Source organism: Saimiri boliviensis, chromosome 21 (assembly GCF_048565385.1).
Source record: "Saimiri boliviensis isolate mSaiBol1 chromosome 21, mSaiBol1.pri, whole genome shotgun sequence".
Taxonomy (NCBI): domain Eukaryota; kingdom Metazoa; phylum Chordata; class Mammalia; order Primates; family Cebidae; genus Saimiri; species Saimiri boliviensis.
In genome coordinates this window covers 26,805,145-27,020,623 of record NC_133469.1, presented here as the reverse complement: position 1 = coordinate 27,020,623, position 215,479 = coordinate 26,805,145, and the positions used below count along the sequence as shown (strand labels likewise).

Genomic DNA, 215,479 nt, shown 5'->3' with positions numbered 1-215,479 from the left:
AGATGAGCAGAGAGGGAGAGGAATGGGCTTCCTCCAGGGGCCTCAGGAACCAAGGATGTCTTCGCACTACCTCCAGGCTGGGTCAGATGTGCATTTTCCAATGCTTATTGCATTATGAATGGAGTCGACTGTGGTGGTGCCAGCCGCAGAAAGACTGAAGAAAGATAAGGAAGTGGAGCCAGGGCTGAACCACACAGCTGGAGGGGAGAGGGGGGGTTCCATGAGTAGCACAGGAGGAAGGCGAGGTGGGCACCGGAGAGCTTCCAGCTGCCTCAGGGCCGACTTCCATTTGGCACATTGAGTCCAGGGTACATGAAAACCCTGTCCAGATGGAGAGGGCTGGGGGCGTTGGTCAGGTATGTGGGTCTGAGACTCCAGACAGCTTGGCCAAAGCCAGCATCGTGATCCATCAGTTCACAAGTGGTGACCGAGCCTTCTTGGGTGGGTGGCACCCCAGGGTTGGCCAAGGGTCCGGGGAGCGCACCATCACTCTGCAGGTGAGTCAGAATCAGGCACCACGGAGCCAGGGTTGCACCCTGCTGGGGGCAACAGGAGCCCCTTTTCCTCTCCCCTGACACTCAAAGTTATCATGCTCTGTGGGTGCCGCTGGGAGGCGCTGATGGGAGAGACTGGCCGGACTTCCCAGGTGAGCTCCAGGTGGCCTCCCTGCGTCCTGGCCCAGGTGTGGGTGTGGTCTGGGAGCACAGAGCCAGGTTCCCACCTCGGGGCACCTGAGGTTTGTGCCTAGCAGCCTCCTCCTCCTCCTTTGGTTTCCTTTTCCTTTTGGTCTCAGTGTCTGGGACAAGTGGCTGCTACCAACAGCTCTCAAGGTGGCCCCACACACCTGAACCAACCACCTGTCCCCAGCCCTCCCGTGCCCATGAAGACGGCTCAGGGGGGCCCCATTAAGAGCTGGACTGGCACCTTGGTTAAACTGCAAGGGGAGATGCTTGGTCACCCTGCAGGCCATGAAGTTCAGCTGAAGCCACTGGGCCCATGGCCTGGGAGCCCGTCTAGGGCGAGGCCACCACACAGAGGGGCCTGATGGTGTGAGGTCGGCCTCTGGATCCCACCACATTGAAGCACCACAGAGACTCCCTTCTTCTCTCTAAACCCACCATTTCTGCGCCCTGGACCTCCACCCAGCCCTGCTGTTTTCAAAGATGTGTTTTCCACTGACTCCCAATGCCAGATCCCAGGAGAAGCTGGTGGTCCCACACCTGCCTGCGTTCCGGCAGCCCACGAGGGTCCGTGCTGACGGCAGGTCTGCCCGCCCCCTCATCTCAAAGTCAGTCACCTTTTGCCCCAGACTCTCTTCCTAGCCTGCCAGATCACCCCTTCCAGCCACGTAGTCAAGCCCAAATTAGGAATGAACCCCATCCAGCCCCTCTCCCACACACAATCTCCAAAGTAATCCCTGGAACCCATGATTAGATCTTATATGGCAAAAGTGACTTTGAAGATGTGATTCAGTTAAGGGTTTGGAGATGGGGAGATTATCCTGGACTATCCAGGTGGACCCACTATGCCACCAAAATTCTCAAGTTGAAACCTAATCACCAATGTGAAAGTATTAGCAGGTGGAGCCTTTGGGATGTGGTTAGGTCATCAGGGTAGAGAGCTCATGAATGGGATTAGCGCCTTACAAAAGAGATCCCAGAGGCTGGGCACAGTGGGATGCACCTATAGCCCCAGCTACTAAGGAGGCTGAGGCAGGAAGATCTCAGGTATAGGAGTGAGCTATGATTGCACCATTGTATTCCAGCCATGGTGACTGAGCAAGACCCTGTCTCTAAAGTAAATAAATAAGAGAGACCCGAGAACTAGCTAGCTCCTTCCACTCAGTTAGAAGTTGCCATACATGAGGACATGTGCCCTCACAAGACATCAAATCTGCCAGCACCTTGATCTTGGACTTCCCAGCCCCCAGAACTGTGAGCAATAAATTTCTAGGCTGGGTGTGGTGGCTCACACCTGTAATCCAAGCACTTTGGAGGCCAAGACGGGTGGATCACCTGAGGTTGGGAATTCAAGACCAGCCTGACCAACATGGTGAAACCCCATCTTTAAAAATAATAAATAACAGGAGGCTGAGGCAGGAGAATTGCTTGAACCCAGGAGGCGGAGGTTGCGGTGAGCCGAGATCGCGCCATTGCACTCCAGCCTGGGTAACAAGAGCAAAACTCCGTCTCAAAAAAAAAAAAAAATAATAATAATAATAATAATAAATAAATTTCTGTAAAATGCTATAAGCCACTCACTTTCCAGTATTTTTGTTATCGCAGCCTAGGGAGACTAAAACAACCGCCGTGGCACATTTGGGGTGATGCAGGAACACCCAATGTTCCCAGGAACCAGTGAGGGGCAGGAGTCCCAAATCCCTCTAGCGAGATCCCCAGAGAGCGCCATGTACCCGCCTTGCCGCTGGCAAAGCTGTTTATGGAAGTTAGGGGCCCATTGGTTTAGAGCAGCTATTCTCATGGCACTGTCTTGAGACAGTTTTGGTTGTCATGACAGGGTGTGTGTGGTAGGGGGCGCTACTGCATCACACAGGCACAACATGCTACAGTGTGGGGACAGCCCCCCAACAACAAAGAATCATTTCATCCAAAACATGGATGGGGGCCAGGCGCAGTGACTCATGCCTGAAATCCCAGCACTTTGGGAGGCCGAAGCGGGAGGACTGCATGAAGCCAGGGGTTTGAGAACAGCCTGGGCAACATGGTGAAACCCCATCTCTACAAAAAAAAAAAAAAAAAAAAATTAGTCGGGCGTGGTGACGCACAACTGTACTCCCAGCTACTTGGGGGTCTGAGGTGGGAGGATTGCTTGAGCCTAGGAGGTCGAGGCTGCAGTGGGCTGAGATTGCACATCACTCCAGCCTGGATGGTAAAATGAGCTGTCTCAAAAAAAAAAAAAAAAATTACTTGAGCATGGTGGCGTGCACAGTGGTTTGTGCCTATAGTCCCAGCTATCTGAGAGGCTGAGGTGGGAAGATGGCTTGACCCCAGGAGACGAAAGCTGCAGTGAGCCAAGATCGTGCCACTGCACTCTAGCCTGGGTGACAGAGCCAGACTCTGCCTCAATTAAAAAAAAAAAAAAAAAGGGCTTGAACCAGGGAGGCAGAGGTTGTAGTGAGCTGGGATCACACCACTGCACTCCAGCCTGGACGACAGAGCGAGACTCCATCTCAAAAAAACACAAAGAAAGAAAGAAAAAACCAGACTCTGTGACAATAAGATAGCAAACTATAAAGAGGCCCGAAGGCCAAGCCAGGCAAGGGTTTATTCATGACCTCCTGTGCTTAAAGAATAAACTACGTCTTAACTACAAATGAGTTTTTCCTTTTTCTCCAGCAGATAAACAAGCACTGGCCTGAAGTGACATGAATCCACCTTGCAGCTCATCCAGCTCACAGAGGCTGACTCACTTATCCCCTGGTCCTCCGGCCGTAACTACAGCTCTGATGAGATCAGTTTCAGTAACTTTCTCCTGATAAGAGATCATTGACCGTGAACTGGCTTTGGCTGCTTTTCAGAGGCTGCTCACTTTGCCTTCAGGCCCTGAAAAGATATTTTGACGGATGGGGCCTAATTGCAATGCATTTTATTTTATTTTATTTTGTTTTATTTATTTATTTTTTTTTTTGAGACAGAGTTTCGCTTTTGTTACCCAGGCTGGAGTGCAATGGTGCGATCTCGGCTCACCGCAACCTCCGCCTCCTGGGTTCAGGCAATTCTCCTGCCTCAGCCTCCTGAGTAGCTGGGACTACAGGCACGCGCCACCATGCCCAGCTAATTTTTGTATTTTCAGTAGAGACGGGGTTTCACCATGTTGACCAGGATGGTCTCAATCTCTTGACCTCGTGATCCACCCGCCTCGGCCTCCCAAAGTGCTGGGATTACAGGCTTGAGCCACCGCGCCCGGCCCTTATTTTATTTTTTAATTAATTAATTATTTTTAGATAGAGATGGGGTTTCTCCATGTTGGTCAGGCTGGTCTCAAACTCCCAGCCTCAGGTGATCCGCCTACCTCAGCCTCCCAAAGTGCTGGGATTACAGGCATGAACCACCTCACCTGCCCCTTATTTTCTTTTTTTGAGATGGAGTCTCGCTCTGTCACCCAGGCTGGGGTGCAGTCGCATCATCTTGGCTCTCCGCGACCTCCGCCTCCTGAGTTCAAGCAATCCTCCTGCCTAGGCCTTCCGAGTAGCTGGGTAACAGGCACCCGACACCGTGCCCAGCTAATTTTTATATTCTTAGTAGAGTCAGGGTTTCACCATGTTAGCCAGGCTGGTCTTGAACTCCTGACCTCAAGTGATTCACCCGCCTCAGTCCCACAAAGTGCTGGGATTATAGGTGTGAGCCAGCGCACCCGGCCTTGCAATACATTTTAATGTTAAGTCTCCATTGTCTCCATACTACAGCAAACTTGGGTCCTATATTAGGTGCATGTTCGTTCAATATACATGTGTCAGGACCACCTTCATGAATATTCATCGCTCTCCTGCAACCTGTTGAATATGTATGGTTAGCCAACCCCTTCAGCATACAGCTCCTGCCCCAACCTCTCCTCCTTAGAAGTGTCTGTCTCTGGTCTCTGCCAGAGGCTATGTTTTTTTTTTTTTAATTAATTTATTTATTTATTTATTTATTTTTAAAGACGGGGTTTCATCATGTTGGTCAGGCTGGTCTTGAACTCCCGACCTTAGGTGATCCGCCTGCCTTGGCCTCCAAAGTGCTTGGATTACAGGCGTGAGCCACCACGCCCAGCCTGAGGCTATGCTTTTGAAAGTGGCAGATGGCTGCCCTGAAGGCTGTAACCCTTTATAACAAATGAAGTTGCCACAGTGGCTCATGACTGTAATCCCAGCACTTTGGGAGGCCGAGGCGGGTGGGTCACTTGAGATCAGAAGTTCAAGACCAGCCTGACCACATGGTGAAACCCGTCTCTACTAAAAATACAAAATGAGCCAGATGTGATGGCCTGTAATCCCAGCTACTCAGGAGGCTGATGCAGGAGAATCGCTTGAACCTGGGAGGCAGAAGTTGCAGGGAGCTGAGATCATGCCACTGCACTCAGCCTCGGCAACACAGTGAAACTCTAACTCAAAGGAAAAAAAAAAAGAAAGAAAGTCGGGGGATATGGGCAGAGCTTCAGGAAGAATAGCTAATGAATGCCAGGCTTAATACCTAGGTGATGGGTTGATCTGTGCAGCAAACCACCAAGACACATGTTTATCTATGTAACAAGCCTGCACATCCTGCATATGGACTCTGAACTTAAAAGTTGAAAGAAAAAAAAAAGAAATACAGTCTTGTCAGGCATGGTGGCTCACACCTGTAATCGCAGCACTTTGGGAGGCTGAGGAGGGAGGATAGCTTGAGACGAGGAATTCAAGATCGGCCTGAGCAACACAGCAAGACTCTGTCTCTACGAAAGCTTTTAAAAATTGGCCCGGTAAGGCCAGGCGCGGTGGCTCACACCTGTAATCCAAGCACTTTGGAGGCCAAGGCAGGCAGATCACCTGACGTCGGGAGTTCAAGAGCAGCTTGACCAACATGGTGAAACCCGGTCTTTCAAAAAAAAAAAAAAAGGTGGCCGGGTGCGGTGGCTCACACCTGTAATCCCAGCACTTTGGGAGGCTGAGGCCGGTGGATCACGAGGTCAAGAGATCGAGACCATCCTGGTCAACATAGTGAAACCCCGTCTCTACTAAAAATACAAAAAATTAGCTGGGCATGGTGGCGCGTGCCTGTAATCCCAGCTACTCAGGAGGCTGAGGCAGGAGAATTGCCTGAGCCCGGGAGGCGGAGGTTGCAGTGAGCCAAGATCGCGCCATTGCACTCCAGCCTGGGTAACAAGAGTGAAACTCCGTCTCAAAAAAAAAAAAAAAAAAAAGGTAAAAAATTGGCCAGGCATGGCGTTGCACTCGTGTGGTCCCAGCTACTTGGAGGCTGAGGCAGGAGGTTGGCTTGAGCCCAGGAGGTTGAGGGTGCAGTTAGCCATGATTGAACCACTGCCTGAATGACAGAGCAAGACTGTCTCAAAAAAAAAAAAAAAAAGAAAGAAAGAAAGAAAAAAAGTCTCCTTTCCAAATTTATAAATTGTGTGATTTTTCAGTTAACCAGCATGCAGGACCAGGGCCAGCCACGCTACTGAGATGGGCTGAGCAGAGTGGTGGGCTGTGGGGGGCGGGGGTGGTGCTTATCTCTGTCCAGGGGTGGCCTGGCTGAGGTTCGGCGGGTGTGCGAGCCTCAGTTTCCCCACCTCCATGCAGGTGCAGTGTGGAGAACCACAGGAGCCTGGTGCATGCCCACTCTGCACTGTCCGAGGGTGCCCTCTCCCGCTCAGAACCATGGAACCAGGCCACGGTCCGCCTCTTCTTTAATCTTGGACTGGAGGATATACAGGTTGAGAGGGTGGGAGAGTGGCCTGGGCAAGAGGCCCTCGAAGGGATACAGGGGCCCGTTCAGGGTCACCAGGAGCTCTGGGAAAGGAGGTCAGGGAGGAGCTTCAGCCTCCCATCTGCTCAGCTGGTCTCCGCCACCTCTTCCACGCTCAGCTGGACACCCCTGCCGGGAGTCCAGATCCTGCCGGAGTGCTGGGTCCCCCAGCCACATCCGGCCTGGACGAAGGACCCGTGAGGGGACGGGACCTCAGCTCTGGGCGGAGCAGCGTCTTAGTAGCCTGCGGCCTCCCCACCCTTCCTCTGGTCCGAGACGGCGTACACACAGGCCCCCTCCTGGGACACGGCCTGGACCACGTTCAAGAAGAAGCGCCTCTGGGTCTGGTTCTGGCCTCGGTCTTGGAGTCCCCTCTGCACCTCCTGGAGAGGAGAGAAAGCAGGTGCACAGGAGAGGGCAGCTGAGCCCATCTCCAGAAGGGAGAGGCCTCTGCAAGAAATGACAAAAACCATCAAAGGCAGGACTGGGAGGAAAGGGGGCCTGAGGACGCAGATGGGAGCGTGGACGAGAGGCAAAGGCCGGCAGAGGAGAGGCTCAGCCTCCAGGGATCAGGCCTGGAGGACACCACCCGGGCCCCAAGACCTCCAGATGCAAGTTCATGTCTGCGCTCGACCCAACGACACCAGGGCCTTGAAGTGCAAATCTGACTTCAGGGGGCTTTCAATGGAGGACGTGGCTTCTCAAGACTTAGACACTGAGGCCAGACGCAGTGGCTCACACCTGTAATCCCAACACTTTGGGAGGCTGAGGAGGGAGGATCACTTGAGGCCAGGAGTTTGAGACCAGCCTGGGCAACACAGCAAGACCCTGTCTCTCAAAAAAAAAAAAAAAAGAAAGAAAGAAAAGCCAGGCATGGTGATACATACCTACAGTCTTGGCCACTTGGGAGCCAAGGCGGGAGAATCACTTGAGGCCAGGAGTTTGAGAACAGCCAGAGCAACAAAGCAAGACATTGTCTCTACAAGAAAATCAAAAATTGGGCTAGGTGTGGTGGCTCACACCTGTAATCCCAGAACTTTGGGAGGCCAAGGCAGGAGGATCTTTTGAGCTCAGGAGTTCAAGACCAGCCTGGGCAACATAGCGAGATCGTGTCTCTGTTAAAAACAACAATTTTTTTAAGAAAATAAAAATTAGTCGGGTATGGTGGTGCTATGCCTGTAATCTCAGCTACTCAGGTGGCTGAGGCAGGAGGATCCCCTAAGTCTAGGAGTTGGAGGCTGCAGTGAGCCTTGATTGTGACAAGAACTCCAGCCTGGGCAACAGAGCAAGACTGAAACCACCTTTGCAAAATTATGACTGAGACAGTGAAAGAGATCTAACTTAACCGACTCCATCTTGAGTCTAACCTCCACGCTGTCTTTGTTCATTCCTGGGTACAGGCTGAACTAACTTTGGGAGAAACTTCATTTATAGTTTAAACAAAGACGGTAACAGCCCTTTCCCAAAGCAGACCTCCTTCTTGCTTGGGGACTAGATTGCCTTTGTAGGACTAACAGCCATAACATTAGAAATTACGGTTTAGGAGTCATGCAGCTGAAGGTTACAAGATTCTGACCCTCCCTAAACTGCTCCTAAGATTAGTGCTTGAGATATTTTGCAGACCCTGCACTTGATGGATCAGCTGGCCCCACCCAGATCAATAAACTGGCTCCTCTGATCTGTACCTCCACCCAGGAACTGACAGCACAAGAAGACAGCTTTGACTCCTATGATTTTATGATTTCCAGGATTGGGGGGGGGGGGGTTGTTTTTGAGATGGAGTCTCGCTCTGTCGCCCATGCTGGAGTGCAATGGCGTGATCTCAGCTCACTGCAACTTCTGCCTCCCAGGTTCAAGCGATTCTCCTGCCTCAGCCTCCTGAGTAGCTGGAATTACAGACACCTGCCACTATGCCCAGCTAATTTTTGTATTTTTAGTGGAGACAGGTTTTCGCCATACTGGCCAGGATGGTCTTCTGACCTCAGGTGACCCACCCACCTCAGCTCCCAAAAGTGCTGGGATTACAGGTGTGAGCCACCTCACCCAGCCAACTCCGTATGATTTCATCCCTGACCAATCAGCACTCCCGGCTCACTGGCTTCCCACAACCCACCAAGCTGTCCTTAAAAACACTGCTCTCCAGCCAGGCGCGGTGGTCATGCCGGTAATCCCAGCGCTTTGGGAGGCTGAGGCAGGCAGATCACCTGAGGTCAGGAGTTCAAGACCAGCCTGGCTAACATGGAGAAACTCTGTCTCTACTAAAAATACAAAAATTAGTCAGGCGTGGTGGTGTGCACCTATAATCCCAGCTACTCAGAAGGCTGAGACATGAGATTTGCTTGAACCCAGAAGGCAGAGGTTGCAGACCATGCCCCTGCACTCCAGCCTGGGCAACAGAGCGAGACTCTGTCTCAAAAATAAAACAAACAAAAACAAAACTTTGCTCCCCGAATGCTTGGGTAGACTGATTTGAGTAATAATAAAACTCCGGTCTCCCGCCCAGCAGGCTCTGCCTGAATTAAGCTTTCTCTATTGCAACTCCCCTATCTCGATGAATTGGCTCTGTCCAGGCAGTCAGCAAGGTGAACCCGTTGGGCAGTTATAAGACCTTGTGGCAAAAAGTTTTTTGAAAAGACCTATGATCTCTGGCCGGGCGTGGTGGGACTAGCTGGGATGATAGGCAGATGACTGTAATCCCAGCTATTCGGAAGACTGAGGCAGGAGAATCGACTGAACCCTGAAGGTGGAGGTTGCAGTGAGCCGAGATTGAGCCACTGCACTCCAGACTGGTGACAGAGCGAGACTCTGTCTCAAAAAGAGAAAAAAGACCTATGATGTCAACACACTATGTCAAGATCTTAGACACCCAGGAACCCACAAGTTTAGGGCCCTATTGATGAAGAATTCAGCTAGAATAAGGACCTGAATAACCATGAATCCAAGGAAATTAGATCCCTAAGCGAAAACCACCCGCAGTCCCGCAGTGTGAGACACTCGAGGCATGGGGGCCTACAGGCTCAGGCCCAAGACCCTGAATTTGTGGACTTTGAGGAAGTCAGAGACCAAAGTAGCCTCCAGCCTTGTGCTTGTTTCTTTCTTATTTATTTATTTATTTATTTGAGATGGAGTCTTGCTCTGTTGCCAAGGCTGGAGTGCAGTGGCATGATCTTGGCTCACTGCAACCTCCACCTCCTGGGTTCAAGCAATTCTGTGCCTCAGCCTCTCAAGTAGCTGGGATTACAGGCACTCGCCACCACGCCTGGCTAATTTTTTTTTTTTTGAGACGGAGTTTCGCTCTTGTTACCCAGGCTGGAGTGCAATGGCGCGATCTCAGCTCACTGCAACCTCCGCCTCCTGGGTTCAGGCAATTCTCCTGCCTCAGCCTCCTGAGTAGCTGGGATGACAGGCACGCGCCACCATGTCCAGCTAATTTTTTGTATTTTTAGTAGAGACGGGGTTTCACCATGTTGACCGGGATGGTCTCGATCTCTTGACCTCGTGATCCACCCGCCTCGGCCTCCCAAAGTGCTGGGATTACAGGCTTGAGCCACCGCGCCCGGCCTAATTTTTGTATTTTTAGTAGAGACGGGGCTTCACCATCTTGGCCAGGCTGGTCTTGAACTCCTGACCTCATGATCCACCCACCTCAGCCTCCCAAAGTGCTGGGATTGCAGGCGTGAGCCACTGCGCCCGGCCACGTGTGCTTGTTTCAAAGATGCCAAGTACCTTGCCCCGGGGCGATGGTCCGCACACACTACCACTCTGTAAAGGGGTGAAAGTCCTAGCGGACAGGGACCTGAGCTGCTAGGGCCCCATGTTTCCAGATACCATTTCAGACTAACGACCTGAGAAGTTGGCTGGCTTCAGTCACACATGCCTGTGAGCCCAGCACTTTGGGAGGCCAAGGCAGGCGGGTCATTTGAGGTCAGGAGTTCCAGACCAGCCTGGCCAAAACCTCGTCTCTACTAATAATACAAAAATTAGCTGGGTATGGTGGTGTGGGCATGTAATCCCAGCTAGTCGGGAGGCTGAGGCAGAAGAATTGCTTGAACCCAGGAGGCAGAGGTTACAATGAGCCGAGATCGCGCCACTGTATTCCAGCCTGGGTGACAGACTGAAACTGTCTCAACAAAAACAAACCAAAAAAAAAGACTCATGGCCCCAGAACCATACCCAGCAGGGCCTGAGATCCCAGAGACATCTAGGTACGGAGGCCCTAGCGCTCCACACTCCTCAGGACCAGGGCCTCTGATCCGAGGTCATCAGGTGATGCCACATGGCCTGAGCTGCTGACAGGGCAGGTGACGTCTTCAGAGCCCTGCACGTTTGGCTGTTAAGTTCCCCGTGCCTGACATACTAATTGCCCACTGTCCTTAGACTTGAAGGCCAAGATCCTCACTGCTGAAGCCAAAGCTGGACTTTCAGGGCTGAGACTGCATTTCTCAGAGTCCACTGGCCAGACTCCAAGACCCCCTGATCAAAGACTCTCCTCACCCTAGTCCCTGCGCCTTAGCTGTGAAGGTCCTTAGGGACCCAAAGTCTCCATCCCAGAGTTTAGGATGTACTCCATGGAAAGCCCTGGACCTGAGTAGCTGACATTCCAACTCCCCAGGGGAGCTAAGAACCTTAGGTTTGTGAGTCACTGGATTCCATTAATCCCAGTCCCCAGACTGTCATCTCGTCTCCCAAATTCTCAGCATTTCAGGTCCTCAGAGTGAAAGGTCCTGAGAATTGATATTCACCAGGACAAAGGTCCTTCAGTCAAGAGTCAAGGGAGGGCCGGGCACAGTGGCTCTTGCCTGTAAGTCCAGTACTTTCGGGAGGCCAAGGCAGGCAGATCACTTAAGGTCAGGAGTTCGAGACCAGCCTGGCCAACATGGGGAAACCTCGTCTTTACTAAAAATACAAATATTTAGCCAGCCATGGTGGCACACGCCTGTAGTCCTAGCTCCTTGGGAGGCTGAAGAGGAAGGATCACTTGAGCCCAGGAGGTCAAGGCTATAGTGAGCTGTGATCACAACACTGCACTCCAGCCTGGGCAACAGAGTGAGATGCTGTTTCAAATATACAGTAATATATATAAAAAGAGAGAGTAAAAATTACCACCAATGCCCTAGTGCCCCAGAACAAAATCACTTTACAGACTCCCACAGGAAAAACAACCTCTCTTACAAATCAAGTTGCAAATTTAAGTAACAAACCACACAAGGAAAAAGTCACCATGAGGGAGAGTCTGAGAGGCCACAGCCAGGAAAACTCACTCCTGAAAAATGGCATAAACCACAGACCAGAGATCAAGGCGCTGAGATCCTTAGCCTGGGAGCAGCGTAGACAACACCCTCCTCTCTCTGTCTTGGAGGCCACGGAATTGACAGCCTCACCCATCAAGGTCCCCAACTCTTATGGCCCCCAAAGCTGAAGTGTACCTGACCTAAGAATCTCAGTGACTGACTTCCTCCCAGGAGGCTTTGAGCAGCATGGACGTCGGGGGTGGGCTCTGCCCGAGGCATCCGGCTGGGACCTCAGCCTCACCTGGCTGAAGTTGGGCTCGTACTCCACACGGCCCTTGCTGTTGATATGCAGAATGGGGACTGCGATGGCCGCTCTCAGGTCAAAGCCAAGCCACAGCTTGTTCACGATGGCCTGGGGGAGAGATGAGGGATGCAGGGAGAAAGGGGGTACCCGCTACCCTATATCAGCCCTCGCACCCCCACCCCAGGGAGAATCAGACAGTATACTGCCCAGAAAGGAGAGCTGGAGCCAGGAGCCCCAGACTCACCTGGGTCACGGCAGAGATGATGAGCTCCCCGCCAGACCCACCAATCACTAGCTTCGACCCCTGGGCTTTGTTGATCAAGATGGAGGGCACCATGGAGGACGGGGGACGCTCGCCTGGAACTGGGGGCTGGCACCTTCCAGGAGCTCCACCCATCCTGTCTCCATTCTCTGCTTGAGCAAATAGTGCCTTGGCCAGTGTGGTGACCTATCCAGGGGTTAGCATGCAGCCCCAGCCCAGCCCCCGCCCTTTCTCCCCTGGTGGGGGGCCCTTGTGGAGCCCAGGTGGGAAGCCTCGTTCTCACCAGGTGAGAGGGCGGTGCCCGAGCCCTGGGGGCATCTCTCGCATAGGTCCAGGAGCTCATTGTTGAGGATGATGCCTGTCCGTGGTGAGTACACCATCGCTCCAAAGCTGCAGCCGTGGAGGCAGAGCCTGGGCTGGGACCCGGGGCTCCCACCAGACACTGCCTGCCCCACCCACCTTGCAGGACTCCCTCCTTTTACAGCTGCCCTGAAACATGCTGGAGCTGCTATTCACTCCCTGGCACCACCCAGGAGGGGCCCCCAAAGAGCCACCTGTGCCCCATATCAGGGCACCTTTCTGAGCGAGGCCACCCATTCCCAGGTAAATCTTGGCTCGGGGCCACCCCAGCAGCAGCCTTTCCAGCCAGAGATGTCGGGATGGGGGCCCCTTTTGAAATAGAGGAGGAGAAAGAGGGCAAAAGCAAGGTGCTGCCCCACGGGGACAAGTGAGGGGACATGGGGCTGCGGGGGTGCAGGTCTAGGAGAAGAGGAGTGGCCGCCCGCCTTCCCCCAAGCCCCACGCACGGTGTGTTGATGGTGCTGGTGGCAGCCACGGCACTACCATCCTCCCCCAGCACAGACACATGGGACGTGCCTGTCCCATGGCCCCAGGCCCCGGCCAGGCTGTAGTGGCTGAGCTGGTGGTCCCCCCGGCCATCGATCTGCTGGCGGATGAGCTGGGCCAGGGCCTCCCCCAGCAGCTCCCGGGAGGCGTTCTGGGGTGGGTGGGCAGGTGGCAGGGTCAGTGAGGGGCCAGGCGGGCCCGCAGAACCAAAGACAGGACGAGCTCAGCCCCATGGGGGCCGTCTCCAGTCTGTCCTTGACCTTGTGGCCAGGCCTCCCTCAAGCCCAGGCTAGGTCTCGACTCTGCCCACCCTCCAGGTCCTTTGAGACATGGTGCCACTCCTGCACCTGACCCCTGTAACTGCCACCCTGGGGTCCCTTTCAGTCCTGCCCTGGCCTAAAACCACATACATACATATCCCTCCAACCTCCCCATGCCAGGCCTGACCCTCCATTCATGCCAAGTCCTGAACCAGGGAGGAGGGCAGCCCGCCAGCCCCAGCAACCTCAGCAACTTCACCTGGAGCTTCGGGTGGCTTCGAGGGTCCCCCAGCCTCCACCTCTGCCCCCTGGCAAACTTGAGCGTCTCCACGAGGTGGTGGTACACGTTCACCCTCCCTTCAGGCCTGACCACAGACTCTGCTGAGAAGTTGAACCCTAGGGAGGGGTTGGGGCACAGGTGGGGGTTACCCTACATAATACGTTAAATATTGACCCCCCCCCAGAAAGATTCACTCACATCCTAATTCCCAGAACCCGTGAATATTACCCTATACAGCCCAAGAGTGACTGTTACCTTAAGTGGCAAAGTATGGTAAAGATTTTTTTTTTTTTTTGAGACAGAGTCTTGCTCTGTTGCCCAGGCTGGAGTGCAATGATGCAACCTCAGCTCACTACAACCTCTGTCTTCCAGGTTCAAGTGATTCTTGTGCCTCAGCCTCCTAAGTAGCTAAGACTATAGGCGTTTGCCACCACACCCAGCTAGTTTTTTTTGTATTTTTAGTAGAGATGGGGTTTTGCCATGTTGTTCAGGCTGGTCTTGAACTCCTGGCCTCAAGTGATCTGCCTGCTTTGGCCTTCCAAAGTGCTGGGATTAAGGTGTGAGCCACCATGCCTGGGCTTTTTTGTGTGTGTGTTTTTTTTAAGAGGGAATCTCACTCTGTCACCCAGGCTGGAGTGCGTGGCACGATCTCGGCTCACTGCAATCTCTGCCTCCCGGGTTCAAGCGATTCTCCTACCTCGGCCTCTCAAGTAGTTGGGACTACAGGTGAGTGCCACTACGTCTGGCTAATTTTTGTATTTTTAGTAGAGATGCGGTTTCACTGTGTTGGCCAGGATAGTCTTCAACTCCTGACCTCAAGTGACCCGCCTTAGCCTCCCAAAGTGCTGGGATTACAGCTGTGAGCCACCAGACCGGGCCCAAGGAGGAGATTATCCTGGATTATCTAGATGTGCCCTGAATGTGATCATAGTGTCCTTGTAAGACAGACACACAGAGCAGAGGAGAAACCAGTATAACCAAAGAGGCAGAGACTGGAGTGAGGCAGCCACAAGCCAAGGAATGCTGGCAGCCACCAGAAGCAGGAAGAGGTTGTGATTGTCAAAATGGAGCTGCGGCCCAGTGGGGTGGCTCATGTCTGTAATCCCAGCACTTTGGGAGGGCGGGGCAGGCTGATTACCTGAGGTCAGGAGTTCGAGACCAATCTCTCCAACATAGTGAAACCCCATCTCTACAAAAATACAAAAATTAGCCGGGTATGATGGCGGGCACCTGTAATCCCAGCTACTGGGGAGGCTAAGATGGGAGAACAACTGGAACCCGGGAGGCAGAGGTTGCAGTGAGCCAAGATCACGCTCTTGCACTCCAGCCTGGGCAACAGAGTGAGACTCCATCTCAAAAAAAAAAAAAAAAGAAAAGAAAAAACACTCTGAAAAATAGAGCCAAGGAAAGGCCATGAAGGGAGGATTCTCGTGCACAAGTGACCCGTTCTCCGCCAGGTGCTGTGGCTCATGCCTGTAATCCCAGCACTTTGGGAGGCTGAGGTGAGAGGACTGAGGTGAAAGGATTGCTTGAGTCCAGGAGGTTGAGGCTGCAGTGAGCCTTGACAGTGCCACTGCACTCCAGCCCAGGTGACAGAGCAAGACGCTGTCTCAAAAAAAAAAAAAAAAAAAAAAAAAAAAAAAAAAAAAAAAAAAAAAAAACACCTCACAACCTCACACAAAGACCATTACAACCTTACACAAAAAATACTTGGGCAAGGACATCTGCCCAGCAATGGCCTGTCCAGCCTCAGACTGGTGCCTCCCTTACCACTGATCCTAGTAGCCAAGGATAATCATTTCGAAACAGTTATACCGGAGCTAAATTATGAGGATGCAGAGGCATAAGAATGATACGATGGGCTGGGCGCGGTAATCCCAACATTTTGGAAGGCTGAGGCCGGTGGATCACCTGAGGTCAGGAGTTTGAGACCAGCTTGGCCAACATGGTGAAACCCCGTCTCTACTAAAAAAAAAATACAAAAGTTCGCTGGGCATCCAGCCTGGGTGACAGAGGAAGACTCCATCTCAAAAAAAAAAAAAAAGAAAGAAAGAGAGACAGAGAGAGAGAGAATTATATAATGATGATATAAGAGACTCCGGGGACTCAAGGGGAAGGCTGGGAGGGGTGAGGGATAGAAGCCCGCAAGTAGGTACAGCATACACCGCTCAGGTGATCGTGCTCAGAAATCACCCCGAACACAGTTGACCCTAGCACGGGGATTCCCACTGTGAGGCCCACTCTGGAATAAACATCATTTTCTTTGAGAGCCTTGTTCTGTTTTTTATTTAGGTCAAGGAGGCAAACGAGATTCTCCCCTGGAGCCCAAGGGAATGCAGCCCTGTGGATAGATACCCAGCCTCTGGCTTCCAGAACTCTGAGAGGACACGTATCTGTTATTTGAAGCCACCAAGCTTGTGGCGATTTGTAATGGCAGACACAGGACACTCATATGAAGCTGGCGCAGGCAGCCCCAGGCCTCGGCACCGCCGGAACCCGCTGCAGGCTGTCTTGGGCTTCACTGAGCTCCACTCCCCGGGTGCGCGCCCCTGGTGGGCAGCTCACCACCTGCACAGCCCACCTGCTTCTGTATCTGGGACTGGTCACCTAGTGGGAGGAAGACTCTGGATGAATGATGTCGCCCCTTCAGCAAAGCCTCATGTACGGGCCGAGCCGGAGGCCAGCTCTAAACCCACCATCCTGGTTTCCACAGCTCTGTCTTTGCATTGTGGGTCTGTGAACCCGGTTTATGGATGAGGAGGCTGAACTAGGCCGTGGCTGGGCTTGGAGTCCAGGTTCCCAGGGGGCCAGGGCTCTGGGCAGCGGCTTTACCTCTCAGCACGTTGAGAATGAGGCTGAGAATGGCACCCCCTGCAGGCGACGGCGGTGAGTACAGGGTGTAGTCCCCCAGGGGCATCTCCAGGGCGTCTACCACCTCGGGCTGGAAATTAGCCAGGTCCTGCAGTGTCAGCTGGCTCCCTGGGGTGAGAGAGAGGGCTCAATAAACAGATGGGGAAACCGAGGCAGGGAGGAATAACCACAGGTGACAGATCACACAGTGGGATTCCACTCATCCTCTAGCCTCGTGGACACAGGGTGATGATACGTCTGTAGGCAACAGCCTCAGGACAGGACCCTTGGAGCCAGATGTAGAGGGGTGGACAGAGACCAGAGGCAGGGAGGGGGAGAGGAAGATGGGAGAGGGAGCTGGCCTTTGAGAGCCTGTGAGGGTGGTCAGCTCGGCTGCCCAAGCCCGCCATGACCATCGGTAACTCACCTCGCTGGCCCTAACCCGCAGGCTCTGCTGTCCAAGGTCCTGGACCACAGGACTCCTTAGGCCGGCCGTGTGAGGTGCGTGGCCTCTCGGAGCCCCAGGCACCACCAGCACTCCCTCAGGGCCTGGGGAGGAGTCTGCCCTCAACCCCCAGCACCCGGACCTTGGCTCTTTCTCCAGCAGGGACAGGGTATGGAACCTCAGGGAGGCTGACCTTCCTTGGCAATGTCCTCCACCAGCATCCGGCCCAGCCTCCCCGTGTAGAAGACATCCGCGCCCTCTGTGGCCACGGTCTCCAGGGTGGTGGCCAATGCAGGCCATGGGAGTGGGTCCTGAGACCTCAGGGGTTCTGTTCCGTTGAAGAAGAGCTGGCTGGGGGGTGGGGGGCAGCCTCAGGGTGGGGCCAGGTCCCAGAGGCAGCCTCACTCCTGCCGAGGCTCTCATGGGTGGGGTCCTCAGGACCCTATAGTGCAGGGCGCCCTGGCTCAGGGTCCCGAGGCACTGGGGTGGACACCAGGGAACAGATTCTCTAACAGGTGGGGGGGCTGGCACCGCTCACCCAGCTCGTGGCCCTGGTCCAGGGAGGGCACATTTCCCACCTAGGGCCCATCATCCCCTCACTCCTGGGAGGGCCTGCCAGTGGGCTGGGTCAGGCGGGTGAGAGTAGCAGCTGAAGCCCTCCTGCCATGCCCTAGAGAGGGAGAAGGAGGCCGGGGCCCAGGGCGGGTGGCAGAGCCCAGATCCACACCTTGGAGTCCTGTCACTTGGGCAATGAACTCCCCTCAGCCTGACTTCCTGAGTTATTTGCCACGTGGAGCCAGAAGGGCTATGAAAAGTCTTCTCTGTCCTGGCCTTAAGGTCCCCTGCACCCCATGAGCATCCACCCTCCAGTGCAGGAGGGACTGAGGCAGAGCTGGGGTGTGGACTGGGCCCAGACAGGATATCGTCCTGAATCCAGGAGCCCAGGGCCACCCTGTGGGGCTCACCGCAAGGTTGACGCCTGCAGGAAAGGCCGCAGGAAGCTGTTGTGCAGGAACTGGCTGAGGACGGGGGGTACCACATGCCCTCCTCGGAGCAGCGCAATGGTGGGCTGGAACAGCTGCGCCCAGGGCAGGCGGCCATGGCGACGGTGGGCCTCAGCGTAGCCACGGAGCTCCCCGGGCACCCCAATCCACTGGGTCCCTGCACGGCACATCCCAGACCCCCACCCTGTGGCTTCCAGGCCTTCCCAGGGGTTTTCCATCACCCCTGCGTGTGGACCCCAGCTACAGCAGCCAGAGTCAGCTTTCTGGAGCCCACACCTAACCACGCCCCTCCCTGCTTAAACCACCTGTGGCTCCCCACAAAGTCCACAGCCAGGCCCACGGGGCCCTGCACAAGCTGGCCCCAGGCGCCCCACCCTGCCCCGCTCTGCCCCACCAACCCATCTCCACTGAAGCCTCCAGGCCTTTGTCCAGCCTGGTTCTTCTCCCTGGATCACCTCAGAGAGCCCCTTCCCAAGTGGGGCCTTCCCCTTCCCTGCGGTCCATGAGGCACTGCTCCTTTGGGGGTGTGTGTTGGTCAGTCCTAGCGACCTGGGGGATGGGAGTAGGGGGCCCCCCCACGGGGCCTCACCTGTGCCCAGTGGCAGAGCCTGTGCACACTGGTCCAGCAGGCTCGGGGCGTGGCTGGCCGGCACCGTCTCCCTCGCGTTGATGACCTCCACCTTCCCTGGAGTAGGGCAGGGCAGATGAGTGCTGTCGGACCCCGCAGACAGCCCCCGGCCTGCTCTAGGCCTCAGCTTCCATCTCTGCATTATGAAATGGACTCGGGGCTAACACAGGGACAGGAGTTGACACAAAACGTGAAGCGGGCAGAGCACGGGGCCCAAGACCACCCAGAGACGGGCTTGAGCAAATGGGACTGGCTGGAGGAGGGGTTACACGCTGGTGTGCACAAGCCCGTCTTCCCCACGGCAGGTCACGTGTGGGCCCACCTGTCGTCACATTGTAGATGGTGAAGATGACCCCTCCGCCCAGGCCCATGCTCTGAGGGTTGACGACGCTGGTGCAGACCAGAGCCGCGATGGTGGCGTCCACAGGGGAGCCCTGCTGCTGGAGGATGGCTCTAGGGGACATGGTAGAGAGTCAGCGGTGGGGCTTCCCTTCCCGTCTCCCCACCAGGCTTGCTCAGCTGGCACTCCTTGGCAAATGGTGACGGAGGTGGCCCATCTACTGCCACCAAACCCCAGGTTAGGTCAGAGAACACAACCAGGCTTCCCCACCAAATCCAGCTGCTCACAGGTCTGCAACACTCTACAGTTGCAAAATGTGATGCCATTTACACTGACCTTTGCCACTGATAAGGGGCTTCTCAGTTTGCAAAGTGCTTCTGTTGTCACGGCTCCCAGCAGCTCATATGCCACCGGCAGAACCAGGCCTAGGCCACCTCTTAGTCACTCACAGTGGCCCCAGGAACCCACCCTGGAACTCTACTTCCCATCTCACTGGGGACACTCTGGCTGTAACTACCTCAAGGCTGGCCTTTGGCAGGTGACCCCAGGACCTTTCCCTGCCACCAGGGCATGAGGCTTGAGCTGATGGGCCCTGCAACTTCTCCTGGGGCCCTGAGCCTATGGAAATGCTCTGGCCTAAGCTGGGCTCATTGGCTCACCCCTGCAATCTCAGCACTTTGGGAAGCCGTGGCGGGTGGATCATTTGAGGTCAGGAGTTCAAGACCAGCCTGGCCAACATGGTGAAACCCCATCTCCACTAAAAATACAAAAAATTAGCTGAATGTGATGGCGAGCACCTGTAATCCCAGCTACTTGGGAGGCTGAGGCAGGAGAATTGCTTGAACCCAGCAGGCAGAGATTACAGTGAGCTGAAATCATGCCACTGTACTCCAGCCTGGGTGACAGAGCAAGGCTGTCTCAAAAAAAAAAGAGGCCAGGCGTGATGGCGCACACCTGTAATCCCAGCACTTTGGGAGGCCAAGGCAGGTGGATCACGAGGTCAGGAGTTCAAGACCAGCCTGGCCAACATGGTGAAACCCTGTCTCTACTAAAATTACAAAAATTAGCTGGGCGTGGTGGCAGGAGCCTGTAATCCCAGCTACTTGGGAGGCTGAGGCAGGAGAATCTCTTGAAATGGTAAGGCGAAGGTTACAGTGAGCCAAGATCACGCCATTGCACTCTAGCTTGGGTGAAAGAGCGAAACTCCGTCTCAAAAAAAAGAAAAGAATTTCTCTGACTTACCCCTCCCCATCTGTCCATAGGCAGAAAGAGGTGGGCGCTTCAGCCCTGAGGGGCTGGTCAGCCTAGCCTACATTGTGATGATCCCTGTCCCTGGGGCATAGCCCTGCACAGGTCATTAAGAGCAACCTTTTCCCTCACACCCAGGGATCCTCCCCAGGACCGGAAGAAGCCAGCAGTTAAACCCAGATGTGGATGGCAAAACCAAGGCCCAAAGAGGGAGTGGACCCGGGTCCCTGCACCCATCCTGTGGGACCTCTGACCGCAGCGCCCTTCTTCAGCTCAGGCATCTGTGACCTGACCTGGCGTGTCCGTCTGGACGGAAACCCTCCCCAGCTTCTGAGCCAAGTGTCCCTCCCCGGGCCCACATGTAGCACACATGGGCTCTGCAGGAACACACGTCATCTTGGAACGGGAAAGACAGCACAAAGCCAGAGGCAGGAAATAAACAAGTCAGGCATAAACAGTAATTTTTAATAACAATAAAACACCATAAAAAAAGCCAAATGACAACTGGGAGAAAAAACACTTCAAATTCCTGTCCCAGACAGTCTTCGCCTCCTAACTAAATGGAGTGCGCCCTTGCTTCCCCAGCCTGCCTGCTTCCAGCCTAGTCAACTGTCTTGGCTTCCAGGGAAATATAGGGACGATGGTCCACAGAGGGTGCAGACCTGGGTCCCTACACCCACCTCCCCAATCCTGCCAGGCTTTGGGTTTCCTCCCACCTCCCTGGTCCCCTGATTTTGGGGGCCCCAGGTTTGGTTCTTGGTCCTTATGTATCTGTATCTTCTCCCTGGGTGAGCCCATCCAGGCTTGCGGCACAAGATGCCCCCTGTGTGCTGATAACCCCAGTTTTATCTCCAGCCAGTCCTCTCCCAACGCTCCAGATACTTATTCCCAGCTATGCACAAGATACCCGCTCAGGGTGTCTAAGAAACATTTCAAACACACCGTGATCTAAACTGCACTTTTGATGTTCCTTCCAACCCTCCCCACGAAATGGCTCCTCTCCTAGTCCTTACTGACTTAGGAATGAACACAACCACTCACCCTTTTTGCTCAGTGTCTGCACTCTGGAGCCATCCTGGATTGGGCACTTTCTTCCTTCCCCACATCCAACCCACCAGTGACTGTACCTCCATCTCCACCACCTCGGTCCGAGCCACCAACCTCTCTCACCTGGGTTATTGCAATGGCCTCCTACCCAGGTCTCAGTGTCTGCCTCGCTCCCTTACATTTTAAGAAAATAATCTGTTAAATGTAAATGAGACTTCACGGTAATGGAAGACTGTAATTCAGACCACACTTCCCACAGAGAACTAGAAAAGCCCAGCAAATAGAAAACGTGTGCTTAATGGTGTAGGAGGCAGAGGAGCACAGGGCTTCAGAGGAACACAGGGCTGCAGAGGAGCACAGGGCTGCAGAGAAGCACAGGACTGTAGAGAAGCACAGGGCTGCAGAGAAGCACAGGGCTTCAGAGGAGCACAGAGCTGCAGAGAAGCACAGGGCTGTAGAGAAGCACAGGGCTGTAGAGAAGCACAGGGCTGCAGAGGAGCACAGGGCTGTAGAGGAGCACAGGGCTGCAGAGAAGCACAGGGCTGCAGAGGAGCACAGGGCTGTAGAGGAGCACAGGGCTGCAGAGAAGCACAGGGCTGCAGAGGAGCACAGGGCTGTAGAGGAGCACAGGGCTGTAGAGGAGCACAGGGCTGCAGAGGAGCACAGGGCTGCAGAGAAGCACAGGGCTGCAGAGAAGCAAGGCTGGCATTCCCCTCAAGGCGACAGCCGAGCCTGGAAGAGGAGGCTAACAGACAGAGCACTGCTTCTTTTCCTCTCTTTTTTTTTAGCTTTTTATTTATTTTTTATTTTTATTTTTTTGAGACAGAGTCTTGCTGCGTCACCAGGTGCCAGGCTGGAGTGCAGTGGCACAATCTTGACTCACTGCAACCTCCACCTCCCAGGTTCAAGCAATTCTGCCTTCGCCTCCCTAGTAGCTGGGACTACAGGCACGTGCCACCATGCCCAGCTAATTTTTGTATTTTTTGGTAGAGACGGGGTTTCACCATGGTCTCCATCTCTTGACCTCGTGATTCGCCGGCCTCAGCCTTGCCCAGACTTTAGCTTTTTATTTTGCTGAGACAGGGTCCATCACTACTTTAATGGCAAAAACCACAATTACAGTCAGGCACAGTGGCTCATGCCTATAATCCCAGGACTTTGGGAGGCCGAAGCGGGCAGATCACCTGAGGTCAGGAGTTCGAGACCAGCCTGACCAACATGGAGAAATCCCGTCTCTACTGAAAATACAAAATTGGCTGGGCATGGTGGCGCATGCCTGTAATCCCAGCTACTCACGAGGTTGAGGCAGGAGAATCACTTGAACCCGGGAGGCGAAATGTTGCAGTCAGCTGAGATCACACCATTGTACTCCAGCCTGGGCAACGAGAGCAAAACTCTGTCTCAAAAAAATACATATATATATTTCTAACAATTTTTATACACACCCTCCAGTGCTAAATTAAAAACAACCAAGCCAATAAGGAAATAAGACAGCAGGAACAAAGCTCAAGAGAAAGCATAGGCAACTTTTAAAAAGGCCCGTAGGGTCTCCAGATTATTAAACTGTCAGACCACGTACTGTAAAATAAGTACTTTATATCTATATTCAAGGATATAGCCGGGCGCGGTGGCTCAAGCCTGTAATCCCAGCACTTTGGGAGGCTGAGGCGGGTGGATCACGAGGTCAATAGATCGAGACCATCCTGGTCAACATGGTGAAACCCCGTCTCTACTAAAATAACAAAAAATTAGCTGGGCATGGTGGCGCGTGCCTGTAATCCCAGCTACTCAGGAGGCTGAGGCAGGAGAATTGCCTGAACCCAGGAGGTGGAGGTTGCGGTGAGCTGAAGTCGCGCCATTGCACTCCAGTCTGGGTAACAAGAGCGAAACTCCATCTCAAAAAAAAAAAAAAAAAAACAGAATTTCATCAGGCCAGGCATGGTGGCTCACACCTGTAATCCCAGCACTTTGGGAGTCCAAGGCGGGTGGATCATGAGGTCAGGAGATCGAGACCATCCTGGCCAACATGGTGAAACCCCGTCTCTACTAAAAATACAAAAAATTAACTGGGCGTGGTGGCACATGCCTGTAGTCCCAGCTACTCGGGAGGCTGAGGGAGGGGAATTGCTTGAACCCAGGAGGCAGAGGTTGCAGTGATCCAAGATCATGCCCCTGCACTCTAGCTTGGCGACAGAGCAAGACTCTGTCTCAAAAAAAAAAAAAAAAAAAAAAAAAAATCATCAGAAAACAGGCAACTATAAAAAATGGAGGCTGAGAGTGGTGACTCAAGCCTATAATCCCAGCACTTTGCGTGGCAGATGCAGGTGAATCATATGTGGCCAGAAGGTCAAGACCAGCCTGGCCAGCATGGCAGAACCTCATCTCTACTGAAAATTCAAAAATGAGCTTGGTGTGGTGGTAATCCCAGTTACCCCAGAGGCTGAGGCACAAGAATCACTTATTTTTTTTTTAACTTTTTTTTCCCACCCATCCCCCCTGAGAATCACTTGAACCTGGGAGTTGGAGGCTGCAATGAGTCGAGATTGCACCACTGCACTCCAGCCTGGCAACAGATAGAGACTCTGTCTCAAAAAAAAAAAAAAAAAAAAAAAAGATGGAATTAGGAACTCAAATTGAACAGCAGACTAGATGTAAACATAAAAAAAAAAAATTAGTAAACTGGGAGATCTTTTGCTTTTTTGAGAGACAGAATTTCATTCTTGCCCAGGCTGTAGTACAATGGCACGATCTTGGCTCACTGCAACGTCTGCCTCCTGGGTTCAAGCAATTCTCCCGCCTCAGCCTCCCGAGTATCTGAGATTACAGGCGTCCACCACCATGCCCAGCTAATTCGCAGATAGTTTGATACAAAATATACAAACTAAAGTACAAAGAAAAAAATAGATACAACATGCCGGAAACGGATTAAGAGACGTGGAGGATACTTCAACAAGGTATAATCATGTGAAACTGGAGTCTTATAAGGGGAGAAGAGAGAGGATGAGAAAGACTGAAGAGATAAAGCTGAGAATTTTCTAAAATGAACAAAAAGGAATCAAGTCATAGAATGAAGAGCCACTTAAATACATCAGTGTAAAACTGCTCAAAGCCAAAGAAAACTTTTTTTTTTTTTTTTTTGAGAAGCAGTGTCCCTCTGTCACCCAGGCTGGAGTGCAGTGGCACAATCTCAGCTCACTGCAACGTCTGCCTCCCAGGTTCAAGCGATTCTCCTGCCTCAGCCTCCTGAGTAGCTGGGATTACAGGTGCGCGGCACCACACCTGGCTAATTTTTGTATTTTTAGTAGAGATGAGGTTTCACCATGTCAGTCAGGCTGGTCTTGAACTCCTGATCTCGTCATCCTCCCACCTCGGCTGCTGGGATTACAGGCGTGAGCCACCGCACCCAGCAAGACAAAACTTTTTAAAGCATCCAGAGGTTGCAGTGAGCCAAAATTGCTCCGCTGCACGCCAGCCTGGGCAGAAGAGCGAGACTTCCTCTGTCTCAAGAAAAAAAAAAAAAGACTAACTCATGATAGACTTTGGTAAGTGAAAGATGCATGTTGTAAGCTCTAAAATAATCTACTATCATCTTTTAAAATAACTCCAGACTGCACAGTCACAAAACTAATAGAGAGGGAGGAAATTGAATAATAAAAATAATAAATGCAAAACAAGATGTAAGAGGAGACAAGAAGAAACAGAATAGGCACAGAAAACAAATTGGTGGTGGCTTTCAACCCAAATAAATTGGTAGTTACATTTAAAAGGCCAATCAATAAAAATTAAAATAATTGAAAATAAAATAAAACCCAACTAATGTGTTTTATAGAAGAATACAGAAAGGTGGAAAATAATGAAAAATATGTCATGCACATACTAGCCAAGAAAAGCTGTATAACCTTTTTTTTTTTTTTTTTTTTTTTTAAGACGCAGCCTCATTCTGTCTCCCAGGCTGCTTGCAGTGACGTGATCTTGGCTCACAGCAATCTCTGCCTTCTAGGCTCAAGTGATTCTCCCACCTCAGCCTCCCAAGTAGCTGGGACTACATGTGTGCCAACTTAGAATTATATTAGCCACACTCAGCTAATTTTCGTATTTTTTGTAGAGGCAGGGTCTCACCAAGTTGCCCAGGCTGGTCTTGAACTCCTGGGCTTCATCGATCCACCCATCTCTACCTCCCAAAGTGCCGAGATTACAGGTGTGAGCCACCATGCCCAGCATAACTATTTTTAATGAAGTAGACTTTAAGAAGAAAAGTATTATTAGAGATAAGAGACACATCATGGAAAAGAAGTTACCAGCAGCCAGGTGCGGTGGTTCACGCCTGTAATCCCGGCACTTTGGGACGCTGAGGCAAGCAGATCACCTGAGGTTGGGAGTATGAGGCCAGCCCTTGCAACATGTCAAGACCCTACTAAAAATACAAAAATTAGGCCGGGCGCGGTGGCTCAAGCCTGTAATCCCAGCACTTTGGGAGGCTGAGGCGGGTGGATCACGAGGTCAAGAGATCGAGACCATCCTGGTCAACATAGTGAAACCCCGTCTCTACTAAAAATACAAAAAATTAGCTGGGCATGGTGGCACGTGCCTGTAATCCCAGCTACTCAGGAGGCTGAGGCAGGAGAATTGCCTGAACCCAGGGGGCGGAGGTTGCAGTGAGCCGAGATCGCGCCATTGCACTCCAGCCTGGGTAACAGGAGCGAAACTCCGTCTCAAAAAAAAAAAAAAAAAAAAATACAAAAATTAGCTCGGCATGGTGGTGCGAGCCTGTAATTCCAGCTACTAGGGAGGCTGAGGGAGGAGAATTGCTTGAACCCCGGAGGCGGAGGTTGTGATGGGCCGAGAGGGTGCCATTGTCCTGCAGCCTGGGCAACAAGAGCGAAACTCAGTCTCAGAAAAAATAAAAAGAAGTTACTAGCTAGTTTCAGTATTAACATTCAGGAAACTGGAGGTAAAAATCCAGAACTTAACATCCAGGAAACTGGATGTAAAATTTTTTTTAGAGAAACTAAACTGATAGGTTATACATAGACAGAGAGAGATTTATTTTAGGAATTGGCTCATGTGATTGTGGGGACTAGCAAGTTTAAAATCTATAGGGCAAGCCAGCAGGCTATAAATTCAGGTAAGAGCTGATCTTGAAGTCTAGAAGCTAAGATCTGCAGAGCAGCCAGCAGGACAGGTGCCCAAGCAGGACATCTGTGTTACAGTCTTGAAACAGAATTCCTGCATCTCTAGGAAACCTCAGCTTTTGCTCTTAAGGCCTTCAACTGATTGGATGTGGCCCATATGATGGTGGGTAATCTGCTTTACTTCAAGTCAACTGACTGTCCATGTTAATCACATCTATGAAATAACCACCCAGTAAGATATTGACAAGCATTTGACCAAATAACGGAGCACCATAGCTTAGCCAAGTTGACTGACACAAAAATTAACCACCAGGAGTGAATAGAATGTCCAAAAAACCAAAACACTAGGGGTACTCTATCTTATATAGCTATCATAGTTATGTAAAACATGTAATTATAGAATGAAGATATTAAGATAACCATCAGAACAAAAAGAAAAACTTTTTTTTTTTTTTGAAACCAAGTCTTGCTCTGTCACCCAGGCTCAAGTGCAGTGGTGCAATTTTGGCTTACTGCAACCTTTGCCTCTCGGGTTCAAGAGATTCTCCTGCCTCAACTTCTAGAGTAGCTGGAATTACAGGTACCTGCCACCATGCCTGGCGAATTTTTGTATTTTTAGTAGAGGCGGAGTTTCACCTTGTTGGCCAGGCTGGTTTCGAACTCCTGACTCCAAGTGATCCACCCACCTCGGCCTCACAAAGGGCTGGGATTATATACGTGAGCCACCACGTTCAGCCAAAAATCACCGTTTTTACAAAGATCCAAACAGACATTATGCTGGAGATGAGAGACCTCACTATCACCATGCTCCTTTTGCACATCTACTAGGCGCAGTGCTGGGATCAGACTCACATAAGCCTTAGGGACCCACACCCAGGGGCTCTGGCTGTAGCAGAATCCAAAGAATAAAAGCTGGTGCTGATAGAGTAGGAGACAGGGCGGGGCACGGTGGCTCATGCCAGTAATCCCAGAGGCCGAGGTGGGCAGATCATGAGGTCAACAGATCAAGACCATCCTGGCCAACATGGCGAAGCCTGGTCTCTACTGAAAATTCAAACATTGCCGGGCGCGGTGGTACACTAAGTTTGGCATCAATATGGTGACCTCCCGGGAGTGGGGGACCACCAGGTTGTCTAAAGAGGGGTGAACCGGCCCAGGTCTGAAATGGAGCAGGTCAAAACTCCCATGATGATCAGTAGTGGGATCGCACCCGTGAGTAGCCACTGCACTCCAGCCTGGGCAACATAGCATGACCCCGTCTCTTAAAAAAGAATAAATAAATAAAAATAAAAATAATTCAAAAAAATCCAAAAATTAGCTAGGCGTGGTGGCATGTGCCTATAGTCCCAGCTACTTGGGAGGCTGAGGCAGGAGAATCGCTAGAACCCGGGATGCGGAGGTTGCAGTGAGCCAAGATCATGCCACTGCACTCCAGCCTGGTGACAGAGCCAGACTCTGTCTCAAAAAAAAAAAAAAAAAAAAAAAGAGTAGGAGACTGGACTCTGGGAGGGCCTGCTAGTGAGAGGTGAGCGCAGAGGGGAGAGATGGAGGCAGGAGCATGGGCTTCTGGTGGCCCCAGCAGACCCTGTGGCAGCATCTGGCCAGGGGCCCCTGCAGGGAGGCATCTTGGCCAGGAGGACGCTGCAGCAGGCCTCTCGCTGAGGCCCGTAGCCAGCCCGGCCAGGGTCCCAGAGTCCAGTGACCCCTGTTCTGCAGCAGCAGCTGGGGCCAGACCCAGGCTCTTTTCCACTCCCAGCTTCTTAAAACAGGAAGTGGAGAGAGTCATTTGACAAAACTACGGTTGCAAACCACATCCTATCTCTTCACCAAGGGAGAATTGGAGGGAGTGTGGGCGGAGGAAGCATTAGAGCAGAGATCCCTACTCAACCACTGACTCTCACGTCCCCATTCCCAAAGGCCACGTGCCCACGGGTGGTCTCTGGTGCCCAAGACCCCAGTCTCATTCGCATCTTTGCGACTTTAAGTTTAAGAGGGTGCCACATTTCTGTACGTCTTCCTGAGCAGAGAAGCAGCACTGCCCGGGGTGGCCTCTGACGTCAATCCCTCGAATCCCCTGGGAACCACCGGGGAGACCAAGCAGTCACCAGCCCCCACTTGTCCCTGAGCTGCCATTCTCAGCCCTGGGGAAGGAGACAGAAAGCCCTGAAGCCAAACCAAAGGACCAGGTCACGAGGGGCTGGAAGGTGGCATGAGTAATCGGGGCAGGGAAGGATGGACAGATGGGGGAATGGAGGGAGGAAGGAATGAATGAAAAGGTGAATGAATGAACAAAGAGAGAGAACAGCCTCCTTTGCTTTAGTGCTGTTCGCTTCAGTTTACAAAGCACTGGAACCCTTCCAATAGCCTGCAAGACAGAACTTCTGGGAAGTAGACCAGGTGGCTGGCTGGGAGGGGATGCCTGCTGTGGCTTTTGTGGGCCCAGTGGGAGGCTGGGGGCAGGAAGGGGCATCCTGTGCCTTCCACTCTGCAGCGGCAGCAGCGGAGGCCTCCCTTGGGCTGGGCTTCCTGGAAGAGGGTCAGGAAACACCCCCTGTCGCCCCTCTCCACCACGCTCTCATCCAGGGCACCAAGTATCAATTACTCAGCTCAGGGGACCCAGGCCCTGACTCAGGGAGAGGGGATGTGAGGGGTGGGGCTCTGGGTATCCCAGGACTCAGAGATCACAGATGTGGCCAGTGCTGGGAGTCGGGGCAGATGGGCTGTGGCAGCATTTTATGGACCCCAGCAGTCCAGTACCCACACAGGGAGCCTCTGAACCCCTTCACCTATGACATTGGGAGAAGACCCCAGCCTTGGAGAACTGGAGGGGCCTGCGCCAGCCAGCAGGGTCAGGCAGGGCCAGACCAGTTCCCAAATGGGATATGCAAATGGGCCTACTGAACCCTGGAGCCAGGCATAGACTCACACACCACCATTGTCCCTAAATCCCCATCTGCCCCACAGGCACACCCTGCCACCTGTTCTGTGCAAGGAACCTGAGGCTGCCTCCTGGTGCCCAAGCCCTGCAGGCGGTGAAGCCCAAACCCACATGGCTCTTGCTTCCTGGGCCAATGCACGTGCACGCGTGCACACACACACACACACACACACACACACACCCCTTCTCCAGGAGGGGCTCGCTGCCAGCAGCCACCCCGCTCCCTCCCACCTCCCACTCACCGTCCAATATCCGAGCAGACCTTCGAATCAGCAGCAACAGCAGCGTGGGCAAAGGCCTGGGGGCCACAGGGGACCTGGTGGCCAGAGAGGACCACAGCCAACACAATGACAGCCAGCGCCAGCCCCAGCCCCAGCAGGGCCAGACCGACCGTGGTGCCGCAGCCCCGCGCCATGGCTTCGCAGCCCAGGAGGAGAGGGGAGGCCAGTGGGCAGACAGAGGGACAGATGGGTAGGCAGATGAAGGGACAAGAAGATGTACAGATAGACTCGCAGGTAATTGGACAGATGGACGAACAGTTGGGGCTGGAGACAGACACGAAGATGGACTGACAGTCCAGATAGCTGGACAGAGAGGACGGTAAGAGAAAGATGGTCAGATGGAGACAGGCTTACAGATGGGGGACAGTTAGACAGGTCTGAACCGTGGGCTGCCAGATGGACAGACGGGTGAACAGATAGACGGCTGGTGGCCGGCAGCTGTGGCGAGCTGCTGCCTTCCCCAAGTGCACACTACGGAGTGGCCGAACTCACGCCTCTACTTCCAGTTTTCAGTTCATGCTTGTTCCTGGCAGGAGATCAGCAAAGCTTTAGAGGGGAGTTTTCCTTCTGCTGTAACTCCCCTACATGTGGTAGGTCCCAAGGCCCCGCCTGCTACCCGCCAGAGCCCAGGGCCACATTGTCCCAATGTGCTTGAAAAGTGGCTGCTGCACTGCGGTTGCTAGGTGGGGGCAGGGCTCCCAGGAACCTCCACACCATTCCCTGGGTTCCTGGCAGCTCCCAAGAAAGCAGAGCTGGGGCCACTCAACTCTCTCCCCCCACCAAAACGGCCAGCCTTCCCCCCTCCCAGAGTGGAGCCCCACCCCCAGCTCCCACCTCTATCCCTAACCCTCTCTGCATGGCCCAGCCCAGGCAGCCTCAAGATGGAGCTGAACAGAGACAGAGAGAGAGGGACCCAAGGTAGTGTCACTCAGGACCTGGGTTCAAGTCCCTATGCTTCTGCGGCCTGGCCTGGGTCTCCCAGTTCCCCACGGTGACCAAGGGCTTCCCAGTCGGCACTGAGAACAGGCAGACTTGAGAGCACCAGACACCGATGACTACAACACGCTCATGTGGGGAATGCAGACAGACCATGTCTCTAGCCCTTGGCACCGGGACCATCCATGCCTGGGACTTGCTGTCCTGGAAATGCAGCATGGGCCTCCAGGGAGGGAGGCTGAGCCGCCTGGGTGCCATGCCACACCCCCGCCTGCAACTCTTCCCCACCTTGGCTTCGGGTCTGCTTTCCTGAATCCAAATCCGCTATTACTGTGTTCGCAGTGCCTCCTCTCTGGGGACACTGGCCTGGCCCTGTCCTCCCCAGGCCTCAGGGTGTTTAACTGGGAGGCAACCAGGGCAGTGAGGACCCACTGAGGGGCTCCGTTGACCTGGCTCAGCCAGGGTGCAGGCAACGAGGGCTGGACACCTTCCCAGGCGGCCCCCCCAGGCCTCCCCAATTCCTTCCCAGCTGAGCACTGCCGGCTCCAGATGTCTACACCTGGAGTCAGAGCCCTCGACCTGGACAGCAGAGAAGCTGAGGCACAGAGACAGACTGTGTCCTTACAGGCCACACGGCCTGCCAGGCCCCTATGTTCAGCCAGAGCCCCTGTCAGCTTGGGCTGGAGTGGTTGTTTAGAGGCAGGCTGTTCCCACGGCTGCCTCTCGCAGTAGGGGGCCTGTGGACGCCTCCTCCCACCCCCAACCGACTCACAAGCCTCAGTGACATTGCTCAATCAGGAGCCGAAGCACATTCCTGGGCCCCGGCCAGGCCACCCACCCACCCGCTGCAGCCCTCGAAGCCCAGAGGCCAGGGCAGCAGGGACAGCGGCGACAGCAGCTTGGGGGATGCCCCCCCTCCTCTCCCCACCATCCTGGTCAGGCAGAGGCCAGGGTGCAAGGACTGCCTGAGCAAAGGCCCAGGGAAAGGAATGGGTGTCATTCTGGTCCTGGCTAGAGGCACAGCAAGGGACATCCCTGAATGTCCTTACTCAGGAAATGATGGCGGCAGGGGCGATGAGAAGGAAAGAGAGGATTTAAGTCCTCTACCCCCGAGATAGTCCTGGGCTGAGCCCCAGAAAACCTGGAGAACCATGCTGTGCCCCACCAGTGTGTCGGGTCCTGGAAGCCTCGTGGCCAGCTCTGATTTCTCTTGCTGCTGCACAACCCAGAGCAGGGCCTGCCCCTCCAGCCTCAGTCTTCTCCCCTGCAAATGGGGCCACAGCTTTTCCTCTCAGGCTAAAATAAGGATTGAGACCGGGTGCAGTGGCTCACCCCTGTAATCCTAGCACTTTGGGAGGCTGAGATGGAAGGACTGCTTGAAGTCAGGAGTTCAAGACCAGACTGCTCAATAGAGTGAGACCCCATCTCTATTTGTTTAAATAAAATTTTTTTTAAAAAATTACATAGGCCAGGTGCAGTGGCTCATGCCTGTAATCCCAGCACTTTAGGAAGCCGAGGAGGGCGAATCATTTGAGGTCAGGGGTTCAAGACCAGCCTGGCCAACATAGTGAAACCATGTCTCTCATAAAAATTGAAAAGAATTAGCCAGGCATGGGTGGCGGGCACCTATAATCCCATCTACTTAGGAGGCTGAGGCAGGAAAATTGCTTGAACCCAGGAGGCAGAGGTTGCAATGGGCTAAGATCATGCCACTGCACCCCAGCCTGGGCAACTGAGACTGCGTCTCAAAAAAAAAAATTAAGTAAATAAGGATTGAGGAATCACTTGTACACCAGTTAAGCCCACCTCCGTCTCACCCCTGGGGAGTCCCAGAGGCAGAACCCTCCAGGGCTCAGACCCAGTAGAACTCTGTTTGCCTGTGGCCCTTTGCAATCACCAGCTTTTCCGGCTCCTTAAGGAGAGCCATGACGTGGTCCCTGGCCCCAGTGCCCCTGGCAATATCCAGGTGCTGGGCTGTGACCACCCCCCCTCACCAGCCCAGCTCCACCAGCCTTGCCCAGAACCCCACCCCAGTGTTGGAAAACTTGTGTGCAGAGGACAAGGGAGCAGGCCCCGAGGGAGGCCTGGCGGGGCTGCCGATGGTGAAGGGCACGGTGTCTAGCTGTTCCCTTCCAGACCCACTCCCTCTGGGCTGTGTCCCCAGCTGGGCCAAGCCCTGATCCCTGGGATCTGGGGGCCTCTTCCAGTCTGCTGTTCCCTGAGAACCAGGCCTCCCTCTGGAGAGGATCACAAGTTTGGGTTTCATTCTGGGCTTGCACTTGGAAAGCCCCCCCCAAGGTCTTGGCTCTGACTGGGATGTTTTGCTCCAGCCTCTTGCTCAATCCCCACTCCTCAGACCTCGGCTTCACCTCCCCGTGTCCTCGGCAGGGTGAGCTGGACGCCCGCGGGTCTGAGAAGGCGCCCAGGGTTCCCGGCATCAGCTGGCCACCGTCTGCCTAAGTCAGCGCTAGGGTCGTGGCGCCCTCTGGTGGCTGGTCCTAGGTAGTGTGGCTGTCCAGCCCCAGGAAGGGAGGGCCTGTCCCCAAGTCTCAGGGCTCAGGGTTGGGAAGGGCAGGTCTTGGCGCAGACCTGCCCCTGGCCCCCAGCCACACGCTTGGCTCTCCCCATGCTGAAGATGCTGAAGCTCGTTCTAGCGCCCGCAGTGTGAAGATCTCCGAATCTCACCTCTCCGTGCCTCCCCAGCCAGGTGGCTCCATTTTACACACAGGACAGAGGCCCAGAGAGTGGGGAGCCAGGCCAGGGAGGCTGCCTGAAGCCTGGCACAGCAGCCTCATTTATTGTGTTGCTCTGCTGCTCACAGGGGAAGCACATCCCCCAAAGTCCCCTTCTTGGCCCCGGTGAGTCTCTTGTCCCTGGATTGCCGGTCAGCCTCGTCCGCCCCAAGCACTCAGTAGCCAGCAGGCTCCCCGCCTTTCCTGGAGTCTGAGGCAGCTGCCCAGCCACCAGCCGTGCGGACGATGGCCTGCACCACAGCGATAAAGGAGGATGCGACCTTGGTGTGATGGTGCCGGGCCTCCAGGGCTGCAGTCACTGCCTAGGGGTGGGAGGAGAGGGGAGGCCTGAGCAGTGCTCCAGATGCCACCTGAACCATGCCTGTGGTCACAGGCCTCAGCCCAGGTGGTGCTATTTGGGGTCAGGAGATCAGGAAGAGCAGGCTGGGGCCTGTTGGGTCTCGCTGGAGCAGGCGGCTTGGCCCTCATGGCACAGGAGCTCCACATGGCCCACGTACCAGACAGAGGACACCAACCACTGTCCGCTCTGGGATGATCCAGGCCTCCAGCCCAGGATGCCCTGTGGCCCCACACCGTGACTCAGTTTCCCCAACCCCCGGCCCACCTGGTCAATGTTTCTCTCCACTGTCGTGACATTGGGCAGAAGCTGGTTGTGCAGCCGGGGCTCTTCCACGGCCCGCTTCACGTCATAGCCGAACCAGAGGTGGTAGATGATGGCCTGGGGCATGAGGGTGTGATCAGCATGGCCTGGGCACTGGGCGGGGTTGGGTGGGGTAGGCAGGGCCAGGGAGGGAAGGGGTGACACATACCAGTGCTGTGGCCGTGGTGATATGTGTACCCCCAGAAGCTCCCACCACCATCCGGACCTGGCCGTCCTTACCCACCATGATCGTTGGGCACATGGATGAGAGTGGTTGCTTCCCTGCGGCCGACGGGAGAAGGCAGGGATGCCGGTCAGCTGCCTGCCCAGACACCCGTCCCTCTCCACCCCAGTCCCCCATCCCCAGACCTCCACCCCATACCTGGATGAATGAAATTTGCGGGTGAGGGGGGCACCCCAAACTCGTTGGTGATGTTGGGAGAGCTGAAGTCGTCCATTTCATCATTGAACAGAATGCCGCTGACCGGGGACCGGACCTTGGAGCCAAAGCTACAGCCCAGCCAGGTCAGACAGTGCCCGGTCTCGCTCGGCCCAGCCTGGTCCCATCCACCCACTGAGGCTCAAGACATACTCCCTGTGAGGCCAAGAGCAAGCTACCAAGGCAGGGCCTCAGTTTCCCACCAGGATAAAAGGTGATGGAGCCACCCTCCTGGATAAGCAGGCAGTCCCTGGGACACCCACCCCTGGCCCTGCCCCACCCCGACGGCCCAGCAGCCCCTACTAGAGGTTGATGGTGCTGGTGGCAGACACAGCACTGCCGTCCTCTGCGATGACAGACAGATGGGCAGTGCCTCCGTCATCCGGCGTGTAGAACTCGGGCTTGTAGTAGGAGGTCGGGTGGGTGGTGTCATCAGAGATCTGAGCCCGGAGCTGGGCGGCGAAGAACTCGGAGGTCATGTTGTGGACCACCTGCCGAGACCCCAGAGCTGGCCTGAGGAGGTGGGGAGGGAGGGTGCGGGGTGGGGGCACAGGGTTGTGCAAGCAGGTCTCAGAAGGCCCCCAGCTGTGGCTCTGACCACAACCCTCCGGCACCCCCAGCCACCTTTCGTGACCTGTCTGACTCCCTGTCTGTTGAGTTCCAGCAACTCAGAATGTCTGTCTGTCCCGCCCTCAGCCTCGAGACCTTTAGCGGATTCAATCAGCCGTTCACTCACGCAGATGTTTCTAGAGCCTGCATTGCATGCCTGGCACTGAGGAATCAACAGGAAACAGACACTTAGGTCCCCGCCCTCACGCCAGAAAAAACAAATGCACACGGGGAAAGTGCTGAAACCACAAGCCAGGTAAGGGGAATGGAGAGGCACGGGTATAGACAGAGTGGTCAGGGAGGGCTTCTCGGAGGAGGCAACGTCTGAGAAGAGCCTGGAATGCGGCTTAAATGGTCAGTGCAAGGTAAGGGGAATGCAGAGGCATGAGGTATGGACAGAGTGGTCAGGGAGGGCTTCTCAGAGGAGGCAATGTCTGAAAAGAGCCTGGAATGCAGCCTCAATAGTCAGCACAAAGGCCCTGAGGCAGGTGGTATAGGCTGGTGAGCGATATGCAGAGTGTGAATGGGGTGAAGGGGAGAAGAGGAGGCAGGTGCAGGCTGGGGACCATCCCACAGGACCTCCTGGGTCCCCTGAGGCCTTTGGGTTTCGCTCTGGGCCACACAGGCTTAGGGCAGAGGGTGAGCAGGCTGGGGAATGTTTTCACAGGGTCCCTCTGGTGGCTGTGAGGTGGATAAGGATAAAGTCCAAAGGCTGCAGGTGTCAACCAGGCGAGAGATGATGGCTTGCCCTGGGTAGGACAAAGAGAAGAATGGAGGAGGGCCCCGACTAGGGAGGTAAACCCTGCAGAAGGGGCAGGTGTGGGGAGGCTCAGAAGCTTGGTTTGGATACTTCATCAGACCTCAAAAGCATGGCCTACGTGTGTGGAATTCACGGGCAAGGGCAGGCTGAGAGATGAACATGGAGGTATTGACATTGAGTGGCTGCTGAACGCCACGAGCCTGGCCAGGGTCCCCAAGGCAGTGGTGAGGGCTGACCGAGAGGAGAGGAGGAGGTGAGGGGCAGACAGACAGGATGGGCCCGGGAGGCCAAAGACAGTGCCTCAAGAGTTTCAGCAACAGCCCACAGACTAGCTGGCCAACACCAGGGAAAGATGTTCTGTCTGAATCTGCTCCCAAGGAAACAGAAAGGCAAGTCCAGGATGTGAGACATTTTTCTAAGACGACTGCCCCGGCTTTAAAAATCAACAAAACAGGCTCAGCAGGCCGGGCACAGTGGCTCACGCCTGTAATCCCAGCACTTTGGGAGGCCGAGGCGGGCGGATCACCTGAGCTCAGGAGTTTGAGACCAGTCTGACCAACATGGAGAAACCCCGTCTCTACTAAAAATACAAAATTAGCTGGGTATGGTGGCTCAGGCCTGTAATCCCAGCTACTCGGGAGGTTGAAGCAGGAGAATCGCTTGAACCCGGGAGGCAGAGATTGCAGTGAGCCAAGATCGCACATTGTACTCCAGCCTGGGCAACAAGAGTGAAATTCCATCTCAAAAAAAAAAAAAAAAAAAAAAAAACAGTCTGAGTGCGGTGGTTCACACCTGTGAGCCCAGCACTTTGGGAGGCTGAGGTGGGATGTGAGCCCAGGAGTTTGAGACCAGCCTGGGCAACATGGCAAGACCCTGACTCTAAAAAAAAAATACAAAAATTAGCCAGGTGTGGGGGCATGTGTCTGTGGTCCCAGCTGCTTGAGGGGCTGAAGTGGAAGGATTTCTTCAGCCCTGGAGGTTGAGGCTGCAGCTGAGATCACACCACTGCACTCCAACCTGGATGACAGAGACGCTCTCCAAACAGAAACAAAACAGCCGAGGGCGCCTACTGTAGGTAAAGAGAAGGGACACAGGTGTGTCACCAGGATATCCTGCTGTGGTATGTTCAAGTCCTCACTCCTGGGAGACACACCTGGAAGTGTGACATCAGCAACCTGTCTAATCACTCCGAGGAAACATGAATACCAAGAGATGTGGGTGGAGACGGAGACAGTTAGGAAATCTGGCAGAAACGTTCATACCGCACGCTCCAGAGAAAGGGAACGCTGACGCTTGGGTGGTTTTGTTTGTTTGTTTTATATTTTTGCAGGTGTGAAAATTTGCAAAATGAAAACTTGAGGAGAGTGTGGTGAGCTATGTGAGATGCTACTGATGGGGAAACTGAAGCTGGACATGGTGATCTGGTGGCATGGGGATAGAGCAGGAGGCGTTAGCCTGAAGCGAGAGAGGACGTAGCCCGGCCATGTTTGCTCTAAGAGAAGCAGAGAAAAGAAGGAGGCAGGAGATGGAAGTTTCTGAAGCAACAACAGCTGCCTTTCTTTCAGGAATGATCCATTTTAAAGGGGTAAATGCCTGTAATCCTAGCACTTTGGGAGGCTGAGGCAGGTGGATCACCTGAGATCAGGAGTTCGAGACCAGGCTGGCCAACATGGTGAAACCCCATCTCTACTAAAAATATAAAAAATTAGCCGGATGTGGTGGCACACACCTGTAGTCCCAGCTACTTGGAAGGCTGAGGCAGGAGAATTGCTCAAACGTGGGAGGCAGAGGTTGCAGTGAGCTGAGTTCAAGCCACTGCACTCCAGCCTGGGCGACAGAGAGACTCTGTCTCAAAAAAATAAAAAATAAAAACAATTATAAAGGGGAAAATGGTCAGAGGCAGAGAGGAGCATTGCAGGAACAGCTCACTGAGCCAGGGAGTGGATAAAAAGAGCTGACTTTAGCCAAAAGGGAGGGCAGAGGGACACGCTGTAGTGGCCCTGTCCCCTCAGAGAGACAAAACACCAGGTGACTGGCTGCAGGTGAGTCAGAGGTGCAGAAGGCTCACGGGGAAAGAGAAGACACCTCCCGGGCAGCTGAGGCCCCTCCTGGGAGGTCACAGGTCAGTGTGGGGGGGTCTGCAGGTCTGCCCGGGAATGCCAAGGACCGAGTAAGTAAGGAGGGGTGTGAGGATCCTCAGTGGGAAGAGATATGGCAGGGGTCTCATAGGGACCCAGCATGGAGCTGGGGCACCTAGTGAATACTATGGGTCAGGCGGTACAGGGCTAAGGGTGGCATCTGGGAATCATTAGTCTGGAGTGACAGGGAGTGGGTGGCCAAGGCCTCTGTCCACCTGGCCCTCTCCCTCTCGCCCATCCTTGTCTTATTTTATTTATTTATTTATTTATTTTTGAGACAGAGTCTCACTCTGTCACCCAGGCTGGAGTGCAGTGGTGTGATCTTGGCTGACTGCAACCTCCTCCTCTCAGGTTCAAGCAATTCTCTGCCTCGGCCTCCCGAGTAGCTGGGATTACAGGTGCGCACCACCACATCCGGCTAATTTTTGTGTTTTTAGTAGAGACAGGGTTTCACCATCGTGGCCAGGCTGGTCTTGAACTCCTGACCTCGTGATCCACCCGCCTGAGCCTCCCAAAGTGCTGGGATTACAGGTGTGAGCCACTGCGCCTGGCTCCACTCATCCTTCTCATCATGCCTGAGGGCTGCAGTGCCCCCGTACGTTCCTCACTTCAGCACTGAGCACTCGAGACCCACAGCATGGGCAAAGGCCCTGAGGTAGGAATGTAGCCACTAACTACCCAAACTGTGAGTTCTGAGTGGCAGAGGCCAAGACTGGGGGTCACCCACCAATCCATCCCAGCACACAGTAGGCCCGCAATCAAAGTGTGTGGCAGGAATGGATTCATAAAGCATATGTGAGGCTGCAGCAGCCCTGGGAAGCCCAGCTGGTGCGCCCCTTACCTCAGTTATATTCACAAACTTGGGGTCCCCAAGCAGCGTCCTCTTGGCGTAGGCAAACCGGAAAGCCTCTATGATGCGGTGGTATGTCAGGCCCTTCTGCTCAGGCGTCTCCACGCTCGCCCGGGAGAAGTTGTACCCTGGTTGATGAGAGTCAGGTGCACGTTGGTGATCCCCAGGGGCTCAGAGGGGCTCAGATGGTTAACGGCTCCCTCAGCCACTTTGCCCACCTCAAGGGGCTTTTTTTTCTTTTTGAGACTGAGTCTCACTCTGTTGCCCAGGCTGGAGTGCAGTGGTGCGATCTTGGCTCACTGCAACCTCTGCCTCGCAGGTTCAAGTGATTCTCCTACTTCAGCCTCCCTGGAACTCCAGGCACCTGCCAGCACGCCCGGCTAATTTTTGTAATTTTAGTAGAGACAGGGTTTCACCATATTGGCCAGGCTGGTCTCGAACTCCTGACCTCATGATCCACCTGCCTCGGCCTCCCAAAGTGCTAGGATTACAGGCGTGAGTCACCGCACCTGGCTTCAAGGAGCATTTAATAACCAATAGCAGCAGCTGCTTCAGAAGGCTGTGGTGAGAGTGAGGGCTCCCCGTGCCTGGACCTCAGGTCACACATCAGCTCTGGCCATGCAGTGACCAAGTGGCGGGGACACCCACTGGACCAGGGGTGCGCTCTGGACCAGGCCCTGCAGCCCTGAGCTCCTGCACCTCCCTCCCTCCTGATGACTCCTGTTCCTCCAGCCCTTGAGCATTGCCTTCTTCATCCCTGGTCACTCTGCAATGCCACCTGCAGGACATGGCAAGCGGTGACACAGGGGCTCAATGATTGGAAATACGCGGCATGGGGGGACCCAGCCATCAGGGGTGCAGCAGGGGTGGGGCTGGGGAGAGACAGGCTGTGTCCCGGGCCACGCCGCAGAGCCGTGGTGGGACCAGTCACCTTTGAGGATGTTGAGGATGAGGGCCAGCACAGGCCCGCTGAGTGGTGCGCTGGGCATGTAGAGTACTGCATCTCCCAGGCTGATGTTCAGCGGGTGCTCGATCAGCTCAGCACGGTAGTTGTTCAGGTCCTCGGCTGTGATGATGCCCCCTGCAATGCGACAGCAGCTCGCATGGGCGCGGGAATGGGGCTGCACCATCGCGTGGGGGATGGGGCCGCAGCAGTGGCGTTGCGGGCAGGCAGGGCTGCACCATGGTGGTGGGGAAAAGCCTGCACCCTGCGGGGGAGGACAGAGTGCACTACTGGAGGGGCCGGCCTGTGCCCTGGGAGGGGGCCGCAGGCAACCTCAGCCCCTGGGGATCCTCATCCCCTCCTGGGCTTGTCTCCCTGACACTGCTCACCCCACAGCTGGGCCCGGGCCGTCTGCCCTCCGCCTGCTTGGCTCACTGGCTTCCTGGCTGCCTTCTCTCCTCTGTGGCCAGAGAGTTGTTTTTTTTTTTCTTTTTAGAGATAGGATCTTGCTATGTCACCCAGGTTGGAGTGCAGTGGCTTAATCACAGCCTTGAACTCCTGGGTTCCAGTGAGCTTCCAGCAGGTCCTCCCCAGTAGCTGAGACTACGGGCGGCACCAACACACTCAGCAAACTCTAACTTTTTTGCAGGATCTTACTCTATTTCTTTTCACTGTGCTTTGAAGTTAGGTTTTACGGTTCCCCACCCCCACCCCCACTATATTGATGAGACTCTAGTCTCAGGGTTTTTTTTTTTAGTTTCACTGTGTTGGGCAGGCTTGTCTTAGACTCCTGACTTTAACTTCTACCTCGGCCTCCTGAAATGGGATTACAGGCATGAGACGCCAGCTCGGCCTCAGAGGGCCTTTTACTCCTTCTTTTTTTTTTTTTTTTTTTTTTTATTTGAGATGGAGTCTCACTCTGTCGCCCAGGCTGGAGTGCAGTCAGTGGTGTGATCTCGGCTCACTGCAGCCTCTGCCTCCTGGGTTAACGCGATTCTCCTGCCTCAGCCTCTCGGTTAGGTGGGACTACAGGCACAAGCCGTCATGCCCAGCTAATTTTGAATTTTTTTCTTTTTTTTTTTTTTTTTTGAGATGGAGTCTTGCTCTGTCACCCAGGCTGGAGTGCAGTGGTGCGATCTCGCCTCATTGAAACCTCTGCCTCCCGGGTTCAAGCAATTCTCCTGCCTCAACCTCCAGAATAGCTGGGACTACAGGTGCGCATGCCACCATGCCGGGCTAATTTTGTATTTTTAGTAGAGATGGGGGTTCACCATGTTTGCCAGGCTGGTCTTGAACTCCTGACCTCAGATGATCCACCCGCCTTGGCCTCCCAAAGTGCTGGGATTACAGGCATGAGCCACCGTGCCCGGCTCAGAGGGTCTCTCAGGGGAGAATTCCTGCTCCAGTCTCCCTGCCGCTGAGCCTCTTCTCGTGATGAATGGATAGAGGGAGGGAGGGAGGCTCTTAATTCTCCCGGAGTCAACTCCAGACATACAGGGTATTGGCATGCCAGTTTCTAGCCTCAGTGGTACAGTTCAGCACACTAATCACCCTCCTCCATGAAACAGTGGCAAGAATTTCCTGAAGAAAGCCACAGCCAAGCGCCAGGTCCCTGCCCTACAAAGTCCCTTCCCCATGCCTCTCGCAAGGTGACTGTCATCCCTTGGGACCCTCCTGGTGAATCAAAGGCTCCTCTCTCTGGGCCTTAGCCCAGCTATTCCTCTGCTAGGAATCCCTTCCTCTCTCTGCCTAATGAAGTTATCTGCAGCCCAGCCACCTCCTTCTCCAAGAAGTCCTCCTGGATCTTCAGGTTGTATTCTAGTGCTTCCCTAGCCCTGGCTCTTGCCTACACCTGCATTTACCCCACCAGGGACTTGCTCTCCTGGCCTGCATGGCCTCTCCTGGCTTTGACATACCAGGAGCTATGGATTCACATGGCCGGCTACTGACCAGGAAATTCCGGCAGGCTCAGGGAGGGCGGGAGGATCGCAGGGCTCTGGGCCCCAGCTGAGGGTGTCCAATGCAGGGTTCCTCACCCAGGCCCCTGAGGGTACCCACTCACCGGCCGCCTGGATGTCCTTCACAATCTGGGCGGTGAGGCTGCCGTTGTAGAAAGCCTGGGCGCCCTCGATGGCCAGCGTCTCGTAGGTGTCAGCCAGCTGCGGCAGGGTCAGTCTCTCCCCCTCCCGAAGCACCTTTCCATCCCGGCAGAACACCTCACTGGGGCAGGGGGCGCTCAGGTGAGGCAGAAGGTGGGGTGGATTCAGACTGCCCCCCGACCCGCCCACACAGGGGAACGGAACAGAGCTGGGGCAGTGCTCGTCACAGGTGGGTGGCTCCGTCACTCCACGCTCGTCCTCCCAGCCTCCTAGTGTCCCCTGCCACTCAGGACACAGTAGCCACTGGGACCCCAGGATCAGAATGCGTCCCCACACGTGGTGGGAAGTGTCTGCATCTCCTCATCCCATTACCAGCGCAGGGTTCCGAAGGCAGAGGGCGGCTCCACTGCCGCTCGGGGACCGCAGGGGCCTTGGGCTGTGGGGGCCCTGCCTGTGTCGGGGGCCGCACCCACAGACATACCACAAGACAGGCTGCTGCTCGATGACGGCCCGCTTGTTTTCCAGAGCTGCTGCCAAGCCCTTGCCCACAGGGAAGCCCTGGCGGGCCAGCTGGATGCTGGGCTGGAAGAGGCGAGCCCAGGGCAGCCGCCCATGCCGCTGGTGTGCCAGCTCATAGCCTCGGATCTCTCCAGGCACAGCCACCGACAGCCCCCCTGGGGAGAGACAGCCCCAGTTAGCAGCCCTGAATGACAGACATGGGAATCTCTCGCAGGCGGCATCCCAGGCACATTCCCCGACTCGTTTTACAGTTGGGGCAAAGAGATTTAGTAGAAAAGATTTTTTTTTCTTTTTTGAGATGGGGTCTTGCCATCTTACCCAGCCTGGTCTCGAACTCCTGAACTCAACTAATCCTCCCACCTCAGCCCCTTGAGAAGCTGAGATTATAGGCATGAACCAGTATGTCCAGCAGAAGGGAATTTTGTTTTGTTTGGTTTTGGTTTTGGTTTTTTTGAAGCAGAATCTCACTCCGTCACCAGGCTGGAGTACAGTGGTACAATCTTGGCTCACTGCAACCTCCGCCTCCCAGGTTCAAACGATTCTCCTGCTTCAGCCTCCCAAGTAGCTGAGACTATAGGTACGAGCCACCACACCTGGCTAATTTTTGTATTTTTAGTAGAGACGGGGTTTTCACCATGTTGGCCCAGATGGTCTCAATCTCTTGACCCAGAAGGGAATTTTTAAGGTCATGTCTGGGCTCAGCAGGCAGGAGTGCGCATGGACCAGGGATGTCTGATGAGGCCGCAGGAGGGAAAGCAGCAGCACACAGCTGGGTTTTGCTGTCCCAGGATTAGGTGTCTGTCTGTGCAGGTGCCTGCATGTCTGAAATCCTGTGCCAGGCCAGACCCCCTCCCATCGCACCGACCACAAGGCCTTATCCTGTAAGCCCCGTGGGCTCTACCAGAATGTGCTAAAGAAAGAGCAGGTCCCGCCCTGACCCAGTTCAAGCACAGGCCACCCTCCAGACCCACCCAGCCCCAAGAAAGGGCACCCTTCCTCTTTTCTAATGCCCCGGAAGCAAGATCTGAGCCTTAATCTCTGTCCTGTCCCCTCTCCCAGCCTGTTTCTCCATCCGACTATAAGGGGTTTTGTTTGTTTAGTTTTTTGAGACGAGTCTCGCTCTGTCACCAGGCTGGAATGCAGTGGCACAATCTTGGCTCACTGGCAACCTCCACCTCCCAGGTTCAAGTGATTCTCCTGCCTCAGCCTCCCGAATACCTGGGATTACAGGCGCCTGCCACCATACCCAGCTCATTTTTACATTTTTAGTAGAGACTGCATTTAACCATGTTGGTCAGGATGGTCTTGATCTTCTGACCTTGTGATCCGCCCAACTCGGCCTCCCAAAGTGCTGGGATTACAGGCGTGAGCCACCACGCCCAGGCTGTTTGTTTGTTTTGAGACAGGGTCTCACTCTATTGCCCCAACAATCGAGGCTCACTGCAGCCTTGGCTTCCCAGGTTCAAGTGATCCTCCCACCTCAGCCTCTGAAGTACCTGAGACACAGACGTACCCCACCACACATGGCTAATCTTTTTTTTTTTTTGAGGTAGAGTTTTACTCTTGTTGTCCAGGCTGAAGTACAGTGGCGTGATCTGAGCTCACTTCAACCTCCACCTCCCAGGTTCCAGCGATTCTCCTGCCTCAGCCTCCCAAGTAGCTGGAATTACAAGCACGTGTCACCACAACCAGCTAATTTTTGTATTTTTAGTAGATTGCTGTATTCTTGTATTTTCAGTTTCACCAGGTTGGTCAGGCTGGTCTCGAACTCCTAACCTTAGGTGATCCGCCCTCCTCGGCCTCCCAAAGTGCTAGGATTACAGGCATAAGCCACTGCACCTGGACTAATCTAAAAAATTTTTTGCAGAGACATGGGTATCGCTTTGTTGCCAGGCTGGTCTCAAACTCCTGGCCTCAAGTGATCCTCCCACCTCAGCCTCCCAAAGTGCTGGGATTACAGATATATCCAGCCTCTAAGGGGTTTTGCCTTCCAGTTCTGATTCTCGAGGAGGTAACTAGAAACGGACCCCTGGGCCTGCTCACCCCCGAGCCCCACCGCCAATATGGACACTACAGACACTGACCCTTTGCCCAGAAAGGTACAACTATGGCCTCTGCCCCCAGGTATTTTCCTGCTCTCGCCAGAGATGACGGGGGCCATTTGGCTGCTCCCAGGCTTGGCGGTACTGCCCTAGAACTACCTCTCCCACCCTGAGGCCTGGCACGTTTCCAAGAGTCGGTGGTTTCAATTCCTAGAAGCTCCATATATATCCTGGAAGGTCTGACACCCAGCACACTGTTCCTTCCACCTTACAGTTAGACAGGGGAAGTTCTAATGTTTGCTAACAGACCAGGGGATATTTAGCAACAGTATTTTATAGATTTCAAAGCAACTAGAAGAGAGGACTATGATGCTAATACCCAGAAATAATAAATACTCAAGATGATGGTGACCCCAAGTACCCTGCCTTGATCATTATACACTCTATGCATGTAACAAACACTCACATATACCCATAAATATGTGAAATATTGTATCAATATCAGAAAAACATCTTCTCCTGACCTCAGGCCAATCAGACTCTCATGCCACCACACTTGCCAAGCTCTGCAGCGACCTCCACACTGCCAGACCCAGTGCCTCCTCTCAGCTTTGGAAACTGGGCTCATCACTCTCCCTGCAAGCCAGCCCTGCATCCCAGCACCTGGCTCCACCCGAGTCTCCCCTGCCCGCCACCCTAGCTCCTACTGTCTCCTGGGTCTTTGCTCTCTCTCCTGCTGGTCTGCCTGACATCTGAGCTTCAGCCTCCATTTATGCACTGACAACTCCCAAATTTACCTGCTGGCCTGACTGCTCCTCTGATTGCCAGACCCGAGTATCTACCTGCCTGCTCAAAAAACGCATTTTAGGCCAGGCACAGTGGCTCACGCTTGTAATCCCAGCACTTTGGGAGGCTGAGATGGGCGGATCACCCGAGGTCGGGAGTTCAGGACCAGCCTGAACAACAAGGAGAAACCCCATCTCTACTAAAAAGACAAAATTATCCAGGCATGGTGGCACGTGCCTGCAATCCCAGCTACTCAGGAGGCTGAGGCAGGAGAATCGCTTGAACCCAGGAGGCGGAGGTTGTGGCGAGCCGAGATTGCGCCACTGCACTTCAGCCTGGGTAACAAGAGCGAAACCATCTCAAGAAAGAAAAGAAAAAAAACGAAAAAAGAAAGGAAAGAAAAAGGAAAGGAAGGGAAAGGGAAAGGGAAGGGAAGGGGCATCTCAAACATAAATGTGTCCAAAACCTAGTTCCTGAGTGTCCATTCAGACCTGCTTCCTGAGAGCCCTGCCTGTCTCCATTAGGGTCACTGCATCCTTCCATGTACAGACTAAAGATCTGGGGTCCTCTGGGACTCCCTACACAAGCATCACACGCAACCTGTCCTCAAATCCACCGGCTCCACTTCCAAGTGTGTCCGTCGGCCACTTCCCACCACCCTCCCCATGCATTACTGCAGTGACCTCCAGGCAGGTCCTAGCAGGCTCTCTGCCCCTTACACAGCAAGCCAAGGGGTCCATAGGCCAGATCCATCCCCCTCCACTCACATACTCCATGGGCCCCCAATTCCCTCAGATGAATGGCAGCGGTTTCACCAAGACCTAAGACATCCCACACAACCTGGGCGGTTACTCTCAGATCGCTTGCTGCAGCCTCCGCAGCTCCCCACACGGCTCTGTCCCTGCCCATCACATCTGGATCACTAGGTCTTCCCCCAGACACCGTATAGTTCCCCTGACCCCATCTCTGCCTCTGGGTCTTTGCTCAGATGTCCCCTTCCCTGACTAGGTCACCCTTCACAGAGTCCCACATCTTGAGGCACCCCAGATCTGTTTTGTTTTGTTTTGTTTTTGAGGTGGAGTGTTGCTTTGTCTCCTAGGCTGGAGTGCAGTGGGGTGATCTCGGCTCACTGCAACCTCCTCCTCCCAGATTCAAGTAATTCTCCTGCCTCAGCCTCCTGAGTAGCTGGGATTACAGGTGTGCACCACCACGCCCAGCCAATCTTTTGTATCTTTAGTAGAGACAGGGTTTCACCATGTTGGCCAGGCTGGTCATGAACTCCTGACTCCACATGATCCAGCTGCTTCAGGCTCCCAATTTGCTGGGACTACAGACGTGAAACACCGCACCAGCCTTTTTTTTTTTTTTTTTTTTTTGAGACGGAGTTTCGCTCTTGTTACCCAGGCTGGAGTGCAATGGCGCGATCTCGGCTCACCGCAACCTCCGCCTCCTGGGTTCAGGCAATTCTCCTGCCTCAGCCTCCTGAGTAGCTGGGATTACAGGCACGTGCCACCATGCCCAGCTAATTTTTTGTATTTTTAGTAGAGACGGGGTTTCACCATGTTGACCAGGATGGTCTCGATCTCTTGACCTCGTGATCCACCCGCCTCGGCCTCCCAAAGTGCTGGGATTACAGGCTTGAGCCACCGCGCCAGGTCCCCTTTTTTTTTTTTTTTAAGACAGGGTCTCGAGCTGCGGTGGCTTGGGCCAGTTGTCCTGGCGCTTAAGGAGCTGAGGCTATGCGTTCAAGGCCAACCTGGGCAACATAAGAACCTCTCATTCATTTAAAAAAAAAAAAAACAAAACAGGGTCTCGCTTTGTTGCCCAAGCTACAGTGTAGTGATACAATCATAGCTCACTGCAGCCTCAAATTCCCGGGCTCAAGTGATCCTCCCACCTCAGCCTCCCGAGTAGCTGGGACCACAGGCACACACCACCATGCCTGGCTAATTTTTTTTTCCATTTTTTATAGAGATGGAGCCTTGCTATGTTGCCCAGGCCGGTCTCAAACTCCTGGGCTCGTGGGATCCTCCTGACTTGGCCTCCCAAAGTGCTAGGATTACAGGAGTGAGTTATTGAGCCCGCCCATCCTCCAACTTTTATCCCACAATCCATTCTGCCTCCTTTGAGCTGTGCCCCTGGGTGGACAGTGGCTTCCCCTCAGGTACCTGGGGAATTTGGGGGCCTCCTCTCCACTAAGACCAGATTAGAAAAGAGAGACTCTGGATGGGCGCGGTGGCTCCCACCTGTAATCCCAGCACTTTGGGAGGCCGAGGCAGGTGGATCATGAGGTCAAGAGATTGAGACCATCCTGGCCAACATGGTGAAACCCCATCTCTACTAAAAATATAAAAATTAGCCAGATGTGGTGGTGCACACCTGTAGTCCCAGCTACTCAGGAGGCTGAGGCAGGAGAATCACTTGAACCTGGGAAGCAGAGGTTGCCGTGAGGCAAGATCACATCACTGCACTCCAGCCTAGCAACAGAGCAAGACTCTGTCTCAGAAAAGAAAAAAAAAAAGAGATTCCACCTCACACCTCACACCTCACGCTCTAGAGTGCTATCCCCAATGAACAAATGAATGAACCGAATAGGATGCCTGTTAAAAAGGCAGAGTATAGAGAGCCTGGGTTCAATTTTAGCTTCACCACTTACCAGCTGTGTGACCTCAGCTGATTTGCATGGCCTCTCTGGGCCTCAGCATCCCCATCTGTAAAATGGGAATCGACACAGCATCCCCCACCCCAAAGGAGCAGGGAAGGGTATGAGATGCTCATGGGTGAAAAGCACAGAGCAGAGTGCGGGCCCCAGTAAGCCCTGCTCCATGGGGGCTGTTAGCGTAATAATTATTCTCTCCGTGTGCTGCACAGGGTGGCCCCAGAGGCCTTGGGAGAAATAACAGATAATCCCAGTCCTTTACTCTGGTGATGATGGTCCTGACAACTCATTGTGGGAGGGTGCTACGGGGCCAGGAAGGGATGAGGGGTGCCAGAACTGCCCTTGGACCCCGACAAGGCCAGCTCTGCACCCACGCCCCAAGCCTGCAGGCGGCTTACCCTCCTGGGACTGTTCCGAGCTGTTGAACATGTTAGGAAAGGCCAGCCTGGGGGCCACCTCGCGGGCATTGATGACCTCGGCTTTTCCTAGAAGGAGAAGCAGGTAGGCAGGCAGACTCACCCAAACCCTTCATGCCACGTGAGCCCGGGGGTCCCCCAAGCTGTGCCTCTGCCCAACCCACACTCCCGACCCCTCTCCCTCACCCCTCCCGGAAGTACTCACGAGTGTTGCTGTTGTAGATGGTGAGGAACAGGCCGCCCCCGATGCCCATGCTGTGGGCATTCATGAGCCCCAAGCACAACAGAGCGGCAATGGCTGCGTCCACCGCAGAGCCACCATCCCTCAGTGCGTCCCTGCCGGGTGGTACATGAAGGGGTGAGAACCTGCAGGCTTCCATCCTGGCCCTGCTTACACACCCTGCTGCCCGTGTCCCCAAAGGAGGATGGAAGAGAAGTCCATTTGAGTTTTCAGGTTTCTGTGTTATTCTTTTTTTTTCTTTTGAGACAGAGTCTTGCTCTGTCACCCAGGCAGGAGTGCAGTGGTGTGATCTCAGATCACTGCAGTCTCAACCTCCTGGACCCAACTGACCCTCCCGCCTCAGCTTCCCAAGTAGCTGGGACTATGGGGACATGCCACCACGCCTGGCAAATTTTTTGTTTGTTTTGTTTTTTTGAGACAGAGTCTCATACTGTCGCCCAGGCTAGAGTGCAATGGCATGATCTCAGCTCACTGCAACCTCCGCCTCCCAGATTCATGTAATTCTCCTGCCTCAGCCTCCCAAGTAACTGGGATTACAGGTACATACCACCATACCTGGCTAATGTTTTTGTATTTTTTAGTAGAGATGCGGTTTCACTATGTCGGCCAGATTGGTCTCGAACTCCTGACCTTGTCATACGCCTGCCTCAGCTTCCCAAAGTGCTGGGATTGCAGACATGAGCCACAGTGCCTGGCTGTTCTGTTTTTTGTTTTTTGTTTTTTTGTAGAGATGGGGTTTTGCCATGTTGCCCAGGCTGTCAAAGAACTCCTGGGTTCAAGTGATGCCCATCTTGGCCTCCCAAAGTGCTGGTATTACAAGTGTGAGCCATTGTGCCTGGCCTTTGTTTTATGAGACAGGGTCTCACTTTGTCACCAAGGATGAAGTGCAGTGGCATGGTCATGGCTCAATGAAGCCTTGACCTCCTGGGCTCAAGCAATCCTCCCACTTCAGCCTCCTGAATAGCTGGGACTATAGGTATGAACCATCACACTTGGCAATTTTTTGTCTTTTTTGTAGAGACAGGGTCTCCCTATGTTGCCCAGGTTGGTCTCAAACTTATGGGTTTAAGCAATTTCCCCCCCTTAACCTCCCAAAGTAGCGGGATCACAGTTTTCCTCTTTTTCTTTTTCTTTTTTCTGAGATGGAGTTTCACTCAGTTGCCCAGAGTGCAGTGGTGTGATCTCAGCTTACTGCAACCTCCGCCTCCTGGGTTCAAGCAATTCTCCTGCCTTAGCCTGCCGAGTAGCCGGGAATACAGGTGCCCACCACTCCTGGCTAATTTTTTTGTATTTTTAATAGAGATGAAGTTTTACCATGTTGGCCAGGCTGGTCTCAAACTCCTGACTTCGGGTGATCCACCTGCCTTGGCCTCCCAAAGTGCTGGGATTACAGGTGTGAACCACCGCGCCCAGCCAGTTTCCTCTCTTTCTTTTTTGTTTTTGAGACAGAGTTTTGCTCTTGTTGCCCAGGCTGGAGTGCAATGGCGTAATCTCAGCTCACAGTAACCTCCACCTCCCAGGTTCAAGTGATTCTCCTGCCTCAGCCTCCCACGTACATGGAATTACAGGCATGCGCCACCACGCCCAGCTAATTTTGTATTTTCAGTAGAGACAGGGTTTTTCCATGTTGGTCAGGCTGGTCTCGAACTCCCAACCTCAGGTGATCCACCCACCTCGGCCTCCCAAAGTGCTGGGATTACAGGCGTGACCCACTGTGCCCAGCCAGTAGCTTAGTTTCCTGTTTTTCAAGCAAACAAATGTACATGACTTTTATAATTGGGACAAAAAGGGAAATTGCTATATTTTATTAATAAGTTTTCTTCTGGCTGGGGATGGTGTCTTACACCTGTAATCTCAGCACTTTGGGAGGCCAAGGTGGAGGATCACTTGAGGGCAGGAGTTCAAGACCAGAAGTTCAAGACACGAGCAATATAATGAGACCTCATCTCTACAAAACAGGCTTTTTAAATTAGTCAGGTCTAATGCACACCTGCAGTCCTAGCTGCTCAGGAGGCTGAGGTGAAAGAATCGCTTAAGCCCAAGAGTTCAAGGCTGCAGTGAGCTATGATCACGCCACTGCACTCCAGCCTGGGCAACAGAACAAGACCCTGTCTCAAAAAAACAAAAACACAACATTTTTTCTGTTTAAGTCTTTAGGAGGGAACTGATCTTTGCATATAACATGAAATGAGTCTAAAAGAATAAAACAGTAGAGACCACAGCTCACATCTCTAATCCCAGTACTTTAGGAAGCTGAGGCTGGAGGATCACTTAAACCCAAGAGTTTGAGGCTGCAGTGGGCTATGATCACTACCCTATACTCCAGCCTGGGCGGCAGAGTAAGATCCCACCTTTAAAAACAGAAATAAGCTGGGCACAGTGGCTCACACCTAGAATCCCAGCACTTTGGGAGGCCAAAGTCAAGAGTTCAAGACCAGCCTGGCCAACATAATGAAACCCCATCTCTACTAAAAATATAAAAATTAGCTGGGTGAGGTGGTGCATGCCTGTAGTCCCAGCTACTCAGGAGACTGAGGCAGGAGAATCACTTGAACCTGGGAGGTGGAAGTTGCAGTGAGCCAAGATCACGCCACTGCACTCCAGCCTGGGCGACAGGGCAAGACTCTGTCTCAGAAACACACACACACACACACACACACACACACACACAAACACACACACAAATTAGCTGGGTGTAGTGGCGCACACCTGTAATCCCAGCTACTTGGGAAACTGAGGCATGAGAATCACTTGAACTTGGGAGATGGAGGTTGCAGTGGACTGAGATCGCGCCACTGCACTCCAGCCTGGGCAATAGAGCGAGACTCTGCCACAAAATAAATAAATAAGCCGGGCACGGTGGCTCAAGCCTGTAATCCCAGCACTTTGGGAGGCCGAGGCGGGTGGATCACGAGGTAGAAAGATCGAGACCATCCTGGTCAACATGGTGAAACCCCGTCTCTACTAAAAATACAAAAAATTAGCTGGGCATGGTGGCAACATGCCTGTAATCCCAGCTACTCAGGAGGCTGAGGCAGGAGAATTGCCTGAACCCAGGAGGCAGAGGTTGCGGTGAGCCGAGATCACGCCATTGCACTCCAGCCTGGGTAACAAGAGCGAAACTCCGTCTCAAAATAAATAAATAAATAAATAAATAAATAAATAAATAAATAAAAATAAAAAGTGAAAAAAATAACAACCAAACCACAAAACAGTGGAGTTTATCTAAAGAGACAGAGACCCTTAAAACTGAGAAAAGGGGCCCTGTTGGGCTCTAGAAGACCCGCACCCTGCTCTCGGGGTCATCATCCCCTTCCCAGAGCGTACTGAGAGAGCCCAAGCAAAGAACAGGTAGCTCTACGCACATGGGACACCCCATGTCCAGGCAGCCTGCTTACATGTGGGGAAACTGAGTCTCAGAGGGGCAAAGGTGTTGCCCAGTTTCCAGGGCCCATGCCCCCATGCCCTGTCCCGCTTACCTCCCAATCTCCGAGCAGCGCTTGGCATCGGCAGCCACAGCAGCCCTGGCGTACACGTGGTTGGGAGGTTCCTTGGAGGCAGAGGGCAGCCAGAGACAGAGGCCAATAACAACCAGCACCAGAACCACGGCCAGCAGGCCCAGCACCACGAACTGCTTCTTCATGGCTCCGCTACACCCACGGGGTAAGGAGCAGGGTCAGGCCTAGCCTCAGACACTCCCCGGCCCCTCCCTAACAGGGCACAGTCTCATGTAGGGCCTCAGAAACACAAGCCCTGTTTCTCCTTCCCGTCTCCCAGAACACGTGCAGGCTGTCCGGCCCCCAGACCTTTGCCCAGGCCATGCCTTCTGCCAGGAGCTCCGGGCCTCATCACTGCGCTCCCAAATCCTCCCTGCTTATCTTCAGAGCCCATCCTGGTAAGAACCCCATCTCCAGCAGGGGCCCTTCCTGGGAGCCCTGAGACCTCCATACCCCTCTTTCTTCAAGGCCTTGCCTACCTCCTCGCTGTGCTGAGCTTCACTGCTTAGCGAGAAGCTCCTGTAGGGACAGGCCTAGCATGGTTTCTCCTGTGTCCCCCACCTCAGCCCAGAGCCTGGCACTGTCCAGGAGCCCCTGAGAACCCTTCACTCCACCTGGAGCATGGGGTTTAGCTTCCATAGTGCCCACAATGGGAGCACCCCCCAGTCTTCCCCTGAAATCAGCAGATTCACAGCCACAGGGCCAGGAATTACCGTCCAGCAGTAGACGGGGCCCCCGCCTTGCCTGGGGAGTTGGCCTCGAAAGATGAAAGGATTTGGTGGAAACAGCTGAGGATATCACCGGGGTCTCCCTCACACTCTGCAGGAGCCTGCAGCCACAGAATCTTCTTCAGAGACTCACTGGTCAGGCAGACTTCTCATTCTCCTGAAGGTCAAGGGCGGTTACCGGAAGCATGCGTAGCCCAGTCCTTTCTGGGGGGCTCGATGTGACCTCCTTCTGCCTCTAGCTGATTTCTCTGCCTCCAGTGGAAGTCTGGAGCCAAAGAGGCTGTCAGTAACACACTTGTTTCCAAGAATTCTCCAGGTATGTTTCCCAGGCACAGCCCAAAGAGGGTTCTGTGCAGAGCAGGGCAGAGAGGGGACGGGGCATTCCTGCACAAGCCCAGGATGTGCATGTGGTGAGCATGGCAAAGGGGGACCGGGGGCAGAGCCAGTCTGCCCTGCTCTGAGGCTGGACTTGCCACTCACCTGCCGTGGGGCCTCAGGCAAATCACTTAATGGTCCAGCCTGGCTGACGGTAGCACCTTGCTTGCCTTGCTGCTGAGAGTGTCGTGAATAGGGTAGGTTGGACTATGGGAAGGGCTCGGTGAATGGTGGCTGTGAATATCATCATGGCTGCACTGGGGACACCCCAGTAGGCCTGAGCGGTACAAGTCTCTTGTTGTCTGTTATGTCCCCTGTAGACCCATCCTGGGCTGTGCAGTGAGGGACAGCAGTGACCCTTGCGAAGTCTCATGGCTGTGGCAGTGGGTGACAGGTATGACCTCAACAGGGAAGAGGGATGTGGTGACAGAGGTGGGGGTTCCCTCTCCCAAACTCAGTTCCCCACAAAAGGCAGTGTCCGCCAGCAAGCCCCTCCAATGAGCCCCAAGCTGGGGTCCCTCTATCTGCTCCATCCTGTCCCAGTGCAGCCGGTCTGATCTCGGAGCCAGACACAGTGTCCCAGAGATGGTCTAGGAATGGAGTCCCTGTGCCCTCCTTACACAGGGGACATCCAAACAACATCATGGAAGGGCGTTCCCCTCCACAGGCTTGGTGGGCCTGGGGCCAATAGCATGATTTTTTTTTTTTTTTTTTTTTTTGAGACAGTCTCACTCTTTCATCCAGGCTGGAGTGCAGTGGCACAATCTCAGCTCAGTGCAACCTCCGCCTCCCGGGTTCAAGCAATTCCCCTGCCTCAGCCTCCAGACTACAGGGGTGCACCACCATGCCTAATTATTTTTAGTAGAGACGGGGTTTCACCATGTTGACCAGAATGGTGTCGATCTCCTGACCTCGTGATCTGCCCATCTCAGCCTCCCAAAGTGCTGGGATTACAAGTGTGAGCCACTGCTCCCGGCTGTGTGATACATTTGACCCCTCCCAGCCCTGGACGCAGACACCAAGAGCAAAGGGCCCTGGCAGTGGCCATGTGGCAGCCCACCACCCACATCCCCCATAGAGTCCAAAGCAGCCCATCCTCCCCACCCTGGCCACCACAGCCTGAATCCAGGCGCCACCTGTTTCTGACCTGAACTCCCTGCCAGCCCCTGCCTGCACTCCCTCCTTCCAACAGTGTCTGACCTTCAGTCTCCCAGAAAGTAGCTAGAGGGCTCTGTCTGTCCCACTGCAGAACAGCCCCTGCCTCCTCCCTGCCCCATGGGAAGCTCATACCCTTCACCAGGCCTGACAGCCCTCTGGCCACTCAGACACCCTGGGTCCCAGCAAGGAGTCCAGGTCAGGGTTAAGGGTTCCTGATAGAGACAGCCATACCTGGAGGTTCAAGGGGCCTCAGGAGCTGGGCAGGCAATGTGCAGCATCCATTGTGGACACAGAACATTCCCATCACAGGGCCGGGTGTGGTGGCTCACGCCTGTAATCCCAGCATTTTGAGAGGCCAAGGCGGGTGGATCACCTGAGGTCAAGAGTTCGAGATCAGCCTGGCCAACATGGTGAAACCCCCATCTCTACTAAAAATACAAAAAATTAGCTGGGCATGGTGGCACATGCCTGTAAATCCCAGCTACTCAGGAGCTGAGGCAGGAGAATCGCTTGAAACCAGGAGGCAGAGGTTGCAGTGAGCTGAGATCACACCACTGCACTCCAGCCTGGGCAAGAAGAGTGAAACTCCAGGTCGGGCACAGTGGCTAGAGGCTCACGCCTGTAATCTCAGCACTTTGGGAGGCCGAGGGAGGCAGATCACAAGGTCAGGAGTTCAGACCAGCCTGACCAATATGGCGAAACCCCGTCTTTACTGAAAGCACAAAAAAAAATTAGCTGAGCGTCGTGGCAGGCACCTGGAATCCCAGCTACTCAGGAGGCTGAGGCAGGAGAATCACTTGAACCCAGGAGGCAGAGGTTGCAGTGAGCTGAGATGGTACCACTGCACTCCAGCCTGGGTGACAGAGCGAGACTCTGTCTCAAAAAAAAAAAGGATTAAAACTCCATCTCAGAAAAAAAAAAAAAAAAAAAGGAAAAACCAAAAACAGAAAAAAAGCACATTCCTATCACATGTCCTAAGGCAGGGGCCTGGCCTGGTCAGTGCCCCTATCCCTAGCACCACAGCCCCCTCCACCAAGGAAGCTCCCCAGTCCCATCCACTGGGCCAGGTCATGCCCCGGAGGGCATAACCTCATCTCTCCCAGGCTCAGGGTCATGAGCCAAGCCCCCCATCAGGGCCCTGGGGTGGGCCAACCGTAACCCAGCCTCCCCGGTCTGTTAATCTGTCTACCCAAAGGCCCAAGTACGCTCCCCGAGAAGCAGGGGGCATCCAGCCAGGACTGGACTGCTGGGAAGAGTGGGGAGGGGAGTAGGCAGTACTGGGCTCTGTCCCTTCCTCCTGTGTCATGTCAGCAAGGGAGGGTGGACCCAGCTTCCCGCAGGCAGATGTCGACAGCCCAGAGGAAGACCCCCTGCTGAGGTCCTGCGTTTCCATTTCCCATCCCTCCACCCCTAAGTTCTCTCCAGCCTCACTGAAAGAATGTCCAAGCCAACCCACAGTGTGAGAGTGGCACACACGAGGGGAAACTGAGGCTAGAAAGTGGTTCAGATGCCAGGGTTTGGCCTCAAACCCAGACCCTCTTCCTTGTGACCCTGATGAGCTTACCTGAGGCCTGGGGACAGTGTGGGTCCAGGAGAACACCTCTTTCTCGGAAGACAGTTCTGGGCTGTACCCTCTGGGGAGGAAGAGACAGGCCTGTCAGCCTGGGAAAGTCCCGGCACAGAATTAGTCAAGCCCCCTCCCGCCCCCCCACCACTCTCCAGAGCGGGCTCAGAGCCACGCCTGCAGCCCCCTGCAGAGCTCCTCAGGGGGCCTCCCAACTGAGACTGGGATCTGGGGGTGGGCACCTCCAAGGAGGAGCTGAAGCAGGGAAGGAGCCGGAGCAACCAGAGAACCCATGAGCTTACCTAGTCCCAGAGGGGGCAACAGGCCAGCCAGGGAGTGCACAGCAGCCCTGGGGGACAGTGGAAGGCGTCTGCACAGGGCGCAGGACAGACAGGCCTCTCCCAGAGGTCCAGCCTGGCTGGGAGGACGGGGAGGCTGACGTCACAGCAGCAAGGAGGCGCACAGTGACTTGGCATGGTGACTGGGCCTGTCACCAGGTGACTAAAGTTCATGCAGCCCTGGGAAGGCCCCAGGTGGGAGGTGCTGTGGCAGGGTCGGCGGTGGGGGGGGGGGAAGGGGTTCCCCCCTCCCAGACTCAGTTCCCTGCAAAGGGCGCTGTCTGCCCACGAGCCTCTTTAGTAAGCCCCAGCCTGGGTCCCCCTCTGGCTCTCCCTGTCCCTGTTCAGAACATCTGAACTCACAGCCAGTGTCCCAGAGATGGCTCTGGAGGCGGTAGAGTAGCGGTGCCCCTGTCACCAGACCAGAACCCAGCCTAAGGGGCCTCACCACACCCTGCTGTGAATGCCAAAAATGTGTCCGAGATATGGCCTGAGGCCCCGAGTGCCTACCGGTTCTGCTGCCCATCCAGAAACATCAGCCCCTAGGCCCAAGGAACCTCCTGAACAGCCCACAGTGGCAGGGCCCAGAGAGGGCCTGAGCTGGCCCAAGCTCACACAGCCCAGCAGTGTAGGCTTGGCTACTTGGTATCTGCTCCAAGTTACTGCATGTCCCTGACCAGCCCAAGAACCAGGAACAGCTGCGGGCCCAGCCCAGGGGACCTTGCACACTGCTGTCCATTCCCCTGTGGCCCTCATCTGCGCTGATATGGGCCAGAGGCTCGCCAAGTCATGGCTCCCTCCCCTGCTCCTGGGCCTACTGGGCCTGCAGTGCTGGACAGCCCCTGCAGCCTCCACCTGAGGGCTATTCCGGGCCTGTAACACCTGCCCCACGATCATGCTTCCAGGCTGCCCCAGCTGACAGAAGGGGACATAAAGGCTGACCCCATGTGGCTGCCTGCCTGGGTCACATAGCCAGCATAGGCCTGTCCTGTCACCTGCTGCTCTCAAATGGACTCTGGACAGAAACCACCAGGCACACAACTGTGAGATCCTCGATAGCCCTAGGGCGGAGGTCCTGTGACCCAGCCCTTTCCCGGGGCACCTCTCCCTGTGGAGATCAGGGTGGCTGGGAAGATGACAGGCCAGGAACCAAGGCCCCGTGACCTGTCCTGAAGGCTAGACAGCAGACAGGAACATCAGGGGATCTGGCCCCGCCTAAGTGGCTGCATTCCACGGCAGTCAGCTGGGAGGGGTCTAGAGTAGAGAGCCACAGGGCTCTGTCCCCGGCCCTGGCCTGCTCAGCAGTTTCCTCTCTGCCTGAGAGCACACAAGACCTGCAGGGTTCACAGCAGCAGGTGGGCAGGAAGACGTCTGAGTGGGCAAAGGATGGCCCAGACCCCCGCAGCTGGCCCCAGAAGGAAAACCCTGGGCTGGAGAAAGTAGGAAAACAGAGGGCTGCCTGCAGGGGGACACACATGAAGTCTGGCAGCAGCTGTGGGTTCCAGAGAGGGGTGACAAGACGGGAGACACTTTATCAAAGGCCATGTCAACAGAGGTAGGACCTACAGAATGAAGGAGGCTTTTCCTCACATGCTGAGTGTGTCACATTCTATCCCAGTCAGCTATCTACTCCCTGAATTCGGAGAGGGCACCTAGCGGGGAGTGGGTCTGCGGAAGCCACTGAGGAAAGCCTGCAGGGACTGGCCTAGAAGTCTTCTCCAGACCCCACAGCTCTTGTCCTGAGCACATAAGGTAGTGAGTTCCCTGTCCCCAGAAATATGCAAGCCTCACTCACCCGGAGACACTGACTCTGATGTCAGTACCACCTATTTCCAACACACGTGCAGGCACGTACACATACACACAGCTGAGCCGAATCTAGGCTGAGCAGAGCAGCTTCGCAGGGCGCAGCAGAGAGGGGCGTATGAGGAAGAGGTAGACATGACAGCCAGTCTGAAGCTTACCAGTTAATCCTCCAACCCAGCTCAATGGCTTTGTCACCACAACCCCAGAGCCACAAGGATAAAACCAGAGCACAGCCCCAACCCATTCACAGGCAGGAAACTGAAGCTTAGCCAAATGATGTTTACCAATGTCAGCTGGCCCCAGAAGATCTGCAGACCCGCAGGTGAGCCCGGGACCCACCCACCCCGAACCCTGCCAGTCTCTAGCATCGAATCACTATCCCTGGGCATCAGAACGAACAGATCTCTGCGGCTTCCCCAGGCCAGTGTGTACCCCTGGACCAGACACTGACCGCCCAGACGTGGGGTTGGAATCCGTCTCCCACGCTGTTCATCCTTGCGACACAGAGTTGAGAATTAGAAAAAAGCACCCCTTCAGTAAGATATAACAACCACTACCTGCCGGAAACCTGTCGGAAGAACTATATAGTTCTCTATATAAATAGCTGAGAGGTGGCGGATGCCCCCTGGAGTTGGGCAATGACCCCTTGCACAACCCACCCTGCCTCACCGCAATCTACAGCCACAGAGCCCAGGAGTGGGGCAAGCATGGTCCAAGGACACAGTGTCCCCCAACCCCTCGCAGCTCTGGCTCTACTCCAGAGCTGACCCCCACCCCCACTCAGGGCTGCCAGATCCTCCCAGGCCTCAGTTTCTCCCTGCTGCACTCTTCCCCCTTAATTCCAAGAAGCCACGCCTCTCTCAGGGGCTTCTTCACCTAAGTCAGGTGACTCTGCCCCAGCCCTCCTTCACCCACCCCCATACCTCTCTCAAACCCACGTATCAGCCAAGAAACAGAGGCCCCCCAGGCCAGACCCAGTCGGATAAAGAACCCGGGGCTCTGCCCAGCTGTGAGATCCCTCTGCAGGATGCGCCCACACGAGTCTCGCCTCCTTCACCCTAAAGTGCAGCTCGCTCCCACTGCGCAGGCACACAAACCGAGGCTCGAGGAGGAAGAGAAACTCCTCTAGAGCGAAGCAAGCATATGGCAGAGCTGGGAATAGAACTCAGGCCTCCAGACACTCCCGGGAGTCCCCTGGTCTGAGCTTCCCCACCTATGATGTCCAGCAGCTCAGAGAGGGCGAGTGGTGCCTCCGGGTCACACAGCGCTGGGGCACAGCCAGAGGCCCTCACTCCCTGGCTTACCAGACTCCTGGGCGGGTCATCCAGCAACACACCAAAACCAAGCTAAGATTTCCAGCTGTGACCCAGCCCCTCCCCTCCCCTCTCCTCAAGAGGCCTGGGGGCGGGGGGAGGGGAAGGCTTTAAAGGCACAGGAACTGCTCTAGGTGGGACAAGGGCTGGCTCCTGGTCCCATCCCTGGGGCTGTGTGATCTGGGTCGGCTGCAGGTCTCTCTGAGCCTGGTGGGGTCTCAAACCCTGAACGAGAGACCTGAGCTCTGAAGGCCTCAGTTCCGTGGGAGATGGGGCCACGGAGCTGGGGTGCAGCCAGCCGCCCACGTCAGGAGGGGCTGGAGGTGTAAGCATCTGAGGCCCCACAAGGTCTGAGGAGCCTAGATTACCTCTACAACCCCAGGGCAAGGGATGCCTCTCCTAACAGGCCCTCTCTCCAACTTTCAGGGCTACAGGTGGGGCCTTAGGGGCTGTCACTCCAAGGACGCTTGTCACCTGGACTGCAGGGAGTCACATGATCCAGAAGGGTCCTTCCTCAACCCCCAATTTCAGGGGTCTGAGCAGGCAGGCTGACAGAGGACCCCAGGCAGTGGAAGCAGGGGGATGAGGCCCTTCCGTCCACCACGCCCTCAGCTGCTCTGACCCATTCAATGAGATGAGGTGGGTGCCCCCACAGGGCTGGCAGTCCCAAGCCTCTCAGCCCTCAGATCGAGGTCCACACATGGTCTGCAGCCTGCCAGAATTGTCACTCTTAGCATGGCACACACTTAAATTCATTATTTTATTCCATCATTCATTGTCCCATCTAATCCTGGCCCCTCCAGATTCATCTCTCAAGGAGCCCTGACCTGGTTGGGCATGAGATAGTATGGTCAGCCCAGGGGAAAGAGCCCTAGGGGAAGCAGGTACCAGAACAGGGGCCTTGGGAATCTAGCCTATGCTGGGATTGGATCTGGGGAGGGCTTGCTAGGCCGAAGGAACCACCTGGGCCTGAAGGCCGGGAACTGAGCCTTTTCCAGGAGGTGAGGGCTGCGGGGCACCTCTTGACCACTCTAAGCCCTGAGGTGTCAAGGCTGGAAAAGGAGGTGGCTGAGCTAAGACCTTCAAGGCCAGGTCAGCCTGGACTTTGAGAGCCCTGGGAGGGTGGTGAATGTGTCACTGGATCCAGTAACCATTAACCTTGGCTCACTCATTAAGACCCTGGTAGGTGTCCATTAGCTCCTTGGCTGGTTCCAGGATCTGGGCAGAGGGCAGGGGTTCTGGGAAGAAGGGAGTGCTGATTGGGGTGCGAGGTGGAGGCTGGTTGAACTGGCTCTCTGTGTCCTTGTTCCGTGAGAAGGGTTCCAGGGCCAAGCTGGCTTCCAGCCAGGGGCAGCAGCCAACACAGCCCGGGGCAGGTGCCGCCCGGGGCAGGTGCCACCCTACCATGCTAGCGACTTTTATCTCCTTATCACCCCTGTGTGCTGGCACCAGCAGCCCACAGTGCCTCGGGGCCTCGGCCAGACAGGAGGCTCAAAGAGCTAGTCCAGTGCCTGGCTCAGCATCCATCCAGACTGCCCCTCTGAGAAATGAGCCCACCATGGCCTCCAAAGCCCTGTCTGTTTCAATAAGTTGGGATCTGTTCCACCTCTGTATCTGGGGCAAGAAGGGAGCTCCTGGCATAGGAACCTGCAACCTGAGACGGGAAGGGAACTGCCCAAAGACAGTGACCCGTGACCCAGCAGGACAGTGACCCGTGACACCAGAAAGACTGTGCAAACCTCTTCCTGCAACTGATGTCTCATGCTGCCCCACGCCACTGTCAGGTCCAGGAAGCCGACCACACTGAGTACCAGGAATCACCCAGAAAACCTTGTGCCCTGTGGGGGTCAGGGTGAGGGCCATGGCGGGGCAGGGTCGGGGGGCACATGAGGGCGAGATATCCCGAACTGCAGTCATGAGCCTCTCAATGAGCAAGCGATGCAGATGGATCCAGATGCAAGACGTGCCTGGCCCATACTCCAGAACCACTGGAGCGACATCTCAGGGCCCCCTGGGAGCCAGAAACCCAATATTACCCAGGACGTTTTGTGTCCCCTGGAGTCCTGCCCCAAGGAGACACTTGGTAAACCAGCTAAATGAAACTGACTTCAAATCCAAGCATTATAGCATTTGAGTCAATATTAGGATCACAGAATCTCAAATATTTGGTCTCTGATCTTCCGGCATCCCAGAGAGGTCAGCTTGCATACCTTCCACCATGGGGAACTCACTATCTCCAAAGACAGCGGGACTGTGGTTGGTTAACAAGTTCTTCCCAACATTAAGCCCCACTCTGCCTCTTTGTGACACCTGCTGCAGGTGTGCCTGGCCTCAGATCCTGCCCACTGTCTAAGGCAGGCGTCCCCAAACTACAGCCCGCGGGCCGCATGCGGGCCCCTGAGGCCATTTATCCGGCCCCCCCGCCGCACTTCAGGAAGGGGCACCTCTTTCATTGGTGGTCAGTGAGAGGAGCACAGTATGTGGCGGCCCTCCAACGGTCTGAGGGACAGTGAACTGGCCCCCTGTGTAAAAAGTCTGGGGACGCCTGGTCTAAGGCCACAGAGCAGAGAAGCAGGGGCCACCCCAGATCCGGTACCTGGCCACAGCCTCTCTGAGCCACAAAGACCACACTGAAGGGATGGAAGGAATACTTCAGCTCAATGAAAGGGCTGGTGTTGGCCAGACGCGGTGGCTCACGTCTATAATCCCACCCCTTTAGAAGGCTGACATGGGTGGATCACCTGAGGTCAAGAGTTCAAGACCAGCCTGATCAATATGGTAATACCCCGTCTCTACTAAAAATACAAAATTAGCCAAGTGTGGGGGCACGCGCCTGTAGTCTCAGCTACTCAGGAGGCTGAGGCAGGAGAATCACTTGAATCCAGGAGGCAGAGGTTGCAGTGAGCCAAGATTGCGCCACTGCACTCCAGCCTGGGCTACAGAGTGAGACTCCGTCTCAAAAAAAAAAAAAAAAAAAAAGCCAGGCGTGGTGGCTTATGCCTTTAATCCCAGCACTTTGGGAGGCCAAGGCAGGTGTATCACAAGGCCAGGAGTTCAAGACCAGCCTGACCAACATAGAGAAACCCTGTCTCTACTAAAAATAAGAAAATTAGCTGGGCATGGTGGTGCATGCCTGTAATCTCAACTATTTGGGAGGCTGAGGTAGGAGAATTGCTTGAACCTGGGAGGTGGAGGTTGCAGTGAGCTGAGACTGTGCCATTGCACTCCAGCCTGGGCAACAGAGCAAGACTCCATCTCAAAAAAAAAAAAAAAAGAAAGAAAAGAAAAAGAAAGAAAGGGCTAGTCTCACGAAGTTGTGATGGGGGGAGGTAAACACAGGGCAACTGTGGGCATGGGCAGAGCTCCTGTGCCCCCAGAGCCTGGCCTACGCCCCAGCAAATGCCATTTGCAGCATTTGCTATTCCAGCACCCACCTTAGATGTGAGGACACAGGCTGGAGCATGGCCAAGTGTGTGGGCCCTCAGAACTACCAGCTCGTTAATGCCTGGGAGCGCCCCGGAGCGCCCTGCAGCCTGGCCCTTGACGGACCAAGTCCAACTCCCAAACTCAGAGGCAGGATGGCAGAGGCATGGGCCCTAGAGTCCCTGAGTTCAAACGCAACCCCAGCAACTGATAGCGTGGGTGTCTTGGCAGCCTTTCCCTTCCTGGCCTCAGTTTCCTACCTGGAGAGCAGGGATGGCTGGAAGAGTTCCTGGGTGGATTCACTGAGATGGCCACGCACGGTCTGTAGGAAGCACCCACCACTTTGAGGCCTCACAGGTCTGGCCAGGCCCTAAGGCTCTGCGGGTAGCAGCTTCTCTCCTTTCCTGATGAGCAGCTCAGAGCAAGGGCCCAAAGGACCCCGTCCTGGCCACCCTGTCCTCCCTGCCCACGGCACCCTCCACAGTAGTATTTATCACATCACCTGGTAATTATCTGCAGTGTCTGGGAGCTCCAAGAGTGGGTTGGGGGTAGAGGAAGGCTGTCCATGCCTCAGCCCCGACACCAGCCCACAGCCTGGTCTCTGGGAGAGCCAACCCGTTCCTGTCTCAAGGCCTCCATGGTGGCACACCCAAGCCCACCTCTTCACCCAGAGCCCCCTGTGACTTCACTGATGCTGGAACTGCCTAGCCCTTTCCATGCCCCCCATGCTCTCCCCTGGGCTTTTGGGGACCTCCCCCCGCCTCTTAGCAGCACCTTCCGGACCTCCTTCACTCCTTGGATGCTGGGCTCAGGACTGCTCTCAAGGACCAGTCTGTGCTCCACTGACTAACGTTTCAGACACACCGGGTGGACGTGCCCAAGCCTGAGCTAAGCAGCTTCCTCCCCAGACTTCCAGCCGGCGGCAGGGCAGCCAGAGTCTAGCCGGGTGCAGCCGCCCGCCCCACAGCAGGACTGGCCTGGCCCTTAATGGACCAAGTCCAACTCCCAAACTCAGAGGCAGGATGGGAGAGGCATGGGCCCTAGAGTCCCTGGGTTCAAACGCAACCCCAGCCACTGATAGCGTGGGTGTCTTGGCAGCCCAAGATGGCCATGAACAGTCTGTAGGACTTGGCAGCCCAAGATACCCACGCTGTCAGTGGTCCCGTCCAGCTGCTCCTGCCTCTACACCCGGGTCCCAGCCTCACCTGTCGTCCCGCCCCCATGGGCCAGTCCTCTCCCCGGGAGACTCCCAGTCACAGGTCCCAGCCCCTCTGCTGTTCCCCTACTGCAGCCCCGGTGCTCAGCGTACAAATCTGAGCATGTCCCCCTCCACTGGAAAAAAAGAACGCTCCAAAGGCCCCCATTGTCCTACCTTGCTGGCGCTTGCCCTTTTCTCTCTCATTTTTTTTTGTGGGGGGGGGCACCTGGATATGAACTGTCCTTCCATCTTGCTCCTTCCTGGTCTTTGTGACTTTGCACTGGCTCCATTGTCATGGCCTGAGGCACTCTTCAGACCCAACCACAATGCCACCTCCTCCTGAAGCCCTCTGGCGCTGTACCCCACTTGGCAGGCCAGCTGCTACTGCTGTCTCCTCCACAGTATCCACCGTGCCCAACAATCTTCGATGAATGGATGGATGCCAGCTGTCAGGTGGTTAGCTCTTTTTACTAAAATGCATCTTCTAGGACTTTACACGGACTCCACCTAGCCACCTGACAGCTAGCCTCTCTAATCTTGTAATCCTAGCACTATGGGAGGATGAGGTAGGTGGGTCACTTGAGACCAGGAGTTCAAGACCAGCCTGGGCAACATACTGAGACCCTGTCTTTAATTTTTTAACTAATTTTTTTTTTTAAGCCTAAGAGGACAGGGTTTGGGGAGCTACATGTGGAGACTGACAGGAAGGTGAACAAGAGCTCATCCATGGCCCGGGGCAGTGGCTCACACCTGTAATCCCAGCACTTTGGGAGGCCAAGGCAGGCCGACCACCTGAGGTCAGGAGTTTGAGACCAGCCTGACCAAGATGGAGAAGCCCTGTCTCTACTAAAAATACAAAATTAGCCAGGCACAGTGGCACATGCCTATAATCCCAGCAACTCAGGAGGCTGAGGCAGGAGAATTGCTTGAACCCAAGAGGCCGAGGTTGCAGTGAGCTGAGATCGCGCCGTTACACTCCAGCCTGGGCAACAAGAGCAAAACTCCACCTCAAAAAAAAAAAAAAAAACAAAAAACCAAGAAAAAAAAAAAAAACAACAACAACCACTCATCCACGGCCAGCAGTGGCTCACAGCCATAATCCCAGCACTTTGGGAGGGTGAGGTAGATGGATGGCTTGAGCCCAGGAGTTGACAACCAGCCTGGGCAACAGAGAGAGAACCCGTCTCTACAAAAATAAATAAAAATTAGCTGGGCGTGGTGGCACACGCCTGAAGTCCCAACTACGTGGGAGGCTGAGTGGGAGGATCACTTGAGCATGGGAGGCAGAGGTTACAGTGAGCTGAGATGGTGCCACTGTATTCCAGCCGGAGGAAAAAAAAAAAAAAAAATCAACTCATATACGTGTCCAACTCCACCAGGACAGAAGCTTCTGTACTTGGGAGTCTTCCAGTCCTAACCCTATATATCTCTTCATCTGACTGGTTTATGTGCCTTTGTTTTATTTATTTATTTTTGAGACAAAGTCTCACTCTGCCACCCAGACTGCAGTGCAGAGACTCCCTCTTGGCTCACTGCAACTTCCACCTTCCCGGTTCAAGCGATTCTCCTGCCTCAGCCTCCTGAGTAGCTAGGATTACAGGCTCCTGCCGCCACACCTGGCTAATTCTGTAATTTTAGTAGAGACAGAGTTTCACCGTGTTGGTCAGGCTGGTCTCCAACTCCTGACCTCAAGTGATCTGCCACCGAAACCTCCCAAAGTGCTGGGATTACAGGTGTGAGCCACCGCACCTGGCCTGTCTGCAGCCTTTAAAGTTTCCTTTGGGTTACTGACTGTAATGGATGATAAAGTATGTCTGAGGAAAAAATGAAATAAAACATCCTTTGAAATAAACCAGTAAACAGGTCTCCCTGATTTGTGTGAGTTGCTCTAGCAAATTAATTGAACCCAAAGAGGGGGCCGTACGAACCCCAACTAGAAGCCAGTTAGTCAGATGTTCCCAAGGCCCAGACTTGTGACTGGTGGGATGGGGGGTGGTCTTGTGGAACCACGCCCTCAACCTGTGGTTTCTGAGGCCATGTCCAGGTAGACAGCATCAGAATTGAGTTGAATTGGAGGACACCCGCTGGCATCAGCCGTGGAATTGATTCTTGCTGGGGTGTGGGGAGAACCCACACATTCGGGCACAGATGTCTGTGCTGACTGTTGTCTTGTGAGAATGCAGGGCAAATACAGTCGGTTTTTGTTTTTTGGTTTTTTTGAGATGGAGTCTCGATCTGTTGCCCAGGCTGGAGTGTGGTGGTGCGATCTCACCTCACTGAAACCTCCACCTCCTGGGTTCCAATGATTCTCCTGCCTCTCAGCCTCCTGAGTAGCTGGGACTATAGGCGCACGCCACCATACCCGGCTAATTTTTGTATTTTTTTAGTAGAGACAAGGTTTCGCCATGTTGGCCAGGCTGGTCTCAAACTCCTGGCCTCAAGTGATCTGCCCACCTTGGCCTCCCAAAGTGCTGGGATTACAGGCATGCACCACCACACCCAGCCAAAAAACACAGTTTGAGTTGGTTTTTTCTCACATGACCTGATTTGGAAATAGTCTCTACTATTTAAGTAATTAAGTAAGTAAGTAATTAAGATGAGATCATACAGGGTTAGAATGAGCCCTAAATCCAGTAGCTAGAGTTCTTATAAAGAGGCCATATGAGCTGGGCAAGATGGCACTCACCTGAAATCCCAGCTACTTGGGAGGCTGAGGCAGGAGAACTGCTTGGGCCTAGGAATTCAAGACCAGCCTGGGCAACGTAGTGAGACCGAATTGCAAGAATAAGGAAGGCCATGTGAAGGCCACACAGACACACAGGGAAGATATCCTATCTCTATACAGTGTCACCTGCTTCCTTGCTCCTAGTGAATGACCCCAAACCATTCTACATCCTTCTTTGCAGTGGCTACCAGGAGGCTCAGTGCTACCCAGCTACTTGCTGAGATCACATTAACCCTTAGTTGGCCTTTTCCCCTCCTGGGCTTAAACAATACCACTGGATGGGTAGAGAAAGACCCAGAGGCAGTGCAAGTCCAGTTCCAGCCTTACTTGCCCACTGGGCCAGCTGGACCTTGTGTTCCTTTGAACTGGGCTACCACATGGGGGGCAGAGGGCTTGAGGCTCCAAAGGTGTGACTATCATCAATTCATGTCTCCTGGCAGGTCCCACTTGGGGCCAAGTATGCTCCCATCAGAGCCTCCCCGCTGGTGGATTCTCCAGCCCCCAGCCTTCCACCTCAGTGACTCCCTAGGGATGATAGGGCTACCCGACAGGATCCAGGACAAGCCTTCGCACTCCCACATCAGCCCTGGGAGCCGAGAGGAAAACAGTGCAATCCCTCCACCCCGTGGGGTCTCAGCACAGCTCTGCTGCTCAGGGTAACCCAGGGAGACCTCATTCCCGGTGAGGCGGAACGATGTCCCCATGCCGGAGGGGCTAGCTCTGCCTCTGGGGGCTCCTGTCCAAGTCAGCTTAGGCCAGAAATTGTCTCCAAGAGCCAGCTCACTCTAGGCACCCCGCACAGCAGGCAGAGAAAAGCCCATCCAAGGATCTAGGCCCAGACACCACCCTCCCTCTTTTGCTGGAAAAATGTCCTCCCGGAACCTCTCAGCCAGGGACACAGAGGATGGGGGATGAGAGGTGGGGGCTGGGGCAGTTCTTGCCTTCCACAGGACTCTAAGCTCTGGGCATTCCCCAATACCACTGGCTAGGTTGCCCCTTTGATGCTACCAGGCTCAGCCCTCCGTCCCCTCCCCCTGCCCGCTCTTCTCACATTTGAGGGGACAGTGCCCAGGCCTGGCTCAGCCTCTGGGAGGATATGGTCAGAATCTGGGAGCCCTCCCAGCTCTGGCTCCAGCTTTGAGGCTGCAGGGGAAGGGGAGGAGGGCTTACCAGGCTGCCTGCTCTGGGCAGGGGGTCTGAGAGGTCCCTGGGGCACTGGGGCTGCCGCTTAAAGCTCTGACCCCGTCACCACTTCAGTTCAGCAACAGTGCCTTGGCCTTGGGGGAGGGCAGGCAAGCCCGTCATGCAGGTTTGCCAGGGAGGAAACCTGTGGTGCCAAGGTGGCCCCGGGACAATACTGGCGGCACTGGAGTGGGAGGAGAGGGTGTTGGGTCCAGCTGGCAGGTGCCAGGGGAGAAGGGGGTGCAGGTACAGGCCCAGCAGAGGTTGAGAGTCCGTGGATGGTCAAGGGGCTAAGACATCCTGCTGTCCTCTGCCTTGTCTCGGAGCCTAGCACCCTGCCCTGTCCCCACGGTCATCTCTGGGCAGGCAGTGCTTAACCCAAAGGAAGAAACCTTGAATCTCCATAGGGTAATACACACACACACGAACACGCACAGACACACACACACACAAACATGCACAGACACACACGAACACGCACAGACACACACGCACACACACACACAGACACACACACACACATGCACACGCACACACAGACACACACACACACACGCACACACGGACAGTGCTCATTCCTTCCTGAACAACAGGAACCCGTCCTCCCGTCATCCTCACAGGCTAGACACATACTCCCTGCCTGGGGAAGTGGGGGCTGCCGTTCAGTGCCTCAAACGTCCCCCATCCAGGAGATGTGAGGGCCCCAGAGCTGGGATTGGGGCTGCAGGGACCAGCAGGCCTCCAACAGAGACCTAGACCTCTGCTGAGGGAGCCCTGGGAAGTGAGATACTCCTTGAGCCGGGTGGCTCCATACCTCACCCTGGTCCTCAGAGGAGCCAGGGCCCCCTCCTCACCCTGCCTGCCCCCCACCCCTTGTCAGGGAAGAAGACTGAAGCCAGTGGCAGATGGAGCTGGGCTGCTGCCAGCCTGCCCAGAGCTGGGCTTAACGGTTAACCTCACTCTTCATCTGGTTTATTTCCCAGGTTAGGGTCAGAGGTGGGGTTCTGCGCCAAACCAAAAAGCAGGTGGCAGTAAATACTTGCCAGTGCAGGAGTGTTCATGGAGCATGAGCAGGCCCTACACCACAAATGCCCACAGCAAGGCAGATTTCGTTTTTCTTTTCTTTTCTTTTTTTTTTTGAGACGGAGTTTCACTCTTGTTACCCAGGCTGGAGTGCAACGGCGCGACCTCGGCTCACCACAACCTCCGCCTCCTGGGTTCAGGCAATTCTCCTGCCTCAGCCTCCTGAGTAGCTGGGATTACAGGCATGTGCCACCATGCCCAGCTAATTTTTTTTTTTTTTGTATTTTTAGTAGAGATGGGGTTTCACCATGTTGACCAGGATGGTCTCGATCTCTTGATCTCGTGATCCACCCGCCTCGGCCTCCCAAAGTGCTGGGATTACAGGCGTGAGCCACCGCGCCCGGCTTTTTTATTTCTTTTTCTTTTTCTTTTCTTTTCTTTTTTTTTTTTTTTTGAGACGGACTTTCGCTCTTGTTACCCAGGCTGGAGTGCAATGGCGCGATCTCGGCTCACCGCAACCTCCGCCTCCTGGGTTCAGGCAATTCTCCTGCCTCAGCCTCCTGAGGAGCTGGGATTATAGGCACGCACCACCATGCCCAGCTAATTTTTTGTATTTTTAGTAGAGACGGGGTTTCACCATGTTCACCAGGTTGGTCTCGATCTCTCGACCTCGTGATCCACCCGCCTCGGCCTCCCAAAGTGCTGGGATTACAGGCTTGAGCCACCGCGCCCGGCTAATTTTTGTACTTTTAGTAGAGACGGGATTTCAACATGCAGGGCAAATTTCTAAAAGCAGGTGGGGACAATATCTAATGCTGGCACACGCAGTGGAACCCCCACGCCGCCTGGAATGCTCTTTGCACGGTCAAAGTGACTATACCCATCAGCACTGAGACCAAAGGGTAGAAGAGGTGACAAAAGCCACCTCGTCCCTGCCGAGTTCTGCGTCTCCCCTGGCGGCTCCGAGCCCTCGGGACAGAGCTTTAGTGCCAAGGCTGACGCGGGCAGGGCCTCCTCCAGTGAGACCAGGCCAAGCCTAGGAACCCGCTGGCCTCGCTCCGGCGCGGCCTGGCACGGGCGCTCAGCCTTCGGACCTGGACGAGGAGGGGCGGGGCCTGGACGACGAGGGGCGGGGCCTGGACGGCGAGGGGCGGGGCGGGGCGGGGCGCAGACAGCCCGGCCTCCTGTGGGTTCGGCCCCCGCCGCGCGGCGGCCATGGGGGCGCGGCTGGGCAGGCGTGCCCGGCCGGTGGCGGGCTCCCAGGCCGGGGTGGGGGCCGGCTGCGGGCCCGCGCCCTACGAGCGCCGGGTGCGGTGGCTCCGCGAGATCCAGTCCACGCTCCGCGAGCGGCGGCCGGAACGCGCCCGGCAGCTGCTGCGCCTCCTGCGCCAGGCGAGAGAAGGAGCCGGCCGCCCCGGGGCTGGCGGCCGGGCAGGGTCTGGGGGTCTGGGAGGCGCGGAGCTGTGGGTTGTGGGCATGGATTGGCCGGGAGGCGAGGCTGCGCTGATCTCGGACGCGCTCAGGGCGGGTTCCGAGGGCGCGAGGGGCTGCAGCCGGGCTGGGTCCTGCCTGGGCGAGAGGGCGGTCGGCTGGAGGGAGGGCTGCAGGAGGCCGGCGGACCCTGTGTGGAGGGGGAGGCCGCTGAGTGTGTTCGGGTCTCTGGGGTTTGAGAGGAGTTGTGTGTTGAGGGGTGGCTCCAGCCTGGAGCTAAGAGCCCAGATTCAGGCCCTGGCAAGATGGGAGGGGCCGGCAGGAGTGGCAAGTGAGGTCGAATCATCTCGTATTGAGGGACAATGGAAGAGGGTAGCTTCCCCCTTCTCCAGGATCGGGGAGGCACTGGACCCTGGAGAGAGGACCCAGGGCTGGTCTGCAGGTGCAGGCTCACCCCAAGACACCATGACAGCCCACACAGAGCCACCGCATGCATCACCAGCCCTCCAACAGGCAGCTCCTGCCCGTAGAGTACACACCGCCAACATCTGTGCATCACAACACTCGGTCCGGTGGTGACCCTGATCCTACACACATCAGGTACTCTAAACCCAGATCCCAAGCCCTGGGTTGTCCCAGGATGCTGGTCCCCCTATCACCTGGGCAAGCCACTTCCCTCACTACCCTGTCCTCACCCCCTGCAGCAGCTGTCACTACCTGCCCCATCCTGTGAGCGGGAAGTCAGCCATGCAGGTATTTCGCCTGCAGAAGGTAGATAATTAGAAATGGGGAAACTGAGGCATGGAGAGACGTGGTCATCCCAGAGCCCACGGAGAAAACGTGGGACAAGCCAGGGCCAGAGCCCTTCTTCCTTTCTTCCCTTCTCCATCTCTTCCAACTCTGGGTTCAGCAGGCTGGAAAAATGGAGCTGTCCCTTTAAGAGGAGCTGTCTAGACCAGAGGAAGGCAGGCTGGCAGGTTGCGGTCTAGGGCCCTGTCTGGGTCTGCCAGGCTCACCAACCAGCCTTCTTTCTGGATCCTCCCTAGCTGGCATCTCTGGCAAACAGCAGAGGAGCACGGAATCAGCCAGACACCCAGAGGCACGCATCTCAGTCTGGGATGGTGTATGGAGCCCAAGGAGCCAGTGGGGCATTTTAGCTGGGAAACTGGACAGAGACCAGTTAGGTCTCCTCTCTGTGTCTCAGAGCTTAGGATTTGAGGTCCAGTGAGGGGCCTGTCCTGCTCCATAACCTGCAGGGACCCTGCAGCTGTGACCCACGGACTACCCCCAACCCTGGCCCAACTTCCTGTGCTTGGGATGATGCACAGAGCATATCACCTTTGGATTGGAGAAGGCCCACATGGGGTCTAGAGGCCCCTCCTGGCTGTGACTGCCCCATCAGCTGTCAATGTGTCCTCTAAAGAGACCCTCTGAGTTGGGCATGGTGGCTTACGCCTGTAATCCCAACACTTTGGGAGGCTGAGGTGGGCAGATCACCTGAGGTCAGGAGTTCAAGCCCAGCCTGACCAACATAGAGAAACCCTATCTCTATTGAAAATACAAAATTAGCCAGGAGTGGTGGTGCATGCCTGTAATCCCAGCTACTCAGGAGGCTGACGGAAGAATTGCTTGAACCCGGGAGGCAGAGGTTGCGGTGAGCTGAGATCATGCCATTGCACTCCAGCCTGGGCAACAAGAGCAAAACTCCATCTCAAAAAAAAAAAAAAGAGAGAGAGAGACCCTTTGAGAGTGTTCAGCCCCACACCAGGCCTGTGGGAGTAGATAGGAAGAGAAAGTCGAGGAGTGAGGCAGGAAGGCCGGGGCAGGTCTGCAGGCGGTTGGAGGGTGCGGGATGGGTAGGAAAGGAGGCTGGAGGTCTCAGTCTTGGCAGGAGCGGTGGGGAGAGAAGAGGGATGGCTAGATGAACTGGGGGGGAGAGGAGGAGGGAAGAGTGCTAGGGGTTTCCAGGGCTTCTGGCCCTAGTGCCTTCGAAGATTGGCATGGAAGCGCCCTATACTGAGCTGCGGCATGGGTGGTGAGGCCAGCTTCAGAGCAGCATGGCTTTGAGACATCTGAGCAGAGAGAGAGGTCCACCCCCATGGGACTGTCTGCAAACAGATGCTGGCCGCAGCTCAGGAAAACCAAGGGATAGATGGGAAAGCACAGGTCCGAAGGGAATGCTGGGGGACAGAGGAATTTGAGGGGTCATAAGAGCAGACCCCCCAATAAGAGGAGGACCCCAAAGAATCCCACTGACAAGCCCTAACCCCAGAGAAGGCAGTGTCATAGCACCACATCTGGCCTCCAGGGAACTAGCCTAAGGGTTGTGGGATCTGTGTGTCACCCTCCGAGGGCCCCACGTCCCTCCCCTCTACTTATCTAAAGGGTCCACCAAGGCCAAGTGGCTCACACCTGCAATCCCAGCACTTTGGGAGGATCGCTTGAGCCCAGGAGTTTGAGACCAGCCTGAGCAACATAGTGAGGCCCCATCTCTACAAAAAAAAAAAAAAAAAGTTTCATTAATTGGATGTAGTGGTGCCTGTCTGTAGCCCCAGCTCCTCAGGAGGCTGAGGTGGGGGAATCCCTTGAGGAGGCAGAGGTTACACTGAGCTGAGATCATGCCACTTGCACTGTAGCCTAGGTGACAGAGTGAGACCCTGTCTCAAAAAATAAATAAGCGAAAAAAGAAAGGGTCCACCTGCCACTGGACACTTAGCACATGGCCGCCTGTGGAGAGAAGCCAGCAAGCCTTAGGGAGGAGACGGAGAGACAGGAACGGGCATAAGCAGCATCTGGCTGGCTGGGGGTAGGGTCTGGAGATGGAAGACCCAACTGGCTCACTCAGCTCTCTCTTCACCACTCACAGGACCTGGGCCTTGAGGGGACCCTCCTTACCAACATCCTCTACAGAGATGTGGCCTTCCTCAACTTGGTTGACCCCATCTCCCATGACCTCCTTGTGAACCTGGCCCGGGACCTGCAGTGCCCCAAGAAGGTGAGGCTAGTAGGCCCGGGCCCAGGGCTGGACACTGTGGTGGACAGGGGCCAGCAGAGCCCAGGGCTGGGGGCTGGGAAGCTAGGTCCTTCTGTAGCTTGCTGTGTGGCCTTAGGCAAGTCACTGTCCCTGTCTGAGACCTGATGCCAACATCAGTATATTAGACTGGCCACCAGCTAAAGCAAGTGCTTTGCAGGACCCTCAGAGTCCTGGAGAGACCCGTTTTCTCAGTGGCAGCACTGTGCACCAGGCCTGGGGACCCAGGCAGGGGAGACTGTAGCTGGGCAGAAGTCATAAGGGGACCCTGCGGGACACAGACTGTTCTGAGAAATCCAAGAACAGAACCTAACTCCCAGCCTCAGTTCCTGGGCCAGAAGAGAGCTGCCCTCGGCTAGAGCCGCGCTCCCCTACCCCGCCCCGGTCTGTCCACCAGTCTCCATCCTGGATAGACACCTTTGGGGACGGGTGCTCACTGCTTCACCCCACAACAGCTGGGGTCACAAGCAAGGCCTTCCTCATTGCTGGGGTGGAGTTTGCCACCTGCAACCTACACCCTACAGCTGTCCAGAACCCCACTCTGATGGCATCTGCAGATGTCCTGCTGTGACATCAACACAGCCCCAGGATATGTGGCTGTGACCAGCCACAGGCCCCAGACTTCTAGTCACAGTGAGTCCCCCAACTGAAACAACGGTGTCTGCTACAGGCCCTGCCAGCTCTGAACGCCCAGGTCTGTGTGCAGTCGGCCCCGAGAACTCTGAGGCTAGCCCACAGCCATCACAGGACCGGCCGGGGCTTGCAGCTGCTGTGTGCGCCGCCTGCTCCTGGGGCTGCTCACAGAGGAACTGGATAAAGGATGCAGTGGAGCATGCTCAGTGCCAGCTTTGTGGGCCGCGCACCCTGGATTCCGCCCCGAGCCGGGCCTCTGCGAGAGCCCCATTAGGACTGAGAGCGAGCCAGGTGGTGGTGCTGTGAAATATCACATCCCCCAGCCCTGGCAGCCCAGACCCAGACCCCACAGCCACAGTCTCGCTTGGAGGGTGAGAGGAAGAAGAACGTGCTGACCTGGCTTGTTCCTACTCCCTGGGACTGGCGTCAGTGGAGCAGGGCTCCCTCAAGGGGCCCGGTCTGGCCTCCTCCCCCTGGGCAAGTGCCCGAGGGGTGCTGAGGGTGGGCAGGCGGCCGGCTGATAGCCTGAGATGCTGGCCCTGGGCCTGAGGACAAGGAACAAGGGCCCATTGTCTAGGCTTCCTCCCGCCGGGCACTGCGGGACTGGACCTGCCTGTCCAGCTCCCAGAGGGCAGCCTCCCCTGGCTCTGTGCCAGGCCACAGCCGGGTTGGGGGGGTGGGAGGGGGAGGCCCTGGTGGGCAGCTCCGTGATCCATGGTACACAGCTGTGCTCACCCACACACTTGGCTGCCCAGGCCTCCCTCCCCAAGGCCCTGAGGTGGGCAGGAGGGGCTCAGGTTCACCATGGTGACACTGCCCTCCCACAGGACTACGAGCTTTGGAAGTCCTCAGACAAGATCTGCCGACAGCTCATCTACCACCTCACCCCCCACTCGAAGCAGCAGCAAGGGTCCAGCCTGCGCCAGAGGAAGACCCAGAGTTGGTAAGGGGAACCCAGCCACTGCCCCTCTTCTCAAGGTCCCTTCTCAGGTTGACACCCGCTCTCTCACCAAGAGGCTGGTGCTGCAATCCCACCTAGTCAGGCCCTCACCTGGTCCACACAAGGCCCTACCCTGGAAGTCAGCCTGGCCCGTGGCAGCAGATGGTCCCCAAGCCAAGCTGTACCCTCTGAGTGACCCATTTGCCATTTCCCACGGGACAGTCCTGCCTCTTGCCATTCATGTGTCCCTCAATCCCTGGCCTGTCACAGGGCCTGGACACCCCAGCCACCCACCAGCCAAGGCGACCTCAGCAGGCATCTTCAGCTGAGACTTCCCATCAGGTTGCGGCAGGGGGCAGATTCTGGATCACGATTCTCATTTTACAGGGAAGGAAATTTTGAGGTTCAGAGAAGTAAAGTGGCTTGCCTAAGGCCTAAGGCCGAATTCTACCCTGATTTTCCTGCACCTTGTTGGGAATTCTTTGCCACTGCCAGGCTGCCTAAAGCTGAGGCCTCCACAGCTGCCCAATAGCTCAGTCTGCCATGGGTCCCTCTCAGACACTCCATCTTGGAGCAACTCCATCCGTAGAGCCTCACACACAGGCTCAGCCCAGAGCTGGCCACAGGCACCCAGGCCCAGGGGACTGAACTGCTGCCGGGAGCTTACCCCAGCAGGTCTCCCCTTCTGCCTGCCACCTCTGTCCCACCTTGGGCCTAATGGGCCACGCTGAGCTTGGACCCCACAAGGCTGTTCCCTGCCATGGCAGGTGGGGGTCCTGGGGGTGTGCTCCCTGTTCTCAGTCCCCCAGAAGGCCTATCTGCCTAGTGGGCTTTGTTCAGATAACAGGGGAGAGACCTAGAGGGTTGGTGCCACGCGGGGGAAGTCCTTCTCAGTCTCTGAACTTCCCTTTTAACTGAGAACACAGGGAGCCCTCCACAGGGCAGGTCCCCTGCACACCCAGGACCTCCCCTCGCACTACCCTGCACCTGTCCCTCTCTAGCCCTGGCGCCCTGTACAGCCTAATATCCATCCCTTCATAGGAGAATTTCTCCCTACCCTAAAAGAATCAACCTCAGAGGGGCACAGGAAAAACCATGTGGGTTCAAGAGTCAGAGCGTCTCAGTTTGGGGACCTGGATCCCCCTTAGTGGTGTGTGACCATGGAAGAGCTACTTCACCTATCTGAAAAATAAGTGAGATGGCAGCTGTGACAGGTGTGGAGCTGCTGGGCGCACCATGAGATTTCAAATAACGGTTCACAGAAGGTGGGGCACAGTGCCTCACACCTGTAATCCCAGCACTTTGGGAGGCCAAGGTGGGCAGATCACCTGAGGTCAGGAGTTCGAGACCAGCCTGACCAACATGGAGAAACCCTGTCTCTACTAAAAATACAAAATTAGCTGGGCATGGTGGCGCGTGCCTGTAATCCCAGCTCCTCAGGAGGCTGAAGCAGGAGAATCGCTTGCACCCAGGAGGTGGAGGTTGCAGTGAGCCGAGATCGCACCATTGCACTCCACCCTGGGCAACAAAAGCGAAACTCTATCTCAAAAAAAAAAGTTCATGGAGATGGAGTCTTACTGTGTGTGTATTTAATCCTCACAACCACCACATCCCATTTTAACCAAAGGGGAAACAGGCTCCGAACATTGCCCATGGCCACCCACTTAGAAAGTGAGTCTGAACCCGGCTTTGCCAGACTGTAGGCCTGGGCTGTTCCCGACAGGTCACTGTCTGTGGTCGGTGTCTACGGTGGCTGTCCAGTAGCTCACTCTGCCATGGGTCCCTCTCAGACACTCCATCCTGGAGTGACTCCATCCATGGAACCTCACACATAGGCTCAGCCGAGTTCAATTGCCTGGTTGCCTAGTCCATCCCCGCCTGCCACCCTCCCACAGCCTCAAGAGCAGCCTTCAGAAGACTCCGCTGGCAGGGGAGACTGTGGACCTCTCAGGCATCCCACTGTCGGCGCAGGACGTGCAGCACATCGCATGCTACCTGGGCAGCCACGGCGCTGGGCTGGCAGTGCTGGACCTGAGCTTCACAGGGCTGAGTGACGAGCTGCTGCACCTGCTGCTGCCCAGCCTGTGGGCACTGCCCCGCCTCACCCAGCTCCTGCTCAATGGCAACCGGCTGACGCGGGCCGCTGCCCGCGAGCTCACCGAGGCCATCAAGGACACCACCAAGTTCCCTGCGCTGGCCTGGGTGGACCTGGGCAACAACGTGGATGTGGCCTCCCTGCCCCAGCCCCTGCTGGCGGGCCTGCGCCGGCGGCTGAGCCAGCGCACCTCACTCCCCACCATCTACGAGGGCCTGGACCTTGAGCCTGAGGGCGGTGTGGCTGGGACTACCACCCCTGCCTCCAGCTGGGACTCCACAGCTGCTGGGCTGGGACCCGAGCCTCAGGTCTGCTGCGCCAGGTGACCCACCACCCACCTGGCTCATTGCTACTGACTTGTGATGCTCTCAAGCACATGGGATAGTGGGCGATGAAGATCGAGGAAGACTCACATGCCCCAGAGATCTGGTACAAATTCTCAGCCTGAGATTAAGGGGACAGAAGGGGAATGGACTCACAGGAGGCCAGATGGCCAGCCCCGGCTAGAGTCTCAGCCTTCCCTCAGTGGGAGGGGCCCCAGCACCCACAGTGTGGACCCCACAATAAAGAGTGACACCCACCTCTGCTTTTCTACATCACCGACCTCAGGGTCACTAAGCAACAGCCCTGGTGCTGGAGTGGGGAGAAGGGGTGGTTTTGTTTATCCAAAAGGGAGGGGCCAAGGTCACACTGACCCCCCAGCTGCTCCTTGGGCAGGTCTCCCATGGAGGCCAAGGTGTGGGAGTCCTGGGTCCATCCCCATGCGCTGGAGATTTACAGGAGGCCTCCAGGGAGCAGGCCCTCACATCTGGGCAGGGCTTGGGCTCCTTGAGAAGGGGAGCTGTGAAGGAGCTGGTGGGGAGCCCCAGGTGGAGCAAAGCTTGACATGGAACCCCACGGCAAGCTCATGTCTGAGCCCAGGCTGCCAGCCTCGCCACCAGGGCCCCTTGGGCTGGGGATGAGGCTGCACAGACCAGAAGCCGGGGCCACAGCTGACTAAGTGGGAGGACTTGGTGCCTGCCTCCCACAGGGTACAGTGCTGATTGCCACCCCCAGTACCCAGCCCCAGGCCTCCTGTATTTGGTGAGGAGCAGCACTGTGCGATCAGAAGACACAGCAGGACAGAACAAAGTGCTTGTGTGTTCCCTCCAGGCCCTGGGGGTCCCCATGTGGGAGAGCACGCAGTGGGTGGAGGTGGGCATAGCCAGCAGCAGGGGGCTTGGGGGAGGAGTCGTTTTAGGGCTGCCCCTGGCAGGGGGGACTATCTCCGTTCCTTCCCAAGCACCATTAGAGTGGCCTCCCAGCCAGAAGCCTGATGCCACAGTCATCCTTAGCCCTGTGTGGGGAGTTACAGTTCAGCTCAACCAGGAGACAAGCAGAAAAGGAATTTAGAGATGTCCAGGGGGGATGCTGAGCCAGGAGGTAAGGTGTTGGGGCAGCGGGGCCCTGCGAGATGAGAGACTCAGCAGCAGAGGGAGGCTCCAAGGCTAAGGAGGAGGCGGGGTCCTCCTGGGCCCACACACGCAGCCCACCAGCTCCGACCTTCCCTCACAGCCCTGGCCCACAGGGGACTGTGAGCGGCATATCCATGCCCGTGATGCATGGATTCCAGCACATTCCCAGGCTGGCCAGATGCATAACAGCCTCTCAGGACAGAAGGGAGATGGCCAAGAAGGTTGAGGACAGGACTGGGATGGAGGCAGTGAGGAAACGGATTTTCCTTAGGCCCCACCGATCTCACTGCTTTAGGCAGACTCCTTGCCTAAAGGCTTTGGAGAAACTGAAGATCGCCATTCAGCCCCGCTCTGCTCCTGACTTGCCGTGGGACCTGACCAGGCCCTTCACTTTTCAGAGTCTCTGCTCTCTCCCCTCTGTTAAATAGGACTTCCAGCTCTCAACACTCCATCTTGGGGGCCGGCCCCCTCCCAGCTCTCCTTGTTTTAAGGACTGGCCCTGCCCAGCAGCTCAGAAGCCATGGAACTGTTTCCCTCTGTCCCTACTCTGGAACAGGGGGTTCAGGCTCCCCAGAGTAAGGCAAAATGGGGTAGATGGTGGGAAGGGCCAGCGGAGAGAAGGATTGTGAGAAAATGAAAGCTTAAATCAACATGCACTTACTGTGTGAGGAATCTATTATTTAAATCAAAACTATGAGAGCCAGCCAGGCAAGCTGATAAACCTGTCACATAAGCAGGCAGCTGAGCTCTCCCTGAAAGTCCTGTCAGAGAAACGCCAAGCTCTCCGGTCCCTTGTGCCCTCCTGACTCCCTGCCCACCACTGGCCCTCATCCAGCCCACAGACCCTCCACCGTCACTGCTCCGAGAGATTCCTACCAGGATGGCTCGCGAGGGCCTGAGCCAGTGTCCCAGGAAAGCTCTGGGAGAATCCAGGCGGCAGCAGATCGTTTCAGTCTCTCTGCTTCTTAGACAGAAGCACACGATGCTGTGGCAGAGTCAGAGCCCGAAACGGATCAAGAGAAGCGGGAAGGTTGGGCTCATCACCATGCAGGTATTCACAGCCTTCTCGGGGCCTTCACCACCTCCAGCAAGGCTGTCTGGGGCAGGGCCACTGAGCTCCAGGAAATGGCAGCTTGCGGCTCGTGCAGCCTGGTAGGGCAGAGAGCCCTGGCTAGGACAGCTCCAGCCTAAGCTCTAGACGGAGGAGGAAGCAGGTGGGCTGTACTCTGGCCGGTCCTTATTCAGGCTCAGTCTCGGAGGCAGACAGGCCTGGACTCGTTCCCAGCCTGTCAGCTGCTGGCGATGTGGTCCTCTTGGGGCCTGTTCCCTCATCTTGGGAACGAGGTACACCAAGCCTCCCATTATCCCACCGGATTGAGGATAACGTAAGTTTTGGAACGTGTCAACCGCATTGAGGGGAGCAGGGCAGGCACTCTTCGATGTCAGCAGGGCCTCCACCCAGGACTCTCTGGGTGGCAATGGCAGGAACCCAAATCTTTGGTACCAGGCCAGAGATGAAGCCATTTTTTTTTAATTTAACAAGCACTTCCATAGTCTCCCTTGGGCCAGGTACTGTTCTGATGGCCTTATACTCCTTTAATTCTCTTCTCATTTGAAGGATATAGGTGCTCTGTTTTCCCAGTGAGTCAAGTGAGGCAGAAAGAGGTTAAGGGGACTTGTTATTGGGGCGCGGTGGCTCATGTCTGTAATCCCAGCACTTTGGGAGGCTGAGGCAGGTGGATCACCTGAGGTCAGGAGTTTGAGACCAGGCTGGCCAACATGGTGAAACCCTGTCTCTACTAAAAACACAACAACAACAAAAAAAATTAGCCAGGTATGGTGGTGGGTGCCTGTACTCCCAGCTACTTGGGAGGCTGAGGCAGGAGAATTGCTTGAACCCGGGAGGCGGAGGTTGCAGTGAGCTGAGTTCGCACCATTGCACTCCAGCCTGGGCATTGGAGCAAGACGCTGTCTCAAAAAAAAAAAAAAAGAAAGAAAGAAAGAAAGAAAGAGGACTTTTCCAAGGTCAAAGAGCCAGGAACTGGAGGAGCCAGGATGTACGCCCAGGTGGCCTGGTGTCAGTCTGTGATGTTAACACCTGCATGCTGCTGCCTCTCCTGTAGCCATCCCAGGGGCTGTCACTACGGCTGTTTGACCCCAGGATTTCCGTAAATGAGCAAGCCCCTTCCAAAGAGGCCATGTGAAGCAGGAGGACCATCATGGTCCACTATAGGGACCATGGTGTGAAACCAGGTCCTGACAACCCCCCTAGACCTCAGTTTTCTGATCGGCAGGTAGGTAGAGCGGGGGGCCATGATGATGTGGGCTTTGCTCTCTCACAGGATTATAAGAGACTAGCGAGGAATGGGTTTGGCAGCACTTCCCAGGCTTTGCAAAACCCAGGCAGCCCAGGCCCAGGGGTGCGGCATTTGCATCCAGCTCTTGCAGTCTGCCTTCAACTCCCTGAGTCTGAGGCTCCTCACATTTCAGATTGCCTTGCAGGGATGCTGAGAACATCAAAAGGAAATATGTACAAAAGATACTGTGCTCCACAAGACTGCAGAACTTCTTTTCTGTCCTAAAAGGGAGGATATTTGTGCCCAAATAGGGTGCTTTAGGTAATGAGACCGAAGGAAAGGTCAGCCTCTGCTGACAGTCTTCATCCTGAGAATCCAGTGCCTTGGGCAACTGATCCCAGCTGCCGATATCAACACAGCACAGAGGTTTTTCTCTGGGAGCTGGAAGGAAAGGAAAATGCACTTCTTCCACTTAGAGATCACCCATGAAAAGTAGTAGTTTCTTTTCCAACTATGAACTATATGGTTTTTTTTTGTTTGTTTTTTTGTTATTTTTTTTTTTTGAGGCAGAGTTTTCACTCTTGTTACCCAGGCTGGAGTGCAATGGCGCGATCTCGGCTCACCGCAACCTCCGCCTCCTGGGTTCAGGCAATTCTCCTGCCTCAGCCTCCTGAGTAGCTGGGATTACAGGCACGTGCCACCACGCCCAGCTAATTTTTTTGTATTTTTAGTAGAGACGGGGTTTCACCATGTTGACTAGGATGGTCTCGATCTTTCTACCTCGTGATCCACCCGCCTCGGCCTCCCAAAGTGCTGGGATTACAGGCGTGAGCCACCGCGCCCGGCACTATATGTTTTTTAAAAATAATATTTTATTTTTAAAAATTACCCTGAAGGCAGGGCGCGGTGGCTCACGCCTGTAATCCCAGCACTTTGGGAGACTAAGGAGGGCGGATCATGAGGTCAAGAGATGGAGATCATCCTGGCCACCAAGATGAAACTCTGTTTCTACTAAAAATACAAAAATTATCCAGGCATTATGGTACATGCCTGTAGTCCCAGCTACTAGGGAGGCTGAGTCTGCAGAATCGCTTGAATTCGGGAGGCAGAGGTTGCGGTGAGCTGAAATTTCACCACTGCCCTCCAGCCTGGTGACAGACTGAGACTCTGTCTCAAAAAAACAAAAACAAAGAAAAACCCCTTCATTGCCGGGCCTGGTGGCTCAAGCCTGTAATCCCAGCACTTTGGGAGGCCAAGGCGGGTGGATCACAAGGTCAAGAGATCGAGACCATCCTGGTCAACAAGGTGAAACCCCGTCTCTACTTAAAATACAAAAAATTAGCTGGGCGTGGTGGCGCGTGCCTGTAATCCCAGCTACTCAGGAGGCTGAGGCAGAAGAATTGCCTGAACCCAGGAGGTGGAGGCTGTGGTGAGCCAAGATCGCGATATTGCACTCCAGCCTGGGCAACAAGAGCGAAACTCCGTCTCAAAAAAAAACAAAAAACAAAAAAAACCAAAAACCCCTTCATTGAGGTATAATTGAAACACCATAGACATTCCAAGCGTTACAAGATTAAAGTGTACAATATAATACATTTTGCCACATGCATTTATCCATGAAGCCACTATCACAATCAAGATAGTAAATGTACCTGTCACTCCAAAAGTTTCCTCATGCTTATTGGTAATCCCTCCCTCCCGCCTCTCCCTGCCCACTGCCATCCCAAAACAACCAATGATCTGCTTTCTGTTTCCATAGTTTGCATTTCTAGATTTTGGGATATAGGGAATCATATAGGATATACTTTTTTTTTTTTTTTTTTTTGAGGTGGAGTCTCACTCTGTCACCCATGCTGGAGTGCAGTCTCAGCTCACTCCAACCTCCCCCTCCCAGATTCAAGCAATTCCCTTCCCTCAGTCTCCCAGGTATCTGGGACTACAGGCGCATGCCACCACGCCCAGCTAATTTTTGTTCTTTAGTATAGATGGGGTTTCGTCATGTTGGCCAGGTTGCCCTTGAACTCCTGACCTCAAGTGATCTGCCCGCCTTGGCCTCCCAAAGTGCTGGGATTATAGGCGTGAGCCACCACACCCGGCTGGATGTATTCTTTTCTATATGGCTTCTTCCACTTAGCATAATTATTTTGAGACTCACTCACGTGTCAATAGTTCCTTTTTATTCCTGAGTATTCCACTGGACGGGTGTGTCACAATTTATCCATTCATTTGTTGATGGACATTTGAGTTGTTTCCAGGTTTTGGTATTACAAATAAAGCTCCTATGAAAATTCATGTACAAGTTTTTGCATGGACATGTATTTCCTTTTCTCTTGGATAAATACTTAGGAGTAGAATGGTGGGATCATAAGGCAGATGTTTTTGTTTTTGTTTGTTTTTTTTTCGTTTTTGTTTTTGTGTTTTTTTTTTTTTGAGACAGAGTTTCGCTCTTGTTACCCAGGCTGGAGTGCAATGGCGCGATCTCGGCTCACCGCAACCTCCGCCTCCTGGGTTCAGGCAATTCTCCTGCCTCAGCCTCCTGAGTAGCTGGGATTACAGGCACGCGCCACCATGCCCAGCTAATTTTTTGTATTTTTAGTAGAGACGGGGTTTCACCATGTTGACCAGGATGGTCTCGACCTCTTGACCTCGTGATCCACCCGCCTCGGCCTCCCAAAGTGCTGGGATTACAGGCCTGAGCCACCGCGCCCGGCCTTTTAATGTTTTAAGAAACTGTCAGACTGTTTTCCGAAGTGGTGGTGCAATTTTACATCCCCATCAGCAGCGTTTGGGAGTTCTTATGCTTTACATCTTCAACAGCACATAGTATGGTCAGCTTTTAAAATATTAGCTGTTCTTCTGGGTGTATAGCAGAACCTTTGTGGCTTTAATTTGGCATTTACGTACTGGCCTATGATGTGAACATCTTTTCATGCACGTGTTTGCCATCTGTATCTTCTCAAGTCTGTTCAGATTCCTTCCCCGTTTTATTATTGAGCTTGGTGAATTGTTTACATATTCTGCATACACATCCTTTATTAGACTTAGCTTCACCAACATTTTGTGGTTAGTGGTTTGTCTTTTGTCTTAACAGTGCCTTTGGAAAGCAGTTTATTTGGGTGGTCTAATATACGTTTGGTCTTTCACAGTTGGTACTTTTGGTATTATATCTAAACTTTTTCCTTAACCCAAGGTTTAGGGTTATTTCTAGAAGTTTTATGGTTTTAGGTTTTAAGGTTTATGGTCCATTCAGGATTTTTTTTTTTTTTGTATGGTGTGAGGTATAGACCCACGTTTTGGGGAATTTTTGCATATGGAAATCCAGTTGTTCTGGCGCCATTTGTTGAAAACGCTATCCTTTCTTCAGTGCATTACCTTTGTGCCTTTGCAACAACTCATTTTATATACATGTGGGGATTTATTTTCAGACATTTTTTTTTTTTTTTTAGATGGAGTTTTGCTCTTGTTGCCCAGGCTGGAGTGCAATGGCATGATCTTGGGTCACCACAACCTCCACCTCCCGGGTTCAAGCAATTGTCCTGCCTCAGCCTCCTGAGTAACTGGGACTACAGGCATGTGCCACCATGCCCAGCTAATTTTTCTATTTTTAGTAGAGATGGGGTTTCACCATGTTGGTCAGGCTGGTCTTGAACTACTGACCCAGTTGATCTGCCCACTTCAGCCTCCCAAAGGTCTGGGATTACAGATGTGAGCCACCGCACCCGGCCTGTTTTCAGACTCTACTCTGTTCATTTGATCTATTTATTTAATTTGATGAAATATGCTGTTTTGGTGAGTACAGCTTTATAATAATTCTTGAAATCAGGGAGTCTTCTTTTAAAATCTCACATTTTAAAATATATAAAATACAGAGGCCGGGCGTGGTGGCTCACACCTGTAACCCCAGCACTTTGGGAGGCCAGGGCGGGTAGATCATGAGGTCAAGAGATCGAGACCATCCTGGTCAACATGGTGAAACCCCGTCTCTACTAAAAATGCAAAAAATTAGTTGGGCGTGGTGGTTCGTGCCTGTAATCCCAGCTACTTAGGAGGTTGAGGCAGGAGAATTGCCTGAACCCAGGAGGCAGAGGTTGCGGTGAGCCGAGATCGCGCCATTGCACTCCAGCCTGGGTAACAAAAGCAAAACTCTGTCTCAAAAATAAAATAAAATACAGTTATAATTTTAATGTCCTTTGCTAATTCTAACATCTGTGTAGTTTTGGATCTCTTGATTATTCTCATGTGGTATGCTTTCCTGAATCTTTGCATGCCTAGTAATCTTTGACTGGATGCCAAGTGTCGTGAATTTTACTGTTGGAGGGTACTGGACATTTTTGTATTCCTACAAAGCTTTTTGAATCTTGTTCTCAGATACATTTAATTGGTCTGGAAAAAGAGTCTGATGCTTTAATGTGTTGTTTTTATGACTTGCTAGGCAGGTCCAGTGCTCACTCTTGGGCTAATTATTCCTCATTTACAAGACAAGACCTTCCTGGATATTCGTATTAATCATGGCTTTTGTTTTCTGTTTTATGAAGCTTTGACATCTTGGGCCTTGCTAATCCTGGAGGCTGCTCCTCCCAGGGTTAGCTAATTCCTAGAGATAGCAAACTTGCCTGGCAGTGTGTCTTTCATATACAAATCAACCAGTCCAACATCCATACCCCCAGTTGCCTCCTTTATCTAAGTCTCACATACTAAGCCAGTATTTCCCTTGCCCTGAATCACCTTGGGGCAAGGTACTTGATGGGAAACCACCTATAAGCCAGCTGAAAATTATTCAGACTATCCAATCCTAAACTTGCTCAAACTTGCCTATTCTGCCTCACTCATTCCTTCACGAGAAAGCCACAATAAGGCTGGACACAGTGGCTCACGCATGTAATCCCAGCACTTTGGGAGGCCGAGGCAGGCAGATCCCGAGGTCAGGAAATCAAGACCATCCTGGCTAACATGGTGAGACCCCTTCTCTACTAAAAATACAAACAATTAGCCAGGCATGGTGGCATGCGCCTGTAGTCCAGCTACTCAGGAGGCTGAGGCAGGAGAACTGCTTGAAGCCGGGAGGCGGAGGTTGCAGTGAGTTGAGATTGCACCACTGCACTCCAGCCTGGGCAACAGACACTTGTCTCAAAAAGGAAAAAAACAAAACAAAACAAACACACACACACACAATAAAGGCTTTGGGTCTTGCTCCGCCACTGGTTCTTCTGTCTCCTGACTCAGGCTGGTGTTTCCCCATATGGTCCATGTAACATGGTATGTCCCCTTCTTTAAGAATGTAATACATTCTTTCAAGGCAGCTGTCTCCATGTCTCACTGTATCTGATTAAAACAAAATCAGATACGGTACATCTTAAAGCAACACATTCCTACCAGTCAGACCAAAAACTCAGTTCACAGGACATGAGGTACTGTGAACCTCATGTCCTGTGAACTTTTTGTCTGACTGGTACGAAAAGGTACTATTCTCAGCCCAGCATGACACCAAACGCTGTTCCGATTTTTTATTAGGTCTCCCTCACCCTGTTAATTTCCTCGCATTCATGTGCTGATCAGTATTCTGGTGAATATTCAAAAGAGATCCACTGCAGATCTCTTGGGGTCGCGCGGCTTTCTCTGGTACTGTGTCCTAGAACTTTAGCTGCCTTGGTGGCTTCTCATTCCTCGACACAGGCAGGCTGGTAGGTTAACATCAGTCCACTTCACTGTGACACTGCTTGGAGACTCTTGGAATGCAGTGGGCTGGAGCAACTGTACGACTCCCTTTATTTCATTCCTCAGGGATTATTCTCTGTCAATGTCTGATGCCTCGAAAACCACTGTTTCATATTATTTTGTGCGCGTTTTTTTCAGGTACAATGATAAATCAATTACTTTCATCTTGGCTAGTTGCAAAAAACTCCTGTATGCTTTATTTTTTGCTTTTTTAAGGTTATGGTTCTACTAGTGTAGAAGCTGGGGCAGTATCAGTGAAGTGAGTCCACACCCTCCCTTATACAGATAACCAACCAGAGACTGGAAGAGGTGGTCTTGGCGGCAGTCAGAACCAGAATTTATGTTAAATACTGGTCTAGTTACCTTTCTATGACATTATCCTTTAGTCTTTATCTTCTTTAAATCTCATTTTTTTTTTTTTTTTTTTTGAGACGGAGTTTCGCTCTTGTTACCCAGGCTGGAGTGCAATGGCGCGATCTCGGCTCACCGCAACCTCCGCCCCCTGGGTTCAGGCAATTCTCCTGCCTCAGGCTCCGGAGTAGCTGGGATTACAGGCACGCGCCACCATGCCCAGCTAATTTTTTGCACCTTTAGTAGAGACGGGGTTTCACCATGTTGACCAGGATGGTCTCGATCTCTTGACCTCGTGATCCACCCACCTCAGCCTCCCAAAGTGCTGGGATTACAGGCTAGAGCCACCGCGCCCGGCCTCATTTTTTTTTTTTTTGAGACAGTCTTGCTCTGTTGCCCAGGCTGGAGTGCAGTGGTGTGATCTCGGCTCACTGCAACCTCCGCCTCCTGGGTTCAGCAATTTTCCTGCCTCAGCCTCCCCAGTAGCTGAAATTACAGGCATGTGCCACCACACTGGGCGAATTTTTGTATTTTTAGTAGAGACAGGATTTTGCCATGTTGGCCAGGCTGGTCTTGAACTCCTGACTTCAGGTGATCTGCCCACCTTGGCATCCCAAAGTGCTGAGATTATAGGCATGAGACACCATGCCCAGCCTTATACTTCGTTTTTTTTGAGATGGAGTTTCGCTCTTGTTACCCAGACTGTAGTGCAATGGCGCAATCTTGGCCCACCGCAACCTCCGCCTCCTGGGTTCAGGCAATTCTCCTGCCTCAGCCTCCTGAGCAGCTGGGATTACAGGCACGAACCACCATGCCCAGCTAATTTTTTGTATTTTTAGGAGAGACGGGGTTTCACCATGTTGACCTGGATGGTCTCAATCTCTTAACCTCTTGATCCACCCGCCTCAGCCTCCCAAAGTGCTGGGATTACAGGCTTGAGCCACCATGCCCGGCCTATTCTTCGTTTTCAAGTAATATATTTTCAAAGAAAACAAAAACTTGCTTAAACATTTCTATTTCCACATGGCCTGACTTCCCCAATCTCGGCAAAAAAGTTGGAAGCTTGTTGTCGAGAGGGGGTTAGAAGGTTTCTGAACTAGGAACCCCACCAGAGACCTGGAGGATGAACTCAATGTGGACATACTAGAATGCTGAAACTCCCAGCCCTCTTCCCCAAAAGAGCTCTCCATCCAGCAGCTCATAGTGAACCTTCCCGATATGAGATCAAAAGCTTCTCCCAGAAAACCCGTCCAGCCCAGAGCAAGGTTCTGGAAGTATGGACACGGGAAAAAAAAAAAGCAGCTCAATAAGATCACCTTACTAGCATAGCATATATTCTTTTTAATACTCCACTCTTAAATATAAGCAAGATTACCAATGCTTGCCAGGCAGCTAAAGAAAATCTGTAACATCAAAGATTAAACTGAAGAACAGAAAGCAAAGAGACATTAGAGATGAAAGCTTCTACAGAGCGTATTAATATTCTCAAAAATAAGATGTTACGTGAAGGAAAAAGGTACCGTATCTATATATCTACATATATAAAGGAACAATCAACTTGGAGTAATCTTCCATAAAGATCAAAAGACAAGAAAACTGGAGTGGGGACACACAGGGAGGAGAGGTAAGTCTGGGTCCACCATCTGAATAACAGAAAGTCCAGAAAGAAAAACCATAGACAACCTAAGGAAGAAAATCACTGACAAAGAATTCAACAAAGTTTCCCAGAAATTAAGGACAAAAATCCACTCAAAAAGGGGCCTGGCACAGAAACAGACCTGCATCAAGGCAGGTATTAATACATCATTGTGAAATTTTGGAACAGTGGTGACAGAAGGGAAAGAAAACCTAGTCATATAGAAAAGATCCGACTCAAAATCACTTGACTTCTCTACAGCAATGCTAGATGGCAAAGTAACCATGCCTTCAAAATTCTGGAGGAAGCTAATTCCAACATAACAATTTCATACCCAATCCAATGAAGTGCGAGCATATTTTTAGACATGAAGGTACTCCCCCAAAATAAGGACATAAAAGGTTATACAGAAAACAGATTCAACAGAGGAGCAGTGTGGGGAGTGTCCAGGGTGACAGCGACACACCAGGCACAGGGGGAAACCAGTCCGGATGGGAATGGGTCAAGAATAATAACTGATAAATGAAATGTCATGATCTTTAGATAAGATTGGGGTTGAATTAGAGACAAATAGAAAACTAAGCAAATAAAAATGCAAGAGGGAAAAGTTACTTTCAGGAAAAAGTTCCACAGTAATCTAGTCTATATGGCACCATCATATTTTTTAAAAGTTTAACATCTTAATAATTTAACACTGAATATGATCTAACCAGAATTACCATATCAGGAGATGGGTGAGAGGAAGTATATCCCTCTGGTGAGCAGGAGGAAGAGAGGATTCCAAAGATAATGCCAGCCGGGTGCAGTGGCTCACATCTATAATCCCCAGCACTTTGGGAGGCTGAGGCGGGCAGATGGCTTGAGGCCATGAGTTCAAGACCAGCCTGGGCAACATAGCAAAACCCTGTCTCTACAAAAAATACAAAAATTAGCTGGGCACAGTGGTGCCTGCTAGTATTTCTAGCTACTTGGGATGCTGAGGTGAGAGAAACACCTGAGCCTAGCAAGGTTGAGGCTGTAGCAAGCCATGATTGTGCCACTGTACTCCAGCCTGGGGGACAGTGAGAGTGAGACCATTTCAAAACAAGCAGACAAAAAACCATCAAGGAATAGCCATGAAAACATGTTCATATTGAGACATGGAGGTAAATACAAACAAATCAGCCAAGAGTTGGAAGGACTATTGTGAGGCAAGGACAGTGGGGTAAAGGCAGGGTAGGAGGGCTGTTTTTCATAATAAACCTTACAGAACAACTTGCCTTTAATATATGCCAACTGATTTTTCCCTTAGATGCAGAATATAAAACTATTCACAAAGCTACACAGTTTAGGTTGACTCCCCTTCACTTTTCAGGATCTAGGTAGGGTTATAGGCAGTTTCCACGGTGTGGAGAATCCGCAAGGCTGGTGCTCCACACGGGTCCGGGGTGAACCACATCAAAAGTCACTTTTCAGATCCAGGACGCAGTTCACTACCATTAAGGGTAATGTGTTATTATTCAAAGTACTGTTTACTGTCAAAGGAAGGCTAGTGCTCCTGGACGGGTCCAGGGTGAACCACATCAAAAGTCGCTTTTCAGATCCAGGACGCAGTTCACTACCATTAAGGGTAATGTGTTATTATTCAAAGTACTGTTTACTGTCAAAGGAAGGCTAGTGCTCCTGGACGGGTCCAGGGTGAACCACATCAAAAGTCGCTTTTCAGATCCAGGATGCAGTTCACTACCATTAATAATGTGTTATTATTCAAAGTACTGTTTACTGTCGAAGTATGATGAATTAGGTAATGGTTATACTAAAACAACATATTCTAGTACAGGATCAAAATGTGGCTTCAGGTCTACCATGTAAGAATCACCTATCTGGGGCACAAGGGAATATTGTTTAAAATGCAGATTCCTGGACCCCACTTCAGGCATAGGCCTTGCAGTTTTCACTTTTTTTTTTTTTTTGAGATGGAGTCTCTTTTTGTCCAGGTGGGACTGCAATGGCCTGACGTCCACTCACCACAACCTCTGACTCACAGGTTCAAGCAATTCACCTGCCTCAGCCTCGTGCTTAGCTGGGATTACAGGTGCAAGCCACCATGCCCAGCTCACCCAGCTTGGCCAGCTCATTTTTGTATTTTTATTAGATGGGGTTTCCCCACGTTGGTCAGGCTGGTCTCAAACTCTCCTGACCTCAGGTGGTCCACCTGCCTTGGCCTCCCAAAGTGTTGGGATTACAGGTGTGAGCCACCACGCCTGGCTGCAGTCTTCATTTATAACAAGATCCTTAGCTGATATTGAAAACCACCTCTCTCTTTTTTTTTTTTTTGAAACGAAGTCTTGTTCTGTCCCCTAGGCTGGAGTGCAGTGGTGTGATCTCCGCTCACTGCAATCTCTAAATCTCTACCTCCTGGGTTCAGGCAATTCTCCTGCCTCAGCCTCCTGAGTAGCTGGGACTACAGGCACCTGCCACCATGTCCAGCTAATTTTTGTATTTTTAGTAGAGATGGGGTTTCACACCATGTTGGCCAGGACGGTCTCGATATCCTGACCTTGTGATCCACCACGTTGGCCCTCCAAAGTGCTGGGATTAAAGGTGTTGAGCCACCCTGCCCAGCCTCTCATCTGTTATATTAATTACCTAGCAGGTTTCAGTAATGTCAGCAAATCAATGTCTGCAAATCAAGGTTACCAGCAGGGAAAAGGGAAAGAAGTCCGGGTAGGGGCCAGGCACAGTGGCTCATGCCTGTAACGCTAGCACTTTGGGAGACCGAGGTGGGCAGATCACTTGAGCCGAGGAGTTCAAGATCAAACTGGGCAACAAAGAGACCCCATTTCTACAAAGAAACTAAGTCCACGCAGGGTACGGGCGGGTAGCATTGCTTCTACATGAAATAATTCCATTTATAAAGATTTCAGGCCAGGAGCGGTAGCTCACGCCTGTAATCCCAGCACTTTGAGAGGACATGGCAGGTGAATCACCTAAGGTCAGCCAGCCTGACCAATATGATGAAATCCCATCTCTACTAAAATACAAAAAAATTAGCCAGGCGTGGTGGTGCGCACCTGTGGTCCCAGTAACTTGAGAGGCTGAGGCAGGAAAATTGCTTGAATCTGGGAGGCGGAGGTTGCAGTGAGACAAGACTGTACCACTGCACTCTAGCCTGGCGAAAGAGCAAGACTCCATCTCAAAAAGAGAAAAAAAAAACAAATTTTCCGGCACAGTGGCTTACCCTTGTAATCCAAGCCTGAGCACTCTGGGAGGCTGAAGCAAGTGGATCAGTTGAGGTGAGGAACTCAAGACTGGTCAGCATGGTGAAACTGCATCTCCAGTAAGATGAATACAAAAATTCGGCGTGGTGGTGTGTGCCTGTATTCCCAGCTACTCAGGAGGCTGAAGCAGAACTGCTTGAACCCGGGAGGCAGAGACTGCAGCGAGCTGAGATCACACCACTGCACTCCAGCTTGGGCAACAGAGCGAGACTCTGTCTCAAAAATAAAGAAAAAAAAAAAAATATATATATATATATATATATGTATAGTTTTGTTTTGTTTTGAGACGGAGTTTCACTCTTGTTACCCAGGCTGGAGTGCAATGGTGTGATCTCGGCTCACCGCAACCTCCGCCTCCTGGGTTCAGGCAATTCTCCTGCCTCAGCCTCCTGAGTAGCTGGGATTACAGGCATGCACCACCATGCCCAGCTAATTTTTTGTATTTTTAGTAGAGACGGGGTTTCACCATGTTGACCAGGATGGTCTCGATCTCTTGACCTCGTGATCCACCCGCCTCGGCCTCCCAAAGTGCTGGGATTACAGGCATGAGCCACCGCGCCCGGCATATATATATATTTTTAAGACGGGGTTTCACCATGTTGGTCAGGCTGGTCTTGAACCCCTGACCTCAGGTGATCTGCCCGCCTTGGCTGCCAAAGTGCTTGGATTATAGACATGAGCCACCATGCCCAGCCAAAAATAGCTTATTAGAAACTCAAGACAAAGTCTTGCTCTTTTGTGCAGGCTGGAGTACAGTGGCAAGGTCATAGCTCACTATGGCCTCAAACTCCCAGGCTCAAGTGATCCTCCCACCTCAGCCTCTCAAGTAGTGAGGACCACAGGTGTGCACCACCATACCCAGTTATTCTTTAAATTTTTTGTTAGAGACAGGGTCTCACTATGTCTTGCAGGCTGGTTTTGAACTCCTGACCTCAAACAATCCTCTACCTCAGCCTCCCAGAATGTTGGAACCAAGCCACTGTGCCCAGCTGCTGGTTACCTGTTCTACACTAAAAACTATGTGGATGTACCAATCAATGCTGAGATGTTCTGATAAGCTCACAGGAATCTGTTTTCCCAAATCACCACAAAACTGCTTGTGTAGCCAGTATAGGAGCCAAGGAAGTTGGCTACTAGAATTCCCTGAATTACTTTTGTTATTGTTTTTGTTGTTGAGACAGGGTCTCGCTTTGTCTCCCAGGCTAGAGTGCAGTGGTGTGATTTTGGCTCACTGCAACCTCCGCCTCCTGGGTTCAAGCGATTCTCCTGCCTCAGCCTCCTGAGTAGCTGGGATTACATGTGCATGCCACCATGCCCAGATACTTTTTGTATTTTCAGTAGAGATGGGGTTCTACCATATTGGCCAGGCTGGTCTCAAACTCCTGATCTCGTGATCCACCTGCCTTGGCCTCCCAAAGTACTGAGATTACAGGCCTGAGCAACCACGCCCAGCCCCTGAATGGCCAGTGTCACCTGTGTTGTTAAAGCTGAGCTGATGACAATTCCACAAATGTTAACTGAACAAAGTGCCACACTAAGTGCCTGTGTCTGAAGATGAATGAAACACAATCTGTGTGTTCTCAGAGCTTCTCCAAGGTGAACTTTTCTGGGGCTTAACCAGCAACTGGCCAGGAAAAGCGGCTTCAACTCTTATCAATAACTACGATATTTCAAAGTACTGGCATTCTCCCAGGACACCCCCCAGGGTGTCAAAATTTAGCCAAAGCAAACTCCAAATGAACACAAAGTACTTATTTTCTCAAAGGAAAACAAACAAACAAAATAGAACAAAACCCCCCTCCCAGATTTATTTAGCTTAACATTTCCCCTGATCTAAAAAGAAAGATGTCAAAAGAATACCTAGAACATATACACAAGCACCTACTCCAATGAACTCGGATAACCTAAAAAGAGAAAAGGGCAAAGTTCTGTTCAACGGAGAAAATTATCTTCGCTTCTGGAAGATGTTCCCACGTCCCATTCCACGTCCTCTTCCTCTTGCAGCCACTGAAAGGGAAGAAGAGAAAATATGAGGCCAGGTCAGTGTGGTCAGTGAATGCTCAAAGCACAGAGTAGCCAGGGCCCTAGGACACCAGTTAGAAGGGTTCTGAAGGGTTTCCTGGTCCAACACCACCCTAGCCATCGCATTTCCCCCACTTTTTTTTGGTTTTGTTTTTTTGAGACGCAGCCTCATTCTGTAGTCGAGGGTGGAGTGCAGTGGCGCAATCTTGGCTCACTGCAACCTTCACCTCCCGGGTTCAGGCGATTCTTGTGTCTCAGCCTCTTACGTTTCACCATGTTGGTCAGACTGGTCTTGAACTCCTGACCTCATATGATCCGCCTGCCTCAGCCTCCCAAAATGCTAGGATGACAGCTGTGAGCCACCGTGCCTGGCCAACGGCCACTGCATTTCACAGAGGGGATGGAGACTCGGGCAGGGGCTGGGGACTGGCATCAGAGCAGGAGCTAGTACCACGATTTGCCTTCCAGACCTATAGTGCTCTCTGCAAGAGGCTGGTAGCACACTGAGGGCAAAGAAGGTCTGAGAGCTATGGAAAAGACAAATTCCGGGGGCTGGCCTCGGGTGAGCTAAGAAAACATTATAGATGTAGTAAATTCATTTTTTCAATTCTGAAACAAACGTAGTTAAGTGTTAACATCTATTATAACTGGGTGAAGGGTAATATTATTTTTTGTGGTTTTTATTTTCTGAGAAAGAATAATTTCAGGCTGAGTGCAGTGGCTCATGCCTGTAATCCCATCACTTTCAGAGGCGAGCGAATCACTTGAGGTCAGCAGTTCAAGATCAGCCTGCCCAACATGGCTAAACACCATCTCTACTGAAAACAAAAATTAGCTGCACGTGGTGGTGTGTGCCTGTGATCCCAGCTACCGGGAGGCCAAGGCAAGAGAAACCACTTGAACCTGGGAGGCGGAGGAGGTTGCAGTCAGCTGAGATTGAGCCACCACACTCTGGCCTGAGTGATGAAGACTCCGTCTCAAAAAAAAACCCTATTTCATGGTAGCAAAAACAAAACACTCTTCATATAAACAGTATGATAAAACTGCTGTTCTCCTCTGTAACCCAGGGGTTCTAGGATAGGACAGGCTTTGAAGGACAGATGAAATATTCTGATGGCTACTAACTGGAGCCTCATCTCTCTGCTCATACAGACCTTGGAGTTGTCCCAAAGAGCAAGAGAAGAGAAGAGAGCTCACCCCCCAGCTGACAGGACCACAGCAAAGGGCTGGGAGGCACAGATGGCTCAGGCAGAAGTCAGCGGGCCTGGGTACACTCACTGCCAAGGGCCTTGCAGTGCACACCCACAAGGTGTATCTTTTGCTAGAGAAGATGGTGACAATGAGGGTGGCCCTTCCCTGAGGAAGCAGTAAGAGCAGTAGTTCTAGCCCTGGCCATAAAGCCAGAATTTCTGAAAACTCTTCCTTCCCCAGGACAAAAGGTGCAGAGCTTCTGGTTCTATCTTCTCACAGCTGCCTCTTGTCTGGGAGGGGCAAGGAGATTCTCTGATTAGTTTTTTTTGGGGGGTGTAGGGCATTTCAAAGGATTACACACTATTACATCTTTAAACTTGAGCTTTCATCCATGGTTCCTGGCTCATAACTCCTGTAGACCTTGTTATAGTATTTTGTTATAACATTGGGGCACTTTAGGCCTCAGAAGCAGGACTCAGGAAACAGAATCTCTCTCGAAACTTCTCCTGCCCTCCTTCTACCTGCCCAAGGCAGGACCCTAAATATGATTGTGGGTCACAAGACCTCACTCCAGAGAAAGGTCCTGCCCTATGCCCTGGAGGAAGAAATGCTGCAGAGAGGCCAAAAAGAATCTGGACTGGCCTTTCGGGGTTTCCTCACCCTGTCTATTAGTATTAGATCACACCCTTTTGTCTAATTGCATTTCCACATGGTTGTCCATCCTTCTATCATGTCTACCCAATGAAGTCTCTATAAAAAGGCCCAAGAGGACAGGGTTAGGGGAGCTTTGGGACGGCTGACCACGCAGAGCCTGACAGGAAGGTGAACAAGAACTCATCCATGTGCTGGGAGGGAACTCCATGCGGACAGAAGCTCTCGTGCTTGAGACCCTTCCAGATTTTACCCTATGCATGCATCTCTTCGTGTGGCTGTTTGAATTCGAAACCAGCCCGACCAACATGGAGAAACCCTGTCTCTAAGAATAATACCAAAAAAAACCACAAAAAAAACAGCCTGGCGTGGTGGTGCATGCCTGTAATCCCAGCTACTTGGAGGCTGAGGCAGAAGAATCACTTGAACCTGGGAGACGGAGGTTGCAGTGAGCCAAGATCACGCCATAGCACTCCAGCCTGGGCAACAAGAGCAAAAAATACCTCCGTCTCAAAAAAAACCAAAAAAAAAAAAAAAAAAAAAAGAAAAAAGAAAAAATCCTTTGTTGTAAATCAGTAAACTTAAGTATGTGATTCCTACTCCAGCGAATTCACTGAACCTAAGGAGGGAGATGTGAGAACCCTGATTTGAAGACATCCAGACGTTCTGGAGGCCCATGCTTATGAATAGTGGGGAATGGAGGGGTAGTCTTGTGGGACCAGGCTCTTAACCAGTGGTTTCTCAGGCTATCTCTAGATAGATAATGTCAGATCTGAAAAACACCCAGCTGGTGTCTACTGCAGAACTGACTGCTTGCTTGGTCACACAAGTCTTCTTTGTTGATTGCTGTGTTGTGAGAGCAGAGGAAAAACACAGTTTGACTTTTTTTCCTATATAAAACATACAGAGCAGCTAAAGATACCAATGGAGAATCCAGTGCCTTCCCTGCCTGCAAACCCCCCCCCCCGCCTTTTTTTTTTCAGCCAACACTACGACAGTTTCTAAGGGCCGCAAATACTTTGTTATCTAATCCACATGGCAGAACTTCTCAGGAACTGAAATATAAAACCAAATTAAGCTAACCAAGAAGCAAGGCCAGACACTAGGGGACTGGGAAAAAGACAGTCCCACTTTTGGAATGTATTAAAGGAAGGCTTTATTTCTGAAAATGGAAGTCCACTGTCAGATCTCCCTAAGTGCATGCTCAGTGTCTATCCACATTACCCAGTCTCCCTAGGAAATGCTGCCCTCACGCGTCATGGGTCAGCTCATCCACTCCGTGCTGTGACTGCTCAGCAAGATAGACAAGGGCAAGCCATCCCAGACTCTTGCACAGAACCTGTAAAAAAGAAGGGCCTCTCCAGGCACGGTGGCTCACGCTGGTAATCCCAGCACTTTGGGAAGCCGAGGCAGGTGGATCACTTGAGGTCAGGAGTTCAAGACCAGCCTGACCAACACAATGAAACCCCATCTCTACTAAAAATACACACACAAACGAAATTAAATTAAAAATAAAAAATTAGCTGGGCATGGGAGTGCATGCCTATGATCTTAGCTACTTGGAAGGCTGAGGCAGGAGAACTGCTTGAACCTGGGAGGCAGAGGTTGCAGTGGGCTGAGACCAAGCTACTACACGCCAGCTTGGGTGACAAAGCAAGACTCTGTCTCAAAAAAATATAAAAAATTAAAATAGCCGGGCGTGGTGGCTCAAGCCTGTAATCCTAGCACTTTGGGAGGCCGAGGCGGGTGGATCACGAGGTCGAGAGATCGAGACCATCCTGGTCAACATGGTGAAACCCCGTCTCTACTAAAAATACAAAAAATTAGCTGGGCATGGTGGCTCGTGCCTGTAATCCCAGCTACTCAGGAGGCTGAGGCAGGAGAATTGCCTGAGCCCAGGAGGCGGAGGTTGCGGTGATCCGAGATCGCGCCATTGCACTCCAGCCTGGGTAACAAGAGCGAAACTCTGTCTCAAAAAAAAAAAAATTAAACTAAAATAAAAAAAAGGGCCTCCTAGAAATTTATTATAGATTTATCAACTCTTTCACTGAAAACACAAATACTGTCTTCTTAAGACAATTATTAAGACAGTATTCCTGTCTTCAGTGAAAGAGTTGATGATCAGATGCAGCAAGACAGAGAAGGCCAGGCAAGGCCTCATGGCCTCACAGGATCTCTCCACGCTGCAAGGGGAAGGGGTGGCAGTGGGTGTGGAGAGAGCAGGGTCAAGCCCACTTCATCCCCAGGCAGTAACAAGACCCCTTTCTATAAGACACAAGACAAACCTGTATTTTAAAACCTGTGCATGAAGAACACCTACCTTGGGCCTTGAGAATAGCAGCTTTTCCTCGGCCAGCCCCCGAGCCTTGGTTTTTATTTTTCATGCTCTTTAACATGGGTGCATTCTTCAGCATGTCAGGCAAAATCAGAAAGCGAATTTTGCTGCCACGGATGTATACCTGCTCCAGCTGTGCCACGCGGCCATCTCTGTATGTGACTGTGATGTTGGACATCTGGAAGGAAATCACCAGCTAATCAGTTAACGGTCAACAGCACCAGTGGTGGTGAGGGCCTTGACTGTTGCGAGGGTTAAGTCCTGAAAAGCAGACTAACATTGTGACAAAGCTGGTGAATTACTCAGCAGTGGTCAGTACTAACTGTGCACACCAGGGACTGCACTGAGCACTTTACCTAAATAGTCCTCACAACACCTCCAGTGTGGGTACGAGTGTTCCCATTTTTATGGGTTAAAAAAACCAAAGCAGTAATCCAAGGTCAAACAGCTGGAATGCAGGGAACTCCAGATCTAAACCAGCTGGTCTAGCTTCAGAGCCTTAGCTGTGCTGTACTGCCTGCTGAGGAAACATGTGAAGAGCTCTTGAAGGTGCTAGACCCTAACTGAAACAGCTTCAAACTGCTAGTCCAAACTGCGTCTTCCCCTGCATTGCCTGGCAGTCAGATTTCAAAGGCACCACGAAGGTCATGAGTGTATACCAGATGCGGTTCTGATCCTCCAGAGTGCATACTCTAGAAGGTGAGACAGAACCCTCTAGCTTGAGTGACTAGGGACTGAGATATGGAGGACACCCAGCGTGTACAGGTACCACAGGGCCTATACAGAGGGCCTGAAATTACAAGCAGGCACTTGGGCAGAAGCCTACAGCATTCGAGGACCAGAGCAGTCAAATAATGACCCTGGACAAGGCTGTTATTTCAGATAAGGGGTCACTCAAGTTTGTTGACAGAGGAAAGATCAACAGGGTTAAGGCAGCACTTAGGAAAGATAAACGTGTCAACATGGATAGACTGCAGGCTGGACAAATGGGGAGCCTGGAGTTGAGACCAGCTTAGCATGGGAGGGTGACACCAATCTGCCAGCATCAACCTCAACAAGCACCACATTTACAGAAAAAGCAGCTTTTACTGCATGAACCTTCTGAAGCAAGAGGACTCTTAATTTATTCACAATGGGTCAGCCCATATTGTTGAGAGATGTGCTTGTCTCCCCAGATTTGTCTGGCTAGTTGCCATCTTATACTCACTCATTCTTTTCCTCAAGTGCTAACTGGCCACCCAGCCTCTGCTTGAACACTCAGTGAGAAAAGAACAACTATGGGCTGGGTGTGGTGGCTCATGTCTATAATATCAACACTTTGAGAGGGTCATGGTGGGAGGATCACTTGAGTCCAGGAGTTTGAGACCAGCCTGGGCCACACAGTGAGACCTTGTCTCTATAAAAATTAGCTGGGTGTGGTGGCACGTGCCTGTAGTTCAGCTACTCGGGAGGCTGAGGTGGGCGGATCACTTGGGTCTGGGTGGTCGAGGTTGCAGGGAGCTGTGATAGCGCCACTGCATTCCAGCCTGGGCCACAGAGCAAGATCCTCTCAAAAAGCAAACAAAACTATGCTCTGGGGCCACCCTGCTGCATATAAGCAGTTTCTAGAGGAATGGTTTCTAGAGCTTCCACCCACTATCACTGTTTTACCTTCAGGACAACAGGGCTCCAGTTTTCCATAAATCTTCTGCTCCAGGCTCCCCAATCCCAGCTCCTTACCAAATTTTCATCCAGTTCCCAAGTCCAATCCTTTACTTCCCCTGAAGAATACCATAACCTCGCCGGGCGCGGTGGCTCAAACCTGTAATCCCAGCACTTTGGGAGGCCGAGGCGGGTGGATCACGAGGTCGAGAGATCGAGACCATCCTGGTCAACATGGTGAAACCCCGTCTCTACTAAAAATACAAAAAACTAGCTGGGCGGGGTGGTGCGTGCCTGTAATCCCAGCTACTCAGGAGGCTGAGGCAGGAGAATTGCCTGAACCCAGGAGGCGGAGGTTGCGGTGAGCCGAGATCGCGCCATTGCACTCCAGCCTGGGTAACAAGAGCGAAACTCCGTCTCAAAAAAAAAAAAAAAAAAAAAAAGAATACCATAACCTCTAGTGCCACAAACGAATGCCAGGTATGGTTAGACTACCCAAGAGAGAAACCAGATACAACTCAGGCTCACCCGAATCTGACTGACAGTTAAAATGTGTTTTGGGGCTGGGTGTGGTGGCTCACGCCTATGATATCAGCACTTTGGGAGGCCAAGGCAGGGGCATCACCTGAGGTTGAGACCAGCCTGGTCAACATGGTGAAACTCCATCTCTACAAAAAAACGAAAATCAGCCAGGAAAGGTGGCAGGCGCCTGTAGTCCCAGCTACTGGGGAGGCTGAGGCAGGAGAATCACTTGAACTGGGGAGGCGGAGGTTGCAGTGAGCAAAGATCACACCACTACACTCCAGACAGGACAACAGAGCAAGACTCTGTCTCAAAAAAAAGGGGGGGGCGCGGTTTGGGGGGCTGTGCCACACTCGACTCTGTAGAAGACACAATAGGCCTGAAAACCTACAGGTGAGACCCAGCTCTGCCATCTGTCAGACGTGTAACTCCAGGTATACTTCCAGGCTTCTCCCAGCCTCAGTTCCCTCACCTACAAAGTTGAGGAAAATACAAGCGAACAAAGCCAACATTTACTGAGCACTTATTAGATATCAAGTGCTGGCCCAGGTGATTTCCCCACAGCAGCTCATGTTACCCCACAAAATCCTACAAGGTAGAGAGATGAAGTGGCATAGACATTCAGAGGCAGATAGGTCCCCAGAAACCCAAGCCCTTCTCTCTATTTTCCTGCTTGAGATCACATCACTCTTACATAGCCTGGCTGGAGTTTGAACCCAGTTCTGTCTAACTCTAAACTCACATTCTTAATCACTTCATCTGATCACACTTCCTGAAACTGTTAAAAAGCAAATTAGGTCAGGAGCAGTGCTTCATGCCTGTAATCCTAGCACTTTGGGAGGCCAAGGTGCGAGGACTGCTTGAGGTCAGGGGTTTGAGACCAGCCTGGGAAAGGCAGCAAGATCCCATGCCTACAAAAAGTCAAAAAAATTAGCTTAGTGTGGTGGTGCATGCCTGTGGTCGCAGCAACTTGGGAGGCTGAGGTGGGAGGATGGCTGGAGCCTAGGAGTTCAAGGCTGCAGTGAGCTATGATTATGACACTGTACTCCAGCCTGGGCAACAGAGTAAAACTCTGTCGTTTAAAAGAAAAAAAAAAAAAAAAAAAAAAGCCAACAAGGAAAAGTATGCCTAAATGCTGTCTCTATTGCCTAACACATTCAGTAAATGCTAAAGCTGATTGACACTTAAAATGTGTTTTAGGAGCTATGCCATTACTAAGCCACACTCCCTCCAGCACCATAGGGGCACATCTCACTCCTTCCCTGTCAGAAGCTGTTACAACAAGACTTAATCTAGGCATTTCCATAAATGAACTATGTCCCAGCTGAAGCAGGAGACTCCAGTACCATTTGACTCCTATTTCAGTCCTAAGAATCGGGCTCACTATTGCTCTCACTTTCCCTGCAGCACTGGCTGATGAGAATCGCTCGCTGTAGACAAAACCGCAGTCTTACTGCACACATGCCTGCTAGAGCTTGCTAATAAGCCTGAGCTGTGTTTGGATCACACACCAAAGGCAGCAACTATTGAGTGAACCAGATTTTAATCAAAGCCAGGCAGGAACACCCAGTTTAATCAACTTTCCTCAACAGCCACAATGAAACACGGATGGTATAAACCAGGTACCCGACTGAAATGACATCCTGGGGGAGAGGGAGAGAATCTTTGTAGTATAGTCAAAGTGGTAGGAGTTTCTCAGATATCTGGGGCCGAGACAGAAAAAGTTAGCTCCAGGACTGTGAAGGTGCATTGGGGTGTCTCAGGTCTGTCAATACACCAGAAATGCACAAACTCTTTAGGACAATTTCACACATACACAAAGGCAGAGACACTTGGTTGCCACTGCTATTATATGAATACCAACTGATGCATTCATCCACTCACAAACAGTTCAGGGAAAAAAAGCATACAATAGTTTAAAAAAAAAAATGGTATTCCTTCAACATAGAAGGCTAGATAGCTAAAGAAATTCAACTACATTGAATTCAGGGGTTTCAAAAACTTTCCTAGCAATAGTTATGGGCAACTTTCTGGCCCAATCATGTGAGAGTTTCTTTTTTTTTTTCCTGCTTTGTTTTTTGAGACAGAGTCTCACTCTGTAGCCCAGGCTGGAGTGCAGCGGCATGATCTTGGCTCACTGTAACCTCCACCTCCCGGGTCCCAGTTCAAGCAATTCTCTTGCCTCAGCCTCCTGAGTAGCTGGGATTATAGGCAAGGGCCACCATGCCCAGCTAATTTCTGTATTTTTAGTAGAGACGGGGTTTCACCGTATTGGCCAGGCTCATCTTAAACTCCTGACCTTGTGATCTGCCTGCTTCCGCCTCCCAAAGTGCTGGGATTACAGGCGCGAGCCACTGCACCCAGCCAAGAGTTTCTTTTGGGTTCTAATTTTTATACAGTGACACAATACCATCTTCCACAAGAGACCATTTTTTCCAAAGATGGCTGTTCTGCCACAGCCAAGAAAATAGATTTCGAACAGTCCCATCAGCGATTGAGTGGTCACGTCAAAGCCCCAAAAGCACAATGTCTGCTTGTGCAGAACTCCACACTAATTTCTCCCACTAAAACTTCTAACAGGTCACTTAGAATATAGTGAAATGGATTGGCCGGGCGCGGTGGCTCAAGCCTGTAATCCCAGCACTTTGGGAGGCCGAGGCGGGTGGATCACGAGGTCAAGAGATCGAGACCATCCTGGTCAACATGGTGAAACCCCGTCTCTACTAAAAATACAAAAAATTAGCTGGGCATGGTGGCGCGTGCCTGTAATCCCAGCTACTCAGGAGGCTGAGTCAGGAGAATTGCCTGAACCCAGGAGGTGGAGGTTGCGGTGAGCCGAGATCGCGCCATTGCACTCCAGCCTGGGTAACAAGAGCGAAACTCTGTCTCAAAAAAAAAAAAAAAAAAAAAAAAAAAAAAAAATAGAATATAGTGAAATGGGTACGACTATTACTCTCTGTATTTGCTTGTATCATTTATAATTTAGTTCCATTTTTACAAAATTGGGGACATACCTTGGAGTTTTGTTATTTTTCTCACACTTATGCCAGCAGCATTTTGACAGACATTAGATATTCATCCACGTAATTTTAGATTAATAATACTCTTTGTAATGCACCCCAATTTTTTAACCATAGTTTATTCAACTCTAGTATTAAAAACATTGGTTTTCATTATTAAAAACAGCACTGCAGAGGCAGGCAAGGTGGTGTGCATATGTAGTCCTAACTGGTGGGCTGAACGGTGAGGATTGCTTGAGCCTAGGAGTTTGAGGCTGCAGTGAGCTATGATCATGCCACTGAACTCTAGCCTGGGTGACAGAGGCAGTCTCGTAAACAAATGACAAGCAAAAAAAAAAAAAAAAAAAAAAAAAAAAAAAAAAAAGAAAAGGCAGCACTGCAATGAATACCTTTGTACGTAAACATTTGCCCACAATTTTGAATTGGTTCCTAAAAGTAGAATTATTGTTTTTTTAAGACAGGGTCTTGCCGGGCGCGGTGGCTCAAGCCTATAATCCCAGCACTTTGGGAGGCCGAGGCGGGTGGATCACGAGGTCGAGAGATCGAGACCATCCTGGTCAACATGGTGAAACCCCGTCTCTACTAAAAGTGCAAAAAATTAGCTGGGCATGGTGGCGCGTGCCTGTAATCCCAGCTACTCAGGAGGCTGAGGCAGGAGAATTGCCTGAACCCAGGAGGCGGAGGTTGCGGTGAGCCGAGATTGCGCCATTGCACTCCAGCCTGGGTAACAAGAGTGAAACTCCGTCTCAAAAAAAAAAAAAGACAGGGTCTTGCTCTGTTGCCAAGACCCAGGATAAACGCAGTGGCATGATCACAGCTCACTGCAGCCTTCACCTCCTGGTCTCAAGTGATCCTCCCACCTCAGTCTCCTGAGTAGTTGGAACTACAGGCACATGCCATCACACCCAGCTAATTTTTTGCAGAGACAGGGCCTCATTCACCCAGATTGGTCTCGAACTCTTGGACTCAAGTGGTCCTCCCACCTCAGTCTCTAAGTGCTGGGATTACACATGTGAGCCAGTGTGCTGGGCCTAGTTTCTAAATTAAAATTAAGTCTTCCACTCTTGTGTATGTTAAATGCACTTCCAAAAAGGATATATGAATTTATACTTCTACTGGCAGTGTAGCAAGAAACCTGTGTAGCATTAATTTTATTTTGCCAATTTTCAAGTTTAGACATTCTTACTGTTATTTGCTTATCTGCTGGATAATGGTATTTTGGTCAGCAACAGACTACATATACAACAGTGGTCCCATAGGATTACAATTCTGTATTTTTACAGTACCTTTTCTGTTTACATATACAAATGCACTATTGTGTTGCAGTTACCTACAGTAATCAGTATGGCAACATGCTGTACAGGGTTTGTAGAACTTATAGTCTAGTTATACCATCTAGGCTTATGAATGTACAATCTATGAAGTTTACTCGATGACAAAAATCACCCAATGCATCTCTCAGAACATATCAGGCAACACTGTCAGGCAATACATGACTGTACTTTTTCTTGTGTGAATTATCCATTTTATGGCTCTATTTTTAATTGGAGTATATGAAATACGACAACTTCCCTTCATAAAATAAAATTATGAGATATTCTAAGTGTCCTAAGTGCTCACAACTAGCTAGGCTAGAACACTTTTTGTTAAGAATCTATGAAGGAACCTCTGGGAACCTTTCACACGGGATTCCTGATAAAATCCACACCCATTAACTACCCTCTACATTTACTACATAAATACGGTCTAGTCTATAAGATAAATTTTGTGTTTATTCCTACTCATTCCTTATCTTAAAGCTCCTTTAATGGCTTTTAATATCTGACCAAATATCTGACTACAAGTATTCTTTCTTTTTTTTTTTTTTTTTTTTTTTTTTTTGAGACGGAGTTTCGCTCTTGTTACCCAGGCTGGAGTGCAATGGCGCGATCTCGGCTCACCGCAACCTCCGCCTCCTGGGTTCAAGCAATTCTCCTGCCTCAGCCTCCTGAGTAGCTGGGATTACAGGCAAGCGCCACCATGCCCAGCTAATGTTTTGTATTTTTAGTAGAGACGGGGTTTCACCATGTTGACCAGGATGGTCTTGATCTCTCGACCTCGTGATCCACCCGCCTCGGCCTCCCAAAGTGCTGGGATTACAGGCTTGAGCCACCGCGCCCGGCCAAGTATTCTTTCTTAATTTGTTCTGATTTTGACTAAAAAACAAAACCAAACAGGCCGGGTGCGGTGGTTCAAGCCTGTAATCCCAGCACTTTGGGAGGCCGAGGCGGGTGGATCACGAGGTCAAGAGATCAAGACCATCCTGGTCAACATGGTGAAACCCCGTCTCTACTAAAAATACAAAAAATAAGCTGGGCATGGTGGTGTGTGTGCCTGTAATCCCAGCTACTCAGGAGGCTGAGGCAGGAGAATTGCCTGAACCCAGGAGGCGGAGGTTGCGGTGAGCCGAGATCTCGCCATTGCACTCCAGCCTGGGTAACAAGAGCGAAACTCCGTCTCAAAAAAACAAAACAAAAAAAACCTCAGTTCCCCCTTGACACCGAGTATCGGATGCTTCAGGCTAATGGTGAGTACAAATAGCCAAGAACAGAAACTTCCCATTTGGGAACCTCTAGCTTTAAGCCATCCATCCCTGAGATGGGAAGAGATCAGTGTGTCCCACCTCTGCTACAAACAAAAATCAGCTAAAAAGGACCCCATGAAGAGCAATAGGGGGCCCTGCTCAACCCCATCCACACTGGGCCCTTAGGAGATGCTCACAGCAACAGAAGTAGGGCACCATCATGCAGAGCTAATGCCGTATCCTGCAGCACTGACCACTAGTGGATGCTTGGCTTGCAGCTGTGGGAACCAGAAGGAGAACAAAAGCTCACTGCCTTCCCAGCCGAACCTGAGATGCACACCTTCTGACCTAATAAGCACCACTTCAGGGACCTCGGCCTAGGTTTCACATATACATATTTCTTCCTAAAAAAAAAATACACACACACACGAGAGGCAGGGTCTATGTTGCCCAGGCTGGTCTCGAACTCTTGGGCTCCAGTGACCCTCCTGCCCCAGCCTCCCAAAGTGCTAGGATTACAGGCATGAGCCAACATGCCTGGCCATATTTTACATTTTCAAATGTCAAAAACAGTGCTATGGTAACAGGGTACCTTAAAACTACCTAAGGGACCATAAAGGTATATTTTGTATGGGGATGTTGTCGAGGACATCATCTAATAGTGTCTCCTGTATCGGTGCCAGGAAATCCACCTGATTGCTATTTTAACTTAAGAACACTATGCATTTTGGAACTGATTATCTTCCCTGCTTAACCTTACACTGGAATATACCTTTATATATATACAGGGATTCAGGTTTACATTTCTGGATACTGACTACTTGGCTTCATTTTATGTTCTACCCCAACTTACATGCACCGTGAATCTATTTATCTATTTTTATCCTGTCATGGAATCGTTTTAATTTTAGAGATAGGGTCTTGCTTTGTCACCCAGGCTGGAGTGCAGTGTTGCCACCAGAGCTTACTGCAGCCTGAACTGCTAGGTGTGCTCAAATGATCCTTTTGCCTCAGCCTATGGAGTAGCTGGGACTACAAGCATAAGCCATCACATCCAGCTAATTTTTAAACTTTTTTTGTTTTTTTTGAAAAGACAGGGTCTAACTATTTCTCAAAGGGGACAGAATAAAAAGTAAATACTAAAACCCCAAAACAGAGAAGGTGTGGCTCAGGCCTGTAATTCCAATACTTTGGGAGGCTGAGGTGGGATGATCACTTAAGTCCAGGAGTGCAAGACTAGCCTGGGCAACAGAGTGAGATCCTCTATTTAAAAAATAAATAGGCCGGGCGCGGTGGCTCAAGCCTGTAAGCCCAGCACTTTGGGAGGCCGAGGCGGGTGGATCACGAGGTCAAGAGATCGAGACCATCCTGGTCAACATGGTGAAACCCCGTCTCTACTAAAAATACAAAAAAAATTAGCTGGGCATGGTGGCACGTGCCTGTAATCCCAGCTACTCAGGAGGCTGAGGCAGAAGAATTGCCTGAACCCAGGAGGCGGAGGTTGCGGTGAGCCGAGATCGTGCCATTGCACTCCAGCCTGGGTAACAAGAGTGAAACTCCGTCTCTAAATAAATAAATAAATCAATAATAATAAATAAAGAGAAATAATAAAACTCCAAAACAGGGAGTGCATATTCAGGGTAACTTGAATCTATGCTCCCAAGTAAAAAAGAAGAAGAAGAAAAAAAAAAGGTAAAACCCTAAAAACATGCAGGGAAAACAGTCCATACCAATAGCCAAAAGTTGTTTCGGTGGGACTCTCTCATCTTTTCCAAATCTTTGTGCTGTGCTTTTGTGTGTGTGCATGTGAGACCCGGCTGGAGTGCAGTGGCGCCATCATAGCTCACTGCAGCCTTGACCTCCTGGGCTCAAGTAATCCTCCTGCCTTCCCCTCCACCTGAATGGCTAGGACTATAGGCATGTGCCACCACACCGAACTAATTTATGTTTTTTTTGAGACAAGGTCTTGCCATGTTGCCCAGATTGGTCTTGAACTCCTGGGCTCAAGTGATCCTCCTGCCTCAGCCTCTCAAAGTGTTGAAACTATAGGGGTAGCCACCACACCTGTTCCCACCCCACTTTTGTAACAGAAAACGTTACTGAACAAGCAAGAAAAAGTGCTAAGAGGATGTTCTCATTCCCAAAAGGCAGAATGATTGGGTCTGGGAAGGACAGACAGCATATGGTGTACCACAGGAGCCATAAGCCTCGCAGCCTGAGATGCACTGAACAAACTAAACTGTGCTCAGTGTTCACCCACTGCTCGCTTTAACTACACCACAATCTGCTGGCTCTTATTCAATGTGCCTAGGTTTTGGTAGACCCAGTGAAGCCTCTACAATGGATTAAACTGCGTTTCTCACGTTGAAGTCCTAATACCCAGTACCTCAGAATGTGATCATATTTAGAGACAAAAAAATCTTTACAGGCCAGGTGTAGTGGCTCATGCCTGTAATTCCAGCAGTTTGAGACACCAAAGCAGGAGGATCACTTGTAGCCACAAGTTTGATACTGGTCTGAAAAAGACATCAAGACTCCACCTCTACAAAAAAATTTAAAAATTAGCCAGGTATGGTGGTGCACACTGGTAGTCCCGGCTACTCAGAAGGCTGAGGTGAAAGGAACTCTTGAGCTCGTAAGTCCAAGGCTGCCATGAGCTATGATCAAACCACTGCACCCAAGCCTGATCAACAGAGCAAGACTTAGTCTCAAAAAACAAAATAATAATAAATAAATAAAAAAGGCTGGGTGCAGTGGCTCATGCCTATAATCCTGGCACTTTGGGAGGCTGAGGCGGGCAGATGCCTGAGCTCAGGAGTTCGAGACCAGCCTGGGCAACATGGCAAAACCCCATTTCTACTAAAAATACAAAAATTAGCTGGGTGTGGTGGTGGTGGGCGCCTGTAGTCTCAGTTACTCGGGAGGCTGAGGCAGAATTGCTTGAACCCAGGAGGCAGAGGTTGCAGTGAGCTAGATCGCTCCATCGAAATCCAGCTAGACCGCAAGAGCAAAACTCCATCTCAAAACAAACAAACAAACAAAAAAACACAACAAAAAACAAAAAACAAAAACACTCAAAACTTTACAGACATAATTGTGTTAAGATGAAGTCATTAGAATGAGCCCTAATCCAATATGCCTGGTATCCTTATAAGAAGAGATGTGGACACAAACACTGTAGAAGGAAGACCAAGTGAAGACACAGGGAGAAGAGAGCCATCATCTATAAGCAAGGCCTGGACCAGATCCTTCCTTCATATTCCTCAGAAGAAACCAGTCTTGCCAACACCTTGATCTCAGACTTCCAACCTTCAGAACGATGATGAAATAAATTTGTGTTGGCCGGGCGCGGTGGCTCAAGCCTGTAACCCCAGCACTTTGGGAGGCCGAGGCGGGTGGATCACGAGGTCGAGAGATCAAGACCATCCTGGTCAACATGGTGAAACCCCGTCTCTACTAAAAATACAAAAAAATTAGCTGGGCATGGTGGCACGTGCCTGTAATCCCAGCTACTCAGGAGGCTGAGGCAGGAGAATTGCCTGAACCCAGGAGGCGGAGGTTGCGGTGAGCCAAGATCACGCCATTGCACTCCAGCCTGGGTAACAAGAGCGAAACTCCGTCTCAAAAAAAAAAAAAAAAAAAAAAAAAGAAATTAATTTGTGTTGTTTAAGCTGCCCAGTCTGTGGAACTCTGTTAGGGCAGCACTAGCACACAAATATAAGGAGGCAGGTGGCTGTCCCCCACCTGTGGTCAGGCACGTGACATGCATCCTCTGCACTATGGTTCCTCCTGCCGCCAATGAGCTATTTTTATCCCTGATTTAGAGGAGGGACTAGAGGACGAAGGAGGTCCAAAGCGCACCCTAAGTCACAGTAGGTGGCAGGCTACAAGCGGATTCCAGGTCTGTCTGACACCAAGGTCTGTGCACTTTGTGTCACGTTGACTGCGTGCATCTCTGAATGACCACCAAGGTCATCTGGTTAGACACCTGCACGTTATGGATGGGATGTCAAAGGCCCTGGAAACCCAGCAAGTTGTCCAGATACATACAGCTTGTTGAAAAACTCATTAAGATTCACTATCCCGGCCGGGCGCGGTGGCTCAAGCCTGTAATCCCAGCACTTTGGGAGGCGGAGGCAGGTGGATCACGAGGTCGAGAGATCGAGACCATCCTGGTCAACATGGTGAAACCCCGTCTCTACTAAAAATACAAAAAACTAGCTGGGCGTGGTGGCGCGTGCCTGTAATCCCAGCTACTCAGGAGGCTGAGGCAGGAGAACTGCCCGAGCCCAGGAGGCGGAGGTTGCGGTGAGCCGAGATCGCACCATTGCACTCCAGCCTGGGTAACAAGAGCGAAACTCCGTCTCAAAAAAAAAAAAAAAAAAAAAAAAGATTCACTATCCCAAATCTTGCACTCTCCTCAGGATGAGCACGCCTTAAGCCAGCGGACTGGATCTAAGGAGAGATGATGAACGGATCTACCAACCATCTATTTATAGATGATAAACCTATCTACTGTCAATAAACTGATCTTTTAACAGTGATGTGATAAACCTGAGTCACCAGAGGTCTACTTCTCTGCATGCCAGGGAACTGACCAAGCTCATCAACCTTGCAGGAAGATGACAGACGCTCACAGCTACAAAAAAAAAAAACAAAAAAAAAAAAAACCAACACACACACAAAAAAATGACCCCTGCAAAGCAATGGATGGTTAGGATGCCTGACTGTGTGGTGTAAGATGCTTTAGCTCTCTGACCTTCTCATCTGGAAAAAAGCAGTAGGTACCATATGTTAAATACTCACAATATATGAGACACTGAGCTAGTATTGCACACGTGTAACTCATCTGATCTTTCTAAAAGTCCTGGAGGTGTAGATATTACTCCTGTGGCAATCTCAGGGATGTGCTAATCAGATCTCCTTTCAAAAGAGAACAGGATATGAGGAGTGCAGGCAGCCAACAGTCACCATCTACTGAGGCTACTCTCTCCCCAGCCTGGCAGCCAATAGACTGAACACACCAGGGGTACGAGTCCCCTCATTTCTGCCCCATGCTAGACTCTTCCAATGAGCAATCGCTGCTTTGCTGAGACTTCCTCAAAACTATGCTGTAGTCTAAGGCTCTTCCTGCTCAATCCTCCTTCCTTTCTCGTCTCTTTTCACCAGCCAGACCAGCATCACAGACTGAAAATTTCCCTACCTAGTACTGTTTCCTTGCTCCTTTATCCTTTATTGTCATTTCTCCCAATAAATACCGTGCATACTTCTGTCTTGGCCTCCACATCAAAGAACCCAAAATAGTATCACCCCCTTTTACAGATGAGAAAACTGAGTGGTTAATACATCTAAGGTCATATAATTAGGATTCAAACTCACATCTCTGACACCCAAGCCCAAGTTTTTAACCAACAGTTTAAACAAAGAAAGTGTGAAGATATAATTGAAAAACAATACTCTAAAAATTCAGATGACTATGCAAAAGGCCAAGTTGTGCCATGAGAAGGACACCATATCAGGCCGGGCGCGGTGGCTCAAGCCTGTAATCCCAGCCCTTTGGGAGGCCGAGGCGGGTGGATCACGAGGTCAAGAGATCGAGACCATCTTGGTCAACATGGTGAAACCCCGTCTCTACTAAAAATACAAAAAAAATAGCTGGGCATTGTGGTGCATGCCTGTAATCCCAGCTACTTAGGAGGCTGAGGCAGGAGAATTGCCTGAACCCAGGAGGCGGAGGTTGCAGTGAGCCGAGATCACGCCATTGCACTCCAGCCTGGGTAACAAGAGCGAAACTCCGTCTCAAAAAAAAAAAAAAAAAAAGAAGGACACCATATCAGGAAACTACTCCATTATTTATCATCAGAGTGATGAGTCCTTTAATCACATTCTCCCTATTTTATGGATGTCAAGACTATCACCAAACCCGCTTACCTCACAAGGTAGTTGCAATAATCAAATGAGATTCTCCCTCCAAGAGAAAAGGGAAACAAATACAGTATGTGAGAAGATTCTGCTAACCACAAGGCAAGTGGAGGCAAATGGATAATGGCTCTGAATCTGAAGGATTCTACTGAAGTAGCACTTCTCTCAAATAGGCCCCCAACTCTGGGGATGGAAAAAACAAAAAGGACAAAGTAAAATATTTCAAACCTCCAAATGGCTTTCCTGCCTCAAGACTGTGCCTTGTTCATGCCCACATTCCCAGAGCCTATAACAGTGCCTGGCATGCATTAGGCGCTCAGAAAATCACTGCTGAAAAATAAAAAAAAAATAAGAAAAATAAAAATAAGAAAAATTTAAAAAGTAACAAAAAAAAAGAAAGAAAGAAAGAAAGAAAATCACTGCTGAATGAGAATAATTTTTTTTCAAAGACCCCCACATCTTTCTGTTCCTCTGAGACACAGGTCCATTCCTCCCACATAGCCTCATGTGCAAAGCAGGATACCTGGCAGTTCATGTTGTCCTCTGCTTCAATGAGCTTCCCACGATATACCTCGCCGGTGTTTGTTTCGCATGTCACAATGTGGCCCTCGGCCTCATGCAGTACTTTAATTGGCACACCAATAGACATCTTGGCAGGAAGAGTTCTACAGTGAGAGAGACAACAGTCAGTTCATCTTTCAGAGACTGAGAAGGCATGTGGCACACACCATGCTTCCTTCAAGGCCTGGCCCTCCATAAAACTTAGCAAAAATGCCAAAACTGAGGTTTTTTTTTTTTTTTTTTTTTGAGCCAGAGTCTCGCTCTGTCGCCAAGGCTGGAGTGCAGTGGCACAATCTAGGCTCACCACAACCTCTGCCTCCTGGGTTCAAGCGATTCTCCTTCCCCATCAAGTCAGGCTAATTTTTTTTTTGTATTTTTAGTAGAGATGGGGTTTCACCACGTTAGCTAGGATGGTCTCAATCTCCTGGTCTCATGATCCACCCATCTTGGTCTCCCAAGCGCTGGGATTACAGACATGAGCCACTGTGCCCAGCCCAAAGCCACATTTTCTACAAAAAAACATAACAAAACAAAAACAACTTAGCTTTTGGCTTGGAGGAAACTATCTGGCAAATATGTGCAAGATGTGGGGTGAGAAGGAATGGTGGGGTGGACAGAGGTAAAAATAGAAATGAAAGGAGAGCATCTCCCATCGACCACATGTCCCTGCTACCCTATGTCCCTTAATCTTCATCTAACTGACCATTAGCCAATACCGTTCGTGTCAGGGAGAGGGGGCTGGAATGTTATTTGTTGCATTGTTATTGTCAACCCATAACTGTACATAACTACATTTTGAAAATAATATAGGCCCGAGCTGTCCAATACAGCTCATGTCCACATGTAGCTATTTAAATTAAACTTACTTAAAACAAAATAAAATTAAGATAAAAAACTCAGTCTCAATCCCAGTGGCCATATTCCAAGTGCTCAACGGCCATATGTAGCTAGCGGCCCCCCTATGGAAGGTGCAGATACAGACCAAAGGACCCATGCACATCTAGGAGAGGAGGCTGCACTTTTAATTCAGCCCTTTTACCCTTCACTTACTTTACCATCAAGGATGAGAAAATATCAAAGTGACAATGTGCTATATTCAGGAAATGCTTGTCATGGAGGAAAATCAGGGAAATCGCCTGATTTGACCTAATTAAAAGAATCAAGCAGCTGGGCGTGGTGGTTCAGGCCTGTAATCCAAGCACTTTGGAGGCCAAGGCGGGCGGATCACCTGAGGTCGGGAGTTCAAGACCAGCCTGACCAACATGGTGAAACCCTGTCTTAAAAAAAAAAAAAAAAAAAAAAAAAAGAATCGAGCAGTGAACTTTTTATTGAGATACGCAATGACTCAAAGTTGGAACGGAAGTGTACTTAAAAGAGAACATGAGGTTGAAGAGACAGGTTCCTTTGGTGAGGATCCCTTGCTTTCAGCTTTAGGAGTCTAGATTTTATGCTGAAGATAGTGGAGAACCACTGCACGATCATAGGTAAAGAATGACGCAATGAAAAAGTAGCAGTATTTATTTACAAAATGGATAGAATGTAAGGTTTAGAAGCAGAGAAACTTGTTAAAACTTCTGCAACAGTGTGGAAACCATGAGGAGACCACTACCTGAAAGGGGGCTGAAGGCAGAGATGCAAGTAACTTTTAAAAGAATGACCGGCCGGGCGTGGTGGCTCACACCTGTAATCCCAGCACATTGGAAGGCCGAGGCCGGTAGATCCCTTGAGCCCAGGAGTTCAAGACCAGTCAGGGCGACATGGTGGAACCCCGTCTCCACTCCAAAAAAAAAAAAACGGAAAAAAGAAAAAGAAAAAAGCACCCACAGGATTTGGAGAAAGGATGACTCAACCAGAAATGACTTCAAGATTACTGCCTGAAAGCTTTGAAAAACACTGACCTGGAGAGATACAAAAAGTGAAAGCATACACGTTGAAGCTAATGAGCTTACTTCTAGGCGCTAGGGAGGCGACGCTCGCTGATGTCTGGGTGGCCCAAGCTTCCCGCTTTCTTCCCTCCCCGAGCCCTGGAGAGTTCCATGCAGCGAGTCTTTCTCCAGCCCCTGGCCCCTCACAGGCACCTCGACCTCCCCTTGCCCGTTCCCAGCCTCACCGGCTCCGGCCTCCTCCTTCTTCTCTTCCGTGCGGCAGCAAATGCGTCTACGGCGAAGGCGTGAGTTCAGCGAATGGCGGGCCCAGGTCCCAGAATTCCACTCGCTCCCAAAATGCTGCGCGCAGGGCCCACCTCCTTCCTTTCCCCACTGGTGAGCGCGGTCTCGTCTCCGCTTCCTCTTCACTGCGCCCGCCGGCTGGGAAACTAGGGCACCGCTACGATAGTTCCGGCACCGGAAGAGACGGCTGATAACTGGGCCCGGGGGCCGCCGGAAACAACGATCCTTGGGCAGGCAAGGAGCCGGAGAGGGTACTCGCACTTCCAAGCACCCCACACCAAGGACAGGCTGGACGGCAAGGCGGAGACTCGGAGCCTGGGCCCTCAGACCCGGGGCAGCAGGAGGTTGGGCCAAGAGCCAGGACTTCTCCCTCACAATTTAATTTTTTGATCTCGGCACTGCCAGGTAAGGGGCAGCCTGAGCGAGGCGAGGTATCTCGTACGGATAAAATTAGGTATAGAGTAGGGCAGCGGCCGGCTCAGGATCATCCCTAAAGGCAGCTGGAAGACAGCTGTTTGGCGCTTCGGCAATGCATTGGGCGGGACCGGCGCTCACACCTAAGGCTGCAAAAGAGCGGGACACGGCAGAGGCGGAGCTTGCTGAAGGGACGAGCCTCGGGGAAGCATCTGTTCACTAAGTGCACGAGCTTCGGGGCGGGGGCTCAAGGGAAGGGGCGGGGCTTCCGGGGCCCGTGTCTTGGTGGGCAGCGCGTCTACGCAGGATTGGGCGAGGGGGCGGGGCCACCCGACGCAGAAGCGGCAAATGGCCAGGGCGGGCTTAAATTGGGAGGCTGGGGGCATCTAGAATCAAAGTTTGGGGCGGGGCTTCTAGAAGGGGCGGGGCCTCCAGATTCGAGACCTGGAACGACCGGGGCGGGTCTCGGGGCGGCCCAGCCGCCGCCTCCAGTTCTCCCCACCGCAGCGGCGCCGGCGGCGGTGGCGGCGGAGGAACTCGATACGCACCGACCGTCCTCCCGTCCTAGCCGAAGCGGAAGCTGTAGCCCGCTCTGGGCCGGGGCCATGGGCGCCCCGCGCCGCCCGGGTCATGAGGACGGAGGCGGAGGCAGCGGGGCCGCCGCTCGAGCCCGGTCAGTGCCTCTCTGTGGGCCCAGTCCTCACCCTAGGAACGAGGGGGACCCCGCCCTAGCGCGGGGCAGGGTCCAGCCGCGCGACCTTGGGCCGACTGCCGCCTCGCCCCCACACCCTCCTCGCTCCAGTCAGTGGGGGTTTTCTGACACTCGCAGGAGTGCGACCCTTGTCAGCATGGTGGGAGGGTCCGGGTAGCAGGGGCGCCACCTTCCCCAGAAGCGAAAAGTCCTGCTGGAGCCCCCTTGGGAGCTCCCGTGCCTTGGGGAACCGTGAAAGACTGAGGCTGAGAAGAGCGGGGAACTGGCCGAGAGCGCCGAGCCGTGGAAGGGCGGGTGTCCTGGCCTCCCAGACTCGGCGTTTTGTCTTGCTCCTGTTCTTCGCCGTCTGGTTCCCTTTGCCACGCGGTAGCCTGAACCCTTTTGGGGCGGAGACCCGGGCTGGTATTCAATGCCTTGGCGGTTAGTTTGCTTGCCCAACAAGTAGGGGAGGGGGAAGACGTGATTCCTGTCCTGCTTAAGGGCAGGGCTGATGAGAAACGGAGTGCTAGCTAGTAAATCAGGTGAAGTGCCAACTGTGGAAGAGGTCAACAGCATGTGGGACACTGACCTTCGGGTTTCACTCCCAGGGAGTTTCTCTTTTGTGTTTGCTGTGTGGAGTAGGGGATTTACATCCCTCCTTCTGCAGTTATCTAACCCTGTGATCTTAGACAAGGTACTTGCCTTTCCTGAGCTTCAGAGGAGGAATGGCTCACATTCGCAGGAGCTTTCTATGAGGCAGGCAGGCGCTGTGCGCAGTTGTTTACAGGCAGTGCCTCGTTAATCCTCATAACGACTCACTGAAGTAGGTGCCCACTATGATGTGCACTTTTGCAGCTAAGCAGACTGAGTCCGAGTTGGGTTAAGTATTCAAGGCTAGTGCACTACGTGTCTTCCTAAGTGACAACCACTAACTGAAGTCAGGCCAGCAGCCCCTTGGCTCCAGGCATCAACATCTGGCTGTGGGCTAAAGCTGTTATGGGGAGAAATGCCAAGGCCTCGCCTAACGTTATCATCCCCAACATGAGCATCTCTAGGTCTGATCTGCCTTCGCCAAGACTGGAGATGGCCATGTGGGAGCTGCTGGGCCTCAGGATCAAGAAGTTCTAGAGCGGGGCAAGAGGAGGAGGGGCAGCTGAGTTTCTCAGGGCCCTAGAGAGCTGCTGTCCTGTGCCATATTTTACAGCTGGACATGGGAAGGCATGGGCAGAGTCACAGCTTCGCAGAAGATAGCCCAGCTAGTCAGTGTCACAGCCCAAGCCACAGAGTAAGGAGGGACCCTCACACAGAGGGCTGTAGTCTGGAAGCCTGGGGTGTGGAGATTGAAGTGACAAGTCGGCCTGGGCATCTCAAGGTATGAGGTCTTTTTGGAAAATGCCTTCCATTCCCCAAGTATATCCCGAGTGCCTGCCCTGGGCTGAGGGCTGGGACGTGGCAAATGCGACCTCATCCCCGTCTGCCGCTGAAGAATTCTCATTTTGTTCAACAGGGGAAAGCAAAAGCCTCTTTAAGCACTCCGTATTGAGGGGTCCTGAGAGTGAGAGGGATGGAGACAACATTAACATTTCAGAGTAAGGCAAGCTTGTCTAGCCCGCAGCTTGTGACCCAGGACAGCTTTGAATGTGGCCCAACACAAATTCGTAAACTAACTTTTTCTTTTCTTTTCTTTTTTTTGAGAATGGAGTCTCACTCTGTCACGCAGTCTGGAGTGCAGTGGTGCAATCTTGGCTCACTGCAGCCTCTGCCTCCCAGGTTCAAGTGAGTCTCCTGTCTCAGCCTCCCGAGTAACTGAAACTACAGGCACATGCCACCAAACCTGGCTAATTTTTTGTATTTTTAGTAGAGATGGGTTTTCACTGTGTTAGCCAGGATGATCTTGATCTCCTGACCTTGTGATCTGCCCGTCTTGGCCTCCCAAATTGCTGGGATTACAGGTGTGAGCCACTGCACCAGGCCACAAATTTGTAAACTTTATTATTTATTTATTTTTTTCTGCAATTTTTTTTTTTTTTTTTTTTTTGGACAGAGTTTTGCTCTTGTTACACCGGCTGGAGTGCAATGGCGCGATCTCGGCTCACTGCAACCTCCGCCTCCTGGGTTCAGGCAATTCTCCTGCCTCAGCCTCCTGAGTAGCTGGGATTACAGGCATGCGCCACCATGGCCAGCTAGTTTTTTGTATTTTTAGTAGAGATGGGGTTTCACCATGTTGACCAGAACGGTCTCGATCTCTTGACCTCGTGATCCACTCGCCTCGGCCTCCCAAAGTGCTGAGATTACAGACTTGAGCCACCGCGCCCGGCTGCAATTTTTTTTAAGCTCATCAGCTATCATTAGTGTTAGTGTAGTTTATGTGTGGCCCAAGACAGTTCTTCCAGTGTGGCCCAGGGAAGCCTAAAGATTGGACACCCCTAGATTAAGGGCTGTTCAAGAGCAAAAGCAGGGGAAGAAACAGTACGAGTAGAGAAAAACAAAAAGGCAGCGTGTGGCTGCTGTGAGGGGTTCTTGAACAGGCAGGCGCTCACCGTGACAGTGCAACATCCTGTGTAGAGCTCTCTCTTTGCTCAACTCTTTGAGGGCAATTATTTCAGAATATGCGTCCCCAGGGGCCAGGGCTTGGTTGGGTCTTTAGTCACCTTTGTGTCCCCAGAGCCTAGCACACAGTGAGTGTTTCGTAAGTTTATTTCTTCTGGCCTGGCACGGTAGCTCACCCCTGTAATCCCAGCACTTTGGGAGGCCAAGGGAAAGACTGCTTGAGCCCGGGAGTTTGAGACCAACCTGGGGGACAGCATAATGGGACCCCATCTCTATAAAAAAATTTTTTTTTAATTAGCTGAGTGTGGTAGTGTGTGTGCCCATAATTCCAGCTGCTTGGGAGGCTGAGGTAAGAGGATCCCTTGAGCCTGGGAGTTCAGGGCTGCAGTGAGCTCTGGCCACACTACTGCACTCCAGCCTGGGCAACAGAGTGAGACCCTGTTTTAAAAGAAAAAAAAAAAAGGTCATTTCTTTTTTTTTTTGAAACGGAGTCTTGCTCTGTCTCCCAGGCTGGAGTGCAGTGGCACCATCTCAGCTCACTGCAACCTCTGCCTCCCGAGTTCTAGCCATTCTCCTGCTTCAGCCTCTCAAGTAGCTGGGATAACAGGCGCTGGCCACCACACCCAGCTAATTTTCGTATTTTTAGTAGAAATAGGGTTTCACCATGTTGGTCAGGCTAGTCTCAAACTCCTGACATCAAGTCATCTGCCTGCCTTGGCCTCCCAAAGTGCTGAGATTACAGGCGTGAGCCCCTATGCCCTGCCTAAAAAAGTTTTCTTCCAGCAAATGTTTATTGAGTTACTATTAAACATCCAACACCAGTGACTGAGAATAACAGTGAACAAGATTAGCAGGTTTCCTGCTGTCTTAGTTCATTTGTGCTTCTATAACAAAATACCCTGGACTGGGAAATTTATAAACAATAGAAATTTAATTTCTTTTTTTCTTTTTTGGAGATGGTGGTCTCACTGTTTTGCTCAAACTGGTCTCAAACTCCAGGGCTCCTCTTGCTTTAGCCTATGAGTAGTTGGGATTGCAGGTGTGTGCCATTGTGTCCAGCTCTAGAAATAATTCTTCACAGTTCTGCAGACTCTGAGGTCCAAGATTAAGGCACTGGCAGGTTCTGTGTCTAGTAAAGGCCCATTCCTTGTAGGTGGTGCCACCTAGATGTCCTCACGTGGTGGGAGGGACAGAAAGGGGATAAACACTGTGCCTTTACATGATAGAAGAACAGAAGAGCAAAAACAAAAAAAAAAAAATGGCCTATGCTAATTTCCTCCAGCCCTCTTATAAGACACTGATTCATTGATGAGGGCAGAGCCCTCATAACTTCCCAGAAGGGCACACCTCTTATTTGTTTGTTTTTGGGTGTGGATATCTTCTACACCAGTGTTTTCGTACCACTACAATGGAGATTAAGTTTCAACATGAATTTTGGAGAGGATACTATAGCACCTGCCCTCAGGAAGCTTGCAGTCTAGAGACAGTGTCTTGATGCAGTTGTTACTTTTGTCAAGCACTGTGAAGGAAACAACAAGTACGATGCTGAAGGAAAGTCCCCTCATTTCTCAAAGTCTTGGTCAGAAAAACCTCTTAAGAAGAGATTTTTGAGCTGGGACCTGAATGACTAGAAGGGGCACAGCCTTGAGAACAGCAGCCAAGACAGAGTTCCGACAGAGGGAGCCACACATGCAAACGCCTTGGGGTGAATGAAGCCTTGATGAGTTAACAGGTTAACTAGACCACAGGTGAGGGCTGCTGAGATGAGGCTAGTGCCCCAGGTTAGGCAAGGCCCTAGTAAGGGGTGAGAACTTTAAGAGCAGCGGGAAACTATGAATGGGAATCCCTATGGCTGCTGTATGTAAAGGCGGGAGAGGTGCTGGGAGTGGAATCTGGAGCAGGGACAGGCAGGAGTCAGTGCCACTGAATCCATAGCAGTGATAGGAGGGGAACATGTGAGAGCCTTGAATGAACAGCCTGAGTATCTTGGAGGTATCTGGGGTAAGAGGAAGGAAGGGAATGAGGCCTCAGCCCAGCCTGGGCGTAGCATACCAGGCCCCAGCTTGGGGCAGGGTTCACATTAGCACCTGCAAAGGGCTTTATGAACATTCTTGTCCTTAGTACCCACATCACCCTTCAGGCTGGCGTCTGGTGTCCATTTCATAGGGGAAGAAGCAGGCACAGAGAGGCCAGGCGACCCAGCTAGCAGGAGGTCTGCATTGCCCATCCTATTGTGCCTTCCATGGGCCCTGCTGCACGTGGAGGAGAAAGAGGCCAGGACCAGTGATAGGTCACAACCCAGGAGGGCACAGACAAGCTCCATGCAAGGGCCATATTCTAGGAGGCAAAGCCTGAACTCAAGCCTGAAGGAGTACAGATGAGTGAAAGGGTGTAACCAGCCTGTGATCAGGGAAGGCCCTGGAAACGGTGGCCTCTGAGCCAGGCCTTGAAGGCTGGGGAAGGTCAGACATGGGAAGGGAGGAACTTGGGATTCAGACGAAGCTGGGTAGGTTGGAAAGGCCAGGGCATTAGCACCTGCAAAGGGCTTCATAGACGTTCCTGAGATATAGGCCATATCCCAGGACTAGTGAGTGACTGTTTTAGATGGTGCACGCAGGGATGGAGGGGAAATGGGGCTTGCACAGCAGAAGGGCTCCTAGGGTGGCTCTGCACAGAGCTGGTCACACGGTCTGGGAGAGGCCCGCCAGATGAGGAAACAATGGGGGCTGAGTTTTCACGTGCTGAGTGAGTGTCCTGAGTGAGTAATGGGTGGTGACCAGCAGAGAGAAGTCCCTTCCTTTTTAGACTCTGAACTTTGTCCAGATTCATGAGATGGCCTTGGGGAGAGTCCTGCATGCCACATGCCCATCTGCCCCCACCTCAGGGCCTTAGCACATGCTGTTCCCCCATCCCCTCTAAGGCATACCCCCACCATTTCTCCCAGCCTAGGTCTCTATTTTTCTCTTATGTTTGCTTGTTTTTGCTGTCCATCAGGATAGTGACTTTGTGTCACTGCTGTATCTCCAGTACATACACCAAGCTTTTGGGAAATATTTGTCAAACTGAATGACTGAATCAGACCAAAGTCCCCCCTTTGGGGATGGCCAGACTCATTCCAGCAAGAGGAAGTCAGCTGTCCAGCCCCCAGCCACCCAGGGGCACAGCTGAGACTGGAACACTAGGTCAGGCCCTTTCTGCTCCACCTCACAGCCTGGCAAACACAGACAAAGAGGTTGCCCAGGGTTGGTGGGGAATGGAGCTCACAGGAATATTCCTTATGCTACACAGCTCATGTGACAGCTCCCTTCTCCTGGCCATGGTCTCACACCCTGGTGGTCCTGGAGTCTTTGGAGTCAAGCAAACCTTCAGGGGCCTCATGAACTCAGATACATGTGTCTGCTGAGTGCCTCCCATATGCCAGCCTTGGAATGAAAGCAGGAAGCAAAACAGTCCCTGTTGACTGGGCGGGGGTGGCTCACACCTGTAATCCCAGCACTGTGGGAGGCTGAGCCAGGTGGATCACCTGACATCAGGAGTTCGAGCCAGCCATGGCCCACATGGTAAAACTCCGTTTCTGCCAAAAATACAATAATTAGCCAAGCATGGTGGCACGCACCTGTAGTCCCAGCTACTCAGGAGGCTGAGGCAAAGAGAATCGCTTGAACTCGGGAGGCAGAGGTTGCAGTGAGCCAAGATTGTACCACTGCACTCCACCCTGGGCAACAGAGCAAGACCCTGTCCTTCCTCCTCAGAGCTCCCACCAAAAGAAGGGCTTTGAAGAGTAGGCATGGCGGCCAGTGAGTGCACATGTGGGTCCCTGGGCCCAAGAGGGGCAACACTGGAGAAGTGACATCCAAGGGCAGGAGATAGCTCAGACACCTGGGAAGCCTGTATGTCCAGACAAAGGGACCAGATGTGCAAAGGCCCCGGGGTTGTGAGGGATCATGACAAGGAGGCACGGAGGCAGAGGCTGCCAGGGCAGCAGCCATGAAGGTGGTCTTAAGAAATGTGGGGCCCTTGGTGCACATTTTCAATTTTCAATTTTGTAGGATTTTCAATTCAGTAGGGCTGACCTGCTTTGGCCGGTGTTTTGGGGCAATCACTGCTATTATAGCAGCCTGGATTTCAGGGGGGTGCTGAAGGATTACAGAAAGGTCCCTGAGCAGCCTCTGCAGGGTCTAGGCAGGAGGCAGTGACACTGGCTCCGTGAGGGTGGCTGTGGTGGGCTCTGCGTTGAAGGTCTATGACCTCCCTCTTTCTGCACAGGGGACTTTGTGCAACTGCCTGTGCCCATCATCCAGCAGCTCTACCACTGGGACTGTGGCCTGGCCTGCTCCAGGATGGTTCTTCGGTGAGTGGGGCCAGGACTGGGGTCCCAGGTGCTCCCCATCTACATCTCCTGCTCTGGATTGAGACTGGGGTGGGATCCATTGTCCATATAGTTGTCTTTGGTTAGGGCTTACAGGAGGCCAAGCTTCTACCTGGGCCTAGTCCTACCTGCAAAAGCGAGCAAGGAATGGACCAGGCCTCCCTGGTCTCCATGCCGGTAATGCCTGGGGATTCACGGTGGCCTGGAAGTCCCAGGTGCCCAGGCCTGGCCCACAAGGCAGCCCCATGACTGTGACAGGAGGCCCTCCACCCCCCTACCTCTCACTTCTGGGAGGCGGGTGCTGACGGTTGAGCTGAGGCTGTGTGACTATCACAGAAACCTGGACGGAGAGCCAAGAGGGACTGTAGCAGTCAGTCAGCTTGTGTAAGAGTTTTCATTTGGCTTCCTGGAACCCCAGGGCAGCTGCCCCTTCATCTGTTTTACCTCCTGGAATTCCCAACAAGATAAAATTCAACAAAAGGGTTCTGTGCCTAAAATTTTGAAAACCACCGATGTGATCCAAGGACCTCTTTTTTTTTTTTTTTTTTTTTTTTTTTTTTTGAGACGGAGTTTCGCTCTTGTTACCCAGGCTGGAAGCAATGGCGCGATCTCGGCTCACCGCAACCTCCGCCTCCTGGGTTCAGGCAATTCTCCTGCCTCAGCCTCCTGAGTAGCTGGGATTACAGGCACACGCCACCATGCCCAGCTAATTTTTTGTATTTTTTAGTAGAGACGGGGTTTCACCATGTTGACCAGGATGGTCTCGATCTCTTGACCTCATGACCCACCCGCCTCGGCCTCCCAAAGTGCTGGGATTACAGGCTTGAGCCACCGCGCCCGGCCTAGGACCTCATCTTAAGAGATGAAGCTAAAGAGGCCAGAGAAGATGGCGAGTTGCTCAAGGTCACAAGACACAAGAGATGTGGGAAGCAGAGTTCAGACCCTCCACTCTGGAGCCAGGATGGTGCCCAGGCAGCCTGGGCAGTGTGTGGGCAGGACCCTAGGGTCTTATGATGAAGGAGGGAGATTTCTGGGGAATGGGACCTGTGACAGGGGCTCTTGGGCAGTAGGTGGAGGGTGACCCAGACCATTTAACCCTTGAGAGTGAGCTGAGCTCCCCAGCGCATCTGCCCACAGGTACCTGGGCCAGCTGGACGACAGTGAGTTTGAGAGAGCCCTGCAGGAGCTGCAGCTGACCAGGAGCATCTGGACCATTGACCTGGCCTACCTGATGCACCACTTTGGCGTGAGGCACCGCTTCTGTACCCAGACCCTGGGCGTCGACAAGGGCTACAAGAACCAGGTGAGCGGCCAGCCACCGGGCCTTCCTGTGTGAGGCCACACAGAGGTGTAAGGCTGCGTGGTTCCAGTAGTTGGAAGAGAGAGCAGTCAAGGCCTAGACCCCCAGGTAGATACCCAGGTATGCAGAGACCAGGGAGCCAGCAGCAAAGAGGCTAGAGGCAGGATTTGGGAGCCAGTCGGAGCAGGTGACCTTGCAGTCTGGCTTGCCCAGAGTATCTGAGGATTAAATCCTGGCTCCTGTCCGGCTGCCTTCTACAGCCCTCAGAATGTGCAGAGGCCACTTCGTAATATCCTCAGCACAAGGCAGGTCCAGGGCCTCTGAGAAAGTCACTGACCTCATCCGGCCATCATTTGAACTTTTTTTTTTTTTTTTTTAAACCAGGAGAGTCAGTTTTTCAGCTGGGTAATTAGTAGTCTAGAAGAAAACCAAAATACCATCTTTTCTTTTTTTTTTTTTTTTTTTTTTTCCTTTTGAAAAATAATGCCAACATAGCCACACCAGCAGAGTGTTCTGTGGACAGCACTTAGCTAAGCCAAACTGTAGTGGAGCTGTCCCAGGTGGCTCAGCCTCATCCCCCTTGCTTATTCGCTGCAGGCTCCTGCTCAGGCCTGCCAGAGTGTACAAGCCCCAGGGTGACAGATCCTCCCCGGGGGTCAACCTGAGCCCAGCTGCCCACCCTCTCTTAAGCATCCCCTTCATGCCTCTATCCTACATCCCTGCTCCTGCTTAGGACAGGCAGGTGAACTGCACGTACCGTCTGCCCTGGCAGGTGTGGCTCCTTTGCCCTCTGTTGTCTTTGTCTCCATAACATGCATTTTAGTTCCTTCATCCAAATGGAGTGAGGGCAGCCTGAGTGGTGGCCACTCCAGCCCCCTCTTCTCTGTTTAGTCCTTCTACAGGAAGCACTTTGACACAGAGGAGACCCGGGTCAATCAGCTGTTTGCACAAGCCAAGGCCTGCAAGGTGCTGGTGGAGAAATGGTGAGCCCCCCCACCTTCCTAACTGCCCTTCCTCTCACACCTGCTCACCCACAGATCTGCAGTGGGGAGGCCTCTGGATGGCATTCAGGAAAGGCTGGGACTCTGGAGCCAGGCAGAACTGGCTGTGGGCTCTAGCTTGCCCCCTTGAACCTTGGTTTATGGAGATCAGTGGGGCTACAGGACCCAGGCTCTGGCCAGGGGTAGATCCGGAGCAGGTGCTGGAGGGACAGGTGACTGAGAGAGACTGCAGCCAGCCCTTGGGCTGCTTGCAGAAAGACAGCATGGGACAGAACACAAGAGCCCTAATGAAAGGGCGATGGCCTGAGAGGAGTGTCCTGGTGCAGTGACTGACAAGGGATAGGGAGCAGGGAGGACCCAGTGTGTAGGCTACCTAGGAAGGCCTGGCTTCCAGATCTGCCTGCAGGCTGCCGTGACCTTACAAAGGCCCTCCCTTCTCATCTGTGTGCATTGGGGCTGGATTTAGGAAGACCCTGGCTGCAGTTTGCCCAGATGTGAATGGTATTCTTTTCTGGGCTTTGTGGGAGTGGGGCTCAGGCCTGCTGCCTCTAGGTCAGGCGTCCCCACACTACGGCCCGCGGGTCGCATGCGGCCCCCCGAGGCCATTTATCCGTCCCCCCGCCGCACTTCAGGAAGGGGCACCTCTTTCACTGGTGATTAGTGAGAGGAGCACAGTATGTGGCGGCCCTCCAACGGTCTGAGGGACAGTGAACTGGCCCCCTGTGTAAAAAGTTTGGGGACGCCTGCTGTAGGTCCTGGGCAGGCTCCCCTGGACACCACTCTTTTCAGATTTCCCCTTTTTTTGTGGATTTATATTTTCATTATTGACATACTATAATCACATGATAGGTGATTTAGAAAATGGTGGGGGTGGAATCTTCATTCACCCTTGACCACATGGGCACATTGGAAGGAAAGGGAGCAAATGTTTGTTTAACGGCCCTCAGCTGTTGCGGTCTCTGTTTCTCCGGGGAGGAAGCTGAGGATGGTAGAGCCACCCCCTGCATTTTGGCCATGCCATGATCTGAACCCATGCTTGTTATTCCTTGAAGCCTGTAGCTTTTCCTTCCAGCCCAGCCCCTGCTTTTTCCCTATAGCTGAAATCCCACTCTTGTACACTGCCACTGGGAACTTAGCCAGCTATTTTGTTTCGAAGACCAAATGGAAAAATGGCATGTTTCCGTGGCCAAGGCAGCAATCCAAACTGCCACATGACTCAGCCATGGTTGAAGCTGGGCCAGGCCATGTGGTACTGATGCTGCCACTCCTAGGGAGGGCCCCAAGTGGGTGAGCAGCCCCCACCAGCAAAGATGCGGGAGCTCGTGGCCTAAAGCTCCCCCTGCCCACAACCCCATCTGCCCTTTGCCCCTCTGGGTGTTTTCTTTTTCCTTTTTTTTTTTTTTTCTTCTTGAGATAGGGTCTTACTCTGTCATGTGGGCTGGAGTGCAGTGGTGCAATATAGCTCATTGCTACAGCCTCAGGCTCAAGTGATCTTTCTGCCTTGGTCTTCTGAGTAGCTGGAACCACAATCTTGTGCCACCACGCCCCACGCCTGGTAAATTTTTAAATGTTTTTGTAGAGACAGGGTACTGCTGTGTTGCCCAGGCTGGTCTCTTAACTCCGGGGTTCAAGCAGTCCTCCTGCTTTGACCTCCCAAGGCACTGGGAATACAGGCGTGAGCCACTGTGCCCAGGCCCCTTCTGGGTTTTAATTTCGATTTGCTGCCTGCTGGAAGGCACAGCGTAGGGTAGCACCTTCTGCCAGTAAGGGAGGCTCCAGGCAGACATCACTGCTGAACTGGAGTTTCCACTGGAAGCACTGTGGCCCAGCCCTTCTGGGCAGCCCCTTCTGCCACAAGGAGCCTTAGGAAAAAAGTAAAATAGCTCTTTCAGAGAAGCATTTGGTTTTGAAAGTGTCTAAGCCATGCTTGGCTCAGATTTGGGAGATTAGATTGGGCTGGCAGTTTTCAGTGTAAACCACCCATGATTTAGGGTTGAGGAAAGACAGGGCCGGGCAAAAAGAATTCACTAACCAGGCTGGAGCACAGCAGGAGGTGGTTTCTGTGTACTGCTTTAGTGGCCTTGACTGGGCCCACCTGGAGCTGATGTACTGTCTCCATGAAGGGCCCGACAAGGCCAGCTCATCTTTGTGCACACTCAGACCCACACACCCCTCAACCGTTCCCCTCCTCGGCTCTAGGCTGAGCCTGGGCCACGGTGACAGAGCAGGGAGTTCAGGGCAAAAGGAAGAGGAGCTGATCCCCAAGCTTTGTAACAGAGAAACAGGCACAAGCAGGGATCCGGTTGAGGGATGGGAAATGGGAGCCTAGCAGCACCAGCTGACCCCCCTCCTGCCCACAGCACGGTGAGCGTGCAGGACATCCAGGCGCACCTGGCTCAGGGCCATGTAGCCATCGTGCTGGTGAACTCGGGGGTGCTGCACTGTGACCTGTGCTCCAGCCCTGTCAAGTACTGCTGCTTCGCCCCCAGTGGCCACCGCTGCTTCTGCCGCACTCCTGACTACCAGGGCCACTTCATCGTTCTGCGTGGCTATAACCGAGCCACTGGCTGCATCTTCTACAACAATCCAGCCTACGCCGACCGTGAGTGCTGCCTGGGGCGGGTGAAGCAGGGTAGTCCACATTCACTGTTCTGTATGCCCAGTGACCAGGATTCCCACCTATTCAATCTAGCATGGCCAGGGCCTCCTTCCCCACCTTTTCCTCAAAGTCCCTGCTCTTCCTGGGCTCTTGTCACTGGCGCCACCCTTCATGTCATGCAGGCAAACCTGCCACAAACTGTGCCAGCCTCCTCTATACCCCGGCCACCCCTCCCTCCCACACCACTGGCCCCACGCCATTGCCCAGGTCCCTGCCTTACCCTCTCATGTTGCACAGGCTGCACCCCTCCCCTAACCCCCCAGGATGGCCAGCACATTCCTCAGAAAGAAAAGCCTGGCCAGAGCCAGCCCTTGCTGTAGACCCATCCTGGCCTGCCTATTGCCCTCCGGGCACAGGGAAGGGCTTCCCTGACTCTCATAGACTGGACTCACATAGACACCTCCTAGACACCCTGATCACATAGACTTAACCCATCTATGTGGCCTAGAGCATGTTTCTTCCCCTCTCTGGGCCTCACCTTCTCCAACTGCTCAACTGGGGAGGAGTCAGAGAAAGACCAGAATAGACAAGGAGGACTTGAAGACCAGAATAAACAAGGACGACTTCCTGAGGGTGGAGGGCTTGAGCTAAGAGGAGTGGCCAAGCGGGTGGGACACAGACCTCACCCAGCTCCCCCGGACACCGTTGGTGGGGTAGGTGCTCTCCTGCAACCCACTGACCCTGTTTTGCCCTCCCCACCCCAGCAGGAATGTGCAGCACCAGCATCAGTAACTTTGAGGAGGCCAGAACCAGCTATGGCACAGATGAGGACATCCTCTTTGTCTACTTGGACAGCTGACACCAGGAGCCTGGTGTGCCCAGGCCCTCGGACCCCATCCCCACCCCAGCTGGGCCCACTCAGGATGCCCTGGCCCAGGCCTGGGGCTGCTGGGGCTGGAATGTGGAACTGCAGCCTCAGCCCATCTGGCAGGGCCCCGGGAACTCTGGGAGACTGTGGCACAGCTGCTTTGTCTGCCAGTGCCCTGTGTTGTCATGTCGGTCACCCCAAGCACTTGCTGGCTGCTGGAAGCATCCCCCAAGACCCCAAGCCTGACTCCAGCTGTACCCACAGAAAGTCCAGCTCCAACAGTGCCCTTGTTGCCTTTGAGCCAGACCCAAGGCAAGGGAGAGGCTTTGTCTCCCCACAGACCGCAGGACTGGGCCTGGAGAGAGAAGTCGCTTGACAGATGCCACTTGTCAGGATAGTATGTGAGTGTCTGGAGACAGCATAGCTGACCCCAACCCCCCCAGCACTGAGGACCCCTCCAGGCTCTTCTCTCCTGGAAGTGCTGAAGATGCCTCTGTGCCCCATGGTTGATGACACCACCACTTCCTGCCTACCCATGGGCCCAAGTTTCTGTGGCTGGTTTCAGAGCATCTGGTCCCTGCCACCCAGCATAGACACACCTCACAGCTGCTTTGCCATGCAGAGCCCTGGCCCCTGGGGACTCTTAAGCCCCCCACAGTCCTCCAGGTCCTCCAGCTCTGTCAGATGGAGGGGTCTCGGGTGTGACCTGGGCCTGGATCCCACTGGTAGGCCTGATGGCTGGCAGCAGTGTGTGCTCTGGAAATAAACAGCAGCTCTAACCCCAGAGGGATCCCTGCACCCAGGAGGCCTCCCAACAGCAGCCTAAATCCTCACAGTGGGGTCTGCCCTGAGATGGGGACCCCCTAGTACTTTAAGGTTGCCTGCTAGGGCCTGTGCTCCAAAGCAACGGGCAGGGGCAGCCTGCAGCTGCCCACCCAGCCTGGTCTTCACACCAGGTTGCACAGGATACTGGGTCTCTTCTATCTTGATGGAGAAGAGGGGTTCCTGCCCAGGATCATACAACACAGCAAATAGCATAGAGCTCTTCCTTCGGTTTTGGTTTTTTTCTTTTTTTTTTTTTTTCCTGGTTGGGATCAGGGGTTGTTTCTTTGAGATTTAAGTTTTCATTTTTGAGGGGTAATGACCTTCAAGTAAAACAGTAATAGCAAGAGTGAAGGTACTTTGGAACCACCAATACCTCTGCACAGGGCAGTTAGCCAGCTCAAGTTCTTTTTTAAAGAAAGGGACTTGGCTGGTGGTTTGAGTACCCACCCCTTCACTTCACAGACAAGGCAGTTGGCCCAGTCTGGGGAGTCTGCCCAGGACAGTGGTGGGGCTGGGCCTTAAACCCCAGTCTATACCTAAAAAACTAAGGGAAATGGATCATTCTCAAAGGGGCAACAGTGACACCATCTCTGCACTCCTGGGTCCTGGTCTTACAGTGCCCAAGGCATGGCATGGTGGCAGCTGGACCCTCCCCCATCAGGTGGCTCTGGTGGTAGAGGTGGGCTCTTTTTAGGAGGGTGCTCGGACCACACAGCCAAATTGCTCCTCAACCCTAGACAAAGCCTTGACCAAGAGGGAGGTGCTGTTAGCTGGGCAGCCCTTCTGGGTTTCAGAGACTCGTGTGGGCTCCAGTCTGGTCTCATCTCCATTGCCTTAATGACAGGTGGCCCAGGAGTACCCATGCACAGCAGCTGTGGGGTGTGGGCATCTTCAGATGTTCTGGTAAAATTGTGAGATTAGCTGTATGAAGGAAACCAGTGGGAGGAAAGGAAGTTTTCAGGATGGCAAGATTTGATTCAGACACAGTGCACATGCTACTAGGGCTGTCACTGGGCAGTGGCCTTCATGGAGAGTGGTACCAGCACCTCAGTCCATCCAGGATATTTAGAAACACTCAGTCTCTGGTCCCAGAGGATGGCTTCTCAGGGCATGCCACAAGTTAAAGTCACCTGCCTGGAAGATGAATGAGAAAGCTGTCCATTCTCAAGACCCATCTGCCTAGGGAAGGTCACAGAGGCAGGATGTAAGCCACACTGTATTGCATTCTTGCATAAGTCATGAAAATGGGGCCAGAGAGGGAGCCTGGACATCAGGGACTTCTGCCCACAGCACATGGCACCCACAGCTGCCCAGCCTGTCTACATGCTGGGGCCCAGCACAGCCCCTGAAGCCACATGGGACAGTGGGCTTTGTTCACTATAGCCACAGGGGGATGAAAGGGATCTTTTACATTGCAGAGATTTTATATATATTTTGTTTGTAATGAGCCATTCTCAATAAATTCTCGCTGCAAAATGGTGGCAGCCCCTGGCTGGCCTTTGTGACGCTGCGTTGATCCGCAGAATTCCTGTCCTCAGGTTCTCAGCATGAGCACACGGGAAGCCAGGTCCTTGTCTTGCCATACCCAGTTTAGCTGGGACTGGAATCCTGTTTTCCAGGGCCACATCCATCCCATTGAGGCCTGGATGCTTGTGCCTAGCCTGGACAGGCAGTACTGGAGGTAGAAGGGCCTTGGGGCTCAGCTCAACTGAATGGAAACAAATGCAATTACAGGAGACACAACAAAATGAGGGAGATGTTGAAGCAGTAGAGACGAAAGTGGGTGGGATGGTGAGTCCTGGGTGGGGTTGGCTCCTCAGAGCATGCAGAATTGGGGTTGAGGGAGACGGACCAAAGACTCTGGGATGGGCGTCATTGGGAACCAAGGGGCCAAGCTAGAACAGAGATCTGAGCCCAAATGCCACACCAGGGCCCAAGTGATGGGACTAGCATGGACTTGAGTGTTCACGGAAAAAAACTCAATGCCAGGAAACGGAGGCTGAGATGCTGTGGGGGTAGACCAGCGGCCCCTCCAGTAGCTTCCTCTGCCCCACTCTCAGCCTCCCTCCTGCCTGCCTGCCCAAACATGTACCCTGAATACTGCTTGAGGCTCTGCCCTGAGCCCCCAGTGGAATACTGTGCTTCCCACAGCTCTGGGGAATCTGGTGAGTAGGATGCCCTATGCTGTTTAGGGCCCCTCAGCTTCCCAGGACTTGATGTCCACATCAAGCCTTCCCAACAGATGGCCGCCTTCTGGTACCTCCCACCTGCCAAAGACCTTTCCTCCCTCAGGGCCTTTGTACCTGCTCTTCCCTCCCTTGTCCCCTCACTCAGGACTCTCTTCCAATGTCACTTTTTTTTTTCTTTTTTTTTTTAGACGGAGTTTCGCTCTTGTTACCCAGGCTGGAGTGCAATGGCGCGATCTCGGCTCACCGCAACCTCCGCCTCCTGGGTTCAGGCAATTCTCCTGCCTCAGCCTCCTGAGTAGCTGGGATTACAGGCACGCACCACCTCGCCCAGCTAATTTTTTTTGTATTTTTAGTAGAGACGGGGTTTCACCATGTTGACCAGGATGGTCTCGATCTCTTGACCTCGTGATCCACCCGCCTCGGCCTCCCAAAGTGCTGGGATTACAGGCGTGAGCCACTGCGCCCAGCAACTTTCAGTTTTGTTGACTTTCTTTTTCTATTCTCTATCTCTGTCCTTATCTTTATTATTGGCTTCTGTTAGCTCTTTTATTTACTCTTTTTTAAGACCGTATCTCACTCTGTTGCTCAGACCAAAGTACAGTGGTGCGATCATAGCTTACTTAGCTCACTGCAGCCCCAAACCCCTGGGCTCAAGCAATTCTCCTACCTCAGCCTCTGAAATTGCTGGGACTACAGGTGTGCACCACCATCCCGGGTAAATTTTTAAATTTTTTGTAGAGGAGCCAAGTGATTCTCCCACCTCATCCTCCTAAAGTGTTAGAATTACGGTGTGAGCAACCATGGCCAGACTTTTTTAACATAAGCATTTATAGCTATACATTTCTTTCAGCACTGCTTTTGCAACATCCCATAAGTTTTGGTGTGTTGTATTTTTGTTTTCGTTTGTCTCAAGATATCTAATTTCCCTTATTCTTTCTTTTGACCCATTGGTTGTTTAAAAGTGTGTTGTTGGTCAGGTGCAGTGGCTGATGCTTGTAATCCCAGCGCTTTGGGAGGCTGAGGCAGGCAGGTCACTTGAGGCTAGGAGTTCAAGACTAGCCTGGCCAACACGGCAACACCCTGTCTCTACTAAAAATACAAAAATTAGCCAGGCGCGGTGGCATGTGCCTCTAGTCCCAGCTATTTGGGAGGCTGAGGCACAAAAATCACTTGAACCCAGGAGACAGAGATTGCAATGAGCCACAACTGTGTCACTGTACCCCAGCCTAGGCGACAGAGCAAGGCTGTCTCAGAAGACAAAAAGTATGTTACTTTTTTAAACTTTTCAGTAGTCCCTTTGCTACTGATTTCTGGTTTTGTTCCATTATTAGGGGAAAACATACTTTTATGATTTTATTCTTTAAGTTTGAGACTTTTTTGTCTAATATGTGCTGTATATTTAATATTTAATAACGCCTTAGCCCCCCCTTTTTTTTTTTTGAGATGGAGTCTCACTCTGTTGCCCAAGCTGGAGTGCAGTAGTGTGATCTCAGCTCACCACAACCTCTGCCTTCCAGGTACAAGCGATTCTCCTGCCTCAGCCTTCTGAGTAGCTATGACTACGGGCACACACCACCATGCCCGGTTAATTTTTGTATTTTTAGCAGAGATGGGGTTTCACTATGTTGGCCAGGCTGGTCTCAAACTCCTGACCTTATAATACCCCCACCTCCCAAAGTGCTGAGATTACAGGTATAAGCCACCACCCCCCGGCCTCTTTTTTCTATTATTATTATTTTTTACAGGGACAAGGTCTATGTTGCCCAGGCTGGTCTTTAACTCCTGAGCTCAAGTGATCCCCCCGCCTCAACCTCCCAAAGTGCTGGGATTACAGATATGAGCCACTGTGCACAGCCTTTTTTCTTTTTTTTTTCTGTTTTGAGACGGAGTTTTGCTCTTGTTACCCAGGCTGGAGTGCAATGGCGCGATCTCGGCTCACTGCAACCTCCGCCTCCTGGGTTCAGGCAATTCTCCTGCCTCAGCCTCCTGAGTAGCTGGGACTACAGGCACTCACCACCATGCCCAGCTAATTTTTTATTTTTTAGTAGAGACGGGGTTTCACCATGTTGACCAGGATGGTCTCGATCTCTTGACCTCGTGATCCACTTGCCTCGGCCTCCCAAAGTGCTGAGATTATAGGCGTGAGCCACCATGCCCGGCCGGAAATAGTTATTAATGCCTTTAAGTTCAATCAAACTAGGGAAGAATTAGAAAAAAAAAAATCCAGCACCAATGCAGAAAACTCAATCTTTAAGGTTGCATTTCTCTAGAACCACTTCTGGCACCAAAATCTGTATCAGTCAGATTCAACTAGAGAAGCAGAACAAGTAGGGTATGTATTGAGCTTTATTGCAAGTAATTGACTTCAGTGATTGTAGGAGCTGGCTACTCATGTCCAAAATCTATAAGGCAGGCTTGTCAGGAAGGGCAGGCTGTCAGGAAGGGCAGGCTATTAGGAACTCTCGCCAAGAGCTGGGCTGCTGTCCACAGGCAGGATTTCTTCCTCAGGGAAGCCCTCAGCTCTGCTCTTTAGGCCTTTTGACAGATCAGGTCAGGCTCGCCCAGATGATCTGAGATAATCTCACTTAGTTGACTGGTTATGGACTTTTGCTACATCTACAAAATGCCTTCACAGCAATACCTTAGATTAGTGTCTGATTGAATTACTGGGGACTGTAGCCTGGCTAGGCCGTCACATCCAAAGACCACCCCATCCACCATAGCCATGCCATAGGCTCAGGGACTCTGGATCAGCTCTCTTCCCACTGGTGGACAGGATGGACAGCATCATCTGGCTAATCTCAAATCCAACAGCACAAGCAGTGCCTGGGCATTTTGTTTTTAGTTGAGGTAAAATTCACATAACCAAAACATTTCTGAAGTATACAAATTCAGTGGCATCTAATACATTCACCACATTGTTCAACCATCACTTCTCCCTAGACTCAAAACGATTCCAGCACCATAGAAGCCCCTTACCCATTAAGAAGTCACTCCCTGGCTGGGCGTGGTGGCTCATGCCTGTAATTCCAGCACTCTGGGAGGCCAAGGTGGGTGGATCATAAGGTCAGGAGTTCAAGACCAGCCTGGTCAAGATGGTGAAACGCCATCTCTAGTAAAAATATAAAAATTAGCTGGGCTTGGTGGTGGGTGCCTGCAATCCCAGCTACTTGGGAAGCTGAGGCAGGGAATTGCTTGAACCCGGGAGGTGGAGGTTGCAGTGAGCCGAGATTGTGCTACTGTACTCCAGCCTGGGTGACAGAGCAAGACTCCATCTCAAAAAAAAAAAAAAAAAAAAGACACTCCCCATGCCACCCTCCCGCTGCCTGGGCATTTTAAAGCTGACCTGGACAATGTTGTTGGGGAATATGTTGGATATGTTAAACCTGCCACGCTTGCTAATCTGCTGGGGCAGAGGTGTCTCCTTCACCCCAAGGCAGGCACTGAAGCCAGCTACTCTTTCACAATGGTGGGGCTGTAGTTGGGCTTGGCAGCTTCGGTGAGCTCCCGTGCATACATCTCATATCTGCCCGTCATCTGAAAGCAAAACACAGATGTACTTTAGAGGTTCTGGTTTTATAAATGCCCATCACTTACACGCCACCACCTCTTGCCACTGGAGGGCAGCCACGGGACAGGAATGTGTCTGGAAGGCTCGTTGACAGTGACCTCTTGGCACCAATTCTGGTATTGTGGCAAAGTTCAGAGATGCCGCGATGACTCATACAGCCCAACCTTGCCTGCTGTGACCTCTTAGATCTGTCTATCCGGAAGGTGTGGTCTGCTGAGGCAGGAGGGAGGAGGGGAGTCCCATGGTCCTGTTGCTTTCCAGAGCAGCCTACAGCGCAGAGAGGAGTGAACTGCTCCAAATCACCAGCCAGGTGTACGAAAGGCCGAGATTTCAGCTGGGCACGGTGGCTCACACCTGTAGTCCCAGCACTTTGGGAGGCTGAGATAGGTGGATCATGAGGTCAGGAGATCAACACCATCCTGGCCAACATGGTGAAACCCCGTCTCTACTAATAAATACAAAAATTAACTGAGTGTGGTGGCGTGCGCCTGTAATCCCAGCTGCTCAGGAGGCTGAGGCAGGAGAATTGCCTGAACCCAGGAGGCAGAAGTTGCAGTGAGCTGAGACCGTGCCACTGCACTCCAGCCTGGCGATGGAGCAAGACTCTGTCTCCAAAAAAAAAAAAAAAAAAAGGCTGGTCTCCTGGATGGGTATGGAGTTCTGTCTACTCCATGTGGCATCTCATCATGGATACAGAGGTTGGTAGGGCTGGAAAGCCCACCCAGAGTGCTCACACCCAGCATGCTCTCCCTCCTTCCCTCCTTTCCCAAGGTGGGCTACCCCCAGAAGCCTTGACAGGAGCTCATGCCCATTACCAAAGTTGGGAAACGTTCTGCTTCTAAGAAGTGTCTAATGAGGGCCAGGCGTGGTGGCTCACGCCTGTAATCCCAGCACTTTGGGAGGCCGAGGCGGGTGGATCACGAGGTCAAGAGGTCGAGACCATCCTGGTCAACATGGTGAAACCCCGTCTCTACTAAAAATACAAAAAAATTAGCTGGGTATAGTGGTGCATGCCTGTAATCCCAGCTACTCAGGAGGTAGAGGCAGGAGAATTGCCTGAACCCAGGAGGCGGAGGTTGCGGTGAGCCGAGATCGCGCCATTGCACTCCAGCCTGGGTAACAAGAGCCAAACTCTGTCTCAAAAAAAAAAAAAAAAAAGTGTCTAATGAGAAAGCATTTGGTTTACTGCTCCTGAGATACTTATTAGAAGATTTGGCTGGCACTCTTGGCTCCAACTTCTGATTTAGGTGGAATACTACGTTCCTCGAGTTGCCCAGGAAGAGGAGAGACAGGTCAGGAGACTCCCTCATGGGCAATACCTTGTTAGTCTGACAAGGATCTGAGACTCGGGGAATGTGCCCTGGAACCCATGCTCAGAAAATGGGATCAAGGCCAAAAGCCAATGTCTGGGTTAAAGGCCCTGGTGGTCTCTCAGTCACATCAGGCAAAGTCAGTTATAACAATGTGACTTTTCTTTTTTTTGCGAGATGGAGTTTTGCTCTATCACCCAGGCTGGAGTGCAATGGCACGATCTCGGTTCACTGCAACCTTCGCCTCCCGAGTTCAAGCAATTCTCCTGTCTCAGCCTCCCAAGTAGCTAGGATTACAGGTGCTGCCACCATGCCTGGCTAATTTTTGTATTTTTTAGTAGAGACAGGGTTTCACCATGTTGGCCAGGCTGGTCCTGAATTCCTGACCTCAGGTAATCCACCCACCTCAGCCTCCCAAAGCGCTGGGATTACATGCGTGCCCAGCCTAGCAATATGACATTTATTTGCATATACGATTTACTTATAAAAGGTGGCTGAGGCGGGGCACAGTGGCTCACATCTCTAATCGTGGTATTTTGGGAGCCCGAGGTGGGAGGATTGCTTGAAGCCAGAAGTTCAAGACCAGCCTGGGCAACATAGTGAGACCATAAACAATTTAAAAATTAGCTGGGTGTGGTGTTGATGATGCATGTCTGTAGTCCCGGTTACTCGGGAGGCTGAGGTGAGAGTATGGCTCGAGCCCAGGAGGTCAAGGCTGCCATGAGCTACGGTTATGCCATTGGTCCGGTCTGGATGACAAAGCCAAGACCTTGTCTCCATGCCTCCCACTCCACCAAAAAAAGAAAAAGGGATGCTGAGTTGGTAGAAATACTGCCGAACACGAATACAGCAAACTCTGTAGCTGTGAGCCCTTCTAGGGCAGAGTCCCATCCCAGGAAGGTAGACACCTCCATTCCTCTGAAATTTTTTTTTTTTTTTTGAGACGGAGTTTCGCTCTTGTTACCCAGGCTGGAGTGCAATGGCGCGATCTCGGCTCACCGTAACCTCCGCCTCCTGGGTTCAGGCAATTCTCCTGCCTCAGCCTCCTGAGTAGCTGGGATTACAGGCACACGCCACCATGCCCAGCTAATTTTTTTGTATTTTTAGTAGAGACGGGGTTTCACCGTGTTGACCAGGATGGTCTCGATCTCTCGACCTCATGATCCACCCGCCTCGGCCTCCCAAAGTGCTGGGATTACAGGCTTGAGTCACCGCGCCCGGCCATTCCTCTGACTCGTAACGTCACAGGGCATTAGGTGTCAAAGCCAGCATGGGACCTTCTTGCCAAGCCCCTTATTTTACAACTGGGAGTACTTAGCTTTGGGAGCAGAAGGGGCTTAATTAAGGGGACTGAGGAAGGGTGTGGCAGAGTCAGGCCTAGATTCCATTTCTCTGCAGGACCCACTTGCCACTATCATCAAGGCCTAGGCTGTGGGGACTGGCCACAAGCAGAACCAGACGTGCACATTTATCTTGTGATAAGTGCAAATGCCTGGAAAGGAAAAAGGATTAGAAGAGCCAATCCATTCTATTCTCTGGACAAATGAAATTGAGATTAATTTGTCTGAAGGCACCCAGAATCTAAATCAGATGAGAGGAGAATTTATTGCAGTCTGCTGCCTGTACATTGTTTGGCCCAACTGTTCCTCCCGGGAGCCAGCAAGGAGGCCGAGATTCAGCCCTCAGCTCACATGGAGCCCTCGGGTGGGAGCTGGTACCCCATGCTGCCGTGGGCAACCCCACAACAGTAGTTCCCAGCCCTGAGAGCAGGATGAGAGCCAAAGCAGAGGAACAGGTTTAACAGCAGGGGTCCTGGGGACCTACCTTGAAGTTCCAGACATCATTCACCTGCTGGCAGAGGTTTAGGTCGAGCTTGGCAACCAGCAGTCCATCCCGGGTACGGGACAGCCCAGGAGTCCGGCTGCTGTCAGGGGCTGCCACATAGCTCGAGCCATAGAAGTAGCCAAAGTCCTTGTGAGCTTTAGAGGAGCAAAGAAATACATCTGTGAGCTTGTGGGGATGCGCTGTGGACTCCAGGACAAGGTCCACACCATCCTCCCCAGTGTCTGCCAAATGCTGAGGCCCAAAGGGCCCATCTCCCTCCTCAGGCCTGAAGGCCCAGCGAGTTGCTGCAAATGCCCCCCTTATGCTGCTCCCCTTTGCCCCTGGGGAAACGTCTAAATGTCACCTTTCTGAGAGGTGTTGCTCCCACCCACAGCCAAAGGAAATCAGAAAGTCACACTCTGGGGGCTTCCTATGTGGGCCCCCAAAGTAAGCTAGAGGCTCTGCCTTCCTCTGCCTGGCCTGCTGCGTCACCCTCACCCTCCCTCCATGCCCTGGTCTCCTCAGAGTCAGGGAGGCCTAGCAGCCACCCCCGACACACGTAAGGAACAGGTGGGGCTGGGCAGGGCCTAGCATGGTCCAGTCGCAGCAGGAACCCAGTCGATGTTCATTCTCCTGCCTTTTCTGCATGTCTATTTGCAGTAAATTAACTAGCATCGGGGACTCTAGAAGTCTGGGCCCTGCAGTAGGGGCATCTGGGACCCTTTCAGGAAGTGTTTTCCTGGAAAACGGATCTGCTCAGCCCCTTTCGGCTTTCTACAGGATACTCTGAGCTAGTTCAGATACTTCCCTGGTGAGGGAGGGGCAGTCCCTACCTCCCTCATTCTTGGCCAGAGACATGGGAAAGGAGTCTTTAGGGTTGTGTTTTTTTTTTTTTTTTTTTTTTAAAGACCTTTTGTATCGATCTTTAGGGCTCTTAGCAGAGGTGAGGTGGTCCATGCCCTCAGATCAAAACAACCTGTGGACTCTAGAAACCCAGGGCCATCCATGCCAATGCCCTGGGGCACCTGTACAGCTGGTTTGGGCAGTAGGGGGTGAGACAGGCCGGATGAGAGCCCCTCTCCCTGGCAGGAGCTCACAAAGGATCCCCGACATCCTCTCGGTCTATCTTCACACCAGTCCCAGGGGATGGATGGAGTCCAACCCAGTCCTCAAGCCCAGGTGTGCCCATCCACACCCCACCCACAGGCCGATTCCCCTGCTGCAGGCAATAAAGCACAGAGGGGTTGGCGCCTCCTCCAAGATGCCAGGCATGTAGACATGATGTGTGTGGCAGATCCCGACCAGAGGAAGCAGACAGAGAAGGGGAGAGGAAGGCCCGCTCCTCAACTGCAGCCACCATGGAAATTCAGGGGACATACCTTTCTTTCCATCTCCAGAGGTAAACTCGTTCGTGAAGTGCTCCTGTGAAGACAAGACCGTGGTAAGGCGAACCTATAGGTGGCGCTACCGCTACGCTCATTCCAGCTCGCTCAGCCAGCAGGGCAGTCAGGCCAAGGTGAGTCAGCCAGGAAACAGTTAAGGTGAGCTGGAAAGGTCCGTACTCACCGGGCAATTAAGTGCTTATTAAACACCCATGCTGAACAGCTACCCCTGGGCCAGTGGGGGGGGGGGCGGGGAATCTGACAAGCAGGGTAAAAACCTGGACGTTGCCTTTGGGGAATTTATAATCTGAGAGAAAAGACAGACACTGGGCACAAACTGGTTTCTCAGGGCTGTGGGCAACGGAGGCTGGTTTGCCAGAAGTATTTAAAATCCTGGGCCTGGGTCTGTGAAAGCAGTGGGCCCGGGGCGGGGGTGTGGGTACACACACTGCTTTCAGTATTTCCCCCAAAGCTTAATGGAAACTGTCTATTAACCTGTTGTGATGGGGTTACACAGGCTAACTAAAACATCAGGTTTCTTTTCATTTATTTTTATTATTTATATTTGGAGATGGAGTTTTGCTCATGTTGGCCAGGCTGGAATGCAATGACACACTCTTGGCTCACTGTAACCTCCACTTCCCAGTTCAAGCAATGCTCCTGCCTCAGCCTCCCTAAGCAGCCGCCTGCCACCAGGCCCAGCTATTTTTTTGTATTTTCAGTAGAGGCGAGGTTTCACCATGTTGACCATGTTGGCCAGGCTGGTCCTGAACTCCTGACCTCAAGTGATCCACCCACCTCAGTCTCCCAAAGTGCTGGGATTACAGGCACGAGTCACTACACCTGGACTTTTTTTTTTTTTTTTTTTTTTTTTTTTTGGAGACGGAGTTTCGCTCTTGTTACCCAGGCTGGAGTGCAATGGCGCAATCTCGGCTCACCGCAACCTCTGCCTCCTGGGTTCAGGCAATTCTCCTGCCTCAGCCTCCTGAGTAGCTGGGATTACAGGCACACGCCACCATGCCCAGCTAGTTTTTTGTATTTTTAGTAGAGACGGGGTTTCACCATGTTGACCAGGTTGGTCTCGATCTCTTGACCTTGTGATCCACCCACCTCGGCTGGACTTTTTTTTTTTTTTTGAGATGGAGTTTGGTTCTTGTTACCCAGGCTGGAGTGCAATGGCGTGATCTCGGCGCACTGCAACCTCTGCCTCCTGGGTTCAAGCAATTCTCCTACCTCAGCCTCCCGAGTAGCTGGGACTACAGGCACGCACCACCATGCCCAGCTAATTTTTTGTATTTTTTTTTAGTAGAGACGGGGTTTCACCATGTTGACCAGGATGGTCTCGATCTCTTGAACTCGTGATCCACCCGCCTCCCAAAGTGCTGGGATTACAGGCGTGAGCCACCACGCCCAGCTTTTTTTTTTTTTTTTTTTTTTTTTTTTTTTTTTTTGAGGCGGAGACTCACTCAGGCTGGAGTATAGTGGTATGATCTTGTCTTACTTCAACCTCTGCCTCCTCATTCAAGCAATTCTCATGCTTCAGCCTCCTGAGTAGCTGGAATTACAGGCACGTGCCAGCCTGCCCTGCTAATTTTTATATTTTTAGTAGAGACAGGGTTTTGCCACGTTGGCCAGGCTGGTCTCAAACTTCTGACCTCAAGTGATCTGCCAGCCTCGGCTTCCTAAAGTGCTGGGATTACAGGTGTGAGCTGCTGCACCCAGCCAAAAAGATCAGGTTTCTTTATGCTGTTAGAAGTCAGATCGATCGACTTCGTGTGGAACACTGGTTATCTCAGACTGATCAGATTCTCTGATTGGTGTCTGATATCTGATTAATAAGGATGAGGCAGAGACTATATAAGTGCATTCTGGTTGGCAGTCAGAACTGTTCAGGGAATGGGGCCAATGGGGAAAATAAACTGGATACTTGGAGGTGACAGGGTGAGAACTGCCACATCAAAGATCTTTTCAAAATGGTTTCAGCCAAACACACACAAAAAAAACAAAAAACAGAAAAAAACAGGACGACAGAGATATCCTTAAAAGTAACAGACCAAGCCAGTTTTACCCCTTTCCGGACCCTAGGATTTGTGGCACATGTGCAGAGGGAATGGGGTGTCCCCACCAGGGCCACCAGGTGGCGGCTCCTCTCCCCAGCCAGACCTCGGGACTTACCGTGCCGACGCGATTGATAGCACAGGTGAAGCAGTGATTGGCAATAGCTGCATTTCTGGCCTCGATGGGCCACATGGACTCGCTGTAAGAGAGGACCAAGAGGAACCAGGTTGCCGACTTTCTGGCCAGACTTTGTCGATGCTCAGCCCTCTGAGCTCGGCCTGGCTGCAGGCTTTCCTGGGCCAGTGGTGGGGACAGCCAGAAGACTCACTGGTCACACCCCAAACCTGCAAGCAGGCCAGCCTGTCTTCAGCACCTTGCCCTGGCCTGAACACCCTTCTGGGAAGGGACTGCTGCAGGCAGAAGCCACGTGGCTGTGCTCTGCCAGAATTAGCAGACCTGGATCAAATCCTCATCCTGAGCCTGTTCCCTTTTCTGAAAGGTCCTCAGAGGAAGACTGTGAAGACTGAATGACCACGCAGGTGAAGATCCATGTGGTAGGAGTTCCATAACCACCACTTCCGCCTCCATCTCTTCTCCCGGAACCCACCTTCTGGGCTGGGCAGAACCTCTCCTGGTGAATGCCAGAAGGGAGCCAGGGGCCTGGAGGGCTTGTGCAGGGCCTGTGAGGGCTAAGCATGGGCGCTACCTGCCCTATCTTAACTCTCCTACCTTTCTGTGCTGCCTGGCAAGGCAATCTCCAAAGGGGGAGATTTCAGGGCCAGCAAACAAGAAAGGAACTTAGGTAATGGGATAAGGGGTCAGATTCTGCAGCAGGATCACCTCCTTCAGGCTGGTCCATTTCCCCAGTGATTTCCCATTTCCCTCTTCTGAACCCTGAGTCTCTAAAGACTCCCTGGTTCTCTTACTGGCCAGTGGGGAAGTGGCCCAGCAGGGAGGCATCCCATGGGCTCGGCTGAGCTGTGGGCCTTCCTCAGTCTAGCACCTGCAAAGGCAGAGTGTGACGGGAGATAGAGCCTCAACTAGAGACCCTGTCCTTCTCTGGCCTGCCAACGAAGATGTGACATGGAAGCCAGTGGGCCTTGTGTCACTAATTATCTTTTGTCTGAGGAACATCTTTAAGACTCCAGATTGACAGGAGTAATGCCCACTTAGAAACACCGTGTGACTGGGAGCAAAATGCCCCGGAATCTTCCTGTCAGCATGCACCTGGTTTAAACCAGGGAGTAGGTGGAGGGGGTGGGTGCTTGTCACAAGCCTAATTTCTCAGGAGGATTCACAAGTCTAAAAAAAAAAAAAAAAAAAAAAAAAAAAAAAAAAAAAAAACAATCACAAGCTTGATTGAGGGGACTCATTTTGCTGCTTTTTTTCCCCCAGCTGCTAAGCCAAGCTGACAAAACTTTTCAGAAACGACTTTTACAGAAACACACCAGTAAATGACATTTTCAGGAATTAAACAGACACTTGCAGGGCGATTGCCATAAACATCTTAGTTGCAATTCTCCAGGGAGGTGTTCTGCACAGGACCCAAACCCACAGCTGGCAATAAAATGTATGCTCTCAAAACTACCAGGGGAAAGGAAGCTGGGGTTAGTGAGAGCCCAGTGTGTGAGGGAATCATGAGTCCGATGGGGAAGTGGGGACCGTTGCCATATTCCCAGTGCAGTGCTCACAAAGCCCTAAAAATAATCGCAGTGGGAAGGCAAGATGCAGCAAGGGGATGGGATGGTGACTTGCCAATGAATATACACAGGTGGCAGAAATCTTCGGTCATACAAGCTGCAAAGGACACATTCCGGGATTATCGGGATAACCCAATCAAAAGCACTCAGACACTACTGTGTGCTGAGAACTGTGGGACTCAAAAATGAATGACGACACCCTGCTGGCCCACGTGTGTGCATACACATGTACGTGTCTGTCTCTTACACAGGCAGAAGGTGCCAGAAAAGGGAATGGATGGTTCTGGAAGCTATGATCCAATGCTTGTGTGCAGCTGGTGGGGATTTGCCCAGCATCGTGCTAAAAAACACTATCAATTCCATCATTAATTATTTTAAGCAAACCACCCAGAAGCCTATCATATAATAAACCACCTGCTGCCTTTCACCCACACTCCATGACTATCCTTCTCCATAGGCTAACTTGTTTTTCTTTTTTCCAAGAGTTCTGACCATAGCCTGAACATCTTTTTCTTGCTCACAGGCTTTTGTCATGTTGCATTACCTTCATAATGACTCTTTTTAGTGGCTGTACAATCACCTGTGGAAGAGATGGGTTGCAATATACTTAACCTGGACACTTCCCCCGAGGCCAGCTTTTTGATTATTGTAAATAAGATTTGTGAGCACCCTCGCAGGCATTGCCTTTCCCATTTTTTTTTTTTTTCCTGTCTTGCTGTGTCACCCAGGCTGGAATGCAGTGGCACAGTCTCAGCTCATTGCAACCTCTGCCTCCCGGGTTCAAGCGATTTTCCTGCCTCAGCCTCCGGAATAGCTGGGACGACAGAGGTCCACAACCACGACTGGCTAGTTTTTGTATTTTTAGTAGAGATGGTGTTTCACCATGTTGGTCAGGCTGGTCTCAAACTCCTGACCTCAAGTGATCTGCCAGCCTTGGCCCCCCGAAGTGCTGGGATTACAGATGTGAGCCACTGTGCCTGGCTCTCCCTCCCTCTTTTAGATCGTTTCTTCAGGCTGCAGTTCTAAGGGTATCATTGTCAGGCCAAAGGGCATGAGCATTTTAGGAGCTCATGAAACATACTGCCTTCCAAAAGACGTGGTAGTTTTTACTACCAGCCTCACCCTGAAAAGCCAAGGGTTGGATGATTCTTGGCTGAGGAAGGAAAAATCAATCATTTTTAATAAGCCTAATAGGCTGCTGAGGACATAGCAATTATATGCATATTACACTGGGGTGCTTGTTTGCCTAACCGGAGCTAATAAAAGCCTAAGATGAAAGGGTTAGGGAGGGCCTCTGAACACACAAGGCCAGGAGCCATCTGAGTCCATGGCCATAGCTTTGCCTGCTCTGGCCCAGAAGCCAGATACGCTCCTGCTTCTGGTTCCTATAGGGACCCCTGCAGGGAGATGGAGCTTGCCAAGTATCTTACTCAGAGCCAGCGGAGGGGGCTGCTCTAGGGGGTGGAGCAAAGTTCTGCTCAGGCCTGGTAGCTGGATGACCAGTAATAACCCTACCCCCGACCACCAATGAACGCTGTCACTGGTGACCTGGCCACCATAAGATTCCAGAATGTTCTCTGAGGGGAGATTGAGGGCTGATTTTTCCCCTTCTACCCAACAGTACCCCTCCTGGACATGGACCAGACCTCCAGGTTCGTGGGCAGGGTGGTAGACCTGAGGTAACAGACAAGGGGTTACATTCTGGCTCCAGAAGGAACCTGCTGTGCAAACGCAGAAGGCGGAGGGGATGTCACTCTTGAGAAAGGGGCAGTGTGCTGAAAAGAAAAGGTAAACATTACACCCTGACATTTAGAAGAAATTCAATCGAAATTTCGTCGAGAATGAGGACAAGAGAGACGAGTGTGGGCTGCAGAGACTCAAAGCTGCCCACCCACCAGAGCTCCCCGTTCCCCACCCACAGCAGGACAGGGCACACCCCTGTCCTGCTGAGGACATGGACAGCCAAGACCACAGAGAGTGAAAGCCAGCACCTCCTGCTGCAGGAATCCTGCTTGGGAGGAAGTGAGTTGGGAAGAAAGTATTTGCATATAAATTCCTAGAGTTCTGTTACTTGTAGTGATGCAAAACTGGAAACCACCCAAATGCTTAGCCTTTGGGGAAGAGAGAGGCGGCAGCAGCACAGTCAGGCAGGCTCAGATCAGCTCACTGGCTGTGGCTCCTAAATGAGGGGCCCAGGGGGTGGGGTGCTGCCCAGGAGTTCTCGGACTTCCAGGGCCACTCTCCCCTCATCCCCCAGCCCTGCCTGACAAGGCCAGTTGTATCTGTTTAGGGGTGAGGCTAACACCAAAACACTTAGGTGTTACAAAAATAAAACCCTTCTCTGGTTAAAGACAAGTTTCCTTGACTGATCAGCAGCTCCCTCATTTGCTGCTTCTCTTGTCCAGATGTCTGGCACCTACTATGCTCCAAGGACTTAGATGTGAGGGTTTTTTTTTTTTTTTTTTTTTTTTTTTTTTTTCCTGAGACAGAGTCTCACTCTGTCACCAGGCTGGAGTACAGTGGTGCCATCTTGGCTCACTGCAACCTCCACCTCCCAGATTCAAGTGATTCTCCTGCCCCAGCCTCTCAAGTAGCTGGGACTACAGGTGCATGCCACCACACCCAGCTACTTTTTGTAATTTTAGTAGAGACAGGGTTTTGCCAGGTTGGCCAGGCTAGTCTCGAACTCCTGACCTCAAGTAATCCGCCTGCCTTGGTCTCCCAAAGTGCTGGGATTACTGGTGTGAGTCACCGAGCCCAGCCCAAAGTGGGGCTTTCTGAAGTCCCCTGGTGACTACAGGGAAGGGGGGAATTATTTTCATCTCAGTCTTCAGAATCACAGCAGAGGTTGGTGTTTTACCGTAGAGCAGCTCTTGCTGTGGTGGGGGATTGTTCATTACCATCTCAAGGATTTTTTTTTTTTTTTTAAACTGAAAAGCTGGTCACACGGGGCTCAGCTCTGTTAACATCCTGGTGGCTGGGACTGCCTGCTGCCACCTTTGAGCTCCACAGCCCACCCTTGGGTTTCAGCTGGCTGGGCCCCAGGAAGCCCCCAGACCCCACCAAGTGAGTCACCTGAGTGCTCCAATGGTGGCCGATGGGTTGAAGATGATCTCGGCCCCGTTGAGGCTGTACATCAGCCAGTTGAGGGGGTGGTGCCGCCCGTAGCAAATGTTCACCGCGATCCTTCCAAACTGTGTCTGGAACACGGGGTGGCCCAGGTTTCCTTCCATGTAGTAAGTGGACTGAAAAGCAAAGGGCCACATACTGATGCCTCTGACCTTTAAGATGTCCCTTTCCTTAGACTTGGCAGAAAAACAGAAGTATCACCTGTAGTCCAGGGATGGTTACACTCCTGAGTGACTCTAAGTTCCAGAATTTCAGTATGATAAAAACAAAACACACAGAAAAAAACCCTGACACCAAACAAGCCACCCCCGGGGGAAATTACAGTGGCTGAAGTATTTGCCCCGTCTCCTTTGTGACATGTCAAAAAAGTCACCACAATGACGTTCCACACTATTTCAAATTCTGGTGAGGTTTCAGTCGTGGTCCAACTCTAAGGCTCAGGTTTGGCTGGCGTTAACATGAGGTGGTCACTGCCCTCAGCTACCACACGTCATTATATAGAACAGTGGAGCCCCGGGGACCCGGAGCACATCCAAGTAACCATCTCCCTGTTCAGAGGAGAAAGCTGTTTCCTCAGTGGGCGTAACTCGCCCAAATGATTAAGGCCAGACCTTCTAGTGGAACCCTGAAAGCGCACCTTCTCCAACCTGCCTAGGGTTAAGGAGGTCCCTGTGGGGCAGGCACACTGGACCCCATCCTCCCATCTCTGCCTGTCTGTCTGCTCCTCACGGTGCCAGGGCAGGGACACTGTCCTGGACAGCACTGAGGGAAGCTAGAGGGCAAATCGGGATCCCAAACAGATCTGCTCTGGGAGCTTTTTTTTTTTTTTTTGAGACAGAGTTTCGCTCTTGTTACCCAGGCTGGAGTGCAATGGCGCGATCTCGGCTCACCGCAACCTCCGCCTCCTGGGTTCAGGCAATTCTCCTGCCTCAGTCTCCTGAGTAGCTGGGATTACAGGCATGCGCCACCATGCCCAGCTAATTGTTTGTATTTTTAGTAGAGACGGGGTTTCACCATGTTGACCAGGGTGGTCTCGATCTCTCAACCTCGTGATCCACCCGCCTCGGCCTCCCAAAGGGCTGAGATTACAGGCTTGAGCCACCACGCCTGGCTCTGGGAGCCTTTCACCTCCTCCTGACCCTGGCCATCAAAATTGGCCATGGTCAGGCAACAACCAGGATGTGTGCATGTGGTGGACACCAGAGTAGATCCTGCTGCGCTGAGACAAGCCCTGTGCTATATCTGTAGGGAGCTAAATATTAATCCCAGGGTAAACAGGTTAGGGGTGCGTCTTCTACCCCCACCTCCTGCTGTTTCTGAGAAACACTGGGTTCGTCTTTCTCCCTGGGAAACCTTCTCTAGCACTGCAGACCATTTCTCGTCTGTCTGACCAGCCTGAGAACGGCCAGGACTCCCACAATCATGGAGAGAGAACTGGGGACATCACACCCTGAACAACTGTATTAACCACAAAGCAAGTTCAGATTTAGAATCTTAGGCAGTAGACAGCGCTCATTTCCCTCCTTCAAATGTCCACCCCCTGCCATCTTACCTATCTAGGGGTTGGCATTAATCAACTAAAATGGTCCCCCCAACTTATGCCCTGATCACAGGACACATGAAAACACCACATAATGCACACATACACAGATACACGTTTGCTCGCTGTCACCTGACACAGACATGGGCCACCTCAGACCCCCCCCATGAGTCATGGACAAGGAATGCCATGGTCCAAACAAGGACAGGGCTGTGGTGTGCTAGGCTCTGAGTCTGAAAAGGGGCCACAGGAATAATTTCGTGTTTGTGCAGTATTTATTTTTGTTTTTTTGAGACAGAGTCTCGCTCTGTCACCTAGGCTGGAGTGCAATGGCGCGATCTCAGCTCACTGCAACCTCAGCCTCCTGGGTTCAAGCGATTCTCCTGCCTCAGCCTCCCAAGTAGCAGGGATTATAGGTGACCGCCACCACACCCAGCTAATTTGTATTTTTGTATTTTTAGTAGAGACAGGGTTTCACCATGTTGGTCAGGCTGGTCTCAAACTCCTCACCTCATGATCCTCCCCTGCCTTGGCCTCCCAAAGTGCTGAGATTACAGGCTTGAGCCACCACGCCCAGCCTGTTTTTGATTTTAATTTATATACATCCTACCGACTTCAAAGAAGAATTCAGGAGGCCAAATCAGGTTGTATTGAAAAAAAAAAAAAATACGCCATTGTGCTAAAGGTGTTGGGACTCCTCTGAAGAGTCCTGCCTGAATCCTGTCTGCCTGTGTGATGCACGGCAATGTCAGGTGAGCCTCTGAGCCCCGCAGCCACACTGTGGACCAGCGGAGTGTTCATGACATGGAGCATTACCCTGCACGGAACTTCCCCACAGAAAGTCCCACAGAGATCCACAGTACACAGAGGGGCAAGTGGGCAGGGCTGGTTATCTGACAGTGGCTCACCTCGTTGAAATCACCCACTCTGGGGATGTGGTTCTTCCTAGTCTTTCCCAGGACTGCTCCAGAATTGGAGATCACCACGGCTGTATTCCACAAAACGTCCCCATGCTCCCTGTCGCGTTCCAGGATGGGAGACACCACCACCATGTTATGGTTCTTTGCCAGCTGGAAAAATGATGAATATAGCAGAGTCCCACTTTCAAACCAATTGTTGTAGTTTTTTATTGAGGAAGAATTTAATGGTCCTACTAAATCATTAGGCTTGGGTCAGAGCAATCACTTGCACTTGTTTGGAACACTAACTGCCCTGACGTCCACGCTTTGCTAAATAAGAATCGTCATTGTCCTGTGCACAGTTGGTGGTACGGCAAAATGGCGCAGCTGCTCTGGAAAACCATATGGGAGTTCCTCAAAAAATGACACAAGAATTACCATTTGATCTGGCAATCCCAATCCTGGGTATATATCCAAAAGGACTGAAAGCAGGGTCTCAAAGAGATTTGCAAATGCATGTTCACTGCGGCATTACTGACAATAGCAACCTTTTTGCTGTTGTGAGTAATGCCACACTGAACATGGGTTTACAAATGTGACAGGCACTTGGGTGAAATGTGCCATGTTTCGTTCATCCATTCACCCAAGTGCCCATCAGTGGGTGAATGGATAAACGCAACGTGGCACACCCATATAATGGAGTATCATTCAGCCTTAGATGCTATGGTTCTATGCTATACATGGATGAACTTTGATGATATGCTAAATGAAATAAGCCAGTCCCAAAAAGACAAATACTATATGATTCCATTTGTGTAAGGTATCGAGTAGTCAAATTCGCAGAAATGGAAAGTATAATATTAATAGCATGGTGGTTGCCAGGGGTTGGGGGAGTGGGGAGCTATTGTTTAACGGGTATCAAGTCAGATTTGCAAGATGCAAAAGTTCTTGAGATCTGTATAATGTGAATATACTTTATAGTATTGAACTTAAAATGGTTAAAATGGTATATTTTATATATATTTTACACTTTAAAAAAAGAATAAAAAGAAGGCCGGTGTGGTGGCTCATGCCTGTAATCCTAGCACTTCAGGAGGCCAAGGCAGGTAGATCATGAGGTCAAGAGATCGAGACCATCCTGGTCAACATAGTGAAACCCCGTCTCTTCTAAAAATACAAAAAATTAAGGCTGGGCATGGTGGCTCACACCTGTAATCCTAGCACTTTGGGAGGCCAAGGTGGGTGGATCACCTGAGGTCAGGAGTTCAAGACCAGCCTGGCCATCATGGTGAAACCCCATCTTAAAAAAAAAAAAAAATACAAAAAATTAGCTGGGCATGGTGGTGCATGCCTGTAATCCCAGCTACTCAGGAGGCTGAGGCAGGAGAATTGCCTGAGCCCAGGAGGCGGAGGTTGCGGTGAGCTAAGATCATGCCATTGCACTCCAGCCTGGGTAACGAGCGAAACTTCGTCTCAAAAAAAAAAAAATAATCATCATCATCATCATCAAACTTCTTATCTATACCAAAAATAAATCTCGTTGACAGCAAATTCCTTTTGTCTCAAGTAAGAACATCAAGCCCTGGTGACCTCAGGATGAGCAGCCTGGTGGGTCATTGGTCCTCTGCTCTAATTAGCCATCATGATCTCTGGCTTTAACAACAGAACAGGGAAGAGGCACACTCAGAAAACAGGACTAAGGGCCGTGTTTAGAGCAGCCGTAAGTCCCTGCGGAAGCAGAGTGTCCCTGGCATCAGCTCCCTTTTACACTCTTCCCCAGCCCTGGCTCAGGCTTATCATCTGCAAAAGTCCCCTAACCAGTCCCCTTCCTCTTCTCCACAGCAACGAACCAACAACCTGGTGAGTGACAGATTTTTTTTTCCCCTATAGCCTGAGAACACCAGTGTTTGGAATCACAACTAAGTACTGATAAAGTCACCATGATTACACATAGCTGTGCCGCAAAAGCCCCAAAGTATGTACATAAAATCTGAGAGAGAATATAAAGAAATGAAGAGAGTTCTTTCGTTAAGAGGCGAAAATAGGCCGGGCGCGGTGGCTCAAGCCTGTAATCCCAGCACTTTGGGAGGCCGAGGCGGGTGGATCACGAGGTCGAGAGATCGAGGCCATCCTGGTCAACATGGTGAAACCCCGTCTCTACTAAAAATACAAAAATTAGCTGGGCATGGTGGCGCGTGCCTGTAATCCCAGCTACTCAGGAGGCTGAGGCAGGAGAATTGCCTGAGCCCAGGAGGCGGAGGTTGCAGTGAGCCGAGATCGTGCCATTGCACTCCAGCCTGGGTAAAAAGAGCGAAACTCCGTCTCAAAAAAAAAAAAGAGGTGAAAATAAGCCGGGCGCAGTGGCTCAAGCCTGTAATCCCAGCACTTTGGGAGGCCGAGGCGGGTGGATCACGAGGTCAAGAGATCAAGACCATCCTGGTCAACATGGTGAAACTCCGTCTCTACTAAAAATACAAAAAATTAGCTGGGCATGGTGGCACATGCCTGTAATCGCAGCTACTCAGGAGGCTGAGGCAGGAGAATTGCCTGAACCCAGGAGGTAGAGGTTGTGGTGAGCCGAGATTGCGCCATTGCACTCCAGCCTGGGTAACAAGAGCCAAACTCTGTCTCAAAAAAAAAAAAAAAGATTATTGGTCAAGTCCAGTAATGGGAAGTGGGGAAAGAGCAGAACAAGGAGTCACTCTTTTGAAGTGTGCAATTCAGTAGTATTCAGGATATTCAGAGTTGCGCAACCATCACCACTATCTAATTTTAGAACATTTCATCACCCTAAATGGAAACTTTGTACCCATTAGCAATCACTCCCTTCCTTCCACGCCCCTAGCCCCTCACTGCCACTAATCTTCTCTATGGATTTGCCTATTCTGGAGAGTTCATGTAAATAGGACCACACGACATGTATTATGAGGGGTTTTTCTTTGTTGTTTGTTTTTGTTTTTGTTTTTGTTTTGAGACAGAGTTTGCTCTTGTTACCCAGGCTGGAGTGCAATGGCGCGGTCTCGGCTCACCCCAACCTCCGCCTCCTGGGTTCGGGCAATTCTCCTGCCTCAGCCTCCTGAGTAGCTGGGATTACAGGCACGCACCACCATGCCCAGCTAATGTTTTGTATTTTTAGTAGAGATGGGGTTTCACCATGTTGACCAGGATGGTCTCGATCTCTTGACCTCGTGATCCACCTGCCTCGGCCTCCCAAAGTGCTGGGATTACAGGCTTGAGCCACCGCGCCTGGCCTGTATTATGAGGTTTTAGTGAAGAAAAATAAACAATTCTACGCTGATGAGACATAGGCCATGAATCGAAGCTTCTGTGACACAGGCTAACTGTAGCGGAGCCGGCAGAGCTCTGGGCAAGGAACTGGCCCCTCTGATACTCGAGCACCAGCTCTGCCACTTGCCAGGTGCAGCACTTACTACAGAAGTCACCTCCTACCACCCTCCCTGGGCTGCAGCTCCCTTGCCTAAAAAAGCTACTAATGGCCCTTCTGGAGCCTTACAGTCTCCAATTTTAAGAGTATGCTTAAAAAAAAGAAGGTGGCAAATAGTCTTATCTAATCTTATCTGGTAAAACAAACACCAAAGGAGCGCATTTTCCATGTGAAAGGCCATACCCAGCAGCTGTGGTCATGCTGTGACTTGCACATGTTTGGCAGCTGCTACCAGAGGCACAGTTAATGTCCTACCTTCTGACAGAATTTGGTGGTGGGCCCGTCTTCTGCTGACTCAGCAAATTCTGTCCAAGGAAGCTTCTCTCTCGTACAGAAGGCAAAGGGCATCGCTATAAATAGGAGAAAGGGCAGAATTATATCCCAAATGTACAGCCTCTGAGGGGGGCTCCTCAGCCCAGCAGCAGGAGGTCACTGCAAGAGAATACAGTCTCAGGAGTGCCATGGCCTGGCTTCTGGGTTCCATTCCTGGCTGTGGGCACTGGGCAGCCCCTACCTCTGGGCTTCATGGCAAACAAGAGGCTGGGCCAAATGTCTTTCCCAAAGTCTTAAAAACAACTGCAGCACAGATATTTGCACACTGATGTTTACAGGAACATCACTGACAATCACCAAAAGCTGGAAACAATCCAACTGTCTTATCAACAAATAACTGATAGGTACAATGTGGTATATATATATATATATACACAATGGAATATCACCAGCCCTCTTAAAAAGGGAAAAAATTGATACATGCTGGTAAAATGTGGTGTATACATACACAATGGAATATTATTCCACCCTCTTAAAAAGGGAAAAAATTCTGATACATGCATGTAAAATGTGGTGTGTATATATATACATACATACACACACACACACACACACACACACACACAATGGAATATTATTCAGCCCTTTTAAAAAGGGAAGAAATTCTGATACATGCTCACATGGATGAACCTTTAAGAATATGCTAAGGGCTAGCCAGGCGTGGTGGCTCAAGCCTATAATCCCAGCACTTTGGGAGGCCGAGGCAGGTGGATCACGAGGTCAATAGATCGAGACCATCCTGGGCAACATGGTGAAACCCCGTCTCTACTAAAAACACAAAAAATTAGCTGGTCGTGGTGGCACGTGCCTGTAATCCCAGCTACTCAGGAGGCTGAGGCAGGAGAATTGCCTGAACCCAGGAGGCGGAGGTTGCGGTGAGCCGAGATCGCGCCATTGTACTCCAGCCTGGGTAACAAGAGTGAAACTCCGTCTCAAGAAAAAAAAAAAAAGTTTCCCATATGCCCGGTGAGGCTGAGCCCCGTACCACATACTCACTGGCCCATATGGATTCTTCCTCTACATTTTTTTTGTTCATACCCTTTGCCTATTTTCTACTGGGCTATTCATCTTTTTCTTTCTCACTGTGGAAAACTGAATTCCTTATCTGGACCAATGCAGTACAGTCTGCAGATCTCCCACATCACAGTAACCCAAGTCCATTTCTTTGTTTTGTTGTTGGTGTTGCCGTTTTGAGATGGAGTCTTGCTCTTGTTGCCCAGGCTGGAGTGCAATGGCACAATCTCAGCTCACTGCAACCTCCACTTCCCAGGTTCAAGTGATTCTCTTGCCTCAGCCTCCCAAGTAACTGGGATTACAACTGCCTGCCACCACGCCTGGTTAATTTTTTTTTTTTTGGATTTTTAGTAGAGATGGGTTTCACCATGTTGGTCAAGCCGGTCTCGAACTCCTGACCTCAGGTGATCCCTCTGCCTCGGCCTCCCAAAGTGCTGGGATTATAGGCATGAGCCATCATGCCCAGCCCAAGTCTATTTCTTTTAAAGGCATTAGCCTAACAGAAGTTTTCAGTTGTCTGCTATTTTTCCAGCTACTTTGAACTAACTTGAGGAGGGTTTGCAGAAAGCTGCCTGATGTGATCCGGCAGTGTTTAACTGGCCTCTGCTAGGGGCTTATGGCCTGTTTAGGAGTAACAATTGTAGCCAGCATTTCCTAAATGCCAAGCACATGTGGAACACGGTGCTTGATAGAAAATAGCTCCCCCATACAGAGACAAAGGGACGGGGATGTCCGTACGAACAAAGAAATACCCTGTGTGCAGCGGAAAAGATTGTTGGTTATATTTGGAGGCTGGAGGAGGAGGTGTCTGATTTGCATAGGGCCCTGGGGATTGGTTTGACCAGGTTTGTCATTCAAGTAGCCTGCAAAAAACCTGGCCCTCCCACCTTAGTCCTTTGATATGCAAATATGAGCCACCATGATGTCTTGAACATGTGTGAGTTATCTGGAGGCAGCCAAGACACTTAGCACAGGTGGTGACAAGAAGAGGGCAGGAATCACCACGTTGGCCTAGTTGGGGGGACCCAGTTTCTAATTGCCTGTATTTGCATATCAAAGCTTGCTAGCTTGGGTCTTTAAGAAGCCTTTTCTATTAGAAAAGAAATGGTTCAGGGCTCAAGCCTGTAATCCCAGCACTTTGGGAGGCCGAGGCGGGTGGATCACGAGGTCAAGAGATCGAGACCATACTGGTCAACATAGTGAAACCCCGTCTCTACCAAAAATACAAAAAAATTAGCTGGGCATGGTGGTGTGTGCCTGTAATCCCAGCTACTCAGGAGGCTGAGGCAGGAGAATTGCCTGAACCCAGGAGGCGGAGGTTGCGGTGAGCCGAGATCGCGCCATTGCACTCCAGCCTGGGTAACAAGAGTGAAACTCCGTCTCAAAAAAAAAAAAAAAAAAAAAGAAATGGTTCAGGGGTTGCTTTTTTTGTTGTTGTTGAGACGGAGTTTCACTCTTGTTACCCAGGCTGAGAGTGCAATGGTGTGGTCTCGGCTCACCGCAACCTCCGCCTCCTGGGTTCAGGCAATTCTCCTGCCTCAGCCTCCTGAGTAGCTGGGACTACAGGCACGCGCCACCATGCCCAGCTAATTTTTTGTAGTTTTTTAGTAGAGACGGGGTTTCACCATGTTGACCAGGATGGTCTCGATCTCTTGACCTTGTGATCCACCAGCCTCAGCCTCCCAAAGTGCTGGGATTACAGGCTTGAGCCACCGTGCCCGGCCAGGGGTTGCTTCTTATTACAGGAAAAGGTTCCACAAAAACCTTTACCCCTTTTCTAGCTGCCTAAAAATATTTCTTTATAACTCCGGTATTAATAATAGCTCATTTCCAACATCCCTGTGAAGCAGCATCACCCCCTTTACTTCACAGAAAAGGAAGAGAAGCCTCAGCCTCTCAATTCCTTCCAGTCCCAGGAAGACTGGTCCTAAGAGTACCACAGCAAATATGCTGCCAATGGCACCACTGCCATCTTACCAAGCAGGCGGCAGGCACTGCCAGCAACAGCCCCGGGGGCCTTGGTACCAGGCTCAAGGCTCCCCAGGCTCGCCTTCTGTGAAGAGAGATGAATTATTTTAAGGAAGCCATCAGAAAAGCTGTTGAAAACACAAATGCTCCTTAATGACCATTAATTCTCAGCTTTCAGAGCATTAGGAGTGAGTCAAGTGCCCCCAGAGAATAAATGACTTCTTTTCCTGTTTACACAACCACTCTAATGTAAACACACTTTCAAAAGAAGGATGTGGAAGAGGGGGTTGGGTGAGGCTGGCTGCAAAGTCCCAACTACAGTTCTTCAACTAGACGGAAAGGGGTTCCACAAGCATTGACCCAACACCTGGCCCTCAGACACTGCCAGCCTAGAGGGAAGGAGATGAATTAGAACCTGGTGTGGCCACACAATCTGGCGGGACACAGTGGTCAGCTCTGCCTGGGGGAGTCACCAGGGCCCCACAAAGGAGGGGTGCTGTGCTGGACCTTGATACATGAGAGGGAGTTCCAGATCCAAGAAAGGGAAGATGTTAGTTCAATTATCCAGTCAATACTAATTTGTAGAGCCTGTCATGCACCAGGGATTATTCTTGCCACTAAAGATAAAACAGGAATGGGTGGAGGGCTGGGAAAAACACACACAGGTACTGTCCTCATGCAGCTCATAGCCTAATGAAGAGAGTGCAAATTAATAAAACACAGGAAAACGACATGAACTTATGGGTACAGATGCAGACTGGACTTAGACGTGAGCTCTTTCCTGAAACCCCATCAACATGATAGGAAAGCAATGTTCATGCCAAGGCATCTACCCACAAAGATAGGGCACTGAGGGAGGGGAAGCAGTACCAAAACATGAGTAGCTGGAAGGTGGATGCAGGCAAATCTCTCAGTAGATCAGAGAAAACTGAGTCCTGCTAGCAGTTAAGAATGTCTCCTGCAGCCGGGCGCGGTGGCTCAAGCTTGTAATCCCAGCACTTTGGGAGGCCGAGGCGGGTGGATCACGAGGTCGAGAGATCGAGACAATCCTGGTCAACATGGTGAAACCGTCTCTACTAAAAATACAAAAAATTAGCTGGGCATGGTGGCGTGTGCCTGTAATCCCAGCTACTCAGGAGGCTGAGGCAGGAGAATTGCCTGAACCCAGGAGGTGGAGGTTGCAGTGAGCCGAGATCGTGCCATTGCACTGCAGCCTGGGTAACAAGAGTGAAACTCCGTCTCAAAAAAAAAAAAAAAAAAAGAATGTCTCCTGCTTCTCGAAAGCTCAGGAACCAGGGGTACGCACAGGTACCTCTGAAGGCTGGGAAGCAGGGAAGGATGATAAACAAGGACTGGTCAAAAGTCTACTTAAGCAGCAGTTAGGGGCCAGGCGCAGTGGCTCACGCCTGTAATCTCAGCACTTTGGGAGGCTGAGGTGGGTGGATCACCTGAGGTCAGGAGTTCGAGATCAACCTGGCCAAGATGGTGAAACTCCGTCTCTACTAAAAATACAAAAATTAGCTGGGTGTAGTGGCATGCACCTGTAATCCCAGCTACTCAAGAGGCTGAGGCAGAAGAATTGCTTGAACCCGGGAGACAGAGGTTGCAGTGAGCTGAGATCACGCCACTGCATTTCAGCCTGGGTGACAAAGCGAGACTCTGTCTGAAAAAATAAAACAAAACAAAAAAAAACCAAAAAACCAACAACGAACCAGTTAGGGCCAAGTGCAGTGGCTCATGCCTGTAATCTCAGCACTTTGGTAGGCTCAGGTGGGTGGATCACCTGAGGTCAGGAGTTTGAGACCAGTCTGACCAACATAGCAAAACCCCATCTCTACCAAAAAAAAAAAAAAAAAAAAAAAAAAAGCTGAGTGTGGTGGCACGTGTCTGTAGTCCCAGCTACTTAGGAGGCTGAGGCAGAACTGCTTGAACCCGGGATGCCGAGGTTGCAGTGAGCTGACATTGTGCCACTGCCCTCCCAAGACTCCATATAAAAAAAAAAAAAAGCAGCAGTAGTTAGAAGCCCAAGTCCTTTCTCCACACCAAGAGGCTAGGACCTGTCCCTTCCACCCTAGAAGAAGGCTAAAGGTTCATCCTCCAAAGATGGTTCAACAGAGACTCTTTGGCTTTGGAGAAGCAGGGCAGATGAAAGCAAATGACATGTCAAAACAGAGGACTGGGTAAACATCAGCATGCTGGACCTTCTTGGCAAGAGAGCAGAAAAATCTCTGGGGACTCTGACCAGCCTGAAATGAATGACCCAGAGATACTAACATTGGGATTACCTGGAAATTACCACTCAATCAGATCACCCTATGATGGAGGCTCAGTGGGTGAGCTCCTCCTACAAACTCAGAGCTCACAGATTTTTAATCCCCAATTCTTAAAATATGAGCAATCAAAACAGAATCCAACTTGGAATAAGTAGGGACCATGCAGAGAGAAAACAAAATTCACTTAATATTTGTATCCTTAGAGATAAGAGAAGATATTGCAACCATGATGCAAGAACAAGATGTAATATAACAGACGTAATATAACAAGATGTAATAAGCTAGTAAATTCAAAATTTGACAGCAGAAATGAAAGGCTGAATAGGAGGGCTGATGGACAAATCAGATCAAATCCACCAGAAAACTGAGCAAAATGACAAAGTGATAAGAAATAGGACACTGGCTGGGTGACTGGGTCCTGTGGCTCATGCCTGTAGTTCCAGCACTTTCGGAGACCAAGGCAGGAGGATTGCTTGGGCTCAGGAATTTGAGATCTGCCTGGACAACACAGCGAGACCTGATCTTTATAGGAAGAAAAAAAAAAAAAATCAAGAAAATTAGCTAGGTGTGGTGGCATGCATCTGTGGTCCCAGATACTCAGGAGGCTGTTGCAAGAGGATTGCTTGATCCTGGGAGGTCAATGCTGCAGTGGGCTGTGATTGCGCCACTGCACTTCAGCCTCGGTGACAGAGTGAGACCACATGTCAAAAAACAAACAAAATAGGAGGAAATACGCAACATAATTAGGGAACCAGTCCAGGTTCCAATATCCTAATAATAGGACTGTCTAGAAGGAGAAAAAAAATAACGAATAAAATAACGCAAGAAAATTTCCTAGATCAGCTGGGTGTGATGGCTCATGTCTGTAATCCCAGCACTTTGGGAGGCTGGGATGGGCAGATTGCTTGAAGTCAGTAGTTTGAGACCAGCCTGGCCAACAAGGCAAAAACCCATCTCAACTAAAAATATAAAAATTAGCTGAGCATGGTGGCACATACCTATAATCCCAGCTACTTGGGAGGCTGAGACAGGAGAATCACTTGAACCCAGGAGGCAGAGGTTGTAGTAAGCAGAAATAGCTCCACTGTACCCTAGCTTGGGTGACAAAGTGAGACTCCATCTCAAAAAAGAAAAGAATTGCTTGAACCCAGGAGACAGAGGTTACAGTGAGCTGAGATCACACCACTGCATTCCAGCCTGGGTGACAGAGCAAGATCTTCAGAACCCAAGTTTCTAGATGGAAAGAACCCACAGAGTGCCTATAGTAGATTTAAAAAGATACACACAATGGGATATCATTATGAAATTGTACAGTATTGGTGAAAAAGAGAAACTCCAACAGTCTTCCGGAAAAAAAAGTCACAACGGGTCACAAATTAAAATGGTGTGGATGACTCAGCAATGCCCAAAAGCTAGAAGACAATAGAACAATGCATGTTCCAACTTCTGAAGGAAAATGATTTTTTTTTGAGACGGAGTTTCGCTCTTGTTACCCAGGCTGGAGTGCAATGGCGTGATCTCGGCTCACCGCAACCTCCGCCTCTTGGGTTCAGGCAATTCTCCTGCCTCAGCCTCCTGAGTAGCTGGGATTACAGGCACGCGCCACCATGCCCAGCTAATGTTTGGTATATTTAGTAGAGACGGGGTTTCACCATGCTGACCAGGATGGCCTCGATCTCTTGACCTCGTGATCCACCTGCCTCGGCCTCCCAAAGTGCTGGGATTACAGGCTTGAGCCACCGCGCCCAGCAGGAAAATGATTTCTAACCTAAAATATGATGCTCAACCAAACTATCAAGAAAATTGTAGAAGGAACATATTTTCAGATGGGCAAGGCCTCAAAAAGTTTACCTCTGATGGGTTCTTCCTCAGGGAACTACTTGTTCTGAGTGTCCCTAGTTAAATGGGGGCCCTAGTACCAGAGCAGCTGGCAACCCAGCACTAACAGGAAATGATGGGAGCTGGACGTGGTCTCTACAGCATGCCTTTCACGGGATACATCTTGTACGTGGTGGACAGCCTAATGCCTGTCTGTCCAACCTGTGACCAGGGGCCCCTCATACGTGGAACTTGTTTATACTGGCAGATGCTGTGTGGCTCTTACGTGACTATCACTCTGGCACTAGGAGCCCGACTTTGTGTTTCCCCGGGTATCCCAGGGAAAACCCAGCCTGGGGCAGCCCCAGGTTCTTCTCATGGAAGGTGCAAATTCAACACACCATGGCAATAGGAAACAAGTTCAGCTTTTACTTCCAGATTCTAGGCAGGGAGAGTGCCATGAGTCAGGAGGGCAGTTCTCTGTCCCCAGGTCAGACGAGGCAGAAATGAAGAGTCAGACAGAGAGAGTGTGGGGCAGCTAGCAGTACATATAGTAACTAAGATGTAGTCACCTAAAGTTAATGGCCAAATGCCTGGATGGTCCATTTAAAGGAAGCAGCAGGAAAGTGGGCAGCCCAGTCTGCTGGCAGGAGAGAACCTTTAAGTTCTTACCTCTGGCCACTTGGCTTGAGCAATGTGGGTGTGGTGTCTAACTGGAAACAGGGTGACTGAGCCCTGCCTCTGATACGAGAGTGTTAGACTTGTATTCAGCATGGATGCCAAGGCAACATAAATGTATGAGGATCTACTACACTACTCTACCAAAATGAGGGTATAAACCAAGAAACAGGAAGGTGTGGGAAGGGAGAAACACAAGGGCAAGGCTAAGGGATTCCCCAGGATGACAGTGAGGGGAATCCCAGGACAGCCACTGTGCGGCCAGCAGAGGGGGCACCCGACTCGGACCACACAGTCACAAGGCTGTGGGGCAGATTCCCTGGAGGAGATGAAACTGATAGACTGCTTGATACATCTAAAACACATTAAGGGGGATTTAGGAGCTGGCAGAAAGTTTGGGGTTGAATGTGTGGCAAGTACACAGAAAACAAAGCAAACTCTAGGGAAAACAAAGTAATTCAAGAAATCAAAGTTCAAATAAACAAAAATCTACAGCAAAAACAAAACAAAAACAAAAACAAAACAAAACAATAAAAAAAAAGAAATCAAAGTTCAGCCTGAGCAGCATAGCGAGATCCCCAACTCTACAAACTTTTTTTTTTTTTTTTTTTGAGTTTTAAGGAGCAAGGAGTTTAACAGGCAAGAAAGAAGTGGGGCAGGGGGAACCACAAGAAGCTCCCCTATACAAAGACAGAGGGAGAGGGGCTCCAAAGCTAACAGACAGACCTTCTACTTTTTTTTTTTTTTTTTTTTTAAACTAGCTGTGTATACCTGTGGTCCCAGCTACTTGGGAGGCTGAGGTGGGAGGATTGCTTGGGCCTGGGAGGTCAAGGCTGCAGTGAGCTGTGATTGTGCCACTGCACTCCAATCCTTGTCTTAAAAAAGGAACCAAAGTGGACAAAATGGCTCTGGGGATAGAAGAACAAGGGCACATGTATGTAGAGGGGCCAGGAGGCAGGAAAGGGCTAACACTGACATCTTCCATGGGCAGCGGGGCGGAGAATCAACAGGTGATTAGGAAGTAGCAACACGAATAAAGGAAAATTCCAAAGGAACTAGCTCAGTGTTGACTCTGGGAATAACAGCTATTTTTTGGTAATAGACCTTGTAGACCCGTCTGACTCTCAACCACGAGCAGGTATAGCTCTGATAAAAATAAAAACCACCAAGGTACATGGTACCAGGAATGTTTAGATGGGAGGCTGGCTCTGGGCTGAGATCTGAAGGTGAAGAACGGTTGGGAAGGCGCAGGGCACAAGCTGGAGGGAATTACAGAAGCCAGGGCGAGCTGCCAGGGGCGTGGCCCAGGCAGTGACAGAGATGGGGGGCAGTGAATGGATTCAGAACCATGTGGGAAAACTGATGGGACCCAGACAACAGCCTGGCACACGACAGCAGTGAGGCCGGGGTTCCTGGTGATGTGGCAGAGAACCTTTCTAGACATGAGAAAACAAAGGAGATTCTTTAAAAGTCAGGCAGCAGACGCTCCTGGCAACATGGAGAGAATACCGAATTTTTTTGAAGTCACTAGAGAAAAAGCACCGTAAAAAAGACTCACTCCACGCTTCCTGGAAACAGATGATGTTGACGCCACACATTGCAGCCACCTCTACGATAGACTTGATGCGTTTATGAACGGCAGAGACCTGAGGATTTAAAAAGGATTAGAATCCATTTAGGTCTGCTGGTAAGGCAATTTTTAGGATCTCATCCTAATGCAAATGGAACAATCGAGGCCCACCCGGGTATGGGGAAGAGGGTGGGGAGGCTCTGTATTTGTTTTTTTCCTTGTGTCCAAAATCTGCATGAAAAGGTGGAGGTGCAGAGGCTCTGGGCTGACGCTTGAACACTGCCTCAGTTTCCTCGCCTGATAATGGGGAGACTGCCACCTGACCTTTGGGGTTGCTGAGAGGCAGGGATGAGGATGGTGCTGTTTACCGTACCCAGGGCCCATGCTCACACCCATCTCCTGGGTCAGCGGCTCCCTCGGCCCAGGATTCCGCTCTCCACTGTCCTGCACTCCTACTTCTCCTGTGTGCATCTTATCATGGAGTGCCTCACCTCTCTAGCTCTTTTTTTTTTTTTTTGAGACGGAGTTTCGCTCTTGTTACCCAGGCTAGAGTGCAATGGCGTGATCTCGGCTCACCACAACCTCCGCCTCCTGGGTTCAGGCAATTCTCCTGCCTCAGCCTCCTGAGTAGCTGGGATTACAGGCACGTGCCACCATGCCCAGCTAATTTTTTGCACTTTTAGTAGAGACGGGGTTTCACCATGTTGACCAGGATGGTCTCGATCTCTTGACCTCGTGATCCACCCGCCTCGGCCTCCCAAAGTGCTGGGATTACAGGCTTGAGCCATCGCGCCCAGCCCTCTCTAGCTCTTTTAAATCCCCATGCTTTGGTGTGTGCCGTGCCCTGGGCCAGGAATTTACTTCCCTCCTCCCAGCTAATCTTCCTGGAGGTGTTATCTGTGTCACCTGTCGCCCCTGTATGTGCCTCTACAGGCTCTCACAGATATGGGCCAAGGGTTGAGGTAACTCGGCACCCCCTGGCCTTTGGGAGCCATCGTGTGTCACTCTTCTTCTGCTGTCACTCCCAGGACCCCACAGGCTCCTTGGGGATAGGAAGAAAGCATCCTCACCATCGGCTTGTCCTCGGCACAATGCCTGGCTCCCAGGAGACATTCAAAAGTGTTTGTTCAAAGACAGACCAAGGGAACCTGGCTGAAAACCCAGCATGCACAAACTCTTTACAATGCCTGTGGTCCCCTCCTTTGAGAGGCTGTGCATCCCATGGCTTTGTGGATATTTGCTGACAGCATCAGCCCCATGAACACACATTTGCTTGGTGGTAGCAAAATGCAAGCATACGTCTAGGTGCTGTGGGGGTGAAAAAGACATAGCTGGTCCTATGACCTGACAGTCTAGGATGATAGAGGGGACATAACCACAAATAATGAACCCAGATACAAAAAGTGAGAGAACCGAGAACCAGACATCTGTGAATCCAACAAAAGCAAAGGAAGGACCAATGTGAATGATGATGCAGGACCCAACCTGGAATCCAAGAGACCTTAAGTTTCTCCAGAATCCCTAAGAATCCTCCAACACGCTGTATCCTGAGGAAACCTGTGCAGGGAAATCCCTGCAAGTTTGAGCAGCTGGGGGAATGCTGTGGAGAAGTGTACAAAGCGAACCACCTGTGTCTGTGACAACATGTTTCTTTAGGGAGATACAAGATGCCGCCACCTTTATTTACTAAGTGTGAGGTCATAAGTGAATGCCTATCTGTTCCCGTAAGCCTGCAGGCACCACGGCTGGCAGACTTCCGAGTATAGCGAGTCCCCGCCCTGAGGATTAAGGCAGAAGAACACACAGATGGATGGTCCCGACCGGTATGTCCTGGCTGGCCGCCTCCTGGCAGGTGACTGAGGGGCAGCATCCCGTGGAGAGCACAAGGTGGCCAAAAGGGCACCCTCCTGGTTGTTAAATGGAGCTTCAGATCAATAGCTGGGGAGAAGTGGAAAGATCGGTGAGGAAGAGGGAGAGAGAGAGAGAAAGAGAGAAAGAACCGGAAGACAGAAGGGCCAGCGATGCAGGCCGGAGGGACGTGGGGAGGCCAGGGCAGGAGTGTATCTGCTACCCCTTGAGGCACCCCAGCCTGCAGACCTGGAGTATGTGGCCAGCCAGGGCCTGGGGTGTGTTCCAAAGGGCGGGCCACAGCCCCGTTTGTGTATTTATTATGGTCAAAAGAGTCTATACCTGTTGTGCCACAGGAGCATCCGTGGGGAGGGGGGTTCTGTTCTGAACCAGCCCCACATGCACGGTGCGGGGTTGTCTCAGCTGCTCTTGCGCCGCTTCAAAGGCATATCCCTGCAGTTCAAAGTCTTCTCTGGAGGCGGCTTCGAAAGCTTCCCTGGGCAGATCAAGCTTCCTAGATGGGCAGGAAAGAAGAGGGAAGGTGATTCTGAGGCAGCCTGCTCCACTTAAAATCCCTCTCCCATTTCCTGCAGTTCTTTTTTTTTTTTTTTTTTTTTTTTATAAAGACGGGGTTTCACCATGTTGGTCAGGCTGGTCTTGAACTCCCGACCTCAGGTGATCCGCCCGCCTTGGCCTCCAAAGTGCTTGGATTACAGGTGTGAGCCACCATGCCCAGCCTTCCTGCAGTTATTTATCAGGGGAAGAAAAGATGAGGGTGTCCTGGCTAGAAGGCATTCAGTGCCAGGGCCCAATAGAGCTGGGGAGCAGGTGGTCCAGCCAAGACCAGACACTGCACTGAACCTGGACTTTACCTGCAGTTGGCAGGGGGACCTCAGTTAGGCCTGGCAAAGGGGAGGCTAGTCAAGAGGTTAGTGTTTTAGAGTTGCTGAAATCAGGGTAGGAATTAAAGTCCTGGCAGTCAGCATGGAAAGGAGGGAATAGATTCTCAAGTGTTTCTGAACCAGAATCAGGGCTGTGCTGAGCCTAGGGTGTGGGGCAGTCTGTGGGAGCAGGAAGGAGCTTGGAAAATGAGGCTCGGGAGAAAGGCTGGATGGAGAGACCATGACCTGGGACCCTATGGAGGCCTTGTGGTGAATAAAGACCCTGGCCATTCTGTCCTGCTGCTCCCGCTGGGGGAGGCCAGGTCCACACTAGGTGTTGGGTGGGCTTGGCGGGGCCCAGGTGTTCAGATGGAAGCCCCAAGTGCTTATCCACCTTTGTGGTTTATTAACAAAAGCTAGAGAATTAGTTGCAAAACCTTCCACTGACATGACCATTGGCCAAACAGCAAATACCTCCTGATGCCTGTTGCACGCCCGGAGGTAAAACCCGCAGAGGCACGGGACACGGCCCCTGGCCAGGAAGGGCTTACCATCTAAGGGCAAGATGATTATGAAATACCCAGAGAGCACATCAAAAAATAACCTGACAGCCATTATCTAATAATAATATTTCTCTCCTACTTTAAATCACTTTCTTAGAGATGTTTCTTTCAAAATCACAGCCCTGTCAGCCCAAGCCCCCTGTCGCCGCCCCCTGCCAGGCACTTTTCATGTGACGGCCCTGACAGCTCTGAGTTCGGTTCCGCCCCTGACAATCAGCCTGCTTTTCAAGTAGTCAAGGTTCCCGTCACTCCGGCAGGTTAGAAATAGCAGCAGTGCCCACACCGTGCCTCCCCTTGCTGTGACTGCCTTAGACAGTCCTCCCACCCTCCAGCGGAAGGGCTGCTCTCACAGGGCAGGGCTCAGCCTCAGGGCAAATCCCCTCTGGTGGCCATGATCAGGCAGCTTTCCAGCATGTGTGTGGGGCCAGACACAGGGAGAAAAAGGGGCAAGGCTTATGTGTCTATTCCCTCAAAGGCCTGTGGGCCTGGAAGCCAGACAGCCCTTTGAGAGTGCCCTGGTGAACCCTGCCTGGCCTCTCAGCCTGTGGTCTCACACCAGGAAGATGTCAGGTGAAGAAGTCGTCTTGGGTATGGAAACACAGCTGTAGCCACCATTTGGCTGGAGTCTCTCTCCCCATCTTTCCACCATGCATGACCTCCTTTACCCATCTCCTTCCCTCCAGGGGTGTCTGCGTCCGGCCAGCCCTGAGGCTGCCCACCTCCTCAGCCCCAGCTCCTCGCAAGCTCATTCTTCTAAACCAAGGCAATAGGGCAGAGGCCACTCTACCCACCAGGACAGCTGCCTTTGGGGCTCTACCCCTTCCCAGCCACTCCTCTCTGCTATCTGGGCACCACCCGTAAGGCCTCTCTGCGCTCCCACATCCTACACAGCTTCATCTTGGAGATCCTAACCGGCCATACCATACCCTGTGCAGATGCAGTCAATGACCATGTGCTGTGCCCACCAAAGGCCTGGTATGGGAAATGTAGCAGACCTTCCACTGAGATGCACTGAAGGCTTATGTCTGCCCCAAATTCACATGTTGAAATCCCAACCTCGGATTTGACAGGGCTTTTTGGGGAGGTGATTAGGTCAAGAGGGTAGAGTCCTCACAAATGGGATTAGTATTCTTTTACAAGACCCCCCAAGAGAGCTTGCTTGCTTCTTTCACCACGTAAGGACACAGTGAGAAGGCACTATCTACGAACCAGGATGTGGGTCCTCACCAGACAGATCTGCTGCGGTGCCTTGATCTTGGACTTCACGGCCTCCAGAATGGCGAGGAATACATTTATGTGGTTTAAGATGGGGAGGGAGACCACAGCCAGGTGTTGGTTACAGCCAGGTTTGCACACTCAGGCAAGAGCTCTTCTTCCTGACATCTTTCTGGTGTGAGACCGCAGGCTGAGGACAGGGCTCACTAGGACATTCCCAAAGGGCCATTCAGCTACCAGGCCCACAGGTCTTTGGGGAAACAGACACAGAGAGCCTTCTCCTTTTTCTCCCTGTGACTGCCCACAAGGACTGGGAAGTCTGTGGTATTTTGTTACAGCAGTCCAAAAGGACTAAGACAAGCATTAATCAGCCACTGCCCAGCAGGACAAGACCAGCAAATGAGCCATAACCTCACAGGCAGCCTCATGCCACCACTGCCCGCCCTGGTCCCTGTAGTGGGCTTTCAGACCTTCTACCCCTCACCCTGCTACTGAGGCCTTCCTGCTCGGGGCTTCCCTTCAGACTTCAAGGAGTAAAGTCTGTCACTTCCCATCCTAGCCCCCCCATGCCCTTTAGGGCCCCCACCTCTCCCACCTAGGGTCAAGGCAGACCTTGCCAGAGGACACCAAGTTCCTGCCTCCTCAGCAACCTCTCACTTCTGGAACTTCATCTTTCCACTTCTGATGGCTCTTTACCATCAGCACTTTAAATAATTAAAGGAGCTCTGTTACAAAAGAGATATGTGCTCATGGCAGGGGTGAACTCAATAGTGAGGAAGGTATAAAATGAAAAATTAAGTTTCCCCCTCTACCCCACCCCAGTCCCAAAACTCAGAGGCAACCCCTCTTAACAATGTTTTATGTCTTTTTTTTTTTTTTTGAGACGGAGTTTCACTCTTGTTACCCAGGCTGGAGTGCAATGGCACGATCTCGGCTCACCGCAACCTCCGCCTCCTGGGTTCAGGCAATTCTCCTGCCTCAGCTTCCTGAGTAGCTGGGATTACAGGCACGTGCCACCATGCCCAGCTAATGTTTTGTATTTTTAGTAGAGACGGGGTTTCACCATGTTGACCAGGATGGTCTCGATCTTTTGACCTCGTGATCCACCCACCTCGGCCTCCCAAAGTGCTGGGATTACAGGCGTGAGCCACCGCGCCTGGCTCTTTCCCATTTTCCTACGTGGATGCATCACAAATTCAATGGCATCATTCTGTATTTTCTGTTCAACTTGACTTTTTCTCTTCATACACCTAACTTGGACATCTTTCCCCACTAGTATCTACAGATCTCCACATTCATCACTGAAGCTGTTAAGAGTCTCTCCCATTGAGAAACAGAAGGGGGCAGGGGAGGGAGGGAAGGAGAGGAAGAAAGAAAAAGCGGGACAGTGCTCCACACATGTCCACATTTGCTCACTTGCTCTCTTCCCCTGCTGCCTAGGGAGCTTCCATACATGCTTTCCTTCGGCTCAGGCCTCATCTCCTGGCTCCATCTCAGGAACTGCCACCAGCCTTATCATAGCTAAAACCAGCAGACTTCCCGATGTCCTCACCGGGTAGACGTTTCTGCGCCATCTGACGCTTCTTTCCCGGTCCTGCCCCAGAATCCTCACTTCCAGAATCTTCCAGTCTCTTTCTCTGACCTCTTTAACAACCAGGCCTTCTGGCATTCTCTCCAGGGCCTCTCTCTTTGCACCTGCTACTCCTCCACCTGAATGACCGTCTCCAGCACAGCTCAACAAGCCTAGCCTCTCCCACCTGAGGCCCACCTCCACACAGCGAACAGCCAGCCACTGGGTTATTTCCACCTGTGGACCCTGAAGCTACTGTAGCTGGTAGAACTTCGTTCTCATCCCGACACCTGGAATCTGTCATTGTGATTTTATTTGGAAAAAGGGTCTTCACAGATGCAATTAAGGTCAGGATCTCAAGATCAATCTGGATTATCCAAGTAAGCCCCAAATCCACAGATGTGTGTGGACAGGGCCTCATTCTGACCCCAGGCTGGAGTGAGATCTTGGCTCCCTGCAGCCTCAATCTCCCAGGCTCAAGCGATCCTCCCACCTCAGCCTGCTGTGTAGCTAGGACTACAGGTGCATGCTACCATGCCTGGGTAATTTTTTTTTTTTTGAGACAGAGTTTTGCTCTTGTTACCCAGGCTGGAGTGCGATGGCGCGGTCTCAGCTCACCCCAACCTCCACCTCCTGGGTTCAGGCAATTCTCCTGCCTCAGCCTCCTGAGTAGCTGGGATGACAGGCACGTGCCACCATGCCCAGCTAATGTTTTGTATTTTTAGTAGAGACGGGGTTTCACCATGTTGACCAGGATGGTCTCGATCTCTTGACCTCGTGATCCACCCGCCTCGGCCTCTCAAAGTGCTGGGATTACAGGCTTGAGCCACCGCGCCCGGCTCCTGGGTAATTTTTAAAATGTTTTATAAAGATGGGGTCTCGCTATGTTGCCCAGGCCAGTCTTGCACTCCTGGGTTCAAGCAATCCTCCAGCCCTTGTCTCCCAAAGTGCTGAGATTACAGGTGTGAGCCATTGCACCCTGCTCAGACAAATAGAAGAGACGCTGCAGGAGAGACACAGGGACAAGAGGAGAAGGCCATGTGAAGAAAGAGGCAGAGACTGGCTGTCACAAGCTAAGGAAAGCCAGGAGCCACCCGCGGCGAGAAAAGACAAGGGAGGATTCTCCCCTAGGATGTTCGGGGGGAGCACGGCCCTGCTGACACCTTGGTCTAGTACTTAGGGTCTTCAGAACTGTGAGAATAAGTTTCTGTTGTTTCAATTGTTACAACAGCCCTAGGCACTAAACAGCACTCAAATGCAACCTGTCCGAAGATCCTCCTCATCAGATGAGTCTACTGCTCATCCGAGAGTCCAAGCCAGAAGCCGGCAAGATCCTCACTGCCTCACTGTCCACTGACCTCCCCAGGACCTCTGGAAGGAAGCCTTCTGTCTCTCCAGCCCCAGGCACTCTGTTCACAGCAGAACTCTCACCTTTCACCTGCCTTTTTCCAGGCTAGTCTTTTTTCCTTTCCCTTTATAAAAATTTCAGCTCATCCAGTAGTTATTCCAGGTCATTCCTCACTCAATCACCCGGTCAAACTCTTCAAAGTCTCCACCATTATCAGGACAGAGTTCTGCTGCCTCAGAGCCCCAGAGATCTTACCTGCCACTCCTGTCTCCTCTCTCGGGTCTTCCTCGGGGGTGGGAGGGGGGCACTCGGTGACTAACCCTCTCACATGCACAGTCCTAAATCGGCGACTCCCCTGGTGTCTGGATACAGGTACCCTTCCTGCCTTCCCCTGGATGTAGCTCAAGCATAGTCCCCCTAGGAAGCCTTCTTGGCATCCCCACAACCCCCAAAACACAAATTCTCTCAAGCTCTCCCTGCCTCCTCTCCTCCTCTCACAGTGTAAGGCAACCATCAAAAGATGGAAAGTCCTGCCGGGCGCGGTGGCTCAAGCCTGTAATCCCAGCACTTTGGGAGGCCGAGGCAGGTGGATCACGAGGTCAAGAGATCGAGACCATCCTGGTCAACATGGTGAAACCCCCGTCTCTACTAAAAATACAAAAAAATTAGCTGGGCATGGTGGCACGTGCCTGTAATCCCAGCTACTCGGGAGGCTGAAGCAGGAGAATTGCCTGAACCCAGGAGGCAGAGGTTGCAGTGAGCTGAGATCGCGCCATTGCACTCCAGCCTGGGTAATGAGCGAAACTCCGTCTCAAAAAAAAAAAAAAAAAAAAAAAGATGGAAAGTCCCCAAGGGCAGGAACCATGACTTACTCATCCTGTTATCTCCGGTGCCAGCAGCCGAGACTAAAATAAGTGCTCAATGAATGTTTGTTGACTGAATGACTGCTTGGTTCTGGCTGTCTTAAAATGGAAAATCGATGTTCTCTGGGGATTGCATCTGCCTACCACAGGCAAAGGCCCATTTGGCTCATTCACCGAGCAAACATTTACTAAGCACTGTAACTGGGAGGGGAGGTGGTCTTGTGTGGAGCACACTGGGAGTCAGATGAGAGACACCGAGGACTTCAGGTCCACTGGACCTTCACAGAGGCAGCCATGTCCAAGTCAGATTCTAAGGAGTTTATAGGAATTTAAGGGGAATTGGAGTATTTAAATGAGCAGTAATTTTTCTATCTGCAGTTCAAAAGGCTGTTCATTGCCAAATCCCACACACTTGCAAGGACAGAGCAAGTACAAAGGTTTATACCTTAGGGATAAAAGATGAAAGGGCTGGGCTGGGCTGCTCACGGTGGCTCATGCCTGTAATCACAGCACTTTGGGAGGCCAAGGCGGGTGGATCACAAGGTTAGGAGTTTGAGACCAGCCTGGCCAATATTGTGAAACCCTGTCTCAACTAAAAATACAAAAAATTAGCCAGGTGTGGTGGCAGGTGCCTGTAATCTCAGCTACTTGGGAGGCTGAGGCAGGAGAATAGCTTGAACCTGGGAGGCGGAGGTTGCAGTGAGCCGAGATTGCACCACTGCACACCAGCCTGGGCGACAGAGCAAGACTACACCTAAAAAGAAAAAAAAAAAAAAGCTGAAAGGGCTAAATGCTGAGTAGAACAGAGCAAGAAAAGGGGACAGGAAAAGAGAGGAAAAGGAGCCACGTAGTTATTGTGAGCCCTAGGATAAAGCCCGACAGTCATTGGTCAGGCATTATCATCATCCCTCCCACTCTGGAGTGACCCAAATGCTCAGATAAAATACCTCTTGCGGGCAGTTCTTGGCCTGACCTCAGCCCTTCTCCAGAATGTGCCCCAGCCAAACACTTCCGTAGGAAATTGACTTCTTTTCCTAAGACTCTTCTCCTTCACCTCTTTCCTGGCACCCAGGCGCTGTCTTTTTCCCAGGAACACATGCCCACCCCACTCTTAGAATGAACTAATTCCCATCCCTAGAAGCATGAGACGCCCCTCGCTTTATTTAAGACAGTTCTAGGAGTCTCAGCTCTAAGACACTTCTCAAGAACTAGTCTTTACAGGTGGAGTGGAAATAGGAGCATGAGTGTATTCACTGGGAGGAGACTTAAAGTTCACCCAGCTCTTTCAATATGAAGAGCCCTTTCAGATAAAGTTCTCTACTAGCTCACCCCCAGAAGCAGCTGTTCTAACTTTATCATCCACTAGCTGTGAAAACACCCTTGGATCTGAGGTCTAGCCTCCCCGCAGTAACTCCGCAGCAGCTGTGGCTCAGAACCACTGATCCAATCAGCACCTTCAGTGACAGGTGAACTGTTCTGGTTCCTGCCGCAAGGTCATGGTGCCTGCAGACTGGCTGGACTGGGGGGGCAGGGAGCCCACATATGAGCAAGGAAATTGAACGAGAATTTGGGGGTGCTTGTGGTCAGAGTTTGGATTTCATTCTAAGAGCCTAAGAAATTTCTTACAGAATTTTAAGCTCAAAGGAGCAACAGCATATGATTTACATATTAAAGAGATCCTCTGGTTGCTGCTGGCAAGAAATGCACTGAAGAGAAACTAGAGCAAAGAGCAAGTGTCTTTTTTCAGCTTTGTGGACAGTGTCCAGCAGTACACAAGCCCTCAGAAAGTCCTGGTGATGCAGGAAGTGAAAAAACATCTGCACGTGGTAACTAACACCCGTGGCTCAACAGTGGGAAAGGCTCCCTTGCCAACTAAATGCAGACAGCCTCTATTTCCAAGTGTCAGCCAAAGAGGTCAGGTCACCGCAGGAAGGATGGTCTGGGGCTGGACAATCAGTACACCTGCTCTGGCTAGAGGCAGTGATCCGGCCAGACACCCAGAAAGTAAGTCCGCCTCCAGGGAGGAGGGTTGGGATGGCCCCAGAGAAAGCCCTGGAGAGTAAAATCCTGTCCTTTTCTTCCAGTTCCGGGCAACTTGGGGGAGAAGAGATTTGCAAAGGTCACCCCAGGATTCTGCAACCCCCCAAGGACCCTGGGGCTATCCAATCAAGATATACTATGGTCTCTGCCTGCCAACTTAGGGCTTCTCACCACCTCCTCAGAGCCCTTCAGACCCTGAGCCCCTCCTTGCCTGCTACCCAAGACCCACAGTCTGTGGCCCCCCCAGACCCGTAAGTTAGCCTCTGGGCTGCGGACCTGAGCTCCTTGCCGTAGAGAACACGCTTCACCTCTTGCAAGTCTAGGAGCGGGAGGTGCTTCTCCAAGGATTCCTCCAGCGATGTCCACTCAGCACCCGCCATGGCCACACTCAGCCAGGGCCGATGTCCGCGCACGAACTGCCTGCCCTTTGCACCCAGTGGGAGGACGTGGCCAGGCCAGGACTGCGCAGGCGCCCTCGCCTCTATCTCCCACTCCTGCTCCCTGACAGCTCACGTGGGGACACGCCCCCTTCCTGGAGTAGCCAATCTGCCCTCCAGGGCTTCGCGAGTGGGCCCGCCCCTGGCCCTTTGCACGTGCCCTCAGCACGTGCCAGCCGGAACACGTGCTCTTGTCGCCTCCCCAGCACACGGCCAATCAGCGCTCCAGGGCCTAGCGCAAGGAGGGGCGGGGGAAAATCCGCCCCTTGCCCTTTGCCCCTTGACCTTCGCCCCTCCTCTGGCAGGCGATGAGACACGGGCCTCCACAGGTGGGACTGCGCGGAGCCCTCGTGCCTCGTTTGCGAGTCCGGGCGGAGACTGCCCCCTCCCGCCTCCCTTATGGGCCCTCGCGAGGGTGCCTCCAGGTTCCACCAGTCACCTGCCCCCCGGTGTCGGAGCGGGACCCTGGAGGCGCTGTGAGGGGGGCTGCGGCGCGGGTCTGTGGTAAGTCGGCGTCCCGCTGCGGACCTTCGCGGGGGTGGGTTCCAGCAGCAGCCGCTGGGCTGGGCCGTTTCCGACCGCGACCTCCAGTCCGCAGCGCAGGGCAGCCGGCCGGGCCAGTCCCCAGCACAGGACTGCGGAGGAAGGTACGGAACGAGTTTGTGTCTCCTGGGGACGCGGCGGTGGCGGCACCTCTGTAGTGTGGAGTCTTATGTCTGGGGAGTGTTAACCTCGGAGGGGCCAGGGTCGGAGTCTAGGCAGCCACCTGGACCGCGCGTTCCCATCCCCGGCTTCGGGGCCGCGTTGGGGCCGAAGGTCAGCCGTTCGCCTGCCGTCCGGTGCGCCTCCATGGAGCTAATGCTGTAAAATGCGGGGTCCTCGGGCGAGGGCACGCCCCCTGTCCCCTAGGGCCCCCATTCAGCTCTGACCTCTGCGGCGTGTGTGCAGATATGTGTACTCCTGGGGTACGGTGCGCTGTAGACAGTCACTGAGATGGTGGGAGAGAGCGCCCCGTTTGCTGTTCCCGCTAATTCAGAGGTTGTCATCCCTTTAGGAGCAAAGAGGCATCCTCTTTGGGGGACCTACTGAGAATTAAGGCAGTAAGACCCGCTCACCTCAGGCGGGCAGCAGGCTGAAAGAATCAGTCTGTAGAAATCCTATTTAGCCACTTGCAAACCTTGTGACCCCGGGAAAGTTGCTCAGTCATTGGAGGCTTCTGTTGCTTTTTCTGTAAAATATGAATCCAACGCTGCAGGGTTGTTTAAAAGTCAGAAAAAGCCAGCACAATGGCTCACACCTGTAATTCTAGCACTTTAGAAGGCCAAGAAAGGAGAATTGTTTGAGGCCAGGAACTCCAGACCAGCCTAGGTGACACAGCAAGCCTCTATCTACAAAATAAGTTTTTAAAATTAACCAATCATGGTGGTACGCAGCTGCTTCTTGAGAAGCTCGGGTGAGAGGATCACTTGAGCTCAGGAGCTATGATCTTACCACTGCACTTCACCCTGGGCAAGAGAGATCCAATCTCAAAGAAAAAAAGAAAAGAGGCAAAATGAGTGCGAAGGAAGCTAATTTATATCCAGAATCAGCTACTAACGTTAAAAATAGGTGCTAGAGGGCCAAATATTATACTTCAGGTATTTTGTTTAGGCTACTAATTCACTAGTTTCGTTCCTTGTTTTGATAAATGTTAGCTGGCAGTTTCTAGTATCTGATGGAGCTGCCTTTTCAAGAATGCAAACTTCGAGTACTTTCTATGTGTAAGGCACTGCCAGGAGAGCCATATAAAGACAAGTAAGACCTAGTACCTTTACTTTGTGATTTAAAGTAGAGGCAGACTTGTAAATACAGCAGGTTTAAGTAATTCGAGAGGAAAAAGAAACAATATACTATGGAGTGCAAAGACAGGTGATTTCTTAGAGAAATCATTGGAGGTCTCATGGAAGAGGCTTCAAAGCCAACTCAAAAATCCTTCAAACTGAATGAACTGTCACCTCCTTTCTCAGGAGAGCTCTTACATTTCTTTCTTTCTTTTTTTTTTTTTTTTTTTTGAGACAGTTTTGCTTTCTTTGCCCAGGCTAGAGTGCAGTGGCCCAATCTCAGCTCATTGCAACCTCCACCTCCCAGGTTCAAGCGATTCTCTTGATTCTCCTGCCTCGGCCTCCCGTAGCTGGGATTACAGGCATGTGCCACCATGCCTGGCTTATTTTTTGTACTTTTAGTAGACACAGGGTTTCACCATGTTGGTCAGGCTGGTCTTGAACTCCTGACCTCAGGTGATCCGCCCTCCTTGGCCTCCCAAAGCGCTGAGATTACAGGCATGAGCCTCCGTGCCCAGCCTCTTATCTTCTTCCCTGTATTCGCTATTTCAGTAATGGCCTCACCACCCACTGATTTGCCAAGTTTTTGAGAGTCATCTGCAACTCCTCCATCTTTTTTTCCCCCATACAATCAGGCATCAAGTTCTGCTAAATTTATCTCCTGAATTGTGTTCATATCCTTACTCCTCCCTCCTCATGTCTGCCTCCTGTCATCTTTTGCTTGCATTGTTGCTACTTCTAACTTCTCTCCCCACCTCCAATGTCTATCCTTAGTTGTCTTTCTGAACTAGTATCTTACCATCCTTTGTACCCTCTCAATGTGTCTCTACCTGGAATCACCTTTCATTCTTCATTTTGTGACCTCCTCCTCATCCTCCACCATACAGTTGAAACATCACCTCTTCTGTAAAAACTTCTCCAATTGCCCCAGAAAAAGTTAGGCTCCACCAGTCCTTCGTAGATAGTTCTCTTATTACATGTATTAAACACTGTTGTGTAATTATTTCTGAGCTCTCCTCAGAAAATGGACCGGATCTACTTTTGTATCCAGAGGACTTTAGTACTCAAATGATTGTTGAGGGAATCAACTCTGGGATCATGGACAAATTCATTAAGGTGATAGCACTGAGCTGTACCTCGAAGCAGTAGTAGAAACTTATTAGTTAAATTGCTTATTTCATCTTTCCCTGATGTTCAGTGACAGGTCATTCATACTTGCTCATTATAAACCAGCATTTCATAAATAAAACTTAAGATTTACGAAGTTGTATTAAAAAAAGTTTATACTTGCCCAATTTATTTTTTATTCTGAATGATAACAGGACACTTCACTAGCTCTTTCTGTGGTAATCATTTTGGTATTTGCTTTTTTTTTTTTTTTGAGATGGAGTCTCCCTCTGTCACCCAGGCTGGAGTACAGTGGAGCAGTCTCGGCTCCCTGCAACTTCCACCTCCCTTCCTCAAGCGATTCTTGTGCCTCAGGCTCCAGAGTAGCTGGTATCATAGGCACGCGCCACCACGCCCAGCTAATTTTTGTATTTTTAGTAGAGATGGGGTTTCACCATGTTGGCCAGGCTCGTCTCAAACTCTTGGCCTTAAGTGATCCACCTGTCTTGGCCTCCCAAGGTGCAGGGATTACAGGAGTGAGCTACTATGCCCGGCTCTGTGGCAATCATTTAAAAAGACTTAAGACTCTGCCCTAGTTTCTTTCTGAAATATCCTGCCAGCCCAAAAGGTGGTAACTGCATGCAACCATACTAGAGTGAGGGATTCTTCCTTGTTTTGAAGAACAGCTCTTTATCTGGCAACATGGTGTGGTTTAAGGATGTATAACCCATGATTTGGTAAGTGTATACAAACATGGGCAGGAAGGACAGAACGCACACATCCTCAACCTGATGGATACCTCTGGAGAGGGAGATAGGGGAATGGGATAGAAGAATGGGAATTATGTTGATAGATAATATTTTAATTCTTTTTAAGAGATCTGAGGCATATGACAATATTAACATTTTAAAAATCTGAGTGCCTATTATTACCTATACTTTATGTTTGAAATATTATTTTAAAAAACTATAGGAACAAATGAGACTTAGAACAGGAATCGGGAAACCTGCAGTTTAGTCTGGGTTCTTCCTTAACCTCAGTTTTTCTGTTACAAGAAAGGTGGGGGACGGGAGGGAACTGACGAGACAGTCTATAGAGATGATGTATGTCTTTTCCTAATTCCAATAAAATATGCTTCTAATGATCTAGCCGTATATAAATTTTTCTATATGCTTATTTGTGAGAAAAAGATTTCATTATAAAAGCTGGTTCTGCAGAAAGAGCTTATTGGTTAAAAATATGTTAGTGTCTATTTTAAGGTATTTTTAAATTTACAATATGTGTTCATTTTAATCCTTGAGGTTTTTTTTTTTTTTTGAGACGGACTTTTGCCCTTATTGCCCAGGCTGGAGTGCAATGGTGCGATCTCGGCTCACTGCAACCTTCACCTCCGGCGTTCAAGCAGTTCTCCTGCCTCAGCCTCCTGAATAGCTGGGATCACAGGCCTGCACCACCACGCCTGGCTAATTTTGTCTTTTTAGTAGAGATGGGGTTTCTCCATATTAGTCAGGCTGGTCTCAAACTCCTGACCTTAGATGATCCACCTGCCTTGACCTCCCAAAGTGCTGTGATTATAGGTGTAAGCCTCTGCACCCAGCCTAGGAAAGGTATTTAAAGTACTTTTTAAAAAGTAATGCATATTTAAATTTACAATTAAATTATTATTAACTATAGTCTCCCTGTTGTGCTATCAAATAATAGGTCTGACTCATTCTAACTACTTTTTGTACCCATTAACAATCCCCACTTTCCCCCATCCCTAACTACCCCTCCCATCCTCTTGTAACCATCTCCGTGAGTTCAGTTGTTTCAATTTTTTTTCTTTAGTTTTAATTTTTAACTCCCACAAATAAGTGAGAACTCGTGGTTTGTGTTGCTGTGCCTGGCTTATTTCACTTAATGACCTCCAGTTCCGTCCATGTTGTTGAAAATGACAGGATCTCACTCGTTTTTATGGCTGAATAGTACTCCGCTGTGCATATGTGCCGCATTTTCTTCATTCGTCTGTTGATGGACGTTTCTTGGCTTTCAAATCTTGGTGATTATGAGCAGTGCTGCAACAAATATGGGATGGGAGTGCCAATATCCCTTAGATACACTGATTTCCTTTCTTTTGTATATATACCCAGCAGTGGAATTGCTGAATCACAGTCAGGTTCTATTTTTACTCATTAACATTTGAAGGACTAAACTTTTATGATGATCAGTGGTGAGCAATTCTAATAAGGTCCATGACATGGAGATCCCACCAGGCTTCTATGACCCAGAGGGGCTGTCTATGCCTCATTTAGCACTTGACAACACACAAAAGGCTTTTGCATCATCTTGTCTCATTTGATCATCCAGTAATACTGTGAGTTAAGGGAACAAGGTCCTTGACATTTGTCAGATTTCCAAGTTAAACATGGTATTTACTGAAAAGAAACTGTAGGAGCCAATATTTTACTTTCTAGTCAAGAGAAAAAAGGTCTGAGGTGATCCAATTTAAGCAACATTCTAAAGCCCAGTTTCTGGGTTAATTTGTCCCTACATTGCATTCCTTAACTCAAAAGTCACAATTCTTTTTTCACTAGCATTTTTTGTTGTTGTTATCCTTATGTAAGTGTCTCACATGAAAAAGTCTTGGAGTACACCACCCAAGCTTACCGAAAATGGATTTTGCAGCAGGGCAAGGCTAACCCAGCCCAGATTGTGACAGAGAAGATTTGATGGCCTCTGTTTTAGCAGCCTCTTTTTCGTCCCTTGTTTTTGTTTTGGGTTTCTTACTTCTCCCCTCGTGACCAGCTCTGCTTTACTCATAGTAAACCTTAACTCATATTAAACCTTTAAAAATGTTTTTAAAGTTTTATTTTTAATTGACAAATAATTGTATATATTTATGGGGTACAATGTGATGTTTTGATAGATGTATACATTGTAGAATGATCAAATCAGGCCAGTTAGTGTATCCATCACCTCAAATATTTATCATTTCTTTGTGGCTGTTTTGAAATAAATGGTGCATTGTTATTGTCATTATTATGTGTTTTTAGAGGTGGAGTCTCTCCGTCACCCAAGTTGGAATGCAGTGGTGCAATCATGGTTCATGGCAGCCTCAGCCTCCTGGGTTCATGTGATCCTCCTCAGCTCAGCCTCCCAAGTAGACCACAGGCGTGAGCTACCATGCCTTTTTTTTTTTTTTTTTTGAGGCAGAATCTCATTATGTTTTCCAGCTTGACTTGAACTTCAAGGCTCAAGCAGTCCTCCTTCCTTGGCCTCCCAAAGTGCTGGGATTACAGGCATGAGCCACCATGTCCAATCAGAATCTTTTGTTTCTTGAGGATAAAGGTATGGCATGTCTTTAAGTCTACAGTGATTTGCATATAACTGGCACTTAATAAATGATTGCTGAATCAAATTGAACACCATCAGTATTTTTTTTTTTTTTTTTTTGAGGAGGAGTTTCGCTCATTACCCAGGCTGGAGTGCAATGGCGCGATCTCGGCTCACCGCAACCTCCGCCTCCTGCATTCAGGCAATTCTCCTGCCTCAGCCTCCTGAGTAGCTGGGATTACAGGCACGTGCCACCATGCCCAGCTAATTTTTTTGTATTTTTAGTAGAGACGGGGTTTCACCATGTTGACCAGGATGGTCTCGATCTCTTGACCTCGTGATCCACCCGCCTCGGCCTCCCAAAGTGCTGGGATTACAGGCTTGAGCCACCGCGCCCGGCACACCATCAGTATTGAGAAATATTTAGAAACAAGGTCTCACTTTGTTGCCCGGGCTAGAGTGCACTGATGCAGTCAGTCACCAGGTTCCTTTACATATATTAACTCAGCTGCTTATTTAGCCTGCTTTTTTTTTTTTTTTTTTTTTTTTTTGAGATGGAGTCTTGCTCTGTTGCCAGGCTGGAGTACAGTGCCTCAATCTTGGCTCACTGCAACCTCCATCTCCCGGGTTTAAGCTATTCCCCTGTTCCCCTGCCTCCGCCTCCCAGGTAGCTGGGACTACAGGTGCCCAGCACCATGCCCAGCTAATTTTTTTTTTTTTTTTTTTTGAGACACAGTTTCACTCTTGTTACCCAGGCTAGAGTGCAATGGCGCGATCTCGGCTCACCCCAACTTCCGCCTCCTGGGTTCAGGCAATTCTTCTGCCTCAGCCTCCTGAGTAGCTGGGATTACAGGCACGTGCCACCATGCCCAGCTAATTTTTTGTATTTTTAGTAGAGACGGGGTTTCACCATGTTGACCAGGATGGTCTCGATCTCTTGACCTCATGATCCACTGGCCTCGGCCTCCCAAAGTGCTGGGATTATGGGCTTGAGCCACGGCGCCTGGCATGCCCAGCTAATTTTTTTGTATTAGTAGAGATGACGTTTCACCATGTGGCTAGGATGGTCTTTATTTCCTGACTTCGTGATCTGCCCGCCTCAGCCTCCCAAAATGCTGGGATTACAGTGTAAGCCACTATGCCCAATCTAGCCTGCTTTTGAAAAAGACCACCTTTGTTTGGTTCAATTTAAAAAAAAAAAAAAAAAAACCGCCTTTGGCTGCAGCAGATTTATACTTATGTCCTTACAGCAAGACTTTTAGCTGTCTTTGCAGCCTGGTTATCTAGAACACAAGTGCTCCAACAATGGTAGATATTGAGGGAGCTGCTTCATGTAGCACAACTGTTTACTGGGAAGTTGCTGGTTTAGCATTTCATGGTTCATCCTTCTTTGATTAGCTTCCTGACCCATATTCCGTTGGATTAGGAGTTTGGTGAGACCCTTAGCCATAACATTCCCGAGTTACAGAGAATGTTATCAGATCCCATTTTCAGAAATGCCTTTGCTGTAGATAACGGACAGTTGCCTACTTATGTCTTGGGAAATACTAGTGTAAGAGAAAGAAGATTAGTTTGAATATTGGTTAGAATATAAATATGTTCTACTCTTGGTTTTACTATTAGGTAACTGCAGCTTTATGTGCATTCTTTGATACCTCTATTTTTTACTTTTTTAAAATATATATTTTTAAAAAATAGATACGAGGTTTCACCATATTGGCTAGGATGGTCTCGATCTCTTGACCTCGTAATCCACCCGCCTTGGGCTCCCAAAGTGTAGGGATTACAGGTGTGAGCCACTGCACCTGGCTTCTTTGATACCTCTTTCTAATCTTTAAAGATATTAGACTAATTCTCATAGATTCCATGATTTTATGATTACTGGAGTATGAGATCCTTTTTAAAATCCAGATGGCCAAAAAAAAAAAAGAAAAAATAATAAAATCAGGATGGCGAGGGCAAGCAGAGCAGATGTTGCATAACCCTTAGAGGCGAACACCTTGGATATTAGTGCCTTAGTCTCATGGACTGGGTCTCACTTGTGTTGGAATACCTTGGGTACAGTAAAGACTGAACTGGATGGCCGGGCGCGGTGGCTCAAGCCTGTAATCCCAGCACTTTGGGAGGCCGAGGCGGGTGGATCACGAGGTCGAGAGATCGAGACCATCCTGGTCAACATGGTGAAACCCCATCTCTACTAAAAGTGCAAAAAATTAGCTGGGCATGGTTGCACGTGCCTGTAATCCCAGCTACTCAGGAGGCTGAGGCAGGAGAATTGCCTGAGCCCAGGAGGCGGAGGTTGCGGTGAGCCGAGGTCGCGCCATTGCACTCCAGCCTGGGTAACAAGAGCGAAACTCCGTCTCAAAAAAAAAAAAAAAAAAAAAAAAGACTGAACTGGACTAGAAATGAGGATAATGATACCTTCCCCAGTTTCTTGCAGCAGTGGAATACGCCGAGTTGAATTATCTTTGAAAATCTATACAGCATTATTTCTGTAAGATGCTATTTTTAATCAAGGAGATGTTTAGATATAATTCTTCCATGGCAAATTATAAATATACCATCCTTAATGTACTGGATACTCATCTTTGCGTTATTCTTTCAGTGGTGATAATGGCTTGGCATTGAATCATTTATAGTCTTTCTACCAGTTCTTCTCGAGATAAAATAGCATACATTTGAAAGATGGGTAATTTTGACAAGGCTGCAGTCTGAGACCAGGAAACAAAGCAAAGATGACTAGCCTAAGCTGAACTCTAGTCCATGACTCATCACTAGTTTTGTCTAATCATTTAGGATAGCAAACTAAGCATAGGCTTATGTATGACAGGAATACCAAATCCCAGGTTGAGTTTTTGGGCCTTAAGTTTCACGAAGTATCAATGTGGTAAATAAATGTTTCTCTTTACCTCCATCTCCCCCTATAACAGTTGCAGAAGCATGCAGTGGGCCTAGTGGTGGTATGTGTGACTGGTTTAGGGGATTGAAGCTCAATGTGAGTCAAGAGTGTCTTAAGGGTATTAGTAGCTCAATATGAGTCAACAGTGTGTTGTGACTGCCAGAAAACCGATGTAATCCTAGGTTGCATTATGAGATGTATAGTGTCCAGAACACAAAGCAGATGACTGTCTCACTCTGTTCTCTGCTGAGCAGAGCACACCTGAAATTAATCTCGCTCTGGGCTAGATACACAACATATTCTTGAATATGCAGAAAAGAGATCTAACAGCAGCAACAACAATGTTAAAGGCACTGGGAACCTTTGTTTAGCAAAACAAGGCAAACAAACTCAAAGGATATTGTCACTTCATTCAGATTTCTGAAGGGGCCACATTTAAGAGGTTTTTAGTTGTTCCACATGTCCCTAAGGAGAGGAGCTGGAGTCGATGGATAGAAACTAAGGGAGGCGGCCGGGCGCGGTGGCTCAAGCCTGTAATCCCAGCACTTTGGGAGGCCGAGGCGGGTGGATCACGAGGTCGAGAGATCGAGACCATCCTGGTCAACATGGTGAAACCCCGTCTCTACTAAAAATACAAAAAATTAGCTGGGCATGGTGGCACGTGCCTGTAATCCCAGCTACTCAGGAGGCTGAGGCAGGAGAACTGCCTGAACCCAGGAGGCGGAGGTTGCGGTGAGCCGAGATCGCGCCATTGCACTCCAGCCTGGGTAACAAGAGCGAAACTCCGTCTCCAAGAAAAAAAAAAAAAGAAACTAAGGGAGGCATATTTCAGCCCAATATAGTTATTTTCAGTAGGTGATGTCAAAATAAATAAATAAATAAATAGGCAGTCTCTACAAGTGATGAGTTTTCATTCAGAGTGCTCAGGTACGGTCCAGATGACCACTTGGTGGGAGTGTTGTAGAAGATAGTCATCAGATGGGTAGCTGAATTAGAGTCTGTGATTTCTGTATATTGTTGTAACATAAACCAAGAAAGCCTTAGGGATGGCAAATCCAAAGAACTGTAAATAAGCCATAGAACAATACAAGATAGATAGCTTGGTATTTGATGAAGTAAAAGTAAGTGTGAGCATCTGAAGAACCAGATGATGGGAAGATTTTATTATAATTAACTTTTTTAAAAGCATGTTTGGATGGATTGGGTTTAAAGGAAAAAAAAACCGCTTTATTGCAAGAGTATATGGACCCTAGATTCTGGAACCTAATGGTAAGAAGAGTTCTAGTCTCAGAATCTGGGGATGAAACAACTCTCATGGTTACAAAGAGTAATTTCAAATTGCAAGTGGTTGTATCTGGGCAATAGTAAGGGGACAAAAATGGATGGGGGTAAGAGGTCAAGTAGATACACAGCACAGGGGTGAAACAAGTATAGAGAAAGAATTATGTATTTGTTAAGCTAGGCCAAACAGACTTATGTTCTGTACTTCACCATCGGCAAATAGTTGGCATCTTAAAATCCTTTATACTGAAACAAAGTAGATTGTTTATTCTGAGAAGCTCTAAGGTATACTAATGATCCAGTGTGGAGGGCTTACAGTATTGTAATAACTTACCAGGTTCTCTGCCCCAGCAACAAACTCACCACTGGCAAGCTCAGCCCCACCTTAAACACTAGACTAGTTTAGCCCTTAGTCCCAGAATCTGAGTCCTACTTCAGATATCAACCTTGCTTGCTGCTAGCCCTGCCTGAACTAATGTCTCAAACCTAATAACTAGTTTGGGGCATTAAACCTTTTTATGGCTGGGAACGGTGGCTTAAGCCTGTAATCCCAGCACTTTGGGAGGCCGAGGCAGGTGGATCACGAGGTCAAGAGATCGAGACCATCCTGGTCAACATGGTGAAACCCCGTCTCTACTAAAAATACAAAAAACATTAGCTGGGCATGGTGGCACGTGCTTGTAATCCCAGCTACTCAGGAGGTTGAGGCAGGAGAATTGCCTGAACCCAGGAGGCAGAGGTTGCTGTGAGCCAATATCACGCCATTGCACTCCAGCCTGGGTAACAAGAGTGAAACTCCGTCTCAAAAAAAAAAAAACCACCTTTTTATGGCTGGGTATAGTGATTCATACCTGTAATCCCAGCACTTTGGGAGGCCAAAGTGGGAGGGTCTCTTGAGCCCAGGACTTTGAGACCAGCTTGGGCAACATAATGAGACCCTGTCCTTAAAAAAAAAAAATATATATATATATATATAAAAACTGTTGGGCCTGGTGATATGAGCCTGTAGTTCCAGCTCCCCTGGGGGTTTGAGGTGGGAGGATCACTTGAGCCCAGGAGGTAGAGGCTGCTGTGAGCCGTGTTTGTGCCACTGCATTCCAGCCTAGGTGACAGAGTAAAGACCTGTTTCAAAAGAAAAAGGAAGAAAAAAAACCTTTTTGTGCTTGTATCAAGTAATTGAATCTTGAATCTCTTGTTTCCTTAAACTCAAGTCTCTTTTTGGTATCTCGGTGCATAGCCCCCTTTTTTTTTTTTTTTTTTTTTTTTTTTTTTTTTGAGACGGAGTTTCACTCTTGTTACCCAGGCTAGAATGCAATGGCACGATCTTGGCTCACTGCAACCTCCGCCTCCTGGGTTCAGGCAATTCTCCTGCCTCAGCCTCCTGAGTAGCTGGGATTACAGGCACGCGCCACCATGCCCAGCTAATTTTTTGTATTTTTAGTATAGACGGGGTTTCACCATGTTGACCAGGATGGTCTGAATCTCTTGACCTCATGATCCACCCACCTCGGCCTCCCAAAATGCTGGGATTACAGGCTTGAGCCACTGCGCCCAGCCGCATAGTCCCTTTTTAAAGTTAGCATTGCCAAAGACTTGAATCTGGAATCTGAATTTTGGGTCCTGCTAACTCTTTTCTGTAGGTTGTTTCTTGGTTTCTGTATTAGTTTGTTTTGAAATGGGTTCTTGCTATGCTACTCAGCTGGACTCAAACTCTGGGACTTGAGCTATTCTCCCACCTAGGCCTCCTGAGTAGCTGGGACTACAGGAGTGCACCAGTGTGCCTGGCATGTCCTGCTACCTCTTGCCAGACTAACATAGACTACTTCCTAGACTGCCATTGCTAAATCCCAGGGTCCCAGAGCCCCACCTTTGGGCCTCTGTGAGTGTAACAGTTACAGGCTTGAGTTCTAAGAATCGGGCATCCCTTCATCATCAGAATCCTCTCTTACAGTCTCGTGTTTCTCTCTGATCCAAGTGACTTGGTCTGACCACACATCTGCACCTAGGGAGCCAAACTGATATTGACCTGTGTTGGAGCAACACACTGAAAGCCCTTTTCCGTACTCAGCCTCTGCAGGCACTAGCCAAAAAGAGCTTCCTAAGCCTGGTACTACTCATCTTGCCAGACCTCTAGGCCATGCATCTGGGCAGCCGAGCCCCACTATGTACTTGTCCTGTCCAGCCTCTGGGAGAGTTAGAGTAGTCCATGGTAAGCTGCACAGTTTGTCTTATGGGTGCCTTACAACCACTCAACATTTGTTCTCTTCATTGCTTAGGGTTTTTTGGTTTGGTTTGGTTTGGTTTTGAGACTGAGTCTCACTCTTTTTGCCCAGGCTGGAGTGCAATGGCACAATCTTGGCTCACTGCAACCTCCGCCTCCCAGGTTCTAGCAATTCTTCTGCCTCAACCTCGTGAGTAACTGGGATTACAGGTGTGTGCCACCACATCTGGATAATTTTTTATATTTTTAGTAGAGATGGGTTTCACCATGTTGGCCAGGCTGGTCTTGAACTCCTGATCTCAAGTGTTTCACCTGCCTTGGCCTCTCAAAGTGCTGGGATTACCGGTGTGAGCCACTGCACCCAGCCCATTGCCTAGTTTTATAAACGAATATTAAATGAACCAGATGTACCAGACATTGGGGTCAAACATGAATCAGTCATATGGTACTTGTTCTCATAATTATGATAATCTTTCCATTTCTTGAGCACCTGTTATATGCCAGCTACTGTGCCAGGCCTTTAAGTGACAGACTTTATAGGAGCTAGGGAGTGCATTGTTGGGGGAGAGGGAAGAGCTGGATAGTTTGTGTTACTTACATAAGGCTTCAAACACAGCACATGGCTGCTGTTTAATAAACAGTAGCTATGTTTACAATATTAGAGGATAACATTACCAAAAGTATCACACAGATTCAGAAGTGGGATAAACAGTATCTGTGTTTACAATATTAGGTGATAACATTACCAAAAGTACCACGCAGGTCCAGAGGTGGGAACACAAGTATCTGAGCCAGAGGGATGTGTGCAGGGCACAGGAAGATGAAGCAAAAAGAAGGAAAAGGCCACAAGCAGAAAAACTCAGCCACTGGAGAGTAGCTCATCTATCTGGAACACAAGAGTAGATAAAGGGCCACAATGAGACAATGTATATGTAGGAGATCTAGAGAGTTCTAGAGACGTTGTGTGCTAATGAGAGGAGTGTAGCCATAAAACCCTTTACTGTAGTCACAGGAGAAAATGATTGCATGAATTTGTGAAAACCGGAAGGATAAGACACAAGCCTGAAAATTATTCAATTAAAGGAAGGAAGATTGCATACTGCTTAGTCACCTGAAGAGAGAGAATAGCACTTACAAAATGAGAGGAGATGATTATATCACTTAAGTGAGCATTGATCAACGCACTTGGCAGGACAAGTGGAAATGTTTTTCTTTTAAATAATTCAAGCCTGCAGGCTTCCAATTCAGTTTAAGATAGTATGAGTCTGCTATATGTAAATGTGTGGATAGCGTTCTAGTGGTAAATGAGTAGAATTCAAAGGAGAAATAAGTAAAACGTATTGTCTGTGTTCAACTAAGAGTGCATGAATAAAGCCCTGGTGGTAAATTCACAATAGCCTCCATTTGAACATGTATAAGGGGAAGGAAATACTACTTGCTTGTTGACCTGGATTATAATATACTTAAACCACATTATTCTAGCATTATCGGAGAGAGTCAAGCTTGATGCTCCAAAGACATTTCTGTTTCTTACATTCTGTTTCTGTCAGATAGACTTACCTTGAAATCTATGACATGTTTTCATGGCTGGTTGTTGATATTTCTCTCAGTATTTTCCTGAGTTAATCAATACAGAACGTGGCAGGGAAGCAAATGATGGTAAGAGTATTAAAGCTATAGGCCTGTAATACAGGATTATATGGTAATTATATTGTTTGATCATTTTCATTGGGAAATAGTGTTCTTATTTTTGAGAAGTGGCATGGTACAGTAGCAAAACATTTTTTTAGCTAGAACGCTCTGCTATGTGTTACATAAGTGACTTTTTTGAACTTTCTTTTATTCTTTATCATGAGATGACAGTACTTGCTTGAATGGTTGCTTCAAGGATTCCGTGAAAAGCAGGTCTGGGAAATAATTAGCAGTCCAATGCCCAGCTCTCAGTAGGGGCTCAGACACGTTCATTCTCCACGTCTCTCCTACAGGAAAGCCTCTTGGGAAGTCCCTGAAGGAGCACAACCTCTGAATAACCTTAGTGTTGGTTACTCAAGAAATGTTGTTTTTTTTTTTTTTTTTTTTTTTTTTTTTTTTTTTTTTTTTTTTCAGGGTAGATTTTACTTTTGGAAAAAATAGAAATTAACTCTAAGTTAACGGATGATTGGGTTAGAGATGTTTGCAAATAAAGTGTGACTGTGAAATAATTGGTTTTCTTGTTGAGACTGTAGATGGACTCTGAAAGCAATTCGAATGGAGAAGTTCCAGAAAAGTGTCAAAGCAGAAACTGCATTTTTGGAGTCAGTTTTGGATAGATAAATTCTTGTATGCTTAGACTTCAGCTTTGTTACTTTATTTTATTTTATTTATTTATTTTTTGAGACGGAGTTTTGCTCTTGTTACCCAGGCTGGAGTGCAATGCCGCGATCTCGGCTCACCGCAACCTCCGCCTCCTGGGTTCAGGCAATTCTCCTGCCTCAGCCTCCTGAGTAGCTGGGATTACAGGCACGTGCCACCATGCCCAGCTAATTTTTTGTATTTTTAGTAGAGACGGGGTTTCACCAGGTTGACCAGTATGGTCTCGATCTCTCGACCTCATGATCCACCCGCCTCGGCCTCCCAAAGTGCTGGGATTACAGGCTTGAGCCACCGTGCCCGGCCTTGCTTTGTTACTTTATAATCACACTTTATTTCCGTGGGAAAGGTGATGCAAACAGAATTGATGATAGAAACCAATGGAGAGTGAGGAGAAAATAAAACATGTAGAGGCCATTCCACTGACACAGATCCTAATTGAAATGTTTTAAAATTCTTTAGCTACAACTCAAGATTGGTTGCTAACAATTTTTAAAGTATATTTTCCCAGAGCAGAGCAGTTAGTCTTTAGCTCGGTATACCACATCTTAAAATGAATGTATCTTTGTCTTTGCTAATATCCTTCTTTGAGTTTCCCAGACTTAAAAACTTAAGGCTGATTCTTTGTTCTTACATTAAACCTGTTACTGTCATTCCTGTTTGTGAAATGTCTTCCATCCTGCCCCTTCTCCAGTCTTACTGCATCCACCATCATCACCTTCCTACCTGGATCTTGCCTGCATCATTGTATTAGCAAGGAAGCAGTATTAGCTAGGAAGCTGATTTCTCCTATTTCAGTGTGTTTGTCTTCTAGTAGAGCCTTTTCAGAGTAATAGTTTCAGATTAATTTTCCTAAAATAACACTCCCATCTTATATGTATATTTATTACAATACCCAACATCGATGTCTAGGTAATTGTTTGAGATAATAATTTATGTTTCTGACTTTTTGGTTAGATTTTGAGATATTTGAAAACATGAACTATTAATCTGTGTCAGTAGGGTCTTACATGTTCCCAAGTCACTTCAAACAAGGTATTTAATGGCTCTGTGCCAAAATTTCTTCATCTGTAAAATGTGGATAATAGTATCTTTCTCAAAGGATTGCTGCATTAAAACAGTATGTATATATGTGTATCAAAAGGTAGCTTTGTATTATAGCTTTTGTATATGTTCACTTTTGTTTTTTGAGATGAAGTCTTGCTCTGTTGCCCAAGCTGGAGGGCAGTGGCACGATCTCTGCTCACTGCAACCTCGGTCTCCTGGATTCAAGCAATTCTCCTACCTCAGCCTCCTGAGTAGCTGGGATTATAGGCGCCCGCCACCACACCTTGCTAATTTTTTGTATTTTTGGTAAAGATGAGTTTTCACCATGTTGGCCAAGCTGGTCTTGAATTCCTGACCTCAAGTGATCTGCCTGCCTCAGCCTCCCAAAGTGCTGGGATCACAGGCATGGGCCACCACACCTGCCTACTTTTGTGTTGTTATAGCACTCAAAAAAGTTACTGCTTTCTTACTTTAGGCAAACTCCTTCCTTACTTTTTTTTTTTGGAGGTAGGGTCTCACTCTGTTGTCCAAGCTGGAGTGCAGTAATGCTGTCTTGGCTCATAGTAACCTCTGCCTCCCAGGGTCAAGCCATTTCCTGTCACTCCTGGCTAATTTTTGTATTTCTGGTAGAAATAGGTTTTGCTATGTTGCCCAGACTGGTCTTGAACTCCTGGACTCAAGTGCTCTGCCCATCTTGGCCTCCCAATGTGCTGGGATTACAGGCATGAGCCACCATGTTTAGCCTCCTTTTTTCCTTACTATGGAGAATCTCTTATCTGGCTCCACCTTACTCCTGCAGGTCAGTTCCATTGTTCCCCAGCATAATCTCACATTCCTACTAGGCCAGGCTCCTTTTTGTTCTGCAAATGTCCAGTACCTTTCAGTGTGCCATTTCTATTCTAGAGCATCCTGCCTTTTACACTCTGCTCTCACACTCTACTCATCCTTTAACATTCTGATTAAGTCTTTCTCCCCTGTAGTGTGTTCACCAACAGTTCCCTCTCACATTCACCTCTTTCTTTTCTGAGCTCCTCTGGCATTTAGAGTCTGTGTCTCAGTTAGACTGAGTTTAGGCTAGGCATGGTGGCTCACACCTGTAATCCCAGCACTTTGAGAGGCTGAGGCAGGAGGATTGCTTGAGCCCAGGAGTTCGAGATCAGCTTAGACAACACAGTGAAATGCCGTCTCTACCAAAATTACACACAAAAAATTGGCCAGGTGTGGTGAGGCACACCTGTAGTCCCAGCTACTCGGGAGGCTGAGGTGGGAAGATTTCTTGAGCACAGGAGATAGAAGTTGCAGTGAGCTGAGATAGTGCCAGTGCATTCCAGGCTGGGCAACAGAGTGAGACACTGCCTTGAAAAAAAATAAAAATAAAAACTGAGTTTAAGTGAAAACAGTTCAAATACAGTTTCTTGGTCCTTTAGTTTTTTGGGTTTTTTTTTTTTTTTTTTTTTTTTTTTTTTTTTTTTTTTTTTGAGACAGTTTCGCTCTTGTTACCCAGGCTGGAGTGCAATGGCGCGATCTCGGCTCACTGTAACCTCCGCCTCCTGGGTTCAGGCAATTCTCCTGCCTCAGCCTCCTGAATAGCTGGGATTACAGGCACGAGCCACCATGACCAGCTGATTTTTTGTATTTTTAGTAGAGACGGGGTTTCGCCATGTTGACCAGGATGGTCTCGATCTTTCGACTTCGTGATCCACCCGCCTCGGCCTCCCAAAGTGCTGGGATTACAGGCTTGAGCCACCGCGCCCAGCCTGGGTTTTTTTTGTTGTTTATTTTTGAGACAGAGTCTCACTGTGTCGCTCAGGTTGGAGTACAGTGGCATGATCTCACTGTAACCTCTGCCTCCCGGGTTCAAGTGATTCTCCTGTCTCAGCCTCCCAAGTAGCTGGGATTACAGGTGTGTACTACCACACCCAGCTAATTCTTGCATTTTTAGTAGAGATGAGGTTTCACTATGTTGGCCAGGCTGGTCTTGAACTCCTGACCTCAGGTAATGCACCTGCCTCAGCCTCCCAAAGTGCTGGGATTACAGGTCTGAGCCTCTGTGCCTGGCCCAGTTTCTTGCTTTTATCTTGTCTCTCTAATAAGAGTGTAAGCTCCTAGAGGACAGGGACCATCCTATATTTCTTTCATATGCCCTACTATACATGGCATAGTTCTGGGCTTTTATGCATTCATTTAATAAACATTTCTTAATATTTAATGTACAGTAATATGCCATGGGATATAATAATTAGTAAGACAAGGTCTTTAATAATGTTGAGGTACCTCCATTCTAATGGGAGCTTAGAGATACTAATATTTAGTATTTCATTTAGTCAGTGCTATGGAAGGCTTTATAGCAGATGATTAATATTCTCAGATGTATTAATTACATAAATCTGGGGTCTAAGCAGAGTTTAAGCAGGATGAGTGATTGGCAGTAAGGGCTCCCAGTCTGTAGCAGTATCTGAGGTGAGATGTGATAAAGGCCCGAACTGAAACCCTGGAAATGGAGTGAGGATGGATTCAAGAGCCTATATGGAAATAAAAATCAAAGGCATTGTGATGACTCCACTGTAGAATGTAAAGTGTAGAAGACAAGGATGTTCAGGATGATTCTGGCCTCTTGCTTGAGCATTGGTTTAATAATATAAGCCATTTAGGAAATAAGAGCCATGAGGGGAAAAAAGCCAGTTTGGAGATTAAGATGCCCCTGGGATCTCCAGAAGGAGATCCCTGTGAATAGCTAGAAATTCAAGTCTGGGGTCGAAGGATTGGAATTTGGACTAGAGAGAGAGAAAACTGGAATTTTAGCAAACAGTGGTTGTTGAAGCCACGGTAATAGAAGAGATCCAGATGTCGAAAAATGAGAAGTATAAAGTACCTGAGACAGAAATGCTCAGGGAAGTTAGAGGGGGTGCAGGAATCGGCAGCCCCCTGTGTCAGTGTCCAGCAGTATTAATGCTGCAGTGAGGCCAACTTGCAATGATATATTCAGCATTTGGGAGAGTATTGAAAAGGTGGTCCCTGGCTCAATGAACAGTGATCAGAATGAATTGAATAGGACAAGAAAGTGAGGATAAACTTTTGATAAACTTGAAATGACAGGAAGGAGAGAGAAGAGTTCATTGTTTGAAGATGAAATTAGGGCCTTTTTTAAGACACGGTATTGCAGTATCACCCAGGCTGGAGTGCAGTGGTGCAATCAGCGCTGCAGCCTTGACCTCCTGGGCTCAAGTGATCCTCTTGCCCAAACCATCTGAGTAGCTGGGGCCACACGTGCATGCCACCACACCTGGCTAATTTTTTTTTTTTTTTTTTTTTTTTTGAGATGGAGTTTCGCTCTTGTTACCCAGGCTGGAGTGCAATGGCGCAATCTTGGCTCACTGCAACCTCCGCCTCCTGGGTTCAGGCAATTCTCCTGCCTCAGCCTCCTGAGTAGCTTGGATTATAGGCATGTGCCACCATGCCCAGCTACCTTTTTGTATTTTTAGTAGAGATGGGGTTTCACCATGTTGACCATCGATCTCTTGACCTTGTGATCCACCCGCCTCGGCCTCCCAAAGTGCTGGGATTACAGGCTTGAGCCACCGCACCCGGCCTAATTTTTAAATTTTTTGTAAAGATGAGGTCTTAATATGTTGCCCAGGCCAGCCTCAAATTCCTGAGCTTAAGTAATCTTCCTGCCTTGGCCTCCCAAAGTGGTAGGGTTGTAAACATGAGCCACTGTTCCTGGCCCGGGCTTTTTAAAAATGAAGCTTTCTTGATTTTTTTTTTTTTTTTTTGAGACGGGAGTTTCGCTCTTGTTACCCAGGCTGGAGTGCAATGGCGTGATCTCGGCTCACCGCAACCTCCGCCTCCTGGGTTCAAGCAATTCTCCTGCCTCAGCCTCCTGAGTAGCTGGGATTACAGGCACGTGCCACCATGCTCAGCTAATGTTTTTGTATTTTTAGTAGAGACGGGGTTTCACCATGTTGACCAGGATGGTCTCGATCTCTTGCCCTCGTGATCCACCCGCCTCGGCCTCCCAAAGTGCTGGGATTGCAGGCTTGAGCCACCGTGCCCGGCCTTTTTTTTTTTTTTTTTTTTTTTAAGAAGTGGGAAAAAGGCTGGAAAAGAGAAAGCATTATCTGTTGTATTCTAGGATATGGACTAACCTTTTTTTTTTTTTTTTTTTTTTTTTTTTGAGACGGAGTTTCGCTCTTGTTACCCAGGCTGGAGTGCAATGGTGCGATCTCGGCTCACCGCAACCTCCGTCTCCTGGGTTCAGGCAATTCTCCTGCCTCAGCCTCCTGAGTAGCTGGGATTACAGGCACACGCCACCACGTCCAGCTAATTTTTTGTATTTTTAGTAGAGACGGGGTTTCACCATGTTGACGAGGTTGGTCTCGATCTCTCGACCTCGTGATCCACCTGCCTCGGCCTCCCAAAGTGCTGGGATTACAGGCTTGAGCCACCGCGCCCGGCCTTGGACTAACCCTTTTACGTGTTTCATGTTTAATCTTCATCATTACCTTATAAGCAACGGGTGTCCTATCCACTGGGCACGAGGCTCAGCATTGTTAACTAACTTGCCCAGAAGAGTCAATAATTGTTTGACTGCTAAGACAAAACTCTTTCCATTACGTGTGGCTGTTTCCAGGCTCTTACCCATCTCTAATCCATTACGACAGAAAGGGGATAATTTGTTGGTCTGGACACAGAAGAGGGTGGGAATGTTAATGTGGCCAAGGTCACCATAGACAGACTTTGTGGGAGGAATAGGGACACTGTCCCCATGACAGTAGGCAGGATATAAGGAATAACCTACACACCGTAAGGCCCAGAGATGGAAAGCCTCCCTAGAGATGGGAGCTGAGGGGGCATTCTGGAGCCTTAGCTGGTCGTTTCCTAAGAGGGAGGTATAGAGGAGGATACGATGTGGAGATACTAGAAATCATAGCTGAAGGCAGCCAGGCGAGGTGGCTCACACCTGTAATTCAGCACTTCGGGAGGCTGAGGCAGGTGGCTCACGAGCTCAGGAGATTGAGACCATCCTGGCCAACGTGGGGAAATCCCATCACTACTAAAAATATAAAAATAGCTGGGTGTCATGGCACGTGTCTGTAATCCCAGCTACTTAGGAAGCTAAGACAGGAGAATTGCTTGAACCAGGAAGTCAGAGGTTGCAGTGAGCCGAGATCATGCCACTGCACTCCAGCCTGGCAACAGAGCAAGACTCCATCAAAAAAAAAAAAAGAAAGAAATAGCTAAAGACTGGGTACAGTGGCTCATGCCTGTAATCCCAGCACTTTGGGAGGCTGAGGCAGGTGGATTGCTTGAATCTAGGAATTTGAGACCAGATGGCCAACATAGGAAACCCCATCTGTACTAAAAATGCAAAAATACCAGGTGGGTGTGGTGGCACATAACTATAATCCCATCTATTCAGGAGGCTGAGGCAGGAGAATCACTTGAACCTGGAAGGCAGGGGTTGCAGTGAGCCAAGATTGCACCAGTGCACTCCAGCCTTGCTGACAGAGTGAGACTCTACCTCCAAAAAAAAAAAAAAAAAAAAAGGGAGGGGGGGTGACCAGGCTTGTGCTCACACCTGTAATTCCAACACTTGGGGAGGCCGAGGTGGGAGGATCGCTTGAGGCTGGGAGTTTGAGACCAGCCTGGGCAAAATAGTGAGACTCTATCTCTTAAAAAACAAAACAAAACAAAACAAAAAAAAAACAGGCGAAATATTTGAACAGGCACCTCACCAAGGAGGATATACAGATGGTAAATAAGCATGTGAAAAAATGCTTAAAGTCATGCATCATTAGGTAATTGCAAATTAAAACAACAAGATACTACTGTACACCCACTAGAATAGCAAAAATCTAAAACATTGACAACACCAAATGGCGTTAAGGATGTGGAGCAATAGGAACCCCCATTCATTGCTGGTGGGAGTCAAAACACTACAGCTACTTTGGGAGAAAGTTTGGCAATTTTGTATAAAATTAAACCTGCTTTTGCCATATGATCTAATAATTGTCCTTTTGTACTTACACAAAGGAGTTGAAAACTCATGTCTACATGGAAACCTGCACAAGAGTGTTTATGGCAGCATTATTCACAGTTGCCAAAACTTGGAAGCAACCAATATGTCCTTCTATAGATAAATGAGTAAATAAACTGTGGTATATCCATACAATATGAATATTATTCAGTGCTAAAAAGAAGCAAGCTATCAGTCCATGAAAAGACACAGAAGAAACTTAAATGCTTATTACTAAATGAAATAATTTGAAAAGGCTGTAAACTACATAATCCCAACTAGATGTAATTCTGGAAGAGGCAAAATTATGGAGATAGTAAAATGATCACTGGGTGTCAGGGGCTTTGGGAGGAAGAGATGAATAAATAGAGCAGATGGGATTTTTAGGGCAGGGAAACTATACCATATGATACTATAATGATAGATACATGCTATTACACGTTTGCTAAAACCCATAGAATATACAACACCAAGAGTGAACCCTAATGCAAACATGTGGACTTTGGGTGATAATGACATGTCAGTGTTGGTTCACTATTTAACAAATGCATCACTCTGGTGCTGGATGTCGGTAGCAAGAGAGGCTGTGTCTGGAGGCAGGGAGTCTGTGGGATAGCTCTATATGTTCCCCGTTCCCCTCACTTCTTTTTTTTTTTTTTTTTTTTTTTTTTTTTGAGACGGAGTTTTGCTCTTGTTACCCAGGCTGGAGTGCAATGGCGCAATCTTGGCTCACTGCAACCTCTGCCTCCTGGGTTCAGGCAATTCTCCTGCCTCAGCCTCCTGAGCAGCTGGGATTACAGGCACACGCCACCATGCCCAGCTAATTTTTTGTATTTTTGGTAGAGACGGAGTTTCACCATGTTGACCAGGATGGTCTCGATCTCTTGACCTCGTGATCCACCCGCCTCGGCCTCCCAAAGTGCTGGGATTACAGGCTTGAGCCACCGCGCCCAGCCTGTTCCCCTCACTTTTGCTGTGAACTTAAAATGCCCTTTAAAAGTCTACATAGGCCGGGGACAGTGGCTCAAGCCTGTAATCCCAGCACTTTGGGATGCCAAGGCAGGTGGATTGCTTGAGCCTAGGAGTTCAAGACCACCCTGGACCACATGGTGAAACTCCATTTCCACAAAAAAAGTACAAAATTAGCTGGGCATGCTGGTGTGTGCCTATAGTCTCAGCTACTTGGGAAGCTGTGGGAGGATCACCTGAGCCCTGGAGGTGGAAGTTGTGTTGAGCCAAGATTGCACCATGTATTTCAGCCTGGGTGACAGAGTAAGATGCCATTTCAAAAAAAAAAAAGTCTATGTAAAAAGTCAAGGGGGAAGGATTGGGAGATCAGTATATTGGTAGAAAAACTATTTGAAAGGCCGGGCGCGGTGGCTCAAGCCTGTAATCCCAGCACTTTGGGAGGCTGAGGCGGGTGGATCACGAGGTCGAGAGATCGAGACCATGCTGGTCAACATGGTGAAACCCCGTCTCTACTAAAAATACAAAAAAAAATTAGCTGGGCATGGTGGCGCGTGCCTGTAGTCCCAGCTACTCAGGAGGCTGAGGCAGGAGAATTGCTTGAACCCAGGAGGCGGAGGTTGCAGTGAGCCGAGATCGCGCCATTGCACTCCAGCCTGGGTAACAAGAGCAACACTCTGTCTCAAAAAAAAAAAAAAAAAAACTATTTGAAAATATTTTATGTTTATGTAAAATTAAGTTCCAGTCCCTGAAGAATAAGGGGTAAGATATAGAAAAGCTCCAGATTCTCAAGATGATGCAGAGTACCTGAGGCATTTATTTTCTATTTTATTTTTTTAGAGATGGGGTTTCACTCTGCCACCCAGGCGGGAGTGCAGTGGCGTAATCATAGCTGGGACTACAAGTATGCACCACATGCTTGGCTATGAACCTGAAGTATGCTGATGCAGTAGGGAGAATGTAGAACTCCGGGGTGAGGAGACCTGCCTGGAACCCTGACTCTGTCACTAGGCAATTCCTATCATCTCGGTAGGTCTGTTCTCTCAGCTGCAAAACTGATGTGTGTTATCGGAAATGCCTTTGAGCTTGGGATATCCATGTTGGTGTTTGGCTACAGTATAACATAGTGGTTAGGGCATAAACTCTGGAGTTAGAATGCTTAGGTTAAACCTCAGCACCTTGCACCCAAGCTCTGTTTGGGCAAGTTATTAGCTTCTCTGAGCCCCAGTTTCTTCATCTGTAGACTAGGGATAATAATGGTAAATATCCTGCTGGGTAGTTGTAAAGATTCAATGAAAAAAAAAAAATCTATAAAAAGTGCCTGACACACAGTAAGTAGAAGATAAATACAAGCTATTATAATTACAAAGTGTACATGCTGTTATTCTGATAATCTTTTGCTACTGCTGAGAGCATGCTACTCTATACCTATATGTAGTTGCAAGGAACAGGAAGTAAATGGAATTAACCGATTGGAGTTTGCCAGGTTCCCCTTTTGGGAAAGGAATGAAAGGAATCTTCAAAGATCTGAGTGGTCAGGACCTCTGGGTTATGACTCAGCTACAGTCAACTGTCAGATTTTCCCACAGCTCAGTGGAAAGTCACTGAAGACTCTGTGAAAACAGTGCCATCTCCTTCAGTGTTTCTCTGCTAGGATGTATTGCTGACTCTGGAGGTCTGACCATATTTTTGTCCCAGCAAGCAGAGTGATCTAAGCAAGCTTGGTGGATTTTTCACCCAAAATGTCTGCAGCTGTTTCTGCTGAACTGATGATGCTACAAGGCTCAAGCCTATGAGAGTTTATTGTCAACCCCACTGTAGGACAACAAAAAAGTTTAGGGTCTGGATTGTCTTTCCAGGCAGGAACAATGATGCAGTGACTATCATAGATGATTTCAGAGTTCAGGATCTCATGTCTCAGTTCCCCTTGCTGCTCTCCACCTTCCTCTGTGGGTGAAATTAAGATTATGGATGCCACCTTGAAAGATGGTATACAAGCTGGGTGCAGTGGCTCATGCCTATAATCCCAGGAGGGGATTAGCCACTGCTCCCAGCCTGTATACTATCTTAGGAGGCTGAGACATCTCTATACTTAGGAGGCCGAGATGGGTGAATCATGTGATCAGGTGTTCAAGACCAGCCTGGCCAACATGCTAAAACTGTCTCTACTAAAAATGCAAAAATTAGCCTGGTGTGGTGGCACACGCCTGTAATCCCAGCTCTCTGGAGGCAGAGGCAGGAGAATCAAATCGCTTGAACCCAGGCCGCAGAGGTTGTAGTGAGCCGAGAATATGCCATTGCACTCTAGCCTGGATGACAGAGCAAGACTCTGACGCCAAGAAAAAAAAAAAAAAAGTATACATTAGTGATAGTCACTAAGATTTTTTTTTTTTTTTTTTTTTTTTTTTTTTTTTTTTTTTAGATGGAGTTTCGCTCTTGTTACCCAGCCTGGAGTGCAATGGCGTGATCTCGGCTCACCGCAACCTCCGCCTCCTGGGTTCAGGCAATTCTCCTGCCTCAGCCTCCTGAGTAGCTGGGATTACAGGCACGCACCACCATGCCCAGCTAATTTTTTGTATTTTTAGTAGAGACGGAGTTTCACCATGTTGACCAGGATGGTCTCGATCTCTCGACCTCGTGATCCACCTGCCTCGGTCTCCCAAAGTGCTGGGATTACAGGCTTGAGCCACTGCGCCCGGCCGAGATTTTTTAAAAGTTTTCTTAGGTTGTCCCAGCAGAAGCTCCATCTGTTAATGTAATTGTCCACAGTTTAAACAGAAGTAGAAACATCTACATAATTTGGTTATCATTCTAATATCTTTTGAAATCTTAAGTCACTTTCTCAAATTTGAGTTCAGTAACCCTTTTTATCAACCCGATTGAATTCTCAATCTTCCTCTTTCTGGCCTGCAGAGAAACCTCACAGCTAGCTCTACACTGTGATGTTCAAGTAACTAAGGGGCTAGTGATCTGGGACAAAGTGCGTTTTCTTAAGTTTCCCTTTTTAAGAGTAGAGATGCTATGGTCCAAAGCTGGTCTGGAATTTCCCCTGCATTGAGGTCTACTCAATACAAGAATCTATTTTAAACCTAAATCTCTTGCCCAGGTGTGAATTTCCTTATGGCTGCCCTAGGACTAGATACTGGATGCCATTCAACAAATACTGGTTTGTATTACACACCTTTTAATAGCATTTTAGTGGCCTTGGCACCTACCCTCTGAATATTTCTCCTTTTGGCCCCCCTGCTTCTCTGTGTACTTTTTTGTCTTCAGGTGGATCATTGGGATCTGCCCTTTGCAGAAAAATCTACACTTTGGTACTTGAAATGCCATGATATACATCTTAAATTTTTTTTTTTTTTTTTTTAGGGCATGGTCTCCCTCTGTTGCCCAGGTTAGAGTACAGTGGGCACAATCATAGCTCACTGAAACCTTAAACTCTTGGGCTCAAGCACTTTTCTCGCCTCAGCCTCTCAAATAGGTGGGACTACAGAGGCACAACCACCACACCTAGTTAATGTTTTTTCTTTTTGTAGAGACAGGGTCTTGCTATGTTGACCATGGTGGTCTTGAACTCCTGGCCTCAAGTGATTCTTCCATCTTGGCTTCCCAGACAGCTGGGATTACAGCCATGAGCCACCGTGCCCAACCATGACCTACTTTTTTTTTTTCCTTTTCTTTTTTTTGAGACTGTGTCTCACTGTGGTGCCCAAGCTGGAGTACAGTGGTATGATCTTGGCTCACTGCAACCTCCGCCTCCCAGGTTCAAGCTATTCTCATGCCTCAGCCTCCCGAGTAGCTGGAACTACAGGCATGAGCCACCATGCCAGGCCAATTTTTGTATTTTTAGTAGAGACAGGGTTTCACCATGTTGGCCAGGCTGGTCTCAAACTCCTGACCTCAGGTGATCTACCCACCTCAGCCTCCCAGAGTGCTGGGATTACAGGCATGAGCCACCGTGCCCAGCCGATATACATTTTTTTTTTAGATGAAGAAATTGAGGCTCAGAAAAGGTAATTGGCTTGCCCAAGGTCATATAGGCACTCATTAACAGAGGTCAAGCCCAGAACACTGACTTCCCTGAATTCTATTCCATAGTGACTCTGTTAAGCCAGTAAGCATCACCTTTTTAAAAATATGTATTTCTGAAGTAGGGGTTAAGAGGAATGGAGGGAATGAAACTCTCATAGAAGAAAGGATAGGGCTAAAGGAAGGATAGAACCCGTGAAGGAAATGGCTCTGAGTAGGCAGAAGGCCCGGGGAAACAGTGTCTGGCTGTGGACAGGGAGAGGAGGTGCCATGGGTGAGGAAAAGGCACGGAGAGAGTTGAAAGACCACCACCAACACATACGTGGCCTGGCTGAAAATCTGACTCGCCCAAACAGATGTAAATGCTCCTCCAGATCTTACTATTTCTACAGCTGTGACTTAACTGCTGCTTATCTTTCCTCCAAGAGATTCCTTGGAATGAAACCAATGGGAGTCCAGGGTTTGGAAGAGTCTCATCAGAGCAGATGGGCCAGCAGCAGCCAGAACCCTTGTTGCCTTTGGCTGAGAACACTATCCTGGATCTGAATGTCTTGTGAGCAAACCCCAGCAGGCTCAGCCTTAGGCCTGAGCAAAGTTGGCCGGCCTCTCCTTGAAGAACCTTGTGTACTCCCACATCTCCCCTCCCCTCTTTTGCACGTTGAACATTGCATTCTCAGAGCACTCTCGAAGCTAAAACCACATTGCCTGTTAGCAGCCCCGGAAGGATGGCGTCTTAGTGCTCTTGGTCCCTTGGTATATTTAGAAGTGCACTGCATGGAGGGTCTGGAGGCCCGGTTCTGGTTCTGAGCCACTAATATTCCCTGGGACCACAGGCAAGGTGTTCATCCCTGGGCCACATTTCCTTAGCCGTAAAGTTGTTTGTAACTTTAATTTAGGAAATGTTTGCTGTATATTAGACATAATCTCATTGAATTCTTTCAACAATCCTATGGAATACGTACTTTTTTTTTTTTTTTTTTTTTTTTGAGACGGAGTTTCGCTCTTGTTACCCAGGCTGGAGTGCAATGGCGTGATCTCGGCTCACCGCAACCTCCGCCTCCTGGGTTCAGGCAATTCTCCTGCCTCAGCCTCCTGAGCAGCTGGGATTACAGGCACACGCCACCATGCCCAGCTGATTTTTTGTATTTTTAGTAGAGATGGGGTTTCACCATGTCGACCAGGATGGTCTCGAACTCTCGACCTCGTGATCCACCCGCCTCGGCCTCCCAAAGTGCTGGGATTACAGGCTTGAGCCACCGTGCCCGGCCGGAATACGTACTTTTTTTTAAAATATGGAATCTTGTTCTGTCACCCAGGCTGGAGTGCAGTAGCACTATCTCGGCTCACTGCAACCTCTACCTCCCAGGTTCAAGCAATTCTCCTGCCTCAGCCTCCTGAGTAACTAGAATTACAGGCATGTACCACCATACCTGGCTAATTTTCATATTTTTAGTAGAGATGTGATTTCAACATGTTGGCCAGGCTGGTTTTGAACTCCTGGTCTCAAGTGATCTGCTTGCCTCGGCCTCCCAAAATGTGACTGGCCAGGCATAAGCCACAGCCCTAGGCTAGCATAGGTACTATTATTGTCCCGCTTTACAGGTAAGGAAGCTGAGGCTTAGAATTTTTATATACTAACCAACCTATTTAAATTACCAGCCACTACCCGTGGCCAGCACTCCTTTCTCTGCCTTATTTTAGCCATAGCATTTATTACCACCTAAGATGTTATATATTTTACTTTTTGGTTTGCTGTCTCCCTCTATGAGACTATAAGTTCCATTAGGGAATGGATTTTTATCTTTGTATTCCTGTTATTGTTCATTTGCTGTGTCTCTAAGACCTAGAATTATGCCTGGCTCATGATAGGTACTCAATATTGGTTGAATGAAAAAAACAAGTAAGTGAATTCTTGGTAGGAGTGTAAATTGGTATAGACTCTGAGGAAGTCAGTTTGGCAATAGTAATATTTAACATGCACTAACCTTTGAACCCTGCAACACCAGAACTATATATATCCTATAGATGATATATTCATGCATCTGTCTAAAACCATGAATATCAGGCACAGTGGCTTATGTTTGTAATCCCAGCACTTTGGGAGGCCAAGGCAGGAGGATCACTTGAGCTTAGAAGCTCGACTACCTGGACACCATAGTGAGACTCTATCAAATAAATAGATAACCAGACATAGTGGTACTTATCTGTGGTTCAAGCTACTTGAGGGGCTGAGGTGAAAGGATTGCTTGAGGCCTGGGAGCTGGAGGTTGCAGTGAGCCATGATCATGCCACTGCAGTCCAACCTGGGTGACACAATGAGACCCTGTCTCGGAAAAAAAAAAAAATAAGATATTCATCAATAGGAGAACTTATTAAATAAGTGTGATAGGCCCCTCCAGTGGGCTTCTATATAGAAGTGGAAAAGAATGCAGTAAATCTGTATATGCTGATACATAACAGCTTAAGAGATACTAAGTGTAAAAAAAAAAAAAGCAGAGTGTAAGATGATGTATCACTCCTTTTCATTTGTATGAAAAGAAAAAGTATGATAGATTTTAAGGTGTACTTGTTTATACCGAGACTCTTTCTAGAAAGAAAGCTAAGAAACAAATGATTGTCTCTGAAGAGGGTACAGAAGTTTTAGGTTGGGATGGAGAACATCCTCTTACTGAGATATAATTCACAAACTATGTAAATCTGATTTAAAATATATAGTTCACTTTATATAAGTGAATTACGTTTGGTATACTGTGTTACTTTTAAAGATTATGGTCGGCCGGGGCAGTAGCCCACACCTGTAATCCCAGCGCTTTGGGAGGGCAAGGCGGGCAGATCACAAGGTCGGGAGTTTGAGACCAGCCTGGAAATATGGTGAAACCCTGTCTCTAGTAAAAATAAAAAAATTAGCCAGGCGTGGTGGCAGGCACCTGGAGTCCCAGCTACTCAGAAGGCTAAGGCAGGAGAACTGCTTGAACCCAGGAGGTGGAGGTTGCAGAGAGCCAAGATCGTGCTACTGTGCTCCAGCTTGGGCGACAGAGTGAGACTCTGTCTCATAAAAAAAAAAAAAAAAAAAAAAAAAAAAAAGTTAAAATATATATATTGTAAAATTGGCCCCTCCCCCACTTTTTTTTAAGCGACAGGGTCTCTATTACCTAGACTAGAGTGCAGAGGCATGATCATAGCTCGCTGTAACCTTGAACTCCTAAACTCAGGTGGTCCTTTCACCTCAGCCTCCCAAGTAGTTGGGACTACAGGTATGAGCTATCATACCTTGCTGATTAAAATAATTTTTTGTTGTTGTTGAGATAGGGCCTCACTATGACCAGGCTGGTCTCAAATTCCATAATCTCAAGTGACTCGAGCAATTCTGCCATCTCGGCCTCCCAAAGTGATGGAATTACAGGCATGAGCCACCACATCTGGCCTATCCCTTTTAAGCATATAATTCATCGGTATTATTAATTACATTCACAACATTGTGCAACCATTGCCACTATTTCCCAAATATTTTCATCCCCCAAACAGAAACTTTAACTACTGTAGTATAGTCTTTTATAATATTTGATTTTTAAAAAATAATATGTATGTATTACCTTTTTTATTTTAAAAACTAATTTTAGGCCAGGCAACGTGGCACACACTTATAATCCTAACACTTTGGGAGGCCGACATAGGAGGATAACTTGAGCCCAGGAGTTCAAGACCAGTTTAGGCAATGTGTAGAGAGACCTCATCACTACAAAAAAAATTTTAATTATCCAGGCGTGGTGGCACATGCCTGCAGTTCCAGCTACTCAGGATGCTGAGGTGAGGGGATTGCTTAAGCCCAGGAGTTTGAGACTGCAGTAAGCCATGATTGTGCAACCGCACTCCAGCATGGGCAGTAGAGCAGGACCCTGTTTTACAAATAGAAAATAAAAAATTTAAAAATTAAAATGAATTTTAAAAAGAAAGTGTAACAGGTTTAGAAAATGTAGTAACTTGCCTAAGATTGCACAGCTCGTATTTCATAGCAGCAACCACCAGTTTTATTATAAAGTAATAAAAATTCTTTTTTTTTTTTGAGACGGAGTTTCGCTCTTGTTACCCAGGCTGGAGTGCAATGGCACAATCTCGGCTCACCGCAACCTCCGCCTCCTGGGTTCAGGCAATTCTCCTGCCTCAGCCTCCTGAGTAGCTGGGATTACAGGCACGCACCACCATGCCCAGCTAATTTTTTTTGTATTTTTAGTAGAGACGGGGTTTCACCATGTTGACCAGGATGGTCTCGATATCTTGACCTCGTGATCCACCCGCCTCGGCCTCCCAAAGTGCAGGGATTACATAGAAATTCTTAAAAAGAATGAAGTTTTAGCCATCTTTCTGGGTGTTATAAGGGACTTGGATATCATCTAATCCCTTCATTTTACAGGTGAGGTAACAGATTCATTGAGGCAATATGGCTACCCCAAGTCAGGAATCCTATCAGTAGCAGGCCTCCTAATCCAAAGGACAGAGTAGATTACAGAAGAGGTCTTTTGCTTTTGACAAAACAAGTAAGGTTTGAATCTCTACTGCCCTCGAAAGGGATTTAGGAGTCTCTTTCTTCAGGTATCTCTTGTATGTTCCACGTACTTGTGCTGTCTAGTAGGAGGGAATAGGGCCACTGCACCCTGATATCATTGTTTCTGTTTATCTGAAACTACACAGCAAACCCTTAGGGCCTATCTCAATTTCTACTTGTAAGAAAATGTATCTGATTGCCCTACCACATCCAATTCCCACTTAATTCTTAACTCTTACAGACATTATTATTTGAAACATGTAATTAGCAAGCAGAAGGTGTGAGGCATTTTATAGCTGTGTGAATATATGAGTCCATTCTGCCCACTTGTGTAAAGCTCCAGGGAAGCTGGAGGTGGGTGATTGATTTCTGCTAGAAGGTCCCCAATAGATGGTTGTTGGTTTCTTAGGTTAATTGAGCTGTGCCGTTCTGAACAAAAACTCTGATTTTAGATATGAGATACTTCAAAGGTTTATCTGCACCTCCCCACTGAGCTACGTACTGGATCACAGAACACTGGAGTCAGTGGACATTGTGGCTATCCCTCAGTTGCTGAGAACCAAGTGTGATTCTTTCCTGTTTTCCTTACCTTGGCATTAGTTGCACCTTCATTTATGTGATTGTTTGATTACAGTTCATCTTCTCCTCCTCCCTGCCACCCCCAATAGACTAGAAATTCCGTAAGAACACAGACTGTGTCTGGCTTCACACACCAGCATATTTCCAGCACCAAGCCTGGCGCATAGCAGGTGCTCAAGAAATATTTGTTAACTGGATGAATGAATATCGCACCTTATTTTATAGATGAGGAAGCAGAGACCCAAAGAGGTCAGGTCAGTGGCAGAACTGGGACAAGAAGGCAAGTCTCCTGGTTCCTCCACCAGCGTTCTACTTTCCTCTGTATCCTCTCAGCACTGGAGTTGGAAAATCTTGGCAGCTAGTCTTACCCTTTCATTTTACAAATGGGAAACTGAGGCCCAGAGAAGGGAAGCACTTACCCAGGGCACACAGAAAGAGGCACTGGCAAAGCAAAGCCTAGTACTTAGGTCTCCTGACTCCCAAGCTAGTGCTCTTTCTTTGTAAAAGCACAAAAAAAATAAAGCTGAATTGGGCTCCTTGCCAAGCCCCTGCAGGAGGTCACATAGCCGAGCAGCTCTCAGAGTTCCTTGTCTATTCTTAGCCTGAACTTTTAGTGACTCTGGCCTTCAGCAGCCTTTTTCCCCCTTTTTCCTTTGCAATGGTCCATTGCGTATATGTAGTGTGTGTTTTAAATAAATGGTGCTACGTGTAGGAAATGGGCTTCAGCACAGTCTTGCTGCAGAGGTCCTGAAAAGAATAAACGCGAGAGAAGGGGCCCTGAGAAAACAATCAACTTCCCTTCCTCTGAAGTGACCCCAGTGTCCCAGAGTCACCCCCTCTCTGCTGCCTGTCACAACTACCAACACAGGGCTAACCCCCTCACACAATAAGAAGGAAATCAACAGAAAGAACTTACAAGGAAGACTGGCTATTAGTATTGGCCACTGAAGCCTCATTTTGATGAGGATCAAAAATCGGCTCTTTCTAAGCTGTGGTCCCTCTTCTAACATACGCTGCAGTTTCTCAGCAACAAGTCATTTATCAGTCAGTCACCGAACATGAATGAAAAGACCCTTTAGACACAGTTCTAAACTCTCAGAGCCACCTTCTTTCTCTGCTTGGCCAAACACTTGCTCCAAACGGAGACATACAAGAAATTTAAGCAGCTACTGACCTCAGGTTACTTGGAAAGGACAAGAGACACAGTGGACAGAAGGTAACTAATGTTGCCCATGTGCAAAATGACAAATGAGAAGAACAGCTCTACATCAAGTTCACATGAGGAGAGGTTGCTCTGGGCTAAGCTAGGTCAAGGAAAATTCGGGGGAGCAACTTGAACTGGTGTTATATATTAGTTATCTATTCCTGTGTAACAGATTGCTCCACTTTGTGTGTTAGTTGTATATTCTTCTTTTTTTTTTTTTCCCCCCCAGAGAGACGGGGTCTCACTGTGTTGCCCAGGCTGGTCTTGAATTCCTGGGCTCAAGGGATCCTCCTGCCTCAGCCTCCCAATGTGCTGGGATTATAGGTATGAATTGTCACACTTAGCCTAGTTGTCTATTCTTGCATGACCTTAAAACTTAGTGGCTTACAACAGTAAGCATTTATTATCCAACATTTCCGTGGGTCAAGAATCCAGATGTAGCTCAGCCAGGTGCCTGGGGCTTAGTCTCTCATGAGGTTTCAGTTAAGCTGTCAGCTTAAAGGCTCATCAGATGGTAGAGAAGAATCCAGTTTCAAGCTCACTGAAGTGGTCGTTGGTAGGCCTCAGTCCCTCCTGATACAGGCTTCTCTAGAGGGCTGCTTGAAGACTTGGTGCCGCCGGTACCCAGGGTGACAGATGTAAGAGAGGAAGTGTGGCCAAGAAGGAAGCCACATTCCTTTTGTAACCTAATCTCAGAAGTGATAACCCGTCACTTTTGTTGTATTCCTTGTTATCAGCAGTGAGTCACCAGGTTCAGCCCACATACAAGAAGGTGAATACCAAGAGGCAGAGATCATGGGAGCCATCTTAGAGGCTGCCTGCCCTACCCTGCCAGATGGATAGGATTTAAATAAGGCACAGTAAGCATTCTAGGTAGGGAACTGGATTTTGAAAGGTTTGACTGGGGATGACTTGGTTGGAACAAGACATAAGTAGGAGGGTAGTAGGTAGCTAGAGAGGTTGACTGGGCCCAGACTGAACTGGGTTTTCAATGCCAGGCCAAAGAGTTTTAGAGTTATGCACCACATAGAGTTTCAGTCAATGGCAGATCACATACACAATGGTGGTCCCATAAGATTTTAATGGAGCCGAAATATTCCCATTGCCTGGTGATGTCGTGGCCATTGTACCATCCTATTACAGTGTATTACTTATGTGCTTTTGGTGATGTTGGTGTAAACACACCTACATTTGCACTGCCAGTCAAAAGTATAGCACATACGATTACATACAGTGCATAAGATTTGATAATAAATGATGATGTTACTGCTTTATTTACTATACTTTTAATCATTATTTTTGAGTGTACCCTTTCTACTTATGGAAAACAATGGTAAGTGTCAAACAGCCTTAGGTAAGTCCTTCAGGAGGTATTTGAGAAGAAAGCATTGTTATCATCGAGGATTGCTCCGTGCATGGAGCTTCCAGTGGGACAGGATGTGGAGATGGGGGACAGTGATCCTGATCCTGTCCCTGGGTAGGGAGGGTCCCTGGATAACCCTAACCTAAAACAAAAATGCAACACTAAAGGAAATAAACTTACAGAATAAGAAAATAAGAATACAAATATATATAAATATAAATATAAGGATTTTTATACAGCTGTACAGTGTTTTGGTATTTTAAGCTAAAGGTTATTACAAAAGAGTCAAAATTAAAAATTAAAAGCTTTATAAAGTAAAAAAGTTACTGTAAGCTGGCCCGGTGTGGTGGCTCACGCCTGTAATCCCAGCACTTTGGGAGGCCAAGGTGGGCGGATCACGCGGTCAAGGGATCAAGACCATACTGGCCAACATGGTGAAACCCCGTCTCTACTAAAAAATACAAAAATTAGCCGGGCGCGGTGGCTCGAGCCTGTAATCCCAGCACTTTGGGAGGCCAAGGAGGATGGATCACGAGGTTGAGAGATCAAGACCATCCTGGTCAACATGGTAAAACCCCGTCTCTACTGAAAATACAAAAAATTAGCTGGGCATGGTGGCGCTTGCCTGTAATCCCAGCTACTCAGGAGGCAGGAGAATTGCTTGAACCCAGGAGGCGGAGGTTGCGGTGAGCCGAGATTGTGCCATTGCACTCCAGCCTGGGTAACAAGAGCGAAACTCCGTCTCAAAAAAAAACAAAAAAACAAAAAAACAAAAATTAGCTGGGTGTGGTGGCACACGCCTGTAGTCCCAGCTACTCGGGAGGCTGAGGCAGGAGAATTGCTTGAACCCGGGAGCTGGAGATTGCACTGAGCCAAGATTGCACCACTGCACTCCAGCCTGGCACCTGGCGACAAAGCAAAACTGTCTCAAAAAAAAAAAAAAAAAAAGTTACTGTAAGCTAAGCTTAATTTATTTAAGAAAGAGGAACTTAAAAATGCATTTAGCATAGCCTAAGTATACAGTATTTGTAAAGTCTACAACAGTGCACACTAATGCCGTAGGCCTTCACATTCACTCGCCACTCACTCACTGACACACCCAGAGCAGCCTCCAGTCCCGCAGGCTCCATTTGTGGAGCTGGTACACCTCTACAGGTGTACTGTTTAAAAATATTTTTACACTGGGTTTTTGCTGTACCTTTTCTTTGTTTAGATTTGATTAGAGATATGTACACTTCCCATTGTGTTACAGTGGCCTACGGTTTTCAGTACAGCAACATGCTGTATAGATTTGCAGCCTAGGAGCAATAGGCTACACCATACAGCTGAGGTATGTAGTAGGCTCTACCATCTAGTTTGTGTAAGTACACTTTATGAATTTGCACAATGACAAAAATCGCCTATGACGCATGTCTCAGAATGTATCATTGTCATTAGCAACACTGGCTGTGTTTTTATCCTCAGACTCTTGTCTACGTTACGGCACTTAGTTGTAAACTCTGTGAGATTAGGAACCAGGTCTATTTTATTCCTATTGTATCTGTATAATTTGTGGTTGGCGTATAGTAGTTGGCCAAGAAAATTTGTTGACTGAATAATGTGGAGTTACCAGATTTGTTTTTTTTTAAATTTCTGACAATTTAATCGCAAGGAAGCCTACATATTTACTTTAGGAGCTTCTAATCAGGATATAAATGTTGGCCCCTATTTCTTTACCTTTTTTTTTTTTTTTTTGAGACAGTCTTGCCCTGTTATCCAGGCTGGAGTACAGTGGCTTGATCTCGGCTCACTGCAACCTCCGCCTCCCAGGTTCAAGCGATTCTCCTGCCTTAGCCTCCCAAGTAGCTGGGACTACAGGCGTGTGCCACCACACCCAGCTAATTTTTGTACTTTTAGTAGAGATGGGATTTTGCCGTGTTGACCAGGCTGGTCTTGAATTCCTGATCTCATGGTCCGCCCTCCTTGGCCTCCCAAAGTGCTGGGATTACAGACATGAGCCACTGCGCTCAACCTACTTCCCCTATTTCTAAAGCATCATTTTTCAAATTACCCAGCACATAACAAAGTGGAAAGTTGAGTTTTAATCATGGGCCTACATCCTTTCCTGTGACTAAAAGCTCTTTAAACACTTCATCATTATGTTGAGCCTCAGAATCTTGAAATACAGGTGAAAGAAGACCAACTTGATGTCTAAGAACAGACAAAGCTGGTTCCATTCACCTAGCAGTCCAGGAATACAACCTGCCAATAGACTGGTCAAGGTTCCAACACCCAGTCCTGCCCTTGAGTCACGCTGCCTCCTGCCTTACTGGCTGACAAGAATCTATTTTGTGCAATGCCTTTAAGTATGAAGAGCGAATCTATTCTGGGGGAGGGAGTAAAGGAAGCAAAGCTGTAAGGTGGGTGTTTTAGTTCTGCTAGGACTGCCTTAGCAAAATACCCTGGGCTGGGTGGCTTAAACAGAAAATTGATTTTTCAGTTATGAAGTCTGGAAGTCTAAGATCAAGATGTTAGCAGGTTTGGTTTCTTGTGAGGTGTCTCTCCTGGGCATGACAATGACTGTCTTAATGGCTCTTTTTCTTAATGGCCCTCCCATGGCCCTTTTTCTCTGCACATACATCCCTGGTATCTCTTCCTTCTCTTAGAAAGACACCAGTCCTATTAGACGAGAGTCCCACTCATACGACCTTATATAACCTTAATTACCTCTTTAAAGGCCTTATCTCCAAATATAGTTATCCTGGGGGTTAGGACCTCAAAATATGAATTTAGGGGGGACAGTTCAGTCCATAACAGTGGGTAAGGTTTATTTCAAGTGTGCCTTCTAGCCTGTCATCCATACTCTTATAAAGGAATAATCTCCCATCCGTGGAGATGGCAGTTGATGATCCCTAAAAAATTCTTCACATCCGTGATCTCATGTGATATTACAACAGCCTCCAAGTTAGCAGAGGTAGTGTTACTATCTCTCCACTTCGGATGAAGAAACAGAGCAAGAAGGTTAACGGGTTCTCCCAGTCACAGAGTATGGAATCTGGTTTCCGACTTCTGGGCCTCTCTGTGCCTTGCGCCACAGGCATGTACCACCGCACCTGGCTAACATTTTATTTATTTATTTTTTATTGTTTTATTGTTTTACTTTTAGTACAGATGAGGTCTTGTCATGTTGCCCAGACTGGCTCAAACTCCTGGGCTTGAGTGATCCTCCTCCCTCAGCCTTCCAAAGTGCTGGGATTACATGCAGGAACCACCAAACCTGGCCCTCCCAACCTAGACTCTAACTGTCCATGTTTTCTTCCTCCTGCTCTGCTCCATGAAAACTTACCCACCTTCAGAGTTCTTCCACTTGATTTTTAAAGTGACAACTAGCTGGCTGAATAAAACATTATTATTATTTTTTGAGACGGAGTTTCGCTCTTCTTACCCAGGCTGGAGTGCAATGGCGCGATCTCGGCTCACTGCAACCTCCGCCTCCTGGGTTCAGGCAATTCTCCTGCCTCAACCTCCTGAGTAGCTGGGATTACAGGCACGCACCACCACACCCAGCTGGTTTTTTGTATTTTTAGTAGAGACGGGGTTTCACCATGTTGACCAGGATGGTCTCGATCTCTTGACCTCGTGATCCACCCGCCTCAGCCTCCCAAAGTGCTGGGATTACAGGCTTGAGCCACCGCGCCCGGCTTGAATAAAACATTATTAATAAACTATGTTGATTTGTTAGTGAGATATTACTAGGAAGGATCTTGGCCAAACAGATTAACAACCTATAAGATTTTACAGCTAGAAAAATATTTTTTTCACATACTGTATCCAACTTATATTCTGACAAAAATTATATAAAGTAGAGACCATGATCTCTTTTTTTGCAAAAAAGAAACAGATTCAGAGATTAGGTAGCTAGGCCATGATCACACAAGTAAGTAGCAGAGGTGGAACTCGAACCCAGATATTGCATGTACTTTTTGCTACATCTTGCTCCATAGCCAGACTTTACTAGTTAGTTCAAAAAAGTGTTGCCCTGAAGTTCACCTCTGAATAATCAAAGATGTGACCTTCCCTCACCCGTCTAGTCTGCCCGAACCTACCCTCATTGCTCCCACAGTGCTGGGGCTTGAGTCTCGCCTCCATTCCTGCTTAGCTATGGTGATCACAAGCACGTGTTTTCCCTCCTCATTGGGCTTTTGGTTTTTCATCTGTGAAATTAAAGTGCTGACTGGGGTCATTTTTCAGTTTTAAGAGTCTAAAAAACTGTTTTTATCTTCAATTTCATTCATTCAACAAGTATTCATCAAGTACTCGCTTATGCCAAGCACTCTGCTAGGTACTGGGGACAGAGCAATAAACAAATCAGGCAAAGGTCTGTGCTCTCAGGGAGTTTACTTTCTTTTCTTTTTTTTTAAGACACATTCTCGCTCTGTCACTCAGGCTGGTTTGCAGTGGCGCAATCTCGGCTCACTGCAACCTCTGCCTCCCGGGTTCAGGTCATTCTCCTGCCTCACCCTCCTGAGTAGCTGGGATTACAGGTGTGTGCCACCATGCCCAGCTAATTTCGTGGATTTTTTAAGTAGAAACGGAGTTTCACCACATTGGCCAGACTGGTCTCAAACTCCTAACCTCAGGTGATCCACCCACCTTGGCCTCCCAAAGTGCTGGGATTACAGGCGTGAGCCACCACACCCAGCTGGGAGTTTACTATCTAACATGCCGGTAAAGGACCCTCAAAAGCATCTAGTCAAGTCCTTTTATAGAAAAGTGACCTATGATGGGTAGTGACTTGCCCAAAGTCACAAAGCAAGAAGTGGCAGAGAAAGCATCCAGGCAGCTGGATGTTTTCATTCTGAGTTTGGGATATTTTTCTTCATTGCCACACCTTGTATTGTGAATTATCCTAGAACATGGCTGATCTCAGCTTCCTAAGTAGACTGTGGCCTCTGATAGGTGTTTATTCCCGAGATGTGCTTCACACTGTGCTGCTGCTGCTGCTAGAGTATCTGACAACAGAGCTCACTCTCAGAAACCACCATTTCAACATTCTGAAGCAGAAACTCTCCAGCATACAGGAGTACGATCAGAGTCTGACATGCAGGGCTCGAGCCCGCTCACAAGCAGCCGTGTTCTACAGGGTCTCCTCCTTTTCATGGCACCAGGGCTGGAGTCTATTTCCACTATCACACTGCATGTTTTTCTGTTCTGCTCACTGCTTTTGTACCGCTTTCTTTTCTCCAGATCAGGACCTGAAGTAGCTGGCTGCCTATCCGGTATTCTACAGGCACTTGCCCATGAAACTTTCACCACTCCTTGAATCTGGTTCCACAAAGTGAGGTAGCTGAGACTTGGGCTAAGTGACTTACTGAGGCAGCAGTCAGCACGGTGTGGGACCAGCCCCCATGCTGTTTCCCAAATGGAGGCACCTTCATGCATACCTTAGGCATGATCTGTAACAGCTCAGAAAGCCTGGCCACCAGCAGGGTAGCACCTATATGGAGAGCAGCCGTCTGCACTGTCTGCGTTCAGTGAGTGTTCATTTCACTACCCTTCACCAGTTATTTTTTAATTTTAAATTTTATCAAAGTTATACAGGCACGTAGATTAAAACAGGAACTAGTTCTATAAAGTTTGTTAAGACAAAGAGCAGTCCTCAACCTCCATGTACCCACCCCAACCCCATTTCCTTTTCCCTAGAGGGACCACTTTCAACTTGTTTAATTCTTCTGGAATTTACTTATCTCTAAATAACGTGTTTATAATACGACTTCCTGTTTTTTCCTTTAGGAGTTATCTGTTGACTTCCCACTATAGAAAATGAGGATTTAGCTCCTCCTCCTTCATTTGCCTCCTCTATACATATGCACCTCCCTGTGTGCCCGCTTGGTCCCAATATAGTATAAATTTTCATAGATGATAGTGTTTTTTTGTTTTTGTTTTTGTTTTTGTTTTGAGATGGAGTTCCACTCTTGTTGCCCAGGCTGGAGTGCAATGGCGTGATTTCAGCTCACTGTAGCCTCCAACTCCCAGATATAAGCGTTTCTCCTGCCTCGGCCTCCCGAGCAGCTAGGATTACAGGCATACACCAGCAGCCTGGCTAGATAGTGTTTGTTATGACAATGTGAATGCCATTTGCAGCTAAGCCATATAGTCAGCTATGATGGCTTTTCCTGTCTAACACACTATTTTATTTTTTTCTCATGCACTTAGGTTTCTAAGGCCTTATTACTAGCCACTCTTAGCACTTAAACTCTCCCAATTACCCAGATCTCCTCTCAATACATTCTTCTTGGGAAAGCCTCTTGGGAGCCCCTCTCCTGCTCTGGGGGCCTGCTACAGCTGTTACCCCAGAACCTCTGTTTACCGCTGTCCAGGGCATCCCCTTGCCTCTTTCTTGTGTTAGATTGCCTGTTTCCTGGATCCCGTGTTTTCTCCTTTCGTGCTTGCTTCTCTCCTTTTGATGCCATACGTCCTCCAGGAGTTTCCTGGGAGTACACAAGAGAGTTTTCAAAATCTTGTGTGTCTCAAAATGTCTCACGCTTGATAAATTAAGTGTAGAATTCTAGGTAAGAAGTCGTTTTCCCCCAGAACTTAGATACTTCAGCCCCATTGTCTTCTAGCTTCCAGCTGCTGTTGAGAAAGCCAAAGTCATTCCAATTCCTCACTCTTTGTGCGTAACCTTGCAGAATTTCTTTGTCCCTAGCATTAAGAAGTTTTGCAATGATATACCTATTGTCCTGGCCATTTGTGGCCCTTTCAATCTGAAAAGTCATGTCCTTTCGATTCTGGAGTGTTTTTTTTTTTGAATGATTTAATTTCCTTTGTTATGTTTCTAAAACTTCTTATTCACATATTGGGTGAATTTCTCATCTGTTCCTTCCTAGTTTCTATTTTATCTTTTTATTCTACTTCCTGGAAAATTTTCTCAACATGGTTTCTAATTCTTCCATTAAGCATTTTGTTTCTGATGTCATATTTTTTCTTTCCAATAGCTCCCATTTGTATTTTTAGTAGAGATGAGGTTTCATCATGTTGGCCAGGTGGTCTCAAACTCCTGACCTCAGGTGATCCACTTGCCTTGGCCTCCCAAAGTGCTGGGATTATAAGCATGAGCCACTGCACCTGGCCAAAAATTTTTTTTTGATGGAGTTTTAGATATAGCAAAATTAGATGCATGTGTTTTTTTTTTGTTTTTTTTTTTGTTTTTTTTTTTTGTTTTGAGACGGAGTTTCGCTCTTGTTGCCCAGGCTGGAGTGCAATGGCGCGATCTCGGCTCACCGCAACCTCCGCCTCCTGGGTTCAGGCAATTCTCCTGCCTCAGCCTCCTGAGTAGGTGGGATTACAGGCACGTGCTACCATGCCCAGCTAATTTTTTGTATTTTTAGTAGAGACGGGGTTTCACCATGTTGACCAGGATGGCCTCGATCTCTTGACCTCGTGATCCACCCGCCTCGGCCTCCCAAAGTGCTGGGATTACAGGCTTGAGCCACCGCGCCTGGCCTAGATGCATGTGTTTTATTCATTTTTCTTTTTTTTTTTTTCTGAGACAGAGTCTCACTCTGTTGCCCAGGCTGGTGTGCAGTGGCATGACCTTAGCTCACTGAAACCTCTGCCTCCCAGGTTCAGATGAATCTCCACCCTCAGCAGGAGTAGCTGGAATTACAGGTGCCCACCACCATGCCTCTAGGTAAGAAGTTGTTTTACCTCAGAACTTAGATACCTCAGCCCAGTTGTCTTCTAGCTTCCAGCTGCTGTTGAGAAGGCCAAAGTCATTCTGATTCCTCATTCTTTGTGTGCGACCTTGCAGGATTTCTTTGTCCTTAGCATTAAGAAATTTTACAACGACATACCTATTGTCCTGGCCATTTTTGTATTTGTAGTCAAGACAGGGTTTCACCATGTTGACCAGGCTCATCTCGAACTCCTGACTTCAAGTGATCTGCCCACCTTGGCCTCCCAAAGTGCTGAGATTACAGGCATGAGCCACTGTGCTTGGCCTAATCCACTATTTTTATTTAGTGTCTCTCTATATACTAGTTATTTAAGGATTCGTACCTTATATTTATATGAAACCCTTTAAGCTTTCATAATGGATTTCTGTCAGTTCACATATTTGATCCTTACCAGCTAGAGAGAGTATCCCTCTGTCACCCAGGTTGTAGTACAATGATCCACATACAATATACATGGATCAGACTTTGCAATCATCTAGTTCAGCCCCGTCGACTCACGGAGAGAAAACCCAATTCCAGGAAAGGTGAAGAAGTATGCTGGAAAACACTCATTTCTGCCAGAACTTAGCAGAGACATGTGAGACATTATTTGGCAGGCACATAATACTGTAGTTTTGTTTTTTCACTCTTTAAAAAAAAAAAATTGTTACTGCTAGGTGTGGTTACATGATCCTGTAGTCCCAGCTTCTTGTGAAAGTGAGGCAGGAAGATCGCTGTAGTCTAGGAGTTCAAGGCTAGAGTGCACTGTGAATGGCCACTGCACTTCAGCCCGGGCAGTATAGCGAGACTGTCTTTTTTTTT

The 215,479-nt window shown here is 50.4% G+C and overlaps 6 protein-coding genes across 12 annotated transcripts; 2 read left to right on the top strand and 4 right to left on the bottom strand.

The window, feature by feature from the left end:
* Positions 1-6,365: 6,365 nt before the first annotated feature.
* GGT5 (gamma-glutamyltransferase 5) lies at positions 6,366-32,346 on the bottom strand. 5 transcript variants are annotated; one of them, XM_074391285.1, is made up of 13 exons: positions 29,504-32,346; positions 18,879-19,009; positions 18,518-18,613; positions 17,890-18,085; positions 17,118-17,275; positions 16,462-16,608; positions 13,609-13,745; positions 13,050-13,240; positions 12,527-12,633; positions 12,226-12,395; positions 11,979-12,089; positions 7,334-7,425; positions 6,366-6,829 (listed from the first exon to the last, which is right to left on the bottom strand). In XM_074391285.1, the coding sequence occupies exons 1-13, from the start codon at positions 29,674-29,676 to the stop codon at positions 6,769-6,771; spliced, it is 1,770 nt and encodes a 589-aa protein (XP_074247386.1). In that variant the 5' UTR covers positions 29,677-32,346; the 3' UTR covers positions 6,366-6,768. The 5 variants fall into 5 exon arrangements, with proteins under 5 accessions (XP_074247386.1, XP_074247387.1, XP_010347531.2 ...); XM_074391286.1 differs by having other exon boundaries at positions 12,226-12,392; XM_010349229.3 differs by lacking the exon at positions 7,334-7,425.
* A 3-nt stretch (positions 32,347-32,349) lies between these two features.
* GGT1 (gamma-glutamyltransferase 1) lies at positions 32,350-56,131 on the bottom strand. Its single transcript, XM_039462413.2, is given in 15 exon segments — positions 32,350-33,533; positions 33,836-33,991; positions 33,993-34,153; positions 34,254-34,381; positions 34,614-34,801; positions 38,659-38,795; positions 39,599-39,748; positions 41,673-41,830; positions 42,191-42,383; positions 48,114-48,200; positions 48,337-48,467; positions 51,852-52,022; positions 52,583-52,698; positions 55,695-55,764; positions 55,997-56,131. Coding segments are annotated over 12 exon segments (1,800 nt in total). The 5' UTR covers positions 52,016-52,022; positions 52,583-52,698; positions 55,695-55,764; positions 55,997-56,131; the 3' UTR covers positions 32,350-33,386.
* Positions 56,132-69,883: 13,752 nt separating this feature from the next.
* Positions 69,884-77,412, top strand: LRRC75B (leucine rich repeat containing 75B). Its single transcript, XM_039462415.2, has 4 exons — positions 69,884-70,094; positions 73,000-73,128; positions 74,625-74,740; positions 76,633-77,412. The coding sequence occupies exons 1-4, from the start codon at positions 69,918-69,920 to the stop codon at positions 77,156-77,158; spliced, it is 948 nt and encodes a 315-aa protein (XP_039318349.1). The 5' UTR covers positions 69,884-69,917; the 3' UTR covers positions 77,159-77,412.
* A 15,916-nt stretch (positions 77,413-93,328) lies between these two features.
* Positions 93,329-114,725, bottom strand: SNRPD3 (small nuclear ribonucleoprotein D3 polypeptide). Its single transcript, XM_039462379.2, has 4 exons — positions 114,084-114,725; positions 111,936-112,077; positions 97,730-97,922; positions 93,329-93,552 (listed from the first exon to the last, which is right to left on the bottom strand). Exons 2-4 carry the CDS (start codon positions 112,059-112,061, stop codon positions 93,491-93,493), a joined length of 381 nt encoding a protein of 126 aa, XP_039318313.1. The 5' UTR covers positions 112,062-112,077; positions 114,084-114,725; the 3' UTR covers positions 93,329-93,490.
* Positions 114,726-114,980: 255 nt separating this feature from the next.
* Positions 114,981-128,669, top strand: GUCD1 (guanylyl cyclase domain containing 1). 2 transcript variants are annotated; one of them, XM_010349231.3, is made up of 6 exons: positions 114,981-115,228; positions 122,063-122,147; positions 123,303-123,468; positions 124,357-124,448; positions 126,827-127,068; positions 127,830-128,669. In XM_010349231.3, exons 1-6 carry the CDS (start codon positions 115,186-115,188, stop codon positions 127,922-127,924), a joined length of 723 nt encoding a protein of 240 aa, XP_010347533.1. In that variant the 5' UTR covers positions 114,981-115,185; the 3' UTR covers positions 127,925-128,669. The 2 variants fall into 2 exon arrangements, with proteins under 2 accessions (XP_010347533.1, XP_010347534.1); XM_010349232.2 differs by having other exon boundaries at positions 115,107-115,228; positions 127,833-128,669.
* Positions 128,670-133,275: 4,606 nt separating this feature from the next.
* On the bottom strand, positions 133,276-172,232 carry UPB1 (beta-ureidopropionase 1). 2 transcript variants are annotated; one of them, XM_003938531.4, is made up of 10 exons: positions 172,064-172,231; positions 163,650-163,821; positions 161,448-161,535; positions 152,061-152,155; positions 148,370-148,531; positions 145,868-146,037; positions 141,210-141,291; positions 139,032-139,074; positions 137,653-137,807; positions 133,276-134,484 (listed from the first exon to the last, which is right to left on the bottom strand). In XM_003938531.4, exons 1-10 carry the CDS (start codon positions 172,165-172,167, stop codon positions 134,401-134,403), a joined length of 1,155 nt encoding a protein of 384 aa, XP_003938580.1. In that variant the 5' UTR covers positions 172,168-172,231; the 3' UTR covers positions 133,276-134,400. The 2 variants fall into 2 exon arrangements, with proteins under 2 accessions (XP_003938580.1, XP_010347536.1); XM_010349234.3 differs by lacking the exon at positions 148,370-148,531 and having other exon boundaries at positions 172,064-172,232.
* Positions 172,233-215,479: the final 43,247 nt, after the last annotated feature.

Excerpts from the sequence above, each read along its gene's own strand:
- GGT5 (XM_074391285.1), bottom strand. The coding sequence starts at position 29,676 with ATGGCGCGGGGCTGCGGCACCACGGTCGGTCTGGCCCTGCTGGGGCTG. Across the intron at positions 13,241-13,608 it reads GAAGCCACCCGAAGCTCCAG|AACGCCTCCCGGGAGCTGCT; the intron begins GTGAAGTTGCTG and ends CACCCACCCCAG. Across the intron at positions 7,426-11,978 it reads ACGAGCCCAACTTCAGCCAG|AGACAATGTCTTGCTTTGTT; the intron begins GTGAGGCTGAGG and ends ATTTTCTTGTAG.
- LRRC75B (XM_039462415.2), top strand. The coding sequence starts at position 69,918 with ATGGGGGCGCGGCTGGGCAGGCGTGCCCGGCCGGTGGCGGGCTCCCAG. Across the intron at positions 70,095-72,999 it reads TGCTGCGCCTCCTGCGCCAG|GACCTGGGCCTTGAGGGGAC; the intron begins GCGAGAGAAGGA and ends CACCACTCACAG. Across the intron at positions 73,129-74,624 it reads ACCTGCAGTGCCCCAAGAAG|GACTACGAGCTTTGGAAGTC; the intron begins GTGAGGCTAGTA and ends GCCCTCCCACAG.
- SNRPD3 (XM_039462379.2), bottom strand. The coding sequence starts at position 112,061 with ATGTCTATTGGTGTGCCAATTAAAGTACTGCATGAGGCCGAGGGCCAC. Across the intron at positions 97,923-111,935 it reads AGGACAACATGAACTGCCAG|ATGTCCAACATCACAGTCAC; the intron begins GTATCCTGCTTT and ends ATTTCCTTCCAG. Across the intron at positions 93,553-97,729 it reads TGCTATTCTCAAGGCCCAAG|TGGCTGCAAGAGGAAGAGGA; the intron begins GTAGGTGTTCTT and ends CTTCCCTTTCAG.
- GUCD1 (XM_010349231.3), top strand. The coding sequence starts at position 115,186 with ATGAGGACGGAGGCGGAGGCAGCGGGGCCGCCGCTCGAGCCCG. Across the intron at positions 115,229-122,062 it reads GGGGCCGCCGCTCGAGCCCG|GGGACTTTGTGCAACTGCCT; the intron begins GTCAGTGCCTCT and ends CTTTCTGCACAG. Across the intron at positions 123,469-124,356 it reads ACAAGGGCTACAAGAACCAG|TCCTTCTACAGGAAGCACTT; the intron begins GTGAGCGGCCAG and ends TTCTCTGTTTAG.
- UPB1 (XM_003938531.4), bottom strand. The coding sequence starts at position 172,167 with ATGGCGGGTGCTGAGTGGACATCGCTGGAGGAATCCTTGGAGAAGCAC. Across the intron at positions 152,156-161,447 it reads CTGTTTCCAGGAAGCGTGGA|CGATGCCCTTTGCCTTCTGT; the intron begins GTGAGTCTTTTT and ends TCCTATTTATAG. Across the intron at positions 134,485-137,652 it reads ATGATGTCTGGAACTTCAAG|ATGACGGGCAGATATGAGAT; the intron begins GTAGGTCCCCAG and ends TTTTGCTTTCAG.